Here is a 260672-nt window from a genome sequence, read left to right as displayed (position 1 = left end):
CCAGCAACCCTCAGTTTCTTTCCTGAGACTAAGAATCTCTTATGGGGGGCGCCTGGGTGGCTCAGTGGGGTAAGCCGCTGCCTTCGGCTCGGATCATGATCTCGGGGTCCTAGGATCGAGTCCTGCATTGGGCTCCCTGCTCAGCGGGGAGCCTGCTTCCCTCTCTCTCTCTCTGCCTGCCTCTCCGACTACTTGTGATTTCTGTCAAATAAATAAATAAAATCTTAAAAAAAAAAAAAAAGAATCTCTTATGGGGGGCACCTGGGTGGCTCAGTTGTGAGTGTCTGCCTTTGGCTCGGGTCATGATCCCAGGGTCCTGGTATGGAGCCCCGCACTGGGCTCCCTGCTCAGTGGGAGGCAAGCTTCTCCCTCTGCCACTCGCCCTGCTTGTGTTCCCTCTCTTGCTGCATCTCTCTCTCTCTGTCAAATAAATAAATAAAATCTTTAAAAAAAAATTCTCTTATGGTTTGTCTCCCTCTCTGGTTTCGTCTTGTAGGGAAACCACTTTCAAGAAAAGAATGCCATCATCCAAGCGAAATACGATGGCAGTTTACACTGGAGGCTGTTGGGGATGGTCATGAAAAATAAATGGCCACCGGCTGACCTGTGAGCTGGACCCCAGCTCCTTACTCCCTCCCTGTCCTTAGAATGTCCGTTCCTTTGCCTTTCCCACCCCCAGAGGTTACTCCAAAGACTCAGACAGTCATGCGGTATTGAGAACACCTGCATGGTCTGCATGACTGAACCTAGTTAAGACCTCTATATAAACTTCAAGATCTGATGAGCAGGTACCGGGACCTTGTCATCTTGCTGCTGTCCAAGGCAAGCTTCATATGTAAGTTCCCTTTGCCACCTACCCACCTGAGGTGGGCTGCCTTTCCTCAGTTTCTCCCTGCTCTCTGAGTGCAGGGGTCAGTTTCAGATACTACCTGGGAAACTCCTGGGAGGGTTGCATATCAACAGAGACCGCAGCAGGGAGGGTGCAGGCTAGATTGGAGCAAGAGATATTTAGGGTGTGACATCATCATGACATCTAGACCGATCAGATATGGGTGGGGGTGAGGCAGACAAAAGGTTCAAGAAGATACTTTGGTTTCTGGCTTGATTAAGTTGATGATAACCGTCTAAGTGTGGTAGGAGGAATCGGAAGACGAAGCAGTGAGAGGGTGTGGAGTTTAGCATGAAGCATTTAGTGTCAAAAACATTATTTTTGAACTATCTGTTGGGTAGCCAAGAAAAAAATACTAAGTAAGCAGTTGATTCTTGCAGTGATGCTGTGATGACCAACCAGATTCCTTTCAGAAACAGACGACTTACTCTCTCAGCTGCCAGAAGTTCTCAATTATCGGTTTCCTAAAGCAGTGGATTCAGCTGAAGAAAATCTTTCCTCCCAAGGTCATGGCTCCTTCCGAGGGCGGCCTGTCATTAACCAGTCACTGGCCAATAGGAATTATTTTTTTTTTTAAAGATTTTATTTATTTATTTGAGAGAGAGACAGTGAGAGAGAGCATGAGCAAGGAGAAGGTCAGAGGGAGAAGCAGACTCCCCATGCAGCTGGGAGCCCGATGCGGGACTCGATCCCGGGACTCCGGGATCATGACCTGAGCCGAAGGCAGTCGTCCAACCAACTGAGCCACCCAGGCATCCCGCCAATAGGAATTATTAAGAAAAGACCCTTCATTCCAACTTGGGGCACTTCTACAGGGACATCCCAGCTTCAGAGGTACCCAGAGTTCGCAGGCAACACTGCTCCCCTCCAATCCCTTCCACAGATGTGAATCCTAAGAGTATACCTTAAAAGTGTTCTTGGCTGGGGGTGCCTGGGTGGCTCAGTGGGTTAAGCCTCTGCCTTCGGCTCAGGTCATGATCTCAGGGTCCTGGGATCAAGCCCCGCATCGGGCTCTCCTTGGCGGGGAGCCTGCTTCCCCCTCTCTCTCTGCCTGCCTCTCTGCCTACTTGTGATCTTTCTATCTCTGTCAAATAAATAAATAAAGTCTTTAAAAAAAAATGTTCTTGGCTGCTAATCTCCATCCCACAGTCTGGGAACCCAACCTATGAGAATTATATGAGCCTGGGTATCAGAACAGAGCTCAGCAAAATTTGCAGTTATTGGTTAGCAGATGTCTATGAAACTAGGATAATAGATGAGTTTTTCAGGGTTAGCTGCAGGCCTAGTTCACAGTTTAGAGGGTATCTGAAGTGTCGCGATTGCCCTAGGAAAAGCTACGATGAAAGAAACTGGTAAGGAGTGGCTGGAAGGCTCCAATGGAAACCAGAAGAGATGAAGCTCAAAATGCAGTCTCGATGTTATTGATTACCTTGAAAGGAACATCACTGTTAAGTGTGAAACTGAGAGAGGAACAGGTTGAGGGATGAACGTAAGGTACAAAAAAACAAGAGACCTGACTATAGTGAGCTTGGCAGTAAGTGTGATCGTGAAGGGAAGAGAGGTAGGGTGGCCTGGGGGCGAAACAGGGATAAAGCAGGGATTTTTTCTTTTTTTAATGGAAAAATTTGAGCATGTTCTAATTGGGGTGGGAATGGGTGAGGAAAGAAGGACAAGTGGAAGATACTGAGAAAATTTTGCACAACAGATTGCAGAGGATTCTTGGAAAAAGGAGAAGAGATGGGGTCCAAGACGCAAGGAGAGGGTGGCTCTTGGCTGGGAGGTGACTCTCGTCAGGTAGTTCCTGTCTCTCCTGTGGAGGAAGGGAAGTCACTGCTGGGAATGAGGCAGGATATGTGGACAGGGGAGCTGAAGGAGTGAGGGGACCAGAGACACTGAAAAAGTCAGACAATGAGGAAGTAAGTGCAGCCCAACAAGGCAGTTTGGCAAACTGTTTTCATGAGTCCTCACTTCAGTGAGAGCATGTGAAGTGTTGAGCATAATGTTACAATAACGGCCATTTTGCTTTTTCCATTTTGCTTTTTAGAGAACAATATGTTATAAGATTATCTTTAGCATGATGAACATAAAAGCAAACTGTGTTTAGGTGATTTGCCACCCCTGCAGGATAGAGCAGCTGAGTCAACAAAGTTTATTCCAAAAGTTTAAAAGTATTCCAAAGTTTAAAAGGGCGCTGCCTGGTTCTGCAGAGAGAAACTAATTTTTCAGAGGGAAGTTAAGTTCATAGGTATCTGTTCGTTACTTCATAGCAAAAGTAACAAAAAGTTACTTCATAGGGAGAGATGGAAACCGCAGAGAACATTACACATGAAAACTGAATTCAGGGAAACTCAGCATGATTCCTTTGGAGGAAAAATGGAGAGCATGGGAAGTATTAAAAAGTCTAACCCAGGCTGAGAAATACATTACCTAATACACTTTTTCTCAAATGTAATTTAAGACTAATCATCCCACAATAGGCAAGGTTTCAACTGACAAGGATTTTAATTTGTTTTTATACACTTCATTTCCTCAGGAACTATTTTAGTCTTTAAATGAGCATTGCGTTGTATTTTATATACTCCAGTGCACATTACAAGGCCCTCAGAAGGGAACCTGCCAGAAACCCACTGCCGCTTGTGCTTTGCGGCTTGTGGAACCCAAAACACACAGATGTTCTCAGCAAGACAAAGAAAGCATGGTCCAAATTAAATTTTCCAAAGATTAAAAAATTCGCTTTGTATAAAATGTATTTAGCATCAAGTAAATTTTTCTATGACCAGATATTTTTTAAATTACAATGTTGAAGTAATGTATTACTCTTGTCACGTACAAGAGCAACTCTTAGACATTGTAAAACAGTTCAAACAATACAAATGTAAACAGGATAAAGAATGAAAATTCTCTTTATTTCCCTCAAAACTCCAGATTTACTTCCTCAGTCCAGAGATTCTGAATTTGCTCGTGGCTTCCAGATGCTACTATACACAGTTAAAAATGTATTTTATACATTTGTGCCTATTTTTGGTTTTGTATGTATTAGGTGGCATATATATTGCATATCATACATTGTATACATTGTTCTAAGACTTTCATTTTCACTTGGTATATGATAGACCTATGCCCGTATCAGTACACATGGATTGATCTCATTATAAGATGTCGATAGTCAAAAGCTGGAGAATAACAGAATAAATTAATCATTCTCTGATTGATGGACTTTTCAGTTATTTTATTTTCCTCACTTCCTTTCTCCTTTCTTCTGTTTTTAATTCCTTCCTCCCTTCATTCCTTCCTTTATAGGTTATAGGTAGATATCAAATAATTTAAAGCTGAAATCAAATTCTAAATATATGTAAAACAACAAATACAAATGCCAAGAAAGATCTGAACATTCAATAAAATTAGATGATGGAGGAGAGGGAGGGAAGAAGAAAGGAAAAAGTTGTAATTTTATTGTTTCTCATCGGGACAAATAGACATTGCCTGAAGCTTGTGGGAATAAATTATATAAAGCAGGAACTACATCAGACAGGTAATAAGGCGAGTAACTTTTTCAGTCTAAAATACTTCATGTGAACAAAAAACAGATAAAGGATATAGGACATTCCAACAAGTAGTCAATAACATATATCTTACAAATTTATGTTAATTTTGTACCCAAATAACAGTGGGCATGAAGCAGTCATGAAAACTGTCTGTATATATTCAGCCATTAAAAAATCCAATTAAATTCCAAATAGATTAATATAAGTAAAATTCTCTGATTATATGCATTTACAACTTAAGCAAAACAAACAAACAAAAAAAACTATTCTAAAAATGTACAAACTTTTTATTAGACAAGTTGAGTTGAAATGGAAATATGAACTAAAATTGCAGGATTTATTTATGGACTTCATGGACCATAGGTAAAATAGTGCTCAGAGAAAATATTAGCTTAAAAAATATATCAGTTAATGTTCTTAAAAATGTATTGAACAGGGGCGCCTGGGTGGCTCAATGGGTTAAAGCCTCTGCCTTTGGCTTCGGTCATGATCTCAGGGTCCTGGGATCGAGCCCCACATTGGGTTCTCTGCTCAGCAGGGAGCCTGCTTCCCCCTCTCTCTCTCTGCCTGCCTCTTGTCTACGTGTGACCTGTCAAATAAATAAATAAAAATCTTGGAAAAAAATGTATTGAACAACCAAATCTAATAGTTGGAGAAAGAATGTAAGTAAAACAGAAAAAAAAAAAAAAACCCCACGAAGAAATTGGACACCTGGGTGGCTCAGCCCCTTGAGTGTCTGCCTTCGGATCAGGTTGTGTTCCCGGGGTCCTGGGAATGGAGTCCCGCGTAGACGTTCCCGCTCCGTGGGGAGGCTGCTTGCTTCTCCCTCTTTTTTTAAAAAAGGAAGAAATGAAACCAAATAAACAGAAACCTTAATAAAATGGAAAACATACGGACAGTAAGAAAATAAAAACTGACCTAAAAAAGGACAGAAAAATAGAAAAATGAATAAAGATACCATACAGCACAAATACAAATTACAAGAAATGGTGCGGAGTAATAGCTCCTCAACTCACTGCAAATTGGCTTCTTGTTCCATTATTCAGGTTATTCTAATATGGAAAATTCAGGGAACATAGGTGCATTTCAGCCTTAATTTTTTTGTAGTTGAAGTATTGTTGACACACACTGTTATATTAGTTCCAGGTGTACAACACAGTGATTCAAGAAATTTATAAATTACGTTGTGTTCACCACAAGCCTATCCACCATCAGTCACCACACAATGCTCTTACATTACCATTGATTATATTACCTACGCTGTGTCTTTTATTCCCATGATTTATGCATTCCATGACTGGTAGCCTATACCCCCTATTCCCCATTTTGCCCAGCCCCCGCCCACCATCTTCCCCTCTGGCAACCCCCAGTTTGCTTCCTGTATTTGAGAATTTGTTTCTGCTTTTTGTTTCTTTGATTTTTTTTAGACTCCGCATATAAATGAAATCATAGGGCATTGTCTTTTTCTGACTAGTTTCACTTAACATGATTCCCTCGAGGCCCCAGAAGTACACAAGAGAGGGATATATATACACGGTATCTTCTTTAGCCGTTCACCTATCAATGGACATGCGAGTTGTTTCCATATCTTGGGTATTGAAAATAATGCTGCAATAAACCTGACAATGTATGTATCTTTCCAAATGAGTGTATGTTTGTTTGTTTGGGCAAAAATCCACTATTGGAATTACTGTATAATGTGGGATATTGGCCTGTAATTTTCTCCTTTTGTAGTGTCTTTGGTTTTGGTATCTGGGTGTTGATTGCCTCATAAAATGTGGTTGCAAGTTTTTCTTCCTCTTTCATTTTTTGGACTTCTTTGAGGAGAACAGGTATTTTACCTATGAACTCTTCTTTTTCTTTGGTAGAATTCATCTATAAATCTATCTGGTCCTGAGCTTTTGTCTGTTGGGAGGTGTTCTTTTTGGTTTTTTTTTGATTACTGATTTTTTTGTTGTTGTTATTAATAATTGGTCTGCTCAGATTCCTCATTTCTTCCTGATTCGCTTTTGGAAGATTGTATGTTTCTAAGAATTTATTCATGTTTTTATCCAATTTGCTGGCATATAATTCTCCATAGTCATATCTTAAAATCATTTCTATTTCTTTTGTCTTTCTTTTCTTCTTTTGTTTCTGATTTTATTCACTTTTGTCCTTTTTTTGTTCTTGCTATCTGTGGCTAAACATTGATTGATTTTGCTTATCTTTCCAAAGAACCAATTCTCAGTTTCAATGATCTTTCCTATTATTTTTATTTTGTTTGTTTGATTTTAGTTTTTATTTCATTTGTTTCTACTTTGATCTTTATTATTTCCTTCCTTCTGCTAACCTTGGGCTTTGTTGTTCTATTTCTAGTTCCTTTAGGTGTAAGTTTAGATGGTTTAGTAGATTTTTCTTGTTTCTTTTTTTTTTAATTATTTTTTTTAAGATTGTTTTTATTTATTTGACAGACAGAGATCACAACCAGGCAAAGAGGCAAGCAGAGAGAGAGGAGGAAGCAGGCTCCCCGCTGAGCAGAGAGCCCAATGTGGGGCTCGATCCCAGGACCCTGGGATCATGACCTGAGCCGAAGGCAGAGGTTTAACCCACTGAGCCACCCAGGTGCCCCAGTTTTTCTTGTTTCTTGAGACAGGCCTGTAGTGCTAAGGATTTCCCTTTTAGAACTGCTTCTGCTGCATCCCAAAGATTTTGGACTGTTGTGTTTTCATTTTCATTGGTCTCCATGGTTTTTTTTCATTTCCTCTTTGATTTCTTCATTGACTTATTGGCTGTTTAGTAGCATCTTGTTTAGACTCCACATGTTTGTGTTTTTTCCAAGTTCCTTTCTTGTGATTAATTTCTAGTTTTATTGATATGGTATATCATACTGATTTGCCAATACTTAACCATCCTTGCATCCCCAGAATAAATCTCACCTGATCGTGGTGAATGATCTTTTTAATGCATTGTTCAATGTGGCTTACTAATAATACCTTATTGAGTATGATATTGTTGTGGTCAGAAAAGTTGCCTGATATGATTTTCATCTTCTTAAATGTATTTCAAGTGAGAAGAACCAACAGTAAATAATAGGACTGACAGGTTTTGGGATACCTGAGAAGAGCTACTGGTTTGCAAGAGTGGCTTACATTTTCCTTCTCAAACTAGGTGACTGAAGGATAGTTACCAGGAAAAACCCCGAGAAGGAAGCGATTATAGCTAAAAATTCATGTTAGATTCATACATATTTCTTTTTTTTTTAAAGATTTTATTTATTTATTTGACAGAGAGAAACCACAAGTAGACAGAGAGGCAGGCAGAGAGAGAGAGAGAGGGAAGCAGGCTCCTTGCTGAGCAGAGAGCCCGATGCGGGACTCGATCCCAGGACCCTGAGATCATGACCTGAGCCGAAGGCAGCGGCTAAACCCACTGAGCCACCCAGGCGCCCCATACATATTTCTTTTTTTAAAATATTTCTGTTTAAAATTAAGAATTTAGTTAACATATAGTGTATTATTAGTTTCAGAGGTAGAATTTAGTGACTCATTAGTTGCATATGACACCCAGTGCTCAACACATCAATTCCCTCATCCATGCCCATCACCGAACTAACCCATCTCACCCCCACCAGCACCCCTCAGTTTGTTTCCAAGAGTTTAGCATCCTTTATAGTTTGCCTCCCTCTTTATTTTTATCTTATTTTAGTTTTCCTTCCCTTCCCCTGTATTCATTGATTTTGTTTCTTAAATTTCACATATGAGTGAAATCGTATGGTATTTTTGTCACAGATTTCACTTAGCATAATACCCTCTCATTCGTCCTTGTTGTAATTGGCAAGATTTCGTTCTTTTGATGGCTGATATCTATATCTATATCTGTATCTATATATATCTGTATATATAAAAACTTCTTTATCCATTCATCTGTCGATGGACATCTGGGCTCTTTCCATATTCTGGCTATCACAGATATTGCTGTTGTAAACATTGGGGTGCATGTGCCCCTTGATTCACTGTTTGCATCCCTTGGATAAATACCTAGTAGTACAATTGCTGGGTCAGAGGGCAGTTCTATTCTTTAACTTTTTGAGGAAACTCCATACGTTTCCTAGAATGGCTGGGCCCGGTTGTATTCCCACCAATAGCATAAGAGTATTCCCCTTTCTCTGCATCCTCACCAAGATCTGTTGTCTTCCTGAGTTGTTAATTTTAGCCATTTTGACAGGTGTGCGATGGTATCTCATTTTGGCTTTGATTTGTATTTCCCTGATGCCAAGTGATGTTGAACATTTTTTCATGTGTTTTTTGGCCATTTGTATGTCTTCTTTAAAGAAATATCTGTTCATGTCTTCTGCCCATTTCTTAACTGGACTTTTGTTTTTTGGGAATTGGATTTGATAAGTTCTTTAACATTTTAGATACTCACCCTTTATCTGATATGTTGTTTGTGAATATCTTCTCCTATTCTGTAGGCTGCCTTTTAGTTTTATTTCTTGTTAACTTTGTTGTGCAAAAGCTTTTTATCCCAATGAAGTCCCAATAGTGCATTTTTGCTTTTGTTTCCTTGACTCTGGAGATGATTCTACAAGAAGTTGCTGCAGTCAGGGTCAAAGAAGTTGCTGCCTATGTTCACCTCTAGGATTTTAATGGATTCTTGTCTCATATTTAGGTCTTGCATCCATTTTTAGTCTCCTTTTGTGTGTGGTTTAAGGAAATGGTCCAGTTTTATTCTTTTGCACGTAACTGTCCAATTTTCCCAGCATCTTTTGTTGAAGAGAGTATCTTTTTTCCATTGAACGTTCTTTCCTTTTCTTGCTTTGTCAGGGATTAGTTGACCATAGAGTTGAGAGTCCATTTCTGGGCTCTCTATTCTGTTCCATTGATCTATGTGTCTGTTTTTGTACCAGTACCATACTGTCTTGATGATTACAGCTTAGAAATAGAGCTTGAAGTCTGGAATAGTGATACCTCAAATTTGATTTTCTTTTTCAAAATTACTTTGGCTCTTTGGGGTCTTTTCTAGTTCCGTAAAATTTTAGAATGATATGTCTTGTCCCAGCTCTGTGAAAAATGCTGGTGACATTTTGATAGAGATTACATTGAATGTATAGATTGCTTTGGGTAGCATAGACATTTTAACAATATCTGTTCTTCCTATCCATGAACATGGAATGTTTTTCTATTTCTTTGTGTTTTCCATAATTTCTTTCATAACCATTCTACAGTTCTTTTACCCCTTTGGTTAGATTTGTTCCTAAGTATCTTGAATTTTGATGCAATTGTAAGTGAGATAGATTCCTTGATTTCTCGTTCTGCTGCTTCTTTGTTAGTGCATAGAAATGTGACAGACTTCTGTATGATGATTTTAATCCCGTGACTGCTGAATTCCTATATGAGTTCTAGCAATTTTGGGGTGGAGTCCTTTGGATTTTCTACATAAAGTGTCATGTCATCTGTGAAGAGTGAAAGTTTTGACTTCTTTGCTGACTTGGATGCCTTTTATTTCATTTTGTTGTCTGATTGCTAAAGCTAAGACTTCCAGTATTGTGTTGAACAATAGCAGTGAGAATGGATATCCCTGTCATGTTCCTGACCTTAGGGAAAAAGCTCTCAGTTTATCCCCATTGAGGATGATATTTTCTGTAGGTCTTTTGTATATGGCCTTTATGATGTTGAGGTATGTTCCCTTTATCCCCACACTGTGGAAGGTTTTTATCAAGAAAGGATGCTATATTTTTCAAATGCTATCTCTGCTTCTATTGAGAGGATCATATTGTTATTATTCTATTATTAATGTGGTATGTTGTTGTTGATTGATTTGTAGATGCTGAGCTACCTCCACAGCCCAGAAATAAAACCCCTTGTTCATGATGAATAATTCTTTTAAGGTACTGTTAGATTCTATTAGCTAGTATCTTGGTGAGAATTTTTGCATCCATGTTCATCAGAGATATTAGTCTGTGGTTCTCCTTTTTTATTAGGGTCTTTGTCTGGTTTGGAGATCAAGGTAATGCTAGTCTCATTGAATGAGTTTAGAAGTTTTCCTTCTATTCCTATTTTTTGGAAGAGTTTCAGAAGAATAGGTATTAATTCTTTGAACATTTGATAGAATTCACCTGGGAAGCCATCTGGCCCTGGACTCTTATTTGTTGGGAGATTTTTGATTAATGATTCAATTTCTTTGCTGGTTATGGGTCCGATCAGATTTTCTATTATTTTCTTACTTCAGTTTTGGTAGTTTATATGTCTTTAGGGATTTTTCTATTTCTTCCAGATTGCCTAATTTGTTGACATATAATTGCTCATAATATTCTCTTATAATTGTTTGTATTTCTTTGGTGTTAGTTGTGATCTTTCCTCTTTCATTCATGATTTTATTTATTGGGTCTTTTCTCTTTTGTTTTTGATAAATCTGGGGATGGGTTTGTCAATGTTGTTCATTCTTTTTAAAGAACCAGCTCCTAGTTTTATTGATCTATTCTACTTTTTTAAAAAAATTTCTATATCATTGATTTCTGCTCTAATCTTTATTATTTATCTTCTCCTGCTGGATTTAGGCTTTATTTTCTGTTCTTTTTCCAACTCCTTTAGGTGTAAGTTTAGGTTGTGTATTTGAGACTTTACTTGCTTCTTGTATGCCTGTATTGCTATATACTTCCCTTCTAGGACTGCCTTTGCTGCATTCCAACGGTTTTGAACTGTCATGTTTTCATTTTCATTTGCTTCAATGTATTTTTTTAATTTCTTCTTTAATTTCCTGGTTGAGCCATTCATTCTTTAGTAAGATGTTCTTTAACCTCTATGTATTTGTCATCCTCCCAAATTTTTTCTTGTGCTGGACTTCAAGTTTTATAGCATTGTGGTAAAAAACATATATATATGTATGGTATGTTCTCAATCTTTTTGTACCAGTTGAGTCCTGATTTGTGACCCAGTATGTGATCTATGCTAGAGAAAGTCCTATGTGCACCTGAAAAGAATATGTATTCTGCTGCTTTAGGATTAAATGTTCTGATTAAATGTTCCATCTGGTCCAGTGTGCCTTCTATTCTTGTTGATCTTCTGCTTGGATGATCTGTCCATTACTGTGAATGAGTGTTAAAGTCCCCTACTATTATTGTATTATTATCAATGAATTTCTTTTAATTACTTATTAATTGATTTATGTATTTGGCTGCTCCCAAGTTAGGAGTATAAATATTTACAATTGTTAGATCTTCTTGTTGGATAGATCCCTTTTATTATGATATAGTGTCCTTGTTTGTCTCTTATTACAGTCTTTGGTTTTAAATCTAGTTTGCCTGATATAAGGATGGCTACTCCAGCTTTCTTTTGATGTCCATTAGCATGATGCATGGTTTCCACCCCCTCACTTTCAACATGGAGATGTCTTTGAGTCTAAAATGTATCTCTTGTAAGCAGCATATAGATGGGTCTTTTTTTTTTTATCCATTCTGATACCCTACATTTTTTTTAAAGATTTTATTTATTTATTTGACAGAGATTACAAGTAGGCAGAGAGTCAGTCAGAGAGAGGAGGAGGAAGCAGGCTCCCTGCTGAGCATAGAGCCCGATGTGGGGCTCAATCCTGCAATCTCTGGGATCTTGACCTGATCCCAGAGGGATCTGGGACTCTGGGATCATGACCTGAGCTGAAGGCAGAGGCTTTAACCCACTGAGCCACTCAGGCGCCCCTACCCTACGTACTTTGATTGGAGCATTTAGTTTTTTTACATTCAGAGTAATTATTGAAAGATATAAATTCAGTGCCATTGTATTATCTGAAGAGTCACTGTTTCTATAGATTGTTTCTGTTCCTTTCTGGTCTGTGTTACTTTTGGTTTCTCTTTCCACTCGAAAGAAGAAAGAAAAAGGAAAAAACCAACAAAAACAATAACAACAATAAACTAGTTCTGGGATATTTTTTGGTTGGCTTGTTAAAAAAGAGACTAGATCCCTAAAGAAAAAAAGATATATATATTACATAAATATATAATATACATAATATTATATATTAATGTATGTATGTGATTATGTATGTATTATATATGCACTATGTACTATATATTATAATTATATATAATTATGTATTATAATTACATATAACCATATATATGCACATATTACATATTTTATATTTTATATATTATAAATATATATAATAAATATATTATGTATTATATATACATATATACATATATGTATATTAGATGTATATGTATATATAGATATGTATATATGTACGTATTATGTATATTATCTATATAACATATGTAATATATTATATATTATAATTATATATAATTATACAAATTATATATAAATAAAATACAATGAAAGGAAACAAAAATAAGAATAAATACACAAAAATATGTAAAAATAAAATTTAAAAGGAATTAAAAAGAATTGAAAAAATAAGAAAATAACTGAAAAAATAACACTAAAAGACTAAATAAAAATACAAAGAATGCTATATACTGTTTCCCCCAAGAGCTGAAGCTCTGGAGCCCTTCACGATCAGTAAACTTAGTGTGAAGGATTTCTTTGATCTTGTCTTCTGAGGGAAGGGTCTGTTGCGGCCATTCTCAAGTGGACTTGCCCTAGAGGACAGGAGGGCGCAGGGAGGCAGGGCTCAGTGTAAGCGCCGCTGGGCTCCACTAGGTGGTGCTGTTTTGCTCCCTGAAGGCTTTCAGCGCTGATGGGTATGAATACGGCAGTGCCCCTAGTTCGGAAGCTGAAAATAGGCACCCTCCACTCTTCACTGAGCTTTCACAGAAGAGCAATGAATCTGTCTCCCCAGTTTCCGTAAGAACTCGGTGTTCGCCCAGAATTTGGCCGAGCATTTTTATCTCAGGCATGCAACTGAGTTTCAAATTTTCAAATTTTAAGGACTCCTGCTGTTCCTCTCGGGGAGGGTCTTGCCCCCCTTTCTGCATTTTGCTGGGCCCCTTCCAGGAAAGCAGTCTCAGGAGCAGGCAATGGTTCAAAGTTTCATGGCAGCACAGAGCAGAAAGCCGGCGCCTACAGTTCACTGTTCTCAGCCAGTTTCCGGGCTCTTGAGGCCTGGGAACTCCTTCGCGCTCGGGCAGCACCTGATCTTCTGGTGACCCCAGGGATCCTCAGACCACACAGTCACACCTGGCATTCCACCCCGCTTCTGAGCACATTTAAGCCAGGCACGTCCCCCACTGTAGCATATTTCTGAAAGTTATGATTTTGCACTCCGCGCTGCTTATACTACCTTAGGATGCTCCCCCCTAGGGTGCCCCCCCCCCCCCCCCCCCCCCCGGCAAGCAGGCTCCCTCCCCTCACCTACCCTGGGCTCTACCTAGCTTCTAGTCTCTGTACCTCCTATCTTCCAGACAGTGGTCATTTTCTACTTGTAGAATTGCAGTATTTGTTTTCTCAGATATTTGATTGCTTCCTCAGAGGTTCAGAATGATTTGGTAACTATCCAGTTGTATTCGAGGAACGAGAAAATCTTAGGGTTCCCTAACTTCTTTCTCTGCCCTCCTAACTCCCCATGCGTGTGTTTGTTTGTTTGTTTTTTCCTGATAGTGCAGGTCTCCTGGCAAGGACTTGCCCTAGTTAATTATTTTACTTGTCTTATTTCTGAAAATGTGCTTATTTTGCTTTTTTTTTTCTTGGATTTTATTTTCACTAGACATTATTTTGGGTTCAAAATGTTTTATTTTCGTACTTAAAAACTGTTTTTCATTCTCTTCCAGCTTCCATATCTGCCAATAAGACAATACAATTCCATTGTATGAAATGCATCTTTTTTTAAATGGCTGTTTTCAAGAATCTCATTATCTTTCGCTATTGGTAGTTTGTATATATTATATTTTCTTCGTATTTATTGGACATGGACTTTATTAATTTTCTAGATCCTATATAGTTATCTCAGTCATCAAATTTGAGGAGTTGATGGTCTTGTTTCTTCAAGTAATTTTTCTTCCATATTCTTTCTCTTTTCATTCTCAGACTCCATGTACACATTTCCTTTTTCTATTGTGCAGCCATTCCCACAAACTCATTTTATAATTATTTTTCTTTTTTTAATTTAAATTGGATTATTTCTATTGTTTATTTCCATTATTTCCATTTATTTTTAGGCTCATGGTCTTTTGTCAATTCCATCTGTCGTAAGTCTCCCCAGTGAAGATTTTTTTTTCAGATATTGAACTATAAGTTCTAGAATTTCTTTCTCTTTTATGGTTTCTCTTTTTCTATTAATGTCTTATATTTTTATTCATTGAGAGCATTTTTTATAATGTTCTTTAGAATAACTATAAATCTTGTATAAAATACTTGCCCATTCCAATATCTGGATCATCTCGCACTCAGTATGTTGATTGTCTTTCTCTCTCTTTTTTTTTCAAGACTTTATTTATTTGGCAGAGAGAGAAAGAGCTAGAGAGGAAACACAAGCAGGGGGAGTGGGAGAGGGAGAAGCAGGTTTCCTACAAGCCCGATGTGGATCTCCATCCCAGGACCCTGGGATCATGACCTGAGCCGAAGTCAGACACTTAACAACAGAATCACCCAGGCACCCCTTGATTATCTTTCTCTTGAGAATGGGTCTGGATCATGTTCTTCTAGTTATTTGTATATCACGTCATTTGCTCACCTGACAACTACCTGTAAGAAATGCTTTCTGCAATTTCCATTCCAATCCTACGCCTCCTTTTTTTTTTTTTTTTTTTTTTTTTTTAATTTCGTTACATCTTGGAGGAGAGTAGAAAGCTAAGGACAGCAAAACTACTCAAATACGACACTGCTGCTCAAGCAACTTGTTTAGAAATGTGTGCCACAAATAGTTTGAGAATGAAAGAAAACAGTTTCCTTTCAAGATTTCCCCCTCAGAATTGAGGAGGAGAAATGAAACTTCTACCTGCCTTCCTCCTATTAGCTGCTTTAAGAGATAGCCAGTGTGAGTTACAAGTTTTTACTTTTTTATTCAACCCCATCAATCTTTGAGTTGGTATAAATTCATTATAAATTCTAATACGTCTTAATTTTTTCATTTTATTTTTTAATTTCCAGTATTTGTCATGATTTTAAAAAGTTGGCCACTATTTTCTTGAATTACTTTATTGAGCTATAATTCACATATCCTACAATTCACTCATTTAAAATGGATTGTGTGTTCAATGTTTTTTGGTATAATCACAAAGTTGTATAATCACCACCACAATTAATTTTAGAACATTTACTGCTGTTAGCTATCAGCCCCTGCTTCCCCACTCCAACACTAAGCAAACACAGATTTACTTTCTGTCCCTCTATATTTGTCTATTCTGGACATATCCTATAAATGGAATCACATAATATGTAGTCATTTTTGACTAGCTTTTCTCACTAAACCTAAAGTTTCTGAGGTTCATCCCTGTTGTGGCACGTAATAGTATTTTATCCTTTGTTATAACTAAATAATATTACATAAATAATAACTAAACAATATTAATAATAACTAAATAATATTATATAAGATATGTGTTTGTAAATAATACCTAAATAATATTAATAACAACACAAATAACTAAATAACGTTAATAATAACTAAATATTACATAAGATATATGTTTGTGTATTTTGCTAAGTATCTTGGTTGTTTCTACTTTTGATTATTATGAATAATTCTGGTATGAACACTCATGTCCAATGCTTCTGTGAACATGTTTTTATTTCTTTTGGTATATATCTAGAATTAGATTACTGACTCTATGATAACTCTATGTTTAGCCTTTCAAACAACTTCCAGATTGTTTTCCAAATTGGGTGTACCTCTTTACATTCTCATCAGCAGTGTATATGGGTTCCAATTTGTCCATATTCTTAACAACACTTGTTACTATCTGACTGATTATAGCCATTCTAGTGGGTGGAAAGTAGTATCTCATGGTGATTTTTATTTGCATTTGCTTCATGATTCATAAAGGTAAGTATCTTATCATGTGCTTACTGGCCATTCATACATATTTTTTGGAGATATGTCTATTTAGATATTTTGCTCATTTTAAAATTGGATTGTCATTCTATTTTGAGTGGTGAGTTCTTTAATTCTAGATATGAGTCCCTTATCAGATATATAATTTGCAACTCTTTTATTATATCTATTGTGCTTTCATTTTCTTATCAGTATTGTCTAAAGCATAAAGGTTTGTAATCTTGATGAAGTTCAATTTGTCTATTTTTTCTTGCTTGCTTATGTTTTGATGTCATATTGAAGAATCTATTGCTATATCCATAGTCGTGAAGATTTTAAGCCTTAATTTTTACCTGTATTTATTGTCAGCATATTCATAGATACTTAAGAAAAAAAAAAGAAATCTGCTGACCAAAAAATATTTTAACTATGAAATGCTACCTAAAATACAGGAACATGCAAAGTATATTTTTAAAAGTTCCTGTTCAGTATTTCCCTGAACTATAGTACATCAAAAAATAATGGAGTTTTTTTCCTGAGATCAGCTTCATGACCTACAGGGTCTTTACACTCTCATCTACTTTCTTGGTCTCTAATCACAGTTCTTGATAACTTTCATCTAATTGTAATAGTAATATAATTCAAAATGAAAAATTATAAAATATAGGAAATATAAAAATTTTCAAGTATTTAATTTCTTAACCTAATAACCTCAAACTACATTGAATTGTTACAGCCATACTTTGTATTTCTTCCCTATTATCTCTAAGTATTTAAATATGTCTAGGTAATCTTAGAAGTGTAGTATTGTAACATCATAATTTTTGCTTATAACTAGGGTTACCTTTGTGTATGTTTTATCACCTCTTGACTATACTGGAAGTGCTGTACTAGGATTTGTAAATATTTCAGTCTTGTACTCATTTGTGGAAGATTATGTTATTTGTGCCTTTAGGGATTATTTAGTACTTGATGAATAATTAGTCTCCCATTAGAGGACTTATTAATATTTGCTAATGCTTGCTACAAGCATAAGCGGTGATAGCTTTTGTATTTTTATGATGTTAGGAAGATAGATAGTACATTAACAACTTTATTTCAGAAGAAGTAGGCTCAGAAAGCATTGAAGTTATCTTATAAATTTTAGACAGTTGGAAGAGGTTAGAGGGAATTAACTGAATTGAGGCCCATGCTCACTTTTTGTGGGTACTGCACAAACAGGGGACCCAGTGCTAAGATTTACCCAGGTATAATGTAGTCCTCCTAATACCCGAAGCACTGCTCTCAGCTTCTAAACTTATGAACCTCTGAAAATCCAAGTTCAAAGTAAGACGGAGATAAACAACACTTGAAAGAATAAAGTATAGAAAAGAATGCATACTTATACATGTAGGATTACCTTTTTTTAAGATTTTATTTGTTTATTTGAGAGAGAGAGAGAAGGAGCACAAGCAGGATGAAGGGCAGAGGGAGAAGCAGACTCCCCGCTGAGCAGAGAGCCTGATGCGGGACTCGATCCCAGGACACTGAGATCATGACCTGAGCAGAAGGCAGACGTTTAACCCACTGAGTCGCCCAAGCACCCCATGTACAACTACCTTTTAAAATTATATTCAACGGAACTACGCTGGGTTCATTCACACATGGGGTATTCAAATTTCCCTTCCTGACAGACAATCCGAAAAGATTCCTTTGATGTCTTTGCTTTAAACGGCCATTTACAGTCAAATTCAACAAAATCACCTGTTTTCACATAAAGTTTTTTGATGTCTTTCCATCTTAACTGTATATTATTTTTGTTCATGTTAACTTCAGAAATTATACAGGCATCTGAAAGAAGAAATAATAAAAATAAATTATTAATAATATAAATTTTCCTTTCCAAGAATTAAATAAAATTATGAATGAATATTAAAACGACTGTTTATTGAGTTTGCCAGATACTGTTCTCAGTATTTTGTATGCATTTTCTCTAAATACTACATATCATTTCCCTGGGCTACATAAGAGGAGAAAGGGGTTCAGAAAGGTTGAATAATTTTTCCAAGGTCATGCAATTGAGTGAGTGTTTTGAGTCAGAATATGGAAACTGGCAGTTTGACTTCAGACCTTGTGCTCTTAATTCTTATGCATTATATACCTAAATGCCACATACCAATAGGATTAAATTAAAATGTTCTATTAAGGTCAATGTTATTCATTCACCCTCCTTTCTCAACTCAGGATTCTCTTTTACGTTGTTTCCAAAATGTGCACAGTGTGAGCACATGAATATATTAACATCTTATTAGTAAAAATAAGTTTATTTCCATCTACAGTACAGAAAGTTGGCTGAAGAAGACAACAATATATATAAAAACCAGTCATCTCTTTAAGTATTCACTTAGTATATTCTTGAAGGTAACTATCAATGAGCTATTATATTACTTATTTAGCATTCTTTCTCCACAAACTAATTATTGATGGTTCGTGACTTTTATGAAACCTTGATTTCTGTAAAAGAGAAGTGTTACTTTCCCCCATGATCAGAGTCCACTACTTTTTTAAATTCAGCGTTCTTGGAGGTAGCATCCCCCTGAGTAAATAGTACACCCTGTCCCTACTAGCAGCGTGTTCTCCATAGCCCATCATCTCTGATATGGGACTTGTTCAGAGTTGAAGTAAGTCCAAGGTCAAATGGGAGGAGCCATCCGAGGCAGTGGCAACCATAAGGAACTTCCCTAGATTTGCCAAAGCCCAGGAGATTGTAAGATACATTACCAAGTATTTTGTTGATGACATGTGACAGACCAGTCCTTGTACTGTTAAGGAGAGGCTGACTTTTTTTCCTCCCTTACTTTTCTGTAGACATGAAATGAGAAGCCACCAAAGCATCAGGCTTGAATACATGAAATTTGGGACCAGGATGCTGGTCCTAACTCCTCCAAATACTTGCCAAATGGCTTGATCAATGTCAGGCAGGTTTTCAGCTCAATTCAATTGAAGTAGAAGTCATCCTATGAAATTAGTCCATGAAAAGTTTACTATGAATAACAAATATCAGATTCCAGGAGAACATGAAGAACTCACCTAGGCATCTTGGTGGTTCTGACCACTGTCCATTTCTGCATGCTACCTCTATGGAGCCCTGAAGCTCATAGAAAGACTGACAACGGTACTGGACTGTTGATCCTGGAGGATATACTGATAATGGGAATGAGGTGATGTCTCCATTGCTAACAAGTGGAGGGGGACCGCAATATAGTGTGGCCTCTGGAAAGTAAATAACATTTATGGGTTGAGAGAAAACCAACATGTAGTTTAAAATAGTACAAATAAATCTCCTTATATTCTATCTTCCATGTCTTATATGATGTCTGAGAGCTCAAGTATCTGATTATATAATTTTGATAATACAACCTGATAGCCAAAACTATTATAGTGGTTCTTTTTACCCTAAAGTAAAATATACTGAAGTATTAAATATATATGTATTATAAGGACATGCAAGTATAAGTATTAAAAATAGTTTTTATTTAAAGCAAAAGGAACAGATAAGTAAATCTTATCTGGTCTACTGTCCATCATCTTCATAAAAAATTTATTTAAACAAGAAAGGTAAAAATAAAAAACTCCCTTTCCACTTCTATTCTCTGGGACTTCTGTTATTTTATGCAAATATTTTATGATCAGTACATAATCATAAACTCATAGTTCTACTGAAATAAATTACTGACATACTATTTTCCATTTGTTTTCTGATTCCAAATAATAACACAGCATCTTTCTCTGTCAATAAATGTTTGAATTTCATTTTAAGAGTAGCTGGGATGGGGCGCCTGGGTGGCTGAGTCAGTCAGGTGTCTGCCTTCAGCCCAGGTCATGATGCCAGAGTCCAGGGATCGAGTCCCACATCAGGCTCCCTGCTCAGCGGGGTGTCTGCTTCTCCTTCCGCCCCTCACCCCACTCTCGTGCTCTCTCTCATTTCTCTCTCTTTCAAGTAAATAAATAAAATCTTTTTTAAAAAGAATGGCTGGGGAACAGGAGCAATTGGGTGGTTCAATTGGTTAACCTGACTCTTGATTTCTGCTCAGGTCATGATTTCAGGGTTGTGAGATTGAGCCCCACACTGGGCCCCACGCTCTGTGAGGAGTCTGCTGAAGATTCTCTCTCCCTCTCCCTCTGCACCTTCCTCTGCTCTCTCTCTCTCTCTCTCAAATAAATAAATACATCTTAAAAAAAAGAAAGAAAGAAAGGAATGGCGGGGATACATTCCATTGTACTGATTTCTCTTCCCATACATCACCAAAGATATAGATAAAAAATGGCCAAATAAATACTCTTATCCCAAATTTCTTCTACCTCTTGTTTCACTGAGCTACTAGTTCTGCATTTTTCTTAGACTAACTCTTTCATGTGAGCATTAGATTCCTTCCCCTTTAAATTCAGCAAAGACCCTACTCCATGAATTGTCCCCTTTTGTCTGTATTATCAATTTCTCCTTACCTGTCAAATCATTCACCAATATACAAACATGCTGAAAATGTCACACTGAGTAAGGTAAAATTTCCTTTTATCCATACCTACCCCCCCAACCCCATCTAGTTACTGCCTCATTTCCCTATGCCCATGAGAGCAAAACTACTTGTTTCCTAGCCTCCCTGGTCTGACTTAATCACCTCACATCCTCTCCTGAACACACTGCAAATAAGAATTCCCCCCTACTGAAGTAACTAAGCAAAGTTACCAATTACTTTAGGTAGCTATATTCATTGTTCAACCATCAATCAACTTGTCTCATTCTAGGTAGTCTCTGACGTGTTCACTGTCCTGTTGAATGATATTCCTTGGCATTGCTTCTAGGACACCAGCTCTGGTAATGTGATTTATGATAAATATTTGGTTTTTCTCCCCATTGCTGGCCCAGAGGTCCTAAAGCCCTCGGGATTGCCCAAGTGATGAGAGCAGTACATGTGTCTTTTGTTATGTCAATGAGATGAATTTTGGAAAACTCAAAGGTAACCCGAGGATAGGGTGGTTGTGAGGAGAACTAACCATGTGATTAGAAGGTGGAACTTTCTGGAGGGACTGGAGGTTTGAATCAATCACCAATGGCTAAAGTTTTAATCAATCTGCCTATGTAATGAAACCTCCATAAAACTCCAAAAGGACGTGGTTCTGATGTTTCTGGGGTGGTGATCTTGTGGAGATGTGGGGGGAAAGTGTGGGCTGGAGAGAGCATGGAAGTTCTTGCTTTTTCCCCATACCTTGCCTTATACATCTCTTCCATCTGGCTGTTCCTGAGTTACGTCTTTTTATAATAAACCCATAATCTAGTAAGTAAAACATTTCTCTGAGTTCTGTGAGTCACTTTAGCAAATTAATCAAACTCACGGAGAGGGGTTGTGGGAACCTCTGATGTATATAGCCAGTCAGTCAAAGACACAGATGGCAGCCTAGACATGGAACTGGCCTCTGAAGTGGGGGTATAAGAAGTAGTCTTCTAAGAGGGCATTTTTTAACCTGTCATATCTGAAGCTGTCTCTGGGTGGATAAGACAGTGTCAGAACTTAGGTAAATTGTAAGGACACCCAACAGGTGTCCAAGACTTGCTTGTTGGATGTGGGGGAATCCCCTACACACACACACACACACACACACACACACACAATGTAATTGTGTCCTAGAATCATTTTATCAGCCTTCCCTTGTTTCTCTTCCACAACTCTATCTGGCTGCTTCTCATTTCCCAGATCCCTAATAATGGAGAGTCGCCAAGGCTGTCACTTTGACCGTCTCTCTTATTTAGTCATTTGAATTCTCTATGTGGTCCCATCCAGTCCTATAGCTTTAGATATTCTATATACTTACGGTTGCCAAATTTACATCTTAGCCCTGACCATTTCTGTATTGTCCATTATACACCTGTCAAGTAAATATACTTAATAGAAGTGGGTATCCAGTAGAGATCTCAAACTTGTTTCTTCTGTGGCCACTGTTGCAAGTACTTCATAGAGGAACAGTTTTTGAAAGTCACAGAACTGGATAACTAGATGACAATTTAATGCTTTAGAATAATAAGTGCAATAAATAAATCACAAGTTCTTTTTCCTGTTCTTTAGATAAAACAAAGGAGATTAGAAAACACTTTTTAAGTAGCATTAGAAATGAACTACTAACCAATACATTGTGGTAAGGACTGCCATTGTCCATCTATACACACAATTTCTCTTGGTCCATGAAGTAGATAATTTTCTTTGCAGAGAATGGCTACTTTTGCTTTATTCCGATAATTCACTGTGGTTAGCATTTTCTGAGCATTAGGTATCTGAGGTGGAGGTGGGCACAATTCTCTCCATTTTCCTAAAAAAGTTTGGAATTTAATTATTTCACTAACAAAAGCTAAGGAAAACATCTCAACAAGATAATATTTCAGTATAGTGGAACATCCAATAACTAGTAACTCCCTCGGGATGTGTGTGTGTGTGTGTATACATATGATGCTATAGTAACGAATATACTTTATCTTTTTTAAAAGATTTATTTATTTATTTATTTGACAGACAGAGATCACAAGTAGGCAGAAAAGTAGAGAGAGGGGAAGCTGGCTCCCCACTGAGCAGAGAGCCGGATGTGGGGCTCCATCCCAGGACCTTGAGATCATGACCTAATCTGAAGGCAAAGGCTTAACCCACTGAGCCACCCAGGTGCCCCAAATATACTTTATCTTAACATAGTTTATGGTTTGTAAAGCACTTTTGTGCTATAACCACTGGATTAAAATTTCTCTGGTATTCCCTTCTATTTCCTATTCATTATTCTATCAGCACTCTTATATAATTTTCAAATTAACCTTTTTACATTTTTTCTAGCTAACTCATATGATTTAAAAGTTATGTATGTGTGATTCAAACAAGTTAAAACCAAAAAATTAAAATAGTAATAGTAATGATAAAACCAATGAAGACTTCCCCTAATAACCTAACCCTTGACCTCAATGAAAGATTTTCATGATTTGCCTTTTGTTCTAAACATGACAATGACTGGCAATTGATGTAATTAGAACACCTCTGTTTGAGTAGGAATGAACTTCATTTTGGTGGTTTAGTTTATTCTAAGGGAAAAATTTTTAAATGGTCAATTTGGACACTAAAATTTCATTATCTGAGCCACATCCCACCTCCTGACCTAGGCTGATAAAGTGTTCTCCTTCAGCTCGTTTTTTTTTTTTCCAGAATAGGTGTTGCTGTCTAGTGGCAATTTCCTTCAAAATAATTAAAAATAAGTTGTTAGATAGTTTTAAATTCCCACTATACTGTTTTCTTTTAAAACCAAGATAGAAGAATGAGCTAGTATCTTTTGTTTAATTACATTTAAAAATATGACAATAGAGTAAAAATTTCAAAAATTATCTTAAAATAGAATCTAAGATCTAAATTCAGCCAAAATACACACATAGTCTCTGAAACCTGAATTTTCATTAGTTGTTGTTTATTTTTTTCAAGGGAAGATGTACACACTAGAATTATATGCTGCAAATCCTCTAAGCAAAAATTATTTCTGTGAAAAACTAGAGGGGTGTCTGGGAGGTGGGACAACTCATGCCTATGTTCTATATGACTTGCCCTATTTATTTGTTGGTTTGAGAAATATGTGACATAAAAGAATTTAATTCCAGTGGCATCATTATTCCAGTCAACCTTTAATAAGGCTGGTCTTTCATGAACTGTTTTGGCTTAATAACTCACCCTTCAAAAGAAAATGAAGATTAGCCTGACATTTTAGCCTGACCTTGGGGTTGTTGGGTCCCCACAAAATTGGGTACCCCAATAATGGGTCCCTGATTAAAGGAGCCAGACTGATACAAGCAAAGCTTTATTTCATACCAAGCATCAGGAATCAGACCGACCATCAAAGAGACCGGTCGGGGCCACCCCTTATAGAGAGGATGACCCTTCCCTGCTTTCCAAACTAACTTTTATAGAGCAAAGGCCATGTGGTTGGGCCTGGCCACACACAGGTGGCCGATGAGATTGTAACACACACAGGAAACTCCACAGTGTTGCTAGGTGACCAATTGAATTACAATTTACCCTAGTAGACATTTGAATCAGCCTATCACCTAGTTAAGAATTGGTGCCCAAGAGGTGCCCAAAGGCTGGGGCCCATACTCCTTGCTAGGAGACAGTATGCACCCCACTGATTGAATACCTCCACCTGGCCTGATCCACCCTTGTATTTGGACTTTGTTACGTGGGACTGGTTTCCCAGACTTGCTTTTAAATAAGTTCCCCTGGGGGAGGGGAGGGCAAGGTCAATTTAAGTTTTACAACAAAATGGCAGTTCAACTGGGGTGAGGCTGCTCTGGCTGAATAGGCCCTTACAGGGTGAGTGAAGGCACTTCGATTTTGATTTAGGTCATGATCTCAGGGTCCTGAGATCAAGCCCCACATCAGGCTCCAAACTCAACACAGAGTTGGCCTGGGATCTTCTCTCCATTTCCCTCTGCTCCTCCCACTTGTGCTCTCTCTCTAAAATAAATGTGTAATTTTTTTTTTTAAAAGATTAGCCTGGTATTACTGTTATTGTAAATTTTCAGTTAATAAAGTCTGATTCACAGGCTAGAGGACAAGCTATGGGAAGCACATGAAAAGAAGACCAGGCACATTCAGCAGATGGATGGGGCTTTACTATGTAGACTATGGACTCTAAAAAACAATCTGAGGGGTTTGAATTGGCGGGGGAGGGAGGAGGTCGGGGTACCAGGTGGTGGGTATTATAGAGGGCACGGATTGCATGGAGCACTGGGTATGGTGAAAAAATAATGAATACTGTTATGTCGAAATTAAATAAAAAATAAATTAAAAAAAAAGAAAATCAAGTTGATACAATAAATCAAATTTTTTATTATTTTTATCTAACTCATATTGTGTAATTGGGGAATTCTAAATACCACTGCTAATGTGTTCTATAAATTTTATATAGTGTTTTTAGTATTAAAAACTATCAGTAATCTGGCAACAGGCAATGGAACATTATGTACAGTTACATAATGGAACATTACATACTGCCTTATCTAATATAAAAACATATTTAGGCTCTAATGTTAAATCAACCATGAAGAATATTTATTAATGTAAAAGATATGATAATAAGGCTAATGAATGAAAGGCCACTGAGGTATAATTTTAAAAGCTGCTGCTTCTCCACATAGGCAAGTATGTTTTTCCCAAAGTCACTTGAGTAGCTCTCTCAGACAAACATAAAGCATCATAGGGAATGAGAGTGGCAGCATATTTTTTTTGTCATTTGGCAGAAAATATCTTTTCTCCCCAAATGGAGATAAAGGTATGAGTAGACTCAAAAGGAGAAAGGACCTGTCAGGAAGTGAAAAAAAAAATTACACAAAAAATTCTGGGATTTTTAAGTAGCAATAAAACAATAATCACATTCTCTTTCTCCCAAGACTTTTTTGTGTAGATTTTGCCAAGATGAAAAACTGATCAAGAAATATGGTTTGGAAAGGGAACTCGGGACTCCAAAGAGAACTCAAGGGGAAGACAGGTGAGCAATCTGAAGTTATCTCAGCATTAAGACTGGGGAGAGACAGACTTTCTGGATGCTTTATTTCGATTTTCTTGCCTTAACATCAGATGTTATCAGGATACTTGGAAAAGACTGACACATGTTTGTTTGTTTGTTTGTTTCTGATCTCTTAGAAATTTTAAGTCATGCTAGCCTTCATTCCACTTATAATATTCTTTAAAAACTCTACTATTTTATTTATGTTTATTTTTCTGGTAGGTTTCTCACCCTCTCACCATTCCAGGAAAGATGAAAGCAGCAACGTGACTTTCTTTTTTCCTTGGAGAGAAATTTCTGGAATTTCACTAATTTGTTTCTTAGCTCTCTGATAGACTTTTTGTTTAAACTATAATTTTATAGTTTATCTTGATTTTTTCTCATTTTCAGAGTATAAGTAACGTTATCTTCTTCCTTTTCTTAATTCTTTTATTATTATTATTATTCTACAGATGTAGTAAAGTTACTTTTATAACCCTGCTTATTTCATCATTTTTCCTTCTACCCTACCAAATGTGTTTAATTTCCAGTTTTTATTTTCTACTCCCAACACATACATATGAATCTATATTTAATATATTATTAGTGTCTGTGAATTTATTTTTTTAGCATTTATAAGGGCTATGCTATAGCATATTGTAAGGCAACTTGCTTTTTTCATGGACTATGATGTTTTGAGACCATATATGTTTGCATATACAACACAGAGCATTAAAAGAATACTCTTATTTCCTTTGCCTGGTCTTCCAAATTCAATTATACCAAGATGTAAAGTAAGATAATAGAGGCACCCAGGCAGCTCGGTCAGTTGGGTGGCTGACTCTTGATTACAGCTCAGATCGTTATCCTGATCAGCATCCTGAAATGGAGCCCCAGGTCAGGCTCCGTGCTCAGCACGGAGTCTGCATGGGATTCTCTCTCTCCCTCTGCCCCTCCCCCTACTCTATGCCAGCTGTGCTCTCCCCCCCACCAAAAAATAAAACAAGATAAAATAAAATATAAAATAAAAAAGTGAGATGATAGAAACTTTTATAACACATGCCAAGAGATTATAAAATATACTCTGTCATCTTTAAAATAGTATTACAGATGTTCTTGAGAAGCAAAAGAAATGAGTTTTAAGGAGCCAGTAGTGAAGGTTTCTTTAAAAAGTGCTGTTTGCATGTTACATCACAGGAGAGAGAAGGGGGAACTCCCATTCAACTTAAGCCAAGTAAAAACAGGAAGCTTCTAAACATCTGTTTTTTCCATGGAATTAATGGTCCAGGGAATAGTCTCTGACCCAGGTAAAATTTAAGATTAACTGAAGTGGTCTGTCTGATAAAACGCCTAAAAGACATAGCTGCACTGGTGATTCTCTCCATTTCCAAATCTTAGTGGCTAGAATTGAACCCATGGGAAAAAGCTAGCTGTGGGTTGCCTTAAAAGGGCTCTCCCAGAAAAGTCAACTGTGGGGAGTGAAATAACTCTACTGGAGAAATGGACTCCAAATTGAGGGCTGGTAGAGTTTTGTCAAGGCAACATCCTTTGTCAAGGCCAATCCCTGGATAAGGGTAATCTCCAGAAACAGCATTCTCCCAAGATCTGTAAATGCCCTTTTCATAGTGTTTTCCTTTTCAATTATGTGTTTAATTTCTTTATTTTCAAAATTGTATTCTTATATTATTTTTCCTATATTTGTATTTTTGTCTGCTTTTTGGTTATAGAAATGTCTATTTGGACCTGCCCACTATTCTTCTTGACTAGAGTAGAATTGATTAGAAGGTCTGCTTATTAATCTTTTCCCAAATTAGTATTATTTCATGGATCAGCCATAAGTAAAATATTCTATTTCATTCACACTGCTTTGACTTTTATTATTTACCTCCTACTATTTGGAGTTTACTTTGCTTAGCTTTTGGGGAGATAGATAGATAGATATCTCCAAGCTTCTTTTTTTAAGACTATGAATGTCACTCCAAATTTTAGGTTGCATTTCATAGGTTTTACCACATGTTCTTACAATTATTATGTAGTTTTTACTATTTATCAAGTCATTTGGAAGAGAACTATTTCACAAAATGAAGGGTAGGGGAGTAGATAAATGTTATTATTTTAAATATTATTTCTCTGTGGTTATAGAAAGTGATCAATAGGTATTAGTATTTGAAACTTGTAAGAATTATTTAATGCACAGTAAGTAGTTAATTTAAGTAAACATTCCATGGGCATGGAAAAGGCTTTATAATTCTTTTTTTTTTTTTTAAGATTTTATTCATCTATCAGAGGGGGGGGTAGAGAGCGAGCACAGGCAGACAGAATGGCAGGCAGAGGCAGAGGGAGAAGCAGGCTCCCCGCCGAGCAAGGAGCCCGATGTGGGACTCGATCCCAGGACGCTGGGATCATGACCTGAGCCGAAGGCAGCTGCTTAACCAACTGAGCCACCCAGGCGTCCCAGGCTTTATAATTCTTGAAATTCTCAGAACAATATTTTTTCCTTATATAAGAATAAAATTATATTGAATAAAGAAATTTAATAAAAATAAAAACATTTTACTTACTTTTTAAAAATTAGCTACCTTACCTTCTTGAAATTATTATTTACTTAAATTTAACATTTTCTATGTTTTACTCACAATTTCTAATTAATTAAGTATTAATTAAGAATTAATACTTCATCTTGCTGATTGGTATATATTTTATATGACTTCTTTCAAAGGATGATTTTTTTTTTAAGGTCGCTCTTTTTTTTTTTTAATTAACATATAATGTATTATTAGACCCAGGGATACAAGTCTGTGAATCTCCAGGTTTACACTTCACAGCACTCACCATAGAACATACCTTCCCCAGTGTCCATAACCCAACCACCCTCTCCCTACCCCACCCCCTTGCAAGCCTCAGTTCGTTCTGAGAGATTAAGAGTCTTATGGTTTGTCTCCCTCCCAATCCCACCTTGTTTCATTTTATGAAACAAGGTGGGATTGTTTCATCCTATCAAAGGATGATTTTGAGTGGTAAATTCTCTTGGTCTTTTCTATGTTTAAAAATTTCTTTATTTTGTAATCATCATAATCATATGTAATAATAAGTAATTTTGGTATAGAGAACAATTGGTTGCCAATTATTTCCTTTAAGCCCTTTGGAGATATTACTGTGTTTATTCTTACTTCTTATATTGTTGGTGAGAAGTCTGAAGTCTACTCTATTTTCTCTATTTTATTTTGATTTCTCTGTAAGTTCTATATCTGGTTTATTTTAATTTAAAATGGTGCCCATTTTATAAATGTTTCTAATTTATAGTCCTGTTTCTCAAATAATTTGAAAATAAACCTTTGAGGAATGTGAGATTTAATCTTAGGAAAATAATTTCTTTTTTTTTTTTTTAAGATTTCATTTATTTGACAGACAGAGATCACAAGTAGGCAGAGAGGCAGTCAGAGAGGAGAGGAAGCAGGCTCCCTGCTGAGCAGAGAGCCCAATGTGGGGATTGATCCCAGGGTCCTGGGATCGTGACCTAAGCTGAAGGCAGAGGCTTTAACCCACTGAGCCACCCAGGCGCCCTAGGAAAATAATTTCTTTTTTTTTTTTTTAAGATTTTATTTATTTATTTGTCAGAGAGAGAGAGAGAGAGAGAGCGAGAGTGAGCACAGGCAGACAGAGTGGCAGGCAGTCAGAGGGAGAAGCAGGCACCCTGCGGAGCAAGGAGCCCGATGTGGGACTCAATCCCAGGGCACTGGGATCATGACCTGAGCCAAAGGCAGCGGCTTAACCAACTGAGCCACCCAGGTGTCCCAATAATTTCTTAATCAGATAATTTTCTTCCCTACTTTCTACTTTTGGTCCAGAATTTATAGTATTTGTTAGTTATCCTTCACGATGTCATTTGGGTTTTAGTTTCTTCCTAATGTCACTGAAGACTAAGTTTTTGTTCTGTTTTTACAGTTCTCTTTTTTCTTTTATGATTTCTAGAAATTGTAATAGAGTTAAAATGGGCTTACTCCATTAGGCCAGGGTTTTTAAATGATAATATTTGTCTGAAAATAGTGTTCTGAGTGTCAAACTTCACCATCAACTTAAAAATTACATAATGGGGCATATGGGTAGCTCATTAGTTTGAGTGTCTGCCTTCAGTTCAGGTCATGATCTCGGGGTCCTGGGATAGAGCCCCGCATCAATCTCCCTGCTCGGCAGGGAGTCTGCTTCTCCTTCTCCCTCTGCCTCTCCTTCCTACTTGTGCTCTCTCTCTCTCTCAAATAAATAAATAAAATCTTTTTTAAAAGTTACACATCACAATAAATAATTTAAAAACATACTAATTGGGGCACCTGGGTGACACAGGGGGTTAAGCCTCTGCCTTCTGCTCAGGTCATGATCTCAGGGTCCTGAGATCAAGCCCCACATCAGGTTCCCTGCTCAGTGGGAAGTCTGCTTCTTCCTCCCTCTTTCCTGCTCCCCCTGCTTGTGCTTTCTTGTTCACACGCACTCTCTCTCTCTCTCTCTCTAATATATAAATAAAATTTAAAAAAATAAAAAATAAAAGCATACTAATCACAAGAGAAATTTTCTGATAAAGATGTAATGAGGTCAACAAAATTTTTTTAAAAGAATTTATTTATTTATTTGACAGAGAGAGAGAGAGAGCACAAGCAGGCAGAGAGGCTGGCAGAGAAAGAGGGGGAAGCAGGCTCCCCGCCGAGCAGAGAGCCCGACGCGGGGCTCAATCCCAGGACCCTGAGACCATGACCCAAGCCAAAGGCAGAGGCCCAACCCACGGAGCCACCCAGGTACCCCAGAGTTTTTAAAACAAACCTTACCTATGCAGTTTGGTTCAGGATACCATTTCCCATTGATGCAGATTGATAGCATGCGTTTGAACCTCGGAAGACAATTGTAATATATTCTGGTACTATGATTATATTGACTCAGATTTGGTCTTATCCGTATTCCTGGATGAAATTTTGGTCTGCTACACCCTTTAAGTTGGTCTGTTTCTATAAAAAAGAAAAATATTCATACATGATAAGAATATTGAGCAGAAACTAGCAATTATTTCAATAAAACTTCTGACATATTAATGGCGTAATTAAATTATGTTGGATGACTTCAAGCAATATTGCACAAAGCTAGTCTTAATTTCATTGCACAGACTATGCTGAAAAAGGGAAAAGGAAACAAAAATCTGTATTCCATTTTTAATGACAGAAAAACATGATGAAGTCTTTTGGGAAATGGAAGAGCAAGAGGGGTTAATCTGGTCCAGGGTCTTGACTCGAGGACAGTCCTTATGAAACGTCATTCAGCCTAATTTTGAAAGGCACAAAGAGACATACACATGTGATTGTTTTCCACTAAATTATGTTAAATAAATGTTGTCAAAGCATTTCAATAATAAAAAGAGGTGATGCATGACTAAGTCTGTGGGAAGTACAGTCTTAAGAGAGGAAAATCTGGACGTCTCTTGAGGTTCAATTACTCCCACATTTCAGAAGCTTAGTTAAGACTCTGACTCAATAAGTCAGAGTAGGCTCAAAGGAAGAACACCCTGATACAACAGTCAGACAATAATTTTCAATGGGCCATTTGCTAGTCTAAGTAGATTTTATTGTTATAATTCTTCCCAATTGTCCATACATATATAGATCATTGCGGAACCTTTCCTGAGGGTGTCAAAGGATGTGATAACAAGACATAGACTGCTCTGCTACCTCTCTCCCTTTATGTGTTTTTCTCCAATAATCCCTATTTATAAATTTACACTATGTGATCCTAGTGATTGGATATCTGTGTTCTCCTTATATAAAAGCTGTTGGCCACGAACATATATAATTTACACCTTTTTATAACTAAGTCCAGGCTCTTGAGGATGCAACATATTCCTTCCCTGCAGGTCATCATGAGTGGGCAGTGACCGGGTATCTGCCACCGCTACAGTTGTCATCCCCAGGAGTGGGGAAGCTAGCTGATAATCCAAAAATCCAAGATATGATGGAAAAGAGTGGTTTTGAATTTTTTACTTTAGAGTCTTGAAGAATAGCAGCAAAGAATCTGCTAGTCTTTAAAGCTTAAAATTAAAGACTTGACTATATTGGGATTGCTGGACATAGCACATAGGAGAACAGCATCCACTGTTACTCTGAATTAGAAGTCCCAGACTCTCTTGGTTCACAGAGCCCTTAGCATCTCTAATAGTCTTGCACAGTGTACAGAGATCAAAGGAAATCTTTAACAATTCAGTTTCTTAAGTAATTAGGGGTGAAGAATTTAGGGTCTTATATCCTAAATATTTAATAGACGATGGGATTGGCATGTGCTGTTCTAAACATATCTATTGATTTTAAAAATTGTAAACAATCAAATACACAAGTGGGAAACGTATTCTCACCAACACACGTAGGAAGTTCAGTCCACGTTCCATCAATACAGGTAATTACATTATTTCCAATCATTGTATATGTATCTCTGCAATTCAGCTCCACAGAAACACCATGTTGGAAGGGAAGAATAGAGAACTGGGCATAGCCATTCTCAAGGTGAGGTACAGGACCACATGCTTTAACTTGTCCTAAGAGAATGTAATAAAAGATATGCTTATTTTTAAAAATATTTAAATCCATGTTATGCTGAGTGAAACAAGTCAATCAGAGAGAGTCAGTTATCATATGGTTTCACTTACTTGCGGAGCATAAGGAATAACATGGAGGACATCAGAAGAAGGAAAGGAAAAGGAATTGGGGGAAATCGGAGGGGAAGACAAACCATGAGAGACTGTGGACTCTGAGAAACAAACTGAGGGTTTTGGAAGGGAGGAGGGTGGCAGGTTGGGTGAGCCTGGTGGTGGGTATTAAGGAGGGCACGTATTGCATGGAGCACTGGGTGTGGTGCATAAACAACGAATCTTGGAAAACTGAAAAAATAAAATTAAAGAAATAAATAAAATATTTTAAATATTTTTATGTACGTATTTATATATAAGTGCGAAGTTTAAACCATTCTGCTTAAATATTAGCATCTATTTACCAACGCAAGTGGGTACATTTGTCCATTCTCCATCGATGCACTGTATTTTCGCAGGCCCCGTCAGTAGAAAGTAGGGAGGGCATTCATATTCCACCGTCTCGCCGTGTTCATATACGCCTTTCCTTATCCCCTTTATTTTACTATTCAGGACCTGAGGAGGTTGGCCGCATGACTGTACTTGCCCTATCATAAAGAAACTATTTAAGTAATGCTTAAAGAATCTTAGGACTCTGACAAAATATAATATTACTGTTCTGGTTGACCTAGAACTAAATTACATTTATGCTACGTTCCTTTTTTTCTTCAGGTTTTCTTTTTACAGTGTGCATAGTGTCCTGAGTACTCTTTTTTCTCAAATGTAGGCTTTTTATTATAAACAATTCTGAACAAATTAAAGAAAAATGGATACATATACTGACCACCTAGATATATATGAATGTTACATGTTGCCCAAATTACTTACTTTTTTGTGAAGCTATTTATTTATTTATTTAAGATTTTACTTATTTATTTGAGAGAGAAAGCGTGTGCACAAAATGAGGGGGGGCACAAGTAGGAGGAGGGGCAGAGGGAGAAACAGACATGCCATTGAATGAGGAGCCTGACACTATGCTGGATCCCACTGGGATCATGACCTGAATGGAAGACAGACACTTACCCCAACTGAGCCACCCAGGTGCCCCCAAAATAATTTAAAGTAAATGATAGACATAATAAGATTTTACCTCTAAATTTTTCAGAATACCTATCTAAGAAATAGGGTATTGACCTGCATATACGAAACACCTTATTGTATTTCTTTAAATTAACAATAATTTTTAATGCCATCCTATATTTTTTCTATATGTAAATATACTGATTGCCCCAACCCCCAATATTTTACAGGTTATTATAACCAGGATATTAATTGTGCCCTAAGAATTTTAAAGTAGTTCGATAATCTGGATATCATATAGAAGTAAGTACTTATCAAATATATGGTATAATATAAATATAGATAAATAAATATAAAGTATGTTATTGCATATCGTTTTATTAATTAATATCTATACATATATATAAAATAATTTTATCAAATATTTTTTAAAAGTAAGGTCATCTGAAGCAAGTAACAAATCATTGGTTTATACTGAATAATTCATATTTTTATTTGATTACTTCTTGATTACTTAATAAAATATAAGAAAGCCCATGCAATATTTTTTAAAGCATAATTTTTTTATTGAGTTTGGGGAAAAATTCCTAACACTTCCCCATTCTGGCACCTATATTTTTATCTGTAAAACTCCATTACATATATCATAACAGAGGTAGAATTACTCCCTTGTTAAAGGAAACATAACTAATTGATGGCCCAGCACCTCTTCTCCATCTCAGTTAAAATATCATTACCATGTTTTTACAGTTTGTCAGATTATATATATAAAGACCAATAAAATAATATATAGACATTAATATAAATTGATATAAGTAGTTTCATCAGTTCTAAAATAAATGTTGACCTTTGCATGTTGGAAAATTAGGTGACCATCCAAAGTGATAGCATTGAATTGAATCTGGGCCAACTCTTCTAAGTCCTCCTTCACAGGAAAATTCCAAGACATCTCCAGCATTGTATATTGCTTTTTTTGGGTAAACATCTATATTTGGTCTTAAAACTGGAAGAAGGCATTCTATATCTAAAATGAAATAAAAATAAGTATGTGTGAAATAATCATTGTAATATTAAATTTAATATATGCTATTAAGTAGCAGGGGGCTTCATACACAGGAGCATGTATAATCTCACCTTAAAAAAAAAACAAAAACCTCTAATTACGTACACCCAACAAATATGTGTAAGCCCCTTTAGAGAAATTAGGGTTGAACAGAAAGGTAAAGTTTTGTATGGCAATCTCCTCGGTATTGTAATAAATAAGTCCCGAGCAATCACTTATCAAGGAAATTATTTTATTTATTTATTTAACCATATAAGTTTAATAACTTTTATTTGTCCATAAAACAGCATATGAACAGTTTTCACAGATCGTGTGAAAATCAGTTTTTCAAGTAATAACAATTAAAATGCAACATATTTAATTAAATAATAGGTATGTTTAAAAAGTGAGTAACTGAAATGGTCCAAATAAGAATTATGTCTAGTACATTTTAAGTAGGAGGGAACATTAAAAAGCAAATAATTCCTAATTTTTACTAGGGGAACTGTATTTAGTATGTGGACTTTTTCAGAAACACGTGGCCAAGCTGCCTTCTGGGTGTTCGAAATCTTTCCATTATACCCAACCTCATCTCTAATATTTTTCTAAAAACCAATGCAGTATGAATACCTTCTGATTTAAGTAAAAATGGATACCTATATGAATATATAGGTGTATTTTTCTCATTTAATCTGTTATTTGTGGTTCATTTATAAAATTCGATATTGAAATTCACATGTGAAAATATGAATGACAGGGGCACCTGGTGGCTCAGTAAATAAAGCATCTGCCTTCGGTTCAGGTCATGATCTCAGGTCCTGGGATGGAACCCCACATCGGGCTCCCCCCTCCACAGTGAGAAGTCTGCTTCTTCCTCTCTCTCTGCCCCTCCCCCCTGCTCATTCTCTCCCTCTCAAATAAATAAATAAAATCTATTTTAAAAAAAGAAAATATAAATGACATGCGAGACAAATACTCTGAATAAACCAAGCATATATCACTAAAATATGATGAAATATTTCTAACTAAATCTCAGAAATATTATTTAAACTAGCCAGTTTTATGCATTGTTACTGACAATTTAATAGTTTAATAACAGTTTTTACATATTCCCTTGAAATGTGACTCACTCAGCTTTAGGAAGAGCTGCACACCTGTATCTCTGTATTTTTTTCCAGTAATTTTGCATGACAATTCTTTATTTGTTATTTATATTCCCTTTCTAATCCAACTGCAAAAAAAAATAAAAGCTCTTTTAAAAATAATTGATCTTGAAAAAAAAAAAGAAAGAAAAGGATCAATCTTGGCTGATGTAGGATTTTCCAACTGATTTATTCAAGTATGGTTATTACATGGTATTAGAGATAGAACAATGGCCTCCCTAAAATATCCACATCCTAATCCATGAAACATGCAAATATGTTACCTTCCTTGGAAAAACAGACTTTGTAGTTCCAATTAAGTTAAAGACCTTGAGATGGAGAGATTAATTTAAATTATTTGTATGGGAGTGGACCCAGTATAATCACAAGGGTTCTTACAAAAGGGAGCAGAGGTATCAGGATCAAAGTAGGACGTATGACCACAGAAGCAGAGGTTGAAGCGGTGTAAGGGAGGGCGGTGAGTCGAGAAACGCAAAGGGCTTTGAGAAGCTATAAAAGGCAGAGACAGATTCTTTCCTAGAACCTCCAGAAGGAACTGTAATTCAACATCTTGATTTTAGGACTTTTGACCTCCAGAACTGTAAGATAATAAGTGTGCACTGTTTTAAGCAATTACGTTTGTGGTAATTTGTTACAGTAGCGGCAGAAAACTAATATATATGGGGGAAAATGTACAGTCATATTTAAGGAAGGGTATGATTTGGCATAACTTGAAGGCATCTGTGCAGCGTTTATGTCAAAGACTGTGCAACACCAAGAATGGACTGTAATGTAAACTATAGACTTTGGGTGATTATGATGTGTCAGACTGTTCGTCAATTGTACAAATATGGCTGGTCGGTCAAGTTGATATTGGGACAGACTGTATTGCATGTATGGGCCAAGGGATACATCTCTGTCACCCCCCCTCAGTTGTGCCATGAAATCCCAAACTGCTCTAAAATAAACAAATGGGATACAAGTTTCTGACTATAAATTTCTTTCTAAGTTTTATTTATTTGAGAAAGAGAGAGAGCACACGCACAGAGGGAAAAGGAGAAGCAGACACCCTGCTGAACAGGGAGCCCATCATGGGACTCGATCCCAGGATCCTGAGATCAAGACCTGAGCTGAAGGCAGATGCTTTATTGACTGAGCCATCCAGGTGCCTCAAGTCTCTGACCATAAATTGTGAATTTATAATCAAATGACAAGGAAAAGGATGAAAATCCAGGAGCATAATATCTAAAGTTGCTGTAGCAGGCATAGCAAACTATAACTTTGGTGAGTTTGCTTAGTTTTGAATTATTTGGCAGCATGCATTCAAGGTACCTTTAAAACAGCGTTCACCTTGTTTGTAAATATTACAATGCATGTGGCATATAAACAACATTATTTTGGATGAGCTAAGTAGCTTTTCAAAGATCTGTTATTAAATCATTATTTAACATTGGTCTCTTAAAGCTGTTTGGGGACACCTTAAATTTTGATGATTGTTCATTAGGAAACATCTTTCAATAGAGTCTACTAAAAAAAAATACATTCAGAATTGCTTTCGTTTCCTAGAAGAAACAGTACTTACCGTAGCCTGTGGACAACATGGGACCAGCCATTGTCACCTCATCCTATAGACGCGGGGTGCTCCCATCTCTGTTTTATATCCATCATGGCATTCATAGTCCAACTCATCACTGAGGTTAAACCATATGCTCTTACCTTTATTTCTGGCATGTGCTAGTACTGACACGTCTTAAGACTTGAAGGCATATTTAAAATCAGGGTCTTATTCCTAATGTTATCCCAAGCACACAACAAGTGGACAAAAACCTTTAATCATTACGTACCAATTCACAAATTATCTTTTAGAAAATATTATGAATAATTTACTAAAAATTGATTTTATGTACATTAGAAAATATTATTAATAATTTAGTAAAAATTGATTTTATGTACATTTTCCTTATATATAAATGATACTCCTAAATAAATGAAACTATTTTTAGATATACTTAAGTATTCTACTACATAAATATATATGTCTATGTATACCTGTAAATATATACATATACATAAATATATATATACATATATACATAAATATATACATCTATGTATATACCTACCATCTATAGTATCCTATATGTTCTCGTAGTATACAGTAAGTACCTGGTGTGTGTGTGTGTGTGTGTGTGTCCACGCATATGAAAATGGATCCTCCTTACAGGAAACATTAGTTCTTTAGATCAGAGACGAAATAAGTGATGACTCTCAAAGAGCCATTTTGCCAGCTCTCTGAGCTCTAGTCTCTAATCTGTCAGCGTCCATGTAATCAGACGCCTTGACAGCCGGAGGTGCTCGTGCTCGGGCAGTGGCTTTGCATCATGGGAAAGGAACCTCTGAAGTAAGAGACTTGGAGGTTTCCAGGGCAGCTGGCCCCTTGGTCCATTCTCCCCGCAAGAGAGAAAGGGAAGGAAAGCTTTGCTCTGGAGCAGAGACATGTTTGTGGGGAGAGAGAGAGGAAGGTTTTTACTTCTCTGAGATGTAAGCAAAGGCTCCAGAAAGACAGCTCCAAGTTTCACTGGAGGCATAGGTTAGCTCTGACGTCCAAGATGTGTTTTCTATTTCATCATTTTCTAGCCAAGTTTGCTAACACTCTGTTCAGAAAGCCTGGACCCTGCAGAAATGTGAAGACATCCTAGGAACGGTCTCCTAATAATGTGTGGTAATAAACTTGCTGAACAGAACATGCATGTAGATGAGTGTAAAAATCAGAAGTTCAGTAAGTTTTTACAAAATAAACACACCTCTGTAACTGTTATCCAGTTAAAACAACAGAATGGTCACTCACATGTTCGAAGTTCCTCATGACATCTCTAGTCATTAACCCTCTCTTTTCCGTAAATACCACAGAATATTTTTGCCTTTTGTAAAATTTATGGAATCTTTAAACCTCATCTTCATATTGATGAATGTCAGCATTGTTTTTGTGGTTAGCTGTAGTTTATCACATTCTTTCGTTACTTAAATAGATCAGATTTTTAAAGGTTAAGTACACATTTTAAAATCACCTAAAAGGACCAATCAGTGGTAACATCCTCTGATAAAATTACTAAAATTGAAAATTTAATTTACTTGCATATTACTTTCCTAAAGACTTGAAGCTGCTTAATATGAACAGTATGGATGGTTTTCTTTTTAAGACATTAAGAATTAAGCATTAAGAATAAAGCCAATACATTTTTTAAGACGCGTGATTTACAATGTCATTAACATTGCCACAAAATTCAAATGTATGTGTATATCATGATTGATTTAATGAAGTGATTAATGATTTTATCAGTAGTCCCACAGCTTATTTTGGGGAACAAAAGGTGTGCAAGCTTCAGAAAAAATTTAGAACTCTTGTTCTAGATATTTATTTTTTCTCTATGCTTTTCCTGTATTCCTCCTGTTTTTTCATTTTTTGGAATCTCTGCCATTTTGTTATCCAGTCCTTATCTCTTCCCTTGATACTCTAATTCTTGTTAAAAGCCATTTCTCACTAAATATTTGTCCATAAATCTAACACAGTTGGCAGAAAATAAGAGTTTCCACCACAGGTGAAAACAATTTAGGGATTTAAAGAAAAATGGTTGTATTTTAATCATTGTTACCTAGAAAGTTTAACATACTCATGTTGTGGATCAGTAAACTTAGCTCAAAAGGGTGATCATGTACTCATGGTCACAGAGGTGACTTTCCTCAGAACCTGTGCTAGAATCCAGTTGCCCTGAAATGTCATTGACTTTCTGTGGTGTTCTTCAACCAACACCCAACTTTGGATACACAGAATTTCTCAAGGGCTAATAGAGTCTCACAAAATATACACAGGAGCCAGCTTGTGTGCGTTACCACTGGTCAAACTGAGTTGTCAGGTCGCTACAATACAATTGGTGGTCTGACAACTGCCATTATCCCACAAAATGAAGAGAGACGGTTCTCGAGATGAAGATGACAATGAAATGGTTATAGCATAACTAAAGCCTTAAAAATTACGAGACCTGTTCAACCACGGGACATTTCAGGTAGGAAGTCACTAAATGTCTTCTTTTATTATTCTTCTGCAAGTATTGGTCATGTGTAAGCCCCTTGTAATTGAAAGAGATTGTGGCCCAACTGGGAACTGAGTATTTTAATTCAAGTTGCTTTAAAAAGACTCTATTTTCTAGAAGTTTAAATTTAAATAATGAGTTCTGGAATAAATTATTTTAAAAAGCTTATCAGAAATGGGGCACCTGGGTGGCTTATTGGGTTAAAGCCTCTGCCTTCGGCTCGGGTCATGATCCCAGGGTCCTGGGATCGAGCCCCGCATCGGGCTCTCTGCTCAGCAGGGAGCCTGCTTCCTCCTCTCTCTCTGCCTGCCTCTCTGCCTACTTGTGATCTCTGTCTGTCAAATAAATAAATAAAGTCTTTAAAAAAAAAAGCATATCAGAAGACTTCATTTCCTGATAAGATAGATTAGCTGGTATCAGCATACATTTCTATCAGAAAAAAATGTTAGAAGACTGTACAAAACAGCTCTAAAAAACTGGAAATTGCCCAGTGCAAGTCTGTGATGATAAAAAAAAGGGGGGGGGACACCCACCCAAACCCCAAATAACAGTCTATGACTGTTTCAGCTTTTTACTAGGAGAGTAATTTCCAGACTGTATTTGGGGGGTAAAGGGGGGCAGGGAGAAGCCACAGAGGGTCCAGGGTTCTTCCTGAACTGAGAAGAGCAAGGAAGATGACAGTATGGGAGACCATGGTGGTTAGAACGGCTAGAATTTACAGGGCAGAGTAACAAAGAGGGTACTAGGAGGAGGTAGAGCCAGAGAAGTTTTCTTAAGAGTGTTCTTGTGTCTTTGGTTGAGTACTAAACTCTGCAAGCCTCGGCTGGAACTCCACGAAACTGCCTTAAGAATGATTGCCAGCGAGTTGCAAAGATGAAGAATCCCAAGCGTTCACACAGGCCTAGGAGAGGCCATCGTCTTGTACAGTTTCTTAAGGAGTAGTTTTCCACATTCTAAGCCACTGACAAATAAACATAACACTCACAGGTACAAAATATTTTAAACAAAGAAACTGAGTGCTTACTGAATTAAGCCTGTACATTTAACATGCACCCATAAAATAACTGTATAAAACTGTCTTGGTCATAAGACATTTTAACTAGGATTGGACTTGTGGTCACTTAAAAAGTCTCTTTTCAGTTTGACACTCCAGTTTTAAATAAAGTTTATTTCCAACTAACGTGATAATTTTCCTGTAAGCAATAAATGGGTGTTCCTTTAACATAAAGGGACTGCCTTCAAAACCTTTGTATTATCTAACATTTCTATGTATTGCATGCACTGGATTTGTGTAGACAGGCAAAGTATGATTTTTGTATATCCATCAGACTCAACTGGAACTGAAAAACAAATGCATAAGCATAAAAGCCAGCAATGAAACCTACACATAGTCCTGACAACAGATATATATTTTTTTAAATCACATCATATGTCAGGATGTGACAGGGCAGCATTTTACTTACTGGTGGTACTGCATTTGGGAGGAAAAGACCAGCCGTCTTGCAAACATGAAATGGTGTCACTATTATGAGGAAGGCTGTAGCCAACATCACAGACAATTTGTACGCTGTCACCTTCCAGGTGTGTTTTTCCTGAAGATGCAGAATGACCATTTTCCACAGAAGGAAAGAAACACTGCCCTAAGGACCAAAGATTGTTTAATGTACAAGATGGAACTGATTTAAAAACAACAGCAACAACTGATTTAAAAACAACAACAACAACTGATTTAAAAACAACAACAACAAAACTGAAATCACGTATGAAAACAAAATTTCTAAAGAATTCTGATCATGCTCCTATAGATACATTACTTCCATGTATGAAATGTAAATTGACATTTCATTCCGTTTTATGGTTTTTACAAAAAAATATTTTGTTTCTATAAACTTCTCGAGGTACAAAATTAGATTTTAATATATCCATTTCTCTCTTCTCATAAATGTTGCTTACAGAACAAGAAAGACCATTACTGTCTCCTTTGTTGGCATGTATTTTCTGCCTCCCATTGTTTTTCTTCTTTTTTCTTTTCTTTTCTTTTTTTTTTTTTTTTTTTAAGATTTTACTTATTTGAGAGAGACAGAGCAGGGGGTGGGAGGAGAGGGCGGAGGGAGAGGGACCAGCGGACTCCTCCATGAGCACAGAGCCCAGCACGGGGCTGCGTCTCATGACCCTGAGATCATGACCTGAGCCAAATTTAAGCATCAGGTGCTTAACAGACTGAGCACCAGGCGCCCTCCCCCCACTGCTTTTTGCTTAATATACCCAGTCCCTCCTGAGTCTGCTCTTCACATTCACTGAAGGATTAATAGAGATATCACTGTAAGAACAAAAGACGTGTTTTATGGAAAATATGAAAGTGAAAATATTTACACTCACACGATCTTTGCAATATGCAAAAGAATGGCAAGTTTCAAAATAGAATGCAAAAAGATTTGTTTTAAAGGAAAAATATGCCCAGGCTGATACCAAACAAATATTAGGAAATACATATTAATGTCAAATATATAAATCTTCAGTTTTTAAAATTAAAATACATAAAGCACTTCTAGGTAACACAAGAAACTTCACATATTTATTCTTCATTTGCTTTTCAGAAAAGGCCTCTCAAGAAAGGACTACGTTTCTCATCTTCGCTGGCTAATCCTGATCCCTGGGACCGTCTGCCGAGACATCTCGGCCGCGTCTAACCACCGAATGGTTCAGCCACATCTGCTGTGCAAGATATTTACTCACCGAGACACCTGGGTGTTGGTGACCATCCTTCCTCTGTGCAGATGATGCGAGTCCAAAAGGATCGTGAAGGAGATGCAAAATTATATTCACAAGAATAATAATAAATTTCCCCAACAGGAACCAAGGAATGTTCCTCCGAGCGCTCTCTACCATATATAATTCCGTGGTTTATTTTTGGGTAATTACAGTAGGAAGAGGCTGGGAAAAATGAAACAAAACTGAAGAATTAACCCACATCAGTGAATCATTAAGTCATATTTTAATCACCTTTTTGATTTTTTTTTCTGCCATGCAACTCAGTTTCCTCTACTCTACATGCCTTCCAGTGTACTCATCATCAAGAACAAAAAAACGATCTCGAATTAAGAGTACAAGAGTATTTGAAAAGCCCATTGTCAATGAACATGAAATTTATGTTTGGAGTCACGTGGAATAAAAATCTTTTCCGCAGTAACTTTGAGAAGAAAATCCCACACAACCATCTATGAGCATCGGCAGAAGGGAGCAGGCAGCGGCGGGCTTGGGTCCACACTACGTGCTTCCAGGTAGGAACAGCATCGTGTGGGCTCCCTGGGGCCTTTCCTTTCTCTGTTCTGATTCAGTCTCAGTGCTGTCTGGTTTTTCCTGGTGCCGTGAGGATGAAGAAGTTTTGTTTTCTCCTTATGTAAGTAAAGAAAACAACTTCCAAAAATTCAGCTCACCAATTACCTCGGGAAATTCTCTCTTGCATTTGTCTAGAGGTGACTTTGCATGTGGCCCAAAAGTGATTCCCATGACATTTAACCTGCAAAACCTGAGCTAACTTATCTGTTTACAATTTGACCCGTGGTAGTTTTGGAGAACGTGCAGGAAAAAAAGACCCTTATAACATTGAGAGTCGCACCTCCCATAATTCTTTTTTCCAGATAAGCCTTGCCCTCCCCTCAAATTACAGCCTTTGATTTCCATCCATTTCTACCTCACTTTGTTATCCAGAAAAATATCCCTTCCATTCTCCGATCGTCCCTCTTCTACCTATCCTTCAATGCTCATTCTGCCACATTGAGCAAAGATATTCATTGTGTGCACAGCGACGGGCTAGCTTTCAACCTTAACCTCTTTTGGCAGACCTTCTTTAGCCAGTCACCCCCTCCAAAAGGAAGAGATGATGACTCCCGTCTCTACATTCTGATAAAAGCTCATGACTACCTTTCCTATGAAATAGAGCCATACCCTTCTACAGACACACAGACACACACACACACACACCACACAAACGTACATGGACACATAGTCTTGCAATCTGTTTACTTATTAACACATTTTGCTTTCCTCCAACGACACTCAAAGCTATGGTGGAGCAAGAGTTTTCTTTTCTTTTCTTTTCTTTTTTTTTTTTTTTTTTTTTGAGCTTCCTTGCTGCAGGATACAGCCTAATCCAGTGCTCAATCAGTATTTCACCATGGCAAGCAAACAGGGTTTTTATATAACATGCTGTTTTTGCTCTGGGGCCAGTTGCTCACAGGACTCTAAGCCTTAGTCCAACACAGACTTGGAGGTCATTTAACATCTACACAACTTCTGGATGGATCTTCACTTGACGGTTCTCCGGGAGATGAGTGTGAAGTTTGAGTATCTTTTTCTAGGTCATGGGTTGGAAAAAGTCTACTTATCATTCTCATCTTTTATACTTATTTTCCTCTGCTTTTTGCCCATTTCAAAATCCTCTCTTAATGTCATTGCTAACAGATGTTTAAAACAATCTATACCAGATACACAGATTAAAAAAAAAAAATCAAATACACCTATCCACCCATCCAGACAGTTCTTCAGTGAGACGGTCTTCCAGTCTAACCAGAGAATTTGGTATTTCTGATTGAGACGAAGCAATGCCTGTTGGACTTTTATCTCTATCTGCTAATTGCTCTCCTGTGAGTCTATCTCAATGCTAAAAGTAGTATCAAACAAAAGGAGTTTCAAGTCCATAGAAAGGAGGTTTTATAACTTTTATGAGGGTGGCTCTTAAAAGTAAAGCATTTGTATTGCTCCTATTTTTCTCTCATGTTAGGATTAAAGAGAAACTTCCCCCAAAGAATGTCTATTAGATGTAAAAATTAGCAAGTAACAAAATAGCAAAATACACCCCTTCTGGAAATCAAACAATAAAAGGCAGGACTGAAATTCCACTTCTACCTGTGGTCTAATCAGCCATCCTGGATCTTGTTAGAGGTTTGTTTTCCATTATTTGGATATGATGATTTTTATCTCAACATGAAATAAGATGAGACAGTTTTTAAAATATTGTAAGATGTGGTTTCTAGTTTTAATAAACAAAGGATGGACAATTTCTTTTCATTTTTGACCTTTACTGAAGAGCTCAGAAAAAGCAAATAACAAACAACAACAACAAAAAAAAACTTACTAACATCTCACTTGTTTATTATTCACAAAAATTAGAATATACTGTACTGTTTTACTAAAAGAGATTTCCCTTTGTTAAATGACAGTTAGATTGAAAAAGGATGTTCCTAGTTTAATAATACTTAAAATTAGCAAATCTATGAAAATGCAAAAATTTCCAGATTTTCTTGGGATCCTTTTCCTGGCCAGTGGCATTGCAGAATTTATGGAGAAATACACTGGAAATGGACCCTTTGGACATCATTATATGTAGCTTTTTCATCCTGTAATTCCTCTTCAAATGTTGTATTTGGTGGCTTTCACACTTGGGAACTTAGAGGACAGAGAAAATAATTTCATTCTATTTTCTCTTAATTTCATATTAGAAAACATTTTGATAAAATAAATCATAAGACCAAAAAAAAGAAATCAGAAGACTTTATTCAAAATGTTCTTACCTATTTATCCATTTTATTTTTTTTAAGATTTTATTTATTTATTTGACAGACAGAGATCACAAGCAGGCAGAGGCAGGCAGAGAGAGAGGAGGAAGCAGGCTCCCTGCTGAGCAGAGAACCTGATACAGGGTTCCATCCCAGGACCCTGGGATCATGACCTAAGCCGAAGGCAGAGGCTTTAACCCACTGAGCCACCCAGGTGCCCCTATTTATTCATTTTAAAACATATTTTCATACACACATATACACACACACATACACACACCCAACATATGAAAGAGGAACTAAATATTCAGATCTGCTCTCATGTTTTCAACTTACCTTGCACCCCAGCAGTAGAAATCCAGAAGATTAGAATGACATTAATTAAAAGCAGCATGGCAGATTATCCCAAGCACATATGTTTAGAAATGGCCCAACAGCAGTGGTGTTGCTCCAAGTCCTGCTTTCATTTGGGGTGACATGCATGACTTTTGAATTTCAGGGCACTGCCAGGAAGCTGTTGTAATGAAATAGCTTTGGTAAATACCAAAGTTCACAGAGGGTCATGTGAAAAAAACTAAATAGTGTCTTATTCGTGTTTTCACATCAAGACTCTAAATTCCCCTATTGATATTTATTTGAGCAGGATAATAGGTTTGCAACTTCCTTGCTGCCGTCACAAAGTTTCTGAATTTGAAGCATTCAGAAATGGACCCCTGAGGAGGAGAAATGAAGCTCTTGTCTCTCTCCTCCATAGCCAGGAGGTCAACTGTTTCAGAAGGCAACCAAGTGTAGCTCGTCCGTCCTCATTCTAAAGCCATGTCCAGCTTTAGTTATTATAAATTCCTCTTCAAACTGGCACTAAGAATTAGGTTCCCTCTTCATAGTTATTATAGGTTTGTAGATGTTTTTTAAGTGTAGTCAAGAATAATTATGTCAAATAATGCTTCCTGAAATTTTGAACAAAGTGTATTTCAAACTCCTTTACGTGGGACTGGCAAGAATGGCTAGGACAGGGTTGTGGTAGATCCCCTCTTCAAAAGACAGAAATAATGCTGGACAAAATTATTTTGAAAAACCAAAACTATTTATAGTTTCTGTAATTTGGCCAAAGAACATACTGTCAAGAAATGCTTATGAAAGGAAATCTTCGTAAGTCTCACTAAAAAAGAGTGGCTGCTCCCTTCCTTCTCTGACCTCTGCCCCGCTCTGTGGGTCACGTGAGTAGGCAGGCATTATGACCAGCAGCTCCGCTGTCCTGCTCGAGTAGAATGACATTAAAGAAGATCTTGGAAAACATCCACAGCCAATGACACTGGTGAACACAATAGAGATTACAGTGGGAAACAATCCAGGAAGGCTGAGTCTCTACAGGATACTGTTGGGGCAAGAAACAAAATGGCAGCCTGGCCGGAAATTTAACAGGGAAATTTGGAGGAAAAAGACCAAAAGGACCCCACTAAGATAATACTTCCTGCTGGTGGTCCAGAAGTCCCTTGACATACAAGAGTTGTGCCCAGAGAAATCAGAGAGGGTCCTGGGAGTTGCTTGTCCCTGGCTGAACATGGAGCAGACTTGCACACTCCCTGAATGTTGAAAGCACTTCCTAAACCACACAGAGTTTCAGAGACAAAACATAGGATGTTTAGCGGGTCGATGTGTTTAAGCATGACCTCTGACCCATTTTGGGTTGATGTAATTAAGTTATGCTGACTCAGGAATGACTCCTAGAAGTTAGACTAAAAAATAAAAAGAAATAAAACCTGAGCAATGACATCCAATTCCAAGGCCTGATCGACACAAATGTGCACATTAGGGGCAGAGCTGGGGGAATCTGCACTGCATTGGCAGAGTAGGGCCGGGAGTGCTGACCAGGGCAGTCTTGAATAGGAGATACCTGGGGGCCCCCGGTTGTTGATAAAGATCAAGACCCCATCAGACAGTCGGTCCACATGCGGACCTGAAAGGCCCTCGATCCGCACCCAAGAAGCAGACACCAAGCCTCCACTGGATGCAAGTTGCAAGAGGTTTATTGGTTACACAGGCGCCTGCGGACGCATCAGCCTTTGTGGACTGAGCGCGCCGGGCTAGGTTGGGGAACAGATTATATAAGGCAAGGGTTGGGGTGGCGGGAAGCGGTAGCGGGAAGCGATCTTACAGAAGCAGGTATGCATGGTTACAGGAGTCTGATTGATTAATTTGAATCAAGCACGATTGGGCGTTGGGGTCAGGGCGTTCTGGTGGTTCCTTGGGTCAGCACTCTGGAAAGTCCCAGTTACATTCTACTTCTCATTTGTCTTTTCTTTTGACAGACCGGGTGATCACAGACATCCTGTTTGTGCAGGATATGTGTTGCCATCCGGCTATGGGAATAATAGGTTACTTAGACAAGCCTTTAGCAAGGGGAGAGGGGTCTTTCAGACCCTGTTGCCAGGTTAAAGTTATGGCCTCAGAAAGACTTCCCAGGGGTGGGCTCCTTCTACCCGGAGGACATTGAGGTCATTGGGGTGCCCCTGCCACCCAAGGCCGGGTGGCAGGGTACAGAGTCTGCGTGAGCAGGTCTGGCAGTTGAGGCCAAAAGGAGACTTGCAACAGGGCCACCGCAGTTGATGAGCATCACAGAGAAGAGCTAGTGGGGGTATGGGGTATCGGCCTAATGGACAAGGCCTACCTACATTATGGAATATGCCCCCAGAAGCAGAGCTGGAGGTTTTTCAACTGCCTTACTAGGAAGTGGCCTGCAGTATGGAGACCCAGGGGAGTCCTGATTCCCCCAGAAGGCCTGGAGCCCACAGGCAGCAAGTCTGCATGATGACCACCTGTCACCCTTTCACACCTATGGGCTCGCTCTCCACCAGGGGTGATGCTGGCAGTGGAGGCCTAAATTTCACAAGCTTGGAGGGCAAGGTCTATCCAAAGCCGACTTTTGGGGTACATACTGTCCGTGTGCACTCCCCCGAGGTAAGGGTAGCCAGAGACCTGGAAAAGGAGAACAAGCATCCAGAGATACCTGGTCCCAGGAACATGCTCTTGGGGTGCAAAAAATCTAATTCTAAGCCCCAACCTATGCAAATGTAAATATTCCCTCTGCAGGCCTAGCTAAAGTCGTCCTGATTGCCTTGCCCTGCGTGGGTCGTACAGAGGCTGTGCTTCCTCCAGTAAGAGACGCCCCCTGGTTGCTGGAGAAGCCAAACACCCAACAGGCAGCTGGTCCAAATGGGCCTTGCTGCCTCTAGTTGAAGCTGGAGCCCCAGCATGATTTTAGTAGGGGGGTGGGCTTTGTCCACCCTGCAAGCCAGCAGGCATATGGGGACCCCCACCTGACCTCCACAGGCATAGAAGGCCGTGATAGCCGGAAGCCAACTGACAGAATATGGACCATGGAAGCACAGGCCCCGTGAGTCCGAGTAGCCAGTGTAACCAGGGACCTGGAACTGGGCGATGTTGGCTGAAGCTGGGTCATAGGACGGGGCAGCTGGGTTCCTGAGCATCTGGTATATCAAGGCTTAACAGACAAAATGGCATATATTCTCCCTGAAGGAAGAGCTGGAAGAATCCACAGTGCCTTGCCTCAGTGGGGCAGGAAGGGGTGGCTGAGAAATGTGTAATAAGAGACACCTGGGATCCTTGATTCTGGAGAGGCCACTGGGCAGCTGCTTCCAATGGGAATGAGCTGTCAACAGGTCAAGCTGAAGCCTCAGGAAGGATTTCAGGCTCTCCACACCCCGGCAGCTAGGAAGTATTTGAGGACCGGCTTGAGCTCTGCAGGCCTCTGAGGGCCGCAAAAGCCAAGGGCTGGCTGACATGGTGTAGACCACATATATGTGGGCCATGCCTGTCAGGGCGGTCAGGGACCTTGACCTGAGCAATGTCCGGTGAGGCCAGTCACAGGAGGCGGTCATTAGGGAACCTGGCATCTGCCTAATTCCAAGGTTTAAGCTCCACAAATGCATATATTCCCCCTGAAGGCGGAGCTGCAGAAATAAGATCGGCCTTGCCTGGGCAGGGCTAGGTTAGATGACCGGAAGACCCCCAAGAAACACCTGAGGAGCCACGATGGTTGAGAAGCTTGACATCTCATCAGGGTATCTAAGGCTGCTGCCTTAGAAAGATTTTCAGGGTTGGCCTCCTTTGTCCTGGAGGCTATGTAGGTGGTTGGATACTGCCCTCCTGTCTTAGGGCAAGGCTGAGTAGGCCAGCCTGGGTATCCTATCATCTAATAAGAGATACCTGGGAGTCTTGATTGTTGGCAAACCCATCAGGAAGCCAATGCAAATGGAAGCAATGCAGATTGCTTCCTCACAAGGATTATCAGGGGGTGGGGCTCCCTCCATCCTGAGGTCATTCAGGTGCCTGAATTCAGGCTGGGGTTCCACAGGCCTGGAGTGCCCCCTGCAGCCCAAGGCCAACTGTGGCGTGCCAAAAGCGCATGCGCGGTTCTCCCTCCCAGGTTAAATTGGTCTGGGATCTAGACCAGGGAAGACTTGGAGGTTTTTCAACAGCCTCGCTTGGGAAAAACCAGACCCATAGGACGGGTTGTCTTCCATTTGGAGACATCGGGGGATCCTGGTTCCTAAAGAAGCTCAAGACCCCATCCAGAGTCACGTCCACACGGGAACTGACTCCCATTAGTAGGGGTCCACTAGAAGCAATTTTCATAAGGTGAGCTCCCTTCTCGCCGGTCACTATGTAAGTGGTGGGGGCCTGGCCAGCGTTTCACAGGCTCTGAGGACTGGGTCTGCCCAAGATTGGCTTACGGGATGTGTGTGTGGCTGCGGGTGTAGGTCAGGGAAGCTGGAGACCTGGACCAGGGCGAGCTTCTGGAGATGTCCGGTCAGGGGAGCAGGTTCTTAAAATTACAAAGCATCTGCCTAATTCCAAACCCTGCCCTACGGCATTGTTCGTATTCTCACCAAAGGCAGTCCTTGAGAGATCTGGAGTACCCCCCCAATGAGAGACACCGGGGAACGGTGATGGAGGCAGAAACTCGGACCTCAGGAGAGAGTAAAGCCACAAAGGACTGTCTCTCATTTCAGCAGCTCAGAGTGATTTTTGATTTGGGGGGAGCTGGCTCTCTCCATTTTTGAGGCTATGCCAGTGGCTGGCTCTGGACATTTGCTCCACAGGCCAGGAGGGCCCAGCGGCCAAAGGGCAGCTGATGGGGTATGTACTGCACGTGCATAGGCCAGGGCAGTCAGGGATCTGGAAAAATACAACTGCCCTGTGAGGCCAGGTCACAGGGACAGGCTATGTCTGAACTGCCTTGCCGGGGGGGGGGGGGGGGCAGCAGCAGGGCCAGGGTCCCCTCCAATAAAAGACACCTGGAAATATTTGCTGGTTAAACCTGGGACCCCTCAGGCAGCAAGGCCACATGGGGGTGTTTGTCAACCATTGTAGCTATGGGCTCAGTGTGATTTTTTTTTGAAAGGTGGGCTCCTTCCATGCTGGAGGCTCTGCAGGTGGTTGGGGCCTGGCTGGATTTTCACAGGCTTGGAGTATCAGGTCTGCCAGCGGCCAGCTTACAGGGTATGTGCTGTGTATGTGTGGTCCGTGCAGGTCAAGGTAGCCAGAGACCAGCACCAGAGCAAGTCTTGTAAGTAGTAGGGTTCATAGGAACAGGCTCTTGGGGTTACAAGTCATCTGCCTAATTCCAAGCCCCAACCTACACGATTGTAATTGAGATGAACATGCATATTCCGGTGAAGTCAGACTTTGAGGAGTCTGGAGTCCCTTGCACGGCTAGATCAATGGGCTGGCAGGGTTATCCTACCATAAGAGACTCCTGGGAACTTTGATGGACACAGAAGCCCAGGACTTCAGCATGCAGCGAGTCAACATGAGGATGGACTTTTGCCCCTTTCTATGGCTGTTTCAGATCAATTTGAGGGCAACTTGGAGCAATTTAAAGCTGCTGTCTTGGAAAGATTTTCAGAGTTGGGCTCCTTTGTCCCTGAGGCTACGCAGGTGGTTGGATACTGGACCCAGCTTCAGGAGCCAGTATCCGAGGATACTGCCCTCCTGTCTTAGGGCAAGGCTGAGCAGGCTAGCTTGGGTATCTATCATCGAATAAGAGATACCTGGGAGTCCTGGTTGTTGGCAAACCCTGGAACCCTTACAGGCAGCAAGTTCAAATCAAGACTGATGGTGGCCAATCTGCAGCTTCTGCTTCCTCGTGATTTGGGGGCTGGGCCCTGCGCCATTAGTCTGGAGGGGCCCCAGCTGCTTCAGGCCATCTGAGGGGACATGAACTGCCTGCACAAGGTCAAAGTAGTTCAAGGTAGCCAGGAACCTGGGGTAGGGTATGGATCCAGGTGGGCCATCTCAAGGAATAGGATGGGGTGGACAAAGGCATGTGCCTCAATTCAGACTGTAACTGAAGCAAATATCAGGCTTCCTGTGAAGACCAAGCTGGAGGATACCTGTCTGCCTTGCCTGGGTGGGGCGGGGCTTTCTCAAGGGGTGTTACCTAATAAGAGGCACCTGGGAATCCTGGTGGCTGGAGCAGCCCAGAACCCCTGCAGGCAGGAAGTGCAAATGGAGAGTGATGGTGGCCAGTTTGCCGCTGCGGCCCCAGGGTGATATTTCGTGGTGGGCACACGCCACACTGTAGCCTAGACAGGTACTGGTGTCTGGTACCACTTCCTTTCCTTGGAGGTCCTCACCTGCCTCGGGGGTATGAACCGCACGTGTAGCCAGGGACCTGCAACAGAGTGCTGGTCTTGGGAAGCTGGATTAGAAGAGTGGCTCTTAAGGACAAGATATGTGGGTACTTGCAATCCCTATCCTTCCCCACAGGCACTGTCCCCTCCGAGGCAGAGCTTGAGGTCACTGGACTGCTGCAGTATAGGGCCAGGAGTGCTTTCCAGGTATCATCTAACAAGAGACTGTCGAGAGCCTTGAGGGAAGGAAAAGCCTTGGATCCACTCGGACAGCAAGTTCAAATGTGGAGGGACTGTCCCCAGATTGTAGCTGCTACCTCAGGGTGATGTTTGGGGCTGGTCCCATCCCCACTAAACCCATGCAGGTGTCTGGGAGTGGGCCGTGGCTCCCCAGAGCTGCAGGGCCCCGGCAAACCCCGAGGGGCTGGAGTGGAGCTGACCGCACACGCACTGCACTGGCGAGAGGACAGGTCAGGTTAGCCAGGAGCCTGTAACAGGGCGAGTGCAGGAGAGGTGGTGTCAGGGTGTGGACTCTCAGCAGCCTGTGTTAGTCATTTGAGTCTCACTTTTAATATCTGGCCTCTGTACACACAAAATTCTGCTTCTTTCTCCTGTTAATCTATCTTACGGCAATTTAACTCTTAGGCCACTAGGAGAATGTTGAAGAGTACAGAAATATTTTGCCTCTGCAAAACTTGGTGTGATGGGCAGGGTGAACGTCCCTGGCTGAACAGAACTGCAGCAGAGAGGGGGTGGGGGGTGGGAGGGTAACTAATGTACCTGCAAGTGGTGAGAGTCCTTTTTCTCTTTCTAAATTTAGATCAGCTGGAGAAAATATTTGTGGAATCGGTTGCTTGGACTTGGAAAATCTAGTAAATTTGGTAGAATAGTCTTGGTTTGACTAATCATGTCCTTCCTGAGGTGGTCAATGCTTTCCCTTATCTCGTATCATCTGTCATAAATAGGAGTCACTAAGGGGAAAGAATGTCACCCTGGGCCTTACCAGCCTGCTGTTCAAGTCGAGCTCATAGACTGGTGTGTTCACGATTCTTCTCCAACTGGGGTCTGTTTGGACAAACTTTGATGTGGGTTCCCCTTGTAAAAAACAAAACAAAACAACAACGAAAAAAACAGATGAAGTTTTTCCTTTCATCTTGTTCTATGTCCCAAGAACTTGATCCTGTGACCAGCGAGAACATTCTGTTTGTCTCCACCATTCAGAGAGTACACTTACTTGGATATACCTTGCTGGTCAATTGAATAGACCGGGGTTCTGAAGCAAGAGGTTGTAAGCAGCACTCTGTCCACCAATGCCAAGGGAGTTGTCACAAGAGGTTGCTGCCCAAAGGGGACCTTTGTCATCTTAACTTTGTTGCTCCTTAGCCCTGGAAAAGTCCCATTCTAGTAGTGCCTGCATGGTGAAATAGCTTAGGGGGTCAGAGACTGGAGACCTCTTATATTTTCATGGGAGACCACAGACACGGTCTTCACTACACCATTGTTTTTGTTACTGGACAAGGGCCCATTTCTCCATGTACATGAAGCCAAACACTGATGCTGGTTTTGTGGTAGAGAAAAAGGGTTTTATTGCAAGGTGCCAAGCAAGAAGATGGGAGATAATTTCTCAAATCTGCCTCCCCAAAGGGTGGAAATTAGGTGTATTTAAGTATAAGGGATGAGGATGTGTGTAGGTTGATTGGAATATGTTAATTGGTTATATGGGAAAAGGGAGGCCTCCTCCTTTCTGGTTATGGGAATCTAGGAATCCTGTCTTTTCATGGGACACATGTTCATTAAATGTTAGAGTAAGCATGATGATGGGGGAGATCTCAGAGTGTGTCATCACAAAAGTTAATTTCATTCACTCTTGAACCCGTCTGTACAGCTGCAAGAATTCTTCCCAGTTTGCTCTAGTCTTAGCTAGTCTTACTGGTGGTCAGTCAACTTCTGCAAAACAAGCTCATAAATCAATCAGGTTATCCAGAGTTTCCTTAGGGTGGAACAGCCACGCGTTCTTCAACTCAGCATATTGGTTTTAGTCCCCTCTATCATTTGATCATTTTCCAGTCTTGAGGGATTGGGAAGACGACCACTCTGGCTACTTCCTGCTGATTTTAGGGGCACAGTTTAGGGCTTGAGGAATGAAATTATTTTTTACTTAACTTGGAAGTATATTCTTGTTTCTGGTTCTGCATGTTCATTTAGCATAACTAGGATATTAGTTCTTTGACCACCTTGAAACAACACCATGCACATTTTGTCATTCCAGATCTAATAACTGGTATGATGCATATGGGTATATCCACTTAATAGTCCTTTAATATATCCACTTTAATTAATGCCTGAGAGAATCTGCGAAAATAAACCTGAAAACCAATCTGAGCCCAGAATTCCCCTGTCACCATATCCATTTTTAAAAAATACGCAACTTGTTCTCATGTAAAGTTACCAAGTCTTTCATGAATGGACAAGTCAAAGAGCTTTCTTAGGTCTGGAAGTCCCAATGCTGGTGCCTTTAACAAAAATTTTTAATGACGTGGAATGCCTGGTGACATTATCCTGTCCAATTACAGAGTTCATTGTTTCCTCAGTTGATGGCTTCATAGAAGGGCTTCGCTGTGAAGCCAAAGTAGAAAATCTAGATATGGAAGAATTCTTCCATATCTAAAAATCTCCACAGTTGTCTCTGGATAGTGGGTAACATAGTCCTGGCTAATAACTCTTCCCCTATCAGGAAGGAAACTGCTATGCCCCTGAGAAGACCGTTCAAACAACAAATATTTCACAGAGAGTTGAGAAATTTGCCCCCATTTTTTGGATATTTCATCCCCAATCAGCTAAAAAGTTGAGTCAAATCATCTTTAGTCTCTGGTCCTACTGGCTATCAAAATGTCAGCCACCTATTGAAGCAAGGTACCCTCTCTGAGCTGAAGTTCTCAAAGATCTTTAGCCAGAACCTCACCAAAAGAAGGACATTCTTAAATCCTTGGGGGAGTACAGTTCAGCATTACTGCTGCTTAACCTTCGTGTTCAAGTCTTCCCATTCAAAGGCCAATAGTTCTTGAGATTCTGGACTTCGAGGCACACAGAGAAACACCTCCTTTAAGAATCCAGTGAACCAGTGAAGAACTCCAGACAAGGTGATGAGCAATGTGCAAGGGTTAGGTACCACCAGGTGACCATTTTCCATTATTTGTCTCATTGCTCTGAGGTCTTGGGCAAAGTAATATTCTTTTGTGCGGTCTTCTAAGCCAGCAAGATTGCAGTGTTAGAAGTAAGGGACAGGACTGAATTAGTCCTGTTTTAAAAAGGCAATCGCCAGAGTCTACAAATCTCACGTAAGATGTTCTCTTAGGGAACACTGTTTTAGGTTTGGGATCTTTGCCTTAGGCAAAACCTCACCTGAATGCGTGCTATGGTTTTTGCCCCTCCAGTCATCCCATCTGCCTGCATTGGGGTTTACCTTTTGTAGAATCTCTTCTGACACGACCATTGGCTGTTCCTGTCCTTACTGTAATATTGCCTGGAATGCTCACATTGCTCTGGTAGTACTTTGTTATCTCTTCATGCAGACAAAAAAGTGATGTGAGTATTGAGCTCATTCAGCAGGTCCCTTCTGAATAGTGGAGTGGGACACTGAGGCTTATACAAAAAACTATGCTGCAGATAAGTTTTTCCAACTTGACAACCTAGGGGTTGGAAGAACCATCTTTGCAAAGGTTCTCCTGATACTCCTGTTAATTTCATGGAGGATAATTTTATTAATCAAATATTTAACACAGAACAGGTGGTGCCTGTGTCGATCAAAAACTTTGTCATCCACCTTCCCACTTTCAGTTGTGCCAGGGCTCCTTGTGAGAAAGGTTAATGGAGCCTGTGGGTTGTAATAGAGTGAAGGCTTCATCACTTTTGATCAGTCTCAGTAAGCTGGGACATTTCAAGAGTAATGTGATCTTGCTTCCCTTTTTCTCCAGGAGCTTTATTTAATCTAGGGGCAATTCTTTCTTCCAATGGCTTTCCTGTTTATAGTAGGCACATTGCCAAGGCCCCATTATAGTGTGCCCCTTCTGATTCTGCTTGCCAGGAGTTCTTACCTTGGGTTTGTCACCTCTTTGTTAAGGGCAGTAGCAAGCTAGGTCACCTGTTTCATCTTGCATTGCTTCTTTTTCTCCTGTTTGTGATCTCTACCGTTAAAGACCTCAAAGGCAATTTCTCCCAGTTGTGACATAGACCTTTCTATGGCCCTTCCAACGTCTGTCATTTCTTTTGAATATCTAGGACCCTAGCATAATTTCCCGTAGCATTTGTATCTCAGTTGGGGTCAGGCACCAGCTGCAGTCCTTACCAGATTGGCTAGAGCCCCAGCCAGGAGCTTATCAGCTTCTTCTAACATCATTCTCCACTCTTCTGACATATGGAGAGTGATTACTTAACTCTGTACCTTTGCCCAGATGAGGTTATGGGTGGCGAGATTGGAGAGAACAAATTTTCTATTCCTTTTGGAGCCATATCTATATGTTGGCTTATTATTTTTCCAGTTAAACAAGTTGGAAGTAGAGAAAAAGCAAAGGTACACAAATCATTTCAACCGATTGGTCACCATTGTTTCCTCAATGGTCACTTGCCTTAAAGGGAATGGCCCTGCCTCAATTTGAGTGACTCCCTGGCCAAAGTTTGCTCCCTTCCCTGTTAAGTATGAGGAGAGACTATTCCTTTTTGTTCTGACTCCTCACAAGCCTGGGACCCTAGAGCCCAGGGCTTGGAGGTTTGCATAGCTGGAGCCCCTGCTGCACCACCCTATGGAGGTCGACCTGGACCTTTGGCAAATTCAGCTGCATTAATTAAGGGGTCATCCTGTCGCTTATTAGATTCTGGTAACACTGCCCTTTGGGGGTTTATCCCCCTGTTGGACCATAATCTTACATTTCTTCTGTACCAGCTTGTTTTGCTACAACAACACGAAAGATTGTACAGACAGAATATCTTCATCTCATTTCTCCTCTCTTTTACAGAACAATTCTAACTGGAGAATAGCATTATAATCCAAAGGCCCATTTTCAAGTTACATTTCTCAGGAGTCCAGGGAGCACTGTGGCCCAGCAATATTAAGGAAAAATGTTGTCTTGTTTTTCATGGGATCATAACTACAAGCTGCTGAGATTTTAAGTATGCATACCAAAGGGCTGCATGAAGAGATCAAATTACTATTACCCATGCTTTGGCTTTAACTTACTTCTTTTATCCTAACCAAGATATTGCCTAATATAATGCTAGCAAAACTAGATGCACATTATCAAAAAATTCAAGAAGTAAGAAAACCAGAGGACTTCTACGGGTAGGGTCCCTAACTCTTCCTTGATGTCAGGATTTCCCCCAGCGAAGGCTTCCTTTCAGAAGTCAAAGCTTCCTTGTGGAACTCTATCAAGTTGACCCCCAGAAGAGGCTCAAAGAGAAGAAAAACTTGTCCCATGCTGTCGCACATGAAGTATTCAAGAACAGACTTTTTCCAAATCAAGTCCTGTTTTTCTACCACAAAAAAGAAACTAAAATGTGAAGGTTCGCATCATCCCACCATGCGGGGACCCCTACGCCTTCCTGGATCAATGGTCCTGGCAGCTGCTGGACCCTTCACAGAATCCTGGGCGAGCAAGGGGCAGTGAACAATAGACAAGTGTCCAGAGAGGACTTAGGGTCCCTTCATGGTCACCAATTTTGTTACTGAACACGGGTCTATTGCCTAGTGCTCAGCAAGTCCGACACTGATGCTGGTTTTGTGGTAGAGGAAAGGGTTTTATTGCAGGGCACCAAACAAGGAAATGGGAGAAAATTTCTCAAATCTGCCTCCACAAAGGGTTGCAGTTAGGTGTATTTAAGAACAAGGAGGTGGGGAGGCACGCCTGGGTGGCTCAGTGGGTTAGGCCACTGCCTTCGGCTCGGGTCATGATCTCAGGGTCCTGGGATCAAGTCCCTCATCGGGCTCTCTGCTCAGCAGGAAGCCTGCTTCCCTTCCTCTCTTTCTGCCTGCCTCTCTGCCTACTTGTGATCACTCTCTGTCAAATAAATAAATAAAATCTTAAAAAAAAAAAAAGAACAAGGGGGCAGGATGTCATAGGTATGTAGGTTGAATGGACTATGTTGATTGGATATAGGGGAAAAGAGAAGTGTTCTCCTTTCTGGGTATGGAAATTCAGGAACCCTATCTTTTCATGGGACACATGTCCATTAAATGTCAGGGTAGCATGAAGATGGGGGAGAGCTCAGAATGTGTCATCACAGAAGTTACTTTCGTTTACTCCTGGTCCTGTCTGTGCAACTGCAAGAATTCTTCTTGGTTTGTTCCAGGCTCAGCCAGTCTTGCTGGTGGTCAGTCAACTTCTGCAAAACAAGCTCATAAGTCAGTCAGGCTAACCAGAGTTTCCTTACGGTAGAACAGTGAAGCATTTAATTCAATGTTTTGGTTTCACTACCTGTGGAATGAAGACCTTTGCTTTCTTAGACTATTTTGGGGAGTAAAGTTTTGGATCACAGAGGCTGTGTTATCTAGGCTCTCTCTGAGGACACTTGTGTCCATGGTCTAAACCTGGAGAGTGTTCCCCAGTATTTTTTTAATCAATTAAAATTTTAATTACAAAATAGTGATTCGAAAGCTCCACATATTACTCAATGCCCTTCAAGGTCAGTGTACTTTAAATCCCCTCACCAGTTTCACCCATCCCCCAGCCCACCTCCCCTTTGGTAACCATCTGTTTTTTCTCTATGGTTAAGAGTCTAGGTTTTGGTTTCTTTTTATTTTCTTTGTTTATTTGTTTTGTTTCTTAAATTCCATATAGGAGTGAAATCATACGGTATTGGTCTTTCTCTGACTTAGCTCATTTAGCATAATACTCTCTAGATCCTTCCATGTTGTTGCAAATAGCAAGATTTCATCCTTTTATGGCTGGATAATAATCCATTGTGTATGTGTGTGTGTGTGTACAGCTTCTTTATCGATACATCTATCGATGGACACTTGGGCTGCCTCTATATCTTGGCTATGTAAATAATGCTGCAATAAAATAGGGGTGCATAGGCCCTTTCAAATTAGTGTTTTCATATTCTTTGTGTAATTACTGGATCATAGGGTAGTTTTATTTTTAACTTTTTGAGGAACCTCCATACTGTTTTCCACAGTAGCTGCACCAGTTTGCTTTCCCACCAACAGTGCAAGAGGGTTCTTTCACCAATGTCATATAGTTCAGAGTTTTACCCCTTTGGTTAGGTTTATTCCTAGGTATCTTATTTTTGGTGCAATTGTAAATGGGATTTTTTTTCCTTAATTTCTCTTTATGCTGCTTCATTATTAGTGTATAGAAACACAAAAGATCCTGTGACTTCACAGAATTCATTTATTAGTTCCTGCAGATTTTGATGGAGTCTTCTAGGTTTTCTCTATATAGTATCATGTCATCTGTAAATCAAAGTTCTACTTCTTCTTTACCAATTTATATATATCTTCTTTCTTACTTGATTGGTATAACTAGGACTTCTGGTACTATGTCGAATAAAAGTGGTTAGATCATCCTTGTCTTGTTCCTGACCTTAGGGAGTAAGCTCTCAATTTTTCCCCATTGAGTATGATGTTCATTGTAGGTTTTTCATAGATGACCTTTCTTATGTTGGGGGTGTGTTCCCTCTAAACCCACTATGTCAAGAACTTTTATCATGAATGGATGTTGTATTTTATCAAATGCTTCTTCTGCATCTATTGAAATGATTATATTGGTTTTTATCCTTTCTCTTACTGATGTGATGTATCACATTGATTTGCAAATATTGAATCACCCTTATATTCCAGGAATAAATACATTTTATCATGGTGACTGATTTTTTTTAATGTATTGTTGGATTCTATTTGCTAGTATTTTGTTGGGGATTTTTGCCTCTATGTTCATCAGAGATATTGGCCTATAGTTCTTTTTTGTGGGGTCTTTAATGGGTTTTTAATGGGTTTTGGTATCAGGTAACACCAACCTCAGAATGAATTTTGAAGTTTCCTTCTATTTTGCGGGATAGTTTGAGTACAATAAGTGTTAAGTCTTCTTTATACATTTGGTAGAATTTGCCATAGAACTGTTTGGTCCTGGACTTTTGCTTATTGCGAGTTTTTTTTTTAATTACAATTCAATCTCCTTGCTGGTAATTAGTCTGTTCAAATTTTTTATTTCTTCCTGCTGCAGTTTTGGCTATTTATGTGTTTCTAGGAACTCATCTATTTCTTCTGGGTTGTCTAATTTGTTGGCATATAGTTTTTTATAATATTTTATGACAATTATTTGTTCCTGTGATGTTGGTATTTCTCCTCTTTCATTGGTGATTTTGTTTATTCAAGACCTGTTTTTTAGGAGTCTGGCTAGAGGTTTGTCTATTTTGTTGATCCTTTCAACCAACTCCTGGTTTCATTAATCTATTTTACTGTTTTTTTTTAGTTTCTATTTTGTTTATTTCTGCTCTGATCTTTATTTTTTTCCTTATTTCTGCTGGTTTTAGGTTGTCTGTTCTTTTTCTAGCTCCTTCAGGTGTAAGGTTATGTTGTTTGAGATTTTTCTTGCTTTTTTATCATGAAAAAACTGTATTTAGATTTAGCCAGCTGGACTCAGTTTAGATGATCCCAATTTTGTTGGCAACATCCAAAGCATCATAGTCAGGGGCCAGCCGAACGTATGCCTTCTTCTCTCCATCAGGCCTGATTAAGGTGTTGACCTTGGCTACATCCATGTCATAGAGCTTCTTCACAGCCTGTTTGATCTGGTGCTTGTTGGCCTTGACATCCACAATGAACACAAGCGTGTTGTTGTCTTCTATTTTCTTCATGGCTGACTCAGTAGTCAGGGGGAACTTGATGATGGCATAGTGGTCAAGCTTGTTTCTCCTGGGGGCGCTCTTTCGAGGGTATTTGGGTTGCCTTCGGAGACGCAGAGTCTTGGGTCCTCGGAACGTAGATGATGTGCGGATCTTCTTTTTTTTGTGACTGTGGACGCCTTTCAGCACCGCTTTCTTGGTTTTCATAGCCTTTGCTTTGGCTTCGGCTTTGGGAGGGGCAGGGGCTTCCTTCTTAGCTTTCGGCGCCATCTTCCTTTTTCTTGCTTCTTGAGGTACATCTGTACTGCTATAAATTTCCGTCTTCAAATAGCTTTTGCTGCATTCCAAAGATTTTGGATGACTATGCTTTCATTTGTCTCCATTTATTTCCTCTTTGATTTCTTGGTTGACCCATTCACTGTTATATAATTTTTTATTAAATATTATATATAAAATAAAATATTATTATTTTTATTTGATCATGTTATTTAATCTACATATAATTGCTTTCTTTCCAGATTTTTTTCTTGTAATTGAGTTCTAATTTCATAGCAGTGTGGTCAGAAAAGATACATGGTAGGAATTTGGTATTTTTGAATTTGTCTTTTTTTTGTCAAGACTTACTTTGTGGATACATATGTGATCTATTCTGGAGAATGTTCCATGTGCACTTGAAAAGAATGGGTATGCTTCTCTTCTAGGGTGGAATATTCTCAATATATCTTTTAGATGGAGCTGATCCAATATGTCACACAAAGTCACTGTTTCCTTGTTGACTTTTAGTCTGGGTGATCTATCCATTGAGGTCAGTGGGATGTTAAAACCCCCTACTATTATTGTATTACTATCAATTGCTTCCATATTCGTTAGTAGCTGCTTTATGTATTAGGGTACTCCCATGTTGGGTACATATTTACATGTGTTATATTTCTTGTTGGAATATTCCTTTTATGGTTATATAGTGTCATTCTTTGTCTCTTGTGATAGTCTTTGTTTTAAAGTCTTTTTTGTTCAGTTTAGTCTTAATAGTGTTGTCAGTGCATTCAATCAACTCCAAGGATTGAGGATGGTGTTCACAACGAAAGTGTTGTAAAATCAGCCAAACAGCACAGATGCGACAAAGCACCTGACCAGTACAATGGGTCTCTTAATCACTGTGAAGTTTGAGAGAGGTAACCCAAGTAGGGATAATCTTTTCTAACACAATTTTAGCCACAGAAGAGGCATTGGAAAGCTTCAGTCCAGTGAGAAAACATACAAACCATTACTAAAACACTGTATTCTCGAGATGGAGGGAGCTGTATGAAATCCATTTGCCAAACCTCAAATTGTTCATTTGGCAATTTAACATGCCCAGGGCCAGTAGGGAGAGGTTTCCAATATTGTAATTTGGACAAAAGGAACAACCAAGGTAGGCAGTTTTTGTAGGGTGGTTAACATTTCCCTACCAATATTGGTTCATGAACACTACCATTTTATCAGTAGAACAGTAGTTTAATGCATATTCAGTTGTAAGTAGTGGGAATTTTAGAATTCCTGCTGGGCTGGATAGTTATTTCGTCCAAACTAAAGTTCTTTTTATCAAACCAACAATGATTACATTTTTTATATTGTTTCTTCTTTTCTGGAGCCAATTTTTGGACATCTCTCATCAGTTTTTCTCAATCGTTATTTGAGAGACCATCCTTTGAAACATAACAGTGGTTTAACTATTGGTCTCCGTGAGAGCTGCATATGTGGAAATATCAGCAAGGTAGTTTCCTTTAACATGCTGGGAGTCAGGTCTGGAATGTCTGAGAAGCTTAATAACAGCTATAGCCCCTGGCAAAAGTATGGTTTGTAATACATTTTGGACATAGGAACCATTTTTAAATGTATTCCCATTGGAGGTAAGGAGACCTTATTGTTACGATAACATTCCAAAATTATGGGCAACCCCAGAGGCATCAGTATAAATGTTTAGTTTTACCCTTGGTCAAAGTACACACTCAGGTAAGGGCATATAACTCAGCCTGTTGGGCTGCAGTAGCCAAAGATAAAGGTGCTGTCTCAGTGACTTCAAAAGGAGTTGCAATAGAAATGCTTGGCATAATATTTACCATTTTTATCCTTTAATTAGTAACCATCAGTAAACTATGAAAATGCATTGGTAGTAGGGTTGGTTAGAGGGGTTTTCTATAAATTGTCACAGGGAGTCAAAAGGTGCAAATTTCCATCCTCAGCCTAACCTACGGTTTTCCATAGGCAAAAATGGAGTGTTACAGGGACTAGTGTAGCAGAGAATGAGACCCTGAGCCTTGTAATCTCCTGTAATGGGCTTGATACACTGAAGGAATTCTCCATTTATAGGGAATTAATATCAGGGAGAAGTTTTGCATGGTCCATTTGAATCCTGATGGGAGGTACACTGTAGACTCTGTGGCTATCACTGAAGGCTTTACCCATAAAGAGGACGGTGGTTGATCTAATGGGAGCAAATGATCCAATGTCCTCGGACTCCGCTCTAGCACCATTAGAGACCAAGTATAGAAAAGATGCCAAAGCATCATTTATTTTCCTTGCTCGACTATTTTAGTTATTACTGTCAAATTCTATAATTATTTCCCCCTTTTGGTAGAAAGAAACGCCTGCATGGTATTTTTCTAAGAAATCTTGAAATAAATACAGGTGGAGGAACTAAAGAGAAAGGAATTGTGTATCTCTCAAAGAGCCTAGACAAAAGGGAATAGATTCAGAGACAGGAACTTGTTGGGGTTTATTAGAGCCCCACTACTGTTGGAACTGGTTTAGTACTCCAAGGCAGGGACTGCTTTATAGCAATGGGGTTGATCTCCAAGAATGAAGCTCTGGTGTTAGTAGGAGAAGGAAGAGCTTTCATTCCCATTCTGAAGAATGGTTCCTCTGATCTGATTGAGAGAGAAGACTGGGAAGAGCCCCTTAGCTCCTTGGAGCCCCATCAGTGGTAATTAGGAGGACATTAAAAAGGTTGGCCAGAGGGTCGAAGGCATCTGGAGCACTTAAATTCATAACAGTCTTCTTTCCAATGCCCTTGGTCTTTGCAATAAGAGCAGAAACTAAGTTTCCAGTTTTGTTTAAAGGTCTTAATTCCCTGGAGTTGAACACTGAAAATTTGACTACTCTTTCCTTTAAATAATTCATCTAGGGTGCAAGTGAGCTGGTTTGCTAAATTAACTAAATCTGGGAGTGGATATGATTTCCCATTACATCATGGTCTTTTTAACTAAAAGGGAAAGATCTCAGATCTGCCCATTAATAAAGTGTTAAATGCTACCTAAGGGGATTCAACATCTAAGATAAGACCAGAATTCTTTTTTTTTTTAAAGATAGTTTGGAATCAAGGGTAATAATCATGAACAGATTCATCAGGCTTTTGTGTTCAAGCCTGAATTTTTTTCCAATTGACAGGCTTTCTAAAAAAGCTACTATAGGGGTGTCTGGGTGGCTCAGTCAGTTGAGCATTCAGGGCATGATCCTGGGGTCCTGGAATGGAGCCCAGCATCTGGGCTCCCTGCTCAGTGGAGAGCCTGCTTTCCCTACTCCGTCTGCCTTCTGCTCCCCTGCTTGTGGTCTCTTTCTCTTCTAAATAAGTAAAATCTTTTTTTTTTTTTTTAAGCTACTATAATTCTTCAGTGGAGATCTCCAGCAAGTGTTCTAACATCTTGCCAAAAGTTAGGGATCTGTTTCTCTAAATCCTGTTCAAGATGTTCCCATCAGGCTAGTTTCATCTAACATTTGGACTGATTCTCATCAACAAGCATGTGGACTAATTAATATAAATCTGAGAAATCAGGTTGGCAAGTTTGAAAACCTATGTTAAATTCTGCAGCAAACTTATGAGGGTCCTCAGTCACTATAGGAATCTCTTTATGGCTCACAATTCAGCCTTAGTCAGGAACAAAAGAAACTTGGGATTTATTTAGATCCTCAGAAGACTTAACTTTAAAGCGGCAGGTTTTAATAGGTTTGGGAGAGGAAGAGGTGGAGGAAGTTTCAAAGGAAAACAGAAATTTAGCAAAAAGATTAGAATAAGGGATCAGAGGGTACAGAGGAGATGGGAAAGGTGCAGAGAGAATAGAGAAACGTGATGCTAGAGATGGGGCCTGAGCACAAGACAGCTGTTGTGTCAAAAAGATGAAAGAGCGGGAAAGAAGAAGCCTCAGAAGACTTTCTGCTATTTCTCTCTCTCTCTTTCTCTCTCTTTTAAATTTTTGCCTTCAATAATAGATTGTATTTTGCAGAAGTGATTTTGGATTCCTTGTCCAATTTGAATTCCAAATGATGAGGTTTGGAAGTTTCAAAATCCCAGTTAAGATGGGAAGCTCATTCAGTTTTATCAATTTTAGGTCATGGCTGCCCAACTCAGTTTGGGGACAGTTAAGTTTGGGGAGATTGGAAGTTCTGCCTACTGAAGTTCTAGATTACTTTTGGTTCAGTCAGTCCACTTAGATACAAATGTCCATGCAGAGGGATGATAGTTTTTAAACTTAAAACTGACCAAAGTCCGACAAGTTGGGGCGGGCACCTTCAAAGCCTTTTGAGGACTAGGATCCCATTTCTTAGAGGTTTTGTTTTGTTTTTCTCTAGGGCAAAAAGAAAATTTCTAAAGAGCACTGTTTTGACAGGAACAGCCTGGTTTCAGAAAGAATTGGAACAAAGGCCAGCACAGTTCCAGTAAGAACAGCCTGGTTGCAAACAGAAGTCAGACCAAAGGTCAGCGCATTTCCATTAGTAACAGTCCAGTTCCAAAAAGGAGCTGAACCAAAGGCCAAAAGACTGCTCTCGGAGATGTTTTTAAAAGGGGGAGGCAGTGCTTAAAACTTACCCCAAATAAAGCCTGGAGAGACTGAACACAATTTGGAGAGCTCAAAACCTAGGAGAAAACTTACCCTCACACTCTAAGGTCAGGGAGAAAGTGGTGAGCCCAGTCAGCTGAGTGTGTACCAGCACCTGTTTGCTCACTAGCCTTGGAGTTCTTGGGAAGGGGGGTCTTTTCTAGATCCCACTTCTGATCACCAAGTAATGTTAAAATTAAGCTGCTAGTCATTTTTTCATCCAAATATAGGTTAATTAGGAATAGCAGAGGGGGCACCTGGGTGGCTCAGTTGTTAAGCACCTGCCATCAGCTCAAGTCATGATGGGATCAAGCCCCGCATAGGGCTCCCTGCTCATCAGGAAGTCTGCTTCACCCTTTCCCACTCCAACTGCTTGTGTTCTCTCTTTCACTGTGTCTGTCCCTGTCAAATAAATCATTAAAATCTTTAAAAGGAGGGGGGGCGGATAGCAAAGAATTGCAATCCAGGATAAGCAAGCTCAGGCAAAACCATAGGCAGGCCTGGAAAACAAAGGTGGGGTATGCTCTTTTATAGAGGAGAGGGGAAGTGCAGAAGGCCTTTTTATTTTATTTTAATTTTTTTTTAAGATTTTATTTGTTTATTTGACAGAGAGAGAGATCACAAGCAGGCAGAGAGGCAGGCAGAGAGAGAGAGAGGGGGAAGCAGGCTCCCTGCTGAGCAGAGAGCCCGATGCGGGACTCGATCCCAGGACCCTGGCATTATGACCTGAGCTGAAGGTAGCGGCTTAACCCACTGAGCCACCCAGGTGGCCCCAGAAGGCCTTTTTAAACAAAAAGTCTATTGGAGGGGCACCTGGGTGGCTCAGTGGGTTAAAACCTCTGCCTTTGGGGGCGCCTGGGTGGCTCAGTGGGTTAAGCCGCTGCCTTCGGCTCGGGTCATGATCTCAGAGTCCTGGGATCGAGTCCCGCATCGGGCTCTCTGCTCAGCGGAGAGCCTGCTTTCCTCTCTCTCTCTCTGCCTGCCTCTCCATCTACTTGTGATTTCTCTCTGTCAAATAAATTAAAAAAAAAAAAAACAAAACAAAACTCTGCCTTTGGCTCAGATCATGATCTCAAGGTCCTGGGATCGAGCCCCGAATCAGGCTCTCTCTGCTCAGCAGGGAGCCTGCTTCCCCCTCTCTTTCTGCCTGCCTCTCTATTTGTGATCTCTCTGTCAAATAAATAAAATCTTTTAAAAACAAACAAAAAAGACATACAAAACAAAAAGAAGTCTACTGGAGTAAACTCGGAGTTGAAGGATAGTGGCTTCTCATTGGCTACGTTGTGACTGTATCTCATTGGCTGGACTGTGGGGCAGGGGAAGAAGAAAGCCTTTCTTCCTCCTGGTGGAGTAGTTCCGTGGTATCCATGTGCAGGTCCCTCTCTTCCTGTTGGATTTGCAATTTATAAGAAGTGGTAGGTCATGAGAGTATCTCCTGCTGAAACTACCAATTCCATTTTAGTGAGGTTTCCATTTTAGTGAGGTTTCCCTTTATTAATTTTCACAGTGTTAGAGCTAATTTAAGGTAATTGGTTAATTAAAATAGACATGAATTTAGAGTTAATGGCATTCAATATAATACATTTATCTTACATGAGTTCACTAATCAAATAACTTCATGTTAACCCTGTTACAAAATTAGTCAACAAAAATAACTTAGAATGATAACTGACTTATATCTCATAAATTATTCATTGGTGATTTAAACATAACTGTTGGGAGCAAATGATTTACATATGTGTAAAAGGAATAAGAATTTGTACATAAACTTTTTAGCAACAGTTATATTTTATAGCATGCATATTTAAAAACAACTCCCAAAATGTTTTTGGTAACCTGAAACCTTTAAATCATTTCCAAATAGGACAAAAGAATGAAATATTCATTGCTGAACATAGGTTTATTTACTTTTGACTTCCCTATCTCAAACAAACTAAAGATAAAGTTTGGTTAGTAAACGTGTTTGTTTACTAACTGCTGGTTAGTAAACATGTTTCATGCTTCGTTGAAACATTGCACTAGGAGGAAGTGTGTTTCTAGAAATTATAAAATGTGTTACAAATCTAAACAAAAATGCTGGTGTAACAACAGTTCACAATTGCTTACTAATATTTCACTAGAAATTTAGGTTTCTATGGGCTGAGAATTCTAACTCATATATGTGGTTAAAGTGACTACAAATAAAAACATTTTCATATGTAAGCAAAGTAGATTATATGCCTTCAGTAAAAGAAAGTATGAGAAACAGAAATGCATTTTTTTGAGGGAAAAGAAAGTAATTTTGTCCTAAAGAGAGGCTGGAAAGGAGGAAAAACATAGGACAAAATCTGAATGTAAAGGGGAAAAAAAAGTGTAAAGATTTATGGAAAAGGAATCTTTGAGAAGGAATTGTATGTGAAGTTAGGACTGCCTAAGATTCAAATAAAGTAATTAAATTACATAAATGAACTTTCATCAAAAGTACACTGGTAGAAAATTAAAATTAGGCTTTCACTTAGGCAAACCTGAACTGTTGGTTTGTTCTTGGTAAGAGATATAAAAGGCCTCGGCTTTTCTGCTTAGAAAAGAGGGTTTTATGTTTTATCAAAGTCTGTGTTTTATGGTATCTTTATCATCAGATTTTTAATTACTTAATGAAACTGAATCTTCTCAATATTAAGTGTTTTGCTCACAACTATGTCACCTTCTGCATTTGCCTTTGAAATCTTTCATTGTCACTTTGTTTAAACAGAATTGTTGTTTCATAATGATTTGTGATCTTAATCAAATGTTCAAACCTTTTTACATTCTTTGACAAAGGTCCCAATATCAAACTCTAACATGAAGTCTTTTGACCACAAACTGTCTAGAGGATCCCTGGAACATCTGGAAGGATTTGTTCTTCTAACATAATAGAGACATTAAACTAATTAGGTGTATTCGGTGTGCTAAATAGAATCGTTGCAAAATAAGTGATACCCTCTTTGATTATACTTGTGTAGATATGTTGTTAAAATAAGTTTTAGAAATTATATGAAATTCCTAAAAATCTGATAGGCAACTATAACCAGTTACAGTTGTATTTATTATCTTAAAATGTGTGTCACAGTTATAACCAAATTTCTTAATTGTGTTGTAATAAACTCTAATCAGATCCTTACCCATTGCCATTTTTAAGTCTTTTATCATTTACAGGTAATTATACTTTCTCTCAGATGTTTTTATAAGTGTTTCTGAAAAAACTCTTCCTCAAAAACATTCATGAAAATGACTCTAGAACACAAGTTTCTTGTAACTTTAAGATCAAAAACTGAACTGGGTAAGCAATTTCCAAGACTAATGGAAAAACCAGATTTAAGCAAACCAAGAATTAATTACATGGGACTGAATATTGAGGAAGATGATTATTATATTATGACTGGTTTTTAGAAATATTGCTTATTTTTTAATGTTTTGTTCCATATTTAAGGAAACCTTTTCTCTTAAGCTAACTGATTTGTGGCAATTGTTGAATTACACCTTTTTAAGCAGAACTAAAATATTTATCTTTTTCTCCCTAACTGATCCCTCCAGAATTCAGAAACACAGTAAGCATTCTTTTATCTTCTTGGCAATAGATTTATTTGCATAAGTTCAATAAGAATGTTCTACTTGTAACAGAACACAATTGGAAATATAGGCAATATTACCAAGGCTTTGACTATAATGTCATATTTGAGAGAAAAATGCATAGACTTAGATATAACCAAACATCCTCAAGGAACTAAGATTGACTTTATAGAGCCAATACAGACTCTTGGAAAATCAGTCTCATACTCTGCTTACAGGGTTCCCAAAAGCCTTACCAGTTACATTAAAAAAAAAAAAAAAAGTTACTTCCTGGAAAGTGCCAGAACCCCTCAGGCTATTTTGAGGACCTTGAGAAGAGAAGTAACCCAAACCTATAGGTATTGCAGGCAGAGTCTGAGGGCAAGTTTTGGGTTGGCTTCTTAGCCTTGAGAGGTTGTTAAAAATTCAAATCTAAGAATTTTTTTTTTTAAGATTTTATTAATTTATTTGACAGACAGAGATCACAAGTAAACAGAGAGGCAGGCAGAGAGAGAGAGGAGGAAGCAGGCTCCCTGCTGAGCAGAGAGCCTGATGTGGGGCTCGATCCCAGGACACTGGGATCATGACCTGGGCCGAAGGCAGAGGCTTTAACCCACTGAGCCACCCAGGTGCCCCCTGTTCATTGTTTTTGAGGTTTTGTTTCCTACCTATAAACTAGACTAAATCCTGAATTCTTCTACTTCCTTCCAAAGTCTGGCTACAACTCTCCATAATAATGTTTCTAATTTTCTCCCACCTAATTGACTTAGAATCACTAAGAAGTCAAACATCCTTTTTCTTGAAGTCCTAAAAACTGAACAGGAATGACATTATGTAAGCTTCAGGGAAATAATCCTAATAGCTCATATATAGACAGTCTTCATACCTGTCTCTATGGGCCACTCAAAAATATAACTCGAGACACTCTAACTACAAATCAGGAAAATCGGTCTGACTGCCATTGCCTGCCTTCCCTCTTTGAAGATGCTCTTTGAGCCTGACATCTGTGCAGGTGGTTGTGGACAGGCTTGAATTCCACAGGCTTGGAAGACCCCAGCTCCCCAAGGCCAGCAAATGGGGTATACACTGCACATTATGGGCTACATAGGCCAGGTTAGGCAGAGACCTGGCACAGGTCAAACATCAAGGCCAGATCCTGGGAACAGGGTCTTGAGGGTCCATGGCATCTACTTAATTCCAAGTGCTAACCTACACAAATGTGCACATTTCCCAGAGAAATTTATCCATGTGCAACAGATGCAAATGCCTTTTTGTTCAGTGAGTAGGTAAACATAGATAAACAAGAACTCTGCAATTATCCAATGAATTACGTGATCACTGTATGAGTTGTGGAGTCAGCCAGTTCTCCTAACATTAGAGAGAGATTTTTCATCACAAGCTTATTGGCATGTACTTCAATCCATGGGAGAAATCTCTCCCTATGGAGGCAAACCCAGAATCATGTGGGCCTCCTGGATGTTCCTATTTAAGGCAGCCATGCAGGCTTAATGGGGTGGACCGGTGGGAGGCTTATGACTTGTTACAGATTTTTTTAAAAGGCTCTACACCCCATGTGGAGCCCAATGCTGGACTTGAACACCTGACCCTGAGATGAAGACCTGAGCTGAAATCAGGAGTTGGATGCTTAACTGCCTGAGCCACCCAGGTCCCCTTGATGGATTTTAACAGAAATAGTTAAATGTCCCAATAAGCATTGGCTTCTGATCTATCCACCATCTAAACATTCATTTGTCCATGGGAAATCTGTCCATTTCAAAGAAAAATGACTAGGTAGAGTGTAGAGGACTCCAGCTAAGGTATAATTATTGACAGATTTGGTAGCCAGTATTTTGATTGACCCATTCAATCCATGAATCAAGCAGTTGGAATGACATTATATGAAAGGCTATCTCTTCTTAAAGGAGTCTTGTCTAAAATCCTTACAAAGAGCTATAAATCTATTTGGTGCAAAGAAATGGGTGGTAAGGAAAAGAATGTGCAGGAGCAAAGGTTGTGCATTGACAAAGGTGGAGATGTTGAGCCAGTAGGTAATGACCGGGGAAAGGCTGAAGCAAGGTACAGTAACACTGGTCGTAACAGCTCAAAAGGTAATATCCATGGACTGGCAGGTATAAGTGACAGCAGTACTTGGGACTAAAGAGAAGTTAGGTCCAGGTAAGACCAAGAGTCTCCAATATTGTGAACAGATTAGAGTTTCTGGAGTCAGATCCAGCAGAGAGGTTCCCCCCTTTTGCCATAGACAGAGGAATGCAGCAGATAAGAGTGTGGTTTCTCTAAGTGAAAGAGGAAAAAACAGCAAGGTAAGAAGCAGCAGGGACAAAATCACATACAGCCTAGTCCAGTCATCTTGGGAAAGCTTCAAGTCCTGGAAATCTTTATGTCAAGTTGGGGTGCAGGTCCAGTCAGGGTTTGGTGGTTTCTTTAGTTATATAACATGTGAATCTAAGAATCTATTCCTTGGAGTCTGACAGTACAAGGATTGGTTAACACTACTTGATTTGGGTTTTTCTCATGGGGTTGGAGAGAGTCTTTCTGGAGATGCCTTTTTCAATAGATGAATCCCCCCATGTCATAAGGTATGATGTTCAAGGTCCTCATCCCTTGGGAGTACACTGTGAAAAGACTGCTAGACAAAGTGTGGTTATTTTTAAGAGAGACCATTAGTTCTTTACAATATTGAAGTATAGCTCCTTTTATAAACTGAGTCAAAGAAGAAGGGGTCAGGGATATTGAGTGTCCTGTTACAAAGAGAACAGATTCTTACTGAATTTGTGCAAATATATTGTAATGAAACCTAAGAATATTTAATAAGAGTTTCAGAATTCTGGAGGGATCAGATAGAAAAGGATAAATGCTTTAACCTTTGTTGTAAAGATTGTACTTGACCAAATTGCTGTTAAGTGATAGATTGTTTAAAGAGAAAAAAGAGTCTATTAAATCTGGAAAAACATATTAAAGCAATCAGTTTTCCATTTGAGTTTTAGAAATTCTACCAAGTTCAGTGTTATGATCTTAAATTTATCAAAACCTGTGATCTACGGTGCTTGTCAAGTCTTTGTCACGAATCTCTTGGAAGATGAAGTACTTAAACAATAACTTCCCATAAATGACAAAGACATAAAAATAAGAATGACTAGAGATCTGAGGAGAGTTCATTATGATGTAATTGACAAGGAAATTGGGTTATTTAATAGTAGATAACACTTCAAGATAATAATATACCAGGACATATCAGATTTCTAGGAGTTTCATACCATTTCTAGAACACCTATTTTAACAGTATCCATATAAATATCTATGCAAATCAAAGGAATTTTAGCATCAATTACTTGACAATGCTTCCTATATACCAAATAAGCTTAAATTAGCATAACGACTCCCTTTTTACAAGAAGAGGGAACAAACATGAGACTTTCCAGAGGGTCTCTGGAAGTTCTGTTACTTTTAGGTCAAAAAAACTTGACTTACAATTTGATTTGAAAAAGTTTGTCAAAAATGTCCATTTTTTTTTTTTTTTTATGGTACCTGGGTGGCTCAGTCAGTTGGACTGACTCTTGATTTTGGCTTGGATCGTGATCTCAGGGTCATGAGATCAAGCCCCATGCCAAGCTCTGTACTCAGTACAGTCTGCTTGAGATTCTGTCTCCCTCTGCTCCTCCCCCTGCTCATATTCGCGTTCTCTCAAAAAAAAAAAAAAAAGACCTCAAATATATGAAAATGTCTTAAACACTTGATTGAATGTAATCATAGACCATTATAAAGTGATATTTAATTACCTATTTGATCAAAATGACAATAAAAAATTTCAAAGGCAAATATAATGGTCACATACTTACAAGCAAAACTTACCTCTTTTAATATACAGAAGACCTCCGTTTACTTGAGTAATCAAGAAGCTGATGAAGACCAGCCACAGAAATGTTGTTTACTAGGCAATTACATTAAAGGCAAAGAAAAACCTTTGTTTACAACTTCTTACTGAGAGTGGACCAATCTAAATAAAGTTTAGTATTAACAGAAAACCAAATTCTAATTATATACTAGTGTAATTTTTATCTTAAAATTACCTTTTTAAAAAACCTAAACCTAATCTTGACTACTTACAAAATTCCTTTCTTAATAGTCCTTTTCCATAAACCTACAACTTTAAAGATCTGTGTAGGGTTTGTCTTATTTTAAAAATTCAGGAACAGGGTGCCTGGGTGGCTCAGTGGGTTAAGCTGCTACCTTCGGCTCAGATCATGATCTGGGGTCCTGGGATGGAGTCCTACATCGGGCTCTCTGCTCAGCAGGGAGCCTGCTTCCCTCTCTCTCTCTGCCTGCCTCTCTGTCTACTTGTGATCTCTCTCTGTAAAATAAATAAATAAAATCTTTAAAAAAAAAATTCAGGAACAATGATTTTGCTTTAGAACAAAATTAATTTTCCTTATAAAGTCCATCATACCTTTTCTTATAAAAAGAATTCTATTTTTTAACCTATTGCTCATATATAGTCATTTTCTCTCTCACTGTTTCTAGTAGTTTTATTTTAAAAATGCTAACAATTTCATCAGTTCAAATGTCTTTTTTTTTCAATTTCAAAAATGTATAAAGCTTATCTAGAAAAGAAATGATACAGGATACATTACAGAATAATGATAGATTTACCCTTAGAAGATAACATAATTGCTTATGCATTACATTGGGGAAAATTCTTAAATATTAATATTAAATTGATATTATTAATATTAATTATTAATATCATTAAGTAATATTAAATATTATTGTTTCAGTGAGTTAATAAGCACAAAATTATTCCCATTTTCTACATTTATGTTTGCAAATACCTACATTTTTTTTAAGATTTTATTTATTTGACACAGAGAGCACAAGTAGGCAGAGAGGCAGGCAGAGAGAGAGGGGGAAGCAGGCTCCCTGCTGAGCAGAGAGCCCAATGCAGGGCTCAATCCCAGGACCCTGGGATCATGACCTAAGCTGAAGGCAGAGGCTTAACCCACTGAGTCACCCAGGCACCCCGCAAATACCTACATCTTAATGAAAGAGGTTCATTACTTGAAAGATGTTACTGTTACTTGAAAGACTGATTATACAGTTTATACCATCTTTTAAATAACCTTTTTTAATAAAAGGTAAACTTACATGTAAAAGCAAATGGGAATATCCCCATGGTTAACTCATTGACACTACATTATGTATAAACTGTCCTTCAAGTAACATCTTTGGTTCTTCGTTAAAATATATGTTTGTTAAATAGGTGATGGGGATTAAGGAAGGCACTTGTGATGAGCACTAATGTTAGTTTTAACTAACTGGAATTTTTTTTAAAGATTTTATTTATTTTATTTGACAGACAGAGATTACAAGTAGGCAGAGAGGCAGGCAGAGAGAGAGAGGAGGAAGCAGGCTCCCTGCTGAGCAGAGAGCCCGATTCGGGGCTCGATCCAAGGACCCTGGGATCATGACCTGAGCCGAAGGCAGAGGCTTTAACCCACTGAGCCACCCAGGTGCCCCTAACTAACTGGAATTTAAATAAAAACTTAAAAATAAGTAAAAACAAGCAAGCAAATGTTATATCTATTTGTTGTTGTCTGGCTACAAGTCTGAAAAGACAAGCAACAAAGTGTGAGTCTTCTAAAAACAAAAACAAAAACTCCAGTTTGCCATTGAGGAGTTATCACTGTATATATACAAGACAGAAATGGTCATTCCTGTACTGGTCTTTTCAGCTGGCTGCACAGCCCCTTTTGTTGCTCAGCTATTGTGATCTACGAATGTCTTTCAAACACATGGGTCATCCCCAGCAAGAAATATGTGTATCCCAGGGCTAAGCATATATATATAATGGGGTGGCTAGGTGACTCAGTTAAGTGTCTGCCTTCAGCTTGGGTCATGATCCTGGGGTCCTGGGATCAAGCCTTGTGTCAGGCTCTCTGTTCAGTGGAGAGTATGCTTCTCCCTCCCCCTCTGCCTGCCACTCTGCATACTTATGGTCTCTCTTTCTGTGTCATATAAATAAAGCCTTAAAAAAAGAACCCTAAATATATAAAAACATATAAGTAAAATTTTAATCAACTGACATGTATTTCCTATTTTGCATTTTATGAAATTATCCTGTTTTATTTATAGATAATAAATGAATCTAATAAAGTTTATGAATAATAGATAAAATTGAAGATCTATATTACTCATTGATCTGTATAGATGTAATGTGTGTGTTTTCTATTTAAATAAATGTTAGTTATAATTCATCAATGGTGATTGACCATAGTTTGAAAACTAAGAGGGTATGGTAAATCCTTCCATAGGAAGAGTCAGCTCTCATGGGAGTTCCAACAAAAAGGTGGTAACCCAAGATTGTGTTTCCTTCCTTAAGTGCCAATGTTCTAATTTCACAGATGCCTAAGGAATTACAGCCATTAGGATATGTTGTACCTACTTCTGCTTCTGCTGTCTATTGTCTCCGGTGACCAGCATTGACCTAAGATTATAGTTATTTTTTTAAATTTATTTTTTATTTATTTTCAGCATAACAGTATTCATTATTTTTGCACCACACCCAGTGCTCCATGCAATCCATGCCCTCTATAATACTGACCACCTGGTACCCCAACCTTCCACCCCCCGACACTTCAAACCCCTCAGATTGTTTTTCAGAGTCCATAGACTCTCATGATTCACCTCCCCTTCCAATTTCCCCCAACTCCCTTCTCCTCTCTATCTCCCCATGTCTTCCATGCTATTTGTTATGCTCCACAAATAACTGAAACCATATGATAATTGACTCTTTCTGCTTGACTTATTTCACCCAGCATAATCTCTTCCAGTCCCGTCCATGTTGCTACAAAAGTTGGGTATTCATCTTTTCTGATGGAGGTATAATACTCCATAGTGTATATGGACCACATCTTCCTTATCCATTCGTCCATTGAAAGGCATCTTGGTTCTTTCCACAGTTTGGCGACCATGGTCATTGCTGCTATAAACATTGGGGTACAGATGGCCCTTCTTATCACTACATCTGTGTCTTTGGGGTAAATACCCAGGAGTGCAATGGCAGGGTCATAGGGAAGTTCTATTTTTAATTTCTTGAGGAATCTCCATACTGTTCTCCAAAGAGGCTGCACCAACTTGCATTCCCCACCAACAGTGTAAGAGGATTCCCCTTTCTCCACATCCCCTCCAACACATGTTGTTTCCTGTCTTGCTAATTTTGGCCATTCTAAGTGGTGTAAGGTGATATCTCAATGTGGTTTTAATTTGAATCTCCCTGAGGGCTAGTGATGATGAACATTTTTTCATGTGTCTGATAGCCGTTTGTATGTCTTCATTGGAGAAGTCTATGTTCATATCTTCTGCCCATTTTTTGATACGATTATCTGTTTTGTGTGTGTCGAGTTTGAGGAGTTCTTTATAGATCCTGGATATCAACCTTTTGTACTGTCATTTGCAAATATCTTCTCCCATTCTGTGGGTTGCTTCTTTGTTTTCTTGACTATTTCCTTTGCTGTGCAGAAGCTTTTGTGCCCCCAAACTACTAGAACTCATACAACAATTCAGCAACGTGGCAGGATACAAAGTCAATGTACAGAAATCACTGGCTTTCTTATACACTCACATGAAAATACAGAAAGGTAAATTAGAGAGTCAATTCCATTTACTATAACACCAAGAACCATAAGATACCTGGGAATAAACCTAACCAAAGAGGAGGTAAAGGATCTGTACTCGAGGAACTACAGAACACTCATGAAAGAAATTGAAGAAGACACAAAAAGATGGAAGACCATTCCATGCTCTTGGATCAGAAGAATAAACATTGTTAAAATGTCTATATTGGCTAGAGCAATCTATACTTTTAATGCCATTCCAGTCAAAATTCCACCGGTATTCTTCAAAGAGCTGGAGCAAATAATCCAAAAGTTTGTATAGAATCAGAAGAGACCCTGAATCGCTAAGGAAATGTTGAAAAACAAAAATAAAACTGGGGGCATCATGTTATCTGATTTCAAGCTTTACTACAAAGCTGTGATCACCAAGACAGCATGGTACTGGCATAAAAACAGACACATAGACCAGTGGAACAGAGTAGAGAGCCCAGATATGGACCCTCAACTCTATGGGCAAATAATCTCCGACAAAACAGGAAAAAATATACAGTGGAAAAAAGACAGTCTCTTCAATAAATGGTGCTGGGAAAACTGGACAGCTATATGTAGAAGAATGAAATTCGACCATTCTCTTACACTGTACACAAAGATCAACTCAAAATGGATAAAAGACCTCACTGTGAGACAGGAATCCATCAGAATCCTAGAGGAGAACATAGGCAGTAATCTCTTCCATATCAGCCATAGCAACTTCTTTCAAGATATGTCTCCAAAGGCAAAGGAAACAAAAGCGAAAATAAACTTTTGGGACTTCATCAAGATCAAAAGCTTCTGCACAGCAATGGAAACAGTCAAGAAAACCAAGATTATAGCTATCTTAAGAGAACTCCACATATCAACCAACTGTACACTGATAAGCTACAGCCAGAGAAGTATTTTTGGTTTTTTTGATATTTTGTTATTTTTCAGCATTTCCTTCAGCTGATTTATTTAAATTTTTACCATCATGCAGAATTTTTGTAATATAATGCTAATTTTTCCCATCTGTGTACACAATGATGATAAAGGTGTCATTTTATGTGTATTAAATTGAGCTTTTTTATTTCAAGATTTTAAAATTTAATGTGACTTGATTTGGATTTGAGAAAAAGTGAATGCCATTGTTCCTCCAGTTAAACCCCCTACCAGTCCAACAAGGAACTTTAAGATTTTCCTTCCCTTGAGCAAATCTGTTTTTGGCGTATGTTGTAAACTGGGTATAAATGAAATGGATAACCCAAGCATAATTTGGGGGTCTGTACTTACTTAGAAAGTTCTATGTATTAAATTTTAATGTATAGGTTACAATTATAACTTGCAATATGACTGGCATGGATTTATTAAAATGGATTCCTATATTCTTTGGGTAGAAATCTGTGATATGAGCTAGAAGCCTGAGGTATACTACTAAGGATAATGATATGTGTTATATGCTAGGTTTCGTAGGTGTTCTCTATACATCATACTTGATATCCCTGTTGTTTTAAAGTCTGGACATAATTTCCATAGACCTAGTGCTCATTTTCTAGTAGGTGAATATGGATTAAAAAGTATAAGTTGGGAGTACAGTAAATGATCAATTTTTGGCCTAGTATATTTAAAGATATAATTACTGATTCTGCGTATTCCGCAGCTGTTCTTTTACAATAAAGTGCTAGCACCCAAATCGGGAATTAAATCGGGATTATTCGCATAGAGTCTGTCATGTGTCCAAAGCTGTACTCAATCCAGGAAGATAATGGAAAAGAACAAAATTCAGTACCTGGATGCATTAGCATATATGCTGGGTTATAATACCAAGAACCAGATTGGTTCAGACCAATCTTCATCCTTGAAGTCAGTGTCTAATAGGAGTTGCTGTTGTTCAGAATCCTTGCTGCTTCTTATGGAAATTAAAGTGGAGGTTTCCACTGCTTCATTGGGTTCCCTATTGATTGAAACTTTCCTAGTTGAGTAGATGGTGCTGACAGCAAACGGTGGGGTGAAGACGTTGGGTGTGATGATGCTGGTGATATTGATGGGACTTCCATTGCTATAAGGTGACCAGAATAATGATCCCTGGAGAAAGTAGTGGATGTCACAGCCAATGGAGTTGTATTGGACCAGAAGGCGATATTCCAATTCAGAATACTGGCACAACTGCTATTGCTGGAGGGGTCAGAAGAGTATCCATTGCTGCAATGAGAATGGTGTCCAATAGTGAGAAACAGACAAACAGGCTGTTTTAGTCTAAGTTTTCAAATCAGGATTATTAGTGAGCTTCTGCTTACGCCATTACACCTTTCATTTGATCCAGCAGGCAGCATGTTGCACTGGCCTGCTTAGTAAGTTTGACAGGGTTAAATAAAGATGCATGATGGATTCCTGCCTGCAGAAAAAGGATAGTAACCTAGACATTTTCAATTGTTTCTTGTAGTTCTTGCCATTTAAGGATATCTATCATTACTATGTCCATTTTTTCCAGCATCTCTGTAAGCTTGGTCACCCTGTATCATACTAGGCTAAATATTAGACATCTTGTGTTAATACAATAAAAGTAGTTTTCAGCCTGCCATTTTTATAGAGGCATCATATTATTTTCTTTAATGTGATGTAACATGTTTTCTTCTTCAGTCACCCAATAGGTTTTGTTAGCAGTAGGTGTGATAACTTCCCCAGTACTGTATATAGATCACTTTCTATTTTAATTAATACTTTTCCTACTATTTTAGACTCTGGGGTATTGTTAGTACTCTTACCTCTGTGGGTGCTTGCAATATTAATTCAATCGGAGTTGTCCAATTCCTTCTATATACAGTTTAGAGATCTTGTAATTGCTCAGGCTGTTTTAGTCTAAGTTTTCAAATCAGGATTATTAGTGAGCTTCTGCTTAAGCCATTACACCTTTCATTTGACCCAGATGTGGTTGGCTTGTAGGTTAAAGTGGAGGTTCCACATTCTGCTTTGTTCCTCAGCCCATTCTAATATTTGTTTTTCTTTGAAGTGTGTGCCCTTATCTGATGGTTGGGATACCACAGCAAGCAATCCAGATTTCTAATACTCTGATGGTGGATTTTTGATAATTTTTTCTGCAAAAGATAAGAGTAATCCTATTCCAGACCATGAATCTACAATGGTGCATGCACATAGTTGATTCTCTGACATGGGCAAGGGTTCTATTTGATCATTTTGTTTCGGTTTGGTTTTGGTTTTTGTTCACATATAATGTATTATTAACCCCAGGGGTACAGGTCTGTGAATAGTCAGGCTTCTTCTCCCACTCTGTCAGTCATCTTTTGGTTTTGTTGACTGTTTACTTTGTTGTGCAAAAGCTCTTAATCTTTTTTTTTTTAAGATTTTATTTATTTATTTGACACACACACAGAGAGAGAGATCACAAGTAGGCAAAGAGGCAAGCAGAGATGGGGGAAGCAGGCTCCCTGCTGAGCAAAGAGTCCAATGAGGGGCTCAGTCCCAGGACCCTGAGACCATGACCTGAGCTGAAGGCAGAGGCTTAACCCACTGAGCCACCCAGGCATTCCACAAAGGCTCTTGATCTTGATGAAGTCCGATAGTTCATTTTTGCCCTTCCTTCCCTTGCCTTTGGCAATATTTCTAGGAAGAAGTTGCTGTGGCTGTCGAAGCGGTTGCTGCCTGTGTTCTCCTCAAGGATTTTTATGGATTCCTTTCTCACATTGAGGTCTTTCATCCATTTGGAGTCTATTTTTCTGTGTGGTGTAAGGAAATGGTCCAGTTTCATTTTCCTGCAAGTGGCTGTCCAATTTTCCCAGAACCATTTGTTGAAGAGACTGTGTTTTTTCCATTGGACGTTCTTTCTTGCTTTGCCAAAGATTAGTTGATGATAGAGTTGAGGGTCTATTTCTGGGCTCTCTATTCTGTTCCACTGATCTATGTGTCTGTTTTTGTACCAGTACCATATTGTCTTGATGACAACTTTGTAACAGAGCTTGAAGTCTGGAACTGTGAGGCCACCAACTTTGGTTTTTCTTTTTCAACATTCCTCTGGCTATTTGGGGTCTTTTCTGGTTCCATATAAATTTTAGGATTATTTCTTCCATTTCTTTGAAGAAAATTGATGGTATTTTGATAGGGATTGTGTTAAGCATGTAGAGTGCTTTAGGTAGTATAGACATTTTCACAGTATTTGTTCTTCCAATCCATGAGCATGGAACATTTTTCCATTTCTTCGGGTCTTCCTCAGTTTCTTTCTTGAGTACTTTATAGTTTTCTGAGTACAGATACTTTGTCTCTTTGGTTAGGTTTATTCCTAGGTTCTTATGGTTTGGGGAGCAATTATAAATGGGATTGACTCCTTAATTTCTCTTTCTTTTTATTGTTGGTGTATAGAAATGCAACTGATTTCTGTGCATTTATTTTATACCCTGACACTTTACGGTACAAGTTCTAGTGGATTTGGAGTGGAGTCTTTTGGATTTTCCACATAAAATATCATGTCCTCTGCAAAAACTGATAGTTTGACTTCTTCTTTGCAGATTTGGATGCCTTTAATTTCATTTTATCATCTGATTGCTGAGGCTAGGACTTCTAATACTATGTTGAATAGCAGTGGTGATAATAGACATCCCTGCCATGTTCCTGACCTAGTGGTAAAGCTTTCAGTTTTTCTCCATTGAGAATGATATTTGCTGTGGGTTTTTCATAGATGTCTTTGATGATATTGAGGTATGTACCCTCTATCCCTACACTTTGGAGAGTTTTGTTCAAGAAAGGATGCTGTACTTTGTCAAATGCTTTTTCAGCATCTATTGAGAGTACTGTACCATTCTTGTTCTTTCTTTTATTAATGTATTGTATCACATTGATTGATTTGTGGATGTTGAACCAAACTTGCAGCCCTAGAGTAAGCTGCACTTGGTCGTGATGAGTAATCCTTTTAATGTACTGTTGGATCCTATTGGCTAGTATTTTGGTGAGAATTTTCGCATCTGTGTTCATCAAGGATATTGGTCTGTAATTCTTTTTCTTTGGTGGGGTCTTTGGTTTTGGGATTAAGGTGATGCTGGCCTCATAAAATGAGTCTGGAAGTTTCTTTCCATTTCTATTTTTTTGGAACGGTTTCAGGAGAATAGGAATTAATTCTTCTTTAAATGTTTGGTAGAATTTCTGTGGGAAGCCATCCAGCCCTGGGCTCGTTTGTTGGGAGATTTTGATGTCTACTTCAATCTCCTTACTGGTTATGGGTCTGTTTAGGTTTTCTATTTCTTCCTGGTTCAGTTGTGGTAGTATATATGTCTCTAGGAATGCATCCATTTCTTCCAGATTGTCAAATTTGCTGGCATATAGTTGCTTATAATATGTTCTTATAATTGTTTGCATCGCTTTGGTGTTGGTTGTGATCTCTCCTCTTTCATTCATGATTTTATTAATTTGGGTCCTTTCTCTTTTCTTTTTGATAAGTCTGGCCATGGTTTTTATCAATCTTATTAATTCTTTCAAAGAACCAGCTCCCAATTTCATTGGGTTGTTCTACTGTTTTTTTGTTTGTTTCTATTTCATTGATTTCTGCTCTGATCTTTATTATTTCTCTTCTGCTGGGTTTAGGTTTTCTTTGCTGTTTCTTTCTTCAGCTTCTTTAGGTGCAGGGTGAGGTTGTGTACTTCTAGTATTATGTGTATACTTGTATACACAAATGTGTATACTTGTGTATTTGAGACCTTTTTTCTTTTTTTTTTAAAGATTTCATTTATTTATTTGACAGAGAGAGATCACAAGTAGGCAGAGAGGCAGGCAGAGAGAGAGAGAGAGAGAAGCAGGCTCCCTGCTGAGCAGACAGCCTGATGTGGGACTCGATCCCAGGACCCTGAGATCATGACCTGAGCTGAAGGCAGTGGCTTAACCCACTGAGCCACCCAGGCACCTGAGACCTTTCTTGTTTCTTGAGAAAGGCTTGTACTATATAATCATTTGCATCATCTAGAAGTGTCTGTCAGCTTTGACCTTCCATGGAGTATTCACTAGTGGCCTCTAACCTTTAAACTTTCAGCAATTCCCACATTCCTTAATTTGAATTGGAGGTATTTGGTAGGTATATATGTGTTTCTTTTTTATTTCAAGTTTTTATTTAAGTTCTAGTTAGTTAACATACACAGTAAAATTGGTTTCACTTAGAATTAAGTGATTCATCAACTTGTGATGAACACGTAGTGTTATATATAAGTGCCCTCCTTAGTACCCATCACCCATTTAGCCTATCCCCTACCCACCTCCTTCCATCCACCCTCACTCTGTTCTCTATCATTAAGAGTCTCTTTCAGTTTGTTTCTCTCCTCTCTCTCTCTTTTTGCCCCTTTCCCATATGTTCATCTGTTTTGTTTCTTAAATTCCACATATCAGTGAAATCATAACGGTACTTGTCTTTCTCTTTTATTTTGCTTAGCATAATATACTGTAGCTCCATCTGCATCATTGCAAATTGCAAGATTTCATTCTTTTTGATGGCTAAGTAATATTTCATTGTATATATACACCAAATCTTTTTTTTTTAATACAATTTTTTATTTTTTATAAACATATATTTTTATCCCCAGGGGTACAGGTCTGTGAATCACCATGTTTACACACTTCACAGCACTCACCAAAGCACATACCCTCCCCTATGTCCATAATACCACCCCCTTCTCCCAAACCCCCTCCCCCCAGCAACCCTCAGTTTGTTTTGTGAGATTAAGAGTCACTTATGGTTTGTCTCCCTCCCAATCCCATCTTCTTTCATTTATTCTTCTCGTACCCACTTAAGCCCCCATGTTGCATCACCACTTCCTCATATCAGGGAGATCATATGATAGTTGTCTTTCTCCGCTTGACTTATTTCGCTAAGCATGATACGCTCTAGTTCCATCCATGTTGTCGCAAATGGCAAGATTTCATTTCTTTTGATGGCTGCATAGTATTCCATTGTGTATATATACCACATCTTCTTGATCCATTCATCTGTTGATGGACATCTAGGTTCTTTCCATAGTTTGGCTATTGTGGACATTGCTGCTATAAACATTCGAGTACACGTGCCCCTTTGGATCACTACGTTTGTATCTTTAGGGTAAATACCCAATAGTGCAATTGCTGGGTCATAGGGCAGTTCTATTTTCAACATTTTGAGGAACCTCCATGCTGTTTTCCAGAGAGGTTGCACCAGCTTGCATTCCCACCAACAGTGTAGGAGGGATCCCCTTTCTCTGCATCCTCGCCAGCATCTGTCATTTCCTGACTTGTTGATTTTAGCCATTCTGACTGGTGTGAGGTGATATCTCATTGTGGTTTTGATTTGTATTTCCCTGATGCCGAGTGATATGGAGCACTTTTTCATGTGTCTGTTCGCCATCTGGATGTCTTCTTTGCAGAAATGTCTGTTCATGTCCTCTGCCCATTTCTTGATTGGATTATTTGTTCTTTGGGTGTTGAGTTTGCTAAGTTCTTTATAGATTCTGGACACTAGTCCTTTATCTGATATGTCGTTTGCAAATATCTTCTCCCATTCTGTCAGTTGTCTTTTGATTTTGTTAACTGTTTCCTTTGCTGTGCAAAAGCTTTTGATCTTGATGAAATCCCAATAGTTCATTTTTTCCCTTGCTTCCCTTGCCTTTTGCGTTGTTCCTAGGAAGATGTTGCTGCGGCTGAGGTCGAAGAGGTTGCTGCCTGTGTTCTCCTCAAGGATTTTGATGGATTCCTTTCGCACATTGAGGTCCTTCATCCATTTTGAGTCTATTTTTGTGTGTGGTGTAAGGAAATGGTCCAATTTCATTTTTCTGCATGTGGCTGTCCAATTTTCCCAGCACCATTTATTGAAGAGGCTGTCTTTTTTCCATTGGACATTCTTTCCTGCTTTGTCGAAGATGAGTTGACCATAGATTTGAGGGTCTATTTCTGGGCTCTCTATTCTGTTCCATTGATCTATGTGTCTGTTTTTGTGCCAGTACCATGCTGTCTTGATGATGACAGCTTTGTAATAGAGCTTGAAGTCCGGGATTGTGATGCCACCAACGTTGGCTTTCTTTTTCAATATCCCTTTAGCTATTCGAGGTCTTTTCTGGTTCCATATAAATTTTAGAATTATTTATTCCATTTCTTTGAAAAAGATGGATGGTACTTTGATAGGAATTGCATTAAATGTGTAGATTGCTTTAGGTAACATAGACATTTTCACAATATTTATTCTTCCAATCCAGGAGCATGGAACATTTTTCCATTTCTTTGTGTCTTCCTCAATTTCTTTCATGAGGACTTTATAGTTTTCTGAGTATAGATTCTGTGTCTCTTTGGTTAGCTTTATTCCTAGGTATCTTATGGTTTTGGGTGCAATTGTAAATGGGATTGACTCCTTAATTTCCCTTTCTTCTGTCTTGCTGTTGGTGTAGAGAAATGCAACTGATTTCTGTGCATTGATTTTATATCCTGACACTTTACTGAATTCCTGTATAAGTTCTAGCAGTTTTGGAGTGGAGTCTTTTGGGTTTTCCACATATAGTATCATATCATCTGCGAAGAGTGATAATTTGACTTCTTCTTTGCCGATTTGGATGCCTTTAATTTCCTTTTGTTGTCTGATTGCTGAGGCTAGGACCTCTAGTACTATGTTGAATAGCAGTGGTGATAATGGACATCCCTGCCGTGTTCCTGACCTTAGCGGAAAAGCTTTCAGTTTTTCTCCATTGAGAATGATATTTGCGGTGGGTTTTTCATAGATGGCTTTGATGATATTGAGGTATGTGCCCTCTATCCCTACACTTTGAAGAGTTTTGATCAGGAAGGGATGCTGTACTTTGTCAAATGCTTTTTCAGCATCTATTGAGAGTATCATATGGTTCTTGTTCTTTCTTTTATTGATGTGTTGTATCACATTGACTGATTGGCGGATGTTGAACCAACCTTGCAGCCCTGGAATAAATCCCACTTGGTCGTGGTGAATAATCTTTTTAATGTACTGTTGAATCCTATTGGCTAGTATTTTGTTGAGTATTTTCGCATCTGTGTTCATCAAGGATATCGGTCTATAGCTCTCTTTTTTGGTGGGATCCTTGCCTGGTTTTGGGATCAAGGTGATGCTGGCCTCATAAAATGAGTTTGGAAGTTTTCCTTCCATTTCTATTTTTTGGAACAGTTTCAGGAGAATAGGAATTAGTTCTTCTTTAAATGTTTGGTAGAATTCCCCCGGGAAGCCGTCTGGCCCTGGGCTTTTGTTTGTTTGGAGATTCTTAATGACTGTTTCAATCTCCTTACTGGTTATGGGTCTGTTCAGGCTTTCTATTTCTTCCTGGTTCAGTTGTGGTAGTTTATATGTTTCTAGGAATGCATCCATTTCTTCCAGATTGTCAAATTTATTGGCGTAGAGTTGCTCATAGTATGTTCTTATAATAGTTTGTATTTCTTTGGTGTTAGTTGTGATCTCTCCTCTTTCATTCATGATTTTATTTATTTGGGTCCTTTCTCTTTTCTTTTTGATAAGTCGGGCCAGGGGTTTATCAATTTTATTAATTCTTTCAAAGAACCAGCTCCTACTTTCGTTGATTTGGTCTATTGTTTTTTTGGTTTCTATTTCATTGATTTCTGCTCTGATCTTTATGATTTCTCTTCTCCTGCTGGGCTTAGGGTTTCTTTCTTGTTCTTTCTCCAGCTCCTTTAGGTGTAGGGTTAGGTTGTGTACCTGAGACCTTTCTTGTTTCTTGAGAAAGGCTTGTACCGCTATATATTTTCCTCTCAGGACTGCCTTTTGAACCGTTGTATTTTCATTATCATTTGTTTCCATGATTTTTTTCAATTCTTTAATTTCCCGGTTGACCCATTCATTCTTTAGAAGGATGCTGTTTAGTCTCCATGTATTTTGGTTCTTTTCAAACTTCCTTTTGTGGTTGAGTTCTAGCTTTAGAGCATTGTGGTCTGAAAATATGCAGGGAATGATCCCAATCTTTTGATACCGGTTGAGTCCTGATTTAGGACCGAGGATGTGATCTATTCTGGAGAATGTTCCATGTGCACTAGAGAAGAATGTGTATTCTGTTGCTTTGGGATGAAATGTTCTGAATATATCTGTGATGTCCATCTGGTCCAGTGTGTCGTTTAAGGCCTTTATTTCCTTGCTGATCTTTTGCTTGGATGATCTGTCCATTTCAGTGAGGGGAGTGTTGAAGTCCCCTACTATTATTGTATTATTGTTGATGTGTTTCTTTGATTTTGTTATTAATTGGTTTATATAGTTGGCTGCTCCCACGTTGGGGGCATAGATATTTAAAATTGTTAAATCTTCTTGTTGGACACACCCTTTGAGTATGATATAGTGTCCTTCCTCGTCTCTTATTATAGTTTTTGGCTTAAAATCTAATTGATCTGATATAAGGATTGCCACTCCTGCTTTCTTCTGATGTCCATTAGCATGGTAAATTCTTTTCCACCCCCTCACTTTAAATCTGGAGGTGTCTTTGGGCTTAAAATGTGTTTCTTGGAGGCAACATATAGATGGGTTTTGTTTTTTTATCCATTCTGATACCCTGTGTCTTTTGACAGGGGCATTTAGCCCATTAACATTCAGGGTAACTATTGAGAGATATGAATTTAGGGCCATTGTATTGCCTGTAAGGTGGCTGTTACTGTATATGGTCTCTGTTCCTTTCTGATCTACCACTTGTAGGCTCTCTCTTTGTTTAGAGGACCCCTTTCAAGATTTCCTGTAGAGCTGGTTTGGTGTTTGCAAATTCTTTCAGTTGTTGTTTGTCCTGGAAGCTTTTAATCTCTCCTTCTATTTTCAATGATAGCCTAGCTGGATATAGTATTCTTGGCTGCATGTTTTTCTCATTTAGTGCTCTGAAAATATCATGCCAGCTCTTTCTGGCCTGCCAGGTCTCTGTGGATAAGTCAGCTGCCAATCTAATATTTTTACCATTGTATGTTACAGACTTCTTTTCCCGGGCTGCTTTCAGGATTTTCTCTTTGTCACTGAGACTTGTAAATTTTACTATTAGGTGACGGGGTGTGGGCCTATTCTTATTGATTTTGAGGGGCATTCTCTGAACCTCCTGAATTTTGATGCTTGTTCCCTTTGCCATATTGGGGAAATTCTCCCCAATAATTCTCTCTAGTATACCTTCTGCTCCCCTCTCTCTTTCTTCTTCTTCTGGAATCCCAATTATTCTAATGTTGTTTTGTCTTATGGTGTCACTTATCTCTCGAATTCTCCCCTCGTGGTCCAGTAGCTGTTTGTCCCTCTTTTGCTCAGCTTCTTTATTCTCTGTCATTTGGTCTTCTATATCACTAATTCTTTCTTCTGCCTCATTTATCCTAGCAGTGAGAGCCTCCATTTTTGATTGCACCTCATTAATAGCTTTTTTGATTTCAACTTGGTTAGATTTTAGTTCTTTTATTTCTCCAGAAAGGGCTTTTATATCTCTCGAGAGGGTTTCTCTAATATCTTCCATGCCTTTTTCGAGCCCGGCTAGAACCTTGAGAATTGTCATTCTGAACTCTAGGTCTGACATATTACCAGTGTCTGTATTGATTAGGTCCCTAGCCTTCGGTACTGCCTCTTGTTCTTTTTTTTGTGTTGAATTTTTCCGTCTTGTCATTTTGTCCAGATAAGAGTATATGAAGGGGCAAGTAAAATACTAAAAGGGTGGCAACAACCCCAGGAAAATATGCTTTAACCAAATTAGAAGAGATCCAAAATCGTGAGGGGGGAGAAAGGGGATAAAAAGTGGTTCAAAAAGGAAACAATAAAAAAAAAGAAAAAAGAGAAAAAAAAAGAATTTTTTAAAAAAAGAAAACACCTAAGAAAAATATAAAAAAGAAAAAAATATATATGTATTAGATAAACTAGTAAAAAATGGTTAAAAAAGAAAAAGGTAACAGTTAAAAAAAAAAATTTTACCCGAAGGCAAAAAAAAACGAAAAAAATTAAATTAAATTAACCGCAAGACTAAAAAAAAATCACAGGGAAAAAGCCATGAGTCCGTGCTTTGCTTTCTCCTCCTCTAGAATTCTGCTACTCTTTGGTAGGTGAACTTGGTCTCGGCTGGATTTCTTGTTGATCTTCTGGGGGAGGGGCCTGTTGTAGTGATTCTCAAGTGTCTTTGCCCCAGGCGGAATTGCACCGCTTTTACCCCGGGCCGGGGTGAGTAATCCGCTTGGGTTTGCTTTCAGGAGCTTTTGTTCCCTGAGCGCTTTCCGTAGAGTTCCAGAGGACGGGAATACAAATGGCGGCCTCCTGGTCTCCGGCCCAGAGGAGCCGAGAGCCCAGGGCCGCACTCCTCAGTGCGCGCCCAGAGAACCGCGCTCAGTTACTCCCGTCTGCCTGACCTCCGGCCGCGCTCCGAGCTCACCGAGCCTGCGACCGGTTCAAGGTCACCCTGAGCTGCGAGCTTACTGTCGGCTCTGTCTCTGTAGCCGGCTTTCCCGTTCCAATACCCGCAAGCTCTGCGACACTCAGACACCCCCGATCCTTCTGTGACCCTGCGGGACCTGAGGCCACGCTGACCCCGTGTGGGCTTTGCCCCGGGTAGCCTCTGGAGCGATGTCCCTCAGCGGAACAGACTTTTATTTATTTATTTATTTATTTTAAAGATTTTATTTATTTGTCAGAGAGAGAGCGCGAGCGAAAGTGAGCACAGGCAGACAGAGTGGAAGGCAGAGGCAGAGGGAGAAGCAGGCTCCCTGCAAAGCAAGGAGCCCGATGCGGGACTCGATCACAGGACGCTGGGATCATGACCTGAGCCGAAGGCAGCTGCTCAACCAACTGAGCCACCCAGGTGTCCCCGGAACAGACTTTTAAAAGTCCTGATTTTGTGCGCGGTTGCTCCGCCGCTTGCCGGGAGCCGGCCCCTCCCCCCAGGGTCTATCTTCCCGTCGCTTTGGATTCACTTCTCCGCCGGTCCTACCTTTCAGAAAGTGGTTGTTTTTCTGTTTCCAGAATTGCTGTTCTTCTTCTCTTTGATCTGCTGATGGATTTGCAGGTGTTTGCAATCTTTAGATAAGCTATCTAGCTGATCTCGGCTAGCTGAAGTAGTCTCGGCCTGCTACTTCTCCGCCATCTTGACTCCTCCTGCCTACACCACATCTTCTTTACCCATTCATCAGTCAATGGACATACAGGTTCTTTCCATAATTTGGCTCTTGTTGATATGCTGCTGTAAACATTGGGGTGCATGTGCTCCCTTGAATCAGTATCTTTGTATCCTTTGGGTAAAGATCTAGGAGTACAATTGCTGGGTCATAGGGTAAGTCTATTTTTAACAACTTGAGGAGCCTCCAAACTATTTTCCAGAGTGGCTGCACCAGTTTGCATTCCCACATACAGTGTAAGAGGGCTCCACTTCGTCCACATCCTCACCAACATCTGTTGTTTTCTGTGTTGTTAATTCTAGCCATTCTGACAAGTATGAAGTGGCATTTCATTGTGCTTTTGATATGTATTTCCCTGATGATGAGTGATGTCCAGGATCTGTTCATGTGTCTGTTAACCATTTGTATGTCTTCTTTGGAAAAATGTTCATGTTTTCTGCCCTTTTCTTAACTGGATTATTTTGGGGGTATTGAGTTTAATTAGTTCTTTATAGACTTTGGATACTAACCCTCTATCAGATGTCATTGGCAAATATCTCCTCCCATTCTGTAGGTCATCTTTTAGTTCTGCTGATTGTTATGTGTTTCTTTCCTAACCATGTTCTAGTGCTTTGTGTCTCAGCATGATTGTTTGATAATAGGTGCCCATGCAATGATCTAATCAATTGGCATTGTCCTTCTTGTTTACATATGGTTTTGTTTTGAATTGGTTTCCTCATTAGTCATGAATCATTGTGGTTTTTGTTAAATTTCAGGAATTTGGGCGTGCTTTCCTAATGAGGCTGTCTATATGGTCATTAAGTTTCATTACTCAGCGTTGTCTTTCTGATGTGCAGAGACATGTGTGATAAACATGGAGCTATCAGCCAGTGCCATTTTCTCTCATATATCCTTACTCCATATGTTCCTATTTCCCTTTCCAGTCATTTTTCCCACCATGTTGCTGACCAAAAGCTATTCCAGTGGCTATTGCCCATGAGTCTGAGATAAGGAAAATCAGAATGACATATATCTTAACAGATTGTTCAATCGCCAATTTTATGGCTATTAACTCAGCATATTGTGCTGATTTTCTGGACCCTGATTCTAACAGGGCTGGACCATCATTAGTCCTCAAGGATGCTGCCTGCCAGCATTTTCCAGATGGTGTCATGGAGGCTGATCCATCTATAAACCAGGCATTGTTGAATGCCACGGACCATGGCAGTCGCCACTGCCCAACTGCTGGAGCTTGGATAGGCTCACCCCTCAGGAATTCTGGCAAGTCCACTGTTGGCGTGTTGGAGATTTTCTCAGTTCACACAGAAAGTTGAATCTCAATCTATTTTTCCTGCTTGAAAATATACCATTTCCATGTTAGGACTTTATGGCCAGGACTAGTTTCTTTCAGTTTGTCAGGGCCCTACTTATCCCACTCCAGTATAGCATCTTGGAGTTTGAGAGTGCTCCCTCAATTTTGAGAGAGTATTTGAGTATAATTAGTTTATTTTCTGTTAGTTTCTCTGCATTTTGTAGGGCTTATAAAGTGCCCAGGTGAACCTTTAATTGGGTTGTTTCTGTTCTGGGGCCATGGGAACCTCTTAATCCAAAATATAGTTGGGTAATATTTGGGGTCCTGTGGTGTTTTAGACTGCAGAGCCCACACTGCAAACCCTTTTGAGTGTAAGCATTCTGGCTTATCTCTAGAGTCCTCATTAGCTGATGCCACTGAATTACAAGTTCTGACAGCAGTAGTGAAATAAGTAAAGGCAGACTCTTGAGTCTCTGTCCATCTAAACCCCTTACTCTTCCTACTTATTTCATAAATACGTTTTAATATGATCCTCATGTGTGGTATGTGCTGTTGCCAATATCCAAACAGTCTGATCAGTTTCAGAGATGCTACTTTTGTGGTACAAATGTAATGCAACCTAGCTTTTCTGTGACTGGGTCTGGAATTTTTTTGCCTTCAGAAAACCTAGAAATTTTATTGTAGTATAAGGTCCTTGGATGTTACTTGGGTCAATGGTTCATTCTCTGGGTGTAAGAAATTCAATTAACTCTCTGTTCTTCCCAGTTATCACCATAAATAGTATGTCATCAATACAGGAAATGCTTGTTTGTGTATGTGTTGTTTTCTTGAAAGGCTTGGGTGTTTTGTGTTAGAAAGTTGTGGGCTCTTACTGATGTATACGATCAGTGAACTGATATTTTCTGCCTTCCCATATGAGGGCAGGTATGGGTTGGCTCTCCTCATCAATGGGAACAGCAATGAACACGTCAGATATGTCTATCAGTATGTAATAAGTTGCTGATCTAGTAGTAATATTGATTATAATGCCCATATCTGAGAGTGCTCCCTCAATTTTGAGAGAGTATTTGTTTAACTTCTTATTATCTATTGTGAGTCTATATGACCCATCTGGCTTTTTAAGAGACCTGACTGGGTTGTTACATGGTAAAATAGTAAGGACAGTAATTTGTTCCTTTAGAAGTTCCTGAATGTTTCCCTTAAATTTTGTATGTCCTATTACATCTATCCAAGAATGTTTTCTAAATTGGAACCAATAAGGCTTTTATCCTTAATGAGTGATCTATCACCAACTGTTAGGAATCTATATACCTTGTCCCAGGGTTAATTTTCATCTTAATACTTCAACTAATTCCTTTTTTATTGTTAAAGTTTTCTAAATTAGTAGGATAACCTAGTGTAATTGTTACCTAGGACCATATATCTAGCAACATAATGATACATGTAGCATTTTTACATATAAAGGTGGTTTCTACTGATATGGCCAGGTTACCGGGTGATTTTCTCCAGCCTGGGCCAAGAGACAGAGACTGCCAGCCCCTGTGGGATTTGCTCTCCTTTAGCTACCAGTGGCTTGTCTATTAATGGGATTAAGCTTTAAAAAGGAGTATTTACAATGATGGGTCAGTGGGTCTATATGTGAGTTTATTTTTCTTAGGTCTATTTACTCTAAGAGCTGGTTTCCATTTCTCTGACATTGAACATGTGTAATTTCTGGGGTTTCTATTTTTATAATTTGTTACAAAGGGTGCTAGTTTAAATGGTTTAGATGGCCAAATGGATCTTGCATACTTAGTTCTAAATGGCCTATTTTGATTAGGTATTTACATTTGGTGTAGGCCTGTTTTGTCAATATACTTAAGAGTTAAATCTATAGTCTTTTTCTAGACTTAGTTCTCCAGCTGTTTTTATCAAATCAATCAGTTGTCCTGTGTTTCTGGCACCTGAAAATACTGTAAGTAATGCTTTTCTCTTCTATGGGGGCTCAGCTTTTAGACTGACCTTTTCAATTGGTTCTGTTGCTTCCACATATAGCCGTGAGGGTGTCTCTTATCATGAATCACAATTAATAGTTCTAAGTTCATATTAGTATGAATCCTGCTTCCCCTGCTCCTCCTGCTGTTCTCAATGGATATATTTCAAGGAATAATAGGTTAGGTAGATACCATCTGAATCTCCAGGTTGTTGCTATTCAAAGATCTTTATAAATTAGTATTATTTTCTCCAAATAATCAAAGGCGTCAATTTGTGTTAGCATCAGTGGTAATGGGCCCAAACTGCACAATCTCTCCTCCTGTGAGGGTAAAGTTTTGTTTTCTTTTGGTCCATGAATCTAATAGTCACTGGGTTTCTGTGTCCAAATGAGTTTGTTGGAATTCTATTCTAATTTTGTCATATTTAGTCTAGTAAAGCTCTCTTCAGTGACTCTGATTCATCCCATATTGTCAAAGATTAATTGACCATATAATTGGGGGTTTAGTTCCAGGTTTTCTAGTCTGTTCCATTGATCTATGTGTCTATTTTTGTGCCAGTACCACCCTGTTTTGATTACTACAGCTTTGTAATAGAACTTGAAGTCTGAAATTATGATACCTCCAGCTTTGCATTTCTTTTTCAAAATTGATTTGGCAATTTGGAACTTTTATGGTTCCATATACATTTTAGGATTGTTTGTCCTAGTTCTGTTGGTATTTTCATAGACATTGCATTAAATTGCTTTGGGTTGTATAGACATTATTATTTTTTTAAGATTTTATTTATTTATTTGAGAGAGAGACAGAGAGAACATGAGAGGAGAGAAGGTCAGAGGAAGAAGCAGACTCCCCAGGGTGCTGGAGTCTGATGTGGGACTCCATCCCAGGACTCTGGGATCATGACCTGAGCCAAAGGCAGTGGCTTAACCAACTGAGCCACCCAGGTGCCGCTAGTATGGACATTTTAACAATATTTGTTCTTCTCTGCCATGAGCATGGAATGTCTTTCCATTTCTTTGTATCATCTTCAATTTCTTTCATCACTGTTTTATAGTTTAGAGTACAGGTCTTTCACATCTTTGGTTGGGTTTATTCTTATGTATTTTACTATTTTTGTTGCAATTGTAAATGGGATTTTTTTTTCTATTGATTTCTTTCTGCTGTTTCATTATTAGTGTATAGAAATACAAAAGAGGGGCGCCTGGGTGGCTCAGTCGGTTAAAGCCTCTGCCTTAACCTCCGGTCATGATTCCAGGATCCTGGGATCGAGCCTTGCTTTGGGCTCTCTGCTCAGTGGCGAGCCTGCTTCCCTTCCTCTCTGCCTCCTTGTGACCTCTGTCTGTCAAATAAATAAATAAAAACCTTTCAAAAAATTTAAAAAATACAAAAGATTCCTGCACATTGATTTTGTATCCTGTGATTTAATGGGATCATTTATTCTAGTGGTTTTTTGGTGTAGTCTTTTGGGTTTTTTAAATATAGTATCATCTGCAAAAAGTAGAAGTTTTACTTCTTCCTTACCAATTTATATGCATTTTATTTCCTTTTGTTGTGTAATTGCTATGGCTAGGACTTCCATTACTATACTGAATAAAAGTAGGAAGAATGAACATCCCTGTCTTCTTGTTCCTGACCCTTAGGGGAAAAGGTCTTAATTTTTCCCCATTGAGTGTGATGTTCACTGTGGGTTTTCCACAGATGACCTTTATAATGTTGAGGTATATTCCCTCTAAACCTACTTTGTTAAGGTCTTTTATCATGAATGGATGTTGTATTTTTGTCAAATGCCCTTTCTGCATCTACTGAGATGATTTTATGGTTATCTTTTCTTTAATTGATGCAATATAACATGCTGACTGACTTGCAAATATTGAGCCACTCTTGTATCCCAGGGATAAATCCAGCTTGATGGAGGTGAATGATTTTTTTAATGTATTGTTGGTTCTCTTCACTAGTATTTGTTGTCAGAGATATTGGACTATAGTTTTCTTTTTTTGTAGTGTCTTAATATGGTTTTGTTTTCAGAGTAAGGATAACCTCATAGAATGAATTTGGAAGCCTTCCTTCCTCTTCTATTTTTTAGAATAGTTTGGGAATAGGTATTAACTCTCCTCCTTTAAATATTTGGTAGAGAGGTGCCTGGGTAGCTCAGTGGGTTAAACCTCTGCCTTCGGCTCAGGTCATGATCTCAGGGTCCTGGGATCGAGCCCCACATCAGGCTCTCTGCTCAGCGGGGAGCCTGCTTCCCCCTCTCTCTCAGCCTGCCTCTCTGCTTACTTGTGACCTCTGACTGTCAAATAAATAAATAAAAATTTTTAAAAATAAATATTTGGAAGGATTCACCTGTGAAGCTGTGTGGCCCTGGACTTTTGGTTTTTGGGAGTTTTTTGATTATTGACTTAATCTCCTTGCTGGTAATTGTTCTAGTCAAATTTTCTATTTCTTCCTGGTTCAGTTTTGGTAAGCTATATGTTTCTAGGAATTTATCCTTTTCTTTAAGTTGTCCAATTTGTTGGCATACAGTTTTTCATAATATTCTCTTAGAATTATTTGTATTTTTATGATGTTGGTTGCTATTTCTCCTCTTCCATTTGTAATGTTGTCTGAATTCTTTCTCTCTCAATAAGTCTGGCTAGAGGTTTATGAATTTTATCTTTTCAAAGAACCAGCTACTGGTTTCATTTATCTTTTCTGATTTTTTAGTATCTCTATCATATACTGCTGCTTTCACCATTATCTCCTTCCTCCCGCCAATTTTAGGTTTTGTCTGTTCTTTTTCTAGCTCCTTTAGGTGTAAGGTTCGGTTGTTTGAGATTTTTCTTACCTCTTGGGGTACGCATGTGTTGCTGTAAACTTTCCCTCTCAGAAGGGAAGGGTTTTAGAACGTTCTGTTTTCATTTTCATTTGATTCCATGTACTTTGGGATTTCTTCTTTGATTTCGTGGTTAACCCATTCATTGTTTAGTAGCATATTACTTAACCTTCAAGTATTTGTGTCTTTCCAGATTTTTTCTTGTGTTTGACTTCCAGTTTCATAATGTTGGTCAGAAAAAATCTTTTTGAATTAGTTGAGACTTGTTAATATGTGATCTATTTTGGAGAACATTTCATGTGCACCTGAAAAGACTGTGTAATCTACTGTTTTAGGATGGAATGTTCTAAATATATCTTCTAAATCCATCTGGTACAGTGTGTCATTCCAAGCCATTGTTTCCTTACTGATTTTCTGATTGGATGATCTGTCTATTGATATATAAGTGGGGTGTTCAAGTTCTCTACTGTTACTGTATTACTATTGATCAGTTCATTTATGTTTGTTACTGTTTTATGTATTTAGATGCTCCTATGTTGGGTGCATAAGTATTTACAATTATATCTTCTCATTGAATTGTCCTGTTTATGATTATATAGTGTCCTTCATTGTCTCTTGTTAGTCTTTGTTTTACAGCATTTTTTTCAAGGATTTTTTCAATTATTTGACACACAGAGAGAGAGAGAGAGAGAGAGCATGCAAACAAGCAGGAATAGGCAGAGTGGCAGGCAGAGAGAGAGAGACAGTCTCTCTGCTGAGCAGAGTGCAGGGCTTGATCCCAGGACTCTGGGATCCTGACCTGAGCTGAAGGCAGCCGCTTAACCGACGGAGTCACCCAGGCGCCCCTACAGTCTTTGTTTTAAAGTCTATTTTGTCTGATGTAAGTATTGCCACTCTAGCTTTCTTTTGAAATCCATTTGCATGATAGAAGTTTCCCATCCCTTCACTTTCAATTTGCAGGTGTCTTTAGGTCTAAAATTAGTTTCCTGTAGACAGCACAGAGATGGGTCTCATTTTTATATCCATTCTGTAACCCTAAGTGTTTTAATTGGAGCATTTAGTCCATTTAAATTCAAAGTATTTATTGATATGTACTTATTGCCATTTTACTACTTGTTTTGTGGTTGTTTCTAAAGTTTTTCTTGATCCTTATCTTTTTCTCTTTCATAGTTTGCTCATTTGTTTTAGTGATATATTTGGATTTTTTAAAAGTATTTTTATTTTTGCACATGCACAGATGCGTGTGCCCATGAGGAAGAGATGCACACATGAACAGAGGGGAGGGGCAGAAAGAGAAGCAGGCTCCCTGATGAGCAGGGAGCCCGATGCAGGACTTGATCCCAGGAACCCTGGGATCATGACCTAAGCTGAAGGTAGATGGTTAACCAACTGAGCTACCCAGGCCCCTGGACTTCTTTCTCTTTATTCTTAGCTCTGTATTGGAATTTTTGATGTGATTACCATTAGATTTGCATGTAACATCTTCTGCATAACAGTCTATATTAAGTTGATGGTTGTTTTTTTTGTTTCTTTTTTTTTTTTAATTTATTTTTTATGTATTTTCAGCATAACAGTATTCATTGTTTTTGCACCACACCCAGTGCTCCATGCAATCCGTGCTCTAATACCCACCACCTGGTTCCCCCAACCTCCCACCCGCCGCCCCTTCAAACCCCTCAGATTGTTTTTCAGAGTCCATAGTCTCTCATGGGTCACCTCCCCTTCCAATTTCCCCCAACTCCCTTCTCCTATCTCCCCATGTCCTCCATGCTATTTGTTATGCTCCACAAATAAGTGAAACCGTACGATAATTGACTCTCTCTGCTTGGCTGATTTCACTCAGCATCATCTGAACTCATTCTTTAATCCTCTCCTCCCCACACTTTAGGTGTCATATTTTACATCCTTTTGTTTTGTGAGTTCCTTGGCTGATTGTTTTAAAAGACAATCATCTTTCTATTTTTCATCTTTCTATTTTTGTGTTTCCCACTTTCATATTGTCACTTTTGTTCTTATCTTTGCACTCAAACAGTCCTCTTTAAGAATTCTTGCAGGGCTGGTTAGTGGTCATGACGGCTTTAGTTTTTGTCTGAGAAACTCTTTATCTCTCTATTCTGAATGACAGCCTTCCTGGATATGATATTCTTGGGTGCAAGTTTTTTCTAAATGGCACTTCAAATACCATACCATTCCCTTCTGCTTTGCAAAGTTTCTGCTGAAAAATCCACTAATAGCTTTATGGGGTTTCTCTTGTATGTAATTGTCTTTTTTTTTGTCTTGCTGCTTTTAAATAGTTTTAACACTACATTTTGCCATTTTAATTACAATATATCTTAGTATGGATATGCTTTTGTTGATTTTGCTTGGGAGGGGGGACTCTATGTCCCCTCATTCTGATTATTCATCTCCTTCCCCAGATCAGGGAAGTTTGGGGCTATTATTTCTTCAAATATGTTCTCTGCTCCTTTTTCTCACTATGAGTCTTATTATGTTTGATGGAATCACTGAGTTCTCTAGGTCTAATCTCATTTTGCATAATTCTTTTTCTCTCTTTTGTTCAACTTGATTACTTTCCATTACTCTATCTTCTAGGTCATTAATTTGTTCTGCTTCTTCCAGGCTGCTGTTCATTACATCAGCATGTTTCTCATTTGATTTATTGAAACTTTCTCTCTGCTAGTAATATAGCAGATATCTCTGTATTAAAGGTCTGACTGATGTCTTCCACTCTTCTCTCAAGTTTAGTGAGTATCTTTACGATCATTACTTTAAATTCTCCATCAGGCATGTTACCCCTATGTTTCACTTAAAAACTGACTGTGGCATTGTTCTGTTCCTTCATTTAAGGCAAAATTCCTTGGTGTTCTTTTCTCTAAGGCTCTGTGTGTTAGGAAAGTCAGCTATATGTCCTGTTCTTAAGTATAATGGCCTTATGAAGAAGAGGTCCTATAGTGCCCTGCTGTGTAGTGTCTCCTCTTTCCCAGGGCCTAGCACTTCTGGGAATGTCTGCAATGAGTGCTGCCTATACTCTGCTGTTGTGTCCTGGCCACTTTATCCTTCAGGCCAGTCGTCTGGAAAGCCTCTCTTTGCCTGTTGTGGGCCATGTTTGGTCCCTGACCTAAGTGAGACAGGTTTTAACTAGATATGTTCTGGTCTGCTTGTAAGATGAGACCTGTCACCACTGCCACCAGAAATGAGGCCCTGCAAAACTCCTAGGTTGGGAGATGAAGTGTTGGCAGGGTGTTAGGCTAATCTTGGGGGTGCAGGAGGGCAGCACTGGGACTGAGGCAAGCATGACTAGGAAGGGTGGTTCCACCAGACATGGGGAATGTTGTTTGGTCTAAAGTAGGTAGTGAATGTTGGTGCTGTGCTGGTACCCACAGGGGGCCCTGTGCTTAGGTGAAGGGCAGAGGGGAGGGACATGGGGCCTGCCAGTTCCTTTGTTCTGGTCTCTCCACGAATGCTGCCTCTCTGGGACATGCTCGGAACTGAGCAAATAACCTGCCCACTGTGTGCCCCAGGAACTCTTCGTATCACGGTTTCCACACTGTATGTTCATGGGAACATACCTGCCTTCTCTCCAAAAACACCCCCAGTACCATCTGGGTTTTTTTTCCAAGGCAAGCCTGCTGATCTTAAAAATTCCTGAAGTCCTGATAGTTGCAAGAATTCATGAAATTCAATCCATCTTGCTTTCCAAGCCAACTGCTATGAGAATTTGTCTTCTCCGTGTGGGGTCCCTTGTCTGCTACATTATTTCTCACCCTTCTCTGGAATCACCTTCCTCCCCACTGCAGCAACCATGATCCATTACTCTCCCAAACTGTGTCTCCACATTTCCTACCTTTAGTTGTGGCGTTTGTTCTGCCAGGCTTCAGGTTGATTTCTGGGGTATCTGGCATGATTTGATAGTTTTCCAGTTGTATTCATGGGACAAGGCAAGCCTAGGTCCTCCTACTCTGCTGCCATCTTTCCTTAACCCTAAAAGAATCTCTCTACCCCATGTGGGGCTCAAACACATAACCCAAGACCAAGAGCCTCGTGCTCTACTGACTGAGCTAGCCAGGCATCCCCTCTCAGTTATTCTTTTTAACACAAGATATAACAAACTGAGTTGATCAAGCCAAAATCTGGAGTTTCCTTAACTTTAAGTATTAACTAAGTCCTCAGTAGGTCTCCAGGAATCCTCAGAAGTTAATATAAAACCTATTTGGCCCTTAAACCACCTGCTGAGTAATTTTAATAGAGTTAGCTACCAAGGCATATTTGCTCTTTTCCTCCTGTCTTACACAACTGTGTTCAAAATGCAACTAATGAATCACTGAACACTTCATCAAACACTAATGATGTACTGCATGGTGGCTAACATAATAAAAAAAAAATCCTTATCATATAAAACTATTTGAAATGCTCTATTAAGTGTCTATAGTATGGTAAAGCATCACAAGTAATTATTGTGCCAATGTAGTACCAAATTATATCAGCTATCAGTTTTGTCCATTCAAAGGCTGTTTATGATTTCAGTAGGCTGTTACAGATGTAAATAGTATATTAAGTTTAAAATTTCTCAATCTGAAAATGGGCCTAACCAGATTTTAATCAATTATAAAATTAATATAATGTATCAACCTATTTTCAAATTTGGCATGGAGTAGGATATATCCCAGACTACTGACCAACATTACTTATTACTACTTTGCTTTGGATTGTAGGCTACCCAATTATTTTGGTGGGGGAGACACATAAATACTCAGTTTGCAGTCAAATGCTCTACCCCTGAGCTATACCCCCTGTACTCAGTTTGGCAACAGTTTGCTTCACACAGTTTCACTGTGGGATTTTACAACTCAATAGCATACAGGAGCATATCTTTAATAAGCCAATAAAGAAATAACATACTCTAAATCAACTGTTGACCAACAAAAGACAAAACTGCAAGATGCAAAATAAAATACATGCATTTAGTTGGAGTGTTAGGGATTACAATCTGGGAGATACAGATTCAACCAAAATCAAAATTGTGCTCTGGAGGAGAGATAAAGGAAATTAGAGGTTTTTTCCCTTATGCTCAATTAACCAACATAGCTTCATTAGTTTTTGATGTAGTGTTCAATGATTCATTAGTTACATATAACACCAAATTAGAGTTTATAAAGAGGAAAGAGGGAATTTAAGTAAGTTATTTCAAATTAAATGTAATTGGTGCTGGTATAGCTACTATAACACTAATCTCTATGTGATCAGTTGCTAGGACTAGTGTTAATTGGAAAATCCATTTATGTCCACTTTAACATGCAGCGAAAGATTTTTAGGTGAGTTCCAGAACTCCGGGAATTTGAGGCAGAATATGTACATGAGCCCCACTTCCTCAGTATCCTCTGAGCTCCATTTTAAATAACCCTCTTAGCAGTGCTTTGAGTCTCTCCATTATCATTACTCCCTTTTGACTGAGATATTTGCATACAGAAAGCATCAGTGATCAACCTTTGGTTTTGTAATCTCATTGCCTGAAGTGGCCAACAACCTGCTCCAGGTCCACCAAGTACCTAAGTGGACAGTCTCATGGTTAGCCAATATTCATCATGCTTAACAGACTTGCTGTGCAAGAGTCTTAAGGCCACATTTGGGAAACAAGGAGGTTTAAGGAAGTGGACCTTAGACTATGTCAGTTGAAGTTTCACTTTTTGGTTGTCAGTGGGTAAGTTTGATGAATATTTTTAAGTCTTTAAGCAACTAGTACCAAAATAATAAATACAACTTAAAACAATAATAATATAATTTGTATACTCAAAATGCGAGAGTCCTGAGTCCTGAGAGAAGCCAATTAAAAAGATGAGAATTTAAAAGCAAACCATTCTAGTACAAAGCTTGAATTTCTCTTTAAAGATTTAGCTAATTTAAGTAGTTTAGTGAGCTCCAATTTCACTTGTTGGGAAGTGTTTAAGTACAACCTGAGGTTTTAGCTATGCCACAAACCCCTACTTGGACTGCAAGTAAATAATCTGATGCTATTCTAGGGAATCTAAAGATTTTTCTTGAACCTTAATAGCTCAGGCCATCAAGCAAGTAATTTGACTAACTGTTCTGGTTAAATTTTGTAACATGTTACATTGGAGGGTACCAACCCCCAGCCAGGAAAATAAAACTTGGAAGAAATCATTACTGATCTCACCAGAAAAGCCCACAGACAGATCACATCCTTTGGAATGTACATAGCTATTAGCTTCACAAAGATTCTCAGGATAATTCTCTTATGAACAAGGCTCTTTTCTTGATGGGAGGTTAACTGGGCTCTAAGAATGCTGAGGGGGAAAGAAGGCAGCCCCAGAGGCACTGGCCAGTAATTCATCGATCTAAACAATCAAATGCCTCAGGTGTGGTAACGTGTGCAAAGATGTATCTTTTAGGGGTGCATAAAATGCCACATAATTTTTGGTTGTTTAAACGTTCATTTTGAGAAAAGAGAAGGAGGATAATATCTAGCCAAGGAACCAGAGGGCCTTGGGAGTCCAGTGGTTTGGTTAAACATAGTCCTCATAAAAGGGCAATCTTGAGTTGTCAAAGGATAGTACCAGAAGGCATGGTGCATAATGAGTCAGTACTTTCAAAAAGAGATATGTAAAGAGTTTGGCCTAATGGAAACGGACAGTTGGAAAAAATTCTATTGGAACGGGTAAAAGATATACAATTTGTGTAAAGGTAATTCTAGGAGAAGGAGGGAGTAGGTTTCGATATTTTGCTAATTAAAGTTCTGTTAACATAGGAGGTGGTCTCTAATTTTTTCTAAGTTTTTATTTTAGTTCATTAGTTAACATGCTGTTATATTAGTTTCAGGTGTACATTATAGTAAGTCAACAACTCCATACATCACCCAGTGCTTATCGTGACAAGTGCTTTACCCTGCAGTGTGACTGCAGGATCATAGGGAGTTCTATCTTTTTAACTTTCTGAGGAACCTTCAGACTGTACCAGTTTGCATTCGAGGTAGTCTCTAATTTAGGGGGAAATAACCATAAAACACGGAGGCTTTTCTTGAGGCAATATCTGACAGAATAAGTGTTAGAGGGGGCTGTTTTGCAGTAACTAATGGAAGTATTTGAGCACCATGGCTAAGTTGCATATAAATAACATTATGGGGTCATTATCAGTAAACTATCCTGTAGATATACAGTCAGAAAGTTTTTTAGAAGTAGCAAGGGATTGAGACATCTAAATTATGGCACTGTTCTTCCAATTGAAAGCAGTAATGAGGGGGAAGAGAAATATTAATAAACTCATAAGCCAAATATTGGTGCGATGACTCTTGAAAACATAATACTGGCCTGGTCCTGAGTCCTGGGAGAATAGTCTATACAGATGTCATCTGCTTTTTCTCCCTTTAAGGTCTCTTGTTGGTCTGGTAGTTCAGTTAGATGTTGGAGATTTTTTTTTTTAATTTTTAATTTTTTATAAACATACATTTTTATCCCCAGGGGTACAGGCCTGTGAATCGCCAGGTTTACACACTTCACAGCACTCATCAAAGCACATACCCTCCCCAATGTCCATAACCCCACCCCCCTTCTCCCAACCCCCCTCCCCCCAGCAACCCTCAGTTTGCTTTGTGAGAATAAGAGTCAGTTATGGTTTGTTTCCCTCCCAATCCCATCTTGTTTCATTTATTCTTCTTCTACCCCCTTAACACCCCATGTTGCATCTCCACTTCCTCATATCAGGGAGATCATATGATAGTTGTCTCTGTTGAAGATTTTTTAAAATAGGAAGCATAAACCCCTGAGTCTATGCATTCTAATTTAGCAGCACAAGGATTTCAATAGTACCTGGTATGATCCTCCATACCCTCCTGGAAGGAATCTTGATGGAGGTGTCCTTTCCAATAAACCATGTCTCTGGGTTAAAGGCCATGATGTTTGAGGTGTTCATTTCCCTGCTAAAAAGTGCCTGAATTAGTTCCTTTATAGTGAGTCATCAACTTATCTTTCAGTAAGCTGAGTTCATATGTACCTTAATCTATTCTCATTGGTTTTCCAGTTATTTCAAAGAGTAAGAGCTTAGTCTCCCAGAAGGAATGGGTCAAAGATTCCATAGTGCCAGGGAAGAGCTCTTGGTCATGGCAAGTAGAAAAACTCCATAAATTTTCCAACTGGGTTTTTAAAATGTCATTGATACATTCTACAAGGCTAGATGATTGAGGATGATAGGCACAGTGGAAGTGTTGTATCATTGGCCAAATGTGGCAAGTGACCGTATACTATCCAGTGAAATGGGTCCCTCAGTCACTATGAAGTTCTGAGGGCATTCCCCAATTTGGAATAATCTTTTCTTTTTAAAAAAGTTTCTATTTATTTTTCTTTAAATTTCTTTTCAGTGTTCCAGAATTCACTGTTTATGCACCACACCCAGTGTTCCATGCAATAATACCTTAATACCTTAATACCCACCACCAGGCTCACCCAAACCCCCACCCCCCTCCCCTTGAAAACCCTCAGTTTGTTCAGAGTCCACAGTCTCTCATGATTCATCTTCCCTTCCAATTTCCCCCAACTCCCTTCTTATCTCCATCTCCCCATGTCCTCCGTGTTATTCCTTATACTCCACAAATAAGTGAAACCATATGATAATTGACTCTCTCTGCTTGACGTATTTCACTCAGCATAATCTCCTCCAGTCCCATCCATGTTGATACAAATGTTGGGTATTCTTCCTTTCTGAGGGAGGCATAATACTCCATAGTATATATGGACCATATCTTCTTTATCCATTTGTCCATTGAAGGGCATCTTCGTTCTTTCCACAGTTTGGTGACTATGAAATAATCTTTTCTAATGAAATTTTTCTACTGCTAAGGCCATAGCTCTGTGGCAAGGAGAGGCTTCTCCCTAGGAAGAAAATAATATAAAGATGGTGACAGCTGGATAAAATCCAAATGCTATATCTCAAAGGGCCCAGAAGGGAAATTTTTCTTTTGAAGTATGAAGAGGTTTTCGAGGGTTATGTTTAAGGCAAATCTGACATTTTTCATAAATTTGAGGATATTTTTGGAGATGGTTTCCAAAAGTATTGTTTCCCTGTAGGACCATCTTGTCAGCATTCCAATGGGTAAGTTCATGAATACAATTAAAAATTTGTTTCTACAAACTGAGGGTTGCTGGGGGGAGGGGGGTTGGGAGAAGGGGGTGGGATTATGGACATTGGGGAGGGTGTGTGCTTTGGTGAGTGCTGTGAAGTGTGTAAACCTGGTGATTCACAGACTTGTACCCCTGGGGATAAAAATATATGTTTATAAAAAATAAAAAATTAAAAAAAATTGTTTCTATAAAGAAGATGTGATATATATATATAGATAGATACTTACATACATACATACACACACAATGGAATACTATACAGCCATCAAAAGAAATGAAATCTTGCCATTTGCAATGACATGGATAGAACTAGAGGGTACTATGCTGAGTGAAATTAGTCAATCAGAGAAAGATAATTATCATATGATCTCCTGATATGAGGAATTTGAGAGGCAGGGTGGGGGGGGTTCTGGGGGGTAAAGAGAGAAAAATGAAACAAGATGGGGTCAGGAGGGAGACAAACCATAAGAGACTCTTAATCCCAGGAAACACACTGAGGGTTGCTGGCCAGGGTGGGGTGATAATTAGGGAGAGGGTTGTTGGATTATGGACATTGGGGAGGGTATGTGCTATGGTGAGTGCTGTGAAATGTGTAAGCCTGATGGTTCACAGACCTGTACCCCTGGGGCAAATAATATATGTTAATAAAAATAACTTACAAAAAAGAAAATTGTTTCTGGACATAATCAGAGAGGACTGGTCTGTCATTTGACATATACCAAAGATTTCATTGACAGTCAAATTGGCAGCCTTGATCAGACCAAGTTTCTTTTAATCTTTAAGATTTTTGGTAAAGTCAGAAGGTACAAGTGGGAATTCAAAAAGTGGTTTATAATTTTTAAAAGCAGCCTCTTTGGCAGCTGCATCAGCCGAATGATTCCCTTTGTTTCCTTGGTGTTGCCCATTGAATGGCCAGGATTTTGATAATGGCTAAAGACTTACACCTTGGAACTATCAGATGCTATACAAGGACCTAAGGACTATTTTCAATCTGTTGTCCAATAGAGGTTCAAACCCTCTTTGTTACCAGAACATACCAAAATCATGTGCTATACCAACAACACAGCAACTTCTGGTGTAAATATTAATGGTTCGTCCTTCTGCCAAAATCAGGCTCTGATTAAGGCAAACAATTCTGCTTCTTGAGCTAAGAGGGCTGCAGTGATTGGTCCTGCTTCAGTGTTTTCTGTTAAGGAGACAACCACATAGCCAGCTTGATAGTTTTTTGTTTTATCTTTAAGATACGAACCACTGGTAGACCAGACTAAGTTTGCATTGTGAAGTGCTATGAGAAGTCTGTTAGATACAGTCATGAGTTTCATCAGAGGGTAAAGGCAGTAGAGTAGCAGAATTTAAGAAATTACGGCACGTGACAGTAACACTTGGGGGTGAGAGAGAAGAAGACCATAAAAATTTGATCTGCTAGAGGATAAAGATTGAGTATGATGAATCGTGAGAACTGGGGCTTTCAGTATAGCTCTATGGCATGACAGTCCATGCATACTGCTGTCCCTCCCAGATGAAGGCAGGTAAGAACCGACTTTCAGGATCAACAGGTAGGTTAAAGAAGGCATTGCAAAGGTCTATAATAGTAGAGGTATTGCTATTAGGGAAATGGATATGAACAAGTGTGAAGGCTGGATCCTATAGGGTGCTGAGGAATATTAATATTGATCGCCCTGAGGTCCTGTGCAAACTTCCATCCTCTCCCATGTGGTTTACAGACAGGGAAGATAGGGGGTTACAGAAACTAGTACAGGGAACAATGAAATCTTTTTGTAAATACTCCTTAATGGTAGGTTAAATTGATTGGTGCTGGTATAGCTACAGTTACACTAATCTATCTGGGATGGTTTACTAGAGCTCGTATTAAGTGGCAAGTCCATTTACTTCCATTTAAACATGCAGCAGATATCTTGATTTTAGCTGAGAAATTTAGACAAAAGACGAACAGTCCCACTTCCTCCATGTCCCCCCGGCTCCATTTCAAATGACCCTCTTAGTTCCATGTTCTCTCCACTATCACAATGATAGATTAATCACACTTGTTCCAGGCAAGGGAAGGTGAAAGGGATAAAGTCCAAATTTACTTAAGATATACCTTTTGTTTAAAAAAAAAAAAAAATTCTAGTGCATTAATGTGAAGATGTGCTTGGCTTATTAATCATTTATGAATCGAGCAACCCCCTATCCAGCAAGTAGAGAGATGCTCCCAGGAGTTATACAAAATGGAAGGTTTTTATAGGAAGAACGGGTGGGGCAAGGAACTTAATAAAAGAAGAAAGAATTGTTCAGGGGCTCCTGGGTGGTTCAATCGTTAAGTGTCTGCCCTCGGCTCAGGTCATGATCCCAAGGTCCAGGGATTGAGCCCCGCGTCAGGCTCTCTGCTTCTCCCTCTCCCACTCCCCCTGCTTGTGTTCCCTTTCTCACTGTGTCACTCTCTGTCAAATAAATAAAATCTTTTTAAAAAAAAAATGGTTTCAGTCCAGGATATTCTTTTTGTTTGTTGGTTTTTAGGGGTGAAGGGATGAAAAGATTTTTTTTTTTTTAATCATGAAGATTACCTCACTATTGCTGATCAGTAAATTTCGGATTGACTTTTGAAAGGTCACTTCTGTGGAGTAGGTTGAAACGGTAATTAAGTCTTGTTTTGTTGGTGTGAGGAACAAAGGACTCCATTTTGGACTTATTTAACATTTATAGGAGTTGGTACCCAGAAGGGACCATTTAGCCAACCTGGAGCTGAAGTCCATCTGTTAGTGCAAAAGTCTCGTGTTGGCTAGAGCTGTTGCTAGGGAACAAAGGCAGATGATCTTTGCAGGGACCCTGCATGGCTTTCGCCATTGCCTGTAAAGAGTCATCTTAACCTTGGTAGGAGCCGACTGCCTCTAGGTCTTTAAGAGTCATTTTAGATTAGCAAAGCGTAGTCTTGCCCAAACCAAACACTCTCAGGATTAGTCCTCATAAACTCTCAGTATTTATAACCTAATGTCCCCTTGTCATACTTGTTTTGCTTTTTCATGTTTTTATTGACAAGTCTATGGCCAGGACCCCCAGTCACTGAGCTATTAAGTTCTCATGGATGAGAAGAGATGAAATGATGATATCCTGACACAATGTACTTCATTCTTTTTTTTTTTTTAAGATTTTATTTATTTATTTGATAGAGATCACAAGAAGGCAGAGAACCTGACGTAGGGCTCGATCCCAGGACCCTGGGATCATGAACTGAGCCGAAGGCAGAGGTTTTAACCCACTGAGCCACCCAGGTGCCCCAATGTACTTCATTCTTACATCAAAACAACTTCCAGAAAAATTTTTTTTTAATCTTTGTTATAAATGGATTTGAAATCACATCAAATTAATACACACCAAAGATAAAAGCAGAAGGAATCTGGACTCTCCTGCCAGGAGGGGCCAGGCGGACTGGCCAGGGCATCTTTGATTCCTGGTAAACCCAGGCCCTGAACAGGAAACCAACCTAATAAGTGGACTGACTGTTACCAATTTAAAAACTACTGGCTCCTCTGAAAGATTTACAAGGGGTTGGGCTTTCTTCACCCTGAAGACTGTGCTTGTGGCTAGGAACCAGGCCTGTAGGACCTCAGCCTCCCAAGACCAGCTTTTTTCCCCACCTCCTATTAATCTGTTCAGTGTTAATTTAATTCTCAGGTCAGCTAGAAGAACCTTGAAGGATAAATTAAAATTCTCCCTGCCCAACCCATGACAAGGCATGTCCTGAGCACGCACATACAGTTCAGTTCAGGGTACACAGGGAACTTGAACAGGGCAGGGTCCTGACAGGCCAGGTCATTGGAAAGGGCTGTTGGGGGTTCAGTTCCAAGGCCTAACCTACAGAACTGTGGATATTCTCCCTGAAGGCAGACCTGTAGGAAACTGGACGACACTGTCAGGATGAGGCCTGGGAGACTGACAGGCTAGCCTCCAAATAAGAGAGAAGTGGGAGGCTTGATGATGGATCTTATTCTGGCAAGACAGTCTAGTTTCCTCCAGCATGACTTCAGGGGAAATACGTACTTTTGTTTACACTGGGGCTTGGAAGGAGGCAGATGCCGCGGACCCCCAAGAGCTCACTCTTGAGACCTGGATTCTCTCAACACAGTCCAGCTCCAGGTCATTTGCGTCTCTGACCTGTGTGCTGAGAGCACGGGCAGTGTTCACCCCAACAGCCAGGTGTGGGTGGCCAGGGCCCTCCAGAGCTGTGGAGCTAGGGCTGATCCCCAGCCACCTATACAGCCTCCAGGGTGAAGGAATCCCACCCCTGAAAATCTGAGGCAGCAGCTTCTAAATGATGACAGAGCCCATTTGGCCTGGCTGCCTGCCGGAGTCCTCGGTTTATCGGTATAGGGGATCAGGGCCACCCAGAATGTTCTGCAATGGCATATTAATTATTTTGAATTCAAGTTACTTAAGAAATGTCCCGTGCAGGAAGGACACAGTGACCCTCCTTGGTTTCCAGAAAACCGCCAATAAATCTCCCATGTGAAAGTCACCCTCTTCTACCAAGAAACAGACATCCCTAGAGTCAGAGACAAGGGATCCCAAACGGAAGAAACCAATAGTAACAAAACCTTGTTACTTTTACGAACTTACTATCCCAGCCCAAATTCTGTACTAACAGGAGCCCCATAAAGAAAAGCTGCATGCTTCAGTCTTGTCTTTGGGTCTTGATTTTAATATTGGGTTTTGTGCAAACATAAACTTTTTTTTTCTGCTGTTAATCTGCCCATGTTAATTTAATTCTCAGGGCAGCTAGAAGGGCCTTGAAGGCTACAAGAAAGTTTTTCCTGCCCCACAGATGACATCATCTGCAGGATAAACTCTAGCTGGACACTGCTGCAGCTGAGAAATCCTGAGACATCTGACAAGCCCATCAACCCCTAGCGCTCTGCCTGTAGGGTCTAATATATGTGAGAATGGTGAGAAATCTTTCTTTGTAACTTGGATTAGCAGGAGAAAATATTTGTGGAACTAGTTTCTTGAGCTTCGGGACTCTGGAAAATTTGGCAGAATACTCTTGGTTTGACCGTTTCATTTCCTTCCAGAGATGGTCACTGTTTACCTTTCTCTCTCTCTGGCATTTGTCATAAAAAGGAATTACCATAGGACATAATGCAATCTTAAGCCTGCTGTTCAAGCAAGCCTCACAGACTGGTGATTTCATAGTTCTCCTCAGACTGTCATCTACTTGGACAAACTTTGCTATAGGTCCCCTGTATAAAATCCAAATAAAGTTTTGTTTTGTTTGTCTTAGTCTATGTTCTAAGAGCTTGGCTTTATAATCAGTGAGAATATCCTCTCTGGTCTCGGCCACCCAGGTAAGTATACCCTCTTCGGCAAAATAGAGTGGGGTTCCAAGATCCACAGGTACAAGTAGCATTCTCCTTGTCCAGCCATGGCAGATCTCAGGGACGGTTGTCATAACAAAAGTCCCTTATGGGCAGTGACCTTTCATCCTAAACATCTTTGCTCATTAGTACTGGAAAAGTTCCATTCTGCCTGATGACACAGATTAGCAGGTCTAGGACTGGAGGCATCTCCTGTTTTTATGGGAGACCAGACTTGTTTTCACTATACCATCCTTACCACCGGTGAAACAAAGGCTTTTGCTTTCTTAGACTATAACTGGGAGTACACTTTTGGATCATGGGGAGCTACATCATCCATGACCTCTTTGGGATGCTTCTTGTGTCCATGGTCTAAACATGGAAAGTTGTCTCCAGTCTTCCCATAAAATGGCTTATTGGTTTGAGTCACTATTAAGAAGATCCTTATCATCAGTGGTCAGATAATGGATCCTTGAAGTTGGCTATGTTTGAAAGAAAAAAATTTCTTGCACAGGGTTAATTGTTTCATTAGTATAACAGCTAGCCTCAGGGACTCTCTTTGACAAGATGAGAGAACAGACACTAGACTTTAGACAAAAATTAATGTCCACATCCAAGCTAAATTCTCCTTATCAAAATCTGGCCCCATCTGCCTAACTTCCTTTTCCCTACAAGATTTATAGAAAGCACTCTTTTTTGGTTCAAAGTATACAGGTCACGAAAATAAATTCATTTCCTAGCTTTCAGCATTTAACACAAGCTCTCAAAACTAGCATTAAGGTTCACTTTACTTAATTGGACTTTATAATCAGGCTCCGCCAGCTTTAGGCATTCTTTTTTTTTTTTTTTTAAGATTTTATTTATTTATTTGAAAGAGAGAATGAAAGGAAAGAAGGTCAGAAGGAGAAGCAGATTCCAGGGTCATGACCTGAACAAAAGGCAGTGGCTTAACCAACTGAGCCACCCAGGTGCCCAGCTTTAGGCATTCTTATACAATGTCCTTTGAGATGTATTCTAGACCCCCACCACCAAAAACAAAAACAGAAACAAACAAACAAAAAAAAAAAACAAAAAAAAAAAACCTGTTTCTTGAACAGCAACATATCTTTTAAGTTATAAAGCCCTTTTATCTCCCCTTTCACAAGATCCTACCAAATTTAGAGAGGAATTAGAAAGATTAGTAACCATTTACAACACCCCTCTCACAGGAAAAACAGATGACCAAATTTTCTCCTAGGTGCTCCTACAAATGATCGGCTGACATTCAGGGACTAACAGAAGCCAGCGCTGAATCATGAACTCAGAATCACTTACTCAGAATGCCTTTGTTAAAATGCTTAATCAAGTTCTATCAGGGACTTTCTTAAAGTCTTTAATTTAAAAAGCAGTTCGGCCCCTTAATATTCAGGCTGTAATTCAGCTCTGGGGAATTAAAAATAATAATTGACTTGCAAATGTCTACAAAGCCAGAAATGCAACTTTACAAACAAATTAAAGCCCATCTACCTTTACCAATGCCTAATTCTCACTTTTTCCTCTCAAAATGCTTACAGATAGTACAAAAGATCAGAATATTTGCCTTTTTAAAAGTATAGGACCATTCTGATTCAGTAACAATTACCCCAAAAGTCTTAGAGATAAAAACTTATATTCTTTCTCTGTCCCTCAAAAGCTATGAAGCATATTGTCTTTGTAGTGTAAACATAGCCTACAATCACCAAAGACTGAAGGAAAAAAGGAGGGAAGAGGCTTTTTTAAGATACAAACTATTAAAAGGGCCCTTATGTCCAAACTCTAGCACAGCCTCCTTACAATTACTTCCAGGGACCAATAGAAATTCTTCTCTACCCCCCCCCTCAAAACTGGAAGCAGGTGGTGTGGGATGTTGGGAGAACCAGATGGTGGGTATTAGAGAGGGCACGGATTGCATGGAGCACTGGGTGTGGTGCAAAAACAATGAATACTGTTATGCTGAAAAGAAATTTTAAAAAAAGAAAAAAAGAAAAAAAAAAGAAATTATTCTCTAAAGGGGTGCCTGGGTGGCTCAGTGAGTTAAAGCCTCTGTCTTCGGCTCAGGTCATGACTCCAAAGTCCTGGGATCCAGCCCTGGATCCAGCCCCACCTCGAGCCCCTCATCCGGCTCTCTGCTCGGCAGGGAGCCTGCTTCCCTTCCTCTCTCTGCCTGCCTTTCTGGCTACTTGTGATCTCTTTCTGTCAAATAAATAAGTAAATCTTTTTTAAAAATTCCTCTCTAAAAATAGTAAAAGGCTTTAGCTAAGTAAGTAAACTTAATTTCTTCAAACTATTATGTATGAACTAGTGAGTTTTATATTGTTTTAAAACAGAAGCTATAAGAACTTTGTATTTATCTATATGTATATAAGGGTATATAGAGATATACTATTTTTCTACCTCTGGATGGTACTGTCAGAATTAATTTGTAAAAGAGCTCTTTCATTGGTTCAAAGAAAATTAAGAGTTTATAAAAATTAAATGTTCATAAAATTCTAAATTAAATAGAAACTTAATCCAAATGAACTTCAGTTTCATGTGATCTGGGAAAATATTCAACATTAAAGCTATTTTAAGGTTGTTGGTTCAATACACATGCCTTTATAGTTATCAGCAATAAAAACTTTTATCCTACCTATTCTGAAAGTAAAATATGTTCATGTTATATCTAGATTTCAAAATTTTCAACGACAAAAAAACTAACTTAGGAGAATGACTGGGTTTGTCTGATACGATGGAGTTTTTCTGGATAATCTAAACATAACTGTTAAGAAGTAAATTGAATAGGTATAAATAAAAGTGTTTTAGGTAAACAATTTTAAAGATTTATTTACTTTTAGAAAGATAGAGTGAATGAGATTAAGTGGAGCGAGAGGGAGGGAGAACTCAAGCAGTTTCCACACTGAGAGCTCAGAGCGTTGCAGGTCTCCATCTCACAACCATGAGATCACGACCTGAGCCAAAACCAAGACTTGGATTCTTAACCAATTAAACCACCTAGCTGCCCGCTGCAAACTTTTTTGATCATCTAAAACTTTAAAGTTTTGCTAGGTTAAGTGATGAGTTGTTAAATACATTGAATATCTATGTTTCCAAATAAGATAAACCTATGTCTAGAAATTAATGTTTCATTATTTTTTTTTCTCCATGTCAAAGGAGTTTGTGAGCCCAATAGTTTATGGTCCTTCTCCACTTTGATAGCATCAACAAGATCAAGGTTCAGATGCCTTTACCAGCCTACCATCTCAGTGAGCCCCAGGACCCTAGCTGTTACCAGCCCTAGCCATGCCACCAGGGAAGCCCAGCACAGTGCATACCAAGACACCTGGATCAGAGCTAACCACAGCTCCTGCCATCACACTAAGGTGACATAGGCACACAGCACCCAATAACACTCCAGGCAGCCACTAGGGCACTGCTAGTGCAGAGTTCTCTGGGACCTCCTGGATCATGCCTGCTTCAGCTCCAGCCACCCCACTGGGATGTCCCCATGCAGAATGCCCTGGGTTGTGCTGGCCCATGTTAACTTTGGCTCCAGTCACCCTGCCAACATAGACCCTGCACTGAGAATGCAGTGGCACCTCAGCCCATGTCCATTTCATATAGCTGTCCTGCCAGGGTGCCTACTGTGTGGAACAACCCAGAATCCTTCAGCCCATACCTACTTCAACCATCTTGCCAGGGAGTCCTCTGCAGGAGAGCATAGAGACCACCCTGGCATTCACCCACCTCATTGTCAGCTCTGCCAGGACACCCTCTACACAGAGAGCCTTGGAACCACCCTAGAACACACCTCCTTCAGCTCCAGCCATCCTCCCAGGGAAGCGCCAGTATGGAGTGCCCCCTGAACTCCAGCTCGTGTCAACCACAGCTTCAGCCAGCCAAAGTCACCAGACATACAAAGTCTTCACAGGGGGCAACCATACACAAGACTATTTCTTCAAGTTTAGGAAGAGTAGTTGTTCCACCTAATTCACAGAAACAAAGTCAAGTAAAATGGGGAGACACAACAAGCATATCTCTCAACAAAAAAAACTAAATAAAACATAATATAATAAAGATGTTCACTGGATGGCAGAGAAGAGTGGAAGAACTTCAACAAAAAGATAGAAAATATAAAAAAAAAACAATAAGAGATAAAGAATATAACAACTGAAATGAAAAATGCAATAGAGGGAATCAAGGATAGATTAGCAGATGCAAAAGAAGAGATCAAATCTGGAAGACAGGGTAATGGAAAGCATCCAAGCTGAACAGTGAAGCAAACAAACAAAAAATTTTAAATGAGGGATATCTTGGGCAATATCAAGTGAAAAAAAATATTTACATTATTAGGGTCCCAGAAGGAGAAGAGAGACAAAAAGAATATTTGAAGAAATAGCTGAAAACCTTCCTAACCTGGGAAAGGAAACAGACATACTGTTAGGGAGCACAGAGAGCTCCAAGAAAAATGACCCAAAGAGGTCCAAACTATGACATATAATAATTAAAATATCAAAGGTTAAAGATAAAGAACATTTTAAAAGCAGTAAGACAGGGGCACCTGGCTGGCTCAGTGGGTTAAAATCTCTGCCTTCGGCTTGGGTCATGATCTCAGGGTCCTGGGATCGAGCCCCACATCAGGCTCTCTGCTCAGAGGGGAGCCTGCTTCCCCCTTTCTCTCTGCCTGCCTCTCTGCTTACTAGTGATCTCTCTCTGTGTCAAATAAATAACAATCTTAAAAAAAAAAAAGCAATAAGATAGAAGTAAAAATTACATATAAGGGAAAACTCATACGGATATCACCTCATTTTAAAGCAGAAATTTGGCAGGCCAGAGGGAAGCAGTAAGAAATATTTAAGGAACTGAAAGGGGAACAAAAAACAACCAAGAACACTCTACATGGGAAGGTTATCTTTCGTAACGAAAAGAGAGATAAAGAGTTTCCCAGATAAACAATAGTTAAAGGAGTTCATCACCACAAAACTGGCCTTACAATAAATGTACCTCTTTAATGGAGCGCCTGGGTGGCTCAGTGGGTTAGAGCCTCTGCCTTCGGCTCAGGTCATGATCTCAGGGTTCTGGGATCAAGTCCCACATTGGGCTCTCTGCTCAGCGGGGAGCCTGCTTCCCCCTCTCTCTCTGCCTGCCTCTGCCTACTTATGATCTCAGTCAAATAAATAAATAAAATCTTTAAAAAAAGTACTTCTTTAAGTGGAAATTAAAGGCCATAATTAGAAGAAAACTGTGAATAAAAAATATAAAATAGGTAAAATGTAGAGGGAGAAAGTAAAAGAAAGTTCTTTTAGAATGTATTCAAACTTAAGTAACTGTCAACTTAATACAGATTCCTATATACTTAAGATGTTATATATAAACCTCCTCATAACCACAAATCTATAACTTATAATAGATACACACACAAAGAAATAAAGCCAAGGATAACATTACAGAAAGTCATCAATCATAGGGGAAGAAATGAACAGAGAAGAACTACAATAACAAGTAGAAAACGATGAACAAAATATCAGCAAATACATACCTATCAATAATTATGTTAAGTATAAATGATTTAAGTGCTCCTATCAAAAAAACATACAATAGCAGAATGGATAAGGAAATAAGACCTATCTATATGTTGCCTACAAGAGACTCACTTCAGACCTAAAGACACATACAGAAAATGACAGAATGGAAAAAGATATTCCATGCAAATAGAGGCAGAAAAAACCAGCCAGGGTAGCCATACTTAGGACAAAGAGACTTAAAAAAAGACAAAGAAGTACATTATGTAATAATAAAAGGGTCAAGGCAACAAGAGTAGGCAACAGTTGTAAATATCTGTGAACCCAACATTGGAACATCTAAATACAGAAAGTAAACATTAATAGATATAAAGGGAGAAATTGACAGTAAAAGAATAGTAGGGGACTTTAACACCCCATATATACCAATGAATACATAGATTAGATCAGATGGACTTAACAGATATATACAAAACACTCTATCCAAGGGTGCCTGGGTGGCTCATGAGTTGAGCACCTGAGTCTTGGTTTTGGCTCAGGTCATGATCTCGGGGTCACAGGATTGAGTCTGATGGGGAGCTCTGTGCTTAGCATGGAGTCTGCTTGTCCCTCTCCATTCCCCTCCGCTCCTTCCCCTACTTGTACTCCCTCTTCCTCTCTCTCTAAAATAAGTTTAAAAATCTCTAAAAAAAAAAAAACCACTCTATCCAAAAACAACAGAATACACATGCTTTTCAAGTGCATATGAACATTCTCCAGGATAGATCACATGTTAGACAACAAAACAAGTCTCAGTAAGTTAAAAAATATTGAAAGCATATCGTGCATCTTTTCCAAGGGCAACAATATGAACTAAAAATCAATAACAAGAAGAAAGATTGGTAAAAACACAAACACCTGCAGGCTAAACAACATGATACTAAAGAGCCAATAGGTCAGTGAAGAAATCCAAGAGGGAATCAAAAAACACTGGAGAGAAATGAAAGGGAAAACACACAGTTGAAAATGTTTGGGACACAGCAAATGCAGTTCTAAGAAGGAAATTCACAGGATTACAGGCCTACCTCAAAAAAACAAAAATCTCAAACAGTTTAACATTACATATAAGACCTAGAAAAATAATATCAGTAGAAATGAAATAGAAAATAAAATATACACATACACATACAATACAAAAAGATCGATGAAACCAAGAGCTGGTTCTTTGAAAAGTAAACAATTTTTTTGAAAAGATAAAACTGATAAACCTTTAGACAGACTCAGCAAGAAAGAGAACACAAAATCAGAAGCAAAAGTGAAGAACACCAGAAAAATACAAAGGATTATAAAATACTAAAAAATTATATGTTAATAAATTTGACTAACTAGAAGAAATAAATGGAAACATGAAATCTTCTAAAACTGTATCAAGACAAAATAGAAAATCTAAACAGACCAATTTCTAGTAACAAAATTGAATCAGTAATTGGGGCAACTAGGTGGCTCAGTGGGTTAAAGCCTCTGCCTTCGGCTCAGGTCATGATCCCAGGATTCTGGGATCGAGCCCCACATCAAGCTCTCTGTTCAGCAGGGAGCCTGCTCCCCACTCCCTGCCTACCTCTCTGCCTACTGTCAAATAAATAAATAAAATATTTTTTAAAAAATTGAGTCAGTAATCAAAAACTCCCAACAAACAGAAGTCCAGGACCATATGGACTCATAGGTAAAATCAATGAAGCATGTAAAGAAGAGTTAACATCTATTCTCCTCAAACTATTTGAAAAAATGGAAAAGGAAAGAAAGCTTCTGAATACATACTACAAGATCAGCATTACCCTCATACCAAAACCAGGCAAAGGCAGCATACAAAAAAAAGAAAACTACAAGCCATTGTCCCTGATGAACATAGATGTGAAAAAATCCTCAACAAATTATCAGCAAACTGCATTCAACAATCCATTAAAAAAATCATTTACCATGACCTAGTGGGATTTATTCCAGGGATTCAAAGATGGTTCAATATCATAAATGATACATCACATCAACAAAACAGAGAATAAAACTCTTATGATCACCTCAGTAGATGCAAAAAAAGCAATAAACAAAATTCAACATGATTTCATGATAAAAACTCTCAAAGTGGGCTTAGAGGGAATAGACTTGCATATAATAGAGGCCATATGTGAAAAAGCCACAGCTAATGTCATACTCAGTAGGATAAATTTTCATCTAAGATCAGGAACAAGATAAAGATGTCCATGCTCACCACTTTTATTGAACATAGTATTGGATGTCTAAGCCACAGTAATCAGATAAGGAAAAGCATCCAAACTGGTAAGAAAGAAGTCAAACTGTCACAATTTGCAGATGCCATACACTATACATAAAAAAAATCCTGAAGACTCCACCAGAACCTATTAGAAGTAAAAATAAATTCAGTAAAATTGCAGGATACAAAATGAATACACAGAAATTAGTTGTTTCTATACACTTATAGGAAGTAGAAGGAGAAACTAAGAAGACATTTCTATTTACAATTGCACCAAAAAGAAAATACCTAGTAATAAACATAACAAAGGAGGTGAAAGACTTGTACTCTGAAAACTACAAAGCATTGGTAAAAGAAATTGAAGATAAGACTAATGGAAAGATATTCCATACTCTTGGATTGGAAGAAATAACACTATCATAATGTCCATACTACCCAAAGTGGTCTACAGACTCCGTGTAAATCCTATCAAAATACTAACAGCATTTTTTCACAGGACTAGAAAAAATAATACTAAGTTGTATATGGAGTCACAAAGATCCCAAATAGCCACAGCAATCTTGAGAAAAAAGTACTAAGTAGGAGGTATTAAAATCCCAGATTTCAAGATAAACTACAAAGCTGTAGTAGTCGAAGTAGTATTGAAACAAATATAGACATGTAGATCAATAGAACAGAGACCCCAGAAGTAAACCCGCATTTACGTGGTGAATTAATCTGCAAAAGAGGAGGCAAGAATATACAATGGAGAAAGGACAGTTTCTTCAATATATGGTGCTGGGGAAACTGGGGAACTACCTGCAAAAGAATGAAACCGGACCACTTTCTTACACCATACCCAAAAATTAACATAAAATGGATTAAAGACCTAAATGTGAGACCTGAAATCATAACTCCTAGAAGAAAACATGGGCAGTAATCTCCTTGACTTTGGCCTTGGCAACATTTTTCTAGATATATCTCCTGAGGCAAGGGCAAAAAAGCAGAAACAAATGTATACCAAAATAAAAATCTTTTGCACAGCAAAAAAGCATCAACAAAATGAAAAAGCAGCCTACTGACTGGGAGAAGATGTTTGCAAATGATATATCTGATAAAGGTTAATATCTTAAAAATACATAAAGAACTTATAAAACACCAATGAAGAAAAAAATCTGATTTTAAAATGGGCAGAGGACCCAAGTAGCTGTTTTTCTGAAGATATAAAAGATATAAAGATGGCATACAGGCACATGAAAAGATGTTCAACATCACTAATCATCAGAGAAATGCAAATCAAAGCCATATGAGCTATCACCTTCCACCAGAATGGCTAGAATAAAAAACAGAAAGTAAGTGTCATTGAGGATGTGGAGAAAAATTGGTCCAGCCAATAATGATAAACCCGTATGGACTTTCCTAAAAAATAGAAATACCCTATGATCTAGTAATTACTGGGTATTTACCCAAGGAATACAAAAACACTAATTTAAAAAGATATATGCACCGCTCTGTTTATTGCAGCATTATTTGTAATAGCCAAGACTGGAAGTAGCTCTAATGTCTATGGATAGACCAACGGATAAAGAAGACGTGGCATATACATGCCCTGGGATATTACTCCCCATAAGAAACAATGAGATCTTGCCATTTGCAGCAACATGGATGGACCTAAAGGGTATTACATTAAGGGAAGTAAATCAAAGAAGGACAAATACCATATGAAATTAAAAAAAAAAAAAAAAAGAAGAAGAAGAAACAAAAGCAGACACAGACCCTGAATACAAAGAACAAACTGATGGATGCCAGAGGAATTCTGGCTCGGGCAAAACCAGTGAAGGAGAGTGGGTAGTACAGGTTTCCAGTTATGAAATAAGTCATGGGAACAAAAAGTAGAGCACAGGGAATACAGTCATGGCAACAGTGTTGTGTGGTGACAGATGATGGCTACACTTGTGAGCACAACATACAGAGTTGTCCAACCATTATGTTGTGCATCTGAAACTAATGTAATATTGTATATTAGCTATACTTCAATTTTAAAAGGGGGCTAAGGCTTTTTACAATTTAACTTTCTGTATTTGCCTGCAAAGTCTTTAATTGCTACCATTTAAATGGATAACTAAATGCTGTTTTATAATGATCTGCGATGCTATTTGATTCAATGTCCAAACACTTGTTTTTTACAAAGTTCCCCAAGTCACATTTATTTATTTATTTATTTGTTTGTTTGTTTGGATTTATTTATCTGTTTGAAAGAGAGAGGGACAAAGTGCACAGGCAGGAAGAGTGGCAGGCAGAGGGAAAAGCAGGCTCCCTGCTGAGCAAGGAGCCCAATGTGGGACTCAATCCCAGGACACTGGGATCATGACCTGAGTCTAAGGCAGCCACTTAACCAACTGAGCCACCCAGGTGTCCCCCAAGTCACATTTTAAAATGAATTCTTTTGATCCTAAACTAAATTTGCAATTTCCAGAGGGTCCCTGGAAAATTTCCAAGACTGTCTTCATAAAAGAGAGATGTTAAATTAGACATATTTGGTACATTGTCAAGTAAGAGATGCTACGCCTTCTTAGATTATGTTTGTATAATATATATTAAGGTAAGTGGTCTAGAAATTATATGAAACTCTTAGAAATCTGCTATGTACTGGTATGTTATCAGTTGTGATTTTAGTTATTGTCTTGAAATATAGTGTGTCCCAGAAATAACCAAATTTCCTTGTCAGTTGCATTGTAATAAACTAATCAGATTTTTGCTATTATCACTTTTAAGACTTTCTGTCATTTATAGTTATAGTTTTACTGATACTTTTGCAAAATGTTTCATCTTCAAGGAGATTCAGAGGAAAGACCAACAAGTCCTCTAGAATAAAGCTCTCTAATAATTTTAACATCATACTATTGAACCAAGAATTTACAGAAGTCTACTGGAGAAACTGATAGCCTCATAAAGTATTTTTAAAAGATTAATTTCAAGTATTAATTACATGGGGGTGAATAAACTAAGGAAGATGATTGTAATTTCATGACATTTTGTCTGACATATTGCTGGTTCCTTATTTTATTTTCCAGTTATAAGAGGACCTTTTAAGCTGTGACTCCCAGCAATTTGTAAGTTATACCTTTGTAAACAGAATTGAAATATTATCTTTTTATCCCTACCTGATCCCTACAGAATTCTCAGTGAGTAAGCTCATGTTTTCTTAGCAATATATTTATTTGTGTAAGTTCGGTAAGAATCTGGTGTCCTTGTAACAGGACACCATTGCAAACATTGCTGTATTACCAAGGCTATGACTAGAATGTCATATTTGAGAGAAAAATGATATGAACAGGCACCTTTAAGGAACTAAGATTAACCTAATGGAACCAATAAAGAGCCTCTTGAAAAATCAGCCTGATACCTTGCTTACAGGATTCTTCACAGGAAAGCAAAGATTACTCCCTCGCAGGTGCTGGTACCTCAGGATGTTTTTAGGACCTCAAGAAGAGATTAAGTAACCCAAATCTATAGGTATTGCAAGTGAAGTCTGATAGCAAGTACTTGGCTTGGCTTCTAAGCCTCAAGAGGCTATTAGAGTTCAATCTGGGGACTTCTGGGGTTCAAGATGGTGATGTAGGAAGACTGTGAACTCACATCCTCTGTACAAAATTATACATATTAATAAAACAGTGTATCCTGAGAACTGAGGGCTGACTGTACAGCTAAGGACCAACCACAGACAGAACAGCTAGAAAGACAGAGACGTAGTAACGAAGGGAAGCCACACCTCCAGTGTGGCAAAACCGTGGGGAGAAGGAATGGTACTGAGGGACTGGGAACAGATCACTCTGTGCTTGGGCACAGAAAAAAACAGGCAGCTTAAAAGAGCAACTAGCATATTAAGGAGACAACGCTAGACCTCTGAGGAGTGGCAGAGGACCTGCAGGAATGCTCTCCAGGTCAGAGGAAATGGAGAACCTTAGGGTTTATGCTTCCACTCCCCCTTCAGAGCCTAGACGAGAGGAGGGTCTGGACACCACAATGGCAGGTCCCATCATCTCAGGGAGTTTACAACTTGAGCCAGCCCAGTGTCCATGGGCCCTTACCAGCCCTAGATGCAGGGACATAGGAAAAAAGACCTGTGGTTTAAAATGGCTGAAGAATTGTAGGAATTCTCTCCACCTTGGCCTCAAAAGCCCAGACCAGAGCAGGGTCTGGCCAACATAAGGGGCTGGTTCAGATGCCATAACTGGAGGGTCCTGATGCCCTAACTGAAAGGTCAGATTATCACTGGGAGCCTGCAACTTCAGCAAGCCCAGGGTCCTGAAGCCCACACCAGCTCTGGGTGTGTTGCGGCACAGAAGAAAAAATCTGTATTTAAGAGGGCTGAGGAACTGCAGGAATATACTCTCTCTGCCCACCTCTCTCCCAGCTAGCCTACTCAGGCTGGCTAAGATGCGCTTCCAACATCGGTGACCCCAGGGTCCACAAGCCTACACACGTCACCCTGTGCTGTTGAGGCAAGAAAAGAAGCTATGGTTTTGTATTTCTTTTAATTTTTACTATTTTATTTTCTACTCTTTAAAATTTGTCTCGTTCTGCTTTTATTTTATTTTTCTTTTTGGTTCTGTTCTTTTTTAAAAAAGATTTTTTATTTATTCGTTTGAGAGAGAGAGAGCAAGTGAGAGTGAGTAGCAGGTAGGGCCGAGGGAGAGGGAGCAGCAGACTCCCTGTTGAGCAAGGAGTCCAGTGCGGCACCCTGGGATCATGACGCAAGCCGAAGGCAGGTGGCCCAACAGACAGCCACCCCAGGCACCCAGGTTTTGTTCTTTCTTGTTCTTCTTTTTTTCTTCATTTCTTGTTTTTCTTTCTTGTTTATGTAATTATTATTTTTTCTTCATTATCTCCATAAAAAGCCACAGTTGAAAAGAGTAACTAGCATTGCAGCCACAGCTCCAGCCGGTCAGCAAAGTCACAAGCACACACCATCTGCATAGATGTCACCATACACAAGACCACTCCTTCAACTTTAGGAGAAGTAGCTGTTTTACATAATACATAGGAAGAAAAAACACACAGTCAAACAAAATGGGGAGACGGAGTAATATACTCCAAAAGAAAGAAGAAAACACTCAGAAAAAGAATAAAACAGAGATAAGGAGAAAAAGAAGATGGCAGAGGGGTAGGGGAGCTTTGGTTTGTCTCGTCCCTTGAATACAACTAGACAGTTATCAAATCATTCAACATCCAAGAAACCAGTCAGAGGTCTGACAAAACAAATACTGTGCATCTGCAAGTAGAGAAGTGACCACCATTTGGAAGACCAGGAGACTTGAACCCGTGGGCGGGGGAGGGAGCCTGCTTAAGCAGGCTACTGCAAAGTGGTATCAGCAGCAGAGTGCAAAATCGGAATGTTTAGCAGTCCACTACAGTGGGGGGTGTGCCTGGCTTGAATGTGCTCAGATGGTGAAGCTGGGTGGAATCCAAGCTGTGACAGCGTGATAAGAGGATCCCCTGGATCACAAGAAGAAAGTGTGGTGTCTAGGTGCAGCTGAGTTCCCAGGCATAGGAGTGGGGAAGCCTGCTGAGAACAGGGAGTCTCCATACAGCCTTTTTGCTCTGTGCTTTCATCAACTGCAAGCTGCTGGGAAGTCCTGTGACCACTTTCCAGGGAGGGGTCCAGCAAGACACAGAACCCTGGTGAGACATCCCTCTTTCCCCAGGAGTAGCTCGGGCCCCTAAAATGCGCAGTTTTGTATCTTAGTCACATGCCTGAGATAAAAACACTGGGTCACAGGCTGGGTGAACACAAAGTTTTGACGGACACTGGAGATACAGGAGTGATTGACTGCTTTTCTGTGAGGGCTCAATGAACAGTGGGGGAGCAAATTTTTAACTCCAGGGCTAGAAACTACCATATTCATTCCTACTCTAGGTGCTGAAAGTCTTCAAGGGCAAAACAGCACCACCTAGTGGAGTCCGGAGCTGCTTACACCAAGCCCTGCCTTCCTGCACCCTGGAGGCACTTGTCCACTAGGACAAGTCCACCTGAGAATCTACCCAGTAGGCCCCTCCCCCAGAAGACCAGCACAAATAATTCCCTCCCACAAGATTACTAATTATCCAGGGGTGCAAATATTCCGCAATAGTGGAAAACAGTAGTATTCTTTGTATTTTTATTCTTTAGTCTTTTATTTTTTGTTGTTTTTTTTTTTATTTTTCATTTATTTTTTAATTTTTTACATATACTTTATATATTTTTTTAATTTTTGGTACCTTTCATTGTATTTTATTTTGCATTGTTTATATATTTTTCTTTTTCTTTTTTTTTTTTTTAAGATTTTATTTATTTATTTGACAGAGAGAAATCACAAGTAGATGGAGAGACAGGCAGAGAGAGAGAGAGGGAAGCAGGCTCTCTGCTGAGCAGAGAGCCCGATGCGGGACCCGATCCCAGGACACTGAGATCATGACCTGAGCCGAAGGCAGCGGCTTAAACCACTGAGCCACCCAGGCGCCCCTGTTTATATATTTTTCTTATTTGGAGATCTAGTTTTTGGGTTTCTTTAAAGATTTATTTATTTGACAGAGAGGGCGCACATGTGCACAGGCAGGGGGAGCAGCAGGCAGAGGGAGCAGCAGGCAGAGGGAGAAGCAGGCTCCCTGCAGATCAAGAAACCCAATGCAGGGTTCCATCCCAGGACCCTGGGATCACGACCCGAGCCAAAGGCAGACACCTGATGACTGAGCCAACCAGGTGTCTCTATTTTGGTTTTTTAAGATTTTATTTATTTGACACAGAGAGAGAGAGATAGAGCACAAGAAACTAGGACCTGGTTCTTTCTTTGAAAGAATTAATAAGATTGATTAACCCTTAGCCAGACTTATCAAAAAGAAAAGAGAAAGGATCCAAATAAATAAAACCATGAACAAAAGATGAAAACTGACATCAAAGAAATACAATTATAAGAGAATATTATGAGCAATTATATGCCAACAAATTAGGCAATCTGGAAGAAATGGATAAATTCCTAGAAACATATAAACAAACAAAACCAAAGCAGGAAGAAATAGGAAACCTGAACAGACCCATAACCACCAAAGAAATTTAATCCCTAATCAAAAATCTCCCAACAAACAAGTGTCCAGGGCTGGATGGCTTCCCAGGGGAAATCTATCCATCTTTTAAAGAAGAATTAATACCTATTCTTCTGAAACGGTTCCCAAAAATAGCAATGGAAAGCACTTCCAAATTCATTCTATGAGATCAGCATTACCTTGATCCCAAAACCAAACAAAGACCCCACTAAGGAGAATTATAGACCAATATCCCTGAGGAAAATGGATGCAAAAATTCTCACCAAGACACTAGCTATAGGACCAAACAGTACATTAGAATTATTCACCATGACCAAATGGTATTTACTGGGCTGCATGAATGGTTCAACATCTGCAAATAAAATCAACATGACACACCACATTAATAAGAAATAGGGCTGCCTGGGTGGCTCAGTGAGTTAAAGCCTCTGCCCTCAGCTCAGATCATGATCCCAGAGTCCTGGGATCGAGGCCCACATCAGGCTCTCTGCTCAGTAAGGAGCCTGCTTCCCCCACCTATCCCTCTGCCTGCCTCTCTGCCTATTTGTGATCTCTGCCAAATAAATAAACAAAATCTTTAAAAGAAAAGAAAAGAAATAATCCTCTCAACAGATGCAGAAAAAGCATTTGACAAAATATAGCATCCTTTCTTGATAAAAACTTTCCACTACATGGGGATAGAGAGGACATAAAAAAGACCCACAGTGAATATTATCCTCAACGGGAATAAACAGAGCTTTTTCCCTAAGGTCAGGAATACAGCAGGGATGTCAACTCTCACCACTATTGAAATGAAATCTTGTTTGAACACTATATGAAAAACTATTGATGTACTGCATGGTGGCTAACTTAACATAATAAAAAAAATGAGAAGAAAAAAATGAAATCTTACCATTTGCAATGATGTGGATGGAACTAGAGAGTATTATGTTACGTGAAATAAGTCAGAGAAAGACAAATACTATATGATTTCATTCACATGTGGAATTTTTTAAATGATGAACACAGGGGAAGATGAACACAGGGGAAGGGAAGGAAAAATAAGATAAAAACAGAAAGGGAACAAACCATAAGAAACTTATAGCTATAGGAAATAAACCGAGGGTTGCTGGAGGGCACGTGGGTGAGGGAATGTGGTAACTGAGTGATGAGCCAGCCCTTAAGGAGGGCACTTGTAATGAGCATTGAGTTTTAATATGCAACTGATGAATCGCTAAATTCTGCCCTGAAACTAATAATACAGTTAATGTTAACTAAATTGAATTTAAATGAATAATTAAAAATTTAAAAAGAGAAATAAGCAATATACCTGATAAAAGACTTTAAAATAATTATAAAGATATTCACTGGCCAAGAAGAAAGAATGGAAAAACTCAGTGAGACCTTCAATAGATAGAAAATATTTAAAAGAACCAATGAGACCTAGACAATAGAATAATTGAAATAAACACACTACAGGGAATTGACAGGTTAGAAGAATGTAGTGATCTGGAAGACAGTGACAGAAAGCACAGAAGCTGAACAACAAAAAGAAAATAATTTTAAGTGATGAGGACAGAGCAAGAGACCTCTTGGACAACATCAAATGGACAAACAGTCACATTATAAGGATCCCAGAAGAAGAGAGACAAAAGTATAAAAATTTATTTAAAGAAATAGTAACTGAAAACTTGACATCCAATTTCAAGAATCACAGAGCCTCAAATAAGATGAACCAAAGAAGATCCACACCACACATAGAAGGTAATAATTAAACAAAGATTAAAGATAAAGAGAGAATCTTAAACGTATCCAGAGAAGGGGGAAAAGTTACATACTGGGGAAAAAACTATAAGACTTTCAGCTTATTTTTCAGCACAAACTTTGTAAGTCAGAAGGAAACAGCATAATCAAAGTGCTGAAAGGAAAAAATCTACAGCCAAGAGTACTCTACTTAGCAAGGTTATCCTCAAGATTTGAAAGAGAGATAAAGAGTTTCCCCAAACAAAAGATAAAGGAGTTTATCACCACTAAAGCACCCTTACAAGGAATGTTAAAGGGACTTCATTAAGTGGAAAAGAAATGGCCATAAGACATAAGAAACTATGAACAAAAAGAGGTAAAATATGGCCATGTGCACTTAAAATATGGAGAAAAGAGTAAAAATGGTAGAGAAGGGGAAAATTTTTTGTTTTGTTTTGTTTTTAAATGTATTTGCACTTAAATGACTATCAAATTAATATAGACTGCTATTTACTTAGGATGTTATATGTGAACCTAATGGCAACCACAAACCCAAAACTTAGGTACACAAAAAACTGAAAGCAAGCCACAAATAACACTATAAAAACTTGACTGCAAAAATGAGAGCAAAAGAAGAAAAAAGAATTACAGAACAAAAATAATTACAAAAACAACAAGAAAGCAAATTTTAGAAGGGTAATAAGTATGTATCTACCAATAATTACCTTAACTATAAATGGCCTAAATGCTCCAAACAAAAGATAGAGTAGCACAAAGGATAAAAAAGCAAGACCTACAAGAGATTCACCTCAGACCTAAAGATACATACAGACTGAAAGCGAAGAGATGGAAGAACATTCACCATGTAAAAGGAAGCAGAAAAAAAATAAAATAAAATCCTGGAATAGCAATACTTACATCAGAAAGAAATAGACTTTTTTTTTTAAAAAAGATTTTATTTATTTATTTGACAGGCAGAGATCAAAAGTAGGCAGAGAGGCAGGCAGAGAGAGAGGGGGAAGCAGGCTTCCCACTGAGCAGAGCCTGATGGAGGGCTCCATCCCAGGATTCGGAAATCATGACCTGAGCCAAAGGCAGAGGGTTAACCCACTGAGCCACCCAGGTGCCCAAAGAAATAGATTTTAAAACAGAGACTAGAGAGAGAGACACAGAAGAGTGTTACATAATGATAAAAGGATCAATCAAACAAGAGAATATAAGAATTATAAATATCCAGGCATACAACACTGGAGCACTTAAATATACAAAGCAAATATTAATGGATATAAAGAAAAATTGATGGGGTGCCTGGGTAGCTCAGAGGTTAAGCATATGACTCTTGATTTTGGCTCAAGTAATGATCTCAGGATCATGGGATCAAGCCCCATGTCAGGCTCCCCGCTCAGTGCAGGTCTGCTTGAGATTCTCTTTCCCCCTCTGCCTTTCCCTCCACTCATGCTCTATAAATAAACAAATTCTTTTTTTAAAAAAGAGAGAAATTGATGGTAATGCAGTAATAGTAAGGGACCTTCACAGCCTACTTAGATCAATGGATAGATCATTCAGGTAATCAGTGAGGAAATAAGGTCTTTGAATGACAGAATGGACCCGACAGGCATAACAGATATATACAGGACAATTCATCAAAAAATAACAGAATTCACCTTCTTGTGAAATGCAGGTGGATCAGTCTCCAGAATAGATTACATTTTAGGCCATAAAGCAAGTCTCAATAAATTGAAGGAGACTGGAATCATATCATGCACCTTTTCCAACCACATTATGAAACTAGAAATAAGTCACAAGAAAAACACTGAAGAAACACAAACATGTGAACACTAAACATGTTACTAAACAACCAGTGGGTCAATGTAGCAATCAAAAAAGAAACTGGAAAAAAAAAATACATGGTGAAAAATGAAAATGAAAACAACGGCCCCACATCAAAGGGACACAGCAAAAGCAGTTCTTTGAGGGAGGTATATCTCAAAACAGTCCTACCTCAAGAAACAAGAAAAGGCTCAAATAAACAATTTAATCTAACACCTAAAGGAAATGAAAAAAGAAGAACAAACCCCAAGGTGAATAGAAGAAAGAAAATGATAAAGTTCAGAGAAGAAATAAATAACATAAAGACTAAAAAAAAAAAAAAAAAAGAGAGAGAGAGAGAGAAAGAGAAACAGAGACAGAGAGAGAGAAATAAATGAAACTAAGAGATGTTTCTTTGAAAAGATAAACACAATTGAAAAACCCTTAGCCAGGTTCATCAAGAAAAAAGAGAAAGGACCAACATAAAATCAGAAATGATAGAGGATATATAATAAGTGGCACCACAGGAATACAAAAGTTTATAAGAAAGTACTACCAAAAAAATTATGCCAACAAACTATACAAGCTAAAAGAAATATATTCCTAGAAATACAATCTCTCAAAACTGAACCAGAAAGAGATAGAAAATCTGAACAAACCAATTACAAGCAATGAAATTGAACTAGTAATCAAAACACTACCAAAAAATGAAAGTTCAGGACCAGATGGATCACAGAGGAGTTCTACCAAACATTTAAAGAACAGTTAATATCTGTTCTCCTCAAACTATTCCAAAAAATAGGTGAGGAAAGAAAGCTTCCAAATACATTCTATGAGGCCAGTATTACCCTGAAACCAAAGCCAGACAAAGACACCAAAAAAAAAAAAAAAAAAAAGAGAGAGAGAGAGAGAGAACTACAGGCCAATATCCCTCATGAACATAAATACAAAAGTTCTCAAGAAAATATTAGTAAACTGCATATAACAACAAACTAAAAACATCATTCACCTTCATCAGGTGGGATTTGTTCTGGGGATACAAGGATGATTCAATGTTTGTATACCAATCAGTGCAATAGAAGGACATACCTCAACAAAATGAAGGATAAAAAGGCTATGATCACATCAATAGATGTGAAAAAATCTGACAAGATTCAACAGCCATTCATGATTAAAAACTGTCAACAAAATAAAACAAGATGAAACCAGAGAGGGAGACAAACCATAAGAGACGCTTAGTCAGAGGAAACATACTGAGGGTTGCTGGAGGGGAAGGAAGTGGAGGGATGGGATAACTGGGTGATGGACATTAAGGAAAGCATGTTATGTAATGAGCACTGGGTATTACAGAAGACTGATGAATCACACACCTGTGCCTTTGAAACCAACAATATATTATATGTTAACTAATTGAATTTAAATTAAAGTCTTTAAAAAAAGTAAAATCTGTCAACAAAATGGGGTTAGAGGAAACATACCTCAATATAATAAAGGCCATATGTAAAAAACCCAGAACTAACAACATTCTCAGTGATGATAGACTCAGAGCTTTCCATCTAAGGTCAGGAACAAGAATATCTACTCTCACCATTTTTATTCAGCATAGTACCAGAAGCCCTAGCCACAGCAATCAGACAAGAAAAAGAAATAAGAGGCATCCATATTCGTAAAGAAGTTAAACTGTCCTTATTCACAGACAACATGATCTATAAATAGGAAATTTTAAAGATTATCAAAAAACTATCAGAAATAATAAATTCAGTAAAGTAACAAGATACAAAATTAAATACCCAGAAATTTGGTAGTTTTTCTATACAGTAACAACAAAGTGACAGAAAGAGAAATTAAAAATATTTATAATTGCACCAGAAATAATAAAATACCTAGGAATGAACTTAAATAAAGAAGTAAAAGATCTGTATTCCAAAAACTATTAAATACTGATGAAAGAAATCAAAGATGACACAAAGAAATGGAAAGATATTTCATGCTCATGGGTTGGAAGAATTAATATTGTTAAAATGTCCATATTATCCAAAGTAATCTACAGATTCAATGTGGTCCCCATTAAAATACTAACAGCATTTTGGGGGTGCCTGGATGGTTCAGTTGGTTAAGTATGCAACTCTCGGTCTCAGCTCAGGTCATTATCTCATGAGTCATGAGATCAAGCCCCACATGGGGCTCCATACTTAGCAGGAAATTTGCCTGAGGATTCTGTCCCTCCCCTCTGCTCTCTTTCTTACTCTCAAGATAAATAAATAAATCTTAAAAAAAAAAAATACTGGGGCACCTGTGTGGCTTAGTGGGTTAAGCCTCTGCCTTTAGCTCAGGTCATGGTCTCAGGGTCCTGGGACCGAGCCCCACATCAGGCTGTCTGCTCAGCAGGGAATGTGCTTCCCCCTCTATCTCTGCTTGCCTCTCTGCCTACTTGTGATCTCTCTCTCTGTCAAATAAATAAAATCTTAAAAAAGAAAAGGAAAAAAAAAGGATTTGGGTTGCAAGCATCCTTAAAAAAAATACACACACACACACACACACACACACACACACACACACACACATACCAACAGCATTTTTCACAAAACTAGAACACATAATCCTAAAATTTGTATGAAACCACAGAAGACCCTGAATGGCCAAAGAAATCCTGAGAAAGAACAAAGCTGGAGATGTCCAATTCCAGATTTCAAGATATACTACAAAGCTATAGTAATCAAAACGGTATGGTACTAGCATAAAAATAGAAACATAAATCAATGGGACAGAATAGAGAGCCCAGAAATAAACCCACATTTAAATGGTCAATTGATCAATAACAAAGAAGGCAAGCATATACAATGGGGGAAAGACAGTCTCTTCAATAAGCAGTGCTGGAAAAACTGGACAGCTTCCTGCAAAAGAATGAACTGGACTACTTTCCTACACCATACACTAAAAGACACTCAAAATGGATTAAACGCCTAAATGTGAGAACTGAAATCATAAAAATCCTAGAAAAGAACACAGGCAGTAATTTCTCTGACATCAGCCATAGCAATATTTTTCTAGACGTCTCCTGAGGCAAGGGAAACAAAAGTAAAAATAAACTATCGTGGACTACATCAAAACAAAAAGGTTTTGCACAGTCAAGAAATCATCAAGAAAACAAGAAAGACAGCCTACTGAATGGGAGAATATATTTGCAAATGGTATATTTGAAAAGGGATTTATATCCAAAATATATCAAGAACTCTTACACAACTCAATGCCAGAGATCAAATAAACAATTAAAAACGGTGGGCGCCTGGGTGGCTCAGTTGGTTGAGCGACTGCCTTCAGCTCAGGTCATGATCCCAGACTTCCAGGATCGAGTCCCACATCGGGCTCCCAGCTCTTTGGGGAGTCTGCTTCTCTCTCTGATCTTCTACTGTCTCATGCTCTCTCTCACTCATTCTGTCTCAAATAAATAAATAAAATTAAAAAAAAAAAAAAACGGGCAGAAGTTATGGACAGATATTTCTCCAAAGAAGATATACAAGTAGCCAACAGACACATGAAAAAATGCTCAACATCACTAATCATCAGGGAAATACAAATGAAAACCATAATAAGATACCACCTTATACCTGTCAGAATGGCAAAACAAACAAACAAACAAAAACAGAACAAAAAACAAGAAGCAACACGTATTTGAGAGGATGTGGACAAAAGGAAACCCCTCATGTACTATTGGTGGGAATATAAGCTGGTGCAATTACTGGAGAAATCAGTATGGACACACATTGTGAGACAGGAGCCTGAGCTGCTGAAACCCATTCCCTGTGCATTCATGGCATGATAAGTGTTAAAAACAAAAACAAAAACAAAAAACCTCAAGACTGTGAAAACAAAACAAAACCTACTAACTTGAAAAGATACGTGCACCCAGCATGGGATGAATAAGTCAGGGGAATAAAAGGCATAGTGTAAGAATACAGTCAATGATACTGTAATAGTGACCTAACAGGACAGATAGTTGCTACACTTGGAGGGAATACAGCGTAATATATAAACTAGTCCAGTCATGTACCCCTGAAACTGATTAACATTGTGTGAACTATACTTAAATTTTAAAAATAAAAAATAAACATGTAATTTCCCTATGACCTAACAATTGCACTCTTGGACATTTGTTCAAGAGAAATGAAAGTCTATGTTCAAACAAAACCTCTACATGAAAAAAAAAAATAGAAATACCATATGATCCAGTAATTCCACGAATGGATATTTACCTACATAAAACAAAGCACTAATTCAAAAAGATACCCACACCTCTATGTTTATTGCAACATGATTTATAAAGACATGAAAACAATCTAAGTGTCCATCAATGGATATAGACATGACTATGTATACATATATAACTTAATATGACTCAGTTACTTAAAAAAAAAAAGGCAGTACAATCTTGCCTTTTTGACAACACGGATGGACCTAGAGTGTATTCTGCTAAGTGAAATAACTCAGAAAAAGACAAATACTGGATGATTTCACTTACATGTGGAATCTAAAAACATGCAAACAAAAGCAGAAAGACCCATAAATATAGAGAACAAATAGTTGCCAGAGGGGAGGGGGTAGAAGGATGCACAAAAATGGGTGAAGGGGAGTGGGAGGTACAGACTACTAAATAAGTCCTGAGGATAAAAGGTACAGTGCAGGGAATAAACTCAGTGGTACTGTAATAGTGTACTGTAATACAGTAATACTGTAATAGTGTTGCATGGAGATGGATGGTAGCTACACTTATGCTGAGCATGATGTGACATACAACGTTGTCAGATTGCTCTTTTATACATCTGAAACTAATGTAATACTGTGTGTCAACTATATTTCAATTAAAAAATAAAAAGAAATTTAAAAATTAATAAATTTCAAAAAATACAATACATACCACTGTATTATCACATACAGGGTCCCAAGTAATAATGGTACAAGGATATCCAACTAATTTAAAAAATTTTAACAACAAAAGGGATTAGTTGAAGGATTAAGAGTAAAATTAGCCCAGGGACAAGAGTACATAGGTTCCTAACAATTGATGATAGACCACTGTTTCGAAAGGTCATCAAAAAAGATGCGACTGCCAGTCACCCCATGAGCTGGACCCAGGCACTCAGAAGCTCTTCACCTCCATCCCTCTCCTTGGAATGTATATTCTACTTGCCTTTCCAGCTCCTACAGGCTTCTCCAAAGACATAGGCTTGAGATAGTGATGTGGTATCAAGAGCACCCGCCCAGCATACAAGACTGAACCCAGTGAAGGCTTCTATATAATTTGGATTTGGCAGCAGGTATGGGGGATCCCGTCATCTTGCTATTGCCTAAGACAAGCCATGTACATTTCCTTTGCTTACGAAAACTGCCACCTACCAACCTGAGTGGCCTGCCTCTTTCTTTTCTCTTTCTCTCTCTCTGCCCTACATATACAAGGTCCAATCTCAGATTTCACTTGGGAAGCTCCTGAGGAGGAGGTTCTAAACGAACAACCACATATTAAGGCTAAATTCATTATTGGTCTCAATTTAGAAAATGTTCCTGGAATAGATGTAATAAGACACATACAAATAAAAAAAAATTCAAGAACACCTAAAGGAACAAAAGAATGGCCCTACTATTTCACCATTCAATAATCCAGTCTAGCCTTGTTAAAATCAGATGGGTAATATAGATTTACAGTAGTTATGGGAAGTTAAATACTCTCCCCCAATTGCGGGAGCACTCCTAGATATAGGTGTTATCATAAACAATATCACCACTGGATGAGGAACTTACTACTTGGTGATAGACTTATCTGACATATTGTTGCTATTCCAGCTGATAAGAGAGCCAACCCATGACTCCTCTCATATGGGAAGGCAGATAATATCAGTTCACTTTGTTACCACAAGAATATCACAACAGTCCGATAATAGCCCACAACTTTCTAACACAAAACATCGAGGCCTTTCAAGAAAACAACACATAGACAAACCAGCATTTCCTGTATTGATGACATACTTATGGGGATAGCTGGGAAGAACAGACTAGAATCACAGCAGAATTAATTTAATTCCTTACACTCAGAGAATGAACCACTGACCCAAGTAACAACCAATAAAATTTCTAGGTCTTCTGAAGGCAAAAAACACCAGACCCAGACCCAGACAAGCTAGATTGCATTCCATTTGTACTGCAAAAGCAGCAGCTCTAAAACTGATCCAACTGTTTGAATATTGGAAACAGCACATACCACACATGAGGATCATATTACAAACATTTATGAAATAACTAGGAAGAGTAAGGAGTTTAGATGGACAGAGACTCAAGAGTCTGCCTTTACTTATTTCACAAATGCTGTCAGAACTGTAATTCACTGGCATCGGCTAATGAGGACTCTAGAGATAAACCAGAATGCCTGCAATCACAAGGGTTTGCAATGTGGTCTCTGTGGTCTAAAACATCACAGGACCCCAAATATTACCCAACTGTATTTTGGACTAAGAAATTCCTATGTTCTGGGGCACCTGAGTGGCTCAGTCAGTTGAACATCTGCCTTTGGGCTCAGGTCATAATCTCAGAGTCCTGGGATGGAGCCCCTCATCGGGTTCCCTACTCAGTGGGAAATCTGCTTCTCCCTCTTCCTTTGCCCCTCCCCCTCTGCTCATGCTGTCTCTGTCTCTCTCTCACTTTCAAAAAAAATAAATCTTAAAAAAAAATGAAATTCCTTTTGAACCAGCTAAAGGCTCGCCTAGGTACTCTATAAGCCCTACAAAATACAGAGCCACTGATAGAAAATAAGCTAATTATACTTAAACTCCTACAGCCTATACTGGAGTGGGGTAAGCGAGCCTCTGACAAACAGAAACTACTCCTGACCATAAAGTCTTAACATGGAAATGGTATATTTCCAAGCAAGGCAAATGGATTGAAGGTCAACTTCTGTATGAACTGAGAAAATCTCCAATATGCCAATAGTGGACTTGCCAGAATTCCTGAGGGGTGAGCCTATCCAAGCTCCAGCAGTTGGGCAATGGGGACTGCCGTGGTCTGTGACATTCAACAATGCCTGGTTTATAGATGGATCAGCCTCCATGACACCATCTGGAAAATGCTGGCAGGCAGCATCCTTGAGGACTAATGATGGTCCAGCCCTGTCGGAAATGGGCTTGAGAAAATCAGCACAATATGCTGAGTTAATAGCCATAAAATTGGTGATTGGACAATCTGTTAAGGAAAATTAGAATGACATTCATCTTTTCTCAGACTCATGGGCAACAGCTAATGAAATAGCTCTTTGGTCAGGAACATGGTGGGGAAATGCCTGGAAAATGGGAAATATAAACATATGGAGTTCATAAGAACATAAGGACATGGGACAGCAAATGGCACTGGCTGATACCTCCATGTTCATCACACAGGTCTCTGCACATCAGAAAGACAACTCTTGAGTAAGAAAACTTAATGATCAGATAGACTCACTACAAAAAATATATAAAATTCCTGAAATTTAAAAAAACCACAACTATTCGTGATTAATGAGGAAACCAACTCAAAATACAACCCCAGATCAACAAAAAGGACAGTGGAACATAAAAGCTGAGCACAAAGATATGCCAAATGATTGGATTACTGCATGGGTGTATTTCACTAAACAGGTCATGTTGGCACAAAAATCACTAGAACATGGCCAAGAAACACATATTTACACACACCAAATACCTCCAATTTCAAATTAAGAAATGTGAGAATTGCTGAAAGTTTAAGGGTTGGAGGTCACTAATGAATACTCCATGGAAGGTCAAAGCTGACAGACACTTCCAGATGATACAAAGGGTCATATAGAACCCTTGTCTATATCAGAGAGTCAACTGTTTGCATGCACTATTGTGGACTCATGATCCAGAATAGGATTGCGCTTATCTTTCCAGGAAGAATTAACAAAAATCCACCAGCAGAGCATTAGAAATTTGGATTGCTTGCTATGGTATCCCAGCCATCATAGAATCAGATCAGGGCACCCACTTCAAAGAAAAGCAAATGTAAGAATGGGCTAAGGAGGCGCCTGGGTGGCTCAGTGGGTTAAAGCCTCTGCCTTCGGCTCGGGTCATGATCCCAGTGTCCTGGGATCGAGTCCCACATCGGGCTCTCTGCTCAGTGGGGAGCCTGCTCCCCCCCCCCACCTGCCTCTCTGCCTACTTGTGATCTCTGTTGAATAAATAAATAAAATCTTAAAAAAAAATATGGGCAAAGCATAATGTGGAACCTCCACTTAAACCTAGAAGCCAACCACATTTGGGTCAAATGAAAGGGTGTAATGGCTTACTCAAGCAGAAACATACTAATCCTGATATAAAAGCTTGGACTAAAGCAATCTGGGAGGTGGCAAGATCTCTAAATCATAAATATAGAAAGAATGGAACACCTATGAATTAACATTGCAAGTACCCAAACAGATAAGAGTACTAACAATACCCCAGATTCTAAATTAGAAGGAAAAATATTCATTAAAAGAAATAATAATGACATATATATATATAGTACTGGTGAAATTATAGCACCTGCCACCAATAAATCCTACTGGATGACTGAAGAAAAAAACCATATTATATCAAATTAAAGATGATAATGTGATGGTTCTGTAAAAACGTCAGCCATGAAGAATACCATCTTCATTGTATTAACCCCAGATGCCTAATATTTAGCCTAGTATGATGCAAGGTGACTATGCATGGGGAAATGTTGGCAAGAATGGACATAATCCTAAATATCCTTGTTATTATCTATTACCTATTATCATCTATTATGGTCTATCTATCCTATCTATTGTGTTCTATCCTTAGAACAACAAGAAAGAATTAAAAGTGTCTAGGATACTATCCTTATTTTGCAGGCAGAAATCCATAATGCATTTTTTTTAAAGATTTTATTTATTTATTTGACAGAGAGAGATCACAAGTGGGCAGAGAGGCAGGCAGAGAGAGGAGTAAGCAGGTCCCCTGCTGAGCAGAAAGCCCGATGTGGGGCTCGATCCCAGAATCCTGGGATCATGACCTGAGCCGAAGGCAGGGGCTTTAACCCACTGAGCCACCCAGGCGCCCCCCATAATGCATTTTTAACTCTACCAAGATTACTAAGCGGGTCAGTGGAACATGCTGCCGGCTGGCCATACTCTGTTGCCTGTTGCTCACTATTAGACACCATGCTCACTGCAGCTACGGATACTCCTCTGACAGCTCCAGCAATAGCAGAGTTCTGAAATGGAATGCCACCTTTTGGCCCAGAACAACGCCACTGGCTGTGACATCTACTACTTTCTCCAAGGATCACTATCCTGGTCATCTCATGGCAACAGAGGACTCATCGACATCACCAGCATCACCAAAGCCAACCTCTCCACCCCATCCTTCACTGTCACCATCTACTGTCACTGTCACCATCTACTCACTGGGAAACCTCAATCAATAGAGCCACTAAATATTTAGAGAAGCTGATGAAGCAGTGGAAACCTCCATTTTAAACTTCATAAAAGGAAGTTTAACTTCACCAAGGATTGAATAACAACTCTATCAGATACTGTGTCAGACACTGACACAGATGAAGATTGGTTACTACTAACTACTACAAACTACTAACCGGCTCTTGGTATTATAACCAGCATATACCAAGGCAACCAGGTGCTACTTTTATCTTACTGAATTGAGGGCAGCATTGGCCACATGACAGAGACTCTTAAAATAACCCAGATTTAGTTCCTGATTTGTGTGCTAGCATTTTATTAGAAAAGAACAGGTACTGAATACACAGAATGTGGAATTATATCTTTAAATAGAAATAATCCAAAAAACTGATCATTTACTACACTCCCAATTTACACTATTTAGTCCATATTCACCTATTAGAAAATAGGTATGAATGAACAATGTGAACAATAGATCCGTGGATATTATGTCCAGACTTTAAAAGAACAGGGACACTTTGTAAAGTATGTAGAGGAGACATAGGAAACATAGCATATATCATTATCCTTTGTGGTATATATCAGGCTTCTTTATCACACTACAGATTTCTACCCTAAGAATGTGGCAATCTATGTTAATAAAACCACTCCCAGTCATACCCTACAAGAGTGGCCTACACCCTGAAATTTAACCCATAGGACTTTCTAGCCAGATACAGATACCCTAATTGTGTTGTTTTATCCATCCTCATTTATGCTCAATTTACAATGCATGCCAAAGACAGACTCACCAAAAGGAAGGAAACCCTTACAGTTCCTTGTTGGACTGACAGGTGTAACTGGAGTAACAATGGCAAGCCAATGTTTTTCTCAATTCCCAATCCATCAAATCATATTAAATGTTCAACTTTTTGAAACCAATCTCAATTTAACACCCATGCAATTGTACCTTTTTCATCATTAGGTACACAGATGGAAATCTTCACAACATAATACAAAACATAAATGTCACACAAAAGTATACAGAGCAATGGAAGCTTGGCACAAAGCAGCTGGAAAAAAACACTAAAAATAATACTAAACAACAGCATGAGACATGTTTCTCTGTTGATTGTCAATGTTATAGTTAGGAATGGTTGGTATGTGTGGTAGTCTTAGAACAGCTATAATCTCAAGGCAATAATGGTCGCCTGAGATAACTGCCCAGCCAGAAGTAGATATCACACATCCTAACAGCTCTAATTCCTTGGGCAAATGTAAAATTAGAATATCAGTGTTTAAATGAGGAAATAAGACATTGGGTTACCCACATATGCAGTTTCCCAATATCAAACAGGAAAGTGGAGCCCACTGGCCATAGAAAGACCCTTTATGATAGAAGGAAAATGTGTTCCTGAGGGTATATTGCTGGAATGGAACCAAAATACCTTTATGACTGCCAGACTTCTGGATATACCTTATGGTATATAAGTACCATAAAAGTACCTATGACTATGGCTTTGATGCCTCCCCAACCCATTATCTATAACATGGGAACTTGAACTCCGATAGCATACTCTAAGCCAAACTCCATCCTTACCTAATGGAGTCCAAGGGAAAATAAGGAACACAACATGATGTGATGTGTAAAAATACAACAGGTAATGAAAGTATTAATAGAAGGGAAAGGATGTTATTCAAGGTCAATAAAAGATCAAGAACCATTAAAATAACCAGAAAAAAAATCCACATTGAACCTCCTCAAAGTGACCTAATAAATATAAATCATACATTAGAAAACCTAAGACAAGAGGGGAGGGCAAGATGGTGGAGAAGTAGAAAACCCTGTTTCAACCAGTCCCCTGAGATGAGCTAAGTATCTACCAGAGCACTCTGAACACCCATGACATAAGCCTAAAATTTAAGATTATACACTTCTGGATCTCTACAGGGGCAGGAGATCATCTGTGCAGAGGGGCATCTTGACTGGATCGTGGTTGATATATTCAGTTATACATCCCCTCAACCACGTCTCACCAAAACGACTAGGAGAAGGAACACAGAACAGAGGAAAAATTCAGAGACTGAGACCTCTGCCACAGAACGATTGGATATGGATATATACAAAATGGAAATGGAATTCAGGGTAACTCCAGGCAATGGCTAAGTTGGAGAAAACAATTAGTGGCAACATAGATTCTCTAGGGGTGGAAGTGAGAGTTGATCTGGCAGAAGTAAAAAATACTATTAACTAGATCCAATCTAATCTAAATACTCTAAAAGCTAGGGTAACTGAGGCAGAAGATCAAATCAGTGATCTAGAAGATAGACAGAAATCTAGAAGATTGATAGAAAAGCAAGACCAGGAGGAGGCCTGGAACAAACAATTTAGAGGCCATGAAAACAGAATTAGGGAAATAAATACCCCATGAAATGTTCCAATGTCACAATTATTGAAATTCCTGAGAGGGTGGAGTAAGAGAGAAGAGTAGAAGATATAGTTGAACAAATACCGGATGAAAACTTTCCTAATCTGGGAAATGGAGTTCTAGAAGCAGAAAGGACATCCCCCAAAATCAATGAGTCTAGAAAGACATCCAGACACTTGATTGTGAAATTCATGAATCATAATTTCAGACAAGAAGTCATAAGGCCAGGTAGGGGGAAGAGACTCCTTACATACAGAGGAAGGACCATCAGAAAAACATCAGACCTGTCCACCGAAATCTAGCAAACCAGAGAGGGCTGGCAAGACATATTCAGGGCACTAAATGAGAAGAACATGCAGCCAAGAATACTTTATCCAGCAAGGCTGACATTCAAAATGGATGGAGAGATAAAGAGCTTCCAAGATGGGCAAGGTCTAAAAGATTGTCTGACCACCAAGCCAGCACTACAAGACATACTAAGGGGGGGGTTCTATAAAAGAAGAAAAAACCCAAGAGTGACATGGAACAGAAAGTTACAGAGACAATGTATAGAAACAAGGACTTCTCAGGCAATATGATGTCAATAAAAACTTACCTTTCAACAATTATTCTCAATGTGAACAGCCTAAATGCTTCCATAAAAAGGCACAGGGTTGCAAACTGGATAAAATGACAGGACCCATTCATATGCTATCTACAAGAGACACATTTCGAACCTAAAGATACATCCAGACTGAAAGTGAAGGGGTGGAGAACCATCTTTCATGCAAATGGGCCTCAAAAAAAAGCTGGGATCACAATCCTCATATCAGATAAAATAGATTTTAAACTAAAGACTGTAGTCAGAGATACAGAAGGACACTACATCATCCTTAAACAGTTTATCCACCAAGAAGATCTAACAATTGTAAATATTCATACCCCCGACATGGGAGCAGCCAATTATATAAGCCAACTGTTAAGCAAAATAAAAAGTCATAATGATATGAATACATTAATTGCAGGGGATCTGAATGCACCACTCTCAACAACAGACAGATCACCTAAGCAGAAAATCAACAAAGAAACAAGAGCTTTGAGTGGCACATTGGACCAGATGGCCCACATAAATATATACAGAACATTCCACCCTAAAACAATAGAATACTCATTCTTCTTGAGTGCACATGGAACTTTTTCCAGAAGAGACCACATACTGGGTCACAAATCAGGGCTCAACCAACACCAAAAGATTGAGATTATTCCCTGCATATTCTCAGACCACAATGCTTTAAAACTGGAACTCAACCACAAGAAAAAGTTTAGAAGGAATTCAAACACTTGGAAGCTAAAGACCATCCTGCTCAAGAATGTTTGGATCAACCAGGAAATCAAATAAGAACTTAAACAATTCATGGAAACCAATGATAATGAAGACACGTGGATCCAAAACTTATGGGATATGGCAAAGGCAGTCTTAAGGGAGGGAAATACATAGCCATCCAAGCCTCACTAAAAAAAAAAAAAAAAAAAAAATTTGAAAAATTCCAAAAACACCAACTCTCTTTACACCTTAAAGAACTGGAAAATCAACAACAAATTAAGCCAACCCTACACACAAGAAGGGAAATAATTAGATTAGAGTAGAGATCAAGGAGTTAGAATATAGTAGAACACATCAACAAAACTAGAAGCTGGTTTTTGAAAGAATCAATCAGATGGATAAACCACTGGCCAAACTAATCCAAAAGAAAGGAGAGAGGACCCAGATTAATAAAATTATGAATGAAAGGGGGGGAGAGCATGACTAACACCAAGGAAATAGAAACAATCATCAGAAATTATTATCAACAGTTATATGTCAATAAACTAAGCAACCTAAAAGAAATGGATACATTCCTGGAAACCTATAAACTTCCAAGACTGAAACAGGAAGAAACTGACAACCTGAATAGACCAATATCAAGTAACAAGACTGAAGCAGTGATCAAAAACATCCCCAAAAACAAGAGTCCAGAACCTGAAGGATTCCCTGGGGAATTCTACCAAACATTCAAAAAAGAAATAACACCTATTCTCCTGAAGCTCTTTCGAAAAATAGAAACAGAGGGGAAAATTCGAGCCTCTTTCTATACAGCCAGCATTACCTTGATCCCCAAACCAGGCAAAGACCCCATCAAAGAGGAAAATTTCAGATCAATATCCCTGATGAATATGGATGCCAAGGTTCTCAACAAGATCCCAGCTAATAGGAACCAACAGTACATTAAAAAGATTATCCACCATGACCAGGTGGGATTTATTCCTGGGATGCAAGGGTGGTTCAACATTTGCAAATCAATCAATGTGATAGAACAAATCAATAAGAGAAGAGAGAAGAACCACATGGTCCTCTCAATTGATGCAGAAAAAGCATTTGACAAAATGCAGCATCTGTTCCTTGACCAAAACTCTTCAAAATATAGGGATAGAGGGAACATTCCTCAACTCATAAAATCTATCTATGAAAAACACACAGTGAATATCATTCTCAATGGGGAAAAATTAACAGCCTTCCCAATGAGATCAGGAACACAACAAGGATGACCACTCTCGCCACTGTTGTTCAACATAGTACCAGAAGTCCTAGGAACAGCAATCAGACAACAAAAATAAATAAAAGGTATTCAAACTGGCAAAGAAGAAGTCAAACTCTCTCTCTTCCCAGATGACATGATACTTTATATGGAAATCCCAAAAGACTCCACTCCCCAGTTACAAGAACTCATACAGCAATTCAGTAATGTGGCAAGATACAAAATCAATGCACAGAAATCAGTTGCTTTCTTATACACTAGCAATGAAAATATAGAAAGGGAAATTAGAAAATTGATCCCATTTACTATATCACCAAGAACCATAAGATACCTTGGAATAAACCTAACCAAAGAGGTAAAGGATCTATACTCGAAGAACTACAAAACACTCATGAAGGAAATTGAAGAAGACACAAAAAGATGGAAAAGCATTCCATGCTCATGGATTGGAAGAATAAACATTATTAAAATGTCTATACTGCCAGAGCAATCTATACTTTCAATGCCATCCCAGTTAAAATTCCAAAGTGCTGGAACAAACAATCCTAAAATTTGTATGGAACCATAAAAGACCCCAAATCTCTAAGAAAATGTTCAAAAAGAAAAACAAAGCTGGGGGCATCATACTGTTGCCTGATTTCAAGCTTTACTACAAAGCTGTGATCACCAAGACAGCATGGTACCGGCACAAAAACAGCCACATAGACCAATGGAACAGAGTAGAAGGTCCAGATATGGACCCTCAACTCTATGGTCAAATAATCTTTGACAAAGCAGGAAAAAATATCCGTGGAAAAAAGACAGCCTCTTCAATAAATGGTGCTGGGAAAATTGGACAGCTATGTATGGAAGAATGAAACTTGACCATTCTCTCACACCATACACAAAGATAAACTCAAAATGGATGAAAGGCCTCAATGTGAGGCAGGAATCTATCAAAACGCTAGAGAACATAGGCAGTATGTTCAGCCACAGCAGCTTCTCAAGACAGGTGTCCAAAGGCAAAGGAAACAAAAGCAAAAGTGAACTTTTAGGACTTCATCAAGATAAAAAGCTTCTGTACAGCAAAGGAAACAGTCAACAAAACAAAGAGGCAACCCACAGAATGGGAGAAGATATTCACAAATGACACTACAGATAAAGAGCTGATATCCAAGATCTATGAAGAACTCCTCAAACAACACCCCAAACTCCTCAACAACACTCCAAAAACAGATAATCATGTCAAAAAATAGGCAGAAGACATGAACAGACACTTCTCCAAAGAATACATACAAATGGTTAACAGACACATGAAAAAAATTTTTTGTTCATCATCACTAGCCATCAGGGAAATTTATATCAAAACCACACTGAGGGAGGAGTCAAGATGGCGGAGAAGTAGCAGGCTGAGACTACTTCAGCTAGCCAGAGATCAGCTAGATAGCTTATCTAAAGATTGCAAACACCTGAAAATCCATCGGCAGATTGAAGAGAAGAAGAACAGCAATTCTGGAAACAGAAAAACAACCACTTTCTGAAAGGTAGGACCGGCGGAGAAGTGAATCCAAAGCGACGGGAAGATAGACCCCGGGGGGAGGGGCCGGCTCCCGGCAAGCGGCGGAGCAACCGCGCACAAAATCAGGACTTTTAAAAGTCTGTTCCGCTGAGGGACATCGCTCCAGAGGCTAAACCGGGGCGAAGCCCACGCGGGGTCAGCGTGGCCTCAGGTCCCGCAGGGTCACAGAAGGATCTGGGGTGTCTGAGTGTCGCAGAGCTTGCGGGTATTGGAACGGGAAAGCCGGCTACAGAGACAGAGCCGACAGTAAGCTCGCAGCTCGGGGTGACCTTGAACCGGTCGCAGGCTCGGTGAGCTCGGAGCGCGGCCGGAGGTCAGGCAGATGGGAGTAACTGGCGCTGTTCTCTGAGGGCGCACTGAGGAGTGGGGCCCTGGGCTCTCGGCTCCTCCGGGCCGGAGAACAGGAGGCCGACATTTGTATTCCCAGTCCTCCGGAACTCTACGGGAAGCGCTCAGGGAACAAAAGCTCCTGAAAGCAAACCCAAGCGGATTACTCACCCCGGCCCTTGTTAAGGGCGGTGCAATTCCGCCTGGGGCAAAGACACTTGAGAATCACTACAACAGGCCCCTCCCCCAGAAGATCAACAAGAAATCCAGCCGAGACCAAGTTCACCTACCAAGGAGTGCGGTTTCAATACCAAGGAGAGCAGCAGAATTCCGGAGGAGGAGAAAGCCAAGCACGGAACTCATGGCTTTTTCCCTGTGATTTTTTTTTTTTTTTTTTTTTAGTCTTGCAGTTAATTTAATTTTTTTCTTTTTCATTTTTTGTTTTTTTGTTTTTTTTTTTTTTTTCGCCTTCGGGTAAAATTTTTTTTTAACTGTTACCTTTTTCTTTTTAAACGATTTTTTACTAGTTTATCTAATATATATATTTTTTCTTTTTTATATTTTTCTTATTTGTTTTCTTTTTTAAAATTCTTTTCTTTTCTTTTTTTCTTTTTTTTTTTCTTTCTTCCTTTTTGAACCTCTTTTTATCCCCTTTCTCCCCCCTCACGATTTGGGATCTCTTCTAATTTGGCTAAAGCATATTTTCCTGGGATTGTTGCCACCCTTTTAGTATTTTACTTGCCCCTTCATATACTCTTATCTGGACAAAATGACAAGATGGAAAAATTCAACACAAAAAAAAAGAACAAGAGGCAGTACCGAAGGCTAGGGACCTAATCAATACAGACATTGGTAATATGTCAGATCTAGAGTTCAGAATGACAATTCTCAAAGTTCTAGCCGGGCTCGAAAAAGGCATGGAAGATAGTAGAGAAACCTCTCGAGAGATATAAAAGCCCTTTCTGGAGAAATAAAAGAACTAAAATCTAACCAAGTTGAAATCAAAAAAGCTATTAATGAGGTGCAATCAAAAATGGAGGCTCTCACTGCTAGGATAAATGAGGCAGAAGAAAGAATTAGTGATATAGAAGACCAAATGACAGAGAATAAAGAAGCTGAGCAAAAGAGGGACAAACAGCTACTGGACCACGAGGGGAGAATTCGAGAGATAAGTGACACCATAAGACGAAACAACATTAGAATAATTGGGATTCCAGAAGAAGAAGAAAGAGACAGAGGAGCAGAAGGTATACTAGAGAGAATTATTGGGGAGAATTTCCCCAATATGGCAAAGGGAACGAGCATCAAAATTCAGGAGGTTCAGAGAACACCCCTCAAAATCAATAAGAATAGGCCCACACCCCGTCACCTAATAGTGAAATTTACAAGTCTCAGTGACAAAGAGAAAATCCTGAAAGCAGCCCGGGAAAAGAAGTCTATAACATACAATGGTAAAAATATTAGATTGGCAGCTGACTTATCCACAGAGACCTGGCAGGCCAGAAAGAGCTGGCATGATATTTTCAGAGCACTAAATGAGAAAAACATGCAGCCCAGAATACTATATCCAGCTAGGCTATCATTGAAAATAGAAGGAGAGATTAAAAGCTTCCAGGACAAACAACAACTGAAAGAATTTGCAAACACCAAACCAGCTCTACAGGAAATCTTGAAAGGGGTCCTCTAAGCAAAGAGAGAGCCTACAAGTGGTAGATCAGAAAGGAACAGAGACCATATACAGTAACAGTCACCTTACAGGCAATACAATGGCCCTAAATTCATATCTCTCAATAGTTACCCTGAATGTTAATGGGCTTAATGCCCCTGTCAAAAGACACAGGGTATCAGAATGGATAAAAAAACAAAACCCATCTATATGTTGCCTCCAAGAAACTCATTTTAAGCCCGAAGACACCTCCAGATTTAAAGTGAGGGGGTGGAAAAGAATTTACCATGCTAATGGACATCAGAAGAAAGCAGGAGTGGCAATCCTTATATCAGATCAATTAGATTTTAAGCCAAAGACTATAATAAGAGATGAGGAAGGACACTATATCATACTCAAAGGGTCTGTCCAACAAGAAGATCTAACAATTTTAAATATCTATGCCCCCAACATGGTAGCAGCCAACTATATAAACCAATTAATAACAAAATCAAAGAAGCACATCAACAATAATACAATAATAGTAGGGGACTTTAACACTCCCCTCACTGAAATGGACAGATCATCCAAGCAAAAGATCAGCAAGGAAATAAAGGCCTTAAAGGACACACTGGACCAGATGGACATCACAGATATATTCAGAACATTTCATCCCAAAGCAACAGAATACACATTCTTCTCTAGTGCACATGGAACATTCTCCAGAATAGATCATATCCTCGGTCCTAAGTCAGGACTCAACCGGTATCAAAAGATTGGGATCATTCCCTGCATATTTTCAGACCACAATGCTCTAAAGCTAGAACTCAACCACAAAAGGAAATTTGAAAAGAACCAAAATACATGGAGACTAAACAGCATCCTTCTAAAGAATGAATGGGTCAACCGGGAAATTAAAGAAGAATTGAAAAAAATCATGGAAACAAATGATAATGAAAATACAACGGTTCAAAATCTGTGGGACACAACAAAGGCAGTCCTGAGAGGAAAATATATAGCGGTACAAGCCTTTCTCAAGAAACAAGAAAGGTCTCAGGTACACAACCTAACCCTACACCTAAAGGAGCTGGAGAAAGAACAAGAAAGAAACCCTAAGCCCAGCAGGAGAAGAGAAATCATAAAGATCAGAGCAGAAATCAATGAAATAGAAACCAAAAAAACAATAGACCAAATCAACGAAAGTAGGAGCTGGTTCTTTGAAAGAATTAATAAAATTGATAAACCCCTGGCCCGACTTATCAAAAAGAAAAGAGAAAGGACCCAAATAAATAAAATCATGAATGAAAGAGGAGAGATCACAACTAACACCAAAGAAATACAAACTATTATAAGAACATACTATGAGCAACTCTACGCCAATAAATTTGACAATCTGGAAGAAATGGATGCATTCCTAGAAACATATAAACTACCACAACTGAACCAGGAAGAAATAGAAAGCCTGAACAGACCCATAACCAGTAAGGAGATTGAAACAGTCATTAAAAATCTCCAAACAAACAAAAGCCCAGGGCCAGACGGCTTCCCGGGGGAATTCTACCAAACATTTAAAGAAGAACTAATTTCTATTCTCCTGAAACTGTTCCAAAAAATAGAAATGGAAGGAAAACTTCCAAACTCATTTTATGAGGCCAGCATCACCTTGATCCCAAAACCAGACAAGGATCCCACCAAAAAAGAGAGCTATAGACCAATACCCTTGATGAACACAGATGCGAAAATACTCAACAAAATACTAGCCAATAGGATTCAACAGTACATTAAAAAGATTATTCACCACGACCAAGTGGGATTTATTCCAGGGCTGCAAGGTTGGTTCAACATCCGCAAATCAGTCAATGTGATACAACACATCAATAAAAGAAAGAACAAGAACCATATGATACTCTCAATAGATGCTGAAAAAGCATTTGACAAAGTACAGCATCCCTTCCTGATCAAAACTCTTCAAAGTGTAGGGATAGAGGGCACATACCTCAATATCATCAAAGCCATCTATGAAAAACCCACCGCAAATATCATTCTCAATGGAGAAAAACTGAAAGCTTTTCCGCTAAGGTCAGGAACATGGCAGGGATGTCCATTATCACCACTGCTATTCAACATAGTACTAGAGGTCCTAGCCTCAGCAATCAGACAACAAAAGGAAATTAAAGGCATCCAAATCGGCAAAGAAGAAGTCAAATTACCACTCTTCGCAGATGATATGATACTATATGTGGAAAACCCAAAAGACTCCACTCCAAAACTGCTAGAACTTATACAGGAATTCAGTAAAGTGTCAGGATATAAAATCAATGCACAGAAATCAGTTGCATTTCTCTACACCAACAGCAAGACAGAAGAAAGAGATATTAAGGAGTCAATCCCATTTACAATTGCACCCAAAACCATAAGATACCTAGGAATAAAGCTAACCAAAGAGACACAGAATCTATACTCAGAAAACTATAAAGTACTCATGAAAGAAATTGAGGAAGACACAAAGAAATGGAAAAATGTTCCATGCTCCTGGATTGGAAGAATAAATATTGTGAAAATGTCTATGCTACCTAAAGCAATCTACACATTTAATGCAATTCCTATCAAAGTACCATCCATCTTTTTCAAAGAAATGGAACAAATAATGCTAAAATTTATATGGAACCAGAAAAGACCTCGAATAGCCAAAGGGATATTGAAAAAGAAAGCCAACGTTGGTGGCATCACAATTCCAGACTTCAAGCTCTATTACAAAGCTGTCATCATCAAGACAACATGGTACTGGCACAAAAACAGACAGATAGATCAATGGAACAGAATAGAGAGCCCAGAAATAGACCCTCAGATCTATGGTCAACTAACCTTCGACAAAGCAGGAAAGAATGTCCAATGGAAAAAAGACAGCCTCTTCAACAAATGGTGCTGGGAAAATTGGACAGCCACATGCATAAAAATGAAACTGGACCATTTCCTTACACCACACACAAAAATAGACTCAAAATGGATGAAGGACCTCAATGTGCGAAAGGAATCCATCAAAATCCTTGAGGAGAACACGGGCAGCAACCTCTTCGACCTCTGCCGCAGCAACATCTTCCTAGGAACAACGCAAAAGGCAAGGGAAGCAAGGGAAAAAATGAACTATTGGGATTTCATCAAGATCAAAAGCTTCTGCACAGCAAAGGAAACAGTTAACAAAATCAAAAGACAACTGACAGAATGGGAGAAGATATTTGCAAACGACATATCAGATAAAGGACTAGTGTCCAGAATCTATAAAGAACTTAGCAAACTCAACACCCAAAGAACAAATAATCCAATCAAGAAATGGGCAGAGGACATGAACAGACATTTCTGCAAAGAAGACATCCAGATGGCCAACAGACACATGAAAAAGTGCTCCATATCACTTGGCATCAGGGAAATACAAATCAAAACCACAATGAGATATCACCTCACACCAGTCAGAATGGCTAAAATCAACAGGTCAGGAAATGACAGATGCTGGTGAGGATGCGGAGAAAGGGGAACCCTCCTACACTGTTGGTGGGAATGCAAGCTAGTGCAGCCACTCTGGAAAACAGCATGGAGGTTCCTCAAAATGTTGAAAATAGAACTGCCCTATGACCCAGCAATTGCACTACTGGGTATTTACCCTAAAGATACAAACGTAGTGATCCAAAGGGGCACATGCACCCGAATGTTTATAGCAGCAATGTCCACAAAGGGGACTATGGAAAGAACCTAGATGTCCATCAACAGATGAATGGATCAAGAAGATGTGGTATATATACACAATGGAATACTATGCAGCCATCAAAAGAAATGAAATCTTGCCATTTGCGACAACATAGATGGAACTAGAGCGTATCATGCTTAGCGAAATAAGTCAAGCAGAGAAAGACAACTATCATATGATCTCCCTGATATGAGGAAGTGGTGATGCAACATGGGGGCTTAAGTGGGTACGAGAAGAATAAATGAAAGAATCTGGGATTGGGAGGGAGACAAACCATAGGTGACTCTTAATCTCACAAAACAAACTGAGGGTTGCTGGGGGGAGGGGGTTTGGGAGAAGGGGGTGGGATTATGGACATTGGGGAGGGTATGTGCTTTGGTGAGTGCTGTGAAGTATGTAAACCTGGTGATTCACAGACCTGTACCCCTGGGGATAAAAATATATGTTTATAAAAAATAAAAAATTATATTTAAAAAAAAAAAAAAACCACACTGAGATACCACCTTACACCAGTTCGAATGGCCAAAATCAACAGGACAGGAAACAAGTGTTGGAGAGGTTGTGGAGAAAGGGGAACCCTCTTACACTGCTGGTGGGAATGCAAGTTGGTGCAGCCACTCTGGAAAACAGTGTGAAGAGTCCTCAAAAAATTAAAAATAGAGCCACCCCCGACCCTGCAATTGCACTACTCGTTATTTACCCCAAAGATACAGACGTAGTGAAAAGAAGGGCCATATGCACCCCAATGTTCATAGCAGCAATGGCCAGAATTGCCAAACTGTGGAAAGAGCCAAGATGCCCTTGAACAGACGAAAGGATAAAGAAGATATGGTCCATATACACAATTATGCCTCCATCAAAAAGGATGAACACCCAATTTTTGCATCAACATGGATAGGACTGGAGGAGATTATTCTGAGTGAAATAAGTCAAGCAGACAAAGTCAATTATCATATGGTTTCACTTACTTGTGGAGCATAAGGAATAACATGGAGGACATTAGGAGAAGGAAAGGAAAAGTGAATTGGGGGAAATTGGAGGGGGAGCAAACCATGAGAGACTGTGGACTCTGAGAAACAAACTGAGAGTTTTGGAAGGGAGGGGGGTGGGGAAATGGGTGAGCCCGGTGGTGGGTATTAAGGAGGGCACATATTGCATGCAGCACTGGGTGTGGTGCATAAACAATGAATTTTGGAACACTGAAAAAAATAAAATTAAATTAAGATGCTAAAAAAAAAGAAAACCTAAGTCAAGACACATTTGGAAGATTAATAAAAATCAAAATAACTTTGCAGGAATTAAAATGAGAATGAACACATGTATTCCCTAACACAATGGCCGTGTTGAATGCTGGAGTTACGGCAACTGAACACCTGCTTGACAGTACCGTGCAAGTTTGCATCCTCTGGAGCCTTATAAAGATGATCTTCACTTGGAAACGTATTTGTCTAGGACGTTAAACTGAGTGGTTCAGATAACTTAACTTCTGGTTGTTTGGAGATTAAATGTGGTACCACGTTAAAGAGTTCTTTGTTATGCTTAAATTGATCACACTAGTAATATCATTGTTTAAACTGGCCATTCAATTATGTGTGAAAGAATGTTTGTCGAAGGAAAAATGCTCTCCGAATAGGACTGCTTGTGATTAACACCGTAAGTGACGAAAAATCACAGAGTAAATGGATATTTTTATGCATTTGGATTTGTACAGGACATTAGACCCTTAGTATTAATTAATGTGTGAGTAATTTGAAAGCACAGGGAAGACTCTGGTTTGTTGGTCTGACAGGATTTCAAATCCACTTGTTGATGACAAAGACAAAAATAAAGTTGGTCTTAGATGTGAACTTTATTTGAATGTTGCTTTTGTGTGAAGTTGTTGGATGTCATCGTCTTGTCTGTTCTCACCCATAATAACGGAGTAGCTCAGGTGCTGAGGGGCCCCCTGGAGGCTTACCTTAAAAACATATGAAGCAGTGTGGTATATAAACAATGAATTCTGGAACACTCGAAAGAAATTTTTAAAAAAATAAATAAAACATTAAAAAAACACACACATTGAAGCAGACACATGAAAAAGTGCTCCACATCACTTGGCATCAGGGAAATACAAATAAAAACCACAATGAGATACCACCTCACACCAGTCAGAATGGCTAAAATTAACAAGTCAGGAAACAACGGATGTTGGAGAGGATGCAGAGAAAGGGGAACCCTCCTACACTGTTGGTGGGAATGCAGGCTGGTGCAGCCACTCTGGAAAACAGTATGGAGCTTCCTCAAAAAGCTGAAAATAGAGCTAACCTATGACTCAGCAATCACATTACTGGGTATTTACCCTAAAAATACAAATATAGGGATCTGAAGGGGCACGTGCACCTGAATGTTTACAGCAGCAATGTCCACAATAGCCAAACTATGGAAAGAGCCCAGATGTCCATCAACAGACGAATGGATAAAGAAGAAGTGGTATATATATACACAATGGAATACTATGCAGCCATCAAAACCCTGAAATCTTGCCATTTGCTACAACGAGGATAGAACGAGAGGGTATTATGCTAAGTGAAATAAGTCAGTCAGAGAAAGACAATTATTATATGGTCTCTCTGATATGAGGAATTTGAGAGGTAGGGCCGGGGGCATGGGGAGAAGGAAGGAAAAAAATGAAACAAGATGGGACCGGGGAGGGAGACAAACCATAAGAGACTCTTAATTTCATGAAACAAACTGAGGGTTACTGGGGGGTGGGGGCGTAGAGAAAGGGTGGTTGGGTTATGGACATTGGGGAGGGTATGTGCTATGGTGAGTGCTGTGAAGTATGTAAGACTGATGAATCACAGACCTGTACCCCTGAAGCAAATAATACATTATATGTTAATTTTAAAGAATAATAATACATAACAGATAAATAAACAAATAGAAAACATATGAAGCAGCAGCTACAGCAAGGGGACGTTAGACTATCAACACTGAGAGTCCATGAGAACTAGGAGAGTGTATGGTCTGGGCAAGGCTATACGTGGCTGGTCTAAAAGGACTCCTGAAGACCTTGGGGGCAATGAGTTCCTGCCTCTGTAAACAGGACTCTTTCACAGGCAGGGGCAAAAGCCATCTAGCATCCCTGCAAAAATCACATTATTCATTGATCCCAGATCCTCGTTCCCTAGCTATGTGTTCTAGCAACACGAGACTTTCCCTTTTGCACTAGCAGCTGGGCTTCAGCTCTGGGTTGACAAAGTGGTATCTCCTGAGCACCAACTCTGATAAGGACACACCTCAGCTATGTTTGGGTTTCATTCTTTTCATCTCTCCTTGCCTGGATCAATCGTGTGATCAATCTAACACTGGTTTGGAGTCTGTGATTTTCATATTATCTAATGAAAAGACATTCTCTTATATGCTACTGGCTTGGGCAATTCGCACAGGGAACCTTTGTTAAATACATTGTTGGCAAACAAAATTAGTCTTTGAGTATTATTTGCCTCCCAAAACAATACAGCCTTCATGCGGAATACGTGCATTTGTGCAGGTTAAAGTTTGGAACTAGGCACATGCCAGCTACCTCCAATAGCCTGTTCCCGTGACGCAGCCTTGCTGACATTGCCCTGCACCAGGTCCCTGACTCCTCTGACCTGCGCCTCCTGACGTAAACAGCCTGCACCCAGCTAGCCTAGCCTTGGTCTTGCCTAGCCAGGTCACTCTAGGCCTACAGAGCTAGGGCTCGTCCCTAACTTCCTGCATTGCCTCAAGCCTACCTCCCAAAACCTGTTCTGAGGGATCCACGGAAATGGGTGACAGTCCCCATGTGTACTTATTATTTGCTGAGGTCCTAGCTTTCCGCAGCCATCAAGGCTCCCAGGCATCTCTTACTAGAAGCTGTCTGCCCAGTCCAACCCTCGTAAGGCATTCCAGATTCCTCCAGCTCTGCCTTCAAGGGGAATATGGATCATATGTAAGTTAGGGCTTGGGATGAGGAATATGCCAGGTATGCCCAAAGTCTCCTCCTGTGACCCAGGCTCACCCGACTTTGTCTTGTTCTGGGTCCCTGGCTAGCCCGACCTGCATATCCTGCACGTGAGCAATACTCCCTCTGCCATCCGGCCTTGGGCTGCAGAGAACACTCCAGGCCTGGGGAACTCTGGCTTGAATTCATCCACCTTAAGGTATCAGGGTAGAAGGAGTCTACCCCCAGAAAATCTTTCTGGGGCAGCTTTAAACTGGTGAAAGACTGCCCCCGCTTGGACTGGTTGCCTAACTCGGTCCTGGGCTTGTCCAGCAACCACAGCTTTGAGCAGTCACTTACTGGACAGTATCACAGCCATCTCACCCAGCTCTGCCCTGGCAAGGTGGTCCAGATTTTTTCAGTTCTACCTTCATGGGGTGAATGTTCATTTGTATAGCTTAAGGTTTGGAATTACAGTCCACTAAGCTTGTGAAATTCTGGCTAGGCACCAACCACTGGCATAACCACAGGCATAGAGGGAGCCCACCTTCCCAAAACTTCTCTGAGCTGAAAGCTGCAAATGCGCAATAACCAGCCCCGTGTGAACTTACTAGGTGATGGGGTCCCAGCTTCTCTAGGAACCAGGATCCCCACATCTCTGATGGAGGATACCCCAACCTGTTGGCCCAGCCCCTGTTGGCAAAGCAGTTGGAAAACCTCCTGCTTAGCCTTCCGAGAGAAAACTACGAGTAGGTAGGTCCTGTGTCTAGGCCATGGCTTTCTATCCTTAACAGCCCCCTCCTGTGGCTCCGCCTTGCCCGGAATTGCCCCTTCCCAGGTCCGGCTACCCTGATCTGCAGAGACTCTCCTGGGCTACAGGGGGCGCTCCAGGCCTGTGGAATTCCAGCCGGAACCCAATCACCTCAATGGCCTCTGGGGGTAGGGAACCATTCCTCCACATCTCCCGTACATGTTGGCTAAATGAATTTAAATAAAAAACAAAAAAGAAAGCGACAGTAGTCATTCCCCGTGTGCGCTGCTCTTTTGGACTTGAGCAACATCAAGCGTCCCAGATGTCTCTTATTGGAGCGTACCGCGGTTAGCCAGCCCATCCCCTCCATCTTCCTCCAGGTCGGCCATCAGGGAATGCTCATGTGTATAAATTAGGGCTTGGAATAAGGAGGATGCCTTGTAGCCCCAGGAGCCTGCTCCAGTAAGTCAGCTTCTCCAGATACTTGGTGTGCTCTGGATCCTCAGCCACCCCGATCTGGGAGCCCCACACGTGTGTAGTCCACACCTTGTAAGCTGGCCTCAGGCAGACCCCCCGCCCACAAGCCCTTGGGACTCAGACGGGTCCTGAAAGACTGCTAGCTGCCACTGTGGAGAGAGCCCACCGCCTGAAAATCTGAGGTTCCTGCTGAACCTGGTGATGGTCAATCCCCATTCAGACCAGCTGGGGGACTTTTCTAACGAGGTCCTGGGCTTCAGCAATCAAAGCCCCCGGGTGTCTCTCATCGGAGGGTACTCTGGCCATCCCACCTGGCCCCTGCTGACAGGGCAGTCCAAATTTCCCCAAATTGGCCTCTGCAGAAATATTCATCTTTATGAATGTTAAGCCTTGGAATTAGGCATATGCCAGATACTATCCCCAACCCATGGTTTGGCCTCTCCATACACTTGCCCTGTCTCCCTGAGTACAAGGTCCTGGCTACCCCAACCTGCACGGCCCACACCTGCACCGTACATATTCCAAAAGCCACCCTTGGGTGAACAGGGCTATCTGCCCCTACAGAGCCAGGGCCCATTCCCTATCAATTGCACAGCCTCAAGTGTAAAGGAGCCCATTCCCCCAAAACTGATCAGAGAGGGGCTCCTGGGTGGCTCAGTGGGTTAAAGCCTCTGCCTTCGGCTCAGGTCATGATCTCAGGGTCCTGGGATCGAGCCCCGCATCAGGCTCTCTGCTCAGCGGGAGCTTGCTTCCTTCTCTCTCTTTCTCTCTGCCTGCCTCTCTGCCTACTTGTGATCTCTGTCAAATAAATAAATCTTTAAAAAAAAAAAACCAAAACTGATCGAGACTGCTATTAAAATGGGCAACAGTCAGTCCCTGCATAGACATACCATATGTTGGTATTTCAGACTTCAGCAACAATCAAGGCTCCCAGGTGTCTCTGATCAGACGGTACCCCCACCAGCCAGCCAGACCCTCCATCTTACTCCAACTTTACTTTCAGCAGGAATATGCACATCTGTGTAAGGTAAGCCTTGAAGTTATGCAGATGCCACGTACCCTGATAGCCTGCTGTTTGACTCAGACTCTCCTGAAGCTTGCCCTGACTCAGTTCCCTGGCTATGCTGACCTCTGCGACTGAGCTGGGCCGGTAGAGCACACGGTCAGCGGCCCTCAGCGGATGGTACCCTCCAGGCCTGGGGAGCACAGGCTGTTCCCCAAACCCCTGTAAGCCTCCAGGGTGAAGAGGGCCCACCCCCCAGATCATCATTCTGAGGCAGCAGCATTAATCTGATGACAGACCATCTGGACTGGCTGCCTGGTGGAGTCCCGGACTTCTCCAGTAATCGGGGCCCCCAGGTGTCCCTTATTGTCTCCAGCAGTGAAGCGTGCCCCACTCTGGCAAGGCAGCCCAGATTCCTCCAGCTCTGCCTTCAGCATGAATTGGCACCTTTGTGCAGGTTAAGGCTTGGAATTTGGTAGATGTCGGGTACTTCCAAAAACCAGTCTTGGGACGCAGCCTCTCCCAGTACTTGCCCTGTTTCAGGTCCTTGGCAACCTTGACGTGACCATCCTATGCGTGTACAATCTGTACCCCATCAGTCACACTTGGGCACTGGGGCCCCCTGACCTGTGAAGCTGGTGCCCGTCTGGAACCACCTGCAAAGCCTCAAAATGGAGAGGGACCACTCCCCCCGGACACGGGTCTCAGGGGATGCCAAATGGGTAACAGTCCCCGAGTGCACTTACTCTCGGCTGGGTCCAGGGCTTCTATGCCAGTCGAGCTCCCACGTGTTTCTACTGCAGGTGACCCTTGCCAGCCTGCACAATCCAACTCTGTCAAGTCAGTCCAGATGCCTCCAGCTCCGCCTTCAGGGAGAACATACACATTTGTGTAGTTTAAGTCTTGGAATTAGGTAAACACTAGGTACTCCCAACGGCAGCGTCCTGTTACCGTAAGGCCTATCCTGATACTGCCCTACTCCAGGTGCCTGGCGGCCCTGACCTGCGCGATTCGCGCATGTGCAGTCCGCCCTGGATCAGCTGGCTTTGGCCTGCAGGGGGCGCTCCAGGTCCGTGGAACTCCCGCTGGATCCCGAGCACTTGATTGGCCTCCGGGCCTTCCCCGTGAAAATCTTTCTAAGGTGGCAGCTTTTAACTGGCCACAGTCAGTGCCCATGCGTACTCGCCTTTTCCTGGGGTTCCAGGCTTCTGCCACAATCCCCGCTCACAGGTGTCTCCTGTTGGAGGCTATCCTAGCCAGCCCGCACAACCCAGGCCTGGCAAGACGGGCCAGATGACTCCAGTTAGGCCTTCCCAAGGAATATGTGCATTGCATAGGTTAGGTTTGGAATTATGCCGAAGCCCTGTAATCCCCAGAGCCCTCCCCATTGACCTGGCCTCTCCCGACACTTGCCCTGCTGACATCCTCGGCTACCCTGACCTGCCTGCCTGTGCATGCACAGATCACCCCTTAAGATCCAGAAGGCCCTCCAAACCTGTGGAAGTCTGGCCAGGCCCCGAGCATGTGCAAAGCTGCTGGTGCAGAGGGAACCCATCTTCTGAAAATCACTAGGGAGGGCGGGGGGGCGGGCAGCTGCAAAAGGATGGCAGTCGGCCCCCATCTGGACTGGCCGCCTGTGGAGTCCCGTGCTTCTCCAGCAATCAGGACACCCAGGGGTCTCTTATTTAGTGGCTACCTCCAGAAACCCACCCAGACTCACCCTGGCAAAGCAGCGCAGAGTCTTTCAACTCCGCCGTTAGGAGGAATATGCACCTTCTTGGAGCTTCAGCCTTCATATTAAGCAGATGCCAGGTGCACCCAATAGTCCTCTCCTGTGGCGCGGCCTCTCCTGACACTTGCCCTCTCCCAGGTCCTGGGCTACCCAAACCTGTGCAACCCACACCTGAGCAGTAACCATCCCATATATCAACCTTGGGCAGACCCAGGTTTTCAAGTTCATGATAGTCCAGCCAGGCCCCAACCACTTGCACAGCCACCATTGTGGAGGGAGCCCACCTTTCATAGAGCACTCTGAGCTGAAAGCCACAAAAGGGCACAGTTGTTCTGCATGTGAACTTGCTGCCTGATGGTGTCGCACCTTCTCTAGGAACCAGGACCCCCATGTGTCTCCAAACAGAGGAAAGCCTGTATGAACAGCCAGGCTCCTTCTGGCAAGGCAGTTAAAAAATCTCTAGCTCTTTTGAATTCCTGGGGTTTAGGAAATACAGGTTGAAGATGAAAGTGGGACAGTGAACCCATCCATGTAAGGAGGCTCAGTCAGTTCAGCATCTGCCTTTGGCTCTGGTCATGATCCCAGGGTCCTAGGATCAGCCCCAAGTCTGGGTTCCCATAGCAGGGGAGTCGGCTTCTCCCTCTCCCTCTGCCCCTTCCCACCTCTCTTGCTCACTCTCCCAAATAAATAAAATCTAATATATATATATATATATATATATATATATATATATATATATACACATATATATACACACACATACACACATATATGTGTACACACACACACAAAACCTCTAGCTCCGCCTTTGGGAGAAAGGTTCACAATGGGTATATGGGCTTTGCACTTTGGGCTTGCACCTTATACCCCCAATATCTCCCTCCTGTGGCCTAACATCGATGTGGTGCAGGTATCTAGCGACCTTGACCTCTGCAACCCACACACGCCCAGTCTTCACCCTGGCAGCTACCTGTGGGCTGCTGGGGACAGTCCAGGCCCTCTGGAACTCCAACATGAACCCAATAAGCTGAATGGCAGTAATGGTGTCAAGCTCCCCCAGTAATTAAGGCTCCCAGGTATCTGACCCCAGTCAGCCACCTGCCCTGTCCATCTACTCCAGCTTTGCCTTCAGCAGAAATACGTGCATTTGCATATGTCAAGGCTTGCAATTAAGCGAATGTCAGTCAGATACTCCAAATAGCCCCCTCCTGTGGCCTGGCCATACCCCACATTACCGGTCCTCAACCTAGCAGCAGGCCTTTGGCTGCTAAGGCCCTCCAGGCCTTTAGAAATTGGGTAATTGGGTGGGAGGCCAACTACATGAATTTCCTTCAGGTTTGAGGGAACCCACCCCCTGAAAAATCTTCTGGGGTGGCACCATTAAACTGACCACAGTCGGTGCCTATAAAGTCCTGGGCTTCTCCAGCCATCAGGCTCCCAGGCATCTGCTATTGGAGGAAACGCCAGCTAGCCCTCCTGGGTGGATCTGGAAAGGCAATCCAGATTCCTCCAGCGCTTTTGTGCCTTTGTGCCCATTAAGGCTTGGAATCGGGCAAATGTCAGGTACTTCCAATAACTGTTTTTGTGACCCAGCCGCTCCCATGCTTGTCCTGTTGGGGTGCCTGATACCACCCTCTGTGCCACTGGCTCATATACGTTCTGAATACCATCAGCCACCTTCAGGCAGCCAGGCCTGACAGCCTCTAAAGTTAGAGCCCCTCGTCAACCCCCTGCCTAGCCTCACGGTTAGAGGGAACCCACCCTCCTGAAAACTGGTCTGAGTCAGTCCCTAAAAAGAAGAACCATCAGTCCCCAAGCGAACCTCCTATCTGCTGGGGTCCCAGGCGTCCACGGCCATCAAGACTCCCAGGTGCCTCTTCTTGGACGATGCCCTGACCGGCCTCCATGATCTAGCCCTGGCAAGGCCGTTCAGATACTCCAGCTCTGCCTTCGGTGGCAATATGTGCAATAGGGTAGGTTAGGGCTCGGAATTAGGCAGCTACCTTGTAACCCCAAGAGCCTGCTCCAGTAACCAGTTGTTTCCAGACGCTGACCGGGGTCAGGCGCTCCCTCCACCCTGAGCAGTGCTGCCTGCACATGCGCAGGACATACCCCCCCCCAAGCCGGGCTGGAGTGGGCGTGGCCCTCAACCATATGGAACTCTGGTCAGGCCCCACCCAGCTACCAGCCTAGCCACCAGCAGAGTAGCCTTCTGATAATGGCTCTGAGGTGGCAGCTGCAAGTGGGCAGCCCTCAGTCCATATGGACCTGCTGCCTGCTGGGTACTGGGCTTCACCAGAATCAAAGACTCCTAGACATCTCCTAATAGAGGACACCCTGTCCTGCCTGCCACCAGGCCACACCCTGTCAAGGGAGCTGAAAAACCTCCAGCTCTGCCTTGGGGTGAATCATCCATAATGGAAGGTAGATCTTTAATTGGGCTGATGTGCTCTACCTCCTAGGGCTCCTCCTGTCATCCGGCCCTTCCCAACACTTGCCCTGGGCCTAGTCGCCTGCACCCCTGGCCTTCACGTCCTGTGCACGCACCATATGAGTTCCAGCAGCCACCTTTGGGTTGGCAAAGCTCTCCAGGCCTGTGTAGCTAGCACCTATCGGCAACCATCTTCGTAGGTGCAAAGGTGAAGGTAGCCCAACACTGAAAACTGTTCTGAGGTGGCCACTGGAATGGCAGTAGTCTTCACCTGAACTTACTTTCCGCTGGTGTTCGGGCTCCTGCAGCCATCAAGGCTCCCACGTATCTGTTATTGGATGATATCCAGCCACACCCCTGTACCCATCCTAAACAAGACGGTCCAATTCCTCCTGCTCTGCTTCCAGGGGGAATAAGCATATTTGTTTAGGTTAGGGCTTGGAATTTGGCAGATGCCTTATAAACACAAGAGTCCACTCTCGTGGACTCTTAGGACACTTGCCCTGTTCCAGATTCCCTTTATGCCTGCACAGGCCTAGTCTACACCCTGTACTGGGGCACTGCCGCAGGAGGGAAGCCAAACGGGCCACCTGGGATCCATGATGGCTGCAGATGCCCAGAACTCCAGCAGAGAGTGAGTCTACAAGGGGACAGACTGTTGCTAGTTTAAAGCTAGCAACAGTTTTCAAATGGTGGCCACCCTCCATCCTAGAAGCTATTCAGGTGCCTTTGTGCACATTTAGGTCCTTTGCATCTGGCCTGAGCTCCGTAGGCTGCTGAAGCCCTGCTGAGGGGTGTGGATCACAGAAGCCCTGGTAGCACAGGTCAGGGAGTGAGGGACAGGGAAAAGCACAATGTTAGGCAAGTCTGGGTCATAAGAGTGGGCTGCTGGGAATATCTAGCATTACCTAATTCCAAGCCTTAATCTACACAATGTGCATATTCCTGCTCAAAGCAGAGCTGGGGCAATATGGACTGCCTTGCTAAGGCAAGGCTCGGCAACTTGGCCAGGGTATCTTCCAATAACACACACTTGGAAGACTTGATTGTAGCAAGAACGGGGGACCCCTATGGGGAGCAGGTCCCGGGGGAGTTTGGGGGTGTACTCTCTCTTACTCTTGAGGCAATGCCAATGATTAGGGATGGGTCATTTTTCTATAGGCCTGTAGGGTACCCGCTGCCTAAGGGCAGCTTAAGTGGTGTACTGTGCATGTATGGGCCTTGAAGGTCAGGGTAACCAGAGACCTATTCAAGGGAAGGTGTCAGGGGACCTGTGTAATGGGAGTGGATAGTTAAGGGTACGAGGCATCTGCCCAATTCCAAGCCCTAACTTCCTCAAATGTCCCCTGAATGCAGAGCTGGAAAAAACTGAACTGCCTTTCCAGGGTCTGGTCAGGCAGACTCGTAGGGTTTCAGAAAAATAAGACATGGTTTTAGTGTTTCAATGAGCTAGATTTCTGTGTTTCTGAAAAAAAAAAATAGCAGGTGCATTTTCTGGAGCTCAGGTAAATTTGAGGTCAATACAGTTGGGGGAAAAGGGAAAGCTTCACAGTTCCTTTCCAAATGATTTTTTAAAGATTTTATTTATTTATTTGACAGAAAGAGAGCACAAATGGGGGAGCGGCAGGTGGAGGGAAAGGGAGAAGTAGGCTTCCTTGCCAATCAAGGAGACTGATGCATTGCTCCATCCCAGAACATCGGGATCATGACCTGAGCAGAAGGCAGACAGACACTTAACAGTCTGAGCCACCCAGGCGTGCCTCCAAATGATTTTTTTTTAAATGCTTTCCAATTTTTTGATTCATATGTCATATTATGTATTGGCATAGCGTGCTGTGAAGAATAATTCATAGCAATGAAACTATTTTAAATTTAACCTACTGACAGCTATCTCGTCACAAAATTGAAGGTGAATATGGCCACAGGGATATTTTCTTACTCTATGCATTTGAAACAGCTGTGATCACATTCGGAATGTTCCATTGATTTCTGAAGTCCCTGGAATAGCGCCATTTTTGGTTTCCTGATTTTGCAGATACATTGGAACCAGCTTCAAAGGTCATGCAGGCATCTTATATATTTGGCTAATCCACGTTAGCTAAATCTGGCTTTAGCTATGTGGAGAAAGATAAGGGCTATTTTGAACTACTTTTGAGCAGGGCTTTAGAGGGGAAGGAAGGACATGAATCATATGGGAGCTGCTCAAGCTGCTCAAGAGGGCACAAGATATCAGCTCAGAAAGGGTGAGGAAGCTCCTGTTAGTTCCTTTATTGGACTTTAACCTACCCCATTGTTTTAACCCAGCCAGACTGTTATGAAACAGGGGCTCTTTGCAGAAATACTGGAAAGTGTTTAAAACACTAAAGTCAGAGATCCATGAAGCTTCAGCACCTCCAAGGAACCCTTCCTTCCTTGACCATGGGAACAATAGGCTAAAGATAAAGGAAGCTTCTGTTTCCCGCCTCAGGAGCAGGAAGGGAAGCAGGAATGCTTCAGGCTGGCTCACAGAGGTATGTATGTCTGAAACCAGAGATGTGTTCCTCTCAAAGCAGTGATTCAGAATGAGGCAAGAAAACTTGTGGGGGCAAGTCCCATTTGAATGTTCAGGGCAGTAAAGTGGTCTAGGGTGTCCACATAAGTACTAAGAACAGGGATTATTCAGTAGAATTTTGCAATCACGGAGCTGGAAGGGACCTCAGTAGCAATCTAGTCCAAACTTTTGTTGCCATGGAACTCTCTTCAAACAAAAGCTTCCGCAGGAGCCCTAACACAAACCCGTAGGAAAGCAGGATTGCTGGGGTGCGGCTTGGAGGGTCAAAAAACCCACAGAAGCTTATTTATGAAATTAGAATAACTTTAGGAGCCGGGGGAAGTTTTATTGATGTCATTGAGCAGCTCAAGCAACATTGGTCGCAACGCTAAAAGTTCCCCAAACAGACACATTCTTAGTTTACAAAGTGAAAATCCTTTGACTCTTTAAGGACATTTTACTTGGAGGCATGAGAACAGGGAATATGACTTTTAGTCACACGGAAATGAGCCTCGGATGGAAATTTTCAGATTTAGAGACTATGCTACGCTGGTTTGGGACAATGAGTCTCCAGGCCCCACTAGGTGGTGCCCCTGTTCGGCATTTTGAGAACGTTTGTTTCTCTCTCTTTGGGCCTCGGGGTTTCGTGGGTTCCAGGAACTCCGATTAGATGCCACGCACAAGAGAACCGCATTTGCGTTCTTCTATTTTAACCTCCTTCCGTCTCACTTCGTTCCAAGGATCGAAATCCATGTAACATTAGGGTTTACTGAGGTTTCTTCACTTTTTCAGAAAAGGAAGAAACGAACTCCCTAAATATTCCTAGAAAACAAAACAAAAAACCCAGAGCCTTCCGGGGGGCCTACTGCAAGCCAAAGGCAGGCTGGGAGGTTGGACTTCCTCGAAGATCCTGGAGAAGCAGGGATCCCGTGGCCTCAGTTTCCCCTTCGGAAAAATGGCTCTTGGCGCCCTACCATCCGCGGCGTCCCGTGGTGGGGGAGTCCGAGGTCCGCTTAAATTCTGGATCCTACTTAAACCCGTCCAAGGGGGGTGTCCTACGGTGTGGTCGCTGACATGAACAAAACGATGTTCGGGAGCGCTGGCCCGGTGTCAGCGAAGTGTCACTAAACGTAGCTTCCTACGTTTTTATTATAGCTTTCATTGCCCTCCGGCGGGGGCGCGGGGGGAGAAGCCCCTCGGTGGGAAAACCTACGGAAATGACACGTTTTTTCATTCATTGTTTCACACATCTTCAAGGGAGGTTTTAGAAGTTCAGGCTACAACGTGCTGAAGGACAATAGACAGTGAGGGGCGGGCCGTACTTCTGAGGCAGAAATTGCGGGTTTCACGGCTACTTCCACAAATCCTCCGTCCGGGCCTTTCTCCCCCCAGCGGCAGCGGCTCCCCGCCGCTCACTCGCCGCCAGAGAACACCCGCCGCACCCGCGACTGACGTCCCGCCCCGAACCTCCCGGAGCCCTCGCTAGTGGCCCAGGCCACCGCCGCGCGGTGGGGCGAGGCCTCGGGCCCCGCCCCCCTGCGTCACCGCGTAGCGGCGCAGAGGCGTTTCCCGGGGCGTGCCGCGGTTGCTAGGCGACCACACCGCTCCCCCACCCACCCCTGCTGCTCTTCTCCCCACTCCCGGCCCAGCGAGTCGCGAGCGAAGGCGCGCGGATCTGCAGTGTCTGGACGAGATTCCCTCGGGAAGCGTCGCGGTCCCGGCGGCAGCCGCCCCAGCGCAGGTGGACCCTGCACTTCGAACCCTCCAACCGCCGCCCCTCCCCCCGGGGGCCCCGAGCTAGCGGATGGGAGGCACGGCTCGCGGGCCGGGGCAGAAGGATGCGGGGCCGCCCGGAGTCGGACTCCCGCCCCAGCAGCGGAGGTAACGGCGCCGCAGGGTAACGGGCTGGGGGCGTCCGAGTGGGCGGCTGGAGCAGGCTGGCGAGGTCGGGGGGCGGCACGGGGGAGGCCTGGACTGAGGTTGGAGTGAGCCGCTAGCAGAAGGACGAGGGAAGGGTTCTGACCGCCTCCGGGGGACGGATCCACCCTCTTCCCCTCCGTCAGCTCCCCTCCCCCGCAAGCCCACCGCGATCGGGGGAGGGGGCTGGAGCGGAGTTACGAGAAGCAGCCCTAGATCGGGGATATGGTAAGGAACTCTTAAGAACCTGGGACGTTGTGTGGGGCTTTTTTAGCAAACTGTGGAGGTAGGGAGCACTACCTTTCACGGAAGCCCTGTTGCTCAGAGCCGATAACCAAGGGCTGAACTCTTGGGGTTTTGCCGTGAGGGGTGCGGTCGGCTTCGGATATGCAGGTGAAGGGTTGTGCTGAGTAGGGCTTTCTGGGGATCCTATTTTGAGAGATTCTCCACCTTGCATTGTATTTTACGCCTAAAAGGAGACTAGGGACACCCCCCCCCCCCCTGCCCCGCGCTTCGTTTGCATGCAGACTTCCTTCGGGTGATTTCCTCTGCCTATTTATAGGAATACTTGCAGGTCTTCAGTGTCTTTTTCTCTATAAAGGTGGACGCCTCTCCCATTTTATTTATTATATTCATGCTGTTGGCAAAGACTCAGTCACATCCCGAATTTTGGGTTGTCAGGCAGTTTCCAGTAAAGATATAAATAATGCTATCAGAATGTGAGCTAGTTTTTAAAAAGAATATTCCAAAAATATCTGTACTGGACTTTTTAAATTATTCTTTGTGTTTCTATAACACATCAATGAAGAAAGCTCTAGAAGTAATTTTACAAAGCAGTTTCTAAAGGCAACTTTAAATATTGAAATTAAAAAACTGAAATAAATATTTCAGCATATTTTAAAAGATTTTTTAAAATTCTTCCTGGTCATTATTATTGAATTTGTGGTGTATTATGTAAAAATGATACACTGAAAGACTGATGTGTATAACTGGGAAATTCATATTCTTAGTGGTAGATGAAATACATTATCTAGGACCACCCTGTGGATTAAATAAAATAAACCCTCTCCCTCTTCAGTTGTGGAGACACAGTGCTAAAGAACAGAGGTGCTCCTTAATCGTTTAGCATTTAGCTTCCACCATCCACCAGAAAATGAAGTGGATACAGAAGTGAAATTCAGTACATTTTGTAATTTAGAGAATCCCTTTAGTATTTGTTGTGCTTTTCCCTGTATGTTTCTACAAATTAGGTAGATGTTAAGTAGGTACGTAAATAAACAATAAAAAGAAGAAAGCCCTAAGACCTTTCATTTCTTGTAGACTGGAACTATTCTTCCCATATAACGTATGGAAAACAAGGTCAGGGAAGAAGTTACTACAGCCAGTGGTAGAGCTGAGATTAGAATCCAAGTCTCTGATTTTTAAAATATAGTTACCTCTGCCTTTTTTTTTTTTTTCCCTCTTTCTTTTCCTGTTCTGGTTAGCTTTTAGGCTTCAGATTTCAACTAGCCTCTAGTTGCTAGTAGTAAGTTAAATGAGATCCTTTTGATAGTCCCTATTTTAATTTTTTAAAATATTCCAATTTTAATTAATCTCTACACCCAATATATGACTTGAACTCACAACCCCAAGATCAAGAGTCACATGCTCTATCATCTGAGCCAGCCAGGCACCCTGAGAGTCCCCCCCCCCTTTTTTTTTTTTTAAGAACATTCACAAAGACAGACTTGTTTTAACTATTTCAAAATAAAAACCTAGAAATGCTTCCCTTTAAAAAAAAAAAAAAAAAAGGAAAATTGGGCTTCCTCTGTTCTTTTGCCAAATACCCCAGTTGTTTGTATCCAATGCCAACATGCAGTGTAGACATTTATTCGTATTAGTTTTTTGTGGCAGATGTGAGGCAATAAAGACACAGAATGTTTTGAAAATACAAGTTTATATACTTAAGTTACTGATGGATTTATCTGTAATCCTTTCAACTAGATTGGGGGATGGTGTCTATGATACCTTCATGATGATAGATGAAACCAAATGCCCACCCTGTTCCAATGTACTCTGCAATCCTTCTGAACCGCCTCTGCCCAGAAGACTAAATGTAAGTAAATGAAGTTGTTCTTTGCTCTCTAGTTGTCTTGAAAAGAAGGAAGTGCTACTTAATGCCCAAGGTACAGTTACATCTCGCTGGCAACCCAGACTCTTTTGTTTCCTTTTGGTTTCTCTTGACTTTGAAATAACAATTGCTATGTTCCCACTTTAGCTTTATAGAATGATTTTTATTTGGAGCTGCACTTATTCCTTTCAATCACGGGGATAAATATATGGCATTAGCAAAAAAATAATAAGCTACTTTTATCGAGGGAATGTTTGTTTTGTTATAGAAGGATATAGGCTGTGTGTTGTAAAAACTCATTTTAACAAAAACCAGAAATCGAAAATACCCCTGAATTCATAGATCCGTACCTATTTTCCCCTGCAAGAGAGAAATGCAGTCCTAGCTTATTAGTATGCTACAGAGAATCACTTTATGGACCATAAATAAAACTTGAACAGTACAGTTTGGTTTTTGATGAATTTAATCATTCTGGAGCTTGCAGACATTTAGCTTTTGACACTGTTTTACTTAAGGTAATAAAAAAATTAATTCATATGCCCTCAGCGTACACAGAGTAGTAGGGAGAACAGGGTTTGGACAAGTTCCAGGATAGGGAAAAGCTATCCCGTGACTTTAACATTTGCTGTATATATCATCTAATGAACGAATTGAATAACTGAATATACTAATTTGTAATTTCTCCTTCACATTTCTGCATCTAAGACCTCAAATTGTTTCTATATTCCAAAAAATATTGCATGCATTTTTCATAGCCCTCCCCAATTTTTTGTCAGCTTTTGCTATTAAAGTCAATCTTTTCACTAGTTCTGAGGCTAATAATATTACAGAGTATTGGCTAAATATATTTGGAAGGCTGGTCACCCTATTTTTAACCTGTTCTCTGGAGTACAGTAAGTTTCCTTTCCATTCTCAGCAGGCTTGTTTCTTTAATATGTGAAAAACTTCTCAGAGCTCCAGAATCTCATACTCCTCTGGTTGACCTCAGTTTGGTTTTTTATTTTGTTTTGTTTTTCTAATTAACATATAATGTATTATGTATTATTTGTTTCAGGGGTACAGGTCCATGAATCATCAGTCTTAAACAGTTCACAGCACTCACCATAGCACATCCCCTCCGCAATGTCCATCTGACCATCAGTTTTCTTGGTTACTGGCTGCCCATTAGCATGTCTCTGTGGGAAACTTTTTGCAGTTGGGCTGGTTCATTAACATGTGACTTAAAAGTTCATTTTAACTTCAATTTAGAGTTAGCCAATGCTAATCATCTCCCAGCAGGTCAATTAAATGGTATGTTTCAGGGTCAAAATGAATTTCTTAATGTATAATATACAGAGTAACCATTTTGAGGACATAGGACTTTCATTCGAAGGTAATGGTGTCTCTGCGTACTTTGCTGAAAAATAGGCTCTTTGACCTCTGTTGACATGGAAAGACCCTTCTGACATGACTCCATCCCCAGACCCTGTTGCTGTTTTCACAAAGCCTTTAGGCTTCATTGTTTATCCAAGATGTTCTTATGTTCTCATTGTATACCATAAACCATCTGCATATAGGCTTTTATTGGGTTAAGTTTTGTGTTGCAGATTTAGGGTCAAGAGCTAGGGAAAGAGAATGGAGTGTTTCCTGTCTGGATGAGAAGTATATGCCTTCTCAGAATTTCTCAACAAGATCTTCAAGACTCTATTAACACAGCTGAGGATTCTATTTGAAATGTCAAGAGCCCTTCAAGTTAACAGCATATGTGAAGCATTCTTAAACAAAACATGATTAATCTGGCATTATCTGTCCCTGTGGGATAATTACATAATTACAAAAATAATTAGTATATAATCTGTATTGCTCAGTTATTGTGATTATAACTAAAGACTAGAAATATGTAGTATTTTATAACTATTATACTTTAACATGCATGCACATTGTAGATTCTCCTAGAACAATGAAAGGAAGATTTTATTTATAGCACAATAGTCTTGATACATGATTGATTCAGGCCAGTATTTGAGTTATGTACATACAGGAAAGGAAAGAAACCTAAGAAGAGAACCCCTCCCTGTGTGGAAAAACTCCTTCCTGTAATTCTTCAGATTCACTGGAGACTCAGACCTTGAAAATCCAGAGTGGACTGTACCTGGAGCATGGTTTTCTTCCTGGGAGCCACACTTCCAGAGAGACATGCAGTGCAGCCCACGTTGAGAGTGTGAATAGGATAGGAAGCAACCAAGCAACCCTGTAAGGGAGAGGATGTGGTGGGTTGATGAGCCCAGGGAAAAATGGTGGGGGTGGGACAGCCCCCTTCAAGGATGTGAAGGACTTTTACATGAAATTTGGACACTTCTGTGTAGTTCCAGAGGGCAAACTAAGACTCAGTTTACACGGAGTGAGATTTAGGCTCACTTCAAGGAAAAACCAGAGTCAGGAAATCCAAACAACATCCTTAATTTTATTGTAGTAGTTCGATGCAAATTAAATTTCTGTTCTTATATTAATGTTCTGTGCCTGAGACCCTCTCTTTATCACAAACAGAAATGAAGACCTCCAGAGCTGGCACAGCCTTACATGTAGGCAGAGTTGGTAAAATACCCAGGGATGGACCCTCAAATCCCTTCCCTACCAGCTTGTCATTGGTGACCTCGGTTCTGGAGGGTCATTCCTTTGGGTTAAGGCATTGATCTGTTAAAGTTCCAGTAACTTGGAGAGGTGACACCTTAAATTGTAGAGCAAGTTGAAAGCAGGTTTCTTGCTGGGAGAGAAAGTGGGTGAGGGATTTCCGTGCACCCTAAAGGAAGGCCTGTTGTGGGGGCTATCATGCTGCAGGAGACGGGAGACCTATTTAGTGCCAGATGTCTGCTGGAGGGGGACTGGAGATATGGAAGGAGGTCCCACAGAGAGAAGAGAGAAACTGAAAGGGCAAAGAGAAGGCACATAGTTTAAGCCTTGATATATTGAGAATTTTGCCAAATTATTACCAGTGTTTGTAAAATCTTTTATAGCTTGTAAGGGTCATTCACATATATTATTAATTATAATTTGGTTCACACAGCATCCTGCAAATTGGTATTATTATGCACATTTTATATATAAAGAAACTAAGGCTAAGAAACTGGGCGAAAGGTCAAGCAACCTGCCCAGGGACTTACAGCTTTTAAGCAGGATAGCCAGGACTCCCATAGACCTCTCTCTTCTTCAGCACGTGACTCACAGTAAATATGTAGAAGCACTGAAGTTAGGTGTAAAAATTTTAAGGAAAACTGTCTGGGATGCAAGCGGGAGTTTTGCTTTTATTATGTAAATCTCCCTAAAACCAAAGAATTTTAATTCCCTCATTCTGCCAAACCCATCGCCTCCTGGATTATAGTTCCTTGAGAACACTTGTTTCTTGTTTATTTGTGGGTTGTTGTTTTTTTTAAGCACTTGTAATAGTGAACAGTGAGGCTTCCTGTGACCAGAGGGACCGATGGGACCCTCTTCTGTTTTTTCAGCCCTGAGGACAGAAAGAGTCATTTGACTTCTTACTGATAAGAAACATGTTGTGTAATATTTACTACTTAGCAAGGTATTTAGGTTCTGTCTGCAGGCCTGTTTTATTTTCTTGACCAGTGATAGTTCTCCATTATGGTATCAGAGATTTTTCTCGGTGCATATATCATCTCTTTACTCAAACACTGCTTGCCAAAGTGTGGCTACAGTTTTATCGCTTGCCTCACTTTTGTGTGCTATCAGGTACCACCCGGTTTTTGTAACTACAGGACTCCCTACATGTTCAAATTGATAGAAATGACCTGAAAGGAGCAGGCAGGAGTGAATGTCCGGCTCTTAAAAACTACAGCTGTATATAAAATTGGCCAACACTTAAATTGTTTCATCTTTTTTTTTGCTGCTATTTATGTTTTCTCTTTTATATTGTTATTTAGATAACAGGCTTTGTGCTGTTTTCTTAGGTTATATTAAAATTCTGTTTTTTAAGGATATGGCCACTTTGGATCATGACCTTTTCATTTGTTTTCTTCTTTCCTTCTAGCACCATCTTGAATTTTCCTTAGTGTGTGTGTAATTTTTTTGTATTTCTCTTTTTTGCTTTTCTTTTCCTCCATCTAATTTCATAGAATTATATTTCATCTCAGAGGAATAAGTAGAGCTTTCTTCAGTGAGTTATGGTTTCTTGAAGGAGAATGTTAAGCAAATTCAAGTGTAAAGAGTAAAGTGCCTTTATCACATAGGCTTTTCCTTGGAAGAATGGGTGTAGGTGTAGGTTAGAGACGCAGAAGAGAGACACTATCTCTATAGGAAAGTTTTAGCAGAACCTCCTCCACCCCTCCCGGGGCCTTGGATTCTCACTGTTACTCATCAGATGCATAAAGAATTGGCCCGGAGGATCTCAGGAATTCTCTTAGGCTTAAAACTCTTGTGATTCAGTGAGCTGAACTGCAAGAACTCAGTCATTTTTGAGGGGGGCCTGGGAGTAGATAATGAGGTTTTGCTTGATTCCAGGCCACAGCCATGATTCAGCCCTAGTGGAGAGTAGTAGAAGTGCTAGTAGAACCCGGTGCCAAGTTGTGTATGTGGGAAGGGTGCTGGACTGACAGAAGACCTGGGTTCAAATACTGCCTGGTCCTTCATGGATTCTTTCTCTCCTCTTTTTTTTTTCTTTTTTTTAAACAGAACACTTTAATATGCATATTCTGATGTATGCCCTTAAGAATTGGTGAGATACTCAAAACAGTAAATAATAGGAGACAGTCTGTATATTATCAAATGCCAGATCACGTGGTACAGACTTGAAAAGCTACAGTTAAGATACGAGGTTAATTAGCCTGGGCTTGGAGTAGTTCCAGATGGAAGGGAGGGGACTTGAGTTGGAACTTGAAGAAGTGCAGGATGAGGGGGGTTGAGTAAGAAGATTCTCACTGGAAAGACAGACCTATTAGAAGGAACTTAGCATGTTTAGGGTTTGGTAAGAAGACCGTTTGTTCTTAAACAAAGCAAGGCCTATACTGGGGGTTGAGGTGGCCAATTGTACTCCGGGGGTCTGAAGATCGGTATGACACAAGTCTCTTTTGACTCCTGCCTCTCATCTCACTTTTTGGGTAATTGTAACCTACGTGACTGGACAGTTCTGGTGTGGTTCCGGCCGGGGACAGGTTCTTTCATCCTTCCGCTATTTTTAGTGGCTTCACCATCACATTCATGTTTCTTTTCCATAGATCACCACCGAGCAGTTAACCAGAGATCATACTCAGCGCTTTCTGAGCGGAGGTGAGGTGAAGGTAGAACAGCTTTTTCAAGAATTTGGCAACAGAAGATCTGATACTCTTCAGACAGATGGCATCAACGACTCTGAAAAGTGCTCTCCTGCCGCCTCTCAGGGTAAAAGTTCAGATAGCTCCAATGCGGTGAAAGCCAGCAGTTCTGCCAAAACATCCAAAGCAGTGCCCCTGACTCCCGAGCAAGCCCTGAAGCAGTACAAACACCACCTGACTGCCTACGAGAAGCTGGAGATAGTCAACTACCCCGAGATTTACTTCGTGGGCCCAAATGCCAAAAAAAGACACGGAGTGATCGGCGGGCCCAATAACGGTGGCTATGACGATGCAGACGGGGCCTATATTCACGTGCCTCGTGACCATCTAGCTTATCGATACGAGGTGCTGAAGATTATCGGCAAGGGCAGTTTTGGGCAGGTGGCCCGGGTCTACGATCACAAACTTCGACAGTACGTGGCCCTGAAGATGGTGCGCAATGAAAAGCGCTTCCATCGGCAAGCCGCTGAGGAGATCCGGATTCTGGAGCATCTTAAAAAGCAGGACAAAACTGGGAGCATGAATGTCATCCACATGCTGGAAAGTTTCACCTTCCGGAACCACGTTTGCATGGCCTTCGAATTGCTGAGCATAGACCTTTATGAGCTCATTAAAAAAAACAAGTTTCAGGGTTTTAGCGTCCAGTTAGTTCGCAAGTTTGCCCAATCCATCTTGCAGTCCTTGGATGCTCTCCACAAAAATAAGATCATTCACTGTGACCTGAAGCCAGAAAACATTCTCCTAAAGCACCACGGGCGCAGTGCGACCAAGGTCATTGACTTCGGGTCCAGCTGTTTCGAATACCAGAAGCTTTACACGTACATCCAGTCTCGGTTCTACAGAGCTCCCGAGATCATCTTAGGGAGCCGCTACAGCACGCCTATAGACATATGGAGTTTTGGCTGCATCCTTGCAGAACTTCTAACAGGACAGCCTCTCTTCCCGGGAGAGGATGAGGGAGACCAGCTGGCCTGCATGATGGAGCTGCTCGGGATGCCACCACCGAAACTTCTGGAGCAATCCAAACGTGCCAAGTACTTCATTAACTCCAAGGGCCTACCTCGCTACTGTTCTGTGACTACTCAGGCAGATGGGAGGGTCGTGCTTGTGGGGGGTCGCTCACGTAGGGGGAAAAAGCGGGGCCCCCCAGGCAGCAAAGACTGGCTGACAGCACTGAAGGGATGTGATGACTACTTGTTTATAGAGTTTTTGAAAAGGTGCCTTCAGTGGGACCCCTCTGCCCGTTTGACCCCAGCTCAAGCACTGAGACATCCTTGGATTAGTAAGTCTGTGCCCAGACCTGTTACCATCGAAAAGGTATCAGGCAAACGGGTGGTAAATCCTGCAAACGCTTTCCAGGGACTGGGTTCCAAGCTGCCTCCAGTTGTCGGAATAGCCAATAAGCTTAAAGCTAACTTAATGTCCGAAACCAGTGGTGGTATACCTCTGTGCAGTGTACTGCCGAAACTCATTAGCTAATGGACAGTGCTGTGCTCAGAGATGTATATGTTTGTATTTTTAATTATCTTGCAGACCTGAACATGGGGGAAAAAATACAGGCCCATTGGCGGATATGTTTTTGTTAGACTAGATTTTTTTTTTTTTAACAAGGCAAAACATTTTTATATGATGTAACAGAACTCTTCAAGGGCTAATTACCTAACCAGCCTGTGTTGGCCATCCTGGAATGTACATTAAATGACTTTTTATAGGTCAGTGCATCTTCGTTATTGTCGTCAGATGTACATCACCTTACGTATGCTGCTACTGGTTTAAGTCCCTTTTTCTCAAGATACAAGGTGCCCCGGGAAGTGTATCCTGGCCACTCGTCACTTCTCGTCCCCCTCAGCCTCTGTTCCAGAGGGGTAGCTTGGGACACAGCCGTGGTTCTCGATGAGAGCCGAAGCTAGCCCTCTTGCCTCAGCAGGCCGTTCTGTGGGCTCATCCCAGGTGAAAGAGCTTGGCAGAATATGAGGCAGGGGAAGGTTCTGGAAGTTCTTAGTCACTTGAAAAAGTGGTGTCACTGCTTCTCAATGACTCATTTCTCTTTCAATCCTGTGATGTGTGCTGTTTTAATTTTATGTTGTTATTATTTTTATGATTTTTCTGCTTCTGATATGTTTCCTGGGAAAGGCATTTTATAGCTATCCTACCCCTTTACCAAGCACTGGTTTTAAAACTTAAGTCCTCTGTATCACTTTACAACCCCACCTCACCCCTGTCTCCAGGGAGCATAAAGCAGCTTCTTTGCCTCAGATGACTGTTAAGGGAGAAGCAGCAGGTAAACTTCAGTTCCCGAGTTTCTCGGAACCCTGGAGACCAGCCAACTTGCTGCATTTCCATGGACTTCTTCCCTATAAAAGTGATCACTCTCTGAGAAACCTAACCATGGCCCACAGCCCACCCTCCTCTCTCCCCAGCCCTCTGCCGCTTCAGCATGCCACAGTCTCCCCACCGGCCATTTAAGCCGAAGACTGCCCCCTAGGTGCTGAGTGAACTTCAGCTATAAGACAATCCAGGTGCCGGCTGTCAACCATTTCCTTTTCCTTCGCTTGAACATCCTTTCTTTTTCTCTGCTAAGATTCAGCGAGGGCTGACAGTAAAGCTGACTGCTAGCCAGCTGTCTTCCTTGGAAGGGCGGAGAAGGCACAGTAACTCAAAACTCAGTGCTACTGTGTCCTTCCCCTCTACTTCCACCCTCCTCCAAGAGTGTGCCCGAGCTTGGTCCTCAGAGCGGCCTCTCTGAGGTAGACCGTTGCTTTCTTCAGCACCATTCCCAGGATGGCCCAGTTCCATTTTCACTCTAGAACTTAGTCTTCGAGCTCCTTAAGGTCAGAGATCATAAGATCGCCGGGCAACTCCGTAACCAGAAGAAGAGAAATGCCAGGGGCACATCACTGAAGGAACTCCTGTCTCAGAAGTACTCTGGTCTCCACAGCATGGGCTGTGAAAATGGAGAGTGAGCCGATGTCCACAGCATGGCCTTGGCCGCGGGCATAAGGGTTCAGACTGAGGCCTTGGCCTCTTGAAAAGGGCACATCCTGGTGCTTCTGGTGCCTGAGCAATGGCACATTTTAAAACTTGAATCACTTCCTTCGCTCCGGGTTTACCGAAGGCAGTGGGAACACACCCACACTCCACGTCCCTCCAGCTCCTGCTGAGCCCGCGGCCGCACAGAGAAGGCCCCACAGAGAAGCAGCGCAAGCAGCCCCCACGTTATCTCGGCAGAGCACGTGTCGGGGTTGTTTTGCCCGTTGTTATCAGTGTGGAAGACCTGCTCTTAAGCAAACAGCGTTAAAAAAGACGGCTGCCCCAGACACATCTGCCGTGCCCAGAACCGGGATGTGTTTGTCGGAAGCAATCTCCTGGGTCAGCCCACGCCGTCTGCCACGGGGAGAGGAGGCAGTCCGTGGCTGCGGTGGTCACGTGGTCCGTTTCTGTGCATTGAGTAGATAGATTTAGGTTCCTGGAACCAGGCCGAGGACAGGCTGTAGACAACTCTGACGCCATACAAATTCTAGAAAGCTCTGGGAAGGCGGATAGATGTGTTTCTGCCTAGGTTTGGCAACCTGGAGAGTGACGCAGAACAGAGTCATCGGGCTGGCTGGGGCGCCGTCTTCCGCAGCCGAGTCAGGTTTGGGGAGAGTGGGCTGCTTTAAAACGAGCCTGTTGTGCCAGATGGATCTGGGGAGGTTGATGAATTGGTTTCAAGTTTAGGGCAAGTTGTCATTTTTAGAAGCTGTTACCCGGTGCCCCCTTTTATCAGCCACTGTTAAATTGTCACTTGGATCCCTGCCCATAGCAGAGTGACTGAACTGGATCAGAGTTCGTGCAGAGATTCAGGCTGTCTCCCCAGCAGTCACTGAATGGCTCTGCAGCCATTTTTGTTCTTCTGGTCATTTTTTTTTTTTAAAGATTTTATTTATTTGACAGATATCACAGTAGGCAGAGGGGTGGGGGAAGCAGGCTACCTGCTGAGCAAAGACCCCCCTCCCCATGTGGGGCTCTATCCCAGTACCCCGGGATCATGACCTGAGCCAAAGGCAGAGGCCTTAACCCACTGAGCCACCCAGGCGCCCCTTTTCTGGTCATTTCAATTAAACAGCTCAAGTGGGTTGGCTTCTACTGATTTTTAAGTTGAACGAATCAGTGGAGTTTCCGAATTGCTATTGCCACCATGAAAAGAGTTGGGTAGGAAGTTTTGTTTTACCTTATTCCTAGAGTCATTCTTTTGCCCCCCAACATGGGACATTGGCTAATCCAGCTAATACCTGCTCCTCGTATCAGACTCTGTCCTACCTCCCAGTGACTGATCTGTTCATTCATCACAGGCTATCGTGGTTTCCTTTACTGGAATGTCAGCTTCAAATGGGCGGGCCCACGTCCTCATGATGCTCAGTGCACCGGCTGTAACGCTGTCAGTCGTGTGCAGGTGGTCGGGGTTCGCTTCCCTCCGTGCACTAGGAAGGTGCTCACGTCTTGTCTTCTTTTAAATTGACCCACATGATCTCTTTTTTTTCTTTTTTTAAAGATTTTATTTATTTGACAGACAGAGATTACAAGTAGGCAGAGAGGCAATCAGAGAGAGGAGAAAGCAGGCTCACCACTGAGCAGAGAGCCCGATGTGGGGCTCGATCCCAGGACCCTGGGAATATGACCCGAGCTGAAGGCAGAGGCTTTAACCCACTGAGCCACCCAGGTGCCCCAGACCCACATGATCTCTAATCTCTCCTTTTTGAGAAAGGGTAATCAGAGGAGGATTATGTGAGGACATCTGGTCTAGCACTTGGCACCTTGATAATAGTGAAAAATACAGCCAGAACCTTAACTGTGACTTAAAAGATTCTGTTTCTGTCCCTCGGACACTGAAGGAAGAGAGGGTGTAGTATGGCTTTTCTCCAGAAGACTTTAGTGTATGACTATAGGAGCATGCTTTAGTCCTCAGTGGGGGGTTTTCTTGGCTTTGGTTTTTGACTTTTGGGTTTTTTTAGAGGGAGAGAGCAGTGGGAGAGGGGTAGAGGGACAGAGGGAAACTTAAGCAGGTTTATGTCCAGCTTGAAGCCTGATGCGGGGCTCTATCTCACAATCCTGAGATCATGACCTGAGCTGAAATTAAGACTCTGATGTTTGACCAACTGAGCTACCCAGGTGTCCTGAGTCTTCGGTGTCTTAAGAGGGTTTGGGACAGACGGGTTAGCTGGCGAATGTCATTATACTCCTAACTTTTTTGACCTTTAATCTGTTAAGAATGGGGTTTGTTGCATGATCAAAAAGCAACAGAACAAATGATTAAATAAAAAGTTCAACCACGAAACAGTTTGGATCTGCAGCAGCTGGTCGTGTTGAAACACTGTTTTGCCTAATTCCTAAGTAGGCATAATTAAAGTTAAATGCTAAATTTTAAATAGCAGCTGATAAATGCTGAGCTTTCCTAACAATGCTCCTATTGGTTTAGTGAACCGTGGAAAGCTTTTAATTATTTCTCATGCATCTGTTGTTGGTTGTCCTCAGCATGGAAGCTGGAAAAGTGGCAACGATCATTCTGGACTGCCCCTGGATACTTTTTTCTCCTTTGAGAATGAAGGAAAAGTACTGAACTTTTGAGCCAGGTGGACAGAACATGTTTTTCTCCAGGTCTCCCATCATGTTGGAGATGACTGGTCCGTAGAGTGCTGGAACTTAACTACACGCAGAGCCACTGCAGTCATCTGTGATATGAACAACCTCAAGTCTCCAAATAAAGAGAGGGACAAGATAAGACGAGAAACTAGCACATCAAGGAAGAGTTGTCCTCTGCCAGGATCAGCCTCCCCGTTTTCAAGAATATTCTTCATACCCTCAGTTCAACATGTCCTGCTTTCATCTTCAAACTGGATTTCCTAAATCCCAGGAATTCAAAGGAATTTACCTCCAAACCTGGCCTTCAACTATAATGCGATTAGGGGTAACCCTTTCCAAGTGTCTATTCAAGTATGCCCACTAATTTCAGTGAGGTAAGTTTGTAAGCGTCACAATGAACCCATCCATGTAAGGACTAAAAGCTTTGGCTCCTGAGATCCATAACCCCTGAGATAAGCCAGAGCCACAAATACATCGTCTAGACTTTGAAGGAGAGAATATGATTCTTAATATAGCTCACCAACCACTAAGTCGTGCCTAGACTGTCATCATTTTTCTATAACAGGAGAAGCCTGCCTGCCTGTTGACTAGAGAGAGTCTCCCCTCCTCTGCCACCACACAAATAAGCTAAAAAAGAAAGAAGGGCCCCAAATCGGGCCAGATGGTGACCCGTGACTGTTTCAGCTCAGGATGTCAGCCTCTAAAGCATCACGTTTGAATCATTTTGGTATCATGGGATTCTATCATTGTTCCTTTGAATCAGCTGACACGCTTCCTCTGGGAAGTGTAGCTTGGCATGGATGAGTCAATGGATTTTGTTTTGTTCTGTTTTGGGGTGGGGGGTGTTTGTTTTTAAAAAAAAATAAAGATGAAATGCTTTGAGACTTTTTCAGCATCTCCTGATTGTTTCAAAACCAAGTCTGAGGACGTCCCTAGCTGGTCCTGGGTGCTATACCCTGAGAGGTTCCCAGCATGCGAGTGGGCACCAGTCATGGGTTTTCAGCGCTGACAATGATAAAGAAAATGCTCAAAAAAGGAAATAAAGGGGTAGGATGAGAGACAGCTACAGTTCTTGTAGCTCCCCAGAGCCTGGGGACATACACCCTGGCTTTGTGGAAAAGGGAGATGGGAAGCCATGTAGGGCTGCCCATGTTCCCAGGGGCCCTACACATCCGCTCTCCCATCAGGATTACTGACATTTAGCCTTCAGGGGCCCAGCCTTAAGGATGAATCCTAACAAGCAGATTCAAGGAGTACAGTTTTATTTCAGAAGTTTCAGTGTTTGTCTTGGGCCAAAGCCTTGTACCACTCAAGAGCTTAAATCCTCACAGAACTGAGAGCATAGAAGGAAAGGGAAACGAAGTTCTTAGTGGCCCTTGGGCAGTCTCGCTCCTGTCTGCTGCTGATCTTGCTCTGGGCCATGATGCCCCGGCAACAGGAGCCCAGTGGCCACCGAGCTGGAGGACCGCCTTCTGCCATCCTTGAATCGTCCCCTAGATTCTTGAACAGGCTTTCTGGGAGCCTGGCCTGAAGCTGGAGAAGAGCCTCCCGTGCTCCCACGAAAGCAGCTGCAGGGTCAGAGAAACTACAGCCGGGCACAGTTCTATCAGCCCTCCTCCGCACGCTGTCCACATTCCCCCACCATCTGGTATACCCCAAGCCAGGACAGCCGTGGGGCTCTTCAGAACTCAGAGCTTAGAGAAGGCGATGGAATGGCACTGGGAACACTTGGTGTGTTGCACGTTGCTCTTCATTACCCAGGAAGGCATTTCAGTCCAGAGGCAGAAACCTGAGTGACTACTGCTTGTCGGTAACAATGCTGAGGTCTGATCTTGATCTTTCCATAGCCGGAGCCTGGCCACAATTTGACCTTGTTTTGCAAAGGTTGCCCAGCCCTGCCCCTGCATCTGGCGGCTGACAGGCTCCTGATGCGCGAGCAGAGCCAGGATACCCAATCGGAACTAATACCATGCCCAGGGTGGAGCTCTAGCCCAAACGTCTCTGCTTTCTGAAGCACGTCCATACAGGCCTTTGTTCGTGCATTTATTCTTTCAACACTGACTGATTTATTGAGCAACTGTGGGAGGCTGGGGGGCGGGGAAACTCTCCAATGGCCTTTGTCAGGGATGGGAGTATCCACAGCATCTTGGCCTGTTGTTCATAGGTTTTGTTGTTTTTCAAAAGCCAGGCAGTGAGCTCAGAGAGAACTCCCAAGTTACCATTGCTCTGTTCTGGTTTTATTTTATTTTTTAAAAAAGATTTTATTTATTTATTTGACAGAGAGATCACAAGTAGGCAGAGAGGCAGGCAGAAAAAGAGGGGGGAGCAGGCTCCCTGCTGAGCAGAGAGCCCAATGCGGGACTGGATCCCAGGACCCTGAGATCATGACCTGAGCTGAAGGCAGAGTCTTTAACCCACTGAGCACCCAGGTGCCCCTCTGTTCTGGTTTTAAATTTATGAAAATCGGTAAGTGAATGGGGCAGGAAGGGAAGATGGATTTGGAAGAGAACGTTCGGAGTCTCCGTGGGTGGTGTGAGGCTTGTGTCCTGAGCTGACGGAGGAGAAAGATGCGGGAGGGGAGGTGTGAAAGAGCCACTATGCCAGAGCTTTCCCTCCCTCCATTCCTGTCCTGGACGATGCGATTGGGGTCACCCTCGGGGTTTCCCTAGCATGATTTCCAGTCAGGGGTTTGCCTCCTGGTGCTGATTCTTCAGACCTCCATTCTATCCCGAATTAACTCTCCCGGGCACCCACAGGGGAGGAGGAAGGAGCAGACCCCAGAGTCCCCTACCACTCTTCCCTCTCTCCCGACTCCTTCCCAACTCGCTGGCTAGCTTTGCTGTTTTCTCCGGTTGCTGTACCGACATGGTTTATTTAGCTAACATCCTCAAACTCTGTCGGGGCCTGAGACCCCGGTGAACGTTTGGGATGGATTCAAACTTCCTCCCTGAGATCATGTTCTGCAGTTTCTGATCAGCTGCAGTCCCATCTCGGTCAACCGTCTTCATTCAAGAGCCCCCCTTTCTTCTCCTTGGATCCCCCAATCGCTCTCCGCTTCCAAATGCTAGAAGAATCCCCCAGGCAAAGCCGCGGGAGTGAGACGGGGGTGGCTTCCGACTTCTCCGCGGCGCCAAGCAGAGGGGCGGACCACAGGTGCTTCCCCTTCACCCTGCCCTGATCACAGGGTCCGGAGCTTCCGCGGCCCGTCTTCCTGCAGGGACAACTGTTTCCCATCCGCATCGTCACCCTCCCCCCCCAATCCTACCCTTTCCAAGCCCAACCTGGACCGAGGCAGCTGCATTACAAAGAGAGAGTAATCCCTTGGTTCGTTCTTTATTCCCAGCCCTGAATTCTGCTACCCACCCCCCCACCCCCACTCCCCCACCCCCTGGAGAAAGGCGCAGCCTTAGCCCGGAGAGCCTGGGTGGAGCTGAGACTGGGGGACGGGGCAAGGCTGGGGTTTCTCCCACCGAGGAGTCGCGGTCGGGAAAGTCAGAAACCGGGGAGGCAGCAACAGCAGGCCCCCGGAGCCCCAGGAGTGTTCTTCCCTCTCCCGACAGCTAAGCTCTCGGCAGAGCCCCCCCCCCCCCACCCCCGCCCCCAACGCCTGGCCCTCCTTTCTCTTCCTGCCTTCTCCATTCTTCTCGCCTGCATTCTGGGTCCCAGGCGCTGCGCTGGGCAATTCAAAAGTGAGGAAGACATGAGTTCTTGCTCTAAAAATTTGGTGGAAGTTAAACAAAGCTCAGGCAGAGTTGAGATTCAAGTAGATATATATGTTGTAGACACGCACTAGTGCCCTAAGGAGGAAAAGAGAAAAGAAAAGGAAAGGAAGGGAAAGAGAAGAGGTGGGGATGGGTTTTCGTGGTGGCTGCCCCTCGCGGTCACTAGTCATGACCTTGTCCCACACTGACCACCCATCGTCCGCAATGCCTCCCGCCTGAGAGATCCTGAATGAATGATGCCCAGGCTCTTCCTAACACACAAAGTGAGAGAGACTGAGCCCCCTACTGGAGACACCAAGCACCCTGGTCCCCTTGGTTAGTCACTGAGCCATGGTTTAGAGACAGACTCTCCTCTGCTGCTATCAAAAGAAGGTGCCCGATTCAACCCCCATTCCACCCATGCAGTGTTTATGGTGCATCCTCAGGGACTCTCTTCCTCTGCCCCCAACCAGCTCCCCAGAGGTGGCCACAGGGGGGGCTGATATTTTTACCTACAGGATTGAGCCTGGGGCAATTCAGTGGCGCCAGTTGAGGCTTAAATGCAATGAGAAATCCCCACCCCGCCAGCTTTCGCCTGCAGAGAACCCAGTAGGAAATAAATAGTGCTGTGTGCCCAGCCTGGAGGGCTGGCCCGCATCTGTCTGCCTGGACCAAAGCCAGTCACATGAGCCCAAGCTGGTTAAAAAGAGAGCTCCGGTAATCTCCCAGCTCAAGTGTCTCAATCTGGCATGAGGAGCTGTGTGGGCAAGGATGCCAGCTCTTCTTTATGGGGCCTGGGTGGACGGGGAGGAGCCGTGGGGAAGCAGTGCGAAGGGGCAATTCAGGCCGGGGAGGGAGCCAGCCAGCCGGACTTCACCCCAGGCGAGGCTATCAGTCCCCAGGTCCTGGCACTGGGAAAGGGTGATAACCCCCAGGCGGGCAGTGTAGGCAAAGGAGATGAAGGGAGGAAAAGGTTGACAAAAGTGCCACGAGTCTTAATTTGGCCAAAGCTGTTGCTTCCAGTGGGTGTTCATGGGCGTGCAAACACACACACACACATACACACACACACACATGCAGAGCTCATGTGTTCTCTTTCCCAGAGTTTGACATCCTGTGTGCGTGCGTTCCTGCCCCCACTCCAACCTTCCCAGGATGAATGTCTACAGTTGATGACCTTCAGCGGTACACCTGTCTGCTCTCCCTTCCCCCACTCACCTTCTCCTGAGACTCCGGGACTCAGGGCAAAGGTTGCTTCCCTTCTCTAGACCTCAGTTTCCCTTTAGGTGGCCGGTTTGGGATCTGGCTCTCAGGGCCCCCTGGGCGATCTAGGGCAGCAGACAGAGAGAGGCTCCCGGGATAAGAGGTTTACCAAAGTCCTGGAACTAGGTGAAATGGTTCAGCACGCTAAAGCCCTCCTTGTTCAGATCTGAGCTTTTGAGAAGTTGGGGAACCTTGAGCCAGGAGACCTGTTTGCTCAGATCCTGCTGATGGGAAAAATGCCCATGTATCATGGTGGAAAATGTGGAACCCAGGTGCACCTGTCATTGCAGGGGGTGTCTGGATGGCTGTTTGGGGACTGCAAAGGGTCAGAAAACTTGCTCCCTGAAGGATGACATGGTCCTGTGGAATGGCGAGGTCCCGACGGCAGGAGCTGTTGGCCCCAAGAAACCTGAACTCAAGAAGCCTGAACTAGGGGAATGGAGGAAGGGCACACACAACAGTGCCAAAGATTATTGACTGGATGGTTGATTGTTCCAAGGGAGAAATTGGGACCCCCTCCCACCAAGAAACAAACAAACAAACAAAAAAAACCACTGCACATTTGCATATCTAACTGGTTCAGAAAAACAGTGGGCATATAGGGAAGGATTAGGATTGTTTGTGATTTCAGGGAATATTGTGGAACTTTAAGTTTCATGAAGATTACTCCTGAGGTCGGGACAATGGTTCATTTTCTTTGGCTTGAAAATTTAAGAAATCAGTGGGGAGTGGGACATATGCAGAAGCATGTAAGTTCCTGGCATGTAATTAATAAATTTGATTCTGAGCCTATTTAGGGCCCAAGCACTGATGTGGAGCCACCATCTGGAGAACGCTGACAGGCGCAGAGCTAGGCAAGGGGGTCAAAAGGCCACCGTGTCTAATCCCCACTCAGAGAGGAATAACAGCGAGAGTCTGATAAGAGGCTATTTATAAAACTGGGGCAGGGTTATAGGAAACTCTCAAAGGTCAGTGAAGCACCCAAGGGCTAGCCACATCGGCCAAGGGGACGGCTGAGGCAATTTCAGAGTATGGTTGCCTTTGGTAGAGGAAGACAGGCAGGGCCAACCTCCAGTCAGCAGGGAGGAAGCAAGAAGGCTGAACAGGCTGCTATCTCCTCTTACTCCCACAACCTCTTATGGGCCAAACCTAACTGAAAACCAGGGGAGAAGAGACTGGTTGGTGTGACCCTAAAGAGCCAAGTCCCCAAGCGCAGAGTGTGGTGGGAGCATGGGGAGTGGATCCAGAGGGATAAGGTGCGTACAACACGGTCTCTGTGATCCTAAGAGGCAATTCCATCAGTATCAATAAACAATTTAGGGGCACAAAACATGCACCAGCATTGTGTTGTCCACTGAGCATAGAACCTCAAGAACCTGGTATTCTAGGGGCGCCTGGGTGGCTCAGTCAATTAAGCCTCTGCCTTCAGCTCAGGTCATGATCCTCGAGCCCCAGGATTGAGCCCCACGGGCACCCTCCTCAGTGGGGAGTCTGCTTCTCCTCCCTCTCCCTCTGTCCCTCCCACTGGGCCCTCCTTTCTCTTTCTCTCTCAAATACATAAATAAAATCTTAAAAAAAGAACTTGATATTCTAACTGGAAAACCAGGGGCCAGGAGTGTTCAGGGAAGCCTTCTTGGAGGAAGTGGGAATGTGAGATGGGGCTTGAAAGACAGGTGAGCAAAGAGCTGGGAGTACTTTCATTCACTGCAGCAGAATGCCGCTTCGCAACTGGATCCACCCGGGGTCAAGTTTCAGGTCTTTCCACACCTGGGATTTTCTGTAACAGCCGTGGACAAAGACAGCCATCGGACTGTACTTGTCTGACTCCACACAGTACTTCTCACCGAACCTGGGAAGGATCATTTTCTGAACTACCCGCCTGTAATTTATGAACTCTCTTCCCCTCTGGTTTCTTGAGAGGACAGGTTTCCTCTGCCTCCAAGGGTGAGGTCCTAACCGATCAAGCAATTCATCAATTAGAACTCACTTGGCTCCATGCTTGGAACCCAGGCTATCTGGATGGGGAAAACACACTCCCGGCTCTCAAGAAGCAAATATTCTACACAGAACAGAGACAAGTACAAAAATCACTGTAATGTGTTTGGTCGCAGGTATGATGGAAGGATTATCAAAGTTCTAGAGAGTCACAGCAGAGACAGTGGCTAATTTCTAGAAGTGTTAAAAAAAAAAAAAAAGCTTAGGAGAGGTAACATGTGCACTTCGAGTCCATCAGTAAATAGAGTTTGGGAGGCAGAAAAGGGAACTCCTGGGAAATGTGTGGGAACAGCAAGAAGAGAGAAAGGAAAGTGAACACTCAGGGCAGCTAGAACACAGGCTGGCAGGAATTGATTCTGTTGAGAAATGTGTGGGATGATTCAAAGGAATATTATGGGTCCAGTTCCAGAGTTGATCAGTCAAGCCGATAAATAAGGAAGCAAGGGTGTTTCCATGGAGGGAGTACCATGACCGGTTTTCTTTGTGGGTAGAAAGTAATTTTCTGGAAGGACACAATATTTGTACAAAAGCAGGTGAAGGAGCGGGAGCTGGGGATCTGTACCTCGGCTTCCGCCCTGCCCCCTTCCACAGCTCACCCCTCACCCCAACTCCCCGCCACCTTTCTAGAGAGAACAAGTGTTATTCCCCAAAACTCCTTCCGTTGCTGTTCTGACTTGGCAGTGGAAAAACAAAGCCAAATAAAGGAGCTTGTCTCTTCTAGGATGTGGGGGATCAAGACCCACCCACCCGGGAGGGTTTTTCCCCTTCCTCCACCCTCAAATTTGATGCCCCAGAGCCTGGGACGGAGCCCTAACTAGAGCAGACCGCCCATGGGATTTAGGATCTGAAATCCTAGAATAACCAGCCAACTCCAGGGCTTTTCAGTCTCCCTGGGGTTCTTTCCAAACTTTGTGGCTATTCCTCCAGGTCTTAGCTGAAAAACACCAAAAATAGGCCAGCTCTTTTCAATTTAATTAGCCATTCCTCTGAGGACAGCAGATGGAATGAAGCGAAGACAGATGCATTGGGGGCAAGGCGGGGTGGGAGTAGATTCTAAATGGGGTTTCTCAGGAGCCCAAATTCACCCCCACAAAGGGTGCTTCTTAGAACAAGAAGCTGAAGAGGCGCACAAAGGCGCTCTGGGATTTCGGTTGGCAGACCAAGGGTCTAAGTGTTGCTCTCAGCCCAAAGGAGCCCTAAGGGATGGAAGAAGGTGCCTGGGTCTCCTGGGCAGGAGAAAGGAATCCCGGCTCCCTTTGCAGGGGCTAAAGCTCCGTCACCCAGAGCGGCGGTTACCTGCCCTGGCGGGGCTCCTGTCACAGGGGCTGGGGTAGCCAGCAGCCAAAACCGACAGCCTTGCAAGAGCCGCCAAGCGAGGTGCCGGACTCTTATTTCTGGAATTCTTTTAAGGGTGGGGAACACAGCCAGCTGCCTGGGACAAGATGATCCGTGTATGCCTCCCTTATCGAAAATGGGGTGACATTTGCTAAGTCAATGCTGGCCACACTTGGGCGGGGGAGAGTTAAAATGACCCTTAGGGCCTTAGGGGTCTCTCAGTTTAGGAAGTCTCTTCTCGGCCCAGCAGAGACCACTGCTGTGGAGCAACTGCCCCCTCTGGTGGTGAATAGAGGTATGACGTGGCCCAGAGGTGGCTTCATCCCTCACTTTAGTCCTTAGCAATTTGTGTCCCCCAAACTAAAACAACAACAACAACAGAAAGGAGGAGGAGGAGGAGAAGGAGACTGAGAGTCCAGGCTCGAGTCCCTCTAGCTTCCTTCTCTTTCTCCTGACTGCAGTCCCAGTCCCCGGCCAGGAGCCTCTTTCAGTTTTCTGGACTGACACATTACAGTGGAAAAAGCATGGGCGCTGGTTCCAATGACAGCATTGAGTGAGTCACTTTTTCTTTTTGCTCCATAGAGGAATAGAAACTACCTGTTTGCATATCTTTTATTCAAACCTAGCTCTTTCCATATCTGTTATGTGCAGATACAGAGGTACTGCCTGCCTCCCGGGAAGGCCACTGCCTGCCACGGTGTTTGTGTGGCTGGGCGGTCCCTGACGTGGAGTGGGAAAGGGGGTGCTTCCCGGTCCTAGAACCCCAGGAGTCCTACTGCCAGGCTGCTCTCTCTTGTCAGAAGCTGCTGTCACTGTCGCTCATGCCTGGACCTGAGACACCCCCCAGGGCTGAGCCCCTCGTGGCTGTCAGGCTCTTTCCGTCCTGGTGGGGAAGTCACCTTTCCCAGCCATCCGGGGCTGCCTGCCAGAGAAGGTCAGAGTGACCTGGTGACTGTGGCACTCAGGCCGGAAAGACTTGGTCCTGGGCCTGTTTTGCTTTTGTTATCGTTGCTTAACAGGCTTTATGATTTACATTTATTTTTAGGTGCCTTACCGAACCTTCCTTTTATGTGCACCGCGACGCTTCAGGTATCAGATGCTGGATGCTATGGGTAGGAAACAAACCAGGACAATTGTTGCTTTTAGGGAAACAATTGGACTATGGCTGTGACTGTTTCCACAGGTAAATTAATGGTGCTTTTGCTACAGTTTCTTCCTCCTTTCCTCCTTTCCTTCCTTTCTTCTACTGATATCCTAAAACAAAAACAAACTGAATGGTGCCTGAATGGTCAATGTTTTAGATAAATGTACATTTAGGAGCAGTGTGGCATAGTGTGTTTCAAAATTGTTTTCAAGACGTGCCTGGCTGGCTCAGTCTGTTGAGCCCCCTGCTTTTGATCTCAGGGTTGCAGGTTCGAGCCCCAAGTTGGGTGGAGAGATTACTTAAAAATAAAATCTCAGGGGTGCCTGGCTGGTTCAGTTCGTTAAACCTCTGTCTTTGGATCAGGTCATGATCTCAGGGTCCTGGGATCGAGCCCTGAGCCCCGCATCAGGCTCTCTGCTCAGCGGATTGTCTGCTTCTCCCTCTGCTTGTGCACTCGCGCGCTCTCTCTCTTTCTCTGTCAAATAAATAATATCTTTTTAAAAAATAAAAATAAAATCTTAAAAAAATTGTTTTCAAGGGTTTATTTTGCTAAGTGGACCTTTAAACTCTTTTATTGTGGCAAGCTGTGTACAGTATGAAATGTGCCATGTTAGCCATGTTTAAGTGTATCATTCATTTAACGTTACTGGGCCTGTCTTTAAGACTGCAACCATGGGGAGCCTGCCAGGGTCCAGTTTAACTCTCAGACTTCCGGTGTCTTTCTCTTCTGTTCTCCCTAGCCTGGTCAGACCAGTTGTGGTTACCGGGTTCTGGCCCTTTCCCTGGGGGGGAATTACTCAGATACTGATACTAGCAGAGAAGTGGGTGGCGACCATCTCAGGTTCCTACAGTTGTAGAACTTTCTTGTCCAGAAGGACCTTCTCCTTCCCCGAAGCAGAACCACATCTATTCCATAGCCTTCCTCCGTGCCTGGTCACTCAGTTAAGACTTGTTTAATGAATGAATGAATCTGGAAAGATAGCCACTATCCTGGGAGGGGAGACTTTCTAGCTCATGGTCTTAGGGAGATGACAAGGCATGTGCTTTGGGGTCAGAAAGATCTTTGTCCCTTTGTCCCAGACTAAGTATGTGGCTAGAGTTTTTTCTCTATTAAGCCACAAATGGAAATAGTCATTCTTACCTTATAGTATGAGGCTTGAATGAGGCCATGCATGTGAGGTACACTACCACTGAGTAGTAGAGGCTCCGTTATGCTTTTTGTCTTCGTTCCACCGGCTAGAGAATCTCACAGGTGCATCTCCGGAAAGGACTTTCTCTTTTTTGAGTCCCACTTCCATTTCTCATTGGCTCTGTTTTGTCAGATCCTAAGAAAGAGAAGCTTCCCTGTTGTCTGAGTTCTGACTTTTGCCTTTTAAAAGCTAGGGTTCTGGGGGTGCCTGGGTGGCTCAGTTGGTTAAGCGACTGCCTTCAGCTCAGGTCACGATCCTGGAGTTCAGGGATCAAGTCCCTCATCGGGCTCCCAGCTCCATGGAAAGTCTGCTTCCCCTCTCATGCTCTCTCTCACTCTTTCTCAAATAAATAAATAAAATCTTTAAAAAAAAAAAAAAAAAGCTAGGGTTCTGATACTAAGAAAATGTGGAAAGGGAGTATTAGTTGCCTTTATCTGAAATTGAGGATCCCAATTTCTGTTTTATTGGATGTGGTTGTGATTTATTAATGCCATGTGTTCTCTTTCTCTCCTCCCCCAACCCCCATAAACAATTACCCATAGAGGCAACTCCTCTCATCCTCTATACTAAACTGTCATGTCTTTTACTATTTCCAAATCCAAGAACTTGGCTGTGTTCCTCTGGGACAGAGGACAGAACTTACTATGGGCACCCAGTTAAAAACTGTTAAAAAACAGTAACCAGGTCCTATCATTCATTGTCCAAAATGCTTTTTTCATTCACCCCTTCATTCCACTGACTTGGTATCTTTCATCTCACTTCCAAATTCTAAGATGAGGCCACAGTGTGGAAGTGCAAGTGTGGAAATAAAGTGATCCAGCCAACATCTGTGGGCTGCCTGGCCCTGTCTTTCCTGTTAAATGGTTGGAAAAGTTAAAACCCAGATGAATACAGTTCCATTTTAACTCGATATTCAGGGGGCATTGTGTTTACTCAAGGATTCCAGGAGCAACATGGCTTTACAAAATTTGAAAATCTAGTAACAGATTTTAAAATCGTATTTGAGTATAGTGTCTTCACCAATCTCTGTCACCTTTTGTCCTCTCTTCAACTGAATGGACACAACCCCTGCAGATTAAACTGCTAAAAACAGTGTTCGTGACGTTGGGGCCAAGCCTCTGAAGAGCCCTGTCTTCTCTACTAGGGAGTTTGGTCCATTTCTCTAGGCTCTGGGGAGCTTTTGAAAGCTCTAGAATAATATGATCAGATTTATATTTTTCAAACAATTTTTAAAAAATTATTGGGGCAATGTTGAGAGAATGGATTGGAAAGAGAAAACCAGAAACCCATTAGGAAGCGGGTGCCATGATCCAGAGAGAAGATGATGAATGTAGGGCAGGGAAGTGGCACAGAAGCAGAGGGGAAGAAGACTGGTCGGGAGGAGGTGGGATGAGCAGGAAGTGGTCACTGAGTGTCCGCGATGAGAGATGGGGAGCGCAGCCTGCTTCAGCTTTTGGCAACCCAGTGGCTTGTGATGCATTCTCTGAGCCCTGGAATGAAGCCGTGTGTGCGTGTGCACATGTGCGTGTGTGTGTGTGAGCTCGTGTGTGCGCGCGCGCGTGTGTGTGTGTGTAGATAATGAAATCAGTGTTGTAGATGATGAATTTAAGTTAATCAAGTCCATATGGATTCCAGGGAAAATATTTGGGATGGAATTATAGATTTGGCGGGGGCGGGGGTTCCCTGTACAGAGTTAGCTGAGCAGTAGTAGGGAATGATTGGGAAACAGTCAAAGGAGGAGCCCCAGAGAACAGACACCTCAGGGATGGGCAGGGGAGAAGAGCCATTGAGGGCAGCGGCAGGAGGGAGGCTGAGGAAGAAGGGCTCCAAGAGGGCAAATCCAGCAAAGAGCTGGAAGTGAGGGAGTGAACTCAGGCGAGGAGGAGATGGAGGGTGTCAGGGACACCAAACGACTTGGGGAGAGCTGAGGACATGGGAGAGGAAGTGGACCCAGGCACGGCACCCCGTGGCTGTCCACGGCACCCCGTGGCTCCTGTAGTGAGTCTGCTAGGAAAGGGAAGGGGAGAGGTGGGGACACGGGACAGGTGTAGGCAGGGCAGCAGTGAAGCGGGAGTGAGGGCCGGGAGCATTTCCACATGGTACAGGAGGGGTGGGGGGGGTCCGCTGAGTAGGGGTGGGGCGATGCTGTCAGTTACTACTCAAAACCATCCCTCTCTTCCTGGGTGGGTAGGCGCCCTCCTACCCTGGGAATTCCAGGTCCTTTGTCCAGTGTTTGGCTTAAGTTGGGCATGGCATCTCCTTCTCGTCCGTAAGATGGAACGGGAGATCTGCAGAGGCTCTCTGGGAAATGTTTTCCCTTGATAGATAACATAGTCCTGGGTGGGGGGGGAGCCCTTTAAAATTTATTTGTTGGTTCTTTGTTTTACCCCTGCCCCTTTCCTTGCTCTGTTGACAGCCTGTCGCCCAGGGATGCAAAGCTCAGAGCTACTGCAGTGTCCTTGCGAGAGGGACGAGCGCGCTGAGCTGGAGGCCGTAGACAGTCCCCTGAGGATGTGGGCACGGGTGGCAGAGCCAGAGGGTGGGGAGACCCGGATCCTTGGTGCGACTTGCGGAATTCCTGAACAACCTGAAACCATTTCCCTCAGTCTTATTAAGTTACTATTATCTTATTATAGATGAAGCTGTTGCTGGTTACCTTCCCAGCTGAATGCGTCCCCACGGACATGAGGGGGTGGGGTGCCACATTCCGGTCCCAGGGTAATTTACGTTGGTCTTTAAATGAGATCAGGGAACCAGTAAGACTTTATAAATAGAGCAGTAAAGCATCTTTGATTAGAGCTTCCTCCCTAAAGTAGCAGTGAAAGCCATCGCTCTTTAAAACCATCCTAAGCTGCAGTTACTTTGTGATGCGTAATGAAATTAAGGAAGTCAGGTCTCTCTGTCTTTCTGGTTGAAACCAGGCCAAACAAGCCTTCATGTACAGTTTCAAGCAAAAACAAAAACAAAGACAAAAACCAGAAGAGAACAAAACCACCCATTAGCTTCTCCTCCTGGTTAACTGCTCCTTAGGATCCAGCTGGGAGGCGGGTCTTCCTAATCCTTCTAATTGGCCACATTTTGATTGTACTAGAAGATAAGACTTTGGATGTCCTGCTTTCCTCTGCGCTCTCCTGAGTGAGGGTGTGGAGAGGCCGAGCTGTGTTCTGGACCATGGGCCTGATGGGAAATGAGACGTGTGGGCAGAAGAGGCAGGGGACGAACCCCCAGAAGGCTCAGACTGCTCTTCTCTGGGCTCCTGAGGAAGGCGCAGCTCTCTAGGACAGGAGCACCCACCCTGGGCAGAAGAGGCAGGGGACGAACCCCCAGAAGGCTCAGACTGCTCTTCTCTGGGCTCCTGAGGAAGGCGCAGCTCTCTAGGACAGGAGCACCCACCCTGGAGGAATGTCCAGCCTCCGGGAAGTCCTACAACGGAACGAAGAAAGCCCCAACTGTAACAAGCAGAGGACCCGAAACAATGGTGCTTGAAGGAAAGGGATCTTGTTAGCAGCGAAGGAATATTCCAGCTGAGCGAAAACCAGGCTGGTAGCCAGGGAGAAGGAAAAGTGGGGCAGGATCCAGGAGGCCTTGCTGGGATTCAGTCAGCGAAAACTGCCAACCTGTTTGATGCGGACCTGAGGAGAGGGGATGAGCAGGACGGATCTCCTAGTGCAGTGCTAGCAGAGGTCTTAAAAATCCTCTAGATCCCGTGCGAAAACCCAATCTGTCCGCTGTAGATATTTTCTTCAACAAAGTCATACACAGACCCCCATTGCATTTGGGGGCAGGACGTGTTTCCTTTTTCCTCGGCTTGTTTCCAGAGTCGGGCTCCCCCCCCCCCCCCGGGGTAGGATCACAGAAGACAGCAGCACACCTGTGCGCCAGGACCGGGGAGGGTCCATGGGTGCATGACCCACGCAGTGGCTCGGGGACCTGGGCTCAGAGGAGCCTGTGCTGGGTCTAACACTCTGCGGCTGCTCTTCTGAAAAATCCTAATTAAGTTCTGAACAAGGAGCCCTGCATTTGCATTTTGCACTGGGTCCTGTAGGTCATGTGGCCTGGCCTGAGCCGATGGTATTTGTGACTGGGAAGAGGGTCGGTGGTTAGGGGCTATAGAACATGGGCCTTCTACACACTCTGAGATGCCCAGACAGCCAGGGTCAAAATGTACAGGAATAGTGACGTCACAATAGCCATCGCCTGGTTCACAGCGTTGCTGCCAAGTGTTACATAAGCAAGCAAACGTACGTGAATGATTTAGAGCAGAGTGTGGCACGTCTCGCTTGCTATGTAAGTGCTGGATATTATTATAATTCCCTCTCTGTGCTGATGTGACACCGGACAGCCTGAGGTCGATCACGTACAGGGTCACAATTAACTTTTCATTTTCACATTTTTAACCTGTCACTCACCATCCAGTCCCAGGCCGATGACTGTCCCCGGGGCCGGTGGGGGTGGGGGGATCCAACAACAATAAATATTATGATAAATGAATGTGTGACATCACCTCCTCTTACCTTCCATGTAACTAATGCTTCAGACTGTCTGTGTGGCGCGTGTGTCTTTGCTGGTGTCTGAGCAGGAAGGGGATTTTAAAAAAGACTTTATGTATTTGAGAGAGAGTATGTGTACAAGTGGGCATGGGGGTGGGGGAAGAGGCCGAGGGAGAAGGGGAAAGGGAGAGAGGGAGAAGCAGACTCCCCACTGATCATGGAGCCCAACTCAGGGCTCCACCCCAGGACCCCGAGATCATGACCTGAGCCAAAGTCAGATACTTAACCAAATAAACCATTCACACTCCAGGTGATTTTTTTTTTTTTTAAGATTTTTTTAATTTAGGGGCCCCTGGGTGGCTCAGTGGGTTAAAGCCTCTGCCTTTGGCTCGGGTCATGGTCTCAGGGTCCTGGGATGGAGCCCCGCATTGGGCTCTCTGCTTAGCGGGGAGCCTGCTTCCTCCTCTCTCCCTCTGCCTGCCTCTCTGACTACTTGTGATCTCTGTCTGTCAAATAAATAAATAAAAATCTTAAAAAAAATTTTTTTTTTTTTTTTTTAAATTTGAGAGAGAGAGAGAGCATGAGCTGCTAAGCAGGGAACACAATACAGGGCTGGATCTTAGGATCCTGGGATCACTACCCAAGCCAAAGGCAGAGACGCTTAACTGACTGAGCCACCCAGGTACCCTCAAGGAGGTGATTTTGAAAATTCAATTAATTAGGGGTTCTCTTGTTCTTTTTCCCTTTACCTGCTTTTTTTGTTGTTCTTATAAAAATGACTCTTGAACCACTTGCTTCCTGCCTCCCTCCCTCTCTCTTCAGATCCCCAGGGCGAGGGGAGGATCTAAAGGAAGACTGTGTCACTGTGGTCATCAAGATAATGGCTCCCTCCCTCATTCCCTCCACTCCCATCTGAGTCCGAAGAGCCTGTGAAGTGTTCAACCTTTGTCCTTAGAGTACAGCTCTTGACGAGGTAAAAAATTAAAACACTGGCCCGACACCTTTATTCCAGGAATGCATTTCCTGACCAAAGTCTGAAAGCTGTTCCTCCTACCCCTCCTAATCGCAGATGTTCCCGATGCGTTCTCAGTAAGAGCGCACTCTCTCTTATTGTTCTAGGACTTCAAGCCTGCGGGGACTGCACATTTTTTCCTTAGCTGAAATAGTTGTGGTTTTTCCTAACAACTTTGCAAGTTCCCTGTAGAGCTGGAAATTCCCTTCTTGATGATAGCTCTTAATGCAGAAGAAGCCTGGCTTGTCCTATCTTTCCTGCTGACCTGCTTGCTGTGTGACTGTAGAGGTCAGCTTAAACACTCTGGGCCTCAGTACACAAGGATTTCCTTAACTGGGGCACATTGAAAAAAGGAAAATTTTCTGGAGGATTTATTTTTGGAGGACCTTGGGAGAAGAGATTTATAAATGTCTCTATGGTGAGAATAGCCATTTGGGGAGCAACACTTAGATTCCTCTTTCTGGGGAAAAAAAAAAAAAGAATTTAATAATTTCCATTGCTAATTACTATCCCCCACCCTCACCCCCATGCCTGTCTCCACTCCCAGTGGTTGATTGATGGAACAGATAAGCTGTACTCTCCCTCCCCCACTTACATACACACTTCTGGCAGGCCCTAGATAAATAGGAGGCAGAGGCAAGTCTGCAGAATTATTATTATCATTATGATGATTATTATGCTTTCAGTATGAGACACAGGAAGTGAAACTGACTAAAATGTCCAATGAGAAATGCCTGGCCGCATTCTCTCCACCAGACCTAAAGGCATAGAAGAAGCCAGATGAAGAAAACTGTGAGCCTCCATCAGGCCCACAGTCTCTGTGTGTGTGTGTGTGTGTGTGTGTGTTACAAGGATTGTCTCTAAATATCTAGGACTCCGGATCTTTCAAACTTATTCTAATGCTCAAGCTTCCTCCTTTAGGCTGATATCCTCAGGGGCCTTTCTTACTACCTCCTTCCTCATTTCCTAGAGAGAGCTTCCCATGGCTGTCAGCACACGTTCAAGGACAAGTCCAGCGATTATTTGGTGCCTCTGTATACACCTAGCCTGCTGAGGCCAGGTAGGAGCCCTCCACCTTTCCCTGCAGCCTGTTTCGTCCCAGTCCCTTCCACCCACCCCCCACCCCCCCACCCCCGCACAGACCCTCTCTGGGCCAGAGGCCTTTCTTCCCTCTTACCCACTTTCTCTTCTGGCCTGGCCACCTGACCCTCCATCTGCTTGGCTGATTATTCACGCCCTTTGTCTTCTTCAGTAATCGATTGTGGATAAAGGGTAGTCAGAAATGAGGGCATCCGGGCTAATGTAATTATCCCACGTTGACATTTCCACTTGCAGCACCACAGGCTCTGGAAACTCTGAAAAATAGTGTAAATGACCTGATTTTCCTACTACCTTGTTAGCGCAACTTCCTAGGGAGAAGAGCACAGACAGCTATGTGGGGAGGAAATGAACCAAGTGGGTGTTTCAGAAATACCTTCTCATTTGGACAATGTTCTGAAAACTGCAGAGGAGACAGATGAGGAAAATGCGTCGAGGAGACGCAGCAGAAACAGACCAGCGAGAGCTGGATGCTGGGCTCTTGTGCTTCTCCTCGGGCCCATGTCTTTTTGTGGCTTTTGTACAAGATCTTGAGCCAAATTGAATAGACTGTTGGAATTTGGGTTTGGGAAAACCATTAACCCTCTTAGTCTCATGAAGATTTAATAAAGACCCAGTAGAGCCCACCCAGGGTTAGGGACGGCAGTGAGGTCACAGCAGGGTAATTGATAGAAGAAGAAAACTCTAGGATAGAGCTCTATACCCCAAGCTGTGACAGTTGTGTGACTCTGGGGGGTCCCTTTCCATCTGGGCCTGCTCCCTGTTGGAGACTAGGGGACCCAAAAAGACAGTGTCGGGTCCTGGTTTCCTGTGTTCAAACCCCCCACTCCAGTCCTTCCTTTAAGTCACTAAAATTCACTGGACCTCGATTTCCTCGTCGAGGCTCCTGGAAGGGTATTAGTAATACCCACCTTCCAGACTTGTGGGAATTGATTGAATTAACACAAGGAAAGCACTTAGAACCCCATGAAGAGCATAACTAGCACTCAGTAAATGGGGGCCTTTATCATGATTCTGTCTTTCTCTTTGCACTGTCTGCCACCTTCCATTCCATCCATCCAGAAAAAATACCAATGTCATATTCTGTGACATGCCCTGGGCAAGTCACTAGGGATGGAACGTTTGCAGAACTTAAATCGCCCCTGCGGCTTCACTTCCTCCCCAGGATTCTGTTATTTTTTAGCACAGTGTAGAACACATGATAGATGGTATCACATTGACCCTGATTCTTCCTGGGTCTTTGACCCTCTGCCTTGTCTGTTTGCTTTCATTGACTTCTTCTGCTTCCCTGCTCCTTCTTTTCCAACTTTGCAGAGGGTAGGTCCCAGATGTCTCAGCCAAGGAAGGCTCCCAGGATCCTGCCCGGTTCTTCTGATTTGTCCTGGTGAGGGAGCCCTGGGAGGGGCAGCCCCACAGGAAGTCTGCTGGTCTTTCTACTCAGCAGTTCTCCCTTCCCAGGCCCTGGGCTCCTCCACACACTTTGGGGAAGCTGGAGGAGGGCCACTAGGCTCTGTAATAACCACACTTCTTTATGGTAAACAAGAACCAGATTCCTGGGGAGTGAGGAGGACAGGAGCTCTGTGGCCCAGTAAGGCAGCTGTGTGATGCAAAGAAACACCTCTGGTTGGCCCTGACCTGTCTCGGGAAGGCCCCAGGGAAGGCTGCTCACACGCCCTTCTTAGCAGTCCTACTCTGAATTACAGGGACCTTCACATCCAATGGCTCTGCAGACTGAGGTTCTGGTGTCCTGGTCACACCCACATCCAGGGAGCACCTGTCCCTGTCTCTCCTTAGTCACGATTTGTCCCACCCTCTTCCCTACTCCTGTACCCACTTTCCACCCTTGGGTGTCATTCCCTGTCCCCCCTCACCCCCATCCCCGACCCCTGCATGAAGAATTGTGCTCGTCCCTCACTGACACCAGGAGAAGCCTCACAGTCCCGGTGGATGTCTTGATCCCAGGAACCTGAGAATAAATGTTGTCGTGGAGGTTGGGCTTGGCCCACAAGCGGGCCAGGGCCTTCTGACTTCAGATGGTGTGGCTGGACGAGCACTTTTCCTCTGAACGGTGTGACTGTGGAGTTTAGGATCTGCTGTGCCAGGATTGAGGCCAAACACAGTCCCTGCTAGTTCCTAGGTAGAAGGTTGGACTGGCTTCAATACCTCCAGAAGGGCTACACGAGAAACTGGGACAGACAACTGGGTAGCTGAGGGCTTAGGATGGGAGGGAGCAGTTTAATATACATCCTTTTGGGCTTTTGCATTTTGTTCCATGTGAATGTATTAAAGGTTCTGAAATTTAAAAACAAACAAACAAAACAAACCAAACTGAGTTTGTGAATCTCCTGTATGTCGAGTTATAGAGATGAATCCCTTGAGCCTCTTCCCGTGGCAGAAGGGGTGGTAGGGATGAGGAGTCAGACAATGGCATCAGGGAGACCTGATCGGAGTCTGACTCCAGGCTTAGAAGGGACTGTCAGAGACAGGTGGCTGCTTAGCTTTGAGATTTTCCGAGTGTCTGAATGACTTGGAATGTTGCACTGGAAGGAAAGGCATTGCTGAGTGCCCTGGCCCGGGAGGAGAGAGTCACGTGCCTGCTGCCCTCCTGTGATCCCTCCAGGCCTGGAAGGCCAGGACTCTCCCATCTAATGGACAGGAGGAGCCTCCCCCCCACCCCCGCCACCTGGGGAGGTCAAGGGGGCAGGCCATTGGGCCATTTGTCCCGCTTTTACCTTGGTACACCACCCTCATCCCCAATCCCCCTGCCCCTCCCACCCCTGTCCAGGCTTCCTGCTCAGCGGGAGGCCTGCTTCTCCCTCTCCCACTCCCCCTGCTTGTGTTTCCCCTCTCACTGTGTCTCTCTCTGTCAAATAAATAAAATCTTAAAAACAAACAAACATTTCTCTCCTTTTTGTTCTCTATCCTTACATTCATATCATGTGTTGAAATGTGCATAGCACTTTCACATACATTAACACGGTTCCCTATTGCCCCAAGTCCAAAGCCTTCGTGGAATTCCTAACCTTTTTATCTGTCTCCCATCTCACATCTTGACACTTTCCTGTACGCGTATTCCAGCCCATGTTGGCCACCTGCTGTGCTTTTTTCTTTTTCTTTTTCTTTTCTTTTCTTTCCTTTTCTTAAGTAGACTCCACACTGGGCTTGGACTCATGGGGCTTGAACTCAGGACCCTGAGATCAAGACCTGAGAGGAAATCAAGAGTCAGATGCTTAACAGACTAAGCCACCCAGGCGCCCCGGCCACCTGCTGCTTCTAAATGGGCCACGTGATTTCTTGTTTCTTTCCATTCTGTCATTCAGAGGGGTCCCTCTTTCTTCTATGTGGTTTTCCTCCTCTGCCCAGAAACAGTTCTTGTCTATCTTTAGATGCCTAAGTCAAATGTCACATGTTCAGTGAGGACTTTCTGGATGAATCTGTCCTTTTCATGAGCTCAGGAGCACGACACTTTATACCCTCTCCAGGGTGCACCTGTTAGGATGGCTGTTACCAACACCAAAACCGAACGCTCAAACCCTAGAAAGTAAGGAGCGCTGGTTACCTGGAGAGAAATAAAGCCCCAGGACCGTGCTGGTGGGGATGTGGAAAGATGCCGCTGCCGTGGAAACAGCGCAGGAAGCAGTTCTTAAAAAGAATGAAACAGAATCATCATAGGATCCAGCAACTCCACGTCTGGGACTAGACCCCGAAGAATGGAAAGCAGAGGCTCCACAGACATTAGGACACACCTGGTCACAGCAGTGTTATTCACAAAGGCCAAAGTATGGAACGAAGGGAGAAACAGAAGGTTTGGTAAGTACATACGGAGGTGTAGACCTACACCACAGTCTTCAGCGAAGGAAATTCTCCTGCAGCCTACCGCGTGGATGAACCTCGAAGACATTACGCTCAGGGAAATAAACCAGTCCCAAGAGAACAAAGACTGTTTGATTCCACTTGTATGACTTCCCCAGAGCAGTCAAGTCTATAAAGACAGAAAGTAGAACGGTGGTTGTCAGGGGCCGAGAGGCGGGTGGGAGCTGGGAATTATTGTTTAATGGGTATATTGTTTTATGGGAAGGCAGAAATCTCTGGAGATGGGTGGTGAGGATGGTTGCACAATGTGAATGTGCCTAATACCTCTGAACTGTACACTTAAAAATGGTTAAAAATATGCATTTTGTGTTATGGCGTACATAACCATCACCATGCTTGTGTGTGTATATATATATAAAATATATTTATATTTATTTTATATTTATATTCATATATATATAATTTCTCAAGGGACTCAAGGCCTGTCAGGGGCCTCTGGTCATTCCCATGCCCAGCACAGTAACTTGGTACCCCGTCGGTACCCCATCCATGTTTATTGATATGGGGGGGGCATAAAGTTGACGGTGGGGGCACCTGCAGGCAGGTCTCAGGCTGGACCGCGTGCCAACTCATCTCTTGCAACATATCCCAGCTTTCCCTGTACCTGCTGCTTCCCTGGAGGGGGCCTCCAGCTGTCTCCCCGGGGCTGTGGGGAGACCCCTTGCCAGCCCCAGTAAGAGAGCATCCAAGAATGATGGGGACTTGCCTGCCGCATGTGCTATGTGGGTCACACAAAAGGAAATACTTGTTCTCAATGTTACCACGAGGCCCTGGAAGTTCTGAGAGTATCAAGTTTTTAGAGTCACACACCTACCTACCTCTATGATGTTGTGTTTGTGGTCTTTGGAGGAAGGAGACCAATGAGGTGATTGCCATAGGTTCTTTTCATCTCTATAGTATTACAACTTTCACAACCAGACAAGATATGTGGGGGCAGGGTGTGGGGGGAATGAGCTCCTACTTCTGTCAGGAAAGGAGCAAAACCGAAACAAAACATAGTATCAATACCAAACACAGCCCGTGTATTTAGGTCCTTCCTCAAAAGCTTATACCTGCTAAGAGCCCCAACTCCTCCGGGCTTCCATGACTTTATTCATCGAATTTACCTCGCTTAGAGGGATAGTCTTTGGGAATGAGAGTAAACTGCAGGTTGCAGAGTGTGTTTCTTTCTCCTGAGCCATGCACACAGGCTGGGAGGGCTTTCCGAGTGACCTGGCAGGTGTCAGGTAGCTGGACCACTTACAAGAACGTTTAGGAACACAGACTCTGCCCATATGTGGGAACAGCACGAGTCTGAGGTCTGGTTCTTCCCACTCTAGTGTGACGGCTCTGGCCTGTTACTTAACGTTTTGACTGTCAGTGTTTCTGGCGATCAAAATAGCAAAAATTATACTATTTACAGCCTTGTTGAGAGGACTGAAGGGGATAATTGGCACGAGAATATTTACGGCAGTATCACAGCTCACAGCTCACATTTATAAAGGCTGATCCCTATGCACCAGTAACAGTTCAAAATGTTGCCCGAGTATTTAATTTAGGGAACCATCGCCCCTTTCACTGTAGAACCTGAGTGCTGAGGTGTAGTGAATATGGTAAGTGGGAAGTGGTAGAGGTGGGATTTGGACTCAGAATTTGTTTCCCCCATGCTCTGCCGCCTGAAAATTATGTTCTCATGTGAAGCTGGGATCACCATGCCTTCACGAAATCACTACCCATTCTGCGTGTGCACACACGTGCACACACCTCTTCTGCACCTCTCCCTTCCTCCCCCTTCCGTTTATTTATCTTCAGGGAGGGAGGGAAGAAGAAATCTGGGGACACGGGATCACCAGGCAAAACTGAAATGACCTTTTGGGTGGACACACACTGGTTGTGTTCCTGGATGGCAAATCCTGTTTTCCTCTCTCCCTTCCCCATCTCAGTCCCCCCGCGGAACAAGCATTGGCTTTGCAACTGACATGCCCAGTGCAGGTTAGACTGGAGGAGCAACGTTTTTATTTTTTTTTATTTTTAAAGATTTTATTTATTTATTTGACAGACAGAGATCACAAGTAGGCAGAGAGGCAGGCAGAGAGAGAGGAAGGGAAGCAGGCTCCCTGCTGAGCAGAGAGCCCGATGCAGGGCTCGATCTCAGGACCCTGAGATCATGACCTGAGCCGAAGGCAGAGGCCTTAACCCTCTGAACCACCCAGGCGCCCCGGGGCAACGTTTTTAAAACAGAGACAACAGCCTTGGACTGTCTTGAATGTGGCAGAAAATTTACTTCTTTTCCTTTCATTTCCCATACCAAGCTGCAGAGTTATAATTAGGTATCATGTAGTCCTAATTAGCCCCATTTGTAGTCCCTCTGGACCATGTTCTGTCTGTTGAGGCACAGAGGCTAAGTTTCCATCCCCCTTCGGATACTTCCTTCTTTCTGTTTCCATTCCCATTCTTCCCCTCCACTGTAGGTGCTCCCTGCTGTAGCATGGAACTGTCAAACGTTGGGGGTACAGGCAAGGGCACTGGGGGATAGGGGAGCAGAGCATTCTTCCCCTCTGGGAAGCCCTCAATATGGCATTGTTGCTTCAGGTAGAATTTCTTTCCGTGAATCGGCTCTTAGCACATTCAGAGATTTCAGAAATTTTTGCCACTAATGACTCTTACGCATATGTTATCCTCATGTTGAAGTCTTTCTCATTTTATCAAAGAATTAGTAGCTTATGGCATGAAGACTGCTTATCTCTCTCTAGGCCCCAAGCTGTTTTTCTTCTCAAGGGTGAGTTCTGAGTGGACAGATCTTTTCCTGTGAATCATGCTTCCTTCTGTGATATTCTGCTTTTTGCCATACCGGTTAGATCTGAAGTCTGGTTTATCTGTGTGCATACGCGTATCTCGCAGCCTACGAATGTTGTCTCATCTGCAGCATGCCATCTGCACATTTCCAAGAAATCCACCTCTGTAGATTCTTATCCTCTGTCATCCATTCAGAATCCCACATCATGGTAAAACAGGAGCCGCTTACTCCCTGGTGCTATGAAGGCAGGATGGGGGAACCTCAAAGAAGAGAGATTGTCATGGAGTCAAGGTTTATCCCATAACAGAGCCCAGCTATGCAACGCAGATCTATACTAGAAGGCCGAAGGAAACTGAGACGTGGGAGATTTAAAGTTTATCTAAAGTGTAGCCCATAACTCTTTGGGCCATTCCTGCCCAGAAATGGCAGATTCTGTATTTCTGAAAACAAGAAGAATGTGTGGGTATAAATTTGCTCAGGGTTTAGATTGAGGGGCATGACCATGGACTTCAGATCAGAAAGACCTGGCTTCTGTCCTTTGTGAACTCTGTGACCCTAGGAAAGTTACTTAATTTCTCTAGGACTCAGTTTCCTCTCCTATAAAACAAATAAATTAGACTAACAGTACATAGTCCCTAGGGCTGTATAATAGTTGGGATAACTAATAGTTAAGTTTGGTTGTGAATGATCGAAAACCTAATATATCCGTTACTGTTACAAGAAGGACACTTACTGGGCACCTGGGTGGCTCAGTGGGTTAAGCCGCTGCCTTCGGCTCAGGTCGTGATCTCGGGGTCCTGGGATCGAGTCCCGCGTCGGGTTCTCTGCTCGGCAGGGAGCCTGCTTCCTCCTTTCTCTCTGCCTGCCTCTATGCCTACTTGTGATCTCTCTCTGTCAAATAAATAAAATCTTAAAAAAAAAAAAAAGAAGGACATTTACTACTCTTCATGTAAAAGTCGGTCAGTGGCTTAGGGATGATATGATGAATGTGTGCTCTCCAGGACATAGGCTGCTTTTATCCTTGTGTTCTGTTATCCTCAACCTAGGCCTCTACTTCATGATTCAAGATGGCTCCTCAAGCTACAGCCCTTAAAGTGTTCATTCCAGCCACTGGGGAAGAGAAAAGAGGAAGAGAAGGAGGAGGACCTACCCCTTCCCTTTGACCCCTTCCATTTATAAGTGATTGGCTGGACCTTAGTCTGACAACCAGTTGTAATGGAGGCTGGAAATGTAATTTTTTCCTCAGGGCAGTCATGTGCTTAACTAAATGATGGAAGTTCTTTACTATCAAAGAGGGGGAAATGGGTATTGGTCCACATAACTAGCAGTCTGCCGCAGATCTTCGTGAGATTTAAATGAGATGAGGCCAATGGAGGGCCGAGCACAGACTGAGCACCATATCACTCCATCATCATTTTCATCATCCCCAGGAGAATGGAGGGAGTACTTCGAAACCATCACCAGATCTCTTTCTTCTAACCTTGTCTCATTAACAATGTCACTCTTATCCATCTCCCTTCTAAGACCCTATCCGCTTCATCTTTTATGAAGGTCAGACACCTATACCTTATGAAATAAAACAATGCAAAAGGAAAGTAAGGGAACGGTGGACACAGGATTCAAGATAATGGTTATTTTTGGCTGGGAAAACAGAGGTAGGTTGGGGTGGAGATGGAGGAACCACATAGTTATTTCATGTCAAAGCTCTAGTCTTTATTTTGGGCAGGGGATTCACAGGTGCCTCTTGCATTATTAAAAATAACTGATAGCCAAAGCAAAGTAGAGGTACCTGGACCAATAATGAAGCTGTGTCGTGAATCAAGGATTAAAATTAATCTGACTCTATGCATGTGAGGTCTTTTCATTGGCTTTGTGGGTACAGTATTACATGGCTTATGTGTCTGCATGTCAATACTAGACAAAAATAATACTTTTTATTTGCGTAGACTTCTAATTTTCAAAGTGCTTCTACACATCCATAAAAACTGCTTAGAAAGTTCCTTACACATCATTGAGAGCGTGGCATTGTACGTGTAGGACTACGGACTTCTGTGTCCTAAGGGAAAATAATTTATTTTATTCTTATAGTAGCTATATGAGGTCGGCAGGACAAATGTGTTGTCGCTTTTCACAGATGAGAGAGAAGGAACTGAGCGGGGGAAGGGACTCCAGAAGTTATGAGTAGTTGGCCTGGAAGGGAATGTGAGGTTCCAGGTTATGTGAGGTTATGAGTAGTTGGCCTGGAAGGGAACTTACGACTGGATCTCTTGCCGAGTGCTTCCCCCTTTATCCCCGCTCACTGCGGTTCCTATGCATCCATTAGGCATGTGCTCCATGCCAGGCACCTTGTGCTGATGGGTTTGTGTTCATGTAGGTGTGCGTTTTGTATGCAGCTTATGTAACTTCTATGCACATGCACACGAACCTGCCCTTGGAGTCCTTGTGTGCCCTGAGGCCTGCACGGCCCATGTAACTGAGTGAGGGATCCCCAGCGGCGGTTTCAGTTGCTTGTTATTCCTGGGTCACTGGGCTTCAGCATCTCCCAGAGTCCTAGCTAGTTAGGAAGGTAGTTGTGATATCAGGAATAGATCCCCAAGCAGGGGCACAGAACAGAGGAGCCAGCCAGCCATGCTTTAATGATAATAATAATAATATTTGATATATAATATATAATATAATAATGATAATATTATATAATATATAATATATTATATATAATAATATATAATATAGTAATAATAATAATAATATTTCCTGATAATTTATAGTTTATGAAGGGTTCTCTTAAATAGGAGCTCATTAAATTCTCACTCAGCCCTGAAAGTCAAGGTTATTGTTTTTCTCATTTGTTCAGATACAAAGAGAGGTTAAACGGCTTACTCATGGTAATCCAACTTGAGGATGGATTTGAACTCAGGTCACTTGTCTCTAAAACTCTGTTCTCTTTCCCCTGTGCCTTTCTATCTCCGAAAGGGTGAAGAGCTTATCTTCTTTCTAGCCATGTGGAGAGAAGCAGGTGAAAACTCAATGCCAAGCACTGGGAAGCCCCCAGTGACACTCTTCTGTGGACAGAAAAAGACCAACTGGGAGCAGCCCCAGACCAGGAACCTTTCATCAGCAGAGAAAGAGCCTGAGCAGCTGAGCAGCTGGAGCTTTCTACTTCCCCATCCTTGCATCGTCCCTCTCTCAGTCCCTGGGTATCTTCCATGTGTGCCTTGGTGACCTGAGAGGGGAAGGCGGTCTCCAAACTCCGTGGCCTGAGGTGGTCTCTGTGTTTTTGAAGAGTAGGGGGGTGGGGTGGGGGAGACTCTAACCACATCTGCCCTCAGCTGCTGCAGCTGGGAGGCGAATCCCTCCACCTCCAGCTCCCAACCCGCGTCTATGCCGCTTTCGCCACATTGTTTTATTATACCTGCCTGTTTTCTTCCCTATCGATTAACACCACTTACCCCTGTGAGGCTGGGCAGGGCACCTTGTACACAGTTAGTTTGTCCCCTAAATTCACTCTGCTTCGAAAGAGCCAATATCTTTGTCTCCATTCCAGCCCCATGGAATGAACTCTGCTGCTCAGCCTGGAAAGAATTGTACTGTTCTGGAAGGGTAACTCCTGCCTTTTGCTCCACCTCTCACTCCTTCTGGAGTGTTGGGGGGACACATTAGGGACCACATGTGGCCATAGCTCAAGCCCCATTTTAAATTTTGGGTTATCAGTAATCACACTGAAGTTTTGTCTTCACCTGTCTGGTTCCTTTGTCTTATTTCTCAACTGTTCTACCAGTCAGAGCCGGGAAGAGGTCAGCAGGCTTGTGTTTGATGATCACCCCCCACACCCAACAGCAGCCTCTATTCAGAGGGTCCCCAGTCACCTGCCCTGGGCTGCTATAGGCCCAGCTAGATCCTTGGTATCTTCCTCAGAGGTATAGGGCTAATCTGGACTAGAGCTCGACTTCTTAAAAATACCCACTTCTGGGGCACCTGGGTGGCTCAGTGAGCTAAAGCCTTCGGCTCAGGTCATGATCTCAGGGTCCTGGGATCAAGCCCCACATCAGGCTCTGTGCTCAGCAGGGAGCCTGCTCCCCCAACCTCTGCCTGCCTCTCTACCTACTAGTGATGTCTGTCTGTCAAATAAATAAATAAAATCTTAAAAAAAAAAACCCATTTCTCCTAATGGTGCCAGTTCAGGGACTAACTCCTCCACGCTGCAGATCAGAACCTAGCTCCCAGACCTTCCTTTTTGTTGCGTTGTCTTATCTAATTCTCTCCATACCTGGTGGAAAGGTACTGCTATTCTTCCCACTGAGGGAGAGGAGAAATGGCTGGGTCAGGATCACACAGGAAGTCTGAAGGTCAGTCTAGCCTTTTCCCACTCAGTTTCCTTTTTATTTCATTTCATTTTACTTTTTTTTAAAGCTCATTTATGTGAAAAAAAAGTTCAAAGTTATAATTGCTACATTCTTCATAGTTACACAGTGATAAATCTTTAACTGAAAAACAAATGTATGAGAAAAGTGCAACACTCAGAGGAAAATGGTCTGGAAAATATTTAATATTTGCCTCACACCCATGTTGAGGACGAAGGCCCTCGGTAATTCGGTAATTTTCGGTCACTCCTGCTCACCCCGAGATCTCCAGTGGCTAACACTAGTCAGCTACCCCTCGCCTTCAAAATACACCCCTTCTCCCAATTGGCGGCTGCGGTCTAAAAGACACGCACAATTGGAAGAAAGTGGCTCTTCCATCTGAATTATACAGCCACTTTCATACACCTCCCTCTTCCCTTAGCGCGGTTCGGATAGGTTACGAACTTGGCTTTCTCAGCCCCCATTCCCTGCCCTTCAGCCCCTCCAGCCCCAAGCCCGCAGCCCCCGCCCTCCGCACTCCGGATGCCTCGCGTCCTCCCCTTTAAGGCCAGCCCCTCCCCCACGCCCACACCTCCCCGGCCCCGCCCCGCCTCCCCAAGCCCAGCCCCTCCGACCCTCCCCTTTAAGGATCGGCCCCGGACGCAGACGAAGCTGTGACGCGGCCGCCGGCCCCCGGGCTGGGTACATTGTCGCGCGGCCGCTTCCCCCCCGGGCCGGGCCCCCGCCGTCCCGCGGTCCCCCGAGCGCCAGGCCCCCGGGGGGAGGGTGGGAGGGAGGGAGGAGGGCTGGTGGGCGGCAGCGGCGCACGGCGGGACCCACGGAGCCCCGCGACCCGCCGAGCCTGGAGCCGGGTCGGGGCGGGGAAGCCGGCTCCAGCCCGGAGCAAACTTCGCAGCCGGGCGGGGGGTGGCGGGGACCCCGTCCGGAGCCGGAGGAGGGGGCGGCCGCGGGCCCTACCCCCTCTGCTCCCGCGTCTCCGGGCACCATGCTGTCCAACTCCCAAGGCCAGACCCCGCCGGTGCTGTTCCCCAACCCGCCGCCGCCGCCGCCGCCGCAGCCCCCCGCCCCGGCCCAGCCTCACCCCCCGGCCCAGCCGCCGCCGCTGCCCCCGCAGCAGTTTCCCCAGTTCCATGTCAAGTCGAGCCTGCAGATCAAGAAGAACGCCATCATCGACGACTACAAGGTCACCACCCAGGTCCTGGGACTGGGCATCAACGGGAAAGTTTTGCAGATCTTCAATAAGAGGACCCAGGAGAAATTTGCCCTAAAAGTAAGTTCGGGGGCCGGGGGAGGGGAGGAGGGGCACGGGGGGAGGCTCCCGGGGACGACCCCCGCCCCCGCGCTCCGGAGCGGCCCGGGCGCACAGTCGCCAGGCGCGATCGCGCCGACCCTCCCCGGACCCCGTGTCAGTCTGACCCGGTCGCCGAGGAGTGGCCGCGGCTCCGCTGCCGGTCCCGGCGCCCGAGCGGAGCCAAGTGCGCGGCAAGGGGCCGGCGGGCCGCGGGGAAGGTCAGGTCCGCGAGGACCACGCCGCCCGACCGAGTTTCCGGTCACCTCCGGGTGTGAGTGGCGGGACCCGAAAGCACTCGTGAGGACTCTGCCATTTTGGGGTTTGAGCGGGATCCAGCCGAGGCGCAACGGTTGGCTTCGGGACCACTTCTGCTAATTTCACCCCGGCTCAAGGAAGTGATTTTCGGGGGTTGTGGTTCCCCATCCTCTCGTCCCTCCTTTCTTTCTTTCTGCGGGCACAAAAGGCCCATTACTCATTGAGCTGGTTGGTCGGTTAGTTTGGAGAAGTCGGATCGCTGAGGTTTATTTAGCCTCGCTCCTTATTTGGGAGCCGGAATGTGTGATTTCACTTCCCTGGGCCTCCCGAGCGCGGCCGTGCCGCCTTGGGGCGCGCCGGCCCGGGAGGTGCCAGGCTGGAGATTCCGCGGGGACACCGCCCCCCGGGCGCGGGGGAGGGACTGTTTTGATCCGAGAGCAGGCTCTCCTCCTACCTTCAGTGCCTGTGAGGCTCCAGATGGGAGGCCAGCAGGCTCCGGCGCGATGTCTGCTGTTTCCATAGCTCCATTGATCATTGTGAACCCGGTCTCTAAACCGCGGCTGGGCCGGGTGCTGATGCCGCAAATCGGGGATGGCCGCTTGAGCCCTGGACATAGGCGATTGGTGGACAGTAGGAGGGAGCGTTATCCTTGAGCTGAGGAAACCCAACCTCTTTTTTCTTTTCTTTTTTTTTTTTTTTAAGGGGGTGTGGTGGTTGGGGGTGGGGTGGGGATGAGGATTTAAGAGAGAATACCTATTTCAGAAGTTAAACAGAATGGACTTGGAGGTCTGATGAGATGGGTGGGTCCCCAGTGCTGTGTGAGCCAGTGTTCAGGGTCACTAAAAAGGTTTTCCCCTCAGACAGGTTTCAGATCAAACCACATCTCTAAAGGTGACACAAACAGGCCTGTTTCCCCTGGGGCGTCTTAATGATTGGAGGAGGAGAAAAATACTTCCTGTGTTATATTTTTCTCCTCCCCCTGGCTGCCCCCCCCATCCCCAACCAGCTGTATTTCAGCTATTAATACAAAACTCAGATAGGTGTGATGGGTGGAACTGTTGGAATATATAATAAAATGTAATAAAATGTAATAAAACTCTGGCACTTTGAGGCTCCAGTTGCAGAGAGCAAGCAGATCCGATTTCCAGATTTTAAGGCCTCTATAATTATTTCCTTGATGCTTGCATCCTCCTTGGGTGGGGAGAGCTTTCAGCTAGCCCCAGCACTGTCAGATTGTTCGGCTTTTACTCTAAGCTGTTGCTGTGGGCTTTTTGGTGGTTGTGCCTTAGACCACTTTTTCCATAGTCATAAGCGGGGACCGGGAGGAGGAGTGGTGGTTTAACTGTGGCTCTGACCTTGGGGAGTAGAGTTGAGTGAAGACTCTGACCACAGTTAACCTGTACCGGTGAGGACGTGACAGCCGTTCTTTCTGGGAGAGTTTTCTATCCCTCTGAGAGGCCATCTGCCTTCACCCATCAGCAGTTTGGGGACGAAGGCTGTTCATTCCCTTGGATAGCTGAAATATTGTATAAAGACTTCAGAACAAAAGCTCTCCACTTCTTTTTATTCTATATAATGACACAGAAAACCACACGCTAAAATGTTTAAGAGTGGCAATTCAGATTTCTGTTGTAATTTAGATTTCTGTTCTTGTTATGAATAGGACAGAGATTTGGATATTCCCCTCCTGTAAATAGTTTTGAAAGGAAAAATCTGGCAGTGTTTTAAATAGCACTCATAATTCATCTTTCTCAGGTTAGAAGTGGGTGAAGATTGAAGTCAGTCTGTTTTGACAGGCAGTCTGCGCCCAGATCTTATAAGTTGACTCAACTGTTAAATTGTAGATTCCCACACATCTTTGTGTAAAAACTTAATAATAGTGGAAGAAAGAAGGTATGAGGCATTCTGAGACCGACAGCAGTGTCGACAGCACTTCCATATCCAAATATTGGCTAAGACATAATTACAGCTTGTGGGGGGAAGCTGGTCCAAAGAATCCTGTTTGAGACATACACCAAAGAGATTTCTAGATCTTGAATCTTGATGAACTTAACCTTAGGTGCTGAGCAGTGGAATGGTTTTCAAAACCAGGAGTGTTTTGATTATAAAACAAGGGGGCTGGATGTTGTGGGCTAGGATGGGTTGCCCCATTGGGAAAGTGACTGAGGAAAAAGGGATCAGACCTTTACTCTATGTGTGTTAGGTCGTTCCTGGGGATTTGAGACAGGAGCTGTAGGACTGGGGCACGGTCTCAGATGGGGTTCTTTTTTTTTTTTTTTTTTTTTTTTTTAAAGATTTTATTTATTTATTTGACAGAGAGAAATCACAAGTAGATGGAAAGGCAGGCAGAGAGAGAGAGAGGGAGGCAGGCTCCCTGCGGAGCAGAGAGCCCGATGCGGGACTCGATCCCAGGACCCTGAGATCATGACCTGAGCTGAAGGCAGCGGCTTTAACCCACTGAGCCACCCAGGCGCCCCACGGATGGGGTTCTGATCTCTGCTGCTTCACGGCTCCGAGAGTGGATGGGAGGTTGTGGTTAAGAGGTCTGGTGACCTCTTAGCCCTCTTGAGGGAAATGAGTACTTTAAAAAAAAACAAAAAGTCCCATCTTGTGCTGCTGCTTTTCTACCTCCACCTCACAGAGCTAACATATCAGGGCTTTTAGTGGGTGCCGTGACCTCACCTCGCCATCTCTCCTGGCTGCTGTTGCTACGTTCTGAGTCATACTCGCACTTGCTCAGAGCCGGAAGGGACTTCAGAGGTCATCTCATCTAACCCCCTTGTCTTGCAGATGAAAAAACCAAGACCCAGAGCAGAAATCACTTGAGGTCATAGAGCCATGCACTTGGCCGAGGCAGGATTAGAACTTGGGACGCCCGACTCCCTGTCTCAGGCCCCTTCCCACTTCATAACTGCAGTGGCGTCCACAGGCCCAGACCTGGGGTTGGCTGCTGCTCCAGAGCTCCTCAAGCCTCAGGAGCTGCTCTCTGACCCCCTTGACTGTTCGGTATTTATTGTTGGGCTGTTGGGCAAAGGGGTGCCGGGTGGGTATTTATTGCGTCCCCAGCAGTAACCCCCAAAGTTGGAGGGGCAGCTTATGTACCAACTCAGCAGCTTCATGAGTTTTAAATTAGGTAACCAGCTTTAAAAAAAAAAAAAAAAAAATATATATATATATATATATATATATATATATGCCACCTCCACACCTTTTAGGGAGTGTTTGAAAGAAATCTTATTATTTTTTGTAGAAGAACGTAGGAACCATATTAACTGTTTCTTTGGTAAGGACACCTAGTCTCAACCCACTTGTGTAATAATTGGTTGTATGCCCCCTGGGGTTCCTCAGCTGCTTCCTGCTTCACTGTGTCATGGTGACTCTTGGGTATTAGCTGAACAAATTTAATTAAAGCTGGCACTGTTGTCCCTCTCTGCTGCATGACTCTGATTAGTTGAAGGGTGCTGTTGCTTTACAAAATATAGAATGTTGTCATACCTTACCTCTGTTTATCTTTCCATTGCATGGATTAGAGAGAAAACAAGGTCCTGTGATGTCTTCTCCTTTCCTTTCTCCAGTGGTTCTCCCTCCCCAGGTCACTGTGTGTCACTGTGGTGGGGCTTCCTCTGGTGTTCTGAAGGGGAGATAATCGGAACCTCGTGTGCTTGTTCCGGACACACAGGGAGGCACGGAACTCCCACAGCCGCGAAGGACAGGCAGCATCCCACCGGCACACCTCATGCTTGGATACCTCCTGGGTAGCACGCTGGGTAGCACGGCTATGTGAGGGCCCTGTTCCCAGATGGGGTTTGCTAGATGAAATCGCATGGTGAGGAAGGTTTCACTCACTAAAATGGCCTCTTTTAAAGAAGAAGAGAGGGGTGCCTGGGTGGCTCAGTGGGTTAAAGCCTCTGCCTTCAGCTCAGGTCATGATCCCGGGGTCCTGGGATTGAGTCCCACATCAGGCTCTCTGCTCAGTGGGGAGCCTGTTTTCTCCTCTCTCTGCCTGCCTCTCTGCCTACTTGTGATCTCTTGTCTGTCAACTAAATAAAATCTTTAAAAGAAAAAAAAGAAGAAGAAGAAGAAGAGAACATGAGGTGGGGCAAATGGCAGAGGTGGAGACAGAGAATCTCCATCAGGTTCCGGACCCAGCACAGAGTCCAAGGTAGGGCTTGATCTCACGGCTCTGAGATTGTGACCTGAGCTGAAATCAAGTCGGACACTTAAACTGACTGAGCCACCCAGATGCCCCAAATTAGCCTCTTATATCTCCTTTGCTTATAGGTTGTTAACAGTTCACTGAGCATCCTGCTATATGCTTGGTCACATAAAGTGCCTTAAAACTTGAGGGGTCAAGAAACGGATTCAGAGAAGGCATTAACAGATGCAGTGTGTGTTGTCCCGTATGGCAGCCAATACCCTTGCATGGCTATTTAAACTAATGTTAATTAATCTAAATTAAGTTGAAAATCAGGGACCCCTTGGTGGCTCAGTGGGTTAAAGCCTTTGCCTTCGGCTCAGGTCATGATCCCAGGGTCCTGGAATCGAGCCCTGCATCAGGCTCTCTGCTCTGCAGGGAGCCTGCTTCCTCCTCTCTCTCTGCCTGCCTCTCTGCCTACTTATAATCTCTCTCTGTCAAATAAATAAATAAAATCTTAAAAAAAAATAAATAGAAAATCAGCTAGCCACCTTTCAAGTCTCCAGTGGCTACATGTGGCTACTGGCTGCTGAACTGGATAGCACAGAAGCATATACTCCTCCTGTTAGAAAGTTCTGCTGCATTGTGCTGGTCTAGAGGTGAAATCCTGTGGTTGGGGCTAGAAGAGTTTTGGAAGGGAAATCTCTGAGGACTCTAGGAGCCAGGGACAGTTCATTGCTGGGCCTCTGAAGTATGTGCAGGTCTGTAGGAGTGGCTGGTGATGCTGGCCCGGAGGGAAGAACTGGAGATTTATTTATTTGACAGAGAGAGAGCTCACAAGTAGGCAGAGAGGCGAAGAGAGAGGGGGAAGCAGGCTCCCTGTGGAGCAGAGAGCCCGACTCAGGACTCGATCCCAGGGCCCTGAGATCATAACCTGAGCCAAAGGCAGAGGCTTAACCCACTGAGCCACCCAGGTGCCCTTAACCTAGCTTTATATTAAAAGTGGTTGTTACAATATTTGAGGGGCATGAAGTAAACTCACAGGCAGAAGGATGACAGATCATTGAGGTTTGGACCGTGGAGGTCCTAAGTTTCTAGTTTCAGAGATCCCTTGGCCCCTATATACTGCAGTCAGACTCTTGGCGTCCACTGAGGCAGGATCAAAGTTGGGTCTGATCATGGTCCTTTTTCACTTGTGAATTGTGGGCTTTGATGGAGCTTGAAAATGATCTCCAGCTAAGATCTGGGATCAGGGGCTGACAGAAGGGAGGAGAAAAGCAGCCCTAGGCCTCAGGACCAGGTATTGGTGGGTGCCTGGGAAATGAAGAAGCTCCTTTTCGGGAGGAAGAAGGTGTTGGTGCCCATGATTAAGAGGTTTTGACTGGTTGGGACTGGAGGACTTGACCCATCTTCAGTTGGCAAGTCTACTTAAGAAGCAGGTGTAGCGACTCAGGGAGAGGCTTGGAGGAGCCAAGCTTTGGGACTGCAGACTTAATCCTCGGCCAGATCCTGGGGTGGGAGGAGGGGCTAAAGTTCCTGTCACCCGCAAATCCCAGGGATGTATGGAGGCTGTGCCAGGAGGAGTGTCACCCACTGTGGGGAAGGACAGGGCATTGGCATCCCACTGGAGTCCCTTCCATGAGTCCCGAGGCCCTCCGGTGTTGTGATTCAGGACTAACCCTGGTGGTCTGAGGTCCTGATTCAGGCCCTTCCAAGGGCCACGTGGGTTCTCTTTTTCCCTCTTCCCTGGACTGCACCCTTCCAGGAGCTTCAGTGTTCTAGGAGGGAGGTGGGTGCGCCGGGCAGAGTTGTTCTTTGTGTTTGAAGGGGTTGCAGCTGCTCTTGGTACTGATATAAGCTCGGGTGATAAAGACAACCATATCTCTTTGCACCTTAGAGCTGTTGATACTCCCTGGTCATCTTTCTTGACTGCTTCCATCTTACCAGAGCGGGTGGTTAGGCCAGTCAGGAAAGGGTCAGCGCTATGTCCAGGGTCTTACCCTGTGTCTTAATCAGGGACGCAGTTCCCTGGGACCTTTTTTTCATCTGGGTTCCTTTGGTTTTTTTGGTTGCTAGAGGGATGGCCCTTGCAGTGCAACTCTCAGCTCAACTAACTGATCACTAGGCTTTTTCTATATAGGTCACCTCATAAATGGGGACATGGGTAAAGAGAAGGGACCATGCCACTGGGCAGCTTGTTGTACACCAAGTATGTAACCCAAATTTTGTACCTTTTCTCATCATTAGAGGGATACTGATATTTTGCATTTTAAGATATATCTTTGGATACAAATTTTTAGAGATGAGTTTTTAATTATTGGTTAAGTGCTAGAGAAGAGAAGAAAGCAAAAAAAGGGGCCCAGTCTATGTGTCCTGCTAACTGGTCATGTGACCTTAAGTAGGTCAGTTAGGTTTTCCAGGCTTTGGTGCATGCGTCAGAGGTCAGGCTACAAATTACTCCTGAGCACTGGCATTGGGGGGTGGTGGAAGGCTGTGCCGGGGGCAAGAGGCTGAGAGCCAGCAGGGTGACTTGCTGACCTCCCCGTGTCTGACCATCAGCAGCGCCTGTGCTGGCGCGGATGCCCTTTTGATAAGCTTGATGCTAGGCTCTGAGGTGGCTGTGTCCAGTTAATTAATAATCATCATTGACCAGCTGCTCCCTCTCTCGTGTGAAGACTGGGAGAGTGTTCCAGCTAGCGCCTCAGCAGAGAGGATGGGCTGTGTACCTCGGGAGTGGGGGTGGCGTGGGGATCTAGTCTTCCCTTGAAGTCAGAGGAATCTTAGTATAGTTGTGTCTCACGGTGGAGATGAGGAATTCTTTATGTTCTCCATCAGAGACTTGTTTCCCATTTGAGGTGTGGGGCCAAACATGGCCGCTGTGATTGGCTGTGCAGGCACAGGGGCACCTGGCCGAGGGGGCTGGTGAGGGCTGTGACCTAACTTGTTGTCCACCAGGCAGGCTTTGTGTTGGCTTGTGGCTGGGCTCCTCCAGACAGGGGTCTTCTCATTCACCCAGAGATACGGTGTGGGCTGGGAGCTGTGCGGAGGTGAGAGGTGGGCACTGTTCCCAAAGCTGATGAGGAAATTAGGATTTACATCCAAGTACCACCCCCCCCACCCCACCCCAAGACGGTGTAAGACTGGATATCAGAAGTCCAAAGAAGCAAGAAGAGAGACGGATACCTGGTGCTGGCTGTTCTCTTTCCTCTTCTTCCTGCTCACTTAGTGCTGAGCAGTAGTTTCATCCCTGAAGCTTTGGAGTGTGGGGTCCTGGGTGCCAGGCCATCATATGTGGTTGGACGAAGAAGACACACCGTGGAAAGCAGAATAAGGCTGGACACAGCCTCTGGTGGTGCAGTGTTGGGATCTTTATTCTCTGATCCAGTAAACATCTCTGTGTGCTCTCTGGCCGGGGGAGAGCCTGGGACGTGGCCCCAAGGTCAAACCCTATCTGTAACTCTTGTCCCCCTCTAAGACCGGCCAAGCTCTGTGTTTATTCTGCTAGGAACCTGAGCTGCCTAGAAGGGTCATATGAAAGGGCATCTTACTCTTGAGGGACATCCCAGGCATCTCCGTGGCCAGTGTCCATGCAGCACTCATCTGGAAGGTGAGGCGTGGTGGCTAAAGACGGAAACTGTGTGGCTTTTTCTGTCTCAGAGAACATGAGGGGAACACGGGAGTCTGTGCTGTTGATGCCTTCTCTGCTACACTCGTCTCCATTGAGTCTTTTGTACCTAAAGCAAAGGGAAAGGGGACCTGCTGACAAGCCCCGCCGGCTCCTCCGCTGTCCTGCTCCTCTGGGAACCTTGCCCCCCACCCCTCTGCCGCAGGTGATGGCGTCAGTCACCTCGTGGCCATTGTGATGATCCGTAGTGTCACTGGGCTCCCAGCCCACACACGGGACATTTGCAATCTGGCCTCCCGCCCAGGGCCTAGAACTGCTACTCAGCCCCTCTGTACCAACAGCTAAAAATAAGCTCGCTACTGCTGCAGTCTCCCCTCACCACCCAGCCCTGCCGTCGGCCCCGGGTCTAACTGCCACGCCGCAGACCTGCATCTCTCTCCTTGCGCCTGGTCTCCCTGTCTGCCCCCTTCTCCTGTGGCTGGGAGTGAGCCATGGCTGGTGCTTCTCCAGGTAGCTTGTCCCACTCCTCTCACTCAGGAAAGCAAGTTGCCCCCAAGCCCCTGCCTAGCCCCAGCTGTGTGAGAAGAGGGCAGTGCGTGCCAAGGCTCCGTGGAGCTGCCTTGCTTCTCCATCAGGGGAAGGCTTAGGGGGAGGGCGCCCAAGTTCATTGGAGTCGATGAGATTTTTGCCTGGGCTTCCTCCAAGCTGCTTTGGCCAGCAGGCCCCCCCTGCCAGAAGGGGTGTGGGGGTGAGTAGGAGAGCCCCGCATGAGGCTGTCCGTGGCCCTCACCCCGACTGCCCTGTGGCTGAGCCGCCTCCCTGCCCTGGGCCTCCTGCCCTGTTGCCCTGCTAATTCTCCACCTCTGCAGTGTGGGGCTTCAGGTTACGTGCAGGGGTGTGACCTCATCCTGCTGGCTTCCAGGGCTCACTGAGCCCTGACCCTCAGGGCCTCCTTCCTGGGTCAGGCCAGGGCCCCTCTGGCCTTCCAGCTTTGCCACCTGCACTATGTCACAGAGAACAGGGGTCTCTCCTCTCTCCTGACGGTGGAGGCAGGGTTACTGCTGATCTGAGCCCACGGAAGCCCATTGAGGCAGCCTCTTCCCTTACTGCTGGGGGGTCCTGTGCAGGCGAGGGGAGGAGGCTCAGGTAGCTGCAGAACTGAGCAATAGTGGGCAAGCACTTCTTTTAGCTTGACTTTGGCATTCTCTTCTTCCTGATTCACCTAATCCTCTGCAGGTGTAGTACTAACCATGCAAACAAGGGTTTTGTGTCTTTTTTCTGAACTTGGGGATGTTTGGGAGAGGAGGTGAGGAAGAGTAATAGGAGCCAAGGTGGGTCTTTGGGGACCTCTGGCTTCAGCTAGAGTCACATACTGGACCATGTCTGTATGGGCTGCTTTCTCCCATCTGGCCCCCTGGGGCCTCATTTTCTCTGCAGGGAGAGATATATCTGCCAAGGCCCATTGGCTTCTGGAGGGAGGAGTTGGGTGTAAATTGCTAAGAGTTTATTTTTAACTCTGACAGAAGGAGCCCCTGTCCTTGGAGTAACCGTACCCTCCCGCTTCTCTGTCCCGGGCCTCCCTCTCTGACTTCTGTCATTCTTAGAGGAAGGCTTGTAGATTCCACAGGCCCGGCGTCAGCGGAACTGGGCAAGGGAAGCCTCTCTAAGTGGAGAATATGTGGATTGCTTGACAGGCCCGACTTCCGCGGAGCTCAGGGGCCTGTGGGGGGCAGGGAAGTAGAGTGGGAGCCCTGGGCCTTGGAGACCACACGTGTGGAACGTAGAGCATCCTAGGAATGCAGGTGGACTGGTGGAGAGGCCACATGGGCCTTGGTACTTGGAGCACCCTGTTGGCTCTCCTGTGCTGGCGACGGTAGCAGGGGTCATCTTGTGCCCTTCGCAATGCCTCTGTCCTCACAGGCACCCAGATCTCTGAAAGGTAGAAGGATACCAGGGCAGAATGAGTGTGTATGGTCGCCTGCATTGTGAATGTTTAGTTTATAGAAACGCTGAAGTTTTGTTACTCCCTCTGACTGCCAGGCTCCCAAGCATCACAGCCTTTCCCCGGGAGCCTGTGGGATTCTCCGGGACTTCATACCTTCCTGTTCCCCTCCCCTGGCAGGTGCTAGTCACCTGGGCTCCTAGTGGGGAGGACAAGTGTATGAGCGCTCCTTCGCCTGTGTCTGGACCCTTCTGGTTTCAAGGACTTGTTTTGGTTACCTTGCCTTAGATTTTTAAAAAGAACATAAACTAGAGTTTGATATAGAAGGAATGGAGAGCAGGGGGATGGGGTAGGGGCCAGGAGGGACACACAACTCCCTCTGAGGACCTCAACTGGGGAACGAAGGTCTTGGCCCCTCAGTGTCTTGGAGCGCATGGGGGGTTACTTTGTCTGAAGCCCAGCTCTGATTATACAGCTTTCCAGCTCAAACCCTTCAGTGGGTTCACTTTGGCTATAGAATACAGGAGATTTCCAGATCCTTCCCTGATCTGACGCCAATTTGGTTTTCGTTTTTATTTATTTTTATTTTTTTTTCCTGAATACCTGCTGCATTTCAGCTTAAGTGGCTTACGTTTGCTGTTTCCTGAATAGAACCCTGCACTGCCCCCCCCACCCCGTCACCTTTGCCCACGCATGGTATGTATGCCATCTGTCCATCTGTATCTTCCTTGCCTCCCTGCCCCACCCCTGTCTGTATCTCCCTACTCCACCCTGTACAAATGCTGCCACTTTCATGAAAGCTTTCACACCAGAAGTGGCTCTCCCCTACCCTGCCCTGTCAGACCTGCCAAGACACTCTTCCCTTCCCTCTGTTTTCAGTCTGTTTGCCCATGTTCAAGGGACCCTTCTAACGCTGCATTGTAAGTTCATGAAGACTCACGTCATTATTTTTTGTATTCTCTTATTTCCTCCTTTAAAAAAAGTCATAGAGTATTTTGGCATTGCGCATTATACCTAGCTGCCTAATAAAAGTGTGGTAATTGAATAATAGTGGGACCTGCCCGCATAAACATAAGGTCCCAATGGTGATCCTCGGGTGAGTGGGGGGACGGCTCTGGACATGGCACAGTCCTGGGGGCTGGGCTCTCTGAGACTGAGCCAGGGCTACAGTAAAGGCCCCCGAAGTGTCTGTCCCTGTTCTTCCCTCCAGCCTGCTAAAAAGCCATTCATAGCGGAACAGTCTTCTGGGCATTTCTTCCCTCCACACATTCGGATCTGCTGACTCAAGCTGACACCTTCTGTTTCTGCTAACGGATTTCTCATTCTTGTAAGGATCCTGACCACAGTTTCCCATTGATGCCTCTTCTCTGTCTCCTCCCTGTTCCAGAGCCCCTTCTTTTCTTGCTTCACTACAGGGATGACCCTTCTGCCTCTCAGAGAATTTTAACTGGGGGAGGGACAGATGTGGAACTGACCACCTCTCTTCCAGCTCTTGGCATCTTCTGGTTAGTGCCAGACAAAGCCGAGACACACACATGCAGTCCAAGGTGATGTGACAGCTGGCCTTGCTCCTGTGTGTTGCAAGAAGACCAGTGTCGAGTACCAGGTTGCCAGGTCTGAGGTCAGAGGTTTGAATCTCGTGGGGCAACTTAACTCCATGCCACAGGTTTGAAGGAGACACAGACCAGGACTGGTGTCCGAGAGACCGGCTTGTGTGGCCCTCAGAAGGTCTGAGAACATGTCTGGGCCTCACTCCGTTTGCTCCTTTGTGAATTGCAGGGCTCCGGCTTGGTCTCAGACTTGATCTCAGAGGACTCCTGCACTTCACAAAGGGCTTTCTGTCACCCCACTGCTGGGTACACAGCCCCGCACTGGGAAGAGGGTGGGCAGCCCACATTCCAGGTAGTGGGGATTGACCATTCCTCTCTGCCCTCACTTTGTGTAGGCCAGTGGTCCATCAGCCTTCCCCGGGCTGTAGTAGTTTTTTATTCACTCAGCCATTCAACCACTGTTTATAAACATGTATTCTCTCCCATGCCTGCCTCCTGTCTTTCCTGCTGACGGGCCATCAGGAGGCCCAGATGGCAGGATTAGCCTCGAATGGGAGACTAGTCAGGGTCATCCCTTTGGGTTTAGACCCCTTTAATACCTCTGCTATATGAGATGAGAGGAATTTGGAACAATGAGGGCTGATTCTTTCTAGCAGCTTAGACTAGACTCCTGCCTTTCTAAGCAGGATTTGCCTTAGGGTGCCTTCTATCCCTCTGAGACCCGAAGCAGCTTACCACTCAAGAAAATTAATTAGCAGTGCTGAGGATGACTTTTGCAGCCTCCCTAAGGATAGATGGGAACAGCAGATTGGCTTTGATACATAAACAGTCTTCAGTCTTCTGTAGCTGAATGCTACAGCTGAATCACTGTTGAAGGTTTAGCAACACTGTCAAGGTTTCCCAGATTAATAACAAGTCTTTATTGAGCAGATACTTTGTGTTAGGCATTGTGTTGGGTTTTTACTAATCTTACTAAACCCTAAAATAATACAGCAAAGTAAAAATATTTACAGAATACTTACATTTTACAGAAGAGGAAATGTGGTCACATGTGCAGAACAATGCATTCATTAGCAATGATTTACTGAGTGTCTGCTAACTGCTATAAATTATTATAGGCCCCAGGGATACATTAAGTGTACCAAAGAAACAAAAACAAAAACAAAAACAAAATCTTGTCTGCATGGAGCTTGCATTTTAGCAAGGGGAGACTGACAAGATGCAATCAATTAAACGATACCGCCTGTCAGATGGTGATAGAGATGGTGGCAGAAAGAAAGGAGGCAGGAGGCCCAGGAATGCTGGGAATGTGTGTGTGGCTCAGGGAAGGCTTTACTGGGAAGGTGGTGTTGGAGTGCACCTTGGAAATGCTGGGAGGGCAGAGGGGCAGCGGGTTAAGTGCCAGGCCCTGGGCTTGCTAATGATGGGAGTGTCTTACTCTAAAACCTGGGCTTCTTTCAGCTTGTGCTACTGCCTCTCCAGTAGTTCCTCCATGAATCCATTATAATTTAGTACTTAGTTGCTCTGGCAATTTATGTTGTATCATCAAATATTTATGGGATACTTACTTTGTGCAAATTGCTACAAGGATAAGGAATGGGCACTGCCTTTGGGAACCTTCCATTCAGAAGGGCAGGGAACGTGTGCGTGTGTGTGTGTGCGTGTGTAAGGAATGAAAAGACTGCACCCCACGATCTGGATTGTGCCCTTTTACACATATTCCCATTTGACAATTTCTGACACAAGGAGGCCACGTGGTCTGATGTTGGGGTTTCCATATAGAGAAAGAGGTTCAGGGAGGTTCTGGTGCGTAAGTGGTGGGGTCAGGGCAATAGGGTGGCCCCAGAGGACATGGAGACATGGGATGGGCTCCTCAGGATGGAAGGGGTTAGGGGACGGGGTCACTTTTGCCTGGCCTAGGCAGAGGACACACCCAGGGGAGGACGCAGATTAAAGTTTGGCCAGTGGGCGTGGGTTGTTAAGGAATTGCACTGGGTACTCCGGTCTCCTGTTCGGCTGCGGGGAGAGAGAGGATCTTGTAATAGGAAATGCTTGGGGTTGGGAGTTGGCCAAGCATCCAGCAGAGCCAGGGAGGAAAGGGGTAATAAAAAGAGGTGGCCGCGCTGACCCTGTGGCAGAGCCTACTTTGGTCGGCCTCTGGGCCCTCACAGGACTTCTGTCTTGCTCTGAAGAATCTCATCCTGCCCTGTGTTGCGCTGCTCAGGTGGAGGTGTGGGCAGGCGGTTCGCAGGGTGATGGGGTGGCTGCGTGACCCTAGGCTCTGGCCATCTTTGATTCCCGCCTCTCAAGGCCTCAGCACTCAGGGCTCAGGATGGAGGTGACGGTTAGTGCAGCTGGTAAAGTGAAGCAAGGTCTGGGTTTTTTTTCCCGAGCCGGTACTGTGGTGAAGGAAGTTGCAACATGATCTTTCCTTTCTTTTCTTTCTTTCTTTCTTTTTTTTTTTTCTTTTTATAGAAGGGGAAAACCATCTTCCAGTAAACTTCAGAAACAGTATCTAGTCTTTGATGAAGGTCATCGCCTCACTCCCCCCTCACCACGCGTTTTGTAGCCTGTCTTGCTTTCATCCCTTCTCCCCCGTTCTTCCCTGTCAGTGTCCTCTCCTCTGAGGGACTGCGTCTCTGCATCAGGCTGGCTACTTGGAGGGATGCTTGGTGGCCTGTCCTTGACAGTGAGAGCTGTTTAAATAGGCCAGATGGTTCCTGATACCCGCCCGGCCTCTCCTTCTGCCGCACTGGTCTGCGGTCGTTTGGTATTCCAGAAGGTTGAGGCAATACTTCCCGGCTCAGGTAACCACATTTTGTGGTAGATTCAGCGCGTGTGTCTAAGCAGATGCTGGGCAAAAGGGCCTGAAATGTGGGAGGCGGGGATCAAGGCTGAAGGCCACCGTGTTAATCTGGAGTTCTCAGTCCGGTTTGAATTTGGCCTTTGTACTGTACCTGGGCAGGAATCCAGTTATGTTTGAAAGTGTGCAGATGATGGATTTTCCTGATGAAAAATTTTGAGGTCTGGAAAAGTAATAGGTTTGGGGTTGTGTTTCTTTTCTTTCTTTCTGTGTGATTCATTTTCTCTTTCTTACATTTCTACACCCCAAAACAGCCCTACAAACCTTTGGGACTCCAGCTTTAGTCAACCAAGGGATGTTCTAAGTCATCCCTGAGAGTGAGGTCTGCTTGCTCTCAGGAAGCTGGGAAATGCCCCACCGCCTGGGGTGGGCGGCGGCTGCTGGGACCCCAGTGCTGTTGCTGTTCATTGCTTTCCGGGGCAGAGAAGGGCAGAGGCCTTAGGGGTGAGCCTTTTAGTTTGGGCTCTTTGTTCTCTCTACCTGTTGTCTTTGGTACAGCTGACATAGAGCTCCTCCTTTCCTGCTGTTTTCTTTGAATTCAATCTCCCTGTCCTCAAGTAGGGTGCTGCAGGCTGGAAGTGGGCTCTGGGAGGTGGTGGTGAAGGGAGTTTGCTTGCTTACCTGGATCCCACGGTGAATACGGAAGCCCTCTTTCCACAGGACACTGCTCTGGCCAATAGCAGAGGCCCTAGCCACACGCGGCTATTTAAATTAAATAAATACAATTAAAAAGTAGTTCCTCTGTAGCACTAGCCATGTTTCAGAGGTTCAGTAGTCTCTATAGCTAGTGGCTACTGTACTGGGTAGCACAGATAGAGAACATTCTGTCACCACAGAGCCTTCTCTCAGACAGTGCTGGCCTCTGAGGTCATCGTTCTACGCCCTGGTAAAGAATTATCTGAGCTGGCAAGGGATTTGTGGAAACGCACAAGGAGAGGTTTTAAGGCCCAGGTAAGAGGAAAAAGAGAAGGTAATAATTTAAAAAGGGACCTTAAATAGTATTTAGTTTGTCTTGTTTAGGACTACATCCCCGCAAATGGTCAACTACCCAGGGGCTCCCAAACTAAGTCAATTATCAGAATCACCTCTGGGTAACATTTGAAATGCAGATTCCTGGGCCCCACTCTTTGTAGCTCATTGAGTCCGAGACTGCAGAGCTGGCATTCGGGAATGTGCGTTCTCTCTGATGATCACGAGGGCTTGGCCACCAATGATGTATTGAACTGATGCTCTCAGTTCCTCCAGTGATGGGGGAGCTCACCGCTTTTCAAGAAGACCTTACCATTAAAAAAAAAAAATTGCTTGTTAAAAAAAAGTTGTTGTTAAAGTTCTGTGTTTATTGAGTTCAAAGTTTGGTTCCCTGAGCTTGTAATAGTCCCTAATGCTCGTTGCCCTTTCTGGAGCCTAACAGAATGCATCAGTGCCATCTCCCGTACTCAGTCTTCTGCAGATATTTGAACACAGCCTGTGGCCCAGCGTCATGGCACGTTTTCAGAGTACTTGATCTGCCAAGGGCTCGAGGGAGACGCAGAGATGAGACTTCACTGCAGCATCCTTCCGATTCATCATCAGGCCTTGCTCAGAGGTAGAGGAAAGGTCCACGTCGCAGTGGACCCCGTCCGTGGAGAGTCCGGGGGTTGGTATGGACCACATGTACCGTCCGCCTCTCTGCCTACCACCCCCCAGGAAAGAGTCCCTGTTTTCCTGCACGGCTAACACTTGCTCTTTGAAGGCACTGATCTGTTTTCCTTCAGAGGCATTGAGACACTCGGCCAGCATTGCGAGGCAGATAGGACCACAAACCTCTCTTCTGTGTGGAGACCTTCAGGGGCACCCTCCCCTTCCCTCCAGGGTAATGCTGAGACTCCTAACATGATACTCAAACAAGCTGGCTTTGACTTTCCTTCCCACCCCCACCCCTCACACACATACACTCACCCTTTCAGAAATGACTGCTTCCCACTCTGAGTGCATTCTTACGCTCCCAGATCTTCTGTTGGGCCTGGCCTCCCTTTTGTCTGTCCTTTCATGTCCTGGTAGAGCTCTAGCTCGCCTTCGAAGCTCACATTGTACCTGCTCCCCAGTCCCAATTCCAGGTGGAGTAACTCCCTTCCCGCCACCAGTTCACACTCGCAGTAAGTCAGTCTGCTACGAATTTGGCAGCCACTCGTGGGTCTTTCCCTGCTAGACTCTGAGCTCCTTGAGCACAGGGACTGTGTCTCGTGTATTTGGAATCCTCCATGCAAAGCACAGTGCCAGGTCCTTAGCTGAGGGGTCAAGTGTGCCCACAGACGTGGGCCCATTTCCTTGTCTGTGTGTCTTTTGGGTTCTGATGCACCTGCCACGGGGGAGCCACAGCCCCTCTCCTAGCGCCCAGCACCGCTTTCACTCTGTGGTGGGGGCCCCAGCAGCTCCCGGGAGAAAAGTGCTGTTTAGCAGCTGATAATTAACAAGCAGGGCATGGAGCTTTGGCTGCCTGGAGGCAAAACTGATACTTAAACAATAAAAGTTTCTGAAATCAAGAATTAAAGTGTCTGTTTCAGAAATCGCTACATCCAAACAGAAGCCTGCTCAGCTAAGATAAATGGAGTCATGAGTGGAACCAAAGGGCTCTGTCTAACCCAAAGGGGTTCCCGAGGGACGCGGCCTGGATTGGGGGCTGGAAAGGTAATGTTCTGTTTCTGCTCTCTGCTGCGGGGCCTGGGACTGACTGCCTGGGGAATCGCGGGGCTTCTTCAGGAGCGGCCGACTGTGTTCCCTTTCATTCCCAGTCTGTATAGATTAGACTTATTTTGCCCAGTGGGCAAGAAGAGCAATTTGGAAAAACTGTGTAGGACTAAACTGGGGGCCTTCTCTCAGGCGAAGAAGCACGCTTTGTCTCCAGTGATAGAGACGGTTCAGTCCCGCTGGCGGGGTCTCATCTTGTTTTCTTGTGATGCTACTAGGGTTGAGAGGAAGAGCTGACATTCGGGTCTCTCCTCTTCCTCGGTCAGAACCAGGGCAGGAGGAATTCCCCAGCCTCTTGTTGCTGCCCAAATACTAACCACAATCCCCAGCTCCACTGTTCTAAGAAATGTGTGTACCAGGAACAGACCGTGGCTTCAGCACCTAGGCAACTGCTCAAGAGGCAGAGGCTTCCTGTGTGTTGGGGGGTGGTGGTGGTGGCCTTGAGAGTGTCCTGCATCCTGTCACCAGGACAGGGGCTCCCAGCAGCAGCTGAGGTCAGTGGGAGACGCTCTTTCACAGTCTGCTTCCTCGTGAGTGAAGCAGAGAGCCCACCTCGGGAAACCAGAGAGCCCGCGGAGGGTCTTTATCACAAACTCATCCGGGGTGCGGGCTGTCTGACAAACGTCGTTTTCAGGGAGTGGGTTTGGGAGAGACTGCTATCAGATCCAGAGACAATCCGAGCTATACATATGTATATATATATGTATATAGTGGTTTTTTAAAAGATGTTATTTATTTATTTGACAGACAGAGATCGCAGTAGGCAGAGGAGTGGGGGAAGCAGGCTCCCAGGGAGCCTGATGCGGGGCTCGATCCCAGGACCTCGAGATCATGACTTGAGCCGAAGGCAGAGGCTTTAACCCACTGAGCCACCCAGGCACCCCTGTATATAGTTTGAATACAAAAATATTAGACTCTCTGGGAAATGTTTACATGATTTATGTCATGTCTGAATGTCTGTCACTCATTGTGGCTTCTCCATTGGCATCTAGCCCATGGTGGGAAGAGAGTTGGGTGAGAACCCTTGCCTGCCATCCCTTTCAGTCTCTGTTGAGATTAGTGGTATTTGGTGGCTGAGCTCTCCCAGCCCATGTGTAACACTGTGGTGACCTCTCACTGACCACAGGTGTGTATGTTGCCCATAGAGTCAAACACAAAACACTTGAGGTGGTTTAGGAGGAAACTTGATAAAAGAATGAAACCCACTGGTTGACATCAGTGACATAAGCATCGACGATTACAGCCAGTGTTGGCTTGGCCTGTGCAGAGCTTCGGTCCCTCCAATCAAGTTCTAATGGTCCTTGTAGAAACTTCTCCAGTTGAACTGAATGGTTAAGATTCCACAAGTGTGTGTTTGCTCATTCATCTGTTCACCCGTATGTTCACTGGAAGTTTACTGAAGGGAAAACATGGATGCAAAAATTTTTCTTACAGTCCTCCAAGTGGTAGGAGAGCTACATTCGGGGGTCAGGGGAGAATGTGGAGGAAAGAGCCACCCAATCCTCCAAGCACCAGACAGTGCTGGACTGCTTTGGTGGTGGTAATGCCTATCCTGGGATGCTCTATGAGAAGATAAATCTGGGAAACACTCTGCATGTACATTAACATTTTAAAGGCTCTGAGAAGTTCTGTGGTAGAAGAATCTATTTGACTTTGTAAACCCTAGTGCTGCTGACATTTCTAGGATCCCTTTTTTACTTATTACTTATGAACGTTCTTACAGACTACTGTTTGAGCAATGGCAGTACAGTTTCCCTGCTCTGGGAGAGCTGCCCAGTGATTTGAGAAAAATTCACCTGACTCTAGGTCAACACCACTTTGAGAGGTTTTAAAAAGGTGTGTGTGTGTATGTGTGTGTGTACATATGTGCATGCATGTGTGTGTGTGTGTGTGTGTGTGTGTGTGTGCTGGCGGTGGGGGGTAGGGTGTGGCAGAGAAGGGCCCCCGGCAGGTGGCTGCTATTGAAGTTGGCTCTGTCTGCCTCCCTGCTGGCTTTGTGCTTCTGGAGAAGGCTTTTGTCCTGGCCCGAACATGCTGAATAGCAGCTACATCTGTCATGCCTGGGAAGCGGCAGTTTGCAGCGTGGGGGGTGAAGGAGCAGTGAACAGACACCCCTGCTTGAGGCCCAGACTGCTGCGAGTCCCTCCGGAGCGCAGGGAGGGGCTGGTGATCCTGAGGCAGCTGCTTGCTAATCCTGGAAGTGGAGGGGAACAAGATTTAGCTCTCTTATCTCCGAGTTCTCCTTGTCCCCTGGGGGAGCGCGTGTTGACCCTAGAGGTGGTAGCTGGGAGGAAGCAGGTGGGCAGGCCATTTTCTCCCCTTCACCAACCACAAGGCATCCGGATGGGGGACTAGGGTGGAAAGGCACTTAGCTGTCCAGTACCCAGCGGGATGGAGATGAAGCCATTTTGGTTTAAATTTAAGGACGGATTCAGAATTTTGACGTGGGTTTAGTAAAGTTTGCCGTGCTTTAGAAGTCAAGAGTCCCAGCTAGAATTGCTTTTAGGCCCCTGGTGACAGGAGGTGGGTGTGAATGTCTGGTGAGCGCATGGCTGGCTCCTTCGGGAAGGTCTGGGAGGCCTTACCTGGCTCCTCACTGGAACGAACCCAGATCCAGGGAATTCCCGAGGCCAGCAGACCTCAGTGCCCTTCCTGTGCAGCTTTGCTAGGAGGAAAAGGATTTCTGAGGAAATTGACAACTGGGAAAAAATGGGAGTAGGAATCAGTCATCTTCCTGGAGATCATACATGTCCGCTGCAGGTCGACGTCTGTGTAATTAAGGCAGGCTCGGAATTTCCCTATCTGTTTATATGGACGTATGTATTAATACACATTTTTTTAAGCTTAAGCTTTTCCTCTTTGACCTCCTCCCAAAGGCGGAGGAGTTAGTCTGTCCTTAGGAACTAGGATGAGGTGTCCCTTATGTCCCAGCTCCTCTGGCCATATCTTGCCTTCCCTCAGTCACAGCCACAGAGGCTCAGAGTCCTTAGGATGGGGGAGGAGCAAGCCCAGTCCTTCTTGTTAGTGGAGAAAGGGCAGATGCTGTCCCTCCGTTCCCCTGCACAGGAAGTCTGGGTGGGCCAGGCTTTGGTTTGGGAAACAGGAGCATTTGTGGCTGCTGCCAACTGGGGTTGTGTTTGCAGACTCCCAGGCTCCAGTGTCTCCGGAGGGACCAGCAGCTCTGACCCCCGTGGACTCGCTCCCATCCCCAGGGAGGGAGCCCTTGCCAGGAACCTCTGAGCTAGCTGGAGGTGGGTGTTGGGTAAGGGTAGTGGAGGACTGGGTGGTAGGAGAGGAGTAGGGAATGACTCCCTCCTTCCCCCATCAGCTGGGGATGCATCACCACTGCTGGGAATGCATTTAGGCCACACTAGACAAATTGGTCATTATGGAAATTCTTTCTTACCCCAGGGTGGGGCTTTACTTGTTCAGAAGGAACTTCAGATGTTCTGGCCATCAGGGACCAAGCCATTGACCTGCTGTCCCCTCAGGGCTAAAGGGCAGGGCAGTGTCTGAGTCCCCATTCCTGTGATCTCTCCCCATTCTCCCTTCTTGTGTGTCCCTTCTTCACCTGGTCAGATGTCATGGCGGTCGCTTGATGTGTCTTGGGCATGGAGGTGGAGAGGATGACACCACGGCCTCGCCTTCCTCTTTCCTGCAGGTCCTAGGCTTCCTTGCTGGGTCTCCACTCCTGTCATGGACCCGCTTACAGTTGTGGCACAGCTGGACCTAGACAGGGTGTCCTGTTGTCCTGCATAATGAGGACCCCAGTCTTCCCCTAGGTGATTGGCCATAGTTATTCTGAGGGGGGAGAGGGATTTCCCCCACCCCCAGGCACTGAGGAGACTTCCTCCAGGCTCTTGGCTCCCATTTCCGAGTCTCAGTCTCTAGGCAGGCTGCTCTTCCATTCCTCCCCTACCCCCACCCCAAGGAGAAAGGCGGGAAGGAAGTCCTGCCAGAAGTTGTTTTTTGGTTTGTGAGGTAACAGTCTTTGGATTGAGAAACACATGTACCCTCCCCTTTAAGATCTGAGCCCAGAAGCACTAGACTCTGGTTTCCAGGGAAACCAGAGTGGGCAAGGCCTAGAAAGAGGGGGCTGGTTATAGGTACTGAAATCTGGGAGGGGCTCCCAGGCCCTCTGTGCTTTTTCGGGAAGTCTGCTTGGCCTACTCAGGGCCCTGGGTTGTAGCCCTCCCTGTGTCCCCAACCAGCAGGGGAGCCTTGGCAAATATCTCAAACCCTCTGCACCCTAGTTTCCACGTGCCTGAAATGAGGGGCACGCTGACTCCCCCGGATTATGGATTCAAAGGTGACCTCATGACCTCATGTGCAGAAGGGCTTTGGAATATATACAAATTAAACAAATTTTAAGGTTGTGTTATGCACCTAGGAAGAGAGAATCATGTCAAAGAACACAGAGTTACAGAAACCTGAGACCTCAGGGAGGCTGGGTGTGTCTTAGATTTCATAAGAGAAGGCAGAGGAAAAGTGCCTCGTCTACAGGTAAGTACTCCGCAGTTAATTGTAGAACTGGGGCTAGAACCAGGTCAGTCAGCTTTCTGCCATATCCTTCTATCCCTTGGCAAACTCCAGGGTGTTTGTCCTTGAGGTGGGTAGAGAGGCACAGAGGAGAGAAAACATGCTGCAGAAAATCTGACAGTCTTGTATGTATCAGGTGTGAATCATCCATGCCCTTGGGAATAGGGGAAGGATAGTAGAGTAGATAATCTTAAAATTATTGAAATTGGATTTTTTCAAATACTGACTCCCCCCCCCCCCTAGCAAATGCATCTCCTTAATTCTCTAGGGTTCCTGTGATGTTCTGTGTCCCAGAAACCTGGTGTGTGTTGGGGGGCGGGGTGCTCTCTTTGATTCAGTGTTTGTCGTGGCTAACCGACAGAGTGGCTAATCCACATGCCTACAGTTGAGAGCTGGTTATACCCAGTCTCCTTCTTTGGGAACATACTGATACGATAGCCAGCTCCCTACCTTTGGCCTATAGGACACTGACCAGAGCATGTGGAAGCTGCCATCACGTCTCTGTGTTCTTTGGCTCCTGTCTAGAAACGTGGTTTGCACAGATGCGATGAGTAGTAGGCTGCCAGAGCAGGAAAGCACATTAACGGTCCTCCAAACTGGTCCCTTAGTGTCCAGGGGCAGGTACAGTGGCCAGCGAAGGGCAAGGACTTGTCTGGGACCAGAGCGTCAGATCATAATGGAACTGGTCTCATGGGAACAAGGACTTGCGACAGCAGAGGTCTGAGTATCAATCTCACATGTGTTCCATCTTGGCTATGATTGCCTGTCCCCAGGTCAGCGGGCCTTTTGCAATTCTGCACTTGAGGACCCGGTGTTGGCCAGAACAGTTCCTCTTCTTTCCCTTGACAATCCCCCCGCCCCTCCAGCGCCTCTTTTTCCCTTGGGATCCCTCCTGGCTCTAACTTCCTGCCCTCCTCCCCCACTCTTTGTTATGAAACACTGTAGATATGCAACCAACGTGAAAGAATTGTCCAGTGAACGAACGCCCATCTCCCCAGCCCCCCAGGTTCCACCATGAGCATTCCACTCCGATCGCTTTCTCAGACCTTTCTCCATCTCTCCCTCTCTTGCCCATTTATCAGCCTTTTTCAGGGGTGCATTTTATAGCAAGTTGTAGACATCAGTACGCTGCACCTTCAACATTTCCGCATATGTAGGTATTAATTAGAGCTTGGTGTTTGTTCACACATTTATTTATTTATTTTTTTTTAGTTGTAAGATTTGTGTAACAGTGAAATGCTCAAAATTTAAATATATAATTTGATGAGTTTTGATAAATGCTTCCATCTGTGAATTCCAAACCTCCGTCAAGGTAGAGAACAAACATGGGGCTCCTGGGTGGCTCAGTTGGTTAAGTGACTAACTCTTGATTTCGGCTCAGGTCTTGGTCTCAGGGACCTGAGTTTGAGCTCCTGAGTTGGAGCAAGCTTAAGATTCTCTCTCCATCTGCCCCTCCCCCACCTTTAAAAAAAAAAAAAAGATCTAGACAAACATTTAAAAATGTTTACTAAGTTCCTTTGGATCCTTCCTTAACAGTCACAGTTCTGGTGGTCCTTCATCGTAGTCTAGTTTTGCCTGTTGTGGAACATCAGAAATGAAATTATTGGTATGGACATTTTTTTTTTTTTTTAAGATTTTATTTATTTATTTGACAGAGAGAGATCACAAGCAGGCAGAGAGGCAGGCAGAGAGAGAGGAGGAAGCAGGCTCCCTGCTGAGCAGAGAGCCCTATGCAGGGCTCCATCCCAGGACCCCGAGATCATGACCTGAGCCGAAGGCAGCGGCTTAACCACTGAGCCACCCAGGTGCCCTGGTATGAACATTTTTATGTAAGTTTCATCCACATGGCTACCTGTGTCGGTAGCTTGTTTCTTTTTATACCAGTAGGACTTCCTTGTATGGATATCATATAATTTGCCTATCCATTCTCCTGTTGCTGGACATTTGGAGTGTTTCCAGTTTGGGGCTCTGAGGAATAAAGGTTATGAACGTTCTTGCACAAGTCTTTTTGTGGACATAATGTTTTGATTTCTCTTGGGTCAATACCTAGGAGTGGGATTGCTGGGTCAAAGGAGGCTGTTGTTACTTCTTGTTCTGGACTCTGCCCTGCCCTCTCATTGTGTTCCGCACTTAAGTTTGGGAGTAGTGGAATGTGCCTTATTGCTGTCTAGATGGCTCTCTTAGTGTCAGAATTCCCCGAGAGCCCACCTGATAGTGTCTCATGAAGTGTTTCCAAGGATGGAGAGCTTAGTACCTTACAGGCCTCTACTCTTCTTCCCCCTGCCCAAAGATTTTATTTAGCTATTTATTGATTGATTTATTTGAGAGGGTGAGATGGAGAGAGAGCACAAGCAGGGCAGAGGGAGAAGCAGACTTCCTGCTGAGCAGAGAGCCCGATGCGGGGCTCCATCCCAGGACCCTGGGATCATGCCCTGAGCCGAAGGCAGAGGCTTAACCGACTGAGCCCGCCAGGTCCCCTGAAGCCTCTACTCTCATGAGACTGCTCCTTAGTAATTTCTGCCTCTTCTGTGCGACAGTCCTATGGAATTTTAGGATTGCCATCCCGTCTTGTCCTTCAGCCGCTCCGTCAGGGTTTCTCTTCTTCAGCTGAAGAAGTCAGTTTAATCACCTGTTCCTCAGCTGACATGATTCTCAGACGTTTCATGTCCTGGTCATCACCCTCTGGAAGTTTAATCCTCTTTTTCAAATGTGTTGCCCAGAGGTGAGCACTGGATTCTAGATGTAGTCTGTGAGGGGGAGAGTGGAGAGTATGCTTGGGTCTGGACCCCTGTCTAGATCCAGGTACTAGATCCACCCATGAGCTGACGCGACGTTCACTTTTTTTTCTCAATGTTCACTTCTTAGCAGTCACATCTTGGCATTGGAGCCAGATGGGTGAATGTTTGTAAGGAAATACCACAAATCTCAGGTGGTATTGAGATAGTCCATCCGAAGTCATCTAGATCCTTTGATATTAATAGCATTCACCATGTACTTTCTGCTTGGCACCGTCCCATTTACTCTTTGCCACAATCTTCTGAGAAAGGTATCACTAAAAATATCTTAATAAGAGCTATCAGGTTAAAACAGGGTTTGTCAGCTTTGGTACTGTTGACATTTTGGACCAGGCAGTTCTCTGCTGGGGCGGGGGGGACGGGGATTGTCTGATGCTTCCCAGGAATTAGCAACACCCCCCGCTTCTACCCACTTGCAGTCCTGCCCTTGCTCACTCTCCCCAAGCTGCAACAATCAAAAATGTCTCCAGGTATTTTCAGGTGTCCCCTGAGGGGGAAAATCATCTCAGGTTGAGCCCATTCTCAAGGCAGAGAATTTAGTCATTGACAAAAGTTTCAATAATGGAGCTCTTCCGGAAAGGTAACCAGTGTTATTGTTCAGTATGTGTATTTCCATATTATATCCTTTGTGGAGGACAGTCTTCGTTTTTCGCAGTTCCAGGATGCATGGATTTCACTTAGCACGGTTTAGCTGAAGAACACCAGTACACGCCTTGCCGTGGTGTATTAAACTCTGAGTAGTTGCAGAGTCCAAACTTTGCTACGAGCTCCCCAGCCCACAGATCACTATGTACATAACAGATGTTTTTTATGATCAGTGACCAGTCACATCCCTTCTTTCAGAGTCTGTCAGTGGTGGTCACTTACCGCCCATCTGTTGTTGGGTTCGCACACAGAGAGGAAAGTGTGCAGTTGTGTTGCCCCCCTGTCCCCTAGGGATAAACTCATGTGACATCTTACAGACATGGATAATCAAAAGAGGGAATTGACCCACAAAGATGAAATTTTCACAAAGAATTGAAAAGTGGTAATGCCGGACGTGGAGTTGCCACTGAACGTAACGGAGTGAGGGAATTACTAGCTGACTGTGGGAATGTCCACACTGCCACCGTTCAAGACTCCACAGAAGAAGTGGGAGGAACGCTGGAGGCCCAACTTACTGACATGAGCGATGGTGACGAAAGGATGAAGAAGTTCCAGAGGAAGTGACACAGGGGAAAAAACCTCACATCGAAGTCACTCTTGGAGGTATTTTGCAACATTGAAAGCACAAAGGATAAAATGTTAAACTGTCCCAGACTTCGAGCAGAGTATGACAGGTTGCAGGGGCACCGAAAAGGTGCTCCCTCCATGGCGTGTGTCCAACAGCGAGAGGGCAGGCGCTGTCCCAACTCCTCGGGATATTTTCACAACGAAATAGCTCACTCATTCTCAGTGTCTAGTATTTCTTATTATGGTGTACTTAAACACAAGTTTTACTATTTTTTCCATTTCTCTATTCATTTGTAACTGACTGTAAGAGAGTTTTTAATGTTTTGACAAAAATTCCTGAAGGTCATGGAATAATCTTAATTTTTTCCATTGATGATTAAGATTGCTTTGCATGGTCATTTGTGTGGTTCTGTATTACTGTGCAAAGCAAGTCTGTCTGTACTTAGAGAAGTGTGAGTAAATACACATACACGTACTTCTTCTGCTTTTTCTCTTTTTTTTTTTTCAAGACATTTTACAAAAATAGCATCAGACTGCATGTATCCATTCTCACAGATTTTGCTTTTTTCATGGAAGAAGATTTTTTTTGGAGAACTTCTGATCTTCGGATATCTAGATCCACCTCATTCTTTGTGGTAATTGTATTTTATGTATCAATATGGGTGAACCATCATTTGTTTGACTACTTTTCTGTTAGTGGACATTTAGTTTCTCTCTAGCTGTTTTGTTTTTCCTCTACGTGAAAGAACACTGAAGTGGCGGTCTCTGGCAGATACCATCACTAGCCCCATTGAATGGATGAAGACAGGGGAGAAAAGGAAAGAACCAGATCACTGGCTCCGTCAAAAGAGCGTGCGACTGTTCATCTCGGGGTTGTGAGTTCGAGCCCCACGTGGAGGGTAGAGGTTACTTAAAAACAAAATCTTAAAAAAAAAAAAAACAACCCAAAACAAACAAACAACAAAAAGGAAAGTGAAATGACTGCCTACGTTCAGGCAGGGCCTGAGCTTGGAGCTGTCATTTGAACTGGGGACCGTTCAGTTCTAGTTCCTTGCTTTAACCACGGTGCTTTACAGCTTCTCCTCTCCTTTCTTAGAAGTAGCTCTTCCAAACCATGGCGGCAGCAGCAGCACAAAGTAATAGAGTTTACCGAGCGAGGCAAACGAATTGTTATTCTTGTTACCCAACCAACAACCCTACGAGGCGGATACTGTTATTATCTCTGTATTACACTGAAGGCCACTGAGGAAGGTTAGGAGACCCCCGGGGCCGCGGCTCGTCCGTGCGGGAACCAGGGTCTCCTCGGGCAGCCCGGTTTCGGGGCCTTTGTCCTCGCTCCTCGTGGTACACGCATCTAATCAGAGAAAGGTCTGTTTTATCATGTGTTGTGGTAGCTGCGTTTTTTGAACATAGTATTTTGTGTTGGCCCATATTTTCACCTGCTCTTATCTTTTAGAAACGTGCTACCTAGCACATGTCCAGCTTTGGGTCATCTGCAGATCTGGTGAGCTTGCTGTCCAGTCTTTGTCTTCAGCCAGCCCGCTGGTAGAATACTCGGCAAAGCCCCAGGCAGCCTTTCTTTTCTTTTTCTTTTTCTTTTTCTCTTTCTTTCTTTCTTTCTTTCCTTTCCTTTCTTTCTTTCCTTCCTTCCTTTCTTTCCTTCCTTCCTTCTAGATTTTTTATTTATTTGACACAGAGAGAGAGATCACAAGTAGGCAGAGAAGCAGGCAGAGAGAGAGGAAGGGAAGCAGGCTCCCTGCCAAGCAGAGAGCCTGATGCGGGGCTTGATCCAAGGACCCTGAGATCATGACCTGAGCCAAAGGCAGAGACTTAACCCACTGAGCCACTCAGGTGCCCCTCCAGGCAGCCTTTCTTAATTAGTTGCTGGATGTGCTCTCTCGGCTCAGTCCACAAGCAGGTGTTTGTTGAGTGCGACCATAATGCTGTGTATGGGGCCAAGGGTCTGAAATTACAGTTGAACAAGATCTAAGGGAACCCTGTGTGTCAACTATACAAAAAAACAAAAAACCAACTGAATAAGATACGGCCTCAGCCTCTAGGAGGCACATGGTCTATACAACAGGGGGAGGAATGGTCTTGTAAATCACACCAGTGAGTGTAGAAGTAGGAGTTTAACCAGAGTCTTGTGAGAACAGAGAGGAAGGAGGCACTGACCTAGCCTGGAGGTCATCAGGGGGGCTACACAGAGCGGATGACACTGCGTTGGTGCTCGAGGGATACGGATGTGGAGGCATGACGTGTGTGAGGGCAGTGAGGTCAGTGGAGCTCGAGCAGGGGAATGTGTGGGGATCGGGAGCCGAGATAACGTGTGGGAGCCAGGAAAGACCGGGCTGAGGAGTTTGGGCTTAGTCCTCTTCACCAGTGAACATGTTTAAGGAAGGCCATGTCCTGCTCTCAGTCGCCTTTCAGGGCTTGGCATGGGATGTGTGGGAACAGATAAAGTCTACCGTCTAGAAACCAGTCAGAAGGTGCACAAGAGGGATGCCTGGGTGGCTCAGTTGGTTAAGCAGCTGCCTTCGGCTCAGGTCATGATCCCAGCGTCCTGGGATCGAGTCCCGCATCTGGCTCCTTGCTCAGCTCCTGCTTCTCCCTCTGCCTCTGCCTGCCATTCTGTCTGCCTGTGCTCGCTCTCTCTCCCTCTCTCTCTCTGACAAATAAATAAAAAAATCTTTAAAAAAAAAAAAAAAAAAAAGAAGGTGCACAAGACAAAAGGGAACCAAGCAAGTGGCAGCAAGACTGCAAGAGAAGACGAGTGTTTTTGGCGATCTTTCAAGACAAAATCGGATTGGTTCTGTGGGGGCGGGGGAGGGGGTGAGGATGGCTACTTCAAGTATTACCTCTGGGGCCTGGCTGGATGTGATGTCATGGTCATTTACTGAGGCCGAGGAAGGAGCAAGTCAGAGGGGTCGTTGAGTTCAGTCTGATGCGTGTTCTGCCCGCCCTGGATCCATTAAATAACACGTCATTATCGGTCCTCGGTAACAGTCACAAATACTGTGGCAGAGCTCTGTGGTCTCACCCTTCCTTTCTTTGTCATGCTAAAGGTCCAGCAAGGGACTGTCCCTAGACTCGGTAGAAGCCAAGGCCTCTTTCATCTGGCATTCCTTGGTCTATAATTTAGTGACTCTGCTGAAAAAGGTATTGAGCTTGGACGTGCCGTGGCTTCTCAGGGAACCCAGGCTGGGCAGTGACGGTGCGAGTCGTGATCTGTTCTAAGCTTTGCCAGAGACAGAGGTGAAGTTAAGCAGTCCTTCTAACAACCATTCTGTTTACGTATTGTGTCTTTCTCCTTAAATCTGTTTCCTTGACTAGTCTGTCAGCTCCTTAAATCCCCAAGTGCTCAGTCTGGCGCCTGGAGCAGGTGGGTGCTGGGGGCCGGATGCTGCCGAAAAGCAGGGCCCTGCTGACTCCTCCTCCTGTGTGACTACCCACAGGTGCTTTCTGCATCCTGGGATCTGAGTCTTCTACGACTCACGTAACTCCTTTATCCTTGGGGGCTTATAAGTTGGTTCTTGGTCCAGCTTCCATTTGAGGTTTCCCTTCAGTGTGTGTAGATATGTAGCTTATTACAACCTGAAGAACTTCCTCCTTGATAACAAGGATGGAACATACTGGAGATGAACTTTCCTGTATTGTCATTTCTGTAGCTTCGAGCCTCAGCCCCCACAAAGGGCCCTCGCCCTCCCTGATTTCTCTCATGGCTTTGCGTGTAGGGTGCAGACAGCCTCGAGTAGTTCTTGTGTTTCCACAAGCCCTGCCTGCTCTGTTTAATGAACTCACGCCACTCTCGGGGTCTGTCTTGTCTTCATTGTCTGAGCTCATCAGGGCTCCCTGCACTGTAGACCTAACTGTCCATGCCTCTCCCCCCTGCTTTCTTTTTCAGGGATTATTGTGCTTTACATGCTCAGAATCTGCTTGAGAGAGACCAGACCTCATTTTGCAAAATGCCTTCCCCTGTGGGATCTCTGCTGCTACTGTTCTGTTGTGTCAACGTCTAAATACTGGTTTTTCTCCAGGGTGAACAATTGCTTTTGTCCCCTGGTTTTCTTCATCCCTCCTTTGAACTCCAAAATACAAGGTTACTTCCTCCCAATGTGGTATCCTTGTTGCTGTTGTTTCTGGTAACTACAGGTGTTTTGTTTTTCCTGTGTAATTTTACTAGACTTTGCTTCCTGGTTAGAACTGAGTTCAAGCAGTGTTTCCCTTCCTCACATCTCTGGCTTTGTGATAGGTAAACTCTTTAGAAAAGCATGACAAGAATTTATCAAGTGACATGGTCTTAGCAGGAAAAAAGGAAAAAAAAAATCTTGCATGTCTGTCAGATGTCCTCGTGTTCATGTTGGGTGACGTGAGCTCTGTCTTGCATCTGGACCATTTCTGCTAACTGTAGGGAAGAGTGGCTCATCTATCTTCTATCATCTATTCCCTCCTAGGTGACCACAACAATTACTTCACTCCTGGTTCTTTTGCTTTTTCTCCACACTCTGCTGTCCTCCCGTCTTGGGCATGTGGAATGGTGGAGTTGTTGTCAGGGGTGGTGTGTGTGTGTGTGTGTGTGCGCACGCGCGCACATGTTCTGCCCTCACAATTTGTAGGATCCTTCTCTTTTTCCGCTTTGTCTGTCTCTCAGTTCTCGCCACCTCCCATTAGACCCATTGATGAAGGCATATATGCCATGAATCTCATCCCGCTAAATTGGAGTAATGATGATGACATGGCATTGACCATTTCTATTAAGAATTTGAATTTGCTTTGTCATTTGTACAGGGTCAAGCTGTGGGCGGCCGCGTGGGCCGGAAGCAGAGTTGCTGACCTCCTTCTATCTTAATTTCTCTCTTTCTTCTTCTCTTCCTTCCCTTCCTTCTTTCTTGTAAAGATTTTTATTTATTCATTTGAGAGAGAGATGAGAGAGAGAGAAAGCAGACGTCAGCAGGGGGAGGGACTGAGGAAGGAGCAGATTCCCCGCTGAGCAGAGAGCCCGACCCTGGGCTGGATCCCAGAACCCTGAGCCGAAGGCAGATGCTTAACCGACTGAACCACCCAGGCACGCCCCTTTTTTTCTTTTTTTCTTTTAAGATTTATTCACTTACTTGAGAGCGAGAGAGAATGTGCGTGTTTGCATACATGCACCTGTGAGCCAGGGGAGGGTCCGAGGAAGAGGATTTCAGCAGAGGGTGCTGAGGACAGAGCCCACCATGTGGGACTCGATCTCACCACCCTGAGATCACTATCTGAACCAGAGTTAAGAGTCCAGTGCTCAACCAACTGAGCTGCCCGGGGGCCCTCATCTTAATTTCTTTTGATAATTTGTCCATCTCGGGATCCTTTAAAGTTGTACCTAGATACCTCAAAGAACATGGCGTGTTTTCTTTCTGAAGATTTTGTGTTCAAGCCAGCTGGTAGAGTTGAGCGTGTTTCCTCCCTACCACTGTCTCCCATGTGTCCGCAGGAAAGAAGCCGTGTACCCTGGTGTGAGCCACAGGCTGTAGGGTTGTTCTGATGCGCAGCCTGCCGTTCAGTCGGTAAGCGTATGTTAGGTTTCTTCTGCAACAAGCTCTGTGCGGGGCCAGACCGACGCAGAGATAAGCAGAGACAGAGCTGTGAACCAGTGGGCAGGAGCCAGGGCAATAGGAAACTAATAGGAGCCGCTCAAGGTTGGTTTGTCAAAGCCCCTTTTGTAGTGAAGAAAAGAACCTGGAAGTTACAGTTGTTATCTGGGTCTGCCTCTCCGTGCGGGCAGTGACTGGCCGTGTGTCCTTGGGCAGGTCGTGTCACTGGGCCTCAGGTGCCACCCCTGCAAATGGGGCAGCAACGGCCCCTCTTCCATGGGGCTGTGAGGAGGCTTAAGTGTCACGTATTTTCTAAACCTAAAATGCACCTGACAGATGGTCGGTGGCTGTATGTGAAAATTCCTCTTTCTCTTTCAAAGTCTTCATCATCTGCTGGAAGAAAGAGACATATCTGTGTCCCCCAGTCTTTCGGTTTCCTATGTAAGACTGCAGAATACTTGACACCCCCACTGTGCACAGCCTTCCTTTCCATGTAAGTCAGAAGTGGTTAGCATTGGTGGTTTGGGGCCCCAGTCTGGTCTTTGTCATATTTTGGTGTCTTCTCGGGGACGATGTAAGGCCTTTCCATCAGCTGGTAGCCCGCATCCTTAGAGTTCTACGAGGTCCTGCTTCCTCCCATGGCCAGGGTGGGATCCCCTGTCTCAGGTCAGGGGCCAGGTGAGAACTGGGGCCCTTCTACATCCTAGACTCTAAACCCCTCAGCTTAATTTTTAAGAAGAAACATACGTAGATGGTAAGATCCCAATAGCACAGGAAGATACCAAGTGGAAATGAAAAGGGGGGAAACAAAAAGACCCCACAAGTTTCTCTCTAGAACCTACTCCCTGGTGGTCAACACTCTTAACGTTGGGGGGGGGGTGGTAAATACAGAAAAATTGCAAACATCTACAAGCCCATATACCTTGTCCTCTCTGCCTTAAGACACAGAACCACCTAAACGGTATCATGTTTTCTACTCTGTTCAGTACGTTTTTTTATTTTTCAAAATTTAAAAGAACACGCCAAAGAAGAAAACATCTGTATTACCTATTTCACCACCATTTACACTGAACCATTAATTAACCTTTTGGTGTGTTTGTTTCTTGCCTTTAGGAATATGTACTTTAAAAGTTAATTAAGTAACGCCAACAAAAGTCCGCTAAGCAGACTTGGATGGTGATGACCGAGCCAGAGGGTCACCTGTCCTTTGTCTGCTCTCCCATTTACGACCCCCCTCTGCCCGCTGCGGCCCTGCCTTTCTCTCTCTCCGCCCGCACCCCAAATCCTCTACCTTTGTTCCCACAGCTCCAGAGGGGTGGCCGTAGGTCCTTTCCAGCTTGGGGCTATTAAAATCCTTGTTGATTTCCTAGCTGGGCAATGACTTCGTGCAGGGGTCAGACATTTACAATTTTGACAGATATGGCCAAATTCCTCAAACAACGTACTCGGTCATGTCCCCGGCGAGCGTCTGTGAGAGTGCCCTTTCTTCTCAAGTCTTGGCAGAAACCCAAGAGTTTTATTTTGTTTTGTTTTTGGTCAAACATTAAAACATTTTTGCCATTCTGGTGAAATTACTATCATTGTTTTCATAAGCATTTCTCTCTTAATGACTTGCATCAAGAATCGTTCGGCCATCTGTGTTCCTTTCTCTTTGAACTGCCTGTTCTTATTCTTTGACCATTTTTATATTGGATTGTTAATCTTTTACAATTGATTTGCCAGAGTTAAGTTAGCCTTTTATCCATTATGTGTTGCAAATATTTTTTTTTAAATTGTCATTTATGGTGTGGCTTTTAAGCTTCTTGCCTTTTTGTTGAACCTTGGTTGGTGGTGGCTGCCCCAGGGAAGGTTCTGGAGAGAGATGGTGGGAACCGCAGGAAGATCCAGCTACTCTTTGGGCAGTGGTGTGGTTGTCTCAAGGCTTTTAGGACTGGACTCCCCACTATAGGTTTAAGCTTTGTTGTGGGTAGGGGTTTTTCCCCTTCGCAGTAACCTAAGCCGGTAGTAAATAGAGAACCACTTTTACCTCTAGCCAAACATTTGGGATTGTGTGCACCAGCTGGGGACCCCAATGCGGTACTTCTGTGTATCTTTTACTTTAGTAACCTACGAACTCCGCTGTTAGATTTCTGCGTAGATCATTTTCTAGGGTAGGACCGGCAGTAGCTCCTCACTGAGCTTTGCAGCAATTCTACAAGGGGACATTCCCCATCCCTCCCCTAGGTGTAGAGTAAAATAATTTCAACCAAGAGTTATCCGTTTGTCATCTCTTATGTTCCTGAGCTGGGCTAGATGTAAGGAGGCAAGTGACCGTGTCTCCCGGCTGGAGGCCGCTCTCTGTAATTTGGGGCGCTGAGGGAGCGTCTCCCTCACCGCCACTGCTGGTTTCTGGCAGCACCCTTGTTAGTTCCTTTACACGCAGATCATAAGGTAGAACTTAAAAAAGAAATTCTTTTTTTACTTTTTTCATTTTGTATCCTGCATTCACATGGAAGTTCCATGGGGGCACAGCCCATGCTTGCTGTGCTCTCTGTTCTGTGCCAGCACTCTCCAAAACAGTGTGTGGCGCGTACTGGGTCCCCCATGTCGCCTGAGTGACGGCATTCTGGGAGGGTGAGCCCCGTGCTGTGTGTCTCTTCCCTGTTTCCTTCCCTGGCTTCAGATCCAGGGATGGGGGCTTTGAAGGGCTCAGACAGAGATCACATGATGTAGGGACAGTGTGTCCTGGTCCCCCGTCCTCGTGAATTCCTCACACTTCCCTTTTTCGCCAGTTCAGGGCCGTGAGGTCCAGGTGCCCAGCGTCAGGCAGAGAGGAGAGGTGTAAAGATGCTTGAGCTGACGCAGAGGCCCGCTGGCTGGGGAGCCGAGGGTAAAGTCAGGGCAGAGGCGAGCGGGAGAGGACTGAGGACGAGGGAACACGTTGTGCTCTAGTTCTCCGTGTCCGCTTTGTCCGCAGAGCAGCCTGCACCTGCCAGCCCGAGCTGCCTGGCAGAGAGAAGCCCAAGCTTCTGCTCCCCAGCCCGTGGGCCTGGCTGTGTGGATGACAGCCTCTGATGTACATTTGGAGAGCCGAGCTTCTTTCTTTGCCTCTTTAGAAAGTACAAATGCTAATTGTAAATCACCTAGAAAATAAAGATCTAAGGAAGAAAAAAGGAAGTCACTGTCATCCTGCTTTTCAGATAGAATTCCGATTAGCATTTTACTGAGTACCGACGCCCTTCCTTTTACACCCGCCTGCCCAGGTGTGTATCTGTTTATAGGGAGCTGTGCTCTGCACAATAAGGCTTTGTAAATTGGCTTTTTCACTTACTATCAGACACTTTCTGATGAGTCAATGTAAGGAAACTAAGATTGGGATTTTTGCTGCCAAGAAAACAACAGAGTGAGTGCCGCCACTGACCGCGGCCGGCCGTGACCCAGAAACTGACAGGCACGGGAATCCATGCCCTGTTCGACGTTCTGTACAAACATCGCTTCCGTGATTTCGGATTGTGTAGATAAGTGCACTTTTAAAGAAGGCAATCTTGACTGCTTACTGTTGAGCCTCCGGTTTCTGGCTGGTGCAGCTGACTCAGGGCTGGGAAGTGCCTACCATCAGCTCCATCTAGAAGAGAAGCTCACGGTAGATTCTAGAAGCGGAATTTCAGGATCAAAGGGTTTGTACTTTCAGCCCTTGTTTTTGGCATTGATATCACGGATAGTCATGGCAGATTCTGTGCCTGTGCCTTGGCCTTACCATGGGTGGTGGAAAAGGAGGCTCGGGAGCAGTGAGGACAGGCACCGAATTCCAGCCCTGCCCCTGGCAGCTACTGGAAGGCTTCAAATTAATTGCTTAGCTTCTCTGAGTCTTGGTCATCTGTAAAGCAGGATGCTCCCTCCAGGGTGGACGTGGGGGTTCCCGGTGCAGAGTACTTAGCACCAGCACCCACTCAGCACAGAGCTTACCAGCAGGGGCTCCCTTTCTCCTGCTCCCGTGGATCCTGCTGTGCTGGAGCAGTCGGGGGTGGGGGGACTCGCAGCAGCAGCCCTCCTGCCCACATCCTCCTCCTCTTTCCCTCCACCCTGCAGAGCAGGGCTGGGCTCAGGGTGTGGGGGGGTGGAGAGCAGAAGAGCGGGGAGGGCTGGGGGCCGGAGCAGGACACACGGGACCTTTGCTCTGACCTCCTGCCGCCAGCGCCCTAGAGGTCTGCTTTAACCACACACCACACACCGGCAGTACACCCAGCGCCTGACTCAGACTTTCCCATCACTCTTGGCTCCCAGGCAGTGTCGGGAAGGACCAGCTTCCTTCACTCCATGGCGAGTGCACCCTGCCCCCAGCTGTCCAGTTTGTGATGTGTTCAGAGGCAGAGGGAGAGCTCAGGGCTAGGGCACCAGAGACTGCCTCCCTTCCAATATTCTGGCTTCCCCTCTGCTCCAAGCCTGGAGCTATTCATAACCCCTGAAATGAGGTGTGCATGAGCAGGACCCCAGCTCCCCACCCCGTGGACTCTGCAGTAGCACGGTGGGGAAGTGGGGGCAGACACTGATGCGCTCTCACTCCATGCCCTGTGCTGCTCTTAGTAATTCCCATGATGTGCTTCTATTGAATGATGTGCCTCGTTTAGCGTAGGCAAGTACTGTTATTATCCTGTCTTACCAGATAGGAAGCTGAGGCACAGAGGGGTGAGAGACTTCCACAAGGTCACACACCCGGCAAAGTGAGAGCTTGTGAAAGGGATGATCTCATGGGGTCTGGAGCTTATTCCTTCCCATCCAGTCCTCCTTTCGTTGTTGCTGCTGAGCCATGCTTCAGGCCCTGGTCTCTTTCTTCCCATTTCTCTGGCTCAGCTGGGTTTAGGATGCTGACTACCAAGTCTTTTCCTGCGGCCCCATGGTGGAAGATGTGGTGCTGGTGGTGGGGATAATGGGGCCATAAGGAACCAAAATTAGGGGCCCCATTCCTCTTCCCTTCCGTTGCCGGCAAATTGAGGCGTGGAACAGTTTTCTGAGAGAGCTCCCCCGTCTCCCTCACTGCCATTGTCATCCTGGAGGTTCCTCCCCAGGCAGTGGTTCTGTGGCCTGGTCCCTGGCCCTTGCCACACTTGGTAGGTGGTCTTGCCTCTTGCATTGCAAGTCAGCACATACAACAATTAACCTTTTCTACAGTGCAAGAGAATTTCCGATGTGAGCTACAGGGGATGGAGACAAGTCACAGTTATCTGTTCCATGCTTTGTGTGGAATATTTCATGAATATTTCAGAATATTTCATGAACCCTACTAGGCTTTTTGTGTCTAAGGGCATGTGACTTCTCAGTGGGAAGACCCTTCTTTCCTTCCTTCCTTCCAGTCTGGGTCCCTGAGATCTATAGACCTGGGCCATTTGGCCTCCACTGTCTTTGTCCATGCCAGAGGTGAGCCCTTCCTACCTTTCCTAGGTGACTCTGTTGGCTTCTGGTTGAACCTTCTGGTGGCCCCTACAGCACCTCAGGAATCCTGTTTCGTTCCCCTTCTCCTCTGGCTTGGAACTCAGGCACCTCCCCCACTCCCCCCCCCCCCGCCCCCCCCCCGCCCCCTGCCCATTGCAGTTCTTTACTTAGCTCTGTACTCCAGATTAGCACATTCTTGATATGCTCCCTCCAGGCCTTCTGTACCCCACAGCTGTCTACAAAGCCTTTTTGGCACTTCAGGCCTTCCCCCGTGACATCAGCCAGCTTGCCTGCCTGACGCAGTTGAAGGTCTTGCTTTCATGGCTTGAGCTGATCTTCATATCCGTTCAGGGATTTCTGATAAACACGTACCTAGATGCCAAGCACCAGTCTTCATGGGAAATTATTATGTTTCTTTTAGAATTCAAAAATACTACTCTTTCCAACTTATTGATTTCATGAAATCTAATCCTGTTTCACAAATGAGGAAACCCTTTCCAGAAAGGAAGGTTGGCTTACCTGACCCAGGCTGGGAAGCACAGAGCTGGGAATTGAGGTGTACATGGTTCCCAAGACCAGGTGTGTTGCGCTGAGGCCGTCTGACTCATCTGGCAGGTGAAGAATTGTGTTTAAGTCTGGAGGTGGGATGTGAACCCAGGCCTTGTGACTGCAAATTCTCCTTTGCCACACGGTCTAACCTGTCTAAGGCAGAAAGAGCAGAACTTGGAGTGTGAGCTCTGAGTTCGCGAGGGACCAAGGGGCCCTTGGGTTTGGGCCTTGGGATGGCCTCACTTAGCACACAGCTCTGGCCGGTCAGACCTTAGAGCGACTACCCAGGCTGTGGTCCCTGGGCTGCATTTATAAGCCCAGCCTACAGTCTTGCTGGCGACTTGTGCCGGCTTCTCAGTGGGCTCCAGCCTCAGCTCAGAGGTGATGGAGAGGGTCCTGTGCTGTGGCAGTCGTGCTGCTGGCTTTTAGTGATGAGTACCTCTCCAATCACAAAGCACTCAGAGGTACTCTTTCATTAGATGCTTAAAATGGCTCTGTGAGGAAGGGGGCCAGGTAGGTATTACCCCGCCCCCCAACTTATAGATGTAAAACAGGCTTAGGAGGGTAATGACCTCTCCAAGGTCACTGGAGATATTGACAAATTCCAGACCCCTGCCGGATTCCCCCATTGTAAATCTGTGACCTCAGGTTGCCTCTGTGTAAATCTTCCTCTCCTGACTTCATCGTGATCGATGTACCTGTAGGGGGCGAAAGAGATCTTTCTTATGTGGCGGCTTTCTTCTGTGGTGGTTCAGAAACTCTTGCTTCTGAACCCTTTGAACTTATCAGTCATATAGCACATTATCTCACCAGGTTATAAGTATTTTCAGTATCTACCTCCTCTAGTACCCTGGCACTCTCAGATTGGGACTCTTCTATTTTGTCTTGGCATCCAGGACAATGTGGGACCCAATAAATGTCTGCTGAGTTGAATTACATGCAAATGAAATTGGCCAGTGCCTCGTTCTGCGTTTCTTAGAGCACGAGAAAGGAAAATAAACTTGTTTCCTGGTCCATAATAAAATTGGTGGTGTAACTCCAAAGTTGTGCAGTGCCCCAATGAAGCCACTAGGTGGCAGTGTAACCCCATGGGGACATTGCCTCCTGCTTGCTCCCGGGGAGACAGAACTAGGGCACCTGTTTGGGGATCACCTCTGCAAGGCCAGTCTGCAGTTGGCTGTCTGAAATTGACAAGTCTTGGCCCAAGTCTTGGCCTGCACCCCTTTTCGTAAAGCTTTGTAGTGTCATGGAAAAGGCTTGGGCTTTGGAATCCACCAGGCTTAGATTTCAACCCTGGCTTTGCCTTTCCCCAGGAACTTAGCCCTGGACACACTATTTCTCTGAGCCTCAGTTTCCTCATCCCATAAGATGACTGTTGCACAGTTAGAAAGGGCCTAGTATATCACGGACTGCAGCATGATTAATTCTAGTTTTATTGCTGGAAATTCCTGTATTTGCCTTTTGGTGCCCTCTGTCTGGCTCCATCCTGGCCATCTGATCTTTCTGACCGAATTTCCTGCCACATTCCCCAGCTGGGTAGTGCCATGTAGGGCTAAACTTGATGGCTCACAGAAATGCTAAGTCTCTCAGGGTCTTTGTCTGAATTTTTCTGGCATTGGAGCTGTGCCTTCAGCAGACGGTCTGTGAGGGAAGTGACAGCTCCGGTTGTTGGGCATCTGCCAGGCACCCTGCTAGGTGCTTTGCAGAATTAAGTTTCATTTAATCCTTGCAATAGATCTATCCCCTATTTTACACAGGGATATACCTTTGGCTGTCCAGCCTTTGGCTCTGAGCAATAAAAAAAAACTCTGCTAAAAGCAGTTTAAGTAGTAAGGAAAGATGATTATCTTGCCAAAAACAAATCCTGAGTAATGCTCGTTGGTGTCAGCAAGGACCCAGGTAGCTGCCAAATCTCCTGGTCTCCCTTATGGCGCTAAAGTGACTGCCGGAGTTCCAGGTGCCAGGTGGGGGAAAGATGCTCCAGCTGCCTTGTGCTCCCTTTAAGAGGCCTCTAGCAGATTTGTTACAAAGTTCTTGAACGGTGTTGGATCTCAGGCTTGTTCCCACGTTAGTCATTGAGTAAAGGAATTCATGGACCTGACTTGAATTTGTCAAGATTCAGCCCCTGAGGCTGGTGAGGGACCCAGGTGAAGGATCCAGGTTCCAATTGCCCCTGACCCCTGGTCCATGGAAGAAGGCACAGGAATGAGGCTCGTGAGTTCAAGAACTTGCTCCAGGTGGAAAACCTAGTAAGCAGCTTTCAGATCCCATCAGGCTGCCAGCTGGATGAATGACGTAAATCACAGAGGCAGAAAGCACATTGCTCTGGGTGTGTGGACTTTGATGGATCTTGGAAGTACCTTTTCTTACTGATTCTGAGTCTCTCCTTTCTCTAGGCTCCTTTCTGTAATGGTATTCATTTTCCTCAGTGTCTTTCTCCTCAATGCCTCCTTTAGCCCCTGTCTCCCAGTCCCCAACAGCTGTCTGCCTTCTGTTCTAGACCCATAGCTAGGAAGGGCCCCCCTAGTCAGAATGGTCCAAGGGCTGATTTCAGTAAAGCTGTCAAGGCCCCATGGGGGTCATCTTAAGGTTTCTTTTAGAGCAGAGAAGGGAGCTGCAAAACTCTAAGTCAGGAAGGGTTAGGAGAGGCCAGAGGAAATGCCAAGGGAGCTGGTAGAGGCCAGTGGGAGCATGGAGCTTATGGTTCCCTAGTGGAGAGGTCAGTGGGCACCAGGGCCAAGACCTTGGAACAGACCCATGCTGGGCGGCAGCCGGCTGTCCACCTGCAGAAATGGTGCACTTACCAAGGAGGCCTTTTGGCTTGCAGATGCTTCAGGACTGCCCCAAGGCCCGCCGGGAGGTGGAGCTGCACTGGCGGGCCTCGCAGTGCCCACACATTGTGCGGATCGTGGATGTCTACGAGAACTTGTACGCGGGCAGGAAGTGCCTGCTGATCGTCATGGAGTGGTAAGCAGCCCGGCCTGTTCTCCTTGCCCAGCCTGTCACCACTGCCCACTCAGGCCCCTCACCCTCTGGGGACTGCCCAGGTCTGCAACCCCGGAACTTGAAATGTGATGTTCCATTTTTTTAGCGGGGAATGGAGAGGGCTGGTGGGGTGTTGAACCCGTCAGATCTGACTGTGGCTGTGTTTCAGTTTGGACGGTGGAGAACTCTTTAGCCGAATCCAGGACCGAGGAGACCAAGCGTTCACAGAAAGAGGTAGAAAGGGTCTGTTGTGGGGACAGGCTGCGGCAGGCGGGGCTGTGGGAAGGGGGCTCTGAGGCCTGCTGTCTGCCAGAGATGCCAAGGCCCACTGCCAGGCGTGTCATCCCCCGCTAAGACAGGACGGTGCCTTGTTTCTCCGTTGCTGGGGTGGGTGGGTGAAGTAGGGAGCCCGTGGCTGCATGGGAGGGGCGGAGTGCAGTGAGTCATCAAACCTAACGGTGCCTCTTGTGCCTTTCTTTCTCCTGCCTCACGGCTCCAGAAGCGTCAGAAATCATGAAGAGCATCGGTGAGGCTATCCAGTACTTGCACTCGATCAACATTGCGCATCGGGATGTCAAGGTACCCCGGGGTTCACTGCTGCCCGTCCCCCCAACCGAGGTGTGGTGGGGGGGCCCCGGCTGTGGGGCCGCGGTGACCCTGTGTCCTGGCCGCCTGGCTCCTGAGGGCGGAGTAGCACAGGGTGCCATTCTCTGCCCTCTCTGGCCACACCCCCAGACCCAGTAGCCAAAGTGTCTGTGGCACGCCCAGCGCTGCGGTCCTTCGTCGGTCCCACACAGTCACGCCTTTGGTTTCCATGTCCCTGTGGTGTTCACTCGTGGTTTTCTGTGTTTGTCTCTTGTCTCCAAGGACTCTGTCAGCTCCAGAAGGCAGGGGCGCTCCTTATGGTGTGCCCATCGAGGGGGGCAGATGATGGTTGGAAGAATGAGGGAAGGCAGGAATCCTTACCTTCTGGTCCTTATGGCTCCGCAGAATTGCTGTCTGTCTGTCTCTCTCCCTGTAGCCTGAGAATCTCCTATACACCTCCAAAAGGCCCAATGCCATCCTGAAACTCACAGATTTTGGCTTTGCCAAGGAAACCACCAGCCACAACTCTTTGACCACTCCTTGTTATACGCCGTACTATGTGGGTAAGTGCAGGGAGGCCTGGTCTCTCCCCACAGCTGTTCCCAGGCGCTCTCTCCAGCTCTCGGGCCACGGGGCCTGTCGTGTTTTCTGACCCTTCCTGGAGCTGGTGCGGATATGACCTGCCCAGAAGTAGGGCTCGTTAGAGTTAAGCTGGGATCAAGGCGTTGTGGGAGATTAATCTTAGATTATAGGCAGGATTTTGTGCACGCCTGTAATTTCCCCAAGAAGAGCTGTCATTGAGCTCAGATTCCCAGTGGAGTCCGGGGGCGCAGGTGGGGTTCTGGAGCCCCAGCTGACTGGCACAGAGTAAACTCCTGTGTCCGATTAAATGGGCAGCATGGGTTGGAAAAGCTCTTCAGTTCAGGAATTGTTTCATCTTCAGACTCCAGCCCCAGGGTTCCTTCTGGGGGAGGATCTTCTGCTCTCCCCGACCCAAGCCCAGCACTAGGTTATGGCTGTCCCCCTCCTGCCCTGCCCCACAGCCCCCAGCTACAGTACCATCACAATGGGCTGAAGGGTTGGGATGGAGAGCGTGATCCACAGAGAAGCTCGGGTGTATCACAGTGTTCAAGGGCCGGACCCACCCACGCTGACCTTTGGTTTGCAGCTCCAGAAGTGCTGGGTCCTGAGAAGTACGACAAGTCCTGTGACATGTGGTCCTTGGGTGTCATCATGTATATCTTGTGAGTGTGTCAGGGATGGCCTGGGGGGAGGCAGGGCTGGGGCGCTCCTTATGGTGTGCCCATCGAGGGGGGCAGAGCGTGTCAGGGGCGGGCGGGGCTGGGGCAGGGTGCGGAAGGAGGCTGTACCTCTCTGTGACAAGAGGAAGAAGCCAAGGTTCGCATCCCCTTCTGGACGGGGTATTCCCTGGGAATGCCCTGCATGTCCCCTTCTCCCAGTGGTCATTGGATTCTGTAGCTAAGCGATGGGTATAAACTAGCTAACAGACAGGAAAATGTGTGGTTTAGATCCTTGGTGTGTTGGATTTCTGGGCCCTGTTACTCACTTCATGTATCGTGCCTGAAACCCCCACGAGTTGTAGTTTCTCTGTGACCTTTACCGGAAGCCTGTTTCCCAGCCCGTTTCCCACTCTGTTCCTGGCGGGAGGCCCCTAATAACCCCAGCACTGTCCCCCCTCTTCTGCTCCTCGGTCCAGGCTGTGTGGCTATCCGCCCTTCTATTCCAACCACGGTCTTGCCATCTCTCCGGGCATGAAGACTCGCATCCGAATGGGCCAGTATGAGTTTCCCAACCCAGAGTGGTCAGAGGTGTCAGAGGAAGGTAAGGGCTCCACCTGCGCCGCTGTGCACGCGTGCCCGTGGCCGTCCAGCCCGCAGCGTGGGTCTGTACGTGTGTCCCTCCCTGCTGGGCACGTGCTGTCTGTGCGGAGGGCCTGGCTCGGGGCTAGCTCCTTGGGCTCTCTGCCTCCCTGCGGCCACCCCCCGCCCCCACATCTGGTTTTTCCCTGAAAACTTGGGGAAGAAGCAGAGGGGAGAGTATGGCCCCTGAGCTCTGTCTCCCTGTCCCACCCCTGCAGTGAAGATGCTTATCCGGAACCTGCTGAAAACAGAGCCCACTCAGAGAATGACCATCACGGAGTTTATGAACCACCCCTGGATCATGGTGAGCCTGCTGGGCCGCAGAGACCTGGGTCCGTGGAAACTGTCCCTCGGGGGGAGGGTCCAGCCATGACTCTGCTCCATGCCAGGCTTTCACGTGACCTCCTTTTCTCCCCCTACACTGCACCCCCAGCAATCCACAAAGGTCCCTCAAACCCCACTGCACACCAGCCGGGTCCTGAAGGAGGACAAGGAGCGGTGGGAAGACGTCAAGGTGAGGGAAGCACTGGCTGCTCTGGGGGGAGAGGGGGTCTATTGCAAGAGCAGTGGCTGCGAGCCACTTCCCTGCCCAGGCAGGGCTGGGGACTGTGCTCGGTGTGAACGCAGCCTTGGCCATTCCTTATAAGCGCACGGCCCACTGGCTCTCCAGAGGAACCTGGAAGGCGGTCTGGTACCATCCCATTTTGCAGATGAGGAGACTGAGTCCGAGATGGGGGGTGACTGACTCAAGGTCACAGCTGTGGTGGACCAGAACCCATGTCCCCTGACTCCCAATCCAGTACTCTTTCTGCTTCCAGCGGGGTCACTGGGGGGCCCTGCTGTCAGCTCTGGACCCACTGACCAGCCTGTTCTCTCCTGGCTTCGACCCCCTGTCGCCCTCACCCTGCCCTTCCTGTGTCTCGTCTCCCCCGTCTTCCCCTCGGTGGAACCCTTCCTCTTCCCAGGAGGAGATGACCAGTGCCTTGGCCACAATGCGTGTCGACTACGAGCAGATCAAGATAAAGAAGATTGAAGATGCATCCAATCCTCTCCTTCTGAAGAGGCGGAAGAAAGCTCGGGCCCTGGAGGCCGCGGCCCTCGCTCACTGAGCCTCTGAGCCCATCCCGCTCCAATGGAGGACAAGCAATAACTCTCGACCTGAATATATTTTTTAAGCGAAGAGACACAGAACTGTCCACTTCCACCTCGCCTCCTTCTTGGCGGCGTGGATCCCGGAACCCCGTCAGGGGCCGCGACCCACCTTTGGTTGCGGCCGCCTCGGAGAGGGAGCGGCTGGGAGGCCGGAGGCTGGCGGCCGCGAGGGGAGACGGGAGCGGGATGTCCTGACCCTGTGCTCATTTTGAAATTTTATCAGTGATTTGACTTAGAATTTTTATGAAACCTTTTATTGTTCTTTCCCCACTCTGCCTCCTCTTACCCAGACCTCTTCTTCCTCTGTGGATGTGTGAGGGTTCAGCGTTGGTTCAAGGGTATTTGTGGAAACTGTTTTAGGGACTGTCCCTGTGTGGTCGCACCTGCTCTCTCTTTCCCCACGACAGCCCGAGGCCGCTGCTGGCCGAGGCATTCTGGGACCTCCAGGCCCCGCGGGGGGCCGGGGCCAGGATGCCACCCACCTCTGCCGGAGCCCTCAGATGTCACCAGTGTGCTAGACGGACAGGCGAGTGTGATCGCGCGTGTGTGCGTTTGCGTCTGTGTGTGCATGTGTGCCCGCACCTGTGTCTGGGACTGTGCATTTGACGGGCCTGGGGCAGGCAGGGCTGCAGAGAGAGGTGCCCTGCTGTGGCTCAAGAACCTTACCCATCCTGGGGCCTGCCGTGCCCATATCGGGTCTGCCAAAGTGCCTGAGAAGCCTGCCCAGATTCCCAGCCGGGCCCCCGTGCCTGCAACTGGCTGGTTCTGGGAGGCAGAGAGGAGTGACTTAGGCACTGGCCCAGCGATCAGGAAGACTGATCCCCACCCCGGCCCCCTACTGCCCATTCAGTGCTGGTCCTAGTCCTCTGAGGCGCTTACCCACTGAGCAGCCTCCCTCCTTCCTCCTGCCATTATTAACTGGTTCTTGTTGATTTTTCCTCCCTTTTTAGCCACTCCCACCAGGCCTTCTCTCCGCAGGGAGCTTCTGCATTTCGCAGTCTCTCCAGGGCTCTGGGGGCACTGGCCCGCTCCCCGTTGTGGGCAAAGGCAACACCACGCGTGTGGTCCTGCAGATTTCCACTGTGGCCTAGTGGGTGGGTGGGGGAGTCTTCACACCAAAGATGTCCCGACTCTGCCCCTTCCCCATTAGCCTGTTCACCTCCACCCCAGACAACTCAGTTTTGCATGTCCAGGCCAGTGAGGGGGGCGGGGGCGGGGGTGGGGAGGGCCCTCCCCCTCCCCCTCCCCCTCCCCCTCCCCCACTATGAACAACACACGAAGACCTCCGTGCCAGGGTCTTTACAGGGCTGGGGGTGGCACTAATACTACAGCCCTCCTCTCCCTTGGGATGGGTTGCCCGAGGGACAGCCAGGATCTTCTCTGGGTGTGGGGGAGGGGCTCCGAGTGCCCACAGTGCCTCCCTGTCTCTGATGGTGTGCCCAGCACTCAGATTGTTGTAAACTGTTGTTGTTTTGTATGAGCGAAATTGTCTTTACTAAACAGATTTAATAGTTGAAAGGTTTTCTTGCTCTTCCTTCATGGGACTCAGCCTTTCCACCCCACCATGTCTCCCCTCTGCATCTCACATCGGTGGAGGATGGTTTTGTATGTTGGGAGGGCAGCAGCTGGGTGTCCTGGGAGGGCAGAAGATGGCAGGGCCTCCCAGGTGAGGGAGTGCCTGTCCTGCGCAGGGTCTGGCTGGGACTTGTCTGGGGTAGGGGCAGGAATGCCGCTCTCCTTTAGAGCCGCATAGGGTGGCAACAAGGGGTGGGGAGCCCGTGCTCTTTTGTCAAATACTGAATCGGGAGCCAGGCGGCTTCTCAGCACATGATTCTTTGACCTGTTTAGACACAGCCAGGCACTGGCCTTCTCAGCCTGAGGGGACCTGCTGGCGTGGGTTTCTGGGTTCAAGTCCTAGAAGAGACCAGGGGAGCTGGGTGGTGTAGTTCCTGAAAGTTCCAGGAGGGGGCGCCAGGGGTTAGGCTTAAACCGAAATATTCTGCCTTGATCTGGAAGAGTCCTCAGTGTCCACGTGACCCGTTCTCCCCCATTCATAGATGAAAAGAGCAAGGCCCAGAGGTAGGATGTTTGGGATCACACAATGGATTGGTTTGTATTAGGGCCCAAGGTAAACATTGTTCTACTGACCCCACTGCTCTTCCTTCCGGTCAGATGGACGAGTAGTACACTCGGCGGAAGTTCACATTTTCTCCCTGGTCCTCAGAGCTGACTGGGAGAAAGGCAAGGCAGAGTGTGTACCCCTACTTCATGAGTGAGGGGGCTGACTGAGGGCAGAGGGGTGTACTGGAGGTCACACAGCTAATTGGTTTGGACTGGAACTCAGGATCCAAAGGTCTAGGGTGTTCTCCCTCCTCATAGCTGGCCTTCTGCCTGCAGGAGAGGCCTGCTCATCCCCTCCGTCGTCAGCAGTATCACAGGTCCCCTGCTCAGGCCTGGGGGCACAGGCAGGGTGACCCCTGGTGGCTCCGACTTCCCTGTTACAACCCTGCGTGGGTTGTAAGTTCGGGTCCTAGCTTGAGACTCCGTTCACCCATGTAGAATGAGATGCTCAGATAAACCGCCTGAGGTTTTGCTCCCCGGGAAATCCAGTTGCGTTGTCTGCACTTACACAGGTGTGAGAAGGGACAAACTTGGAGGAGGATAGAGCAAGGTCTGGTAGGAGGGGGGCCAGGGTGAGGGGGCAGAAGGGCATCGTCCGTGTCCACTGTCGTGGGAGGCCGTATTTCTATTGCTGCCCTAACAGCCCGTGGCGTCCAGCAGCACAAATGTAAGATAATTCCACAGGTCAGAGGTCTGATAAGGTTACAATCAAGATCTCAGCAGGGTTGCATTCCTTTCTGGAGGCTCTAGAAGATTCCATTGCCTTGCCTTTTCCAGCTTCAAAAGTCTGCATTCCTCGGCTTGTGACCCTCTTCCTCCATCTTCAAAGCCAGCCGCCATCACGTGTCTCTCATGCTCCTGTGGTCACATCTCTGACCCAGCCAGGAGCTAGGTCTCCACTTGCAAGAATCCACTTGCAAGGACTTGGGTGATTAGTTTGAGCCTCCGAAGATAATCCAGGATAATCTCCCCATCACGAGGCTCTTAACCTTAATCCCATCTGCAGTTCCTTTTGCCACGTGAGGGACCAAGGGACCGTGTGCCTTGCTCCAGGGATCCAGGTGTGGGCATCCGTGGGGCACCTGCTCTGCCACAGGCCTTTGGTGCAGCCTCTCATCCTCTCGCCTCACGCACGGACAGTTGCTGGCCGCCTCCTGGGTCTGGGTCGGCCTGGCTCTAGACACTTGTGGCCTGGGACAGTCTGGCCCGGAGCTGGTGTTCAGGAAGATGGCTGGGGTGAGCGGCCACAAGGGACCCAGTTGGCGCCTGGGGTCTTGCCATGCGTTTGTACTCCTCCCCGTTCCCCGAGCCCTCATGGCTGGCTCTGTGATTCCGTCACTTAACCTCCATCCACTAAATTCCCAGGTGGGATGGGAAAGGGAACCGGGACCTAAAGGCAAATGCTGGCTTTCATGGCAACGGAGTGTGATTCCTGAACGCCCTTCAGTGGCATAAGATGTGAAAAGAGCTTAAGGACTTAACATCTCCAATGTACTGACGTGGAAATGCAGCCTCACGAAGGTTAAAGGACCCTTCCAAGGTCTCACAACCAAGCAGAGGTGAATCTCGCCTGGAGCTCCAGGTTCCAAGTGTGGAGGTACTTGGAAACAAATAAACACACACACACACACACACACGCCAAAGGGTTCTTGGTAAGGAAGGGGTTGGGGGGGCCAAGAGTGAGACAGATTGGATTCTCCTCAACTGAGTCGAATTGTTTCCTTATGGAATGGAGGGGACGTTCCTGCACCCTGTGGCTACTGTGAGGAATTCAGTGAGGTCATGGCTTTGACCCCCTTTCTAAGGGGCTGGGTGGCCTTTATAAGTCCCACCATCCAGAGGGCACAGGGCACCCTAGGTTTGGCGCAGGCCCTGTGGTCTAGGGTGCGTCAGTCCGGCCCTCCCTTGGAGGGCCTGTCTTTGTGCTTCGGGCTGAGGAGGCAGTTGGTTTGGTAAACAGTAGCAGTAAATTTGGGGTTTTCCTTTGACTTGGTTGGAGACAGGAAGTGCCTGTGAGGGGCTGTGAATGACGAGTGGGCAGGGTGGGTAGTGCCTGCCCAGGGTGTGAAGGAAATTCAGTTACTTGGGGGAGGAGGATGGGGTTGGTGAGGCTGGGGAAAGTGGCTGTCCTACCCACCCCGGGAAACATAAACAGACCTGCTGTCCACTCCCCAGGTGGGCCAGAGCCTGCGTGGGAGCAGCCTTGGGGGGCAGTCTCTGCGCCCTGGGGCCCCAGGAATACAACCCCTCCCCAGCTTTGTACCTTGACGTCCACATTTAGGGGCTCTGCCACCCCAGAGGGAGTCTGGCCAGGTTTGGAAGTAGCTCCTCTTTGGCGGGGACACCAGGCTCCAGCTCCGGGGGGCCTCTTGGCAAATTCATCTACTCTCCTCTCCCTGCACTAGGACAGTGTGAAGAAACCACCCCAAATCCCGAATCACTGAATACCCAGGCACTTACTAATACGTACTATGCTTTGGGAAAAACGAAGCGTAAGACCCAGTTCCTGGTCAGTGTGCAACCTTCAGAGGCCGCGTCTCTTCCCTCCTCTGCCTCCACAGGCCTGCACACCTACTCCGTGGTCTGAATCTCAGCGTTCAGAACTGCTCCAGACAGTGAGGGCTGTGTCCTCCGAGCCCAGGTGGCCCGGGGAAGGCTTGGAGCGCCCTAAAGGTTTTGATCCTGGAGGGATGAGTGAGGTCACAGAGCACATCCTGGATCCTCGCCCGCTGGACAAGGCCCTCACGTCCGCGCCGTCATAATATCCATGCTAACCCCCATCCAGGTGGGTGAAGATGAAATGTGGCCATGCCAGGACTTTGAGAAGGGGGGGGCACTATTCCTGGGTGAGCCAGGGTGCCCCTCCCCCAAGCTACAGGTCACCCTGCGAAGGAGATCAGTGCTCTGGCCTCTTTGGCTCACCCGCTCTTGGACTTCTCCAGGAAGTCAGCCCCTGGCAAAAGTTCAAAGCCACATTCTGCTTCAGCACTGACTCGGCGTCACGCCCAGTGCTCAGGGCTTTGGGGGAGACATGGATGAATTGGACGTGGGTTTAGCCCTCATGGGGTTCAGTGTAGAGGAGCCGGTGGACAGTGACAGAACAGGAAGCAGGGAGAATCAGCACTTCTGAAATAGCGGGTGCTGGTGCATACAGTGGAGCTCTCCTGGCAGAGCCCCCTGAGCGTCCCCCCAAGAGCCCCCCAAGGCAGATTCTCTACAGTAGACAATGAGAAACGACAGGGTGGAGATGCTTCCATCAGAGTTCCACTCCTGTCTCCCGTCTCTCTCTCTCTTTTTAAATATTTTATTTATTTATTTGACACAGGGAGAGATCACAAGTAGGCAGAGAGGCAGGCAGAGAGAGAGCGGGAAGCAGGCTCCCAGCTGAGCAGAGAGCCTGATGTGGGGCTTGATCCCAGGACCCTGTGATCATGACCTGAGCTCAAGGCAGAGGCTTAAACCGCTGAGCCACCCAGGTGCCCCTGTCTTCTGTCTCTTGAATCTAGGTTCCCCCTTCTGTCTTTCGGTCTGAACTGCTGTCTGCACAACCCCCACCCCCACCACCTTGCTTCTTGACCTTTGACCCCCGTCAGTTCCTCCCACGGAAATGATTTACTCCCCTCAGTGGGGCGTCCTCGGTGTTTTTCTGCCTCTGTTCTCTTTCCAGCCCCTCCAACCTGCATTCCTCTCGTTCAACTGCCTTTGCTTCCCCGCCAAAACCAAAATTTGGAAACAGAGCCTGACTGGGATTTCCCCTCTAATCTTCATTAATTTTTAAACAAACCTTAAGCTTAGATCAGATTCAGTTATGCATTTTACAAGTCATTATGGCACAGGATAATGTTACATGTAGCTGAGGGGCTCTTGGAAAGTGGGCTGAATGCTTGCCCAGGGTTCCCTTGCCCCCGGCTCCCCACCCCGGGATGTCACTGAGACGCCATAGCTCTGCCCGCTGTTCTCACCTCCTCACCGCGGGACCTCACCCCGCCAGTCAGTATAGGAAATGAGGGCCCCTGAGAGCTCCCCCGTGACAGATACAATTTTTAATGTACTTGAGCTTCCACACTTTTCCTTTCTTATATCTCATTGTACTTAAACATCTCAAACCTAGGCTTCTCTTGGAATGTCCATGCACCCTCTGGCGGGGGCCCGGGGCTGGAGGCATCATTATTGCTCTGGGTGGGGTAAGGGGGATTACTACCCAGAGCCTGGGGCCAGGAAGTTGCCGCTGTGAGGTCTTGAGGGGTGATCGGCTACTGAGAGGCCTGGAACCTGTGTGTGGTAAGTCATTTTTAGGGGCCAGGGCTGCCATGCAAATGCATCTGTTTGCATAACTTTCTTGCTCTACAGGACAGTGAAGTTTCCTACTCCATGGGACACTGCTGCAGGATTTGCAAGTGAAATTTTGGGACTGGCTTTTCCCCTTTGCTAGCCCCCTCCCTTCATGAGCCTTCTCCTCTCTCCTTGGGTTTTGTTCTGTCTCTTATGACCCGTGTGACCAAATGCTGGTCTTAACCTTTCTGATCCTAGGAGTGTAGCGTGGTTGGGGCCCAGAGACGCAAAGTACCTACAAAGGTTATGCAAATGAGTCCCTGGCCTCGGTGGCCCAAGTCCAAAACTGGTGGACAGCTCAGGCCCCTGCTGTCTGAGCCCAAGTGAAATGGGATCGCTGTCCCTTCTGCCCTTTATCTGTCCAGGCACCCATGGCATCTTGATCCTCAAATAGCCAGAGGCTCCTGGGGCCATGAGGCCTCAAGTTTCACAATGAGCTGAGTTCTCCCAGTCTTTACCCTCTGATTGGAGACCTGTGGTTCCAAATTCATCAGTCAGAGGTTTACTTTTCAAAGAAACCACGATCACATCTAAGTCTGAGCCCCAGACCTTGGTTAGCTGTGCCTAGAGCCTGCGGTCCAGGGAGACCTCATATTTGCAGTAAGACCTAGACAGTCCTATGGTTTTCTGGCACTCAGCTGTCTCTTTTTCTGGTCAGAAACCCTTTCTAAGGAACTGTCCTCATAGTGAGACTCTGACCCTGCTCACTGCACCCACAGCCACCTGCGGTGGGGACGAAGGCAGAAGGGAAGGGGACGGGGTCAGGCCATTTTCTGAGCCACCCTGCAAGGAAGAGAAAGAGATGAGAAAGCCAGTCTGACTCACTTATTCCAAGTTCTAAAAAGGGTCACTGAGTGCTTGTAGTGCTCAGTATCTGTTGGAAGGTGAATGTTTTCTAAACAAAGAACACAAGTAATTTCAGTAATTCAAACAGCAAAGAAACCATCCACACATCATTGTGCACACATTGAGGGTGACATGTGCAAATTCTTTACAACGTCTCTCTCCTCACCCACCCATGCCAGCTCCCTCTCCAGGAATAAATTTGTTTAATAGCCTGGTGTGATTTTGATTTTATCCAGCCTTCCAAACATTTCTATTACTTTATCCACACACGTATTTGCTTATGAACACAGGTGAGAAAATTCTTTGAGGGTTATAACAAGTACAAGTGCGATCACTAGGCATACGGTTCGACAACTTGCTTTTCTATAAAAGTTGTGGTGAAGCACCCATACCATAAACTTTACCATCTTAACCATTCCTGAGTGTGGAGCTGAACAGTGTGAAGTAGAGTCACATCATTGCACAACCCATTTTCAGAACTTTTCTGTACCCGTTAACCAACACGCAGCTTGCTTTTTTTTTTTTTTTTTAAGATTTTGTTTATTTATTTGACAGAGATCACAAGTAGAGAGGCAGAGAGAGAGAGAGAGAGTAGGGGAAGCAGGCTCCCCGCTGAGCAGAGATTCCCTATGTGGGGCTCCATCCCAGGACCCTGAGATCATGACCTGAGCTGAAGGCAGAGGCTTAACCCACTGAGCCACCCAGGCGCCCTGCAGCTTGCATTTTTAAACTCAATATATCTTAGTGAGTGTCCATGACTGAACTCAACTATCAATTTTTCCCCCCGTATTTTAAAGGTTTGTTGTTTGTTTGTTTGTTTGTTTGTTTGTTTTTAGTATCCTCTACACCCAATGTGGGGCTCAAACTCAAAACCCTATAATAAAGAGTCACAAACTCTCCTCACTTAGCCAGCCAGGTGCCCCAGAACCACCTTATTCTTAACAGCTGCAGGTTATTCCATGGCATTGATGCACCAGAATTTATTTAACTCTCTGCTTTCTATGGATATTTTGTTTCCTTTTTTTTTTTTTTACTTAATGTTTTTTTTTAATTTAATGTTGCCACCATCTTGAACAATTTCTTTGGGCACATGTACAGGACAGGTTCTTGCAGGACAGGTTCCTAGAAAGTGGAAGTTAGATAAAAAGTCTTGTGTGCACTTTATGTTTTGGTGCGCACTCCAGAAAGACAGTATCAATGTATGAATGAATGCCTTTCTGAATGACAGGTCTGTGAGTGGATTTACTGTCAGCAGTGGGGCAGTCTGGGGATAGAATAAGTCAGCTGAGAATAGAGGGACAAAAGAACTTCCCAAAACACAGAGGCCTACCCAGGGCAGCACTGTGGGCGACTGGAAGAATCAGATGTGGAAGGGCAAGGGGGATTATTTCGGCTTCTCCCCGTATCAGTGGCTCTGCTCACCCAATTACAGTTATTTGCATATATTTTGGGTGTGTAGGCAGAATGGCTCAAAGACAAGTTTGAGGGTCAGCCTTGCTCAGCTTTCTGCTGCTGTTTGATCTTGAGCATGTTCCTGGGTCTGCTTCCCAGACAGCGACGCCCCTGGTGGGAACACCAAGGGGATGACATTGTGCAAATGACTTTGACCTAAGGCC

General features: G+C 43.5%; 4 protein-coding genes, 3 long non-coding RNA genes and 1 pseudogene across 10 annotated transcripts in view; 3 read left to right on the top strand and 5 right to left on the bottom strand.

Annotated features, from left to right (window-relative positions):
* ASPM (assembly factor for spindle microtubules) overlaps positions 1-610 on the top strand; it is a gene marked incomplete at its 3' end in the record, with an annotated part of 57355 nt that extends 56745 nt beyond the window's left edge. The window contains exon 25 of the mRNA XM_082703053.1: positions 497-610. Within this exon, the coding sequence (XP_082559179.1) occupies positions 497-610 (114 nt within the window). The remainder of the gene's footprint in view (positions 1-496) is intronic.
* Positions 611-17736: 17126 nt separating this feature from the next.
* Positions 17737-45892, bottom strand: CFHR5 (complement factor H related 5). The gene is made up of 10 exons (XM_082701897.1): positions 45726-45892; positions 42568-42765; positions 41295-41471; positions 34404-34580; positions 32902-33084; positions 32267-32446; positions 30699-30875; positions 22501-22683; positions 19411-19593; positions 17737-18171 (listed from the first exon to the last, which is right to left on the bottom strand). The coding sequence occupies exons 1-10, from the start codon at positions 45781-45783 to the stop codon at positions 17975-17977; spliced, it is 1713 nt and encodes a 570-aa protein (XP_082558023.1). The 5' UTR covers positions 45784-45892; the 3' UTR covers positions 17737-17974.
* A 728-nt stretch (positions 45893-46620) lies between these two features.
* On the bottom strand, positions 46621-157826 carry LOC309849405. 3 transcript variants are annotated; one of them, XR_014303685.1, is made up of 4 exons: positions 157563-157826; positions 103932-104041; positions 53049-53140; positions 46621-46701 (listed from the first exon to the last, which is right to left on the bottom strand). It is a non-coding gene; the product is annotated as an uncharacterized lncRNA (long non-coding RNA). The 3 variants fall into 3 exon arrangements; XR_014303686.1 differs by lacking the exon at positions 46621-46701 and having other exon boundaries at positions 47395-53140; XR_014303687.1 differs by lacking the exons at positions 46621-46701; positions 53049-53140 and adding an exon at positions 78005-79145.
* On the bottom strand, positions 60346-61168 carry LOC309849403 (large ribosomal subunit protein uL23 pseudogene; annotated as a pseudogene). Its single transcript has one exon. The product of its transcript is annotated as a large ribosomal subunit protein uL23 pseudogene (transcript).
* Positions 157827-164562: 6736 nt separating the features above from the next.
* Positions 164563-165018, bottom strand: LOC309849409. Its single transcript, XR_014303691.1, has 2 exons — positions 164832-165018; positions 164563-164718 (listed from the first exon to the last, which is right to left on the bottom strand). It is a non-coding gene; the product is annotated as an uncharacterized lncRNA (long non-coding RNA).
* Positions 165019-165095: 77 nt separating this feature from the next.
* DYRK3 (dual specificity tyrosine phosphorylation regulated kinase 3) lies at positions 165096-179342 on the top strand. The gene is made up of 3 exons (XM_082701896.1): positions 165096-165390; positions 167410-167521; positions 172741-179342. The coding sequence occupies exons 1-3, from the start codon at positions 165314-165316 to the stop codon at positions 174313-174315; spliced, it is 1764 nt and encodes a 587-aa protein (XP_082558022.1). The 5' UTR covers positions 165096-165313; the 3' UTR covers positions 174316-179342.
* A 22455-nt stretch (positions 179343-201797) lies between these two features.
* Positions 201798-210482, bottom strand: LOC309849407. The gene is made up of 3 exons (XR_014303689.1): positions 208993-210482; positions 208694-208845; positions 201798-202592 (listed from the first exon to the last, which is right to left on the bottom strand). It is a non-coding gene; the product is annotated as an uncharacterized lncRNA (long non-coding RNA).
* MAPKAPK2 (MAPK activated protein kinase 2) lies at positions 207334-253275 on the top strand. Its single transcript, XM_082701920.1, has 10 exons — positions 207334-207963; positions 247983-248122; positions 248310-248374; positions 248640-248719; positions 249162-249288; positions 249894-249969; positions 250443-250567; positions 250824-250909; positions 251039-251119; positions 251571-253275. The coding sequence occupies exons 1-10, from the start codon at positions 207679-207681 to the stop codon at positions 251712-251714; spliced, it is 1209 nt and encodes a 402-aa protein (XP_082558046.1). The 5' UTR covers positions 207334-207678; the 3' UTR covers positions 251715-253275.
* The last annotated feature ends 7397 nt before the right edge of the window (positions 253276-260672 follow it).

The sequence above is a fragment of the Mustela nivalis genome (assembly GCF_964662115.1).
Source record: "Mustela nivalis genome assembly, chromosome: 16".
NCBI lineage: Eukaryota > Metazoa > Chordata > Mammalia > Carnivora > Mustelidae > Mustela > Mustela nivalis.
Note: the sequence above shows the minus strand (reverse complement) of the source record. Positions and strands in the feature narration are given on the sequence as shown.

What these genes read in the sequence shown, in the direction of transcription:
- CFHR5 (XM_082701897.1), bottom strand. Translation starts at nt 45,783, where the DNA reads ATGCTGCTTTTAATTAATGTCATTCTAATCTTCTGGATTTCTACTGCT. An exon ending in TTCTACTGCTGGGGTGCAAG is followed by an intron (nt 42,766 to 45,725) that starts GTAAGTTGAAAA and finishes CATTTTTCCCAG; the next exon opens with CCTCTTCCTACTGTAATTAC. An exon ending in TCCCAAATGCAGTACCACCA is followed by an intron (nt 34,581 to 41,294) that starts GTAAGTAAAATG and finishes ATTTCATTTTAG; the next exon opens with ATATAGAATGCCTTCTTCCA.
- DYRK3 (XM_082701896.1), top strand. Translation starts at nt 165,314, where the DNA reads ATGGGAGGCACGGCTCGCGGGCCGGGGCAGAAGGATGCGGGGCCGCCC. An exon ending in CTCCCGCCCCAGCAGCGGAG is followed by an intron (nt 165,391 to 167,409) that starts GTAACGGCGCCG and finishes CCTTTCAACTAG; the next exon opens with ATTGGGGGATGGTGTCTATG. An exon ending in CTCTGCCCAGAAGACTAAAT is followed by an intron (nt 167,522 to 172,740) that starts GTAAGTAAATGA and finishes TCTTTTCCATAG; the next exon opens with ATCACCACCGAGCAGTTAAC.
- MAPKAPK2 (XM_082701920.1), top strand. Translation starts at nt 207,679, where the DNA reads ATGCTGTCCAACTCCCAAGGCCAGACCCCGCCGGTGCTGTTCCCCAAC. An exon ending in AGGAGAAATTTGCCCTAAAA is followed by an intron (nt 207,964 to 247,982) that starts GTAAGTTCGGGG and finishes TTTGGCTTGCAG; the next exon opens with ATGCTTCAGGACTGCCCCAA. An exon ending in GTCAGAGGTGTCAGAGGAAG is followed by an intron (nt 250,568 to 250,823) that starts GTAAGGGCTCCA and finishes CCACCCCTGCAG; the next exon opens with TGAAGATGCTTATCCGGAAC.